Source organism: Pristiophorus japonicus, chromosome 8 (assembly GCF_044704955.1).
Source record: "Pristiophorus japonicus isolate sPriJap1 chromosome 8, sPriJap1.hap1, whole genome shotgun sequence".
Taxonomy (NCBI): Eukaryota; Metazoa; Chordata; class Chondrichthyes; family Pristiophoridae; genus Pristiophorus; species Pristiophorus japonicus.
The window spans coordinates 227,079,735-227,368,092 of NC_091984.1; the positions used below are offsets into that span (position 1 = coordinate 227,079,735).

Below are 288,358 nucleotides of genomic sequence, written 5' to 3' on the forward strand. Positions count from 1 at the left end.
ACAGGGATTGGTGCTGGGACCACAACTGTTTACAATATACATCGATGACCTGGAAGAGGGGACAGAGTGTAGTGTAACAAAATTTGCAGATGACACAAAGATTAGTGGGAAAGCGGGTTGTGTAGAGGACACAGAGAGGCTGCAAAGAGATTTGGATAGGTTAAGCGAATGGGCTAAGGTGTGGCAGATGGAATACGATGTCGGAAAGTGTGAGGTCATCCACCTTGGGAAAAAAAACAGTAAAAGGGAATATTATTTGAATGGGGAGAAATTACAACATGCTGAGGTGCAGAGGGACCTGGGGGTCCTTGTGCATGAATCCCAAAAAGTTAGTTTGCAGGTGCAGTAAGTAATCAGGAAGGCGAATGAAATGTTGGCCTTCATTGCGAGAGGGATGGAGTACAAAAGCAGGGAGGTCCTACTGTAACTGTATAGGGTATTGGTGAGGCCGCACCTGGAGTACTGCGTGCAGTTTTGGTCACCTTACTTAAGGAAGGATATACTGGCTTTGGAGGGGGTCGAGAGACGATTCACTCGGCTGATTCCGGAGATGAGGGGGTTACCTTATGATGATAGATTGAGTAGACTGGGTCTTTACTCATTGGAGTTCAGAAGGATGAGGGGTGATCTTATAGAAACATTTAAAATAATGAAAGAGATAGACAAGATAGAGGCGGAGAGGTTGTTTCCACTGGTCGGGGAGACTAGAACTAGGAGACACAGCCTCAAAATACGGGGGAGCCAATTTAAAACCGAGTTGAGAAGGAATTTCTTCTCCCAGAGGGTTGTGAATCTGTGGAATTATCTGCCTAAGGAAGCAGTTGAGGCTAGCTCATTGAATGTATTCACGTCACAGATAGATAGATTTTTAACCAATAAGGGAATTAAGGGTTATGGGGAGCGGGCGGGTAAGTGGAGCTGAGTCCACGGCCAGATCAGCCATGATCTTATTGAATGGCGGAGCAGGCTCGAGGGGCTAGATGGCCTACTCCTGTTCCTAATTCTTATGTTCTTATGTTCTGTTTATATTCTCTTCTTGATGCCGGTTAGCTCTTGCTCTTTCTTTCCCATAACGTATCGAAAAAACTATTACCTCATATTTGAAATTGTCCCACCAAACTCTTTTTTTCTTTAAAGAATAAAGGTAACTTCCGAGCATTCTTTATTATATTTAAAATCCCTTCTTTAAAATCAATTTCTTTCAGGTACTGATTGTTTAAAATCCACACACCTGGACCGATCTAAACTCTGCTGTTCCTAATTTTAAGAACCAAAGCCGAGTGGTCACTAAAAAATACTTTTTTATAATAAATCTCCATCACCTCAGAACTTAACCCTTCCTGCATTAACATAAAATCTATTCGGCTCTGTTTTAAAACATCACTCACACAACCTCTTCTGGAGAACTCCCTTTTTATGGGATTCCGATCCCTCCATAAGTCTCTCAAATTTAAATTTGCCATCAGTTTTACAATCATCTCTCTGGAGTTATCATCCTTAAGGGTCATCTGGGCTGAAATGTCCATCCGAGATAAAAATACATTAAAATCCCCCACTATACAAGGGTTTTCTGCCTCTGCCTCTTCTGTGAATAACCACCGAAAAAACTCACGACGTTTGCAATGGTCATTCGGTGCATAGATATTGAAGAGATCACAATTCAATTCATCCATTTGTACCTTTATCTGTAAAAGTCTCCCCTCAGTGTCTTTGTCCACCAATGCAACGTTCTCTTTTATGGACGAACTCGTTAAAACAGCCACCCCTCTATGGTTATTATTTGCGCAACTTGCAAATATTTCTCCCTTCCAAACTTTCTGAACTCTTTCTGGGCTATCCCTCATCTCAAAAGGTTTCTTGCAGACACAACAAGTCAGTGCCTTTAACACACTGCAACAACTGCTGCAATTTCTTCTCCCCCCCTCAGTCCATTCACATTAACTGAGACCAAAGTAATCATTGCTCCTAATAAAGAAAGTGCGCCTGATAATCCCCCCATCATCATTGAATCTCTAGCCCTTCCCTCCTTCCATGCTCCTTCCCAACCTTTTGGGCAGCTGTTACTGTCTCCTGCAGCCTCCGGCTCTTTTCCACCTCCTGTTTGAACTTCCCCTGCAGTTTCAGCCTCTTCCTTACATTAAAGTTAGGCCACGGAACTGCCCCTTCTCCCTCTTTTTGCCCCTCGCTAACCTTTCCCTTTCCACATGATGCTCCCTCAATATCTATGTCTCCATCCCCCTGACTCCTCACTCGAGCTCTTCTGTAATCTCCCGTCCCTGTTCCCCATCAGATACAGAATCTCCCTTAGAGAGTCCTCCTGCTAACCTGGTTTGTCCAACAGTGCCACTCCCTTCGGCCTCACCTCCACCGCTGACCCTCGCTCCCCGTTTCTTCTCTCTCTGGGACAATGGTGCGTCTCCACCCATCTTGCTCCCTTTTAACGTCTTTGTCTCCCCGCTCCCGTCCTGCTGTCCCTTTAAGGCTCCTGCCTCTTGCACCCTCTCCTGGTCTTGCCCCCTCCTGCTCCCCAAGATGTCTGACTCCCCGTCTCCCTTTGGACTACTTACACTTACCCCACACCCGCTTCTGCTCCCCCCACGGATACCTGAAGGCAAGCCATATTATGGCTCGACTCTGTCCCTGACCCGTGATGTCCTCCACTGACTTTGTCCTTTTCCACCGTACTTGGTGTGTTTTCCACCATCTCCATCCTGTTTCCTGCTCCGCAATTTTCTGCCTCTTCTTGCGCTCTTTCCTCATTTCGTTCGGCGGCTGTGTCCTCCGCCTGCTCCGCTCCTCCGGCCACTCCACTCGCACCTCCTGCTCCTTCTCCCATCTCCTCGTCACTCAAGGACCTTCCTTCTGCCTCACACTCACAGCGGGTGGGGCCTTTATGACAAACCGCACAGCTCTCTGTATTGCACTCCTTCTGTTATCTCGAATTTCATGCTGTAGGGCAATGACGTCACCCCCTCTGGGAACCGTACTTTTACATAATGGGTTCCATCGGCTACCCGCGTTTCTGGATAGTATCTTCTCTTTATTACTGAGCAAAATTTAATGTCCCACAACTCCAACTTTTTTATCAGCACATCGTCCTCAACATAAACCAGCAGATTTAAGAATGAAACTACCACCTCTTCAGAATACAGCAGAGATACATCCAAGTACTTCTCACCAACCTTCAGGCTCAGTAAAAGTCTTTCCACCTCCTCTCGGCCACTGACCGTCACCTCGAACCCAACATTCGGCTTTGGTCGGCAGGCAAAGCAACTTCCCTCACCGCAGTCCTCATGTACCCGCCTGGATAATATCCCAAGCTTGCATCTCCTTATCCTGGCAGTGAACCACCACCGTGTTTTTTTTTTCCAAACCACCCGGGGTCCCGGCCCAAATCTTTGGGCCTTTTCTTCTCCCTTCTCAAGACATTCTCTCCCCTGATTAAATTCACACTGGGAGCATTGTCCTCTGAGGGGCCCAGCACCCCAGGCCCCTCAGCAGCCATCTGGGTGATGTTTATGGGCCAAAAAGGTCCTAAAATGTGAAAAAAAAACAACCCACAAGCCCACCACTAACTTTTTACAAACTCACTCCAACTCTTGCCGTAATCAGCAGCACCTGCTCACTCCTAGCCCCTCCCACCGAGAGAGCGCTGCCCACTGAGCCACGGCTGACACAGGCATATACGGCAACTGACCACACTTGGGGAAGTGATGGAGGGCTGCTGTTCCCAATGAACAGTATCCCATCAAGAACTCGCCTCTTCAGGAGGGGAGAAGGGTGGAGGGGGCCGGGGAGTGGGGGGGGGGGTGGGCGGCATTCAATTGAGCCAGAGAAGATCCAATTGTACTTTAAGGTAACTGAGTCAAACTGTCAGACAAATACTCTCAAATAACATTTTTTTTTAAAGCAAAAAAATACTGCAGAAAAGCAGAAAATTCTGGAAAACAGGTCAGGCAGCATCTGTAGAGAGAGAAACAAGAGTTAGCGATTCAGGTCATAAGAACATAAGAACATAAGAAATAGGAACAGGAGTAGGCCATTTGGCCCCTCGAGCCTGCTCCGCCATTCAATAAGATCATGGCTGATCTGATCCTGGCCTCAACTCCACTTCCCTGCCCGCTCCCCATAACCCTTGACTCCCTTATCGCTCAAAGATCTGTCTATCTCCACCTTAAATATATTCAATGACCCAGCCTCCACAGCTCTCTGAGGAAGAGAATTCCAAAGATTCCCGACCCTCTGAGAGAAGAAATTCCTCCTCGTCGCTGTTTAAAATGGGCGGCCCCTTATTCTGAAACGATGCCCCCTAGTTCTAGATTTCCTCACGAGGGGAAACATCCTCTCTGCATCCACCTTGTCAATCCCCCTCAGAATCTTACATGTTTCAATAAGATCACCTCCCATTCTTCTGAACTCATAATGAGTACAGGCCCAACCTGCTCATAAGACAACCCCTTCATCTCAGGAATGAACCTAGTGAACCTTCTCTGAACTGCCTCCAATGCAAGGTTGATGCCATTTCTTCAGAACCCCGTTCTGATCTGTTCAAAAGACTGATGGGAGAGTGTGCATTTGGAGCCCTGTAACTGTGCTTTATGAAAAGTACTGCTGTTGCTAGTAGGAACATCGTCTGCCAATGGCACTTCTGCTCAGTGACAGATGCCTCGTTACAGTGGTGCTACTTTCTATTTGAATCCGACCTGCTCCTGCTGACGGTTGCTATGCCTACGTGCCTCTCTGTCACAGCTCCAGGTTGGTGATTCACACTCGCTGTGAATCTGGATGTGAGCGGCGCTGTTTCCTCTGTTCCAAGGTCGTCTCATTTCAGCTTGTCTCAGATATAAACGAGCGAGAAAGGCGTAGGAGAGGACTACAGACTGCAACACATCACCTGCAGGCATTTGGAATTATCACCGTGGACTGGAATTAAATACATGCCTACATAAAAGCGGAAACAATTCCGCCTACTTCTTCAAGGTGATCGATGCCTTTGGATGGCTCCAATTCTGTGATTGAGGAAATTGAAATCTCCATAGTCACCAGGCAGAGAAATACAATCACGGATCAAAAAAAAATAAATCACTACTGTCACGCAAATCCTGTTATATTTTAAGATAGAGCATTCAAAACAGAGTTTCCAGCATTTTTATAGTTAAGTCGACAAATCAAAATCATAGAATCATAGAATGGTTACAGCACCGAAGGAGGCCATTCGGCCCAGCGAGCCCGTGCCGGCTCTCTGCAAGAACACTTCAGCTAGTTCCACTCCCCCCGCCCTTTCCCCATAGCCCTGCAAATTATTTTACTTCAGGTACTTATCCAACTCCCTTTTGAAAGCCATGATTGAGTCTGCCTCCACCAATGAGGGGAAACATTTGGTTACAGACTAATGGAAATCATTGATCTTCAATACTGCAGTTTTCAAATCTTTTTGTGTGTCTTGTGCCTCTACAAACATTGACACATTCCCAGGTATATCTATAAACATTGATACACTCCCGTGTATATCTACAAGCATTGGCACACTCCTGGGTATATCTACAAACATTGGTACATTCCCGGGTATATCTACAAACATTGGTACATTCCCGGGTATATCTACAAACATTGACACACTCCCGGGTATATCTGCAAACCTTGGCACACTCCCGGATATATCTACAAATATTGGCACAATCCCGGGTATATCTATAAACATTGGCACACTGCCGGGTATATCTACAAACATTGTCACATTCCCGGGTATATCTACAAACATTGGCACACTCCCGGGTATATCTACAAACATTGACTCACTCCCGGGTATATCTACAAACATTGGCACACTCCCGGGTATATCAACAAACATTGGCACACTGCTGGGTATATCTATAAATATTGACACACTCCTGGGTATATCTACAAACATTGACACTCTCAGGACCTCCAGTCTGAAAACGGGTACTTTAAGTAAATAGATAGTAGTCATGTGTAGGATACCACAGAGGGAATGCTGACGTGTGAGGAATCAGAGGGTTGTGACGCATTAGAGGCTGTTCCTACCCATAGTGACTCTACAATTCTCTGCGTCGGAGATGTATTTGTGGAAGGCTAGAGCAGGTTGTCTACCTGTCCACTTGGCTGAAGTTGATCCATTGTCCATGGAGACCACGGGAGAGGGGAGAAGACAACTTGTAAACAGAGATGTTTGTATTCTAACAAAATGTTGGTTCAGAAGACATTATAAACCATGAAAAGTTTGCGAATGACATATACACCTTACTGAGTGCGTTGAAACTTAAACACTCCCAAACACTTTGTATACGTTGTAAAATAGTCATTCTTCCATTTTATGTGCGTTGTTCATTCAATTTTTGCAGTTGGATTTTCTAACCTTCGTTGTTGCTGCTAATTTTTCTCTCACTGCCAAATTGATTTTTGAGTGACAGTGTCAAGAGCAGTGGTGAATTGCAACCGATAACAGGCTCCTTGCAACCCATATCATTAAAACTGTAGTGCTATTTTACCGTGTGATTTGAACTAGAGTGATATCAGCTTTAATCTCACAGTGTGGGTAGGATATAGAGAATTCCTTGTACATCAATGGCATTTGTAATATGGCTGGGGCAGTAACCTTCCCTTCACCAAGCATAGGTCTCGGCCTCCATTCATGGCCTTCCTGGAAGTTGCATGAAGTGGAATTCAGCACAATAACTCTCTCATGCCGCCAGCAAAGGAAGGCAAGGGAGAGTTATTAAAGAAAGACTTGCATTTATATAGTGCCTTTCATGACCACCGGTAGTCTCAAAGCACTTTACAGCCAATGAAGTACTTTTGGAGTGTAGTAAACTTGCGCACAGCAAGCTCCCACAAACAGCAATGTGATAATGACCAGATAATATGTTTTTGTTATGTTAGTTGAGGGATAAATATTGGCCTAGGACACCGGGGATAACTCCCTGCTCTTCTTTGAAATAGTGCCGTGGGATCTTTTACGTCCAACTGAGAGGGCACATGCGCCTCAGTTTAACGTCTCATCTGAAAGACGGCATCTCCCACATTGCAGCACTCCCTCAGCACTGCGCTGGAGCGTCAGCCTAGATTTTTATGCTCAAGTCCGCTGGGGTGGAACGTGAACCCACAAATGTTGTATATGCTGACTATGGATGTACTCTATGTGTAGTCACTGTGAGATTGTGTAAAATGGAGACTTGTATACCTGATGCACTACCAATAAGCTTCACACCGTGTACACACATGCTGGCACCACTAGAGGGTGCAACTGGTGGAGACCGGGGGTGGGGGGGTTCCCTGCCCTGGTGGCAGGACCCTGTACAAAAAGGCTGCACACCATGTTTTCACAGCACTCTGGAATGAAGGACCAAGGTCACTACAACACATTGCCTTGTGGAGTCATTCACAAGTACACCACAGACATAACAACAACCTTCTGACTCGGAGGCAAGTGTATTGCCCACTGAGCCTAGGCTGACGCCCATCAGTAGGATACTTCCATGCAGCGATTGAATGGACTGCATTAAAACAAAATTCATTGGGTGAGATATTCGGTGATTTTGCGACTGGGTTTTTCGGCGATATTTCACCTTTTTTGGTGAAAACCCGGTCGGCGGGAAATTCGGAGCAGTCTTGTGGTGGCGCTTTTCAGACGCCGCTGGAGAGAGGAGTGCCGCCGTGCAAGACTCGAAATATCGCTTTCGCCAAAAACTTGGCTCTGAGCGCACCCGTATTTAGGGAGATAAAACCCCAGGGACAAAGCTGCGTTGTAGCCCTTGGATCAGCGGTAAGTATGGAGACCTGCAAATAAGGTAAGTTAAAGTTTTTATTTTTTAATTCTTTTGCAGCAATTCGCTAGTTAAGTGTCTTTTAATTTCAGGTGTTTTTCTGCCCCCACCTCCCTCGGCCCAACTTGCAGCGGTATCGGCCTTGGACTAAAGTAGGCAAGGATCGCGCTTTGTGCCACGAACCTTCGTGCAACGCCGATTTTTACCGCTGCGCAAATTAAAGCTTGAATTTACAGCCCCATAGCGATAGGGTTGCCATAACGATTATTTTGCCGAAAAAATAGCTATTGCCGAGAACCGAGAGTACTGCGTACAGTTTTGGTCTCCATATTTAAGGAAGGATATACTTGGATTGGAGGCTGTTCAGAGAAGGTTCACGAGGTTGATTCCGGAGATGAGGGGGTTGACTTATGAAGATAGGTTGAGTAGGTTGGGCCTCTACTCATTGGAGTTCAGAAGAATGAGAGGTGATCTTATCGAAACATAAAAGATAATGAGGGGGCTTGACAAGGTGGATGCAGAGAGGATATTTTCACTCATGGGGGAAACTAAAACTAGGGGACATAGTCTCAGAATAAGGGGCCGCCCATTTAAAACTGAGCTGAGGAGGAATTTCTTCTCTCAGAGGGTTGTAAATCTGTGGAATTCTCTGCCCCAGAGAACTGTGGGGGCTGGGTCATTGAATATATTTAAGGCGGAGATAGACAGATTTTTGAGTGATAAAGAAATAAAGGGGAATGGGGAACGGGCAGGGAAGTGGAGCTGAGTCCATGATCAGATCAGCCATGATCTTATTGAATGGCAGAGTAGGCTCGAGGGGCCAGGTGGCCTACTCCTGCTCCTATTTCTTATGTTCTTATTAACAAAATTTCTAGCCCATGGTCCTATAGTGCTAACGTATCTTTCCTTTCCTCTGGCGAAGACCCTCGCCTGATCCTGCCGGCTGCTCGGTGGCATGGTTGATCCCAGGAACACGGTGTGAAAGTAAGCACGGGCATAGGCCTCATTTGATCACTCCATGATACAGAGTATGGCAGCATTCGAGATAGTTGCCTCAAGCAAGACATTGGTTGGGCTATGAAACAAAAACAGAAACTGCTGGAAATACTCAGCGGGTCAGGCAGCATCTGCGGGGAGAGAAACAGAGTTAACGTTTTGGGTCAACGACCCTTTGTCAGAACAGTGTGAATGTTCGAAATGAACAGATTCTTAAGGAGCACTGAAAGGGTGAGGGGAGGAACGTGTTATGTCTTTAATACTCTTATGAATGACTCCACGAGGTCTAGTATTGTACTTGAGCTGTTGTGACCTTAGTCCCATTTATTGTAACTCCAGAGTGAGGCACAAGCATGGTGGGCAGCCTTTTATACTGGGCCCTGCACACCTATGCAGGTGATCCTCAGGCCTCCCACCGCAGTGCCCTCTGGTGGCACACCTTATGTGACTATACAGTTAGTATACATGGTCTACATACTTGACAGAAAGAACAAAAGGGAAGATCTGTGATAGGGTGGAAGACAGGAGAGATTAAGAGACAAAAGGGATGATGGGTCGACTTGAGATGGTAATGACAGAAGTTAGAAAAAGATTAGTCTGGATAGGGTATGAATGGCGGAATAATTACCAGTTGCCAGAGAAAAAAAATGACATAAGATCGGAGGAGAAGGGTTAAAAAAAGGAGGAAAGTGAGCAAAATATGGGAAGAGACTGTGGTCTGAAATTGTCGAACTCGAAGTTGAGTCCAAGTAAACGTTGCAGGTCTGAGACCCTTTGTCTCTAACTTTTCCAATTCTGACGAAGGATCTCAGACCTGAAACGTTAAACGTTTCTCTCACCACGGATGTCGCCTGGCCTGTTGAGTGTTTCCAGCATTTTCTGTTTTTGTTTCGGATTCCAGCATCCACGGTATTTCGATATTAGTTGGGCTACGGCCTTGTTGAACCATTAGAGAGTAACGCTGCTCTATATCCTACATTAGTAACACGATGCCATTAATATTTTATTTTTTATTAAAAAACAAAAAAAATCTTGAAAGCAATCAAGACAGTTTAATTTGGCTTATCTCCCAGTGTACTGATTCCCAGTTCTGCTTGTGCAGGTTCCAATAGAGGTGTGATAAGAGACTGCACGCGAGCCCTGCGTTGAACTAGCAATTACAGGCGGTGAATCCATCGGCATTAGCTACATTACTCAGCACTTTCTTTTTAAATAAACAATCGATTTTCTGAAACATGGACAGAAAGATCTGGGAAATGGGGATAATCAGTCAACATACAAGAGGACATTTTACAACTCAACTCTCTCAATATTCTGTGCAACTATTTCTCAGCAAAGATCAGTGAAGTTAAAGCTAAAAAGACATTGATGGGCACTCAGTTGTAGGAGGCCCATCTCTGTGGGTAGCCGTATTCTTGGAAGAGATCATTGGCCACCTGGTGATGCAGCAGCGGATTAAGACAATGATGGTATTTCTCCAGCGACTTGACGTGTCTACAGTACACGATCCTCGATCAGGCCAACATCCCCAGCATTGAAGCACTGATCAGCGCCGCTGGGCGGGGCCACATTGTCCGCATGCCCGACACGAGACTCCCAAAGCAAGCGCTCTACTCGGAACTCCTTCACGGCAAGCGAGCCCCGGGTGAGCAGAGGAAACGTTTCAAGGACACCCTCAAAGCCTCCCTGATAAAGCGCGACATCCCCACCGACGTCTGGGAGACCCTGGCCAAAGACCGCCCTAAGTGGAGGAAGAGCATCCGGGAGGGCGCTGAGCACCTCGAGTCTCGTCGCCGAGAACACGCAGAAATCAAGCGCAGGCAGCGGAAGGGGCGTGCGGCAAACCAGACTCCCCACCCACCCTTTCCTTCAACCACTGTCTGTCCCACCTGTGACAGAGACTGTAATTCCCGTATTGGACTGTTCAGCCACCCAAGGACTCATTTTTAGCGTGGAAGCGAGTCTCCCTCGATTCTGAGGGACTGCCTATGATGATGATGAAGACAATGAGGCTGAAATTGCCCTGCGCTGGGTTTGGGAGCGCATTATTCAGATTGGATGGTTTTTTTGCGCCGGTGTGGAATTGGCCTCTTTGAGGGGAAAAAAAAACGTCTCTTGCGCTAACGGAGCGTTTGCGGGCGCTGGCACGGCACGGCACTCGCGGGGCATGACACTCAGCGCACCAGCACAACGCAGGCATGCCGCGTCACGCTGACGCATCACAACGACTCTCCCCTTTTAGAGGGAAGGGCTGCTGCCAATTCTGCAGCCTCTTTAGTGACGCCCACCAGGGAGGGTGTCGGCTGGGCCAGTGGCCTGGCACCCGAGGGGGGGGGGGCGGGGGGGGGGGGGAAGGTGCCGGGCTGCACGTTGGCCACACCAGCGGCCGCCATTGTCGGGCCGATTGAACAAAGATGGCGGCTGCCGCGCTCCCACCTCCCGCTTATGGGCGGCCAGGGCGCCACAGCTTTTTGCACTGAGTAGCTGCCGGTGGCCTCGCCCCACGCTGGGGGGGGGGCGCAAAGGGCTCAGGGCGCACGGTGATGACGTAATCGCCGTGCATGCGCCGCGCCGGTGCGCCAATCGCCTTTTGCCGTCGGAGCCGCGGGGGGAAATTCCACACGAGTCGATGCGCCCGCGCGCTGACTCATTAGCGCCGGCTGGCAGCGCTAACTTGCCCTGCGCAAAAGGGCAGTTTTGGCCCTGATGGATCTGGTTTACAACGGTGTTGTGGCCCCTGATTCGGCATTGAGGTGATAGGAAGAGCAAATAGTCTGGGTGATAGGAACACAACAGTGAATACACTTCAACAAGGCTGTAAAGTGCTTTGAGATGTCCGGTGGTTATGAAAGGTGCTATATAAATGCAAGTCTTTCTTTTTTCTCTGTGGGTGTCAATGGCTGATTTGAAACGTGGTGCTCTTCCCTCAGGCCAGACAGCAACATTTGACATTCCGGGTAAATTGTTTGAACAGATATGTTATGATTATTCTAGTGAAAGTCAGTGCCAGTCGATGCTTCGGTGTCAAAGATAGGGAGGTTGTGGGTTTGTATTTGAGCTTCCCTGCACGGTAAGTTGTTGTGCTCTGTCGTCTTGTCAGAGGAAAACTCGGAACAGAAGGCAGGTGCTCCCCCACCGTGAGTGCAGCACAAAGTAGCACACATCAACCTACGACATTCCGCTGTTGGCTCGAGCTCAGCATTGGCCAAGGTCAGGTATCGGGCCAGCTACCTACTCGCTTGGCTGGGCAATGGCACACGTCACAGGTGCAGCTCAACAGGAAGAGGAAGGGAAGCCCAGGAGAGGGCTCGGTGTGCCTGCCAAAGCAAATGTTCACAAATTCGCGTCCCTTGTGCGAGCTGCCACTCGGATTTGCTGCTGCAGTTGAATTTTCAACCGTGACTTGGCCATGGGGTAAAGCGTCCAGGGGGAGTGGATACACCATCCTGAGAACAGCTGCCAAGCAGTGTTTCAATTAAGTACCACAAATATTGTTTCCAAACTGGGACTGTTTTTTTTAACCGAGAAACTTGCCCATAAGGAGCTCAGCGGCAGAACACTCTTCAATGTCAGCTCCCCTGTGGCGAGAGATGGTAACATAATAAATTGGATCTCGCCACATGGTTCACAAGACAGGGTCGAGCTGCTTGCTTGGGGATAAGCTACTTAAGTGTATCTGTGTTTTCCCCTTACAAGTACAGCTGAGTTGCCCGTGAATAACTCTTCCCCCCCCCCTATCAAGCTTCAATGTCACAGGGAGCTCCTAATGTGGAGCATCGCCCACAGCAGAACTTTACTCACGCAGAATTCCGTGACAGAACCATGCTACGGTTTACCAGGAGTAGTGCCGGCCCAAGGAAGGGCTGGCTGAGATAATAAGATCAGGGATTTATGGAGTACTGAGGCAGAACAAGTTTAAAAAAAAAAAGGTGGTTCAGGCTTAAGTTGAGAGCCTTTAGCAGTCATTATCAGGCATACAATTGACTTTCTTTTGCACCATTAAAGCAAACACAGAGATGTACAATGTACATCTCATGGTAAACTCCGCTCTGCCGTACATTCAGTCCATAAGCAAGGCTTGACACAGGACTTGCATTTATAATACGCCTTTATTAACCTCAGGATCTCCAATCCTTATTGAATGGCGGTGCAGGCTCGAAGGGCCGAATGGTCTACTCCTGCACCTATTTTCTATGTTCTAAAAGTGCTTTACAGCCAATCAAGTACTTTTTGAAGTGTAGTTACTATTGTGATGTAGGAAACACGGCAGACAATTTGGGCACAGCAAGCTCCCACAAAGAGCGGTGATTTTTCTTTTTCTTTATTCCTTCCGGGATGTGGGCGTCGCTGGCAAGGCCGGCATTTATTGCCCGTCCCTAATTGCCCTTGAGAAGGTGGTGGTGAGCCGCCTTCTTGAGCCGCTGCAGTCCGTGCGATGAAGGTGCTCCCACAGTGCTGTTCGGGAGGGAGTTCCAGGATTTTGACCCAGCGACGATGAAGGAACGGCCGATATATTTCCAAGTCGGGATGGTGTGTGACTTGGAGGGAAACTTGCAGGTGATGATGCTCCCATGCGCTTGCTGCCCTGGTCCTTCTAGTTAGAGGCCAAATAATCTGTTTTAGGCAATGATGGTTGAGGCATAAATATTAGCCAGGCCACCAGGTAGCAGTCCCATGCTCTTCATTGATAAAATGCCACGGGATCTTTTACATCCACCTGAGAGACGCAGGTTTGAGACTCTCGAGCAAGCTCTGTGGACAAAGGGTTCACTGTTTTGTCAAGTTTGCAAAACAACAACAACAACTTATATTTATATCGCACCTTTACGGACCGAAATAGCCCCTTCCCTTAAGGCCTGTTACCGCCGGAGGCGGCCACGCAGCAGAGTAGAACGGCCCCGATTTTTAGTGAAATGGCTGCAATTTTGAAAATTGCCCTGCTGTGGTATCCCAGTGGTGACCCGCGCCCCCCCCCCCCCACTACTGCCCCGCTGCTGCCAATCCGTCCTAAGTGCGTCACCAGAGCCCTCCCGAATGCAAAATTCCGCGCTGAAAATCTTGCTGCTGCCGCTCGGTGTCACCGATAGCTTTTTCAGTCGGTGCACTATGCTTGCAGTGCTTGTAAAATGGTGGCCCGGCCACCATTAAAGGGGGAGGGCGCACTGCCGCGGCCGCCATCTTACTTTTTGTTGTTGGCCGACTGCCAGGTCGGTCCGACAATTATGCCCCCCCCCCCCCCCCCGGGTTCGGCCGGGCTGCCTGGCACCCCGTAATGACGTCATCAGCGCTACACTGATGAGTGACAGCGGTGGAGACTATACCTGCCCCCCCCCCCCCACTTACGCCCCTCTACTTAACTAACTTCCGCTCACCGCCGCTCTTCAGTCCCCATTATGACCGACTTCCGGGCTGCTCAAAAAAAAAAGCCAAAGAGCGGAATTTCGCGTAAGAGGCCACCGCGGCAGTGACAACAGTCGAAACACGTTAGGCGAGCCGTGTTTTCGATCGGGGGGGGGGGCGGTCAATTTCGGCCCCTTAAAGTAGTAAAACGTCCCAAGGCACTTCACAGGAGCGTTATAAGACAAAAAAAATAACTTTGATACTGAGCCACATAAGAAGAATTTAGAGCCGATGACCAAAAGCTTGGTCAGAGAGGTTGGTTTTAAGGAGCGCCTTGAAGGAGGAAGGAGAGGCGGAGAGGTTTAGGCAGCGAGTTCCAGAGCCTGGGGCCCAGGCAGCCGAAAGCACGGATTTAAATTTAAGGAAAGACTGAAAATGTCATGGTCATGTGACTTTTGTATGCCTGTTACGATTAAACGATGTGTGTGTTTACTTCCTTTCACTGCTGTAGTTATTTATCGAGCTATCTATAATGTATTAAAAGTCTTGCATATGACACTCACTTGCTATCCACATGATTCTTACTTTCTGTAAGACTTGTACTGATACAGTGCCTTTCGTGACCTCAGGCCGTCCCAAAGCGGTTTACAGCCAATTAAGTACTTTTGGCGTGTGGTCACTGCTGTAATGCAGTAAACACGGCAGGCAATTTGTGCACAGAAAACTCCCACAAATAGGAATGTGATGACCAGATAATCCGTTTTCGTGATGTTGGTTGATTGCACACCAGGGATTAACCAATGTTATGGGCAGAGGAAACATTTCAAGGACACCCTCAAAGCCTCCTCGAAAAAATGCAACATCCCTACCGACACCTGGGAGTCCCTGGCCAAAGACCGCCCTAAGTGGGGGAAGAGCATCCGGGAGGGCGCTGAGCACCTCGAGTCTCGTCGCCGAGAGCATGCAGAAAGCAAGCGCAGGCAGCGGAAGGAGCGTGCGGCAAACCAGACTCACCCACCCACCCTTTCCTTCAACCACTGTCTGTCCCACCTGTGACAGAGACTGTAATTCCCGTATTGGACTGTTCCGTCACCTGAGAACTCACTTTTCGAGTGGAAACAAGTCTTGCTCAATTTCGAGCGACTGCCTGTGATGGTGATGATGATGACGGATTAACAATTTGGAATCACGTTGCTGGAGCTTAGAACCTCTGACTGTGAGGGAAGGTAGAAGATTTCCAGTGATCTCAGATGCCGTCAAAATTTCTTCTGCCACTCCAGCAATCTCTCTTGTACATTCTTTTTTAGGCCAAAGGCTTTGAAGTAAGGCATTTCCACCATATCAAGTAGGGAAGTCCTGCTCCAACTGTATAGGGCATTGGTGAGTCCACACTTGGAGTACTGCGTACTGTTTTGGTCTCCTTATTTAAGGAAGGATATACTTATACTGGAGGCAGTTCAGAGAAGGTTCACCAGGTTGATTCCTGAGATGAAGGGGATATATTCTATAGGTATGTGAAGAGAAAGAGATTAGTGAAAACAAACATAGGTTCCTGGCAGTCTGAATCAGGTGAATTTATAATGGGGAACAGAGAAATGACAGACCTATTGAACAAATACTTTGGTTCTGCCTTCATGAAGGAAGACACAAATAACCTTCCGGAAATACCAGGGGTCAGAGGATCTAGTGAGGAGGAACTGAAGGAAATCCTTATTAGGTCAGGAAATTGTGTTAGGGAAATTGATGGGATTGAAGGCCGATAAATCCTCAGGGCCTGATAGTCTGCATCCCAGAGTATTTAAGGAAGTGGCCCTAGAAATAGTGGATGCATTGGTGATCATTTTCCAACAGTCTATTGACTCTGGATCAATTCCTATGGACTGGAGAGTAGCTAATGTAACACCACTTTTTAAAAAAGGAGGAAGAAAGAAAACGGGTAATTATAGACCGACATCGGTAGTGGTGAAAATGTTGGAATCAATTATTAAAGATGAAATAGCAGCGCATTTGGAAAGCAGTGACAGGATCGGTCCAAGTCAGCATGGATTTATGAAAGGGAAATCATGCTTGACAAATTTTCTAGAATGTTTTGAGGATGTAACTAATAGAGTGTCAAGGGAGAACCAGTGGATGTGGTATAATTGGACTTTCAAAAAGCTTTCGACAAGGTCCCACACAAGAGATTGTTGTGCAAAATAAAAGCACATGGTATTGGGATAATGTATTGACGTGGATAGAGAACTGGTTGGCAGACAGGAAGCAGAGAGTCAGAATGGCAGGCAGTGACTAGTGGGGTCTCAGTGCTGGAATCCCAGCTATTTACAATATACATCAATGATTTAGATGAAGGAATTGAGTGTGATATCTCGATGTTTGCAGATGACACAAAGCTGGATGGGAGTGTAAGCTGTGAGGAGGATGCTAAGAGGCTGCAGGGTGACTTGGACAAATTAGGTGAGTGGGCAAATGCATGGCAGATGCAGTATAATGTGGATAAATGTGATGTTATCCACTTTGGTGGCAAAAACGTGAAGGCAGAATATTATCTGAATGGCGGCAGATTAGGGAAAGGGAAGGTGCAACGAGACCTGAATATCATGGTACATCAGTCATTGAAAGTTGGCATGCAGGTGCAGCAGGCGGTGAAGAAGGCAAATGGCATGGTGGCCTTCATAGCGAGGGGATTTGAGTTTAGGAGCAGGGAGGTGTTACTGCAGTTGTACAGGGCCTTGGTGAGGCCTCACCTGGAATATTGTGTTCAGTTTTGGTCTCCTAATCTGAGGAAGGACATTCTTGCTATTGAGGGAGTGCAGCGAAGGTTCACCAGACTGATTCCCGGAATGGCAGGACTGACATATGAGGAGAGACTGGATCGGCTGGGTCTGTATTCACTGGAGTTTAGAAGAATGAGAGGGGATCTCATAGAAACATATAAAATTCTGATGGGACTGGACAGGTTAGATGCAGGAAGAATGTTCCCGCTGTTGGGGATGTCCAGAACCAGGGGTCACAGTCTAAGGATAAGGGGTAAGCCATTTAGGACCAAGATGAGGAGAAACTTTTTCACTCAGAGAGTTGTGAACCTGTGGAATTCTCTACCGCAGAGAGTTGTTGATGCCGGTTCGTTAGGTATATTCAAGAGGGAGTTGGATATGGCCCTTATGGCTAAAGGGATCAAGGGGTATGGAGAAAGCAGGAAAGGGGTACTGAGGTGAATGATCAGCCATGATCTTATTGAATGGCGGTGCAGGCTCGAAGGGCTGAATGGCCTACTCCGGCACCTATTTTCTATGTTTCTATGTCTTATGAAGAAAGGTTGAGCAGCTTGGGCCTATACTCAATGGAGTTTAGAAGAATGAGAGGTGATCTTATTGAAAAATATAAAATTCTGAGGGAGCTTAATAGGGTAGATGAAGAGAGAATGTTTCCCCTTGTGGGGGAATCTAGAACTAGGGGGCATAGTTTCAGAATAAGGGGTCGGTCATTTAAAATGGAAATGAGGAGGAATTTCTTCTCAGAGGGTCGTGAATCTTTGGAATTCTCTGCCCCAGAGAGCTGTGGGGGCTGGGCCATTGAATATATCTAAGGTGTTGATAGACAGATTTTTGAACAATAAGTGAGTAAAGGGTTATGGGGAGAGGGCGGGGAAGTGGAGTTGAGGCCAAGATCGGATCAGCCATGATCTTCTTGAATGGCGGTGCAGGCTCGAGGGGCCAAATGGCCTACTCCTGTTCCTATTTCTTATGTTCTTATATCAGCTAATACTGGCTATACACATGCCTTTTTCATTTCATTCCGAGTTACCCTTGGTGCAATGTGAGCTCCAACCCCATTGCTGTTTGTTTTACTATATGGTAAACGCCCCCAGCAGCAGTGGTGCAACGGTAGAAGGCCTCAGTCCGAGCTGGGAGCGACAGCATAGCAATTATGGGATGCAAACCCAGAGGAAATGGGTCTTGCCCCAGAATCCACCGACGATGTTGCTGGTGACCAGATTTTACGCCTGTAAATCACAAAAAACATAAACAGCAGCAGGAGTAGGCCATAAGACGCCTCAAGCCTGCTCCGCCATTCAATAAGATCATGGTTGAACCTGTACATCAACTCCACTTTCCCGCCCAATCCCCATATCCCTTGATTCCCGTAGAGTGCAAAAATCTAGTGATCTCAACCTTGAATATACTCAACGACACAGCCCTCTGGGGTAGAGAATTCCAAAGATTCACAACCTTCAGTGGAAAAAATTCTCCTCATCTCAGTCCTAAATGGCCGACCCTTTATTCTGAGACTGTGACCCCTGGTTCTAGACTCCTCAGCCAGGGGAAACATCCTCCCTGCATCTACCCTGTCAAGGCCCCTAAAAGTATTCTATCTTTCAATGAGATCACCTCTCAATCTTCTGAACTCCAGAGAGTAGAGTCCCAATCTACTCAATCTCTCCTCACAGGACAACCCTCTCATCCCAGTGAGTATATTTGGGGAAAAGTATACGCAACACCCCAATTTTACTCCTTAACATACTTTTTTACATGGGCCCAGAAATTTGATTAGGCCAGAAAATGGACGGTGCCACCATGGGCCAAGGTTAACGGCCTCCCGCAAAAAGAGCATTGGCAGCACCGGTATTTGGGGGTCACCTGCTGATTTAAATGAGCGCAGTGCAGAAGCTCCCATGCAAAGTGCACGCTTTGCGGCGGTAACATCAGCAGGTGGCCAAAGGTCACGTCTAAAGGTTCGGTGCTGTCTTCTTGGGCGGTCAGGATGATGTCAGGATTATGGTTGTGAAGGAATTGTGGGGACGAAAATCCCCAGTGCTTCGACTGGGGGGTGCTAACCGACTGGGGGTGCTAACTGACTCGGGGCGGGACTTCTTGCACCCGGCGCGTAAGTCCCGCCCCCGCCGCAAAATTGCGCTTAGCGCCACTCACAGGAAGTGGAGACCAATCTCGCTGCTCCATTTCCTGTTGGGGCGTTACTGGAGCACGATTGGCTGCTCCACGCATTTCAACGCAGATCCCCTTCCGTTAGAGGGGAAGGCCACTGCGCACTCTGCCGGGCCTCTGATGGTCTCCACTGGGCCACCAGGGAGGTGTGGTGCTGAGGCCGTAGCCCGGCACCCAAACAGGGCGCTGGGCTGCATGATGGCGGCCCGGGACCACGGCAAAGAAACAAGAAGAGGATCGACCGGAGAGTCGGCCGGAAAATAAAATGGCGCCGCTCGGCGCTCCCGCCCTCCCCTTTACCTTCCGCTCTGCAAACGGACGTCGGCCTGCTTCGCGATCTACGAGGCTGGAGCTGACACCACTCACAGCAGCCTTGTGTGGCACTGGCCAGTTTCTGCTGCGGGGTGGAATGGGGCCGGTGCGCGGTGCTCATGGGTCGCCGCGCACGGCGATGATGTCATGGCCGGTAGCGCAGTGGCCTGGGGTGCTACTGCGACAGCACCTTCGCTAATGCCTGTGCAATTTTGTGGGAACCGATAGCGCTCCCCCGCTCCCGCCAAGGCGAAAACAGTTCTGTGCCCGGTATATGGGAGGTGGGGGGGAGAAATTGCGTATCATAGAAAACATAGAAACATAGAAAATAGGTGCAGGAGTAGGCCATTTGGCCCTTCGAGCCTGCACCGCCATTCAATGAGTCCATGGCTGAACATGCAACTTCAGTACCCCATTCCTGCTTTCTCGCCATACCCCTTGATCCCCCTAGTAGTAAGGACTACATCTAACTCCTTTTTGAATATATTTAGTGAATTGGCCTCAACAACTTTCTGCGGTAGGGAATTCCACAGGTTCACCACTCTCTGGGTGAAGAAGTTTCTCCTCATCTCGGTCCTAAATGGCTTACCCCTTATCCTTAGACTGTGACCCCTGGTTCTGGGCTTCCCCAACATTGGGAACATTCTTCCTGCATCTAACCTGTCTAACCCCGTCAGAATTGTAAACTTGGGGCAGGCGTGAACTTTTTGCGAGAGCGCAATAATATCGGCGGGCACTATCCAGACGTAAACTACTGGTTTAGCGCTTCAGAAGGGAAGAGAAGCACTAAATAAAGCACTACCACTTCCCTTGGAGCGTTAAACCACACAAGAGGGGCGGTAGCAGTGCAGCGTCGTCCAATGTCCCATGCAGCGTTGCCTGGATCGGCGGCTCCTTCCCTCTCTTAAAGGGGAGGGCCATTGCTGCAAGCTCTGCATTAAATATACTTCCATGGTGGCCAATGGCCAATGGCACTCGAACAGGAGTGCAGGGCTGATCGATCGCGGCCGAAGAAGAGGGAAAAAAAAAATGCTCAGAGGGTTGTTACAAGAGTTTTCACTTACCTGAGCGGCGATCCTGTGAAATACCGCTCCCCAAGCAGCCAACCTACCTTACAACGCCTCCTGCGGCTGCCGGTGTTGTCGCCTGGCGATGCTGCAGGGGGCGGAACTGAAGTTCTGATCCGGGGCGCTACCGGGGTGATGCGCAGCGCGATGACCTCATGGTCTCCGGGGCGCAGGAGATTGTGGCGCTCGGGGTTACCGCTGCCGCAAACCTCCACGGCAATCTCGCGGGCGTCGGTACTGTTGCCGCATCCGGTTGCAGAGCCTGTCACGCCCAGTTATCGCCCTCTGGAGGCGCTAACAGGAGGCACAAAGGAGGCCAATTTCTAGCCCCCATATTTTCAATAAGAACAAAAAAAACCGCCTATAAATCTTAATATTTCTTTGATTAGCGGGTTCATCAACATTTTATTAATTTAAACTTGATCTTGCCAAAAAAATCTAAAAAATAAATTAAATTAAGCAGCAATGCTAAAATAAGCCAGCTTGTTCCAGATCATATTGAAGAATTTTTGCAATAAAGACAACTGGAGTCAGTTATTTGGCTGTAACTTATTTAAAAGCAGCTCGGTAAATGTGAATTGAAATAAAATTAAATAAAAATGGAAACATGACCCTCTTGGTCATGACTTTGCGGTTGTAAATCATGCAGAAGAGAGTTCAATTATATTTTTAACAACAGATCTTTGAAGAACTCGTGGTGAGAATATGGATGTTAAATTTTCCTTAATTCCTGGCCTTTTAAAAACAGACTTCAAAACTTTGCATATTATTTTAGCAATTTCTAAACTAGAAAACCCAATTTATAAAATTTAAGGAAATGCAGCTTTGATTTTTTTCCTGAGATTCTGACAAAAGTCGTACAATATAGTTTATTTTGAAGGTATTTACATAGAAACATAGAAAATAGGTGCAGGAGTGGGCCATTCGGCCCTTTGAGCCTGCACCGCCATTCAATATGATCATGGCTGATCATGCAACTTCAGTACCCCATTCCTGCTTTCTCTCCATACCCCTTGATCCCTTTAGCTGTAAGGACCACATCTAACTCTCTTTTGAATATATCTAACGAACTGGCCTCAACAACTGTCTGTGGTAGAGAATTCCACAGATTCACAATTCTCTGAGTGAAGAAGTTTCTCCTCATCTCGGTTCTAAATGGCTTACCCCTTATCCTTAGACTGTGACCCCTGGTTCTGTACTTCCCCAACATCGGGAACATTCTTCCTGCATTTAACATGTCCAATCCCGTTAGAATTTTATATGTTTCTATGAGATCCCCTCTCATTCTTCTAAATTCCAGTAAATATAAGCCTAGTTGATCCAGTCCTGATATGTCAGTCCTGCCATCCCGGGAATCAGTCTGGTGAACCTTTGCTGCACTCCCTCAATAGCAAGAATGTCCTTCCTCAGATTAGGAGACCAAAACTGTACACAATATTCAAGGTGTGGCCTCACCAAGGCCCTGTACAACTGCAGTAAAACCTCCCTGCTCCTATACTCAAATCCTCTCGCTATGAAGGCCAACATGCCATTTGCCTTCTTCACGGCCTGCTGTACCAGCATGCCAACTTTCAATAACTGATGTACCATGATACCCAGGTCTCGTTGCACTTCCCCTTTTCCTATTCTGTCACCATTCAGATAATATTCTGCCTTCCTGTTTTTGCCACCAAAGTGGATAACCTCACATTTATCCACATTATACTGCATCGTACCACCTGTAATGTGGTGGGGTGGGGGGGGGCGGGGGAGATTTGATGCATCTCATTGGAAATAGTTTTCATGCTAATTACATAGTCTGAGGTCTCCATAGTCCATAGTTACTGGTTATGTCAGCAGCTGTTTACTGTACGGATTATAGCTCACAGCCGCTTTATCCTAGCTCTCATCATAGGCTTGCGTCCACTCTAAAAGTGAGTTTTCAGGTGACTGAACAGTCCAATACAGGAATTACAGTCGTTGTCATAGGTGGGACAGACAGATCCAAGACCGTTCCATCCTCTGTCGAACTACAGTATGCAGACGACGCTTGCGTCTGCGTACATTCGGAGGTTGAACTCCAAGTCATAGTCAACATCTTCATCGAGGCGTATGAAAACATGGGCCTTACACTAAACATCTGTAAGACAAAGGTCCTCCACCAACCTGACCCCGCCACACAGCACTGCCCCCCCAGTCATCCAGATCTACGGCGTGGCCTTGGACAACATGGACCACTTTCCATACCTCGGGAGCCTATTATCAGCAAGGGCGGCCATTGACGACGAGGTTCAACTCCGCCTCCAGTGCGCCAGTGCAGCCTTCGGCCGCCTGAGGTAGAGAGTGTTCGAAGATCAGGTCCTCAAATCTGGCACCTGGCTCTACGCGCTGTCAATGGCTGCACGCATGGGCCTGCTTTGGAAAGGGCGTGAAGGAGCGCCGATGACCAAATTCGCTAAGCATGCGTCAATTCGGCATTTGCACTCTGATTGACGTCGCGTTTCTATTAATTGAAATACTTGCAGCGATCGCATGCAACGGCAGCGCTGCCGTCCTGACCAATATGGCGTCCACCGCCATATTGTTCTGCGCCGGACAAGGGGAAGCGAGGTGGACACCATTCTTTCTTCCAACCTGGCCTAAACAGCCAGCGCTAAAGTTTTGAATTTCTATGCCACGGTTTCTAAAGGCAGAGTTATAAAGTAGATATGCAGCAATAATACCAAAATAGGTACTATAACATTTGGTTACAGAAAGCAAATCAATCTCAAAAGATCAGTGTCATGTGTGAACGTTTGGGATCACTAGCCACTAGATGGCGTCACTGTTGGAGGCCATTGGACTGCACGCACTGTGTGCAGCCCAAGTATAAAAGGCCAGCCATTTTGTATCTTAGTCACGTTGGGCCTTAATAAAGCAGAGTCAAGGTCATACCTCTTGGAGTTAAACAGTACTCAGTCTAACAGTTATTGCATACACAACATTTGGCGATGAGGCAACAAGAACCTTTGCATGCAAAAATGAGCACAATTGGATTGTTGGAGCGATTTGTGGAAGGAGAAGATTGGGCAGACTTGTGAGCCATTTGAGCCAGTTCTTCGTGGTCATCAAAATGGAGGAGGTCGGCGATGCAGATCGGCGCCAGGTGGTGTTCCTCACGGTTTGTGGTCCAAAAATTTATGGTCTGATGATGAATCTACTCCTGCCTGTGAGTCCAACAGAGAAGGCGTATGAAGAATTGTGTACATGGGTACAGGACCACCTTAAGCCAGCCGAAGGCATCATCAGCCCGAGATACAGATTTTACACGCACGTTCGCTCAGAGGGCCAGAATGCGGCGGAATTCGTTGCCGACCTGAGAAGTCTAGTGGGGCCATGTAAGTTCGGGGCTGTGTTGGCAGACATGCTGCAGGACTGCTTTGTAATCGGCATCAACCACGAGGTGATCCTGTGTAAACTACTGGCGGTGGAGACGTTAGACTTGAACAGGGCCATCACAATCGTTCAGTCATACATGACGACGGATAGGAGTCTAAAGCAGATATCAGTGAAAAATCAAAACTCGGCAAGTACTGTAAATATGATTGATTCGGTGTTCGGCAGAGCAGCACATGTCAGTGTCTACCCGACTGCATACGCGAAACTTGCGGCTGCCCAAAATCCGCCAGCGGGAATGCATCCGATTTCTCCGTGTTGGACTTGTGGGGGAAATCACCGGCACCAGCAGTGCCGATTTAAGCAAAATAGTTGCAAAGGCTTTCTGAGAGTGGGGCATCTCCTGCGCAAGTGTCCACAGATGAGCAAGCGTGCTGCGACACACCATGTGGAGAATGATGCTCAGACTAGCGTGGATCTGGATATACAATCCGGAAAGAGGAGGAAGTGTATGGACTGTACTCGTTCCTAACTAAGAGCAAACCGATAATGATCAAAGTGAAATTTAATGGGGTGCCGGTATCGATGGAACTGGACACGGGGGGTGAGTCAATCGATAATTAATCAGAGGGCATTCGACAAGCTGTGGGATACTAAGGCTGTGAGATCCAGGCTGAGTCCAGTCAATGCCAAGTTGCGCACATACACCAAAGAACTCATAATGGTGATTGGCAGTGCCACAATTAAAGTGTCATATGACGGTGCGATTCACGAGTTACCGCTTTGAATTGTCCCAGGCAATGGCCCAACGTTGTTCGGCAGGAACTGGCTTGAAAAAAATCAGATGCGATTGGAACGACATCAAGGCGTTGTCGTCGGAGAAAGATACATGCGCCCAAGTACTGAGCAAGTTCCCCTCGCTGTTCGAACCAGGCATCGGCAACTTCACGGGAGCCAAGGTGCAGATCCATGTGGACTCGGATACAAGACCCGTCCATCATAAAGCTCGGGCAGTTCCGTATGTGATGAGGGAGAAGGTCGAAATCGAACTGGACAAACTCCAGCGTGAAGAGATCATACCACCGGTTGAATTTAATGAATGGGCCAAGCCCCATTGTTCCTGTGCTGAAAAGTGATGGCACAGTCAGAACCTGTGGAGACTACAAAGCTACGATCAACAGGGTTTCAAAACAGGATCAGTACCCATTACCGAAGGCTGATGACTTGTTTGCAACGCTAGCCGGGGGGAAGTTGTTCACCAAACTGGACTTGACTTCGGCCTACATGAAGAGACTTACGTGCATTAACACGCTTAAAGGACTGTTTATTTATCACGGGTGCCCTTTTGGAATTCGCTCAGCTGCAGCAATATTTCAGAGGAACATGGATAGTCTACTGAAGTCCGTTCACAGAACCATCGTGTTCCAAGATGACATCCTGATCACAGGTCGTGACTCCGAGGAACATCTGAACAACCTGGAAGAGGTTCTACATTGTCTGGACAAAGTGGGGCTCGGATTGAAACGCTTGAAGTGCATCTTCGTGGCACCAGAGGTCGAATTCCTGGGGAGGAAAATTGCTGCTTGACGGCATCAGGCCCACGGACACGAAAACCAAGGCCATCAAGAATGCACCCAAGCCGCAGAATGTGATGGAGTTGCGTTCATTCCTGGGTCTACTCAGCTACTTTGGTAACTTCCTACCTAAATTGAGCACCTTATTAGAACCACTGCACATGATGCTAAGAAAAGGCGACAACTGGGTGTGGGGTGCGTCTCAAGACAGAGCTTTTGAGAAAGCCACTAATCTGCTTTGCTCTAACAAGCTGCTGGTACATTATGACCCATGTAAACGTTTAGTATTGGCCTGTGATGCTTCGTCATATGGAATTGGTTGCGTATTCCAACAAGCTAATGAGCCGGGTAAACTTCAACCAGTCGCATATGCTTCAAAAAGTTTGTTTAAAGCGGAAAGAGCCTACAGCATGGTAGAGAAAGAAGCACTAGCCTGTGTGTATGGGGTTAAAAAGATGCATCAGTACTTGTTTGGTCTTCGGTTTGAACTGGAGACGGATCACAAGCTGCTCATTTCACTGTTCTCTGAAAACAAAGCTATCAATACCAATACTTCATCCCATATCCAGAGGTGAGTGCTGACATTATCCGCTTATGATTATGTCATTTGCCGTAGTCCTGGCACCGAGAATTGTGCCGATGCTTTGAGCTGTCTGCTGTTGCCCACACCAGAGGTAGAAACGCCACAACCGGCGGACCTATTGTTAGTTATGGATGCTTTTGAGAGTGAAGGGACCACTGTCACGGCTCAACAAGTTAAGACCTGGACCAGCCAGGACCCGATTTTATCAGTGGTGAAGAGTTGCATCCTCAAAGGTGATTAGTCTGCCATACCCAAGTAAATGTGCGAGGAGACCAAACGTTACATTCACCACAACTAAAAAGACGAACTGTCTATTCAGTCGGATTGTATACTGTGGGGCAATCGTGTTGTTATGCCTAAGAAAGGGAGAGAGAAATTTGTACGTGAGCTACATAGCACACATCCCGACATTGTAATGATAAAAGCCATCGCCAGGTCTCATAGATGGTGGCCGGGAATTGACTCTGATCTGGAATCATGTGTGCATCAGTGCAACACTTGCATGCAGCTCAGCAAAGCACCATAGAATCGCCGCTGAGTCCATAGTCGTGGCCGTCCAAACCATGGTCCAGGATCCACATCGACTTTGCAGGTCCCTTCGTTGTAATGGATGCATATTCGAAGTGGATAGAGTGTATAATCATGTCATCCAGCACATCCATAGCTACCATTGAGAATCTCAGTGTCATGTTCGTGACACATGGTCTGCCTGACATCGTTGTTAGCGACAACAGATCGTGCTTCACCAGTCAGGAGTTTCAGGAGTTCATGAAACTCAATGGTATCAAACATGTAAGGTCAGCACCGTTCAAACCTGCATCCAATGGGCAGGCAGAATGTGCTGTCCAAATCATAAAGCAGAGTATGAAGCGAGTAACCCAAGGATCACTGCAGACCCGCCTGTCATGCCTACTGCTTAGTTACAGGACAAGACCACACATGTTTACTGGGGTCTCACCTGATGAACTAATTATGAAGAGAGGTCGTAAGACCAAGCTATCTCTTGAACATGCTGACTTGAATAATCATGTTGAATACAGAAGACAAAGTCAGCAAGGGTATCACGATTGCGCAGCTGTGTCACGCGATATTTCTGTAAATGATCCTGATGTTCTGAATTATGGTCAGGATTCCAGTGGATCACTGGCCAAGAAGGGCAACAGAGTATTTATTATCAAGCTCAAAAATGGGCAAATATGCAGGAAACATATGGATCAAAGCTGCGGCACACAGGCGAACCAGAACAGTCGGAGGAAGAGACAATCGACAACTAACCAACCTACCCCCAGTCATCAGTGAATCGGGACTTTCAATCACTGACATGTTCAATGAAAATGAACTTTCAATCCCTGACATGGTCATTGCCACTCCCACCAGGTCAGCCACCCAGCCACTAGTCACAGCAGACTCTGAACACTCACCCAAGGGCTGGAGTTGAACTGAGACGGAAAACCCAGGAGTGTAAAACATCGGACCGTCTTGTAAAAGACTGTGTTAATATCTCAGAGGGGCGTATTGTAATGTATGTACTTTTGAGATCACTAGCCACTAGATGGCGTCACTGTTGGAGGCCATTGGGCTGCACGCACGTGTGTGCAGCCCAAGTATAAAAGGCCAGCCATTTTGTATATTAGTCACTTGGGTCTTAATAAAGCAGAGCCAAGGTCATACCTCTTGGAGTTAAACAGTACTCAGTCTAAAAGCTATTGCATACACAACAGTCAGAACTAAATCCAGAATACATGAAAGTAGTTTTTGAAGGAGTGAGGTGTTAGATGTGCATCACTAAAGGCTTGAAAAACACATCTGCAAAGTCGGATTCAGCTTTGAGCCAGGATTTTTTGCTGGTGACAGTAAAAGTTTACTCCAACATTGGATTAAGTCCCACACAAAAGACCAAAATTTACTCGCTGTCCAAATTTATGTTTCTGATCTATATTAAAATAATTGAAATTTAAGGGTTTTTTTATACTTCCCACAGTTAATATAGTCAATGTAGTCAATATTTGTATTTATGTTGTGAGTCATGTAAAGATAAATTTAGTGAGCATCCACTTGAGCAGAGCCTCGCTCGATAGGAATGTAGATCAGAGGATGGTGTGCAGAGGTTAGTGCATTTGATCTGATTTTCCAGTCACTGAAATTAATTGCCGAACATTGAGAGCGCCCTGTAGCGAGTGCGCTGACCTCGGTATACAATTCTCCAAACTGTGACCCCACTGAGCCTCGCCTTGCAAAATCTGCCTTAAAATGTACAGAGTGAAAGTTCTAAAAGTTAGAGAGAAAATGATAGTGGAAATGGTGGAGATCAAAGTGTAGAAGTAAATTAGTTTACATGACACGGTATACTTGAGCTCCATATGTAAAGGGCCTAATGCCTAGTTTAGTTGGTCGCCAGGGCTGCCTAAAAAATGGCCAATGTTGGGTCAAGAGAAACAGAGTTAACGTTTCAGGTCGATAACCCACGTCAGAACACTGCGCCAGTTCTGATGAAGGGTTATCGAACTGAAACGTTAACTCTATTTCTCTCCACAGATGCTGCCTGACCCGCTGAGAGTTCCAGCATTTTCTGTTTTTATTTCAGATTCCAGCATCCGCAGTATTTTGCTTTTGCAATATTGGGTCGGATAAGAACATAAGAAATAGGAGCAGGAGTAGGCCATTTGGCCGCCCATTTAAAACTGAGATGAGGAGGAATTTCTTCTCTCAGAAGGTGTAAATCTGCGGAATTCTCTGCCTCAGAGAGCTGTGGAGGCTGGGTCATTGAATATATTTAAGGCGGAGATGGACAAATCTTTGAGAGATAAGTGAATAAAGGATTATGGGGAGTGGGCAGGGAAGTGGAACTGAGTCCATGATCAGATCAGCCAGGCTCCACCATTCAATAAGATCATGGCTGATCTGATCATGGACTCAGCTCCACTTCACTGCCCGCTCCCCATAACCCTTGACTCCCTTATCGTTCAAAAATCTGTCTATCTCAACCTTAAATATATTCAATGACCCAGCCTCCACAGCTCTCTGGGTTAGAGAATTCCAAACATTCACGACCCACTGAAAGTAGAAATTCCTCATTTCCATTTTAAATGAGCGACCCCTTATTCTGAAACTATGCCCCCTAATTCTAGATTCCCCCATGAGGGGAAACATTCTCTCTGCATCTACCCTGTCAAGCCCTCAGAATCTTATACGTTTCAATAAGATCACCTCTCAGTCTTCTAAACTCCAATGTGTATAAGAACATAAGAAAAAGGAGCAGGAGTAGGCCATAAGGCCCCTCGAGCCTGCTCCACCATCTAATAAGATCATGGTTGATCTGATCATGGACTCAGTTCCACTTCCCTGCCCACTCCCCATAACCTTTTATTCACTTATCTCTCAAAGATTTGTTTATCTCCGCCTTAAATATATTCAATGACCCAGCCTCCACAGCTCTCTGGGGCAGAGAATTCCACAGATTTGCAACCCTCTGAGAGAAGAAATTCCTTCTCATCTCAGTTTTAAATGGGCGGTCCCTTATTCTAAGATCATGCCCTCTAGTTCTAGTCTCCCCTATCAGTGGAAACATCCTCTCTGCATCCACCTTGTCAAACCCCCTCATAATCTTATATGTTTCGATAAGATCACCTCTCATTCTTCTGAAATCCAATGAGTATAGGCCCAACCAACTCAACTTATCTTCATGTCAACCTCCTCATCTCCGAAATCGACCTAGTGAACCTTCTCTGAACAGCCTCCAATGCAAGTATATCCTTCCTTAAATACGGAGACCAAAACTGTATGCAGTACTCTAGGTGTGGCCTTACCAATACCCTGTAGCAGAACTTCTCTGCTTTTATACTCTATCCCCCTTGCAATAAAGGCCAATATTCCATTGGCCTTCCTGATTACTTGCTGTACCTGCATACTAACCTTTTGTGTTTCATGCACAAGGACCCCCAGGTTCCTCTGTACTGCAGCACTTTGCAATTTTTCTTCATTTAAATTATAATTTGCTTTTTTATTTTTCCTACCAAAGTGGATAACTTCACATTTTCCTATATTATACTCCATCTGACAAATTTTTGCCCACTCACTTAGCCTGTCTATATCCCTTTGTAGATTTTTTGCGTCCTCTTCACAATTTGCTTTCCCACCCATCTTTGTATCATCAGCAAATTTGCCTACATTACACTCGGTCCCTTCATCCAAGACATTAATATAGATTGTAAATAGTTGAGGCACCAGCATTGATCCCTGTGGAACTCCACTAGTTACCATTTGCCAACCTGAAAGTGACCCATTTATCATGACCCTTTGTTTTCTGTTGGTTAGCCAATCCTCTATCCACGCTAATATATTACCCCCAACCCCGTGAGCTCTTATCTTGTGCAGTAACCTTTTACGTGGCACCTTAGGAAGTGGATCCCTGAGAAACGGGCACAAATTTCTCCCCTCCATGACTCTTATGGTTATGAAGTCATTCTTGTTTCGCATTAAATTAAGGCAGGCTTACTTGCAATGAGATTAGTTGCTTAGTAGCAATTTGTTTAATTCACCGAAATAAAAAATAAAATTGTTAAACATTATTAGACAGACGAATCTCTTGGATAACTAATTTCCCAGGAGTGATAACATTGTGCCTCGTCTACAATTCAATAGATGCATCTCTACTGACGGTAATTAATCACCTGAAACAGGAATTTTATAGGCACAGTCTATCATGTCAGAAAAAAAATTCCCAGTCTCAACCATTCCAATTAGGGGAGGGTGAATTTTATTTCTTAACCCTGTCTTTTTTCCAAAGCCGCTCTTGGTAGGATCCAGTTCAGCGGGTGGCAGGCGCTATCTGTTGCCTCGTCCAAGTTTTCATGGGTGAGGCTAGACACCGAGCATCAGCAGGCTATTCCACCATGGGGAGAATCCAGTCAAGCCCGACCTTGTTCACAACTCTGCTACTGCCACACAAGTGTATTTTCCAGCAGGAGTCAATGGTTAACAGACAGGAGTAGCCCTGGGCTGTTGAGGTCAGTTATAGTGCCCCAAATATTGCTTCAGCTGAGAGCAACAAACTCAGCAGAGAACAACAACAACTTGTATTTATATAGGGCCTTTAACATAGTGAAACAGCCCAAGCCGCTTCACAGGAGTATTATGCGATAAGAAGTTGACACCGAGCCGCAGAAGTAGAAATTAGCGCAGGTGACCAAAAGCTTGGTCAAAGTGGGAGGCGTTAAGGAGCGTCTTGAAAGAGGAAAGAGAGGTAGAGAGGTTTAGGCAGGGAGTTTCAGAGCTTGGAGCCCAGGCAACAAAAATCACGGCCACCAATGGTTGAGCGATTATAATCAGGGATGCTTAAGAGCGCAGAATTAGAGGAGCGCAGACATTTTGGGGGGAGGTGGGGGGTTGTGAGACTGGAGGAGATTGGAGATAGGAAGGGGGCGGGGCCATGGAGGGATTTGAAAATAAGGATGAGAATTTTGAAATCGAGGAGTTGCTTAACCGGGAGCCAATGTAGGTCAGCGAGCACAGGGTTGATGGGTGAGTGGGACTTGGTGCGAGTTAGGACATGGGCAGCCGAGTTTTGGATCACCTCTAGTTTACATAAGGTAGAATGTGGGAGGCCAGACAGGAGTGCGGGAGGAAAGGAGCGGAAGAACTTGCACCTTCTGATCTGCAGTGTTTAGTATTATGTTAGGTGATGCTTTTAGATACAAGGTCGTTGGTGCAGCTTCTAGATACAACTTTTCCTTTGGTGGGGGGGGGGCAACCCAGTATATATTTCAGTAAATTTAAACAGTTACACTATTGAGGTACGTTTTTTTTTTTCTTTTTGACTTCTGTGTATGAAAGAAAAGTAAAAATCATTGTTACGGTGTCTGTCGATTCAGTGCGAGGACTGAGGAAGTGACTAATGCAGGGCTAATGCTACAATAAAACATCCATTTGCTTTGATATCCATGCAGGTGAATTCTTAAGATTCCAAGGCTCCTCTGGTTATGAAGTCATTCTTTTTGGCATCTAATTAAGAGAGGCTTTACTTGCAATGAGATTAGTTGTTTAGCAGGAATTCATTCAATACGCTGAAATAAAAAAATAAAATTGTTAACATTATTGAAGATATTAGACAACGAAGCTCTTGAATATATTGGGCCAAAAATTGCGGCCTCGCCGGGTGCGTGTGATCTGCGCGCGTACCTGAAGAGGCTTTGCAAATGACACTTCTCGGGGCGCAATGCGCATGCACCGAGAACCGGCTTTTGCGGTCTGTCAAATCACACGCATCCCCGCAGGAAGGACATCTGCGGGGCAGAGATTTGGGCTATTTGCCCAACTTTTGCCCAGCGAGTTCCCTTCACTCTTACGCCTGGTAAAAGCAGCTGCACAGCCTACTTTTAAAACGTAATAAGAGTTTTAAAATATAGAAAAGTTAAATTTTATCAATAATGTTTGTATTAAAAACCCTGTCCATTAAGGTAAGTTTATTTTTAACCCTATTAAAACACATTTAATTAAATTCAATTTCAATTAATTTTAAGTATGCGAAGTGTTTTGAAAATTTATTGGCCCTGAAATTCTGGCCTCCCCGGGTCCGCACTGGGAAGGCGTCGCAAAAGCCGGTTTTCGGCACGCGATGGCGCATGCGGCAAAAACCGGCTTTTCCGATCTGTCAAGTTTCTTGGGGAGATGGACATTCCCACGGCAGTGATGGGTCTATCTGCCCATCTCTTGCCCTGCAAATGTTCTTAAAACTCTGGCGCCTGGTAAAAGCAGGCGCATAGACTACTTTTACCTGCGTGAGTTTTAAAACATATCAAAAACATATAAAAATAAATGTTAAAAATACATTATTTATGTTAAAAACCCTGCCCACTTAGTTAAGTTTATTTTAAACCATAATTAAAACTTAAAAAAAAAATCTACAATTTTTTTTTTCAAAAACATTTCTGTCAATTTTAATTTCTATAATGTATTATGTGGGGTGTTTAAAAAAAATGTTTTACGTAGTGTTTGGGTGTGTTTCTCATTCATAGTAATAGGAGTTTCGGACTTACGAAACTCCTATTACTATGAATGAGAAAATACTTTACCGTGATTGGATATCCAGGCCCACGTGACTCCTACTGACGTCCCAACGTGAACACGCTCTGCTGCGCAAGAAGACGAGGCCTCGAGTCTGGAATCTCTGGTGAGCGTTCAACCAAAAGGTAAGTATGTATCTTTAGTCAAATGCCCGCGGGAAGAGACCGGAATTTCAGGCCCATTTGTGTTGTGTTTCTTGTTTTTGGGGGGTATTCTCATTGATAGTAACGGAAGCTCGTACAAACGGAGTTCTCATTATTATCAATGAGAATACTAGATGTTCATTGGTAGTCCAGGCCCACATGATCCCAGGATACGAATACATACTTGGAAGACATGCTCCCTTACGCTGGACTGAGAAACTAGGTCTCTGACCGCAATCCTACGTTCCTCCGGGACCACCAGGTATTTTCGTAAAAGAATTTCCGGTCGGAGGCATATGCCCGAAGGAAGCCTCCGACCACAATTTCCCCCCCAATATTTAGCAAGACTGATAGCAGTGTGCTTCAACTCCAATTCAGTTGTTGCATCACCAGCTCATGCAATTGCCCCTTTACATCTACACTGACGTTAATAAAAATATATTTTCCAAAAGTGTTTGAGGGGAAATAGAATATCAACATTGCATTAGCAATTTATTGATTTTTGTACACTGTTCATAGGGATAAGGGTAAAGAAAAAAACACACACACATCTTCCTTGCTATCTTGCTCCCTTCTATCGCCATGAAATCTGGCCATTAAAATAATATTGCTAAGTCAATAAATTGTCAATGAAAATGCAAATGTTGGCAGCACCAGTTTCAGAACCACTGATCTAGAACACATGGCTAGACAGCAGAACCTCCATTATTCAGCATAGTGGTCCGAGAACATAACAATTAGGAGCAGGAGTTGGCCATTCGGCCCATCGAGCCTGCTCCGCCATTTAATGAGATCATGGCTGATCTTCTCTCTCAACTCCACTTTCCTGCCTGATCCCCATATCCCTTGATTCCCTTAATATCCAGAAATCTATCGATCTCTATAATGAATATGCTCAAAGACTGAGCCATCACAGCCCACTGGGGTAGAGAATTAAAAAGATTCACCACCCTCTGAGTGAAGAAATTTCTCCTCATCTCAGTCCTAAATGGCCGACCCCTTATTTTGAGATTGTGACCCCTGGTTCTAGACTCCCCAACCAGAGGAAACATCCTCCCCTGCATCCATCATGTCAAGCCCTGTAAGAATTTTGTATGTTTCAATGACATCACCTCTCATTTTTCTAAACTCGAGAGAATATAGGCCTAGTCTACTCAATCTCTCCTCATAGGACAACCTTCCCCCCCCCTCCCAGGAATCAGTCTGGTGAACCTTTATTGCAGTCCCTCAACGGCAAGTATATCCTTCCTTAGGTAAGGTCCTTCATTATGGCAGATAATGGAGGTTCCACTGACTCATTTGTGCACATTTATATGTACTGTGGCTGCAAAAGGATGAAAACAGCTCTGATGATAGTTTTTTTATCAGCACTGAAATTATATTGATTACAGACTTTTGAGAGGTTATTGTGATGGCACCATGTGGGATAATATCAGAGTATAACAGGATTTAATTATCAGCCTGAAAGCAATATTACTGGGGAATGGATCCTTGGTATGGGATATAATAACTATCATTATTGGGCTCTACTGCCAATCAGCTGTCTGCTATTCACACAATGGTGACCAATACAGGATTTTGTTCCGTAAATAATTAGAATCTTTTACCTGAAATAAATCTCACCATTCTTTTCTTTGTCCACTACATCTATCAGCTTTTGCTGTTCGACCTCATTTAAAGGGACTTTAGCATTCTGAAAAAGACAGGAGTTGTCACTATATAACCAAGCAAACATTATCGTTGGTTGCACATAATTCTTTGCGGTAAAACAATCAGATTTCATTGAAAGGAAGAAAGAAAGACTTGCATTTATATAGCGCCTTTCATGACCACCGGACGTCTCAAAGCGCTTTACAGCCAATGAAGTAATTTTTGGAGTGTGGTCACTGTCGTAATGTAGAAAACGCAGCAGCCAATTTGCGCACAGCAAGCTCCCACAAACAGCAATGTGATAATGACCAGATAATCTGTTTTTTTGTTATCTTGTTTGAGGGATAAATATTGGCCAGGGATAACTCCCCTGCTCTTCTTCAAAATAGTGCCATGGGATCTTTTACGTCCACCTGAGACAGCAGTCGGGGCCTCATCTGAAAGGCAGCACCCCCGACAGTGCAGAACTCCCTCAGCACTGCACTGGAGTGTCAGCCTAGATTTTTTGAGTTCAAGTCGCTGGAATGGGACTCCACATTGGCTTTATATTTCATATAGATAACATAGAAACATAGAAAATAGGTGCAGGAGCAGGCCATTCGGTCCTTCGAGCCTGCACCACCATTCAATATGATCATGGCTGACCATGCAACTTCAGTACCCCATTCCTGCTTTCTCTCTATACCCCTTGATCCCTTTAGCCGTAAGGGCCACATCTAACTCCCTTTTGAATATATCTAACGAACTGGATTCAACAACTTTCTGTGGTAGAGAATTCCACAGGTTCACAATTCTCCTCATCTCGGTCCTAAATGGCTTACCCCTTATCCTTAGACTGTGACCCCTGGTTCTGGACTTCCCCAACATCGGGAACATATAGGCCTGTGTTTGTGGCACTCGCTCCCAATGCACTTGTCTTGCTCAGCCGGCTGCAAGGAAACTGTGTCAAAACAGATACACACCCAACACTTAAACGATTACTCACACTAACGGCGGGGAATTATGTCTATACTAGGTGGGAAATTGTTAGGTCGAACTTGTCACTACTTGAATGTTTAAAAAGTATTTTTTTTTTAAATTCACTTATACAAGGGCAATTTTATGAGAGGGAAATGGAGCCGGGAGCGGGGGGAAATGGACACTTTCCTTTTGCTGTCCCTCGGAAAAATAATCCCCTACACATCTTGCTCAAGGTACCAGCCTCAGCAGCAAGCAAATCGGAAATTTTGGGGAAAATTGCACCAAAAGTTCCCCTATCAGTGGAAACATCCTCTCTGGCTAAGATCAAGTGTAGTCTCGGTTGATCGGGCATTCATATGCAAATTGACTGATTGCAGAAACTCGTTTTTCCAGTTTTGCTGACTCTGGCCTTTTGGCTCGGGCCAAGCGGCAATTGGAGAGAAGAGGAAAATCTGCATGTCGACTGACCATTGGGTGGGCCCGGAGGCCCACCAAGGTGCCGGACTGGCACCACAACAGATTGAAGGCTTCGGCCAAAATACACATCGAAAGGACGAATCTGCGACCCGGATGGCGGCGAACCAGGGCGTTCGAAACACCATCCGAGTGACGGTAAAGAAAGTGGATGGACAGACAACGATCAACCGGGATCTTTTCGTGAAGAAAATCCTGCTGGGACATGTGGCATGATATAGGCTTCGAACACCCACCTTTGCGGACCCAGCGGGAATCACTGCCTGTCTGTGGCTTCTCGGCCTTTTGGCTAAGATCATGCGTAACTGACCTGACAGGGGAGTAACCACCATAACCCCAAGGTGGTTCTCCCTGGATCAGGAAGGTATATGCTTGCTTTTTTGGAAATAGGAGGTGGGTGGGGTGACTTGACCCATCCACCTCCACGGAGGTGTGTGGGGGGCCTGACCCATCCATCTCCATGGCACGAACCTGGTATTGCAGTACTTCCAGGAACGGTGCAGCGGCTCTCGGCCTTTTGGCTAAGAGCATTGGCGCAGAGTGATCCTTGATGTGTGCGAGGTGACCTCTGGCGTTTGTGATTTGACAAAGAATTGGAAAGATTGGCAACGAAAAAAAAAAAAAAAATGTGGCATGATAGTTGCAGGACCTCCCGAAGAGAGGTTACTTTGATGTGACCTTCAGAACCGTTGCCCTATGCCTGAAGTTCCTGAAGGGACTGAAGGAGGCGAGTGAACCGCTGCGCTCAGTGCTGACTTGGGAGCCACTGTTCACCCTCCCGTCGCAGAGAAGACGCACTATCACAGTGCAGATGTACAACCCCCACATCCCGGTCATTGATGTGCTGACTTTCCTCGCCAGGTATGTCGATGGGGCAGGAAACAGCAGCGACTTGAAAGACTTGCATGGGATATGGACCAGCAAGCGCCAGATCCAGGTCACCATGAAGGTGGACGCCAGCGGAACCATCTTGCACCCTCCCTCCAGCTTCGCCATCGGAGGAACTCGGGGCTACATGGTGTACGCCGGACAACCCAACGTGTACCGGACCTGCGGGAAGGCAGGCCATGTGGCGGCAAGCTGCAAAACTGTCATCTGCTGAAACTGCAAGAACGAAGGCCACCAGACAAAGGACTGTAAGGAGACCAAGTGCTGCAACCTCTGTGGTCTGGCTGGGCACCTTTACAAAAACTGCCCCAAACGCAACTTCAGCTATGCGCAGGCAGCAAAGAACATTGCACCAGAGGAGGAGGAAGCTGAGGAACACAACGCTCCAGAGGAGACCCACACCCTCCCCCCGACCAACGCCCTGGGCAAAGAAGCAACCGCCCTTGTGGACTCGGAACGAGTCGGCGAGGAAGAGAAGCCTGCCATGGCGAGCTGCGAGACACCAGCAGCCAGCAGAGAAGCTCTCCCCCATCGCACCGAGTCCAGGAACGAGGAGACAGCAGACGATGAAGCGGGATGGGAGACCGTCAAGAAAAAGGCCCGCAAGCGTAAGGAGAACAGGCGAGCAAGGGCCCCTGCGGAAAGGACAGGGAAGAGGCGGCTAACAACCACGACAGACAGCAGCGACGGCAGTTCGTCTGATGAGGAAAGGCGAGACAAAGCCCCTCACTACCGCCACCAAAACAAGAGTCAATACGCCAACCCACAGCCACAGGCGACCGGGAGCAGTGAAGCGACCAGCGCAGCCCCGCTCCAGGAACCCGGGAGCAGCGAAGCGCCCAGCGCACACGAGCTCCGGAACACCGGGAGCGAAGAAGCGACCAACGCAGACCAGCTCCGGGAGAACGGGAGCAGCGAAGTGCCCAGCACACCCCACCTCCGGAATACCGGGAGCAACGCAGCGATCGAAGCACACCAGCCCGAGACCGCCGCAACTGATGAAAAGAGGGAACCACCAACACCAGGCGAGGACAGTGCAGAGGACATATCGGACCTTATAATAGCATTGCAGCAGTCCCCTAGTCCAAACACTCCCACGGCAAAGGATGACGACCACGCCAGCCCAGGTGCAGTAGACTTGTATAGTTTAAACCTATGCATGATGGAACTGGCCACTGGGCAGACCTCGGACTTAAAGGACGATTTATTTGAAGTCTAATGTTTGTAACTTTAAAATGGATTTAAAAATAGCTACTATTAACGTGCGTAGCGTAAAACCCACTACGCGATGTGTTTCCACCTTGGGGTACCTCGCCAAGGTCAAAGCGGACCTGCTGTTCTTGCAGGAGTGCGGTCTGCCGCACTCCAGCAGTTACCGGCAGTGGTCACGATGGTGGGCCCATGGACCATCCGTCTGTCAGGAGGCAACGACAGCCGGTCTTCCGGCCTGGGCATTCTGCTGCGGGGAGGCCACTTCACCATCACCGAAGTTAAGGAGTTGGTGGGCGGCCGCCTCCTCGTAGCAGATGTAATGTACAAAAATTCCCCTCTAAGGCTAATTAACATGTATGCCTCGCCTCTCAGAAGCGAGCGGCTGGCCCTCTTCCAGCAGCTCCCACTGCTGCTGGCAATGTCCAGGCCGATCATTCTGGGCAGTGACTTCAACTGCATCATCGATGCGGCTGGACGATCCAGCAGAGCCGACAGCAAACTGGGCACCACGTCCAGACTCCTGATGGACGCGGTAAAAGATGCCAAGCTGTGCGACGTCTTCAGCAACCCTGCAGACGGAGCACCGCTCAGATACACCTGGTCGAGACCAGACAGGTCCGTCCGTTCCAGAATAGGCTTCCTGTTTGTGTCCCACACGCTCAAGGTCAGATACACCGACGTCACGCCGGTGTTCTTCTCTGACCACTGCCTTCTACTGGCCGACTGTCGCCCACAGGAAAACCAGAAAGTTGGCAGAGGGATATGGAAGCTGAACGTGAAACTATTGACTCCGGAAAACGTTGAGGAACTCAAGAGGGATTACAAAGGTTGGAGAACCGTAAAACCCCTCTGCGATTCCCCGATGCACTGGTGGGAAACAATCAAGACAAACATCAAGAGGTTCTTCATCCTCAATGGTGTTCAGGAGGCGAGAGGGAAACAGAGGGAATTGTCCCAACTCCAGACGAATATGTAAAACCTGCTCCTGCTGCAGTCGATGGGGGTCGATGTCGTGGAGGAACTCGAAGAGGTAAAGGGCCAGCAAGCCTCGCTCTTTGCCTCAGAGTCCTCCAAGATCATCTTCCGCTCCAGAGTCCGCTCCGTCGAGCAGGATGAGACGTGTTCGTGCTTCTTCTTCCAAAAGGTACACAGGGGGAGCTCTGTGATCACCAGCCTAAAGGAAGAAGACAGTTCTGTGACGTCTTCGCAGCCTGACATGCAGAGGATCAGCAAATTCTTCTATGCCGGGCTGTACGACATCAAGCCCACAGACCGCGCGGCCTCCCTGTCTTTCCTGTCGTCTATTTCGGAGGTGTTAGACAACAGCGAGCGGGAGAGTCTGGACCACCCGCTAACTCTGGACGAGCTGACAAAGGCCGTCTGGTCCTTCGAGATGAATAAAACTCCCAGAAGCAATGGCTTACCTGTTGAGTTGTATTGGGCTCTGTGGGACTGGATGGGCCCAGACCTGCTGGAAGTGTACGGAGGTATGCTTCTGGCCGGCAGCATGTCAGAATCGATGAGGAAAGGCATCATCACCCTCATCTACAAGCGGAAGAGGGCGAGGGAGGAAATCAAAAACTGGCGGCCCATTTCGCTGCTCAATGTGGACTACAAGATCCTGTCAAATGTCATCGTCAACAGGGTCAAGTCTGCTCTTGAGCTGGTGATTCACCCGGACCAGACATGCGCTGTCCCAGGCAGGAAGATCTCTGATAGCCTCGCGCTACTCAGGGATACGATCGCCTACGTGCGGGACAGGAGGGTGGACACCTGCTTAATCAGCTTAGACCAGGAGAAAGCCTTTGACAGGATATCGCACACGTACCTGACGGACGTGCTCTCCAAAATGGGGTTTGGGGAGGGTATCCGCAATTGGGTCCAACTGCTCTATACAGACATCAGTAGTGCAAATCAACTGAAAGCTTTCCAATTAGATCTGGAGTCAGGCAAGGCTGTCCTCTCTCCTCTGTCTTGTTTGTGTGTTGTATCGAGCCCTTTGCCGAGTCCATCAGGAAGGATGCGGGCATTAGGGGGGTGACGATCCCAGGCAACGGAGGCGCTCAGGTCAAGACCTCCCTGTACATGGACGATGTCGCCGTCTTTTGCTCGGATCCGCAGTCGGTCCGCAGATTGCTCGCAATCTGTGACCAGTTTGAACTGGCCTCGGGAGCAAAGGTCAATCGCAGCAAAAGCGAGGCCATGCTCTTTAGCAACTGGACCGACCGATCCTTTATTCCCTTCACCGTTAAACCAGATTACCTGAAGGTGTTGGAAATATGGTTCGGAGCGGACGGGGCGTGCGCCAAAAACTGGGAAGAGCGTATCGCCAAAGTGAAACAAAAACTTGGATGGTGGAAGCTGCACTTCCTCTCCATGGCAGGAAAGAACCTGGTCATCAGGAGTGAGGTGCTCTCGGGGTTGCTGCACGTGGCACAGGTCTGGCCCATCCCTCGCTCCTGTGCTGCGGCAGTCACCCGGGCCGTCTTCCACTTTGTCTGCAGGTCCAAAACGGAACGTGTCCGCAGAGACACAATGTACAAATCTCTGGACAGTGGAGGAAAGGATGTTCCGAATGTGGCCCTCATCCTGATGGCCACCTTTGTGTGCGGCTGCATCATGCTGTGCACAGACCCCCAGTATGCAAACACCAAGTGTCACTACGTGCTGAGGTTCTACCTGTCCCCGGCGTTGCGAAGGATGGGCCAAGCCACGCTGCCGCGAAATGCCCCCACCAGTTGGACCATGCCTGTCCACCTGTCCTTCGTGGAAAAGCTTTTCACAAAAAACCCCTTTGACCACAAGGCCATAAAACAGTGGTCAGCACGTAATGTCCTGGACGCCCTACGAAAGAAGGAGAGGGTGGACCCTGTCGGGTGGTTCCCTGAGCAGACTGTCAAACTCGTTTGGCAGAACGTCTCATCGCCAGAGCTTTCACACAAGCACCAAGACGTAGCTTGGTTGGCGGTGAGGAGGGCCCTACCCGTCAGAGCGTTCATGCACAGCCGGCGTCTCAGCAGCACGGCACGGTGCCCCCGAGTCGGCTGCGGGGCGGACGAGACTGTCACCCATCTCCTTCAGAATTGCGCCTTCGTAAGGCAGATTTGGAAAGAGATGCAGTGGTTGCTGTCGAGGTTCATCCCGAGCAGCTCCGTAACACAGGACTCTGTGCTCTACGGGCTGTTCCCAGGGACACACACCGAGACAGACATCACCTGCTGCTGGAGGGCCATCAACTCGGTCAAAGACGCTCTTTGGTCTTGCCGAATCTTGCTGGTCTTCCAGAGCAAGGAGATGTCCACGTCTGTGTGTTGCAGACTGGCGCAATCCAAGATCCAGGATTACGTGCTGAGGGATGCACTTAAAATTGGCGCAGTCACCGCAAAGGCACGGTGGGGAAGGGCCACAGTTTAAAGCCCTTCTGCCACGGAAAACCCAGGGGCAGGAATCAGTACAAAACTCCCCCCGGGCCGTACTTGTAACTTCTTTTTTGTGTACATGGAGCACCATGATCTGTAAACACCCATGTAGTGCCATGTACAATGCAAGCTCTGTTTCGTGATGCATGTTGGAAAGGAAAAGTGTAAATGTACCGCCACCCATTCCGTGTACTGTAATGTAATTTGTTGAATGTACTACCATGTATCTCGTATTGTACCGAATTGTACTTGGAACTGAAAAGCAAGGAAATGTATCGAACGGAACTGCCGTCAGCACCCAAATGTAGTGTATGGGATTGCTGACCGCAGCTAAACGTACTGAATTGCTTTTGAATGTACTGTACAAATTTTTATATGAATAAAGTATATTTTGAAATTTAAAAAAAAGTTCGTTTGTAGAATGAATGAATGTCAGAAAAGAATTCAGCGTAACAATTAAAAAATAATTGAGATATTTAAGGGAATGGAAAATCATGGAGATAAAGAGCATGTTTTTCCTCTTTTTCTCAACTTAGGGAATGATCCGCTCAAAAGTTGTGTGCACATTGCACCCTCTTGTGGTTCAAATTATGTACAACACGTGGGTTTGAAACTGCGTCAGCTTTTTTTTTACACCAGGCGCAAGATTTCCTTGTATTTTGTAGTTTCTATAACCACTTTACTTTTGAAAAATTTGGAGAGTTTCCAGTATTTTTTACTCTGAAACACAATTCTGTTCCATCTTAACTCATAAAGGAGGGATTAGAAAGGACAACATTCAGTTGATTTGTTTGTTGCCCTCGGTCAGATGAAAGGAACAGCAGTGGCCATTTACGCTAGCTGGCATTGCTGCTTTGCGTATGGAGGCATAGAATGAGAGCATCACACAAGATGACGCTTCCAGCCTCCAGCGACATGCACACGAGCTCATTTACACTGCAGTGCGGTCTGCAAAGGCAGGGCAATGACATAAATGAGATATCAGACAGTGAAACCTGTAAATTGTGGAAACCCAGCGACTAGCATTAGCTGTCCCTTTGTTTGCAGGTGTCCTTATTTTCAGAATGGTCACTGTATGTACAATTTTTCAGTAGAATGGAGAGTTTTTTACTCAGAGCCATGCGAGCATTCAATTCCAGCGATAGAGGGGTTTCTCTGCTGCTGTGGATGCTGGGTAACCAGCTCCCCATTCTGTTATATATGTAAACTTGTATTTGCTCTGTACAGCCACCAGAGGGATCATCCCCTGGAGTCCCAAGGGATCCCATAATCCATTGGGAGAGCAGGTATTTAAAAGGCCTCACAGGTTGGAGAGGCACTCTGGAGACCTGCAATAAAAGGCTAAAGTCACATATTACTTTGAGCTCATCGTGTTCAGTCGGACTCTTTCTCCAAACACAACACATTCCACAAAAGCCGTTTCTTTCACAAAACCTGCTGCTGCCTCACGCTGACCTGCGCATCCCGTCTTTTAAGCTATAAAAGGGCTCGGTGCATTGAAGGCTGTCGGTAGCTTGGAATTTGCAAGTGTCCGTGGTTTCAGAGTGCCTTCAGTGTATGTTGAAACATAAGGGGTTGGATTTTCCGATCCTTTGCGCTCCGGGTTTCGCCCCGGAGCGGCGTGAAGGGCGTCGTTCGGGTCTCCTGCGTCCTGTCGCGATTCTCCGGTCCGGTTTTGCGGTGGCGCTGAGCAGCACGGCCGGGAAGAGCTGCGCTGGGTGTGCAATGCCTCTGGTTACGACACTGGTAATAGTTTGGACTTTTGCCTGGTCTGGCCGCCCAGACATGTGCCTGCAATGACCGCCTGGGAAATCAGAGCAGTCCAGTCATGCCGGCGGCGGTGAGGAATTTAAAGTACTCCGAAGGTAAGTGCGAGTGTTCGTTCTTGTAATTGTTTTAGCGATTTGTGTTGTGGTGGCGTGGGCAATGTTTTGGGAATGTTTCTGTGGGTTTTTTTTAAGGTTGCCCCCCCCTCCCCCTCCCCATGGCCTCTCTTGGAGCGCACACGGCCCAGCACTTTCGTTCGCGAGTTTCCCATCCTTGCAACACGAAACGTGTACGCCTTCCTTATGCAGGGCCCGGATGCCGAAACTTCCTTACCAAAGCAAACTCTTCCCAGACATAACTTTCCCACCCCGCCTCCGTTTTCGCCCCGAAAACAGAAAAGCCTGAAATCCAGCCCAAGATTCTGAGGAGGATTGACAGGGTAGCTGCTGAGAGGCTGTTTCCACCCCGGGCTGGAGAGTCTAGAACCAGGGCTCTCACAGTCTCAGGATAAGGGATCGGCCATTTAAGACTGAGATGAGGAGGAATTCCTTCACTCGGAGGGTTGTGAATCTTTGGAATTCTCTATCCCAGAGGTCTGTGGATAATGAATCACTGAGTATATACAAGGCTGAGATCGATAGGTTTTTGGACACTGAGGGAATCAAGGGATATGGGGATCGGGCGGGAAAGTGGAATTGATGTAGAAGTTCAGCCATGATCTTATTGAATGGTGGAACAGGCTCGAGGGGCCGAATGGCCTACTCCTGCTCCGAATTCTTATGATCTTTATATTTTACAATGTAAGTTATCTCGATAAGAGTCCGTTTTTTGGGAGTGTCCGTTTGTACAGCTTTCACTGTACTTGCGTTATAAAGAATGCAATGACATACTGACCGTCAGTCCCTCCAGGAACTCTCTCACGCTGATACACCTGGTCTCAGCTGTATCGAACGACTCAAAGAAATGCTCCAACTGGAGGTGGTTCTCCTTCATGTATTCCTTCAGTTTAGTAAGAGGATCAGCCTGTGACAAATGAAAAAGAACGACATTAGTCAGCATCACTGGGAATGTGGCACATTTCCCTTGACCCTAATTGACCAATAAAACTCCATCTCAGATTTTCCATTTCGAGGCTGACACTCCAGTGCAGTGCTGAGAGCGCGCTGCACTGTCGGAGGTGCCGTCTTTCGGATGAGACGTTAAACCGAGGCCCCATCTGCCCTCTCAGCTGGACGTACAAGATCCCATGGCACTATTTCGAAGAAGAGCAGGGGAGTTATCCCCAGTGTCCTGGCCAATATTTATCCCTCAATCAACAGAACAAAAAAACAGATTATCTGGTCATTGCTGTTTGTGGGAGCTTGCTGTGCGCTAATTGTCTGCAATGTTTCCCACAATACAACAGTGATGACCTCCAAAAGTACTTCATTGGCTGTAAAGCGCTTTGAGACATCCAGTGGTCGTGAAAGGCGGTACATAAATCCACGTCTTTCTTTCTTTGTCTTTTTTGGTGGGCATTTATTTTTTATCCCTTGCCAATTTTCTCCCCTCCTTTTCTCTGCTGAAGATGCTGACTCCTTTCTGCAGTAAGGGTCACTGGTCACTCACCGTTATTCACGTGTGAGCTTGGACAATAGGTTTTGGCAGAATAACCGCTGGGACATTATAACTAAACCTGACCTCGTCCTTATCTGCCATCCACACACCTCGACTTCTAGTAACGGGGGTCACTGGAGGGCAACCAGGAGCATGATTTTCTCCTCCCTAACCAAGGCTCCCCCCACCCCCCCCTGCCCAAATGGCGTTAGCTCACTCAGCACAGATTAGAAATTAAAGGTGGGACCTTCCTTGTTTATAATACCAAGCTGTCATGAGATAAACTTAATGACACATGTGGGAGCACAAAAATGGACTTTCAAAACTGTAGCTGCAGGCATTGCTGCAAATTCTTAAAATATTTTCACTAAATGTCACCATCTTCACAAAGCATCCATTTAGGGTTTGTGTAGAGTGGCTTACGGTTACAGCCATTTTGGTAATGACAGATTTCTGGGACATTTAATAACCTAAAAACAAACATTTTATGTGAGTGAAATGAAAAGGAGCAAAATGCGGATGGAAGTTGCAAATCCTGTACAGAGCTACCGGGAGAAAGCAGAGCTGTGGGGATTTGTATTGGACCGTTCTCGTTCGAGCTCACATGGACAAAATGGGGAGAATGGCTGTAATGAATTTGGTTCACGGGTTCTTTGCTTAAGAATTCATAGCAACACATAGCTATTAAGAACTAGCTGGTTTACTAGCAAAGGTTTAACAATCACACTACATATTGCCAGTTCATCCACTCTTCAACATCATAGGCAGTCCCTCGGAATCGAGGAAGACTTGCTTCCACTCTTAAAATGAGTCCTTAGGTGGCTGAACAGTCCAATACGAGAACTGCAGTCCCTGTCACAGATAATCGTTGAGGGAAAGGGTGGGTGGGGAGTCTGGTTTGCTGCACGATCTTTCCACTGCCTTCGCTTGATTTCTGCATGCTCGCGGCGTTGAGACTCGAGGTTCTCAGCGCCCTCCTGGATGCACTTCCTCCATTTAGAGCGGTCTTTGGTCAGGGACTCCCAGGTGTCAGTGGGGATGTTGCACTTTATCAGGGAGGCTTTGAGGGTGTCCTTGCAATGTTTCCTCAGTCCACCTTTGGCTCGTTTGCCGTTTGGGAGTTCTGAGTAGAGCGCTTGCTTTAGCAGTCTCATGTCTGGCATGTGAACTATGTGGCCTACCCAGCGGAGCTGATCAAGTGTGGTCAGTGCTTCAATGCTGGGGATGTTGGCCTGATCGAGGACGCTAATGTTGGTGCGTCTGTCCTCCCAGGGGATTTGTAGGATCTTGCTGCGACATCGTTGGTGGTATTTCTCTAGCGACTTGAGGTGCCTACTGTGCATGATCCATGTATCTGAGCCATACAGGAGGGCGGGTATGACTACAGCCCTGTAGACCATGAGCTTGGTGGCAGTTTTGAGGGCTCAGTCTTCAAACACTCTTTTCCTCAAACGGCCGAAGGCTGCACTGATGCACTGGAGATGGTGTTGAATCTCGTCATCAATGCCTGTTCTTGTCCGAGGTATGGAAAATGGTCCACGTTGTCCAGGGCCGCGCTGTGCGGTGAGGACAGGCTGGTGGAGGACCTTTGTCTTACGATGTTTAGCATAAGGCCCATGCTTTTGTACACCTCAGTAAATACGTCGATTATGTCCTGGAGTTCAGCCTCTGTATGTGCGCAGACGCAGGCATCGTCCGCGTAATGTAGCTCGACGACAGAGGTTGGAGTGGTCTTGGACCTGGCCTGGAGACAGTAAAGGTTGAACAGCTTCCCACTGGTTCTGTAGTTTAGTTCCATTCTAGCGGGGAGCTTATTGACTGTGAGGTGGAGCATGGCAGCGAGGAAGATTGAGAAGAGGATTGGGGCGATGACGCAGTCCTGTTTGACCCCGGTCCGGATGTGGATTGGGTCTGTAATGAATCCGTTGCTAAGGATCACGGCCTGCATGTCATCGTGGAGTAGGCTCACAACTGCATACCTCATTGTGGATGACCGAGACCCAACTGACTGGGGTTTTATTGAGTCTTGTGAACATCACGTGACTGGCTCAGCCACTCACAATGCAATAGCTATACAACTATTTGAGTAGAAACTTTAAATCAAGTGCCTGGAACAGCTCCACAATTATTTTTGTGAACCTATAAATCAAGTGCCCCCTTTTTAAAGGGGCATTAAAACCGGCAAATCAAAACAAATTACACTTTAAACATTAAGTGATCAAATTAAAATTTGGTTGCCGGAGGTGATGATGCACTCCAGTCCCTCCGGTGCCCACCTCTTGCGGAAGGCCGCAAGCGTACCGGTGGACACCGCGTGCTCCATCTCCAGGGATGTAACCGCGGAAAAGAGGCAGCAATCAGGCTGAACGACCCCCTCGACCGCCCGCTGCCGGGACCGGCTGATGGCCCCCTTGGCCATGCCCAGGAGCAGTCCTGTGAGGAGGCCTTCTGACCTGCCCACTTCCCTCCGCACAGGGTGCCCAAAGATCAGGGGTGTGGGACTGAAGATCAACCAGAATTTGAGGAGCAGCTCCTTCAAATATTGGAAGAGGGGCTGCAACCTCGCACATTTCATAAAAATGTGGAACACGGACTCCTCTAGACCGCAGAACTTACAGGCGGCCTCGGAGCCCGTGAAGCAACTTAAAAACTTATTGCATAGGACTACTCTGTGCAACACCCTCCAGGCCAAGTCCACAATAAATAGAGAGAGGACTCCGGCGTAGAGTGCACTCCACTGGGGAACCCCGCCTCCTCCGGATGGCATGATGGTGCGCCATGGCGTGTCCGGACGGCAGACGAGGATGGCAACGTGGAGAGTATGCAAGAGCAGCCCATACAGGAATCCCCTTCGTGCGGAACTGAAAGGCACAGAGGGGATTTCCCCGAGGCGGCTCAAGTTGTGAGGCGCCGGCTCCCGAGGGAGGTTTCGGGGTTTGGCGCCGATGAGGAATTCCGTCCAGATGGAGCTCAGTTTGGACGGGATCTCCCCACGTGCTTGAGCCTCCTCGACACGCCTAACGGAGTCAGGGCCCAGCGCTGTTTTTAGCGACTCGATGGCATCGGCCGCGCGGCGCCGTGCCAGCACGTTTGCCGCCATCCAGCCCGCTCCTCCGCCATCGAGCAGGTCCCTGACCCTGGTCACCTCGCCAGCCACAGCCCTCTCATCTGCCTGGCACCTTAAACCTCGGTTGTGGAGGTACGGATTTCTGAGCAGCGGCTCCCGAAGGACAGCCGCCACTCCAGATGGGGGAGAATGCAACAGCTCTACAACTCTTTCTGGTTGGAAACAAAATAAACATTAAATCAAGTGCCCCCCCCCGATCTGGGGGACACTCCAAACACTTGTCATGGTCGTTTTTATATTTTTTTTGTATTTTTTTGTGTTTTTTTTGTGGGGTTTTTGTGGGGGGTTTTTTGGGCCCTAAAACTGTAAATTTACAAGTGCCCCCTATAAAAAGGGAGGGGGACAATAAAACCGGCAATTTAAAACATATAAAATCAAATTAAAATTTGGTTGCCGGGGGTAATAATGCACCCCAGTCCCTCCGGTGCCCACCTCTCACGGAAGGCCGCGAGCGTACCGGTGGACACCGCGTGCTCCATCTCCAGGGACACCTTGGCGCGGATGTACACATGGAAGAGAGGCAGGCAGTCAGGCTGAACGACCCCCTCGACCGCCCACTGTCTGGACCGGCTGATGGCACCCTTGGCCGTGCCCAGGAGCAGTCCTACGAGGAGACCCTCGGACCTACCTGCTCTCCTCCGCACAGGATGCCCGAAGATCAGGAGTGTGGGACTGAAGTGCAACCAGAAATTGAGGAGCAGCCCCTTTAAATAATGAAACAGGGGCTGCAACCTCGCACACTGCATAAAAACATGGAACATGGGCTCTTCCAGACGGCAGAAATTGCGGGCGGCCTGGGAGCCCATGAACCGGCGTAAAAATTTATTGCACGGGACTGCTCCGTGCACCACCCTCCAGGCCAAGTCCCCGACAAACAGTGGGAGGACTCCCGCGTAGAGTGCACTCCATCGGGGACCCCCGCCTCCTCCGGACGGCAAGGTGTTGCGCCATGGTGTGTCCGGACGGCAGACGAGGATGGCAAGGTTGAGAGTGTGCAGGAGCAGCCCGTACAGGAAACCCCTCCGCGCAGAACTGAAAGGCACGGAGGGGATTTCCCCGAGGCGGCTCAAGTTGTGAGGCACCGGCTCCCGAGGGAGGTTTCGGGGCTTGGCGCCGATGAGGAATTCTGTCAGGATGGGGGTCAGTTCGGACGGGATCTCCCTACATGCTTGAGCCTCCTCGACACACCTAACGGAGTCAGGTCCTAGCGCTGTTTTTAGCGACTCGATGGCATCGGCCGCGCGGCGGACGTCGGCCCAGTTTAGGCGCCGTGCCAGCCATCTGGCAACATCCAGCCCGCTCCTCCGCCATCGAGCAGGTCCCTGACCCTGGTCACCTTGCCAGCCACAGCCCTCTTGTCTGCCTGCCACCTAAAACCACGGTCGTGGAGATACGGATTCCTGAGCAGTGGCTCCCGAAAGACAGCCGCCACTCCAGACGGGGGGAGAACGCAACAGCTCTACAAACCTGTGCGCATACTCACAGATGCATACATTACAATGGCCTTCTTTAGTAGGTCTAAGAAGCTCTTGCACACAGCTGAGCCACAGCGGATGCTCACCAAACGGAGATGAGATGCTTCTCCACGTAAAAGGAGAATTAGTCTGAGTAGCTCTCCGGCACTTCCGAGTTATAGAACAGCATTGCCAGTGCTCAGAGAGCAGATCGCCTGCTTGCCCTCAAAAGGTCGGGCCTTTGTACTCACATTAGTAATTAGTTTGCCTCCCTATCCCCATCCCGCAACATTCTGTATATACAATTAAAACTGTAAATTACACATTAAATGAATCTTCTGCTGATTTTGCTTATTTCACTAGCTTCTCCATCCTGCAAATGTAGCCTTTAAAGGGGAAAAAGAACTTATTAAAAAAAACTCATTTTGGATTAAAATATATCAAGATTGTCCTCAGGGCAGAGCTACGTGTACCTCATCTCTGTTGTCAATTTTATTACCATATACAGGGAACTAAGAAACTGCTTTACCAGAACTAATGGCCTATCCTGAAGGATTGGTGCTCCATGGCGGGATAGGAGGGAAGGAGTCATTTTGTTTTGAATGATGTTGCACTTTGATGACACATTGAAGTGGAAGACTGATGCTTTCAGTGGACCTGAACTTCATCACGTTACTGGGAAGAGGGCAGAAGACTGACTGCACAATTGTAAGCTGCTTCTCAGCAACAATTATAAAGCATTCTATGCAGAGGTGAGATATGCCCGAGTAACGGAAGAACATAAGAAATAGGAGCAGGAGTAGACATTCGGCCCCTCGAGCCTGCTCCACCATTCAATGAAATCATGACTGATCTTCTATCCCAACTCCACCTTCATGCAGTGTCCCCATATCCCTTGATTTTTTTAGTATCCAAAAATCTATCCATCTATGTCTTGAATATACTCAACGACTGAGCATCCAAAGCCCTCTGAGGGTAGAGAATTCCAACATCAGTATGTGGATGAATAGATTTTATAACATGTCGGGTTATATGCAAATTTAGATCATTACAATTCTTCTTTAAGATTATTAATTCAGATGACCAGAGGAATTTATAATAATATATAATCAAACAATATGGTATTGCATATTAAGTGATCCACATCAAACAACTGAAAATATAAATTTTCTGTCAGGCAAAAAAGAGAATGTAATTTTTTACCTTGGATCTTGCTTTTTTGAACTGATCTGCATTCCTCTCATGCTTCACTTGAAGATTTGGTATCTGTTCCTTCACTTCACTGAACAAGTCTTCAAAATCCTCATTAACTATGATATCCTGAACAGAATTATAAAGATTCAAAGCTATAGTGCTACGGGGATCCACAAAGGCAGCTTAAGTGGCACACAGTGATTTCGATGGTAAAAGAGCTCATGACACTAAATAATGTAAAAGTCTGCCGTACATTTGCTGCATCTTGCCTTGTAAAGCACTAAATCATGGCATCGGGGTGGCACTCCTCAAGGTGTCATCATAGGGCAAAGGTTACTGGTTAGCTGGCCCATTCCAATCTGCCCAGAGTCCTCACCACCCAACCCGACCCACTTCTTCGGTTTCTGCTACCTCCAAGTATGGAATTGGTAGCTTTGAAAAATAGTTGCGCAAACTGACTGCTCGGTTTTCTAAACTTCCCTCATTTTGTACCAACTGAACAAATCAGAGACAATTTGTTTTAATCCACATTTAATTAAATGCATACCTGGGTTGGCTGAAAGAATCACTTATGCTTAGCAACAAATCAGAATTTTTTGCCTTATGGACATGTGACATTTTTGAGACGTGACACCACTCTGATCGCTCTCTCAAAATGACGCCTTTGAAAATTGATAAGGGGATGAATACAATCTTTTCATTGTATGTGCTAAATTATGTGCTCAAGTCCTACGATCTTCTTGGAGGTGGCAGAAACCGAAGAATTGGGTCGGGTTAGGCGTTGAGGACTCTGGGCAGATTGGAACGGGCCAGCTAACCAGTAACCTTTGCCCTATGATGACACCTTGAGAGTGCTACCACTGAACCAAGGCTGACATCCCTCTCTTGCCTCTGATTCAGAAGGTTGCTGGTTCAAGCCCTGGTCTCGAAACTAGGGGGGGCGAAATTGCCCTCAGCGGGAAATTGAGGAGAGCACTTCCATTTATCCGAAGATTTTATTGGGCGGGTTTGGGTCGGGAGCGGGGTGGTGTCTCAGCGCGGCGGTGATGACGTCAGAGTGACACGGATGTGTCACTTAAAGGGGAGGGACTCTGCGAAGCATACGTGGAGCCCACTGGGCCAACAGGGAGGGGATTGGCCGGGCCAGCAACCCGGCACCCAAGAGGGGATGTCGGGCTGCCTGTTGGCGGCCCGGCCGACCCAGCGGCCACCATTGTTGGGCCGACTCAGGAGTCGGCTGACAATTAAAACAAAATGGCGACCGCGGTGGTGCGCCCGAACTTTAAGGGCGGCCACACCGCCCAGCCACTGGCAGCTTCCCGTCGTGCGAAGCTGTCAGGGGCACCAACTGGCAGTGGCTGCGCTCCCGCAGGGCAATTCACTTTTCGGGGCGGAAAAGGGGTCGCCATCGGGCGGTAAGGGGTTGGCATGCCCAGCGGGGAGGAAACACGGGTCGTGGCAGAAACCCATTCCTGCCATCCCCGGCCCAGGGGCAATTGCGGATGGGTTGGCCCCGCCGCCTGCCCCCGGTTGGAGGCGCTATGGGTCTTAAAGAAGGAGGCAATTTCCCCCTCCTAGAGTACATAATCTAGGCTGATACTTCAGTACTGCACTGTCAGACATGCCGTCTTTCAGTTAAGGCCCCTGTCAGTCCACTCAGGCATACGTAAAAGATCTCTTGATCCCATTTATCCCTCAACCAACACTATTAAAATAGATTATCTGCTCATTTATCTCATTGCTGTTTGTGGGACCTTGCTGTGTGTATATTGGCTGCCATGTTTCCCTACATTATAACAGTGAATACACTTTAAAGTACTTAATTGGTTGTACAGCACTTTGGGACATCCTGAGAGTGTGAAAGGCAGCAAGAACACAAATCTAAGATAATCACAAAAATTTGAAGAGACAGTTAGAAAAAAAAATTCTTCACTCAGAGAGCCATTACAAAGTGGAATTCTCTGTCACAAACTGTTCCAGCAGAGTCCATCAATTATTTTATGAGAGTAGCAAAATACTGCGGATGCTGGAATCTGAAATAAAAACAGAAACTGATGGAAATACTCAGCACGTCTGAGGAAAGAGAAACGGAGTTCATGTTTCAGCTCTGTCACCCTTTGTCAGAACTGGAAAAAGTTAGAGAGATAACAGATTTTAACCAGGTGCAGAGGCAGGGACCGAGGACGGAGAGGATGAAAGAACAAAAGGGATGGTCTGTGATAAGGTGGAAGGCAAGATTGGTTAAATTCTGCAAATGGGAATAGCAGAAGCGCAGGGGATGCAACACCTGCCCTTTTACCTCCTCTTGTCCCACCGTCCAGGTGAAACTGCAATTTATTTGTACTTCTTGCAATTTAGTATTCGCTGCTCACGATGCGGTCTCCTCTACATTGGGGAGACCAAACGCTTTGCGGAACACCCCCATTCAGTGTGTAAGCGTGACCCCGAGCTTCCGGTCGCCTGTCACTTTAATTCTCCGCTCCACTCCCACTCCGACCTCTCCGTCCTCGGTCTCCTACTCTGTTCGAACGAAGCTCAACGTAAGCTCGAGGAACAGCACCTCATGTTCCGATCAGGCACTTTACAGCCTTCCGGACTCAACATCGAGTTCAACAATTTCAGACCATAACCTCTGCCCTTATCTTTGCCAACGGTAGCAGTTGCTGATTCTGCCATTCCCATTTGCGACATTTAATCTCTCCTGCCTTCCACCCTATCACAGACCGTCCCTTTTGTTCTTTCCTCCCCTCCCCCTTTCCCTGCCTCTGCACCTGCTTAAAATCTGTTACATCTCTAACTTTTTCCAGTTCTGACCAAGGGTCACAGACCTGGAACGCCAATTATGTTTCTCTCCCCAAAGATGCTGTCTGACCTGCTGAATGTTTCCAGCGTTTTCTGCTTTTATTTCTTTTAAGAGGGTTTAGTTAGTTGCTTGAAACAGAGGAATAAAAAGGGTTAGGGTTAGGGTTAGTACAAGTAGAAGAGTAGAATTACAGGAGTGTTCCTCCCAGCTCGACAGCAATCCTGACTGCCATAGTCGGCCGTGATTGGCAAACTCCCCCCAACCATCCGCTGTTGTTCCTCCTCCTTCCTGGGACTTACCACTGCTGGCAAGGTACGTGTAATAGATTTGCTTCATGGGCTCTTTGCTCAAGAATTCATAGCAACACATTAAGATCTAGTTGGTTTATTAACAAAGCTTTAACAATCACACGACACATTACCAGTTCATCCACTAGGCTCACAACTGCATACCTCATCGTGGATGACCTAAACCCAACTGACTGGGGTTTTATTGAGTCTTGTCAACATCACCTAACTGGCTAAGCCACTCACAGTACAACAGCTCGACAAACCTGTGAGCATACCCACAGGTGCATATATTACAGTAAGCGGCCCAATATTCAAGCTTCCTGAAGGGCGAACTGCCTGTGGCAGCATGGTACACAGGGGCAGCTGGCCTGGAAGATTTACATGAGGCCCAAGGCCCAATTTCAGGCCAGCCTCAGGCCTCTTGGTTCGAGGGTGTGCTGCTCTACACATTTTCTTTTTTAACATTTCTATGCATTCTTCAGTCTCTTCACCAGCTTTTCACCTAAGGAATCCACAAAGCATCATCATCACCATAGGCGGTCCCTCGAAACGAGGATGACTTGCTTCCAGGCCAAAAAAAGGGGGTTTCGAATGAAGAAACTGAACTACATCCTCAAGGGTGGAAGATGCCTATGTGTGGATTTTTTTAACGTGTGATGGCCGATGCACACCAGCCACCACATGGGCTTGGCAGAGCTAGGTCTTGGTCCAGTGGCAAGGATTACCCAAGACAACAGGAGAACTGCTCTGCTGCATGGACCTAGTGCACACACATATCGCAGTGTTGGCTGGCCCGTGCTGCCCCTGGGCCCCTGACCCCGAACTCACGTCTCCCCTAGGCCCCAGTCACATTCCACCACAGTCTCTTGCCGCTCCTTGACACTTAATTGACACTTACGCAATGGCGGTGTATAATATTTGGAAAATACATCGTCTTTGGGTCTGTCTGGATACAAGTACAACAAATGATTCAGATCGCTGATACGATCTGCCAGTGATTGAATTGAAAAATTTTTGGTTGTGTATGCATGAGATTCCAAACCATTCTTTCTCCTGCTTTGTTGGTGCTAGCTACCATTTTTCCCTCCAGAGGCTGCAAGCCAGGATACAGCGTTTGCACATTGCTGAAGAACAAGGACAAGCAGTTCCCTCTACCTCTGGTAAAACTGACGACTATTTGCCCACCCTGTCATTGCCAAGCAGCAGCTCACAGAGTAGAGATAGTGCAGATAATGCATTGACAGCTGGTGAGATAGTGCACAGGAAGGTGTGGAAGTGAGACATGACGTACTTGACCGGAGGTGACAGACATGCCCGCAACTCCCTGAAGGGCAAAAGGACAATGATCTCAGGAGTCCTGTTATGAAGATAGCTATGCGAACAGAGCATCAGACACATATGGCGGTTCTGAATTTCCTCTCTCAAGATGTGCAGCAAATAGCTGGGATCATGCTGGAATCCACTGCCCTGCTGTGTGCATCCTACGGGACATCAACCATTAGGGATAAGAACATAAGAAATAGGAGCAGGAGTAGGCCATTTGGCCCCTCGGGCCTGCTCCGCCATTCAATAAGATCATGGCTGATCTGATTTTCTTTCCTGATTGCCAAATTGTGCAGCGTATAACTACCACAATTCACAAGGCGGTACTGGGCGTGTACTGCAAGGCATCCCTGGACCTAGGCAGACAATGAGACCTGCCTCTGAGCATCCAAGGTTTGTTTAAATTGCATCCTCGTGTTCATGTAGCACTCCTCTGCAGCACTTTCCCAGAAGAGGTGTCATGAGCCATGGGAGTAGCAGGTATCTTTTGTCACCCAGCAGCCAGCCTGGCCCTTGTCTCTGTTGTTGAAACAGAGCTGAGACACTGGGACCAATGAGGCATCATGTAAGCTCCCAGCGTGTTGTGAGTGCGTGTGTAAGAAGCTGTGTCTGTCACTGCAAAGGAGCTACACATTTAGGGAACGGAAGCCCATGTAGTTTACAGGGGCACGCATTACCACATGTAGACAATCAATCAACAGCTCTGACAACTCTGGGGCATCCAAAAATATTACATGGTATTTACAGCACAGAAAAAGGCCATTCGGCCCAACCGGTCTATCCCGGGGTTTATGCTCCACACGAGCCTACTCACACTCTACTTAATCGAACCCCATCAGCATATCCCGCTATTCCTTTCTCTGTCATGTACTTATCAAGCTTCCCCTTACTTCTGCCTTGCTGAACGGGACCTGGAAAACTGCAGCTTTTAAACACTGGTGCAAATTATCAAGAGTTGATGGGAAGGCAGAAGTCCTAGGAGCCGAAATTCAGGGTCTCAGAAAGCCCCGTTACTGTCCGTTAGCGGCAGCCATGCGTCGAAATCCCATGGCCGCCGCTTTGGGGTTAACTGGCCGACCCGACCCAAATTCAGGTCGGGGATTTCCGGCCTGGACCCGATACCGCCCGATTCTGATGACTGCCGCAAGCACGTCACCAGAGTGCGCACCGCCGCTTTCCATCGCCGTAAAAATGTACCGACCGAAATTCCGGTCGAAAAATCGACCCTCCGCTGCGCGGTGCCCTCGGCAGCTTTCCGTGTCGGTGCACCTTCTCCCCAGTGAGTGCGGCCCGGCAGCGCGGCGGCCCTTCAAGACGGCCCACTGCCGCAGCCGCCATGTATTTAATTTTGCCGGACGACTTCCCGATCGACTGGCAAAATAGTGCCCCCAGGTTCGGCCGGACCGCCAACGGGCAGCCTGGCAACCCCTCTTGGGTACCAGGTTGCTGGCCCGGCCGAAACCCTCCCTGATCTAAGATGACAGATTCTCTCCCCCTTAACGGAGGGGAGAGAGCGTGGTGACACACACACGCTGGGACGTCACCACTACTCCACTGCTGATTGACAGCGGCCGAGTCCCGGTCCGACCCATATTCAGCTCCTCAGCCTGCCTTACAGTCTATGTCCCACCCCCACTGTGACAGATTTCCTGTGGGACTTTAAAAAAATGTCAAAGTCCTAAAAATTGGTCTTCCCGACCGCATCATGGACCCGTGCGGTTACAGAAAAACAATCATAGGTGCGCCAGCTTGCTTGTACTACTGAATTTCAGCCCCCTAGAATTTAGATGGATGAGGGCATCCATTCCAAGCTCTGCCATTTGCATGTGGATGCCACTAGGGGGAGGACGCTTCTTCAGCCTGCCCTGGCACTAAACTAAATTACTGCATTAGTCAGATGTGCAATAATATTATTTTGAGTGAGATATATGGAGGAAAATTGCAGTTGGAGGCTTCCTTCGTACGAATGTCTCCGGCCAGAAAAAAATCTATGAAAGTATCTGGTGGTCCCGGATGATCGTGGGTTCCAGGTTGGTGGCGTAGATTCGCTGCTCAGCGCAGGGGAACATGTCTTTCCAGTACGTACCTGCTGGAGTCACATGGGCCTGGACCACCAATCACTATGTAGTATTCTTATCGATAAAAATGGGAACTCCGTTTGTATTTGTTCTCATTACTATCAATGAGAAAAATCCCTAAAACACCGAAACACAGCATAATAAATAAATGAAACACCTCACGTGTTTAAAATTAATTGAAATTAAATGTAATTAAATGTTATAGAAAAAAAAATGTTGGGTAATTTTTATTAATGTGTTTTAAAAGTGTTAAAAATAAACTTACCATAATGGACAAGGTTTTTAATATAAAAATTAGTGTTTAAATTTAATTTATATATGTTTTAAAAATCTTATGCTGGTAAAAGTAAGCTATGTGCCTGCTTTTACCAGGCGTAAAAGTTTGAAGGACATTCGCTGGGCTTGAGTTGGGCAAATAGCCCAATCTCTCCCGCACGGATGTCCTTCTCCCGAGGATGCAGAGGATCTGTGTAGAGAAATCTTGACAGATCGGAAAAGCCGGTTTTCGGTGCATGCGCACTGCGCCCCGATAACCAGTTTTTGCGAGGCCTCGCTGGGTCCGTGCGCACTCCATATGGACCCGGCGAGGCCGGAATTTTCAGCCCATATAACTGAGTGGGACCAATTGGACAGCTCTTTCTAAGAGCTGGCACAGGCATGATGTGCTGAACCATTCTATAACTTCAGTAAATTTTCCATAATTGTACTATAGCAATGTGTAAACAGCTATTGACTTTAAGACTGCTGTGGTACAACAGTAAAAATCAAAAATGTTCTCTCATGTCCTGTGAGCAATGCTATGGGAGATTAGAATAAAAAGATAAAACTACAGATACTGGAAATCTGAAGTGAAAACAGAATATACCAAATTCAGCCAGAATTTGTGGAGGAAACAGACAAGTTAACAATTCAGGTACAGATCCTTCATCAGAACTGATCAAGAAGCTTGGGAAATGTGCTAGTTTTATTTTTAGAGTAGGACTATTTAATGAGAATAATAATACTTACAGAGAAATCCAATGATACTATGGCACTTTTGGGATTTTCTTTTATGGCTTTCAATATCCCATAACATCCAGCACTCCGCATAGGATTTCGGGCCATCTGTGAACACAGATCACAAAATCTTAAAACGTGTTAGCCGTGGCTAGGTGGGTGGCACCCTTGCCTCTGCGTCAGAAGGTTGGGGGTTCAAGTCCCCCAGGGACTTGAGCACAAAAATCTAGACTGACACTCCAGTGCAGTAGGGAGGGAGTGTTGCACTGTTCGAGGTGCGGTCTTTTGGATGGGCCTACTGAAATGGACGTAAAAGATCCCATGGCGCTGCTTGAAGAAGAGTAGGGGAGTTCTCCCAGTTTCCTGGCCAACATTCATCCCTCAACCAACACCACTGAAACATAATGGGCCAGAAGGTACTGACAAAATAACGGTGAAGCTAATGGCGCTCGCTGCTATTTATGAGGAAATCCCACAGAAACTTCAGACGAGGATTCACTATTCAAATGCATTGAATGACACGAGGTCCTTGTACTTGCACGGTAGATACAAACTAAACTCGCCACAGAAAGTTAGGGCGTGTCCATTTCAGCCTAAGTTCCCTTTTATGGTATGATAGGTCTTAATTACTGCTAAACAACCACCCTGGCACTAAAAATTAACTATTACAAGTATGGTGTCTCATTCCTTCAGCTTCTAAGTGTTAGAGATTTAAAAAAGAAATGAAATTACTTTTTAAAAAACTTTTCCTTTCTGTCTCTTTTCTCTCTCTCTTAATCCAATCTTTATTTCCTTTCTTTGGGCTCAATTTTCCCCAATGCCGTTTTTTGCCGTATTTCAAGAGTTCCGCCTGTTTTTTTTTGCGCCCGACTACGCCCGACAAAAAAATTTGAAAGTTTCCCCTTTCTAATTTTTAAATTGCACTAGAAAGGGTGCAGAAGAGATTTACGAGGATGTTGCCAGGACTTAAAAACTTTAGCTATGAGGAAATATTGAATAGGCTGGGGTTGTTTTTCTTGGAACAAAGGAGGCTGAGGGGAGATTTAATTGAGCTGTCTAAAATTATGAGGGGCCTAGATAGAATGGATAGGAAGGACCTATTTCCTTTAGCAGAGGGGTCAATAAGAAGGGGCATAGATTTAAAGTAGTTGATAGAAGGATTAGAGTGGAGTTGAGGAAACATTGCTTCACTCAGAGGGTGGTGGGAGTGTGGAAACCTCATCACATTTAAAAAGGACTTGGATGTGCATTTAAAGAACTGTAATCCACAGGGCTACGGACCTAGTGCTGGAAGGTGGGATTAGGCCGGGTAGCTGTTTTTTGACTGGCACAGACACGATGGCCTCCTTCTGTGTCGTAACTTTTCTATGATTCTATGAATGTTTTGTGAAGTGTGGTGCACTGATTGCAGAATAGTGCAGGGTTGTGGGGGAGTGAAGTGCTGTGAGTGGTGCAGCTGCAATGAGAAAGAATTTCAGCAGCATTCTTACCTTAACAACGCTAGTCAAATCATTAATTTCTTTCCTACATTGCAGCCATGTTCTTGGGGCAATGCTCCTGGTACTGATGACCTGAGCAAGGGCCTCCCACTGCCTCCTCATCACATGTCTGAAGGGCTTCCTTCCCCCAAGGGAGAAAGGATGTCCCATCTCCTGACCAATACCTGCACTAAGGCCTCCAGTACAGCATCAGAGAACCTTGATGCCCGCTCTCAGCCATTTCCTTCAGAAGTTGCTGCAGTACCAGTTTTGCAGCCAGAATGCACCTCCCCTTCAAGAGGTGCTGGCTGCCTTTAAGTAGCGTCCTGGTCTCCTGATATCGACAGCCCCGCCCTAGAGGCGTGCATGCAGGAATCATTACAATGTGTAGGCGGCATGGATTTTACGTGATGCCAGCATGGGTTCTAACTGGCTTTATTACAATGAGCTATTTGATAAGAGTGTATCTGTTCGGTAGTGTACTTACATTAAGAACAGTTAGTGTGCTATTGCTTCTCAGTCCGATGGATAACCACACAGCTCCTTCTGGAGAAATACGATTGTTACTACAAGACCAAAACAAAATAAAAATCTCAAAGCTTTATAATCTCAAATCCACACATTGATCAGGGGGTTGGATATCTAAAACAGTATGGCATATTTTTTTGGACCAACCTAGAAGTTAAGCGTTTAATAGTTCTAATTCTGCATGTTAATTATTGTTTCTTCACAATCACAAAAATTAATCACATCTTTGTTTTATCTTTTACAGATTATCTCAGTGGCTAGCACTGTTGCCTCTGCATCGCAAGGTTATGAATTCAAAGCCCACTCCAGGGTTTGAGCACATAATGCAGGTTGACACTTCAGTGCAGTATTGAGGGAGTGCTCCATTGCCAGAAATGCACTTCTTCGAGTGAGATGTCATCTGCCTGTTCCGGTGGATGTTAAAAATCCCATTAGCATTATTCAAATAGGAAAGAGTTCTCCTAATTTCTGAGGCAATATTCTCCCTCAACCAACATGATCAAAAACAGATTCATTTATTTCCTGTTTGTGGGATTATGCTATGGGCAAAATGGCTGCCCCACTTGCCCACATAGTAGTCACCGCTTTCCAAAGAAATTCATTGTATGTGTAGCATTTTAAAAGATACGATAAGATGCTATTTAAATGTAAATAAAGACATTTTCTCTTACAAAAACATTTTGTAAGAATTTGAAGGATATTTGCTGGGCAGCAGTTGCTCTCTGCCCGCGGAGGCCCTTTAGTTTCGGTGGCATGCGATCTCTCAAGAGTTTTCTTGTCTGATCGCAAGTTCCGGGTTTAGGCACCCGTGAGGAGCGCGAATTCAGGCCCATTGTCTTCAGTCCAGTCACAATTACTCAGATTTTAAAAATATTCCTCAGCATTTTCCAAGTATACCTTCTGCAACCAGTGAAATGGTTTATGGGATGCAGGTTTTTTCATTTGAATAATGAGGAATAAAGTGCTGCTTGTTTACTCCTTTGTTCTTTTGCAAATTAAATCTTAAAATTCAATATTTTAGTAAATCACTAGAGAGCCAAGTGGGTAAATCTACCACCTATTGTAGTATTGAGTCATACAGGCCAAGAAAGTCCCAAGTTCCACTCTGGTCTGTGCTGAGTTAAGGATTGAAGTGTGTGGTGGGGTGGGAAATCCACTCCCAATTGCTGTCCAGTAACATCTGCCTGAGAGTGCATGTGTATCAATGTTGAGCGAGATCAGTCTCAGCTATGATGTCTCAATGACTGAATGACCTACCGACACTCGTTGTCTGGATTCACGCATGAAGAATGATGTCTTGGGTGAGGTAGCAGAAGACTATTGGCACCCAGCATGAATTAGTGCCCTCAGAAAGATGGACAGAACATGGAGGGTGAACATAAGAAATAGGAGCAGGAATAGGCCATTTGGCCTCTCGAGCCTGCTCTGCCATTCAATGAGATCATGGCTGATCTTCAACCTCAACTCCACTTGCCTGCACTATCCCCATATCCCTTGATTCCCTTAATATCCAGGATGTAATGTATGCACCTGTGAACATGCTCACAGGTTTATTGAGTTGGGAGTAGGGAGGGCGGTCAGCCGTTGGTGTGCGTCAGCGCCCAGCTAGCGACTTTCCGTCTTCAGACCCTGCAGAGATATCTTTACGTCGAGCCCCCTCCTAGGTGGCGTGCGCTGGTGACGTATTTCTTCCGCCAGCAGCACGGCCTCAACTACGACACGCAGCTCCTGTTTGTGAGCTTGGGGGGCGTCAGGACCGCCGTCCAGGAGCTGCCTGTCTTTTACAAGGAACTCACCAGGGTCTGGAACAAAGTCTCCACCAAGCGCAGCTCTCCACCGGCTGGAGTGGCGGCTGTCCTGCAGGAGCCGCTGCTCGGGAATCCGTACCTCCACGACCGAGGTTTTAGGTGGCAGTCGGACGAGAGGGCTGTGGCTGGTGAGGTGACCAGGGTCAGGGACCTGCTCGATGGCGGAGGAGCGGGCTGGATGGCGCCAGACACGCTGGCGCGGCGCCTAAATTCAGCCGACGTCCGCCGTGCGGCCGATGCCATCAAGTCACTAAAAACAGCTCTGGGCTCTGACTCCGTTAGGTGCATCGAAGAGGCTCAAGCACGTGGGGAGATCCCGTCCGAACTGACCCCCGTCCAGACGGAATTCCTCATCGGCGCCAATACCTGGAACCTCCCTCGGGAGCCGGCGCCTCACAACTTGAGCCGCCTCGGGGAAATCCCCTCCGTATTTTCAGTTCTGCGCGGAAGGGTTTCCTGTATGGGCTGCTCCTGCACACTCTCAACTTTGCCATCCTCGCCTGCCGTCCGGACACGCCATGGCATACCATCTTGCTGTCCGGAGGAGGCGGGGGTCCCCGATGGAGGGCACTCTACGCGGGAGTCCTCCCATTATTTATTGGGGACTTGGCCTGGAGGGTGGTGCACGGAGCAGTGCCGTGCAATAAATTTTTAAGCCGGTTCACGGGCTCCCAGGCCGCCTGCAATTTCTGCGGTCTGGAAGAGTCCGTGTTCCATGTTTTTACAGAATGTACGAGGTTGCAGCCCCTGTTCCATTATTTAAAGGGGCTGCTCCTCAATTTCTGGTTGCACTTCAGTCCCACACTCCTGATCTTTGGGCACCCTGTGCGGAGGGGAGTGGATAGGTCCGAGAGCCTCTTCGTAGGACTGCTCCTGGGCACGGCCAAGGGTGCCATCATCCGGTCCAGGCAGCGGGCGGTCGTTCAGCCCGACTGCCTGCCTCTCTTCCGTGCGTACATCTGGGCCAGGGTGTCCTTGGAGATGGAGCATGCGGTGTCCACCGGTACGCTCGCGACCTTCCGTGAAAGGTGGGCGCCGGAGGGACTGGAATGCATCATCACCCCCGGCAACTAAATTTTAATTTGATTTTACATGTTTTAAAGTTTAATTTGTTTATTGCCGGATTTTTAGTGCCCCCCTCCCCTTTTATAGGGGGAACTTGTAATATTTATGATTTTATTGCCCCCAAAAAAATCAAAAAAAAAAATCAAAAAAAAAAGTTAAAAAAAACACAAAAAAAGGGCAGTTGAAAAATGTTTGGAGTGTCCCCCAGATTGGAGGGCACTTGACTTAACTGTTTTGTTTTCCAACCAAAAGAGTTGTTGAGTTGGGAGTGGCTTAGCCAGTCACGTGATGTTCACAAGATTCAATAAAACTCCAGCCAGTTGGATTCGGGAATCCACGATGAGGCAGATGATTGTGAGCCTGGTGGATGAACTGGTAATGTGTAGTGTGATTGTTAAACCTTTTACTAATAAACTAACTAGATCTTAATAGCAATATGTTGCTATGAATTCTTAAGCAAAGAACCCATGAAGCAAATACATTACACAAGAGCAACATTTTTTTTTTTAAAGTCGTTAAACTTCTAGTTGAGTTCGTTTTAATGTCATGTTAATGGAAGAAGCCTCTGCTCCACACTCACTGATACTATCACTGTGCAGAGGCATTCATCGCTGTCCAAATCTGGTTCTTCTGTCCAGAAAACGGACTTCCTTCTCAGACGTATCTTTTTCCTAGGCTCCGATGCCAGCTGAGTGTGGTGCTTGTTTTCTGGAGGCCCTATGGTAATAGACTGTGCCTCCCACCGGCACTATTTATGGCCAGCCGGTGTGCTTTTCAAACATTGTGAAAAGAAATTGAATTCAATCTGTGCAAACTGCAAATTTTTATTTGAATAATCTATTCCAATCAACAACATGAAAGATAATCTGCATTGAAACCACCTTATACAGTCAGAAAAATGGTACCCAGTCTGTAAGAAAAGAATGTAGATGTTGATGTACCTGACATTCAGTTGTTCAAGCACATTATTAACTTTAAGAGCTTCACCAAGGGCTTTTGCTCCCTCATTCCCAAATCCATTATAGGACAAATCCAGTACTTTCAGAGAAAAATTATCCTGTGGAAAAGAAAATAGACTACATTCAACTGCTTTTCTAATGGAAGGATGTGCAAATCATGGACACTTTAGAGTCCTGGACCAGACATCAGATTTAATGTATGTTCACCTCATAGCCTAAAGCTGAACACCGTGCATGGAGTGTTTACAATTCAAATGCAGGTTTTAAGAATCAATTCTATTTTTGCTTCTTCAAAACAGCTGTGTATGAATAACATTGAGAGCAGCAATAGGAAGCTGAGGCACCTTAAATGGCTGATGATGGAAATGTTTGCCTTGAAAATATAAACATCCCATGAAAAAACATTTTAAAATTGAAATAAAGATCAAAAAATGCAAGAAATACATAGCATTTGCAATCCCTTTTTTTCATTTTACCTTAAAACCATTACAAGTTACACATTCGACTTCTGCACATTGTGGAATAGCGCAGCTCTCCCGACGGATCTTTGGGTGCTGATGCACAACCAACCACCAGGACGCAGTCTGTAATTACGACTCATAGAGGGAGAAATTTATCTTACTTCGATTTTCTGCCCATAAAATGGGCGTTGGGCCTTCGAATTAAGAGTTGCAATTTATCATGCCTGATCTGGATCAGAAGTGTGACGGACACTATATTGGCGTCACTCTGGGCTGATGACTGGCTCTGTGCAAGCCAACCCATTTACCACCCTCCCTGACCTCTTAGCTGCAATGGAAGCCTGCTTTGCACCCCACAACTCACCGGTAGCATCTAAGTGAGCGTCAAAGCCGAATTCAGTTTGGGGCTCAGCCCAGCATGGACTGGCACAAAGAGCAGTCGCTCCGCCGACTTTACACCCATTTTGAGCATAGTGGGGATCATTTTAACCTTGTGCGGCAGTGTAAAATGGGTGATAGCGAGTTGGCAGCCTGTTTTACATCTCTTACTTTTTTAATTTCAATTTTTATTTCCATTTGAAGTCAGGGAAGGGTCGCTGATTCTATATATAATGACCCTTCCCTGACTGTGAGGATAGGCCAGAGACTTCAGGGCTTTGACTTTCCTCAGATTTTCTGCTGCTACACTGCTGTAACACAGGCGCAGGTGCAGTGGAAACCCTGTAGACACACGTAAATGCTGTTTCCGCCGCACCTCCAGCAAAGTTGCGGCGGTACAGCGGCGGAGATCCGAGGAGAACTACACTCAGGCCTTCGTTAATGCTGCTGTTTAATTAGTGGCCAGAGGAGTGATTGTGCCTCTGATTTTCCCTCTTTCTTTGTACGGAAGCTTTGCTTTGTCTCTTTCTGTTGCAGCACGTTTAAGGTCAAGAACTCATGGGAAATTACAGGTACAAACTCACATCTGACCTCTGTGTGACATAGCATGTTGGTGCTCCACGATGCTGCAATTTATTTTTTTCATTCGTTCACGGGATGTGGGCGTCACTGGCAAGGCCCGCATTTATTGCCCATCCCTAATTGCCCTTGAACAACTGAATGGATTGCTAGGCCATTTCAGAGGGCAGTTAAGAGTCAACCATATCGCTGTGGGGTCTGGAGTCACATATAGGCCAGACTAATATGCAAGATTAATTTGTTAAAGAGGGCCACTTGACAGTGTACACCTCATCTTTAGAATTGAGGCTCATAAAAAGGAATTGGGGCCTGCTTTGACTGCATTGATCAAAAGCAGTGCTATATAGTTGCTTATTCAAGGGCATAGCAATTCAGGGAATATCCAATTCAATTTAACAGAGCATTAAACATGGGATAATAGATATTCAAGACTGTTTTGCAAGGTAGTAACATATGGAAAGATTTACATGACAGTATAAATCACGAGAATGAAGCTTGATCAGTTTGCCAAATTCATCTGATATTTTGAAATATGCCCCATCATATTATTTAAGAACATAAGAACATAAGAAATAGAAGCAGGTGTAGTCCATTTGACCCCTCGAGCCCTGCTCCGCCATTTACTAAGATCATAGCTGATCTGATCATGGACTCAGCTCCACTTCCCTGCCCACTCCCCATAACCCTTTATTCCCTGATCTCTCAAAAATCTGTCTATCTCTATATTCAATAAACCAGCCTCCATAGAGCTCTGGGGCAGAGAATTCCACAGATTTACAACCCTCTGAGAGAAGGAACTCCTCCTCATCTCAGTTTTAAATGGACGACCCCTTATTATGAGACTATGCCCCCTAGTTTTAGTTTCCCCTATGAGTGGAAATATCATCTCTGCATCCACCTTGTCGAGCCCCCTCATTATCTTATATGTTTCGATAAGATCACCTCTCATTCTTCTGAATTCCAATGTGTATAGGCCCAACCTACTCAACCTTTCTTCATTCCAATGTATATGGGCCCAACCTACTCAACCTTTCTTCATAAGTCAACCCTCTCATCTCCGGAATCAACCTAGTGAACCTTCTCTGAACAGCCTCCAATGCAAGTATATCCTTCCTTAAATATGGAGACCAAAACTGTACGCAGTACTCCAGGTGTGACCTCACCAATACCCTGTACAGTTGTAGCAGGACTTCTCTGCTTTTATACTCCAACCCCCTTACAATAAAGGCCAGCATGCCATTTGCCTTCCTGATTACTTGCTGTACCTGCATACTAACGTTTTGTGTTTCATGCACAAGGACCCCCAGGTCACTCTGTACTGCAGCACTTTGCAATTTTTCTCCATTTAAATTATAATTTGCTTTTCTATTTTTTCTGCCAAAGTGGATAACCTCACAGTTTCCCACATTGTACTCCAGCTGCCAAATTTTTGCCCACTCACTTAGCCTGTCTATATCCCTTTGCAGATTTCTTGTGTCCTCCTCACGATTTGCTTTCCCACACATCTTTGTATCATCAGCAAACTTGGCTACATTACACTCGGTCCCTTCTCCCAAGTCATTAATATAGATTGTAAATAGTTGAGGCCCCAGCACCAATCCCTGTGGCACTCCACTAGTTACTGTTTGCCAACCAGAATATGACCCGACTCTCTGTTTTCTGTTAGTTAGCCAATCCTCTATCCATTCTAATATATTACCTCCATCCCAAATTTCTCCTTTAATTCATTCGAGTTCAAAATTCCAAAGCAAGAAATTTGTACGTATAAAAGGTGCTAAATGATGATAAAAGAGAGTTACAAGTATACTTGTGATCTAAGTTGATACAATATAAATACACAGTTTAAACTAAAGTGATGGTGGGGTAGATTTTCCTCTGCCCTGCTCTGAAATAGCACCCAAAAACAATGCAGAAAAAAAAAATCAAAGGTAATCCTTTGCTGCCATTTTGCGCCTGAATTGCACTGCACCTGAACTTTCTCAAAGGCCTTCCTGGGGTCTGCACCTCACTGTGCCTGAAGATGGGCAAATGGGTGTCAAATGGCCTGCACACCAATTTCCATTAATAGCACTCAATACAGATTGGGGTCAGACTGCCCACATAAAAGACTAGATTTATATAGCGCCTTTCACGACCACCGGACATCAAAGCGCTTTACAGCCAACGAAATACATAAAAACCTGGTACTACCATTTCCTGAGCTGCTATTAAGTGCTGTCTATCTTAAAGAGATAGGCTGGGTATTATCAGGAAATGTCTTTACTTTTGCTTTTCTGACATTCAAAGCGGTGTCGCAACTTCAGAATTTTGCTGTAAGTCTTTTCCAGTTAGATATGGAGGCCATGTTCAGTAATGCACCCCCACCCACCTCCCCCCTCCCCACCCACCTTTGTGATATGGCTTATTTGGAGGCAGACGAGGAGAAAAAAACTGTAAGCTCCTTGGCAACTGTTGTAGAAATTGGCCTGAGCCATTAACACCAGTTTCCCTGCCACAAATTAAGAATTCACCCCCTCCCACTGACCATACAATTATTCTATCGGGCCTTAAAATAAAAAGAGAAACTTCACAGTCAAACCTGTATCCTTCTCTGATTCCGGCAACATCATTCTTCATACCCTCATGAGCTTCCCTGCTCCTTCACTCAGAGCTAGATGAAGAATTCTTGGGGCCAAGAACATTTGGAGGCCTCTCTGCATCCTCTGCACAATCTCCCCTCCCCTGATCCATTAAAACACGAATGTGAATGGCAGGTGTCAGTATTTATATTGTAACAAATCTGCCGAGTGTGGGTCACCCGCCTCTGCTGGTATTTTCACTGCTAAAATCGTTTGATCCAGTAGTTGTATGCAGTTTCTCTACGCTTTACCAGGAGTCCCGTTTATGCATGGCTGGGGATCCTTGGCTCAGGCCCCATAGGCCCATGCATTAATCCATCCCTGCCTTCACCTACTGCTCATCCGTGCCTTTGTTACCTCGAGACTTGACTACTCCAACGCACTCCTGGCTGGCCTCCCACATTCTACCCTACGTAAACTTGAGGTCATCCAAAACTCGGCAGCCCGATGTCCTAACTCGCACCAAGTCATGTTCACCCATCACCCCTGTGCTCGCTGACCTACATTGGCTCCCGGTTAAGCAACGCCTCGATTTCACAATTCTCATCCTTGTTTACAAATCCCTACATGGCCTCAGCCCCTCACTCCCCCATCTCTGTAATCTCCTTCAGCCTCACAACCGCACCCCCTCCCTCCCCCGCGTTCCCCCCCCCCCCATCCCACGGCCCTGAGACGTCAGCGCTCCTCAAATTTTGCCCTCTTGAGCACTCCTGATAATAATCGCTCACCCATTGGTGGCTGTGCCTTCAGCTGCTTGGGCCCCAAGCGCTAGAACTCCCTCCCTAAACCTCTCCGCCTCTCTTTCCTCCTTTAAGACACTTCTTAAAACCTACCTCTTTGACCGAGCTTTTGGTCATCTGCCGTAATATCTTCTTATGTCACTCGCCGTCAAATTTTTTTTTGTTTTTCTAAAGCATTCCTGTGAAGCGCCTTGGGACATTTTACTATGTTAAAGGCGCTATATAAATACAAGTTGTTGCTTGGCACTACTCCGCGGACATTTTAGCAGCTCCCACCAGGGCAGACTGCAGAGGCGCCTGCTTGGGATACTGCAGCCACCCCAGCCCAGAACCGAAGCAAGGTACATTGACAGCGGTAGGCATATTAAATTAAACAAGAGCAGCATTGACGTGCAAATGATAGCTTTTGACTGGCGAAAATGGAGTCCGATACTTTTAAATATTAAGGAATTGCTGATGTGTTGACATCCCTGCTGCCCCGAAACACTGGACTGCACCTAAATCAGCATCTGATGGGGCTTCTACTGTCCAGTGTGCACGCTGTATGTTTTCAATCCTTTGACAAAAGCTTTTTCTATGAAACTGCTGTAATTATTCCAAATTAAATTGAGAAGTTGCTAGAACTAACAACACACTATTACGTTGCCTTGAAGGTCCCAGGAATACCTGGATATCCTCTTCCCTTTGGCCTGTGCCCAGGAGTGTATCACCACTCGCACTTTTCTGCGGACCAGCAATATTTCAATTAGGCCTGAGTTTGGGCTCTGGGGTTATACTCCTGGCCCAGCACTCTGCAAACAACTTGCTCGCAGAACAGCTCCAGGAGAGGAAAATTGGCCCTGTTAAGTTTCACTTGATACCATGTCCTGCATGTATTATCGTGATGCACAACTATAATTTGTTTTTTTATTCCACTGCAAACAGTCACAGGAATCCCCATAGCTTTGCAGTACTCACCTTGAGGCCGTCTGCTACTGCTATACATGCCTTGCCACGCAGATAGTTCCAGCTTAGGTTCAGTTCATGCAGCCCACTGTTTTCCGCTAGAGCATTTCCAAGCTCTTCGCCTTTAGAAAGTAACAAATAAGTTCGTGAAGCCTGAACATTTTAGTAAAATGTAATAAACTGTGTGAAACTTGCTAAGTACCTGAGGGCAGTCAGCATCCAGGGAAGTGAGAAAATTGGAGAAGATGGGAAAATGAGGCAAACAGAAAGTCAGACATTTATCAATGGGATATTTGTGTGGTCAACCTATATGAATATATGAACAATGATGGACAGGAAAAGATCCTTATGTCCATCCACCGTCCCACACAATTGTGTATTACACTATCATAGAATCATAGAATAGAACAGCATAGAGGGCCCTGGTGAGACCACACATGGAGTATTGTGTACCGTTTTGGTCTCTTTACCTAAGGAAGGATATACTTGCCATTGAAGGAGTGCAAATAAGGTTCCTGAGGTGGGAGGATTGACCTGTAAGGTGAGATTGAGTAGACTGGGCCTATATTCGCTAGAGTTTAGAAGAATGAGAGGTGATCTCATTGAAACATACAAAATTCTTACAGGGCTTGACAGGGTAGATGCAGAGAGAATGTTTCCTCTGGCTGGGGAGTCTAGAACCAGGGGTCACAATCTCAGAATAAAGGGTCGTCCATTTAAGACTGAGATGAAGAGACATTTCTTCACTCAGAGGGTGGTGAATCTTTGGAATTCTCTACTCCGAAGGGCTGTGGAGGCTCAGTCTTTGAGTATATTTAAGACAGAGATCGATACATTTTTGGATATTAAGGGAGTCAAGAGATATGGAGATTGGGCGGGAAAGTGGAGTTGAGGTTGAAGATCAGCCATGATCTTATTGAATGGCGGAGCAGGCTCGGGGGGCCGAATGGCCGACTCCTGCTCCTAATTCTTATGTTCTTATGTAAAAGGAGGCCATTCGACTCATCAAGTGTGCACCGGCTCTTTCGAACAGCAATCCAGTTAGTCACACTTTTCCCATATCCCTGCAATTCTTTCTCCTTCAAATATTTATCCAAATCCCTTTTGAAAGCTGCTATTGAATCTGTTTCCTCCACCCTATCAGGCAGTGCATTCCAAATCTGAACCACTCGTTCCATTAATAAGTTTTTCATGTTGCTTCTGGTTCCTATGCCAATCATGTTAAATCTGTGACCTCTAATTATCGGTCTACTCGGAACTCGTCCACGGCAAATGAGCCAAAGGCGGGCAGAGGAAACGTTACAAGGACACCCACAAAGCCTCCCTGATAAAGTACGACATCCTCACTGACACCTGGGAGTCCTTGGCCATAGACTGCCCTAAGTGGAGGAAGTGCATTCGGGAGGGCGCTGAGCTCCTTGAGTATCGTCGCCGAGAGAATGCAGAAATCAAGTGCAAGCAGCGGAAGGAGCATGTGGCAAACCAGGCTCCCTGCCCACCCTTTCCCTCAATGACTATCTGTCCCACCTGTTACAGAGACTGTGGTTCTCGTATTGGACTGTACAGCCACCTAAGAACTCATGCTAAGAGTGGAAGCAAATCTTCCTCGATTCCGAGGGACTGCCTATGATGATGATGCTGATGAATTATCGACCCTTCAGCCTTTGGAAACAGTTTCTCTCTATCTACTCTATCTAATTCATGATTTTAAAGACCTCTATCAAATCACTTCTTAGCATTCTCTGCTCTAAAGAGAACAATCTCAGCTTCTCCAGTCTATCCATGTAACTGTTACCTTTCATCCCTGGAACCTTTCTCGTAAATCTCTTCTATACATTCATCAAAACTTCGCACCTTCCTAAAGTGTGGTGCCCGGAATTGGGTACAATACTCCAGCTGGGGCCAAACTAGTATTTTAACATAGAAACATAGAAATTCGGCCCTTCGAGCCAGCACCACCATTCAATAAGATCATGGCTGATCATTCACCTCAGTACCTCTTTCCTGCTTTCTCTCCATACCCCTTGATCCCCTTAGCCGTAAGAACCATATCTAACTCCCTCTTGAATATATCCAACGCACTGGTATCAAAAACTCTCTGCGGTAAAGAATTCCACAGGTTAACAACTCTTTGAGTGAAGAAGTTTCTCCTCATCTCGGTCCTAAATGGCTTACCCCTTATCCTTAGACTGTGTCCCCTGGTTCTGGACTTCCCCAACATCGGGAACATTCTTCCTGCATCTAACCTGTCCAGTCCCGTCAGATTTCTATGAGATCCCCTCTCATCCTTCTAAACTCCAGTGAATACAGGCCCAATTGATGCAGTCACTCCTCATATGTCAGTCCTACCATCCCGGGAATTATATCGGTTAAGTATAACCCCCTGGCTTTTGTACTCTATGCCTCTATTTATAAAGCCCAGTATTCCATATGCTTTATTAACTGCTTTGTTAACTTGTCCTGCTATCTTTGAAGATTCAAAGACCCCCAGGTCTCTCTGTTCTTGCACCCCTTTAAAATTGTACTATTTAGCTTGTACTTTCTCTCCTTATTCTTCCTACCAAACTCCAATCACCACACACTTTCCTGCATTGAATTTCATCTGTCATGTTTCTGCCATTCCACCAGCCTGTCTGTGTCCTCTTGAAGTCTATTACTATCTTCCAAGTTTCGTGTCATCTGCAAATTTTGAAATTGTGACCTGTACCTCCAAATCCAAGGCAATGGGCCAGAAATCACGACTCCTCTGAGGAGGATGCTAAGAGGCTGCAGGGTGATTTGGACAGGTTAGGCGAGTGGGCAAATACATGGCAGATGCAGTATAATGTGGATAAATGTGAGGTTATCCACTTTGGTGGCAAAAACACGAAGGCAGAATATTATCTGAATGGCGGAAGATTGGAGAAAGGGGAGGTGCATCGAGACCTGGGTGTCATGGTACATCAGTCATTGAAAGCAGGTACAGCAGGCGGTGAAGAAGGCAAATGGTATGTTGGCCTTCATAGCTGGGGGATTTGAGTATAGGAGCAGGGAGGTCTTACTGCAGTTAAACAGGGCTTTGGTGAGGCCTCACCTGGAATATTGTATTCAGTATTGGTCTCCTAATCTGAGGAAGGACGTTCTTGCTATTGAGGGAGTGCAGCGAAGGTTCACCAGACTGATTCCAGGGATGGCAGGACTGACATACGAAGAGAGACTGGGTCGTCTGGGCCTGTATTCACTGGAGTTTAGAAGGATGAGAGGTGATCTCATAGAAACATATAAAATTCTGATGGGACTGGACAGGTTAGATGCGGGAAGAATGTTCCCGATGTTGGGGAAGTCCAGAACCAGGGGACACAGTCTAAGGATAAGGGGTAAGCCATTTAGGACCGAGATGAGGAGAAACTTCTTCACTCAGAAAGTTGTTAACCTGTGGAATTCTCTACCGCAGGGAGTTGTTGATGCCAGCTCATTGGATATGTTCAAGAGGGAGTTAGATATGGCCCTTACGGCTAAAGGGATCAAGAGGTATGGAGAGAAAGCAGGAAAGGGGTACTGAGGTTGCATGTTCAGCCATGATCTCATTGAATGGTGGTGCAGGCTCAAAGGGCCGAATGGCCTACTCCTGCACCTATTTTCTATGTTTCTATGTAAAAGATCTTTTGAAAGATTGCACGCATGCGAAGGAAAAGGGTCTCTGCGGGCGGCGGGTTGGGATATTTGCCCAACTCCTGCCCAGCGAATGTCCTTCAAATTCTTATGCTGATAATAGCAGGCACAAGGCCTGCTTTTACCAGCGTAAGATTTTTTTTAAATAGAAAAATAAAATATTATCACTCATTTATATATTAAAAAGCTTGTCCATTAAGGTAAATTTACTTTTAGCCCTGTCAAAACAGATTTATAAAATTTCAAACAAATACATTTTTGTATAAAATATTGAATTAAATTGCATTTTAATTAATTTTAAATATATAACGTGTTTTTAAAATGTATTATCAGTGCTTGTGTGTTTTTGGGGGTATTCCCAGTCATACTAATGTGAGCTCTGTACATACGGAACTCACATTCGTATGAATGGGAATCTCCCTACTCTGATAGGTTCGGCCGTGACCCTCAGAGATCCGTACGAAACCCATATGATCCTGGGATATGTGGGCCCCTACGCTGGCCCTTTGTGCAGAGCCCCAGGACTGCAAGTGGCCCAACCTCCAGGTATTTTCATAGAAATAATTGCGGTTGGAGGTGTCCGCCCGTAGGAAGCCTCTGACCGCAATTTCTGGGCCATTAAAGTATATCAAAAACAGCAGTGGTTCTAGTACTGAATCCTGGGGAACACCACTGCATACCTCCCTCCGGTCCGTAAAACACAACTCTTTATTTTCTATCCCTTAGCCATTTTGTAACCATGCTGTTACTGCCCCTTTTATCCCATGGGCCTCAATTTTGCAAAACAAGCCTATCATGTGGTGCTTTATCAAATGCCTTTTGAAAGTCCACATACACAACATCAACTGCACTGCCCTCATCCACCCTGTCTGTTACCTCATCAAAAACTCATCAAGTTAGTCAAACACTGTGGGTGAGAAATTCCGTGGGATAGCGCCCCTCGTGAGGGTCGGAACAGCGGCGCAAAGGGTTTTCAGTCGCGAGCGGCGGCATTGCTTGTCAAACTCAGTATGTCAGTACCAGTGGCGCAAAGGAGTATCGCCTGGGAGTGCAGTGCCAGTGCACAACCTGCCCGGTAAAGACACGGATGAAAAGTTTGGTTTGCGCTGCACTCGTAGCGCCCCGCAGTGACCCCGCCAGAGAAAGTGGGCAATCAGAGCTGACCCGGGTACTAAGGGAAAGAATGACTGCATGAAGTAAGTGTGATTGATTATTTTTCTTTGCGATTTAACCTTATTTAGCGGAGGGAGGGGGTTGTGTTTTTTGTTTTGCATGGAGGCCTCTCTCAGGGCGCTACAAAGCCGGCTCCTTAGCACGTGATACTCAGTTGCTCACCCGGCCTAGCGCCCTAAGAGAAGTGTGGGCCGCCTCCCTTAGCGCGCCACTCCACTGTCAGGGCGCAACCACTGAATTTTTTGGCTGCCATTGCAAACCATTTTCCGGCGTTAAATTTAGCGACCGCCCGATATTAGCGCCTTAAAACCCTTCCAGCTCAGTATGTCCCTAACAAATCTGTGCTGGCTCTCCTTTATTAGTCCATGCTTGTCCAAGTGCCTGTTCATTTTCTCTCGGATTATTGGGCCCAAGTTTCCGCCCCCTGTTAAACGGTACACCTCCATGAGTTTTGCCGACTTTCTAGAATAAAAAGGGTGCCGAAAAATTACCTTCTAATTCTCCGAGCTCCTCAGGACATCTTCGGCCTCGGCGTAGCGCAGCACAAGGGGTGGGGGGGGGGGCGGAGCCAGGTACCGGCGCTGAAAACAGTGCCGGGACCTCTGCACATGCGCGCTAGAGTGTGCGTGCATGTGCAGTAGCTCCTCGCAGCCCGACGCTCTGCAGGCTGTGTGGGAGGGGCCCGAAGCACGCCGGCCCTCGCCCTGGCCGAATGGGCTCAGTCATCAACAGCCCGCTGCCGCGTTCAGATTCTCCCAGAGAAGCCACATCAAGTGACAGTATAAAGGACCAGTCACGATCCACACAAAGTCTTAAACTACAGCATGATTTACAAAAACTCTGTCGAGTACCAAAAGTGAGTTACTCCGACACACTTGGGTATCTTTTACTTTATTACACAATATGCACATTACCCATTTCCTTCATTTGCCGTGCCAAGCTGGCAGCAACATGGTTTGCACAGGTACTTCCAGAAATGATAAAATAGTACTCGGACCAATATAGCAGAAGAATGACAGATTAGAGCAGACAAACCACGTTAAACAATTGCATGTTGTGGACACTGTGCTCTTTCCGCTGCAACATTGTATGAATTAACAAAACACGAATCCCATTTGAAATGAATGAAATCCGTCTATTTGCAGCAATACAAATGAGGAAGGAGAATTACTGGATAATGAACGCTTCCTTTACCTGCATTATATATTAGAATGTAAAATATAAAGCCAGCTTGTAGAGTGGATTAGTCCCTCAGAAGCATAGCAACTTTTAAGCTGCTGTGTACCATTAGCAGTGCCCAGTGCTATTTCAATGAGTTTGAACCAGTGCTATCACAAACAACCCAACACATAGCACAGCTGTTCACCTCCAGCTTTTAATCCCAATTCGTCCCACAGAAAATCAGGCTCGGAGATGCATGCATTTCCCTGGAGCTGAATTTCAATGCAAAAAAAAAAAATTCCGATTTAAAAAAATAATTATAGTGGCCCGGAATCTGCGGTCAGTGGCAAAGCAAAGGCCTTTGCCGCTGGCCCCAGAGAAAGCTGCCCACAAAAATCTCAATCGCTGTGGCAAGACGTCTGCCTTTCCAGATGTTCAGTTGAGATCAGTGTAGTTAATGGACAACCCCCGACACGAACTCCGTTCACCCCCCCTCCCCTCCGCGTTCAGCCTGCGTTCACCCCCACTCCTCCCCCCCCTCCGCCTTCAGCCTCCGTTCACACCCCCCTCCCCACCCCCCGCGTTCAGCCTCTGCTCGGCCTCCCCCCTCCCTCCCGATCAGCCCCTCCCTCTCCCCTCCTCCTCCCGCTTCCTCCTCCCTCCCTCCCTCCACTTCCTCCTCTTCCCCCCCTCCCCCCCCACCCCTCATCTCAGAAACACAGAGAGACACTGACAGAGACAGAGAGAGACACTTACAGAAACACCTTCCCTTCACATAAAGGTAGGATTTCTATTTTTTATTTGTTATTGATTGGTTGCTTATTACTTTGGTCTTGGTACTTTAGGTGCAGGGTTCCTTCTAATTTTTATTTGTTAATTAATTGCTTATTACTTTTTCTGCTTCATTTAGTGCTTGGTGGTTTAAATGTACTTATGCTTCTTTAATGTTGTTGTGAAGGTGTTTAGTGCTTTGGAAAATCCTCTAACTTCCCTTCTTCCCGACCCCCGCTGATGTTGATGTGCAGCCGGGAGCCTACATTTGCTTATTTATAAAAAGAGAAACAATTGTCCTCACTCAGCAGATATAAGGCAAAATATCATCGCAAGAGGTTTTAGGCCATTTTAAGTGATATGTTTAATGCTTTAGTCCTTTGTGTTTAATGCTTCCCACCCCGCTGTCTCCGGCTGTGCCTGCACTGAACTTAACTCGAGGTAAGGTTTTTCAGAACTTACAAAAGTGGACACTTACTTCGTTCTAAGTTAGTTTAGAGTAAATTTTCACTGCCTAAACTTGCAAAACAGGCCTAAGTGGCTGGACATACCCGCTTTTGAAGAAAAAAAAGGAACTAAAACGAAACTAAACTAACTCACTAGAACTGGAGCAAACTAAATGCTGAGAATTGCGATTTCTAAGATACTCCAAGCTAAACTAGTAAACTCCATCCGAAACTTGGGCCCATGTTTCTAAAAGCTTTCTCACCACTGACGTTAAACTGACTGGCCTGTAATTGCCAGGTTTGTCCTTCTCCCTTTTTTGAACAAGGATGTAACATTTGCAATCTTCCAGTCCTTTGACACTACCCCTGTATCTGAGGAGGACTGGAAGTTTCTCGTCTTGCTTCCCTCAGCATCCTAGGATGCATTCCCATCTGGTCCTGGTGACTTACCCACTTTAAATACTGCCAGCCTTTCTAGTACCTCTTCTTTATCTATTTTTATCTCATGTAGTACCCCGACAACCTCCTCGTTTACTGCAGCTTTGGCAAAATCTTCTTCCTTGCTAAACTCCGATGCAAAATACTCATTTAATACCTCAGCTGTGCTTACTGTCTCCACTTCATTTTGGTTCCTAATCAGCTCCACTGCTCCTTTAACAACCCTTTAACCAGGTAAAAAACCCCAGCCAATTTGGGGGAAATAATCTGGAAAAGTCCTCGCCTAATCCTCTAGGCAATCGAAAACAGTCCAGGAAATCCCTCTGGCCCTGATAATTCCCTGCAGTACCTACCTTCTGTAAGAGGTGATCTCCGCCCCAGCCAGAAACAGGTCCAGCTCTCGCTTGAAGGAATTCAGCGAATCAGCGTCCACCACACGAGCTGACAGCCTGTTTCAGGGGCCCACTGTTCTCTGGGAACAGAACCTCCCCCTGACATCTAACCTCGATCTGGCCCTAAGACAACTTAAAATTGTGACCTCTGGTCCTCTCTTAACTATCAAATTGGAACAAATTGTCAACTCGAACACAATCTATTCCGTTCATCTTCTTATAAACTTCGATCAGCTCTTCCCAAAGTCTACACTTCTCTAAAATGTAGTGTCCCAGTGTTTTTTGCCGATCTTGATAACTTTGTTTACAATCTATTGCTTTGTAAATGCAGGATGATGTATTTGTATGCAAATAAAAATTGTGAAGCATGCACTGTCCAACCATACCTAAAGTATTGCCGATCTTGTTGTGGCTCAGGTTTAAGATCTGCAACTTGAGTATGCTGCCTATAGCCTTGGCCAGGTACTCAGCAGCGTGATCATCAAAATAATTTCCAGAAAGGACAATCTTTAGCAGCGTTACATTTTCTACGAGCATGGCAGTGATTGCTCTGGCCCCCTCAACTCCCAGTTGATTGTCTGACAAGTCAATTTCTACAAGTAAATAAAAGACATTATTAGGAAAGAGTCTCACAACCGGACCCCTTTTTCTCAAAGAAAAAGGCACAGAAATTCTCATTAACAATTGTCGGGCTGGATTTTAGGTTTTGCTGATTTTGGCGGTAATGGCGGCAGGGCGGTAAAGTTTGGGCCCGGGAACAGTTTGCGCTTCAGTCAGCAAAATTGGGCAGATGGGCCCTGAGTGTGGGGCGAAGTGCTAAGGGAGGCGTTGCACACCTCTCTTAGGGTGCTAGGCCGGCTGAGCATGGGAATATCCCGAGCTAAAGTACCGGCCCGGGAGTGTTCTGAGAGAGGCCTGGGGAGAAAGAAAAATACCAAAAACATTCCCAATCCATAGCCCACGCCACCACAACATAAATCGCAACCCAAAAACAATAAAAACAATCACACTTACCTGAGGTGGACATTACTTACCTCACCGCAGCCGGTAAAGGTTGAACCGCCCGTTTTTTCAGGTGGTCCCATCAGGGGGCGCTGCGGGGCGTACGGGTCAGGCGGGAGTCCAATAGCGAGCCGGTGTAGCAACCAGGGGCGTTGTACATCGGCTCAACTCTTCCGGGCGGTAATGCTCAGTGCCCCTGCAAAACCGTCCCGGAAAACCCCCGCGGGCGCTGGAAGCTGACCATCCGCCAGAAGAGCTCACCGCCGCCATTGCCGCCTCTCCGGGGTAAAAACAGAGGCGGTCATCACCGGAAAATCCAGCCTAGTAGTTTTCCATCTATGTTAAAAATAAAAACAGTAAGACTTCAAAGTAATTAATTTTTTTTTTTTACTTTCTAATTCCTAATTTGAGGCTCAGGACTGAACCTGTCTTCATCAGACATCTTTAGCAGATGTCCATGCAAGTGCAGCTTTCAGCAAACAGGAGCCAAAACCCTAGTTAACATCTACATTTCCCAGGCGAGGATGCAGAAGCCAATTGTAGCACACCTAATTGCCGCCTCATCTGAAATCACAGACAAAGTTGGGATCTTCTGGTCTGCAAAGCTTAGTGTGACAATAGTAAGCCATGAGAGAGGGGAACTACTAAAGTCAGGATGAAGATTATTTCATAGTTAGGATGAGTACTGGAAAGTAATGAAAAGTCTAGGCAGAACTCGTAATCAGGTGGATCATAAACCCAGCTGCAAAGATTATATGGTTTATAATAGTTATCTGCACCCAGGATTAAACATAAGAACATAAGAAATAGGAGCCATACGGCCCCTCGAGCCTGCTCCGCCATTTAATACAATCATGGCTGATCTGATCAAGGATTCAGGTCCACTTCCCTGCCCGCTCTCCATAACCCCTTATTCCCTTATCGTTTAAGAAACTGTCTATTTCTGTCTTAAATTTATTCAATGTCCCAGCTTCCACAGCTCTCTGAGGCAGCGAATTCTGCAGATGTACAACCCTCTGAGAGAAGAAATTTCTCCTCATCTCAATTTTAAATGGGCGGTCCCCTTATTCTAAGATTGTGCCCTCTAGTTCTAGTCTCCCCTTTCAGTGGAAACGTCCTCTCTGCATCCACCCTGTCAAGCTCCCTCATAATCTTATACGTTTCGATAAGATCACCTCTCATTTTTCTAATTTCAATGAGTGGAGGCCCAACCTACTCAACCTTTCCTCATAAGTCAACCCCCTCATCTCCGGAATCAACCTTGTGAACCTTCGCTGAACTGCCTCCAAATCAAGTATATCCTTTCTTAAATATGGACACAGTATTCCAGGTGTGGCCTCATCAATACCCTGTATAACTGTAGCAAGACTTCCCTGCTTTTATACTCCATCCCTATTGCAATAAAGGCCAAGATTCCATTGGCCTCCTAATCACTTGCTGTATCTGCATACTAACCTTTTGTGTTTTATGTACAAGTACCCCCAGGTCCCGCTGTACTGCAGCACTTTGCAATCTTTCTCCATTTAAATAATAACTTGCTCTTTGATTTTTTTCTGCCAAAGTGCATGACCTCATACTTTCCAACATTATAATCCATCTGCCAAATTTTTGTCCACGCACTTAGCCTGTCTATGTCCTTTTGCAGATTTTTTGTGTCCTCACACATTGCTTTTCCTCCCATCTTTGTATCGTCAGTAAACTTGGCTACGTTACACTCGCTCCCTTCCTTCAAGTCGTTAATATATTGTAAATAGTTGGGGTCCCAGCACTGATCCCTGCGGCACCCCACTGGTTACTGGTTGCCAACCCGAGAATGAACCATTTATCCCAACTCTCTGTTTTCTGTTAGTTAGCCAATCCTCTATCCATGCTAATATATTACCCCCAACCCCGTGAACTTTTATCTTGTGCAGTTCCCTTTTATGTGGCACCTTGTCAAATGCCTTCTGGAAGTCCAAATACACCACATCCACTGGTTCCCCTTTATCCGCCCTGTTCGTTACATCCTCAAAGAATTCCAGCAAATTTGTCAAACATGACTTCCCCTTCATAAATCCATGCTGACTCTGCCTGACCGAATTTTGCTTTTCCAAATGTCCTGCTACAGCTTCTTTAATAATGGACTCCAACATCTTCCCAACCACAGATGTTAGGCTAACTGATCTATAGTTTCCTGCTTTTTGTCAGCTTGTTAGATTGCTGTATTATTCCCTGATGTCTTTAAATATCTTTATTATTAAAAATGTTCCGCTCAACTTCTCTCTGGCCATCTGATTGTCTTGTTTAGTCTGTGTCCCACTCAGTCGTGTCACCTTCTAATGATCTGATTGTTTTTTTAGGAATCACACAAGCTACATTTCCATTATGCGAGCAATTTGACTGGTCTATGGTAGCCACTTGACTGTTAGTACCATTGGCCATATGATTACCATTGACCAAATGTCACTTTCCCACGGTGTAAGCAGTGTACGAGGGCAGCGGCATAAACTAGTATAAAATTGGTCCATGCCAGCAGCACGAAACAAGCTCACAGCTAATTGGCAGCCATATCACACCAAGCCCGATTTTGTTTTCTATTAAAGTCAATGAAGTGAGATTACCAATTTAGCTTTTTTGAAATTTTCCAATATTCCCTTTTTTTTCTCTTCTTCCCTCCTGAAAAATACAACTCTTACTGGGAAACCATGGCTGCGATTTCCCCTATGGCACATCATGTGGGAGCCAGGGTGTACAGCATCAAGTGAAGTAAATGTGACTATGGTGAAGCCATCCCTGGCCTCCCGGACAGCAATATAGTTGGGTGCCGATGCCCTGTGTCCTGTGCAGCATCAGATAATTGCGGAGGTTGGTTTTATTGTTGGTGATGCTGGTGTGCCCAGTGATGTTGGTGTTGGGGCTGATCGTGATGGGATTCTGAGAACCAGGTGAGATTTTTTTCGAGAGCATCAATGCTGCTAGAAAGATGGCAGCTGAAGTTGAGATGACAGAAGCGATCTGTCAATGGTGAGAGAGGTTGCTCCAAGGAGGTGACACTGGATATAGAGTTTAATCCAAACACTTCCAATCTTCCTAAAGCTGAAAAGTGTATTCTAAATCCTGAAGGCTCCAGCTTCTAACATTGGAAAGTGAACATCTGTGAAATGGTAGCTATTATACCACTTTTGCAGCTGTCACCTATTCAAAGCAATGCATAGTTCTTGAAAACTAAGTTGGCAGATGGACTATAAGTTGGAAAGTGTGAGGTTATACACTTTGGCAGAAAATGATCATAGAGCAAGTTATTATTTAAATTGAGAAAAATTGCATAGTGCTGCAGTACAGCGGGACCTGGGGGGTCCTGGTGCATGAAACACAAAAGGTTAGCATGCAGGTACAGCAAGCGATCAGGGCCTTTATTGCAAAGGGGCTGGAATATAATAGCAGGGAAGTCTTGAAACAGTTATACAGGGTATTGGTGAGGCCACACCTGGAATACTGAGTACAGTTTTGGTTTCCGTATTAAACATAGAAAATAGGTGCAGGAGTAGGCCATTCGGTCCTTCTAGCCTGCACCACCGTATTGAAGAAAGGATATACTTGCTTTGGACGCAGTTCAGAGAATGTTCACTAGATTGATTCCAGAGATGAGGGGGTGACTTATGAGAAAAGGTTGAGTAGGTTGGACCCTACTATTGGAATTCAGAAGAATGAGAGGTGATCTTATCGAAACATATAAGATTATGAGGGGACTTGACAAGGTCGATGCAGAGAGGATGTTCCCACTGATAGGGGAGACTAGAACTAGGGGGCATAATCTTATAATAATGGGCTGCCCATTTAAAACTGAGATGAGGAGAAATTTTTTCTCTCAGAGGGTTGTAAATCTGTGGAATTCGCTACCTCAGAGAGCTGTGGAAGCTGGGTCATTGAATAAATTTAATTCACAGATAGACAGTTTCTTAACCGATGAGAGAATAAGGAGTTATGGGGAACGGGCAGAGAAGTGGACCTGAGTCCATGATCGGATCAGCCATGATCTTATTAAATAGTGGAACAGCCTCGAGGGGCCATATGGCCTACTCCAGCTTCTATTTCTTATGTTCTTATGTTTCTTATGTTCTTAAAACCTGACCAATTTACTTTATGTGATCCCTGAACGACGCGAATCTCGTGAAAAAGTGGGAAAAATGGTTTATTAGGTGGTAAAATGCTGTTCAACTACCTTTAAACGCCCTCTTAACTATTTCAATTTGTTCACCGCTACGTGGTGCTGCATCTTTAAAGTGCAGGCAGACCCGGCACTTGGGAAACTTACACAGAGGCGGGTTCAGAGCGAGATCCAACCCCACTGTCAATCTTTTGGATTTTGACAGCGGACCTGCCTCCGAACCCGCCCTCCGAGCGCTGGTAAAATCCAGCCCCGTGTCACGGGTGATCAAAAGTGGACCTGTGTGATGAAAAGCAGCATCAGACTGTTCTGCGGACTAAAGTCAATATATAAAGATGGTACACAGATGTTTGAACCTGTAATGTAACAGTTCTCCTTCAGCATCTCCGCAATCGCTTGGGCACCTTCTGCCTCCAGCCAGTTATCCTTCAGATTTAATTTTGTGATCGATGTGTTGGTTACCAGGGACACAGAAATTGCCTTGGTACCCTGAAAATAAATGTAAAAATATTATTAGAATTTCCCTGCTTTAGAGATTTAAAAAAAATGCAGAGTCTGAAATTGTCAGGAAGAGACCATTGGAAACTGCACACTACTTGCTTCAATGAATAGAGGTGAGCAATGTTGCATAGCCACGCAGTCATGGTCCCGTGCAGGTCGCTCACTGGCTTTTATAGAAACATAGAAAATAGGTGCAGTAGTAGGCCATTCGGCCCTTCGAGCCTGCACTGCCATTCAATAAGATCATGGCTGATCATTCCCTCAGTACCTCGTACCTGCTTTCTCTCCATACCCCTTGATCCCTTTAACCGTAAGGGCCATATCTAACTCCCTCTTGAATATATCTAATGAACTAGCATCAACAACTCTCTGCGGCAGGGAATTCCATAGGTTAACAACTCTCTGAGTGAAGAAGTTTCTCCTCATCTCAGTCCTAAATGGCCTACCCCTTATCCTAAGACTATGTCCCCTGGTTCTGGACTTCCCCAACATCGGGAACATTCTTCCCGCATCTAACCTGTCCCGTCCAGTCAGAATCTTATACGTTTCTATAACATCCCCTCTCATCCTTCTAAACTCCAGTGAATAAAGGCCCAGTTGATCCAGTCTCTCCTCATGACAGTCCTGCCATCCCTGGAATCAGTCTGGTGAACCTTCGCTGCACTTCCTCAATAGGAAGAACGTCCTTCTTCAGATTAGGAGACCAAAACTGAACACAATATTCCAGGTGAGGCCTCACTAAGGCCCTGTACAAATGCAGTAATACCTCCCTGCTCCTATACTCAAATCCCCTAGCTATGAAGGCCAACATACCATTTGCCTTCTTCACCGCCTGCTGTACCTGCATGCACACTTTCAGTGACTGATGAACCATGACACCCAGGTCTCGTTGCACCTCCCCTTTTCTTAATCTGCCGCCTTTCAGATAATATTCTGCCTTCGTGTTTTTGTCCCCAAAATGGATAACCTCACATTTATCCACATTATACTGGATCTGCCATGCATTTGCCCACTCACCTAACCTGTCCAAGTCACCCTGCAGCCTCTTAGCATCCTCCTCACAGCTCACACCACCACCCAGTTTAGTGTCATCTGCAAACTTGGAGATATTACACTCAATTCCTTCATCTAAATTGTTAATGTATATTGTAAAGAGCTGGGGTCCCAGCACTGAGCCCTACGGCACTCCACTAGTCACTGCCTACCATTCTGAAAAGGACTCGTTTATCCAGACTCTCTGCTTCCTGTCTGCCAACCAGTTATCTATCCACGTCAGTACATTACCCCCAATACCATGCGCTTTGATTTTGCACACCAATCTCTTGTGCGGGACCTTGTCAAAGGCCTTTTGAAAGTCCAAATACACCACATCTACTGGTTCTCCCTTGTCCACTCTGCTAGTTACATCCTCAAAAAATTCCAGAAAATTCGTCAAGCATGATTTCCCTTTCATAAATCCATGCTGACTTGGTCCGATCCTGTCACTGCTTTCCAAATGCGCTGCTATTTCATTCTTAATGATTGATTCCAACATTTTCCTCACTACTGATGTCTGCCAAACCAGTCTATAATTACCCATTTTCTTTCTCCCTCCTTTTTTAGAAAGTGGTGTTACATTAGCTACCCTCCAGTCCATAGAAACTGATCCAGAGTCGATAGACTGTTGGAAAATGATCACCAATGCATCCACTATTTCTAGGGCTACTTCCTTAAGTAGTCTGTGAGGCCCCGGGGATTTATCAGCCCTCAATCTCATCAATTTCCCTAACACAATTTCCAGCCTAATAAGGATATCCTTCAGTTCCTCCTTCTCACTAGACCCACTGTCCCCTAGTACATTCGGAAGGTTATTTGTGTCTTCCTTCGTGAAGACAGAACCGAAGTATTTGTTCAATTGGTCTGCCATTTCTTTGTTCCCCATTATAAATTCACCTGAATACGACTGCAAGGGATCTACGTCTTCACTAATCTTTTTCTCTTCACATATTTATAGAAGCTTTTGCAGTCAGTTTTTATTTTCTCTGCAAGCTTCCTCTCGTAATCTATTTTCCCCCTCTTAATTAAACCCTTAGTCTTCCTCTGTTGAATTCTAAATTTCTTCCAGTCCTCAGGTTTGTAGCTTTTTCTAGCCAAATTATATGCCTCTTCCTTGGCTTTAACATTATCCTTAATTTCTCTTGTTAGCCATGGTTGAGCCACCTTCCCAGTTTTATTTTTACTCCAGACAGGGATGTACAATTGCTGAAGTTCATCCATGTGATCTTTAAATGTTTGCCATTGCTTATCCACCGTCAACCCTTTAAGTATCATTTGCCAGTCTATTCTAGCCAATTCACACCTCATACCGTCGAAGTTACCTTTCCTTAAGTTCAGGATCCTAGTTTCCGAATTAACTGTGTCACTCTCCATCTTAATAAAGAATTCTATCATGTTATGGTCACTCTTCCCCAAGGGGCCTCGCACAACAAGATTACTTACTAGTCCCTTCTCATTACACATCACCCAGTCTATGATGGCCAGCTCTCTAGTTGGTTCCTCGACATATTGGTCTAGAAAACCATCCCTAATACACTCCTTGTAGATGCGGCGTATGCGCAAAAACTTGAATGGGCCGCGCATTGGGGGAGGCAGGCTGCGCAGCAGGCAGCGCGACTTACAGGGAGACGTTGGAGGTGAGGTTATTTTTATCCAGTGAGGCACAGAATTTTAGTTTGTTCTCTTTGTCTTTTGGATGAGATGTTAAATCGACTTCCTTCTCAGGTGGACGTAAAAGTTCCCATGGCGCTATTTCTAAGAGGAGCAGGGGAGTTATCCCCGGGGTCCTGGTTAATATTTATCCCTCAACCAACATCACTAAAAGCAGATAATCTGGACATTATCACAATGCTGTTTGTGTGAGCTTGTTGTGCGCAAATTGGCTCCCGCCTTTCCTACATTACAACAGTGACTATACTTCAGAAAGTACTTCATTGGCTGTAAAGTGATCTGGGGGAGGTGCTACAGTCGTGAAAGATGCTATGTAAATCCAAGTCAGTCTTTCTTTCTTCGACTGGTAGTGCAATATAACCTTAGCCTGAGCGACCCAGGTAGAAAAATGCAATTTGTTAAAGAACATTTCTTCATTACTTTTCTTCTGTATGTAATAGCCCAGTAGTAAATGGAGTAATTAAAAAAAATATTGGTTGCACATATATTTCCCAGTATTTGCTGCTCCCAGGTGATTAAGCGTACCTAGGCACAGATCTCACATTTATATCCAATTTATATTACAGTATTGTCTATAAACACAAAACTGAAAGATAAATGAGGTTCAGACACGGGAGGAAGAGAGAATTGCAATCACGGGGAAGAGGGAGAAGAGAAAGAGAGAAAGGGAGAGCTGTGTCCATTTTTGCACACCATTTATGACAAAAATAAAAACTCAGCAGGTCAGGCAGCATCTGTGGGGAAAGAAACACAGTTAACGTTTCAGGTCGATGACCTTTTCGAACAGAAAATGCTGCAAACACTCCGCAGGTTAGCCGTTTATTACAAAATGCTTTCAGTTATGAAGGGTGCCACTTTTCTCCCACAAGCAAATCGCAATGTAATTGATATTTATTGCTTGTAATGATTTTCCAGGGCAGTAAGCAACAGAAAGTGACTCCTTAGTGACACCAGGAAACCAGTGCGGAGAAACTTGTTCTAAAATGTTACGCAATGATAAGAATGTGAGTGGGTTTGTGATAACAGTCCCTGGGTACAATCTCCTCGGAGAAAACGAATTAAATATGAAAACCAATTAGAATTTTTTTTTTTTTTTAAAGAGTGTAAATGAATTGTAAACACGCTGATTTTTCATTGGAGATGGGAAGTGTTCTGCAGTTAGGCCATCTGCCTGAACCCAACGACAGGAACTCAGTACAATTCAAAATGCTGGAAAATGCACAAAAAATGTCAAAAGTCAAAATTTCCAGAAATGGGAAGGTCTGGCCGTTGACCTCGCCTTGTCTCCCCCTGAATAAATTTAACACTAGAACTTATTTCCCTCTTCAAAAAATTCTAAATCTAGCACTACAGAAATTACAATTTTGCGTACTTCAGTACTTTATTTTACCCTGTATAATGCAACTAATTTGGTGTAGCTAATTATTTCTACATCATCATCATAGACAGTCCCTCGGAATCGAGGAAGACTTGCTTCCACTCCCAAAGTAAGTCCTTTGGTGGCTGAACAGTCCAATGCGAGAGCCACAGACCCTGTCACAGGTGGGACAGACATTCGTCGGGGGAAGGGGAGGTGAGACTGATTTGTCGCACGCTCCTACCGCTGCCTGCGCCTGACCTCTTCACGTTCGCGGCGTTGAAATTTGAAGAGCTCAATGCCCTCCTGGATGCACTTTCTCCACCTAGGGCGGTCTTCGGCAAGGGTCTCCCAGGTGTCAGTGGTGATGTCGCACTTTACCAGAGAGGCTTTGTGGGTGTCCTTGTAACGTTTCCGCTGCCCACCTTTGGCTCGTTTGCCGTGAAGGAGCTCTGCATAGAGCAATTGCTTAGGGAGCCTCGTGTCTGGCAATCAAACTTCGTGGCCTGCTTAGCGAAGCTGATCGAGTGTGGTCAGTACTTCAAGACTGAGGATGTTAGCCTGGGCGAGGACGTTGGTGCGCCTATCCTCCCAGGGGATTTGCAGGATTTTGCGGAGACATCGTTGGTGATATATCTCCAGAGACTTGAGGTGTCTTCTGTACATCGTCCATGCCTCTGATCCATACATGATGGCGGGTATTACTACAGCCCTGTATACCATGAGTTTGGTAGTAGATTTGAGGGCCTGGTTTTCGAACACTCTTTTCCTCAGGCGACCAAAGGCTGCACTGGCCCACTGGAGGCGATGTTGAATCTCCGCATCAATGTCTGCCTTGGTTGATAAAAGGCTCCCGAGGAATGGGAAGTGGTCCACGTTGTCGAGGGCTGCACCATGAATCTTGATGACTGGGGGGCAGTGCTGTGCAGTGAGGACAGGCTGGTGGAGGACCTTTGTCTTACGGATGTTAAGCGTAAGGCCCATGCTTTCGTATGCCTCAGTGAATACATCGACTATATCCTGGAGTTCAGCCTCAGAGTGTGCGCAGACGCAGGCGTCGTCCGCGTACTGCAGCTCAACGACAGAGGTTGGGGAGATCTTAGACCTGGTCTGGAGGCAGCGTAGGTTAAACAGCTTTCCACTGGTTCTGTAGTTTAGTTCCACTCCAGCGGGAAGCTGTTGACTGTGAGGTGGAGCATAGCAGCGAGGAAGATTGAGAAGAGGGTTGGAGCAATGGCGCAACCCTGTTTGACCCCGGTCCGGACGTGGATTGGGTCTGTAATGGAACCGCTGGTAAGGATCACGGCCTGCATGTCATCGTGGAGCAGACGAAGGATGTTGACAAACGTTTGGGGGCATCCAAAACAGAGGAGGACACTCCATAAGCCCTCACGGTTGACAGTGTCACAGGCCTTTGTAAGATCGAAAAAGGCCATGTATAAGGGCTGGTGCTGCGTCCTGCATTTTTCTTGCAGCTGTCGCGCTGCAAAGATCATGTCCGTTGTGCTCCATAGGGGATACAATCCACACTGTGATTCCGGGAGGAGCTCCTCGGCCACAGGGAGAAAACGGTTGAGGAGAACTCTAGCGACAATCTTCACAGTGGCTGATAGCAGGGAGATTTCACCGTAGTTGCCACAGTCGGACTTGTCCCCCTTTTTAAAGATGGTCACGATCACTGCATCTCTGAGATCTCCCGGCATGCTCTCCTGCCTCCAAATGAGAGAGATGAGGTCATGTAACCGCGCCAACAGCGCCTCTCCGGCATACTTTAGGGCCTCAGCAGGAATTCCATCTGCACCCGTAGCCTTGTTATTCTTGAGCTGTTTCATAGCTTTGCCTAGCTCGTGCAGCGTTGGGGTTTCACTGAGGTGGTGGCGGGTCACATGCTGCGGGATGGAGTCGAGAACACTCGAGTCAAAGGCAGAGTCTCGATTGAGGAGATCTTCAAAATGCTCCTTCCAGCGGGCCCTGACAGCCTCGGTGTCCTTGATGAGTGTTTCCCTGTTCTTGGCCAGGAGTGGGGTGGGGCCTTGGAAGTTTGGACCGTAGGTGGCATTGACTGTAATGAAGAATCCTCGCATATTGTGGCTGTCGGCTAGTTGTTGTATCTCCTGTGCTTTCTCCATCCACCACCTGTTCTTTAGGTCCCGGGTTTTTTGTTGGACTTCAGCCTTGAGCCGTCTGTAACATTGCTTTGCAGCTCCCGAGTTGGGTTGTTGCTTGAGGCTCAGAAATGCTCTGTGCTTACGATCTATTAGTTCTTGGATCTCCTGATCATTTTCATCAAACCAGTCCTGGTGTTTTCTGGTTGAGTAACCAAGTGTCTCTTCACAGGCACTGGTTATGGAGACCTGGAGGGCAGACCAAGCGCTGTGGGCATTCAGCATCTCAGGGTCATCAAGGCACGCCAGATTAGCTGTGAGGCGCTGACTGTATAGGGCTCTCTTAGCTGGGTCTCTAAGTGCCCCGGCATTAACTTTTTTGCGGCACTGCTTCTGCTGTCCCCTCTGCTTTGGCGCTATGTTTATATTGATGATGGATCGGATTAGGCGATGGTCCGTCCAGCAGTCGTCAGCTCCTGTCATGGCGCGGGTGATGCGCACATCCTTGCGATCCCTGGCTTGTACGATGACATAGTCGAGCAGGTGCCAGTGTTTGGAGCGCGGGTGTTGCCACGGTGCCTTGTATTTGTCCCTCTGGCGTAACAGAGTGTTGGTGATGAGGAGTTCGTGTTCTAGACATTTTGTCAGGAGTAGGGTACCGCTGGAGTTGGCTTTCCCTACCCCCTCTCTGCCAATCACGCCTCCCTAGAGGGCTGTGTTTTTGCCGACCCTGGCATTAAAGTCACCTAGGAGGATCAATTTGTCGCCCGTGGGGACGTAGGACAGGGATGGCTTGAGGTTGGAATAAAAACTCTCTTTAGCCTCATCCGTTGCATCGAGTGTTGGGACGTACGCACTGATGACTGTGGCGCATTGGTTCCGGGATATGGTAAGGCGAAGAGTTATGAGGCGTTCGTTAACCCCGCAGGGGGAGTTTTTGAGGCGGTCGACCAGTTCATTTTTGGTGGCAAAGCTGACTCCATGAAGGCGGCGTTCTTTCTCTAGTTTTCCTTTCCAGGAAAAGGTGTAACCTCCACCATGTTCCTTGAGCTGGCCTTCCCCTGCCCACGAGATCTCACTTAGGGCGACGATGTCAATGTCAAAACATCTAAGTTCCCGGGCAACTATGGAGGTGTGGCGTTCCAGCCTGTTGCTTTTGGAATTGTCCATGAGGGTCCTGACGTTCCAGGTCCAGAACTTCATATTAGCGAAGTGGAAGATGCCTGTGGGTGAGTTCTTTTAACTTGGGGTCGCCGCTACACACCGGCAACCACACGGGCTTAGCTGAGCAAGGTCTTGGTCCAGTGGCAAGGGGGTCCAAGATGACTGGAGACCAGGCACTGCTGTATAAGCCTAATTGCCTACGGCGAGATGTTGGCCTCAAACTCGGCACCGAGTAGCGCCACTAATGGTAGATGGCCCGAGGCTTGATTGGGGTCAGGCATTGGGAAGGTCAGCTGTATGCTGGGGTAGATTTTTTTAAAGTTTAAGGGTTAGACTTTCCACTAGGTGGCTAAGGCCCCAAAAAATGGGCCTTGTTCCAGCGATGTGGGACGTCTCGCCCGTGCTGATCGCCGGCATAAGGCCCATTTTCTTTGCAATTTTCCACTCGGCCTTACCCCGACGATGTCAAATGTGCGATCTGATTTTTCGGCGATCTCATGATCGCCAAAAAAAACAGAAGTCAAACAGAAGTAAAAAAAAAGCTTTCCTAACAATGCTATTGTGCGCATGTGTGGGATGTTTTCTTTGGGTTGATTTTTTTTGCCGTGTTTGGTGAGTTCATGGGTCATCGCACATGCTCAGAAACACAGGGAGGGTCAGAGAGAGTGGGAGAGAGAGAAGGAGAGAGAAGGAGAGAAGGAGAGAAGCAGTGAGGAAGAAATCTTTGAAACTTTGACAAATCTATTAAATATCTTTATTAAATTTGATTGAAGTGATAGCTAGTAATAGCTAGTAGAGTAGCTGTTATCTATTTTATATTAGCTATCTGTTATCTTTTATTTATCAGCAATGCAAGCGCAAAAGCAAAGGGAGATGGAGAGGCAAAGGCCAAAAGCTTTTAGTGAGGAGGCCAATGTAAATGTGGTCTCAACGAGGTGGGAGGACTTGACGCAAGGTGGCCATGGGAAACCTCCACCCCGTGCATATAGGAGAATTTGGCTGGAGATTGCCGATGTCGTGACATCAGCATCGAATGAGGTGCGGACTGCTGACATGTGCTGCAAGAGATGGAACAGCCTGCTGGCAGTTGCCAGAGTAAGTTGGAAAATATATTCTATATTTAAAACATATTTAAAAGTCATATTTAAAATCACGCATATATATTATTTACTTGATGTTTATAAATTATTATTATTATTATTTACTTGATATTTATAAATTGCAAATAAAATCCTCAATGTAATTTATTTATAATGTAAAGTAATTACATTAATTTAAAAATTACATTAAATTAAAAATTACATTTATTCACCCTATTAGTAAGTTGAATGTTATAGTTATACTATTAAAAATTATTCATATGTAGCTACCAGAGTAAGTTGCATTTTAATATTTAAAACATATTGAAAAGTCATATTTTAAATCATACGTATGTATTATTTACTTGCTGTTTATAAATTGTAATTAGGATAATATTAAAAATTATTCATATGCACTACAAAGTTATGTAATAATTGAACATTTAAATCTGTCAGTCTTCAATGTTTATTGTCAAGTACATTAGCTTATGCCATGCAATGTTAAATTATCATTTACAGAAAAAGATAAGTATCAACCGCGCGGAGCAAAGGAGCACGGGTGGCGGCTCCGTGACAGTGCACATTCTTAATCCATACGAGGTGCTTGCGGTGGCCTTGGTGGGCCTGAAAGCCGTTCGGTCATGGCCCGTGGCGTGGACGAGCCCACCCTTCAGTCTCGTGAGTAATGGGAAATGTGCAATGTGTCAAACATTACTAAATACATAGGAAAAATATCGCAGTTACACATGTAATGTTATGCAATTATAATTCAATAATTTCGATGTAGAAACATAGAAACATAGAAAATAGGTGCAAGTGTCGGCCATTTGGCCCTTCGAGCCTGCACCGCCATTCAATGAGTTCATGGCTGAACATGCAACTTCAGTACCCTATTCCTGCTTTCTCGCCATACCCCTTGATCCCCCTAGTTGTAAGGACTACATCTAACTCCTTTTTGAATATATTTAGTGAATTGGCCTCAACAACTTTCTGTGGTAGCGAATTCCACAGGTCTACCACTCTCTGGGTGAAGAAGTTTCTCCTCATCTCGGTCCTAAATGACTTACCCCTTATCCTTAGACTGTGACCCCTGGTTCTGGACTTCCCCATCATTGGGAACATTCTTCCTGCATCTAACCTGTCTAAACCCGTCAGAATTTTAAACGTTTCTATGAGATCCCCTCTCATTCTTCTGAACTCCAGTGAATACAAGCCCAGTTGATCCAGTCTTTCTTGATATGTCAGTCCCGCCATCCCGGGAATCAGTCTGGTGAATCTTCGCTGCACTCCCTCAATAGCAAGAATGTCCTTCCTCAAGTTAGGAGACCAAAACTGTACACAATACTCCAGGTGTGGCCTCACCAAGGCCCTGTACAACTGTAGTAACACCTCCCTGCCCCTGTACTCAAATCCCCTCGCTATGAAGGCCAACATGCCATTTGCTTTCTTAACCGCCTGCTCTACCTGCATGCCAACTTGCAATGACTGATGTACCATGACACCCAGGTCTCGATGCACCTCCCCTTTTCCTAATCTGTCACCATTCAGATAATAGTCTGTCTCTCTGTTTTTACCACCAAAGTGGATAACCTCACATTTATCCACATTATACTTCATCTGCCACGCATTTGCCCACTCACCTAACCGATCCAAGTCACTCTGTAGCCTCATAGCATCCTCCTCGCAGCTCACACCGCCACCCAACTTAGTGTCATCCGCAAATTTGGAGATACTACATTTAATCCCCTCGTCTAAATTGTTAATGTACAGTGTAAACAGCTGGGGCCACAGCACAGAACCTTGCAGTACCCCACTAGTCACTGCCTGCCATTCTGAAAAGTACCCATTTACTCCTACTCTTTGCTTCCTGTCTGCCAACCAGCTCTCAATCCACGTCAGCACACTACCCCCAATCCCATGTGCTTTAACTTTGCATATTAATCTCTTGTGTGGGACCTTGTCGAAAGCCTTCCGAAAGTCCAAATACACCACATCAACTGGCTTTCCCTTGTCCACTCTACTGGAAACATCCTCAAAAAATTCCAGAAGATTTGTCAAGCATGATTTTCCTTTCACAAATCCATGCTGACTTGGACCTATCATGTCACCTCTTTCCAATAATTGATTCCATCATTTTACCCAGTACGGATGTCAGGCTGACTGGTCTATAATTCCCTGCTTTCTCTCTCCCTCATTTTTTAAAAAGTGGGGTTACATTGGCTACCCTCCACTCTATAGAAACTGATCCAGAGTCTATGGAATGTTGTAAAATGACTGTCAATGCATCCGCTATTTCCAAGGTCACCTCCTTAAGTACTCTGGGATGCAGACCATCAGGCCCTGGGGATTTATCGGCCTTCAATCCCATCAATTTCCCCAACACAATTTCCCGACTAATAAGGATTTCCCTCAGTTCCTCCTGCTTACTAGACCCTCTGACCCCTTTTATATCCGGAAGGTTGTTTGTGTCCTCCTTAGTGAATACCGAACCAAAGTACTTGTTCAATTGGTCTGCCATTTCTTTGTTCCCGTTATGACTTCCCCTGATTCTGACTGCAAGGGACCTATGTTTATCTTTACTAACCTTTTTCTCTTTACATATCTATAGAAGCTTTTGCAGTCCGTTTTAATGTTCCCTGCAAGCTTCCTATCGAACTCTATTTTCTCTGCCCTAATCAAACCCTTTGTCCTCCTCTGCTGAGTTCTAAATTTTTCCCAGTCCCCGGGGTCATTGCTATTTCTGGCCAATTTGTATGCCACTTCCTTGGCCTTAATATTATCCCTTATTTCCCTTGATAGCCAAGGTTGAGCCACCTTCCCTTTTTTATTTTTACGCCAGACAGAGATGTACAATTGTTGAAGTTCATCCATGCGGTCTCTAAATGTCTGCCATTGCCCATCCACTGTCAACCCCTTAAGTATCATTCGCCAATCTATCCTAGCCAATTCACGCCTCATACCTTCAAAGTTACCCTTCTTTAAGTTCTGGACCATGGTCTCTGAATTAACTGTTTCATTCTCCATCCTAATGTAGAATTCCACCATATTATGGTCACTCTTCCCACCAAGGGGCCTTGCACAACGAGATTGCTAATTAATCCTCTCTCATTACACAAAACCCAGTCTAAGATGGCCTCCCCCCTAGTTGGTTTCTCGACATATTGGTCTAGAAAACCATCCTTATGCACTCCAGGAAATCCTCCTCCACCGTATTGCTTCCAGTTTGGTTAGCCCAATCTATATGCATTTTAAAGTCACCCATGATAACTGCTGCACCTTTATTGCATGCACCCCTAATTTCCTGTTTGATGCCTTCCCCAACATCACTCCTACTGTTTGGAGGTCTGTACACAACTCCCACTAACGTTTTTTGCCCTTTGGTGTTCTGCAGCTCTTCCCATACAGATTCCACATCATCCAAGCTAATGTCCTTCCTAACTATTGCATTAATCTCCTCTTTAACCAGCAATGCTACTCCACCTCCTTTTCCTTTTATTCTATCCTGCCTGAATGTTGAGTTCTCAGCCCTGATCATCCTGGAGCCACGTCTCTGTAATCCCAATCACATCATATCTGTTAACATCTATTTGCATAGTTAATTCATCCACCTTATTACGGATACTCCTTGCATTAAGACACAGAGCCTTCAGGCTTGTCTTTTTAACACACCTTGTCCTTTTAGAATTTTGCTGTAATGTGGCCCTTTTTGTTTTTTGCCTTGGGATTCTCTGCCCTCCACTTTTACTATTCTCCTTTCTATCTTTTGCCTCTGTCTCCCTTTTATTTCCCTCTGCCTCCCTGCATAGGTTCTCATCCCCCTGCCATATTAGTTTAACTCCTCCCCAACAGCACTAGCAAACACTCCTCCTCGGACATTGGTTCCGGTCCTGGCCAGGTGTAGACCGTCCGGATTGTACTGGTCCCACCTCCTCCAGAACCGGTTCCAATGCCCCAGGAATTTGAATCGCTCCCTTCTGCACCACTCCTCAAGCCACGTATTCATCTGAGCTATCCTGCGATTCCTACTCTGACTAGCACGTGGCACTGGTAGCAATCCTGAGATTACTATTTTTGAGGTCCTACTTTTTAATTTAGCTCCTAGCTCCCTAAATTCGTCTCAGGATCTCATCCTGAGTTTTACCTATATCGTTGTTACCTATGTGTACAACGACAATTGGCTGTTCACCCTCCCTTTTCAGAATGTCCTGCACCCGCTTCGAGACATCCTTGGTCCTTGCACCAGGAAGCATACCATCCTGGAGTCTCGGTTGCGGCCGCAGAAACGCCTATCTATTCCCCTTACAATCGAATCCCCTATCACTATAGCTCTCCCACTCTTTTTCCTGCCCTCCTGTGCAGCAGAGCCACCCACAGTGCCATGAACTTGGCTGCTGCTGCCCTCCCCTGATGAGTATTCCCCCTCAACAGTACCCAAAGCGGTGTATCTGTTTTGCAGGGGGATGACCGCAGGGGACCCCTGGCCTACCTTCCTTACACTGCTCTTCCTGTTGGTCACCCATTTACTATCTGGCTGAGTACCCTTTACTTGCGGTGCGGCCAACTCGCTAAACATGCTATTCACATCATTCTCAGCATCGTCGATGCTCCAGAGTGAATCCACCCGCAGCTCCAGTGCCACAATGCGGTCCATCAGGAGCTGCAGGCGGATGCACTTCCCGCACACGTAGTCGTCAGGGACACTAGAAGCGTCCCTGACTTCCCACATAGTATAAGACGTGTCCGAGCTCTCCTTCCATGACTTAACTCTTAGATACACTTAAGTTGGCAACAACAATGCTAAATGTTACTTACTGATAAAGAAAGAAAAAGAAAAGTTACTCACCAATCACCAGCCAATCACTTACCCCCTTGGCTGTGACGTCACCTTTCGATTTCTTTCTACTTCTTTTTTGCCTTCTCCCTGTAGCTGCACAAGCACGCCTCAGCGACACACCTCCCGACTCTCTTCACGCCCCTGGAACTCTCGAGCCTCTAGGACGCGTTGGGCCTTTTTATAGGCCTCAGCGACACACCTCCCGACTCTCTCCACGCACCTGGAACTCCCGAGCCTCTAGGACGCGTTGGGCCTTTTTATAGGCCTCAGCGACACACCTCCCGACTCTCTTCACGCCCCTGGAACTCTCGAGCCTCTAGGACGCGTTGGGCCTTTTTATAGGCCTCAGCGACACACCTCCCGACTCTCTCCACGCACCTGGAACTCCCGAGCCTCTAGGACGCGTTGGGCCTTTTTATAGGCCTCAGCGACACACCTCCCGACTCTCTGCATGCACCTGGAACTCCCGAGCCTCTTGGATGCGTTGGGCCTTTTTATAGGCCTCAGCGACGCACCTCCCGACTCTCTCCACGCACCTGGAACTCCCGAGCCTCTTGGATGCGTTGGGCCTTTTTATAGGCCTCAGCGACACACCTCCCGACTCTACCTCCATGCACCTGGAACTCCCGTAGTCTTGATCTACGAATGAGGCCATGTTAACCCTGATGAACCCTTGTGCATATGGGGGTTTTGAAAAGTTTTGTAATGTTTTGGGTTATTCAAATATTGATATTGATATTGAAATATTAATATATTGATATGTATTGTTGAGTTGTTTAGAAATTTCATTCATCTTTCTAAGGTCAAGTGTCCGTTGAGCAATATGAGGTAGCGGAGACATCCACATATATAGACCCCTCAAACAGCTCGCAGGAGGAAGAGATGGAGAGATGTGACAACGCAGTCCGTCAGTTTACTTGAGGCGGAGCAAGAGGAGGAGCAGGATGAGATTTTTTTTGTGGAGGGGGTAAACAACTTGCGGCCATCTTGATTGAGATGGAAGAGGCACCAGGACGAAGCAGTGTGCAGGTGTCGACGCCAAGGCGCGTCATTTTGCAAACGCCGACCCCACGGAGGTCCGGTCACCGTGATGAGCAATCGCCCACCATGGAGGGCCAGACAGAGAGTTTAATATCTCTGTGCAGGGAGACGGTCGCGATTGGTCGCGACCTTATTCAGGATTTCGCGGGATTCTCTGCGAACTGGAGCTAGTTCTCCGCAAACTGGAGCCAGTTTCCAGCATCCTGGAGTGAGATCTGCACGAACTTCTCCGACTGGTCTTCTGAGCAAGCACAGACTGCAAGGGAGACGTTGGAGGCCATTCGGCAACAGACAGCCGCAACCAATGCCCTATGGCATGCGTTGCTGGCTGGACACGGCGCTGCACCCCAAGGTGTCGTGTCTGCTCGCAGCGAGACCCCGAGCAAGCAAGCCAGTACGGAGGACACGGTTCCTCCTGACTCGGAAGTGGAGCTTCAGGCTTCCGCTTCCCCTCCACCACGGCAGGAAGTCTTGCCGTCCCACTCTTGGTGTCGGTTTGTGTAGACCAAAACGGGCGGGTGGGGTACGAACACGGGGTGGGACTGGACCTGGACGGAAACGTGGCCGCAGGTAGGGAGGGGGGAGTGTTTTTCACAAATTTTTGATAACTTTTAACTTGTTCACATGTTTAATTGTTCTTGTTTTGTTAGTTGTTATTTGTTAATGGTTCATTGTTAATTGTTTGAGGGAAAGGTGGGTTGGTGTGGGGGGAGGGGGTGGAGGGATAGTTTATCAAATTTTTTTCTTATATTTGTGAAAATTAAAAAAATTATCTTTGATTCAATAAATTGTGTGTGTCTTCTCTCTATTAGTTACATTAGTTATCAACTATGCAGTTGTTAATCCATATTTGTTTATTTTTTTTTTTATACAAGTACTTTAGTAACAACTTCACTATGTAAAAGCTATTTAATGAATTCAATATTTACCAAAAATAATGTAATAATACCTATTTATATACCCTGTCCCAATATTCTGAGTACAATCAACTCTCTAAATAACTCACAACTAATGCTCCACCCTTCCTCTGAAGTCAAAATGGTGTCGGTAGTGCCATTTCCCTTCTCTTAGGCCCAGAAAAAGCAACTATTTCTCAGCACTCTTTTGGGCCTTACATCGGCCCAGCGAAGTGCATGCTAGGTGCTGAAACTTGGGATGGGCCTTGTGTGGGCTATAATTTCGGCAATCTTCTCGGCGATCAAAGTGGAAACTTAGCCACCTGTTTTTCGGGCGATACTTTGGGCCTAGTTTCCACTTTTTGCTCAAAATGGGCGATAAAGGTCCGTTTTGGGCCATAGATGGGCCTTGTGAAGTGGAAAATCTAGCCCTAAGAGTTTAGAAGTATTTAACCTTCCAAATTATTTTTTTTAAAGTTACGCAGGTTGATTGAATGTTTAATAAATAGATTAAGAGTTGATTAAAAGTCACACACAAGATCTCCGAGTTTCATTTTCCACAGAAAAATAAACTAAATTACAGAATGTGAACCCAAAACAGGAATAAAAATCCTGAACTACAATGTAATAAATAGTAACTAAAAGCATTCAGTCACCTTGAAGTAATGGCCTTGCTTATGAGCCGATATTCAATGTTTTTCTTCAGCTGTACATTGTTATTCAAGTGGGCAGCTTTTTGTGGGCTGCGTCAGCTTTTTCAAAACTGTTCATTAGCTTTTCTGAGTTTTGTACGTTACCATGTATGTACCTACTGAAATTATACGTTGGGTGTCATGTATCCAAACATGTTTACTGCTTGTACTATTACATATGATGTGCCACCAGAGGGCACTACTATGGGAAACTTGTACACCAGCTATATGGTCACTAAGGTGTGTCACCAGAGGACACTGCAGTGGGAGACTTGTAGGTTACCTGTACAGGTGTGCCAGAACAGGTATAAAAGGCAGGCCACCATGTGTGATCATCACTTTGGAGTTATATTAAATGGACTAAGGTCACTACAGTTCAAGTGCAATACTTTGCCTCGTGGAGTCATTATCAGAGCATCTAAAGGCATAACAATTGGCGACGAGATTACGGACTTTCATGCAAAAATGGCTAACCTTGGTATGTTGCAGCAGTTTGCTGATGGTGATGACTGGGACACCTTTGCGGAGAGGATCGACCATTTCTTCACAGCAAATGACCTGGCAGGCAATGATCCGGCCACACTGACTGATAAGCGCAGAACTGTCCTGCTAACCAGTTGTGGGCCCACTGTCTATGGCCTCGTTAGGGACTTGCTGGCACCAGCGAAGACAACGACCAAGACGTACGAGGAGCTTGTAACGCTGATCCAAGAACATCTCAAGCCCAAAGAGAGCATCCTCACAGCCAGACACCGGTTTTACATCCACCGACGGCCCGAAGGCCAGGAAATCGCAAAATATGCTGCAGACCTCAGGAGGCTGGCGGCACTGTGCGATTTCGGCAAACACGTCACTGAAACGCTCTGGGATATCTTTGTCATCGGAATCAGCCACGAGGGCCTTCTTCACAGGCTACTATCTGCCAATACAACAGTCACACTACAGTAGGCCATCACCATGAGCCAGGCATTCATGACCTCGACCTGCGGCTCTAGGCGGATGACTCATCCTCAGGACTCAAAACCGGCAAGTACTGTACATAGACTGGCGTCTTTTAGAGGCTGGACTGTAGAACGTGAATCTCCTCAGGGGAGAGAGAACAGGTCCCGAGTCCCTTAACTCTGAATCCGCTAGGGGGGGCTAATCAGTTAGCACCATGCTGGCGTTGCGGAGGAAATCACCGGGCTCACCAGTGCCGTTTTAAGGATTATGTGTGCAAAGGGTGCAGCACAAATGGCCGCCTCCAGCGAATGTGTAAAAGAAATAGGACTCACCGTGTTGATGAAGAATCTGCAGAGGGCCATCAATCCAGCGCGGATTATGAAGAGGCAGCTGAGCCCCACGATGAGGTGTACAGAATGTTTACCTGCACCACAGAATGTTCCCCATTGAGAATGGAAGTCGACATATACGGCGCTCCAGTCTTCATGGAGGTAGACACGGGGGCAAGCCAGTCAGTAATGAATCAAGAAGCTTTTGAGAGGCTATGGGACAATCAAGCTGAACAACCCAAGTTGGTCCCGGTTCAGGCAAAGCTTATCCCAGTCGTTGGTAGTGCGGATGTAAAGGTACTCCATGATGGCACGGTGCACAAGTTACCACTGTGGATTGCTGCAGGTGATGGACCTTCGGAAGAAGGTGGATGGAGAAGATCCATTGGAGCTGGGAAGATTTCATCCCTACAACGATCGACGTCAGAGGCAAAGCAAGCCCCCACCTGAGGTTGGATCCAGCACCAGAAAGCAGAACAGCACAGCACCCGAGGCACAGACCGCTCAGCACAACTGCGTGGAAATGATCCAGCTGAGGCAACCCGAACGCACCTTCCGGAGGAAGAAAATCGGATCCAAATGCGACTTCCCAACTTCGGTGGCAGAACCCGGGGAGAAGAGGATCACAGCAGTCGACATCGTGGATGGGAGAAAGGTGGCGCCCAAACCACGAGGTGAAGCGCTGAAGAAAAAGATGGTGGTGGCCAGACCACGAGGTGCAGCGCTGATGGAGCAACACGTGGTACCAAGTGAAGAACATGGTTGGGGTAAAGAAATCAAGGCTCTTAAAGGAGGCCAGCAATCCACCACACTTAAAGGGACAGTTCCACATTCTCAATCAATGTAATAGCAACTGTGAGTTAAATGTAAAGCTTGTAATTGATGATCAGAGTTTTATACATGTAATAAGCAAAGAAAAGTCGTGCAATTGCGATCGGAGCTACATTTATCTACAATGAGTAATGAAATGTTGTGCGATGCAGGATTTCAACTGTATTCAGATAATGTAGCGGGCAAACACCCATCGGGAGCACACAGGTCCAGCGGGCTATCGAATGCTGTAGCCTGCATCCCTGGGACCAGAGTGATGCACCACCGAGTGTGGCCACAAGCAGCTAATATAGACAAGCTGCAGAGCAAGCGATCTCAGGAGGGCAATGGCACCGATATCAATACCCTACCCCTGATTGGCTCCACCTCTCAGGCACCCGATGGCACCAACCGCCATGAGCCTGAAAGAGCAAACTGTGCTTAGGTGCAGCCCCCAGACCCTATCGCCACCAAGGCTACACTCGGGAACGAAGGGTCACCCGCAACGGTTCTCCCAAATGGGACTGGGATCAGCCAGGATCCCAAACCAAATAACGCCCAGGCAAGCGAGTCAGCAGTTCCCTGCGCACTGCTAGACGACTGCTCCTGAGGGAGCAGCAGCGATCCGGGGCATAAGAAAAGGACAGGGAGGTCACAGGCAACTGTGAACCTGCCCGACGCTAGGAACAACGGCAAAGGCCCCGAGAGCAGGCAACTTGAGCCAACGAGGTTCCCACTGTCAGCACTGGACATCCACTGCCAGACTACCTGGACACCATCCAGCAGTTCTGGAACTAGCTTGTCCTCACGTACCGGTGCTGATACCAGTTCTGATTCCAAGTCTGTGTCAATATTGTATCTCACCAGTCAAAAACTGTACCAGAAATGTAATGATGTAAATGCAAATTTTTTTTCTGGACTTGAATGTATATGAATGTAATGAGTCACCGGCATAATCTATATGTGGGGTAGAGAGAATGGAATGGTCATGGACTCACAAACAGAAACCACCAGCACCTCTACTGCCAACGATACACCACCTACTCACCCAAGATGGAAACGACCCTCCAAGGGTCAACCAGATAGAGCTAAGCCCAGAGCAGTCAATGTATGCAGGCGATTTGCACTAAGGGCTTGGGGGAGAGTGATGTCATGTATCCAGACATGTTTACTGCTTGTACTATTACATATGATGTGCCACCAGAGGGCACTACTATGGGAAACTTGTACACCAGCTGCATGGTCACTAAGGTGTGCCACCAGAGGGCACTGCAGTGGAAGACTTGTAGGTTACCTGTACAGGTGTGCCAGGCCTGGTATAAAAGACAGGCCACCATGTGTGATCATCACTCTGGGGTTATATTAAATGGACTAAGGTCACTACAGTTCAAGTGCAATACTTTGCCTCGTGGCATCATTATCAGAGCATCTAAAGACATAACATTGGGGATGTTGGGTGAGGACAAGGTTGGCTTGACTATTTCGTCTTCTTCCTGTAGTTGAATAGCTTGCTAACTGGAGGGCATTGTACCTTATCACAGCAAGGAGTCAATGCATTCAGGAGAGAAGGGGGGGCGATGAAAAAATTGATGAGGGTAAAAAAAAATACTTAAAAATCTGTAATAAAAACAGGAAATGCTGGAAATACATAAACGGTCATCAGCGTATGTAAAGAAAAAAAAAGACAGGTCAACGTTTTGGGCTGAGACACCCTCTTTGTTTCACATAGCATGTCAGCTGTGTCTCCGTTGGTAGTTCCCTTGCCTCTGAGTCAGAATGGTTGTGGGTTCAAGTCCCCTTCCAAAGACTTGTGCACAAAAATCTGTCTGACACTGAAGGAGTGCTGCACTGTTGGAGGTGCCGACTTTCGGTCCCTTTTGCTCTCTCAGGTGGAAGTACAAGATCCCATGGCACTATTTCGAAGAAGAGCGGGGGAGTTATCTCCGGTATTCTGGCCAATATTTATCCCACAATCAACATAACAAAAACAGATTATCTGGTCATTATCACATTGCTGTTTGTGGGAGCTTGCTGTGCACAAATTGGCTGCCGCGTTTCCCACATTACAACAGTGACTACACTTCAAAAAGTACTTCATTGGATGTAAAATGCTTTTGGACATCCGTTGGCCATGAAAGGCGCTATAGAAATGCAAATCTTTATTTTTTACTAATGAATCTGCTGTGTATTTCCAGCATTTTTTGTTTTCATGGTTATTTCAGAAATCCAGCTGGCACATTAAGATCCATAATGCAGGACAATGCCAAGTTGAAGAGATTAAGAGACAAGATGAGGTCAATCTAGAAGTAGCGGTTAGGCGGTGCCATATTTAAAACCCTGAAGACTGTACAAAGAGAAGAATACTCAGGAAGGTAGGGTTTTCCATAGTGTTGAATTCCCTGGGAAAGAATGATTTAGAGTAGAACAAGGTGGATGAATCTCGATTGCAGCATAGTGAGGATACTGGGAGGAGGGCCAGCATGCAAGAATGTTTATTTCTACTTTAGGAGGAACAAGATGGGGCTATAAAAGAGCAGGTGCGGCAGGCCCTGGAACATCGTGGCCCCCCGACCTGCGAGAGAACACCTCCGCAGTTCGGGCCATAAAAGAGCTGGAGCAGTATACCACTATAACTTCCAGCGCGAGCTGCTCCAAGTTTGTGACGATTTTGAGGTGGGCGACTGGGTGACATCATCAAGACCCAGGTCGCTGTTAGGAGCGTGGGCAGGAACACCGGCGGGGCCCAGGTACAGTGGAGGAGCGGGAAAGTCGGGGCGGATGAGCAGCGAGAGATTATGGTGGAGGTGAGGCGAGTGATTGAGGCGGAGAAGCGGTGAGGGATCGTGGCTAAGATTCGGCAAGTGATTGGTGGTGTAGGTGCAGCGAATGTTTGATGCGGAGGTGCGGTGAGAGATCGTGGCTGAGATTCGGCGAGTGATCGTGGCGGAGGTGCGGCGAATGTTTGGTGCAGGGGTGCGGTGAAAGATTGTGGCGGAGGAGCGGCGAATGTTTGGCGGAGGAGCGGCAAGAGATCGTGGCGGAGGAGCGGTGAGACATCGTGGTGGAGGTGCGGTGAATGTTTGTGGCGGAGAAGCGGCGAGAGATCGTGGCGGAGGTGCAACAAATGAGGGTACGGGGCCCAGAAGAGCCGAGGGCCCATAGAGCAACACGGGCCAGCCCACACTGCGATATGTGTGTGTACTAGATCCGTGCAGCAGAGTAGGTCTCCAGTCGTCCTGGTTAACTCTTGCCACTGGATAAAGGCCGAGCTCTGTTAAGCCCGTGTGGTGGCTTGTGTGCAACGGTCACCACACATTGAAAAAATCCATGCACAGGCATCTTCCACCCTTCAATTGGAGTTCAGGACTGGAACATCGGTCCTTTATTGAAACATCTGTGAACTCATGTGGAAGCAAGTCATCCTCGTTCGAGGGACCGCCTATGATGATGACGATGACTACCAATAAGAATAGTGTAAAAGTTCTTCCAAATAAATGTACTCAATAAAATCAATTGCCTTACCTGGGATCCAAGCCCATAATGCATCATGGACAGTTCTGTACTATTCATGTTACGCAGGAAGCAGGAGATTGGTACCACACCATACATTTCACAAGCCTCTTTATATTTGGACTTCCCTGTGACATCATAGACCTTTAATCCTTCTGAAATAAAACCGTACCAGATGAGCAAGTTTTATATTACAATATTGATGTGTGTTCTGGCCTTACTTCAGCTAATGTTTAAGCCTGGTATAATCTCTCACAACGTACAGTGTGTTCTTGTTGTGAAAACTCTTCACCCTTCAAATAGAGCTTAAACTTACCTTGCTGCTGTATGGTACTGATTGCCTTCTGGCATATCGCCCAAGTGAGCCTTCTCTATGTACCTGACTCGCTATTTGACTGAGGGAGGCATCACAGCCGAGGCCAAATGAGTTTTCATTTGACCCCGGCAAATGCACACTTTACCGTAGGGGTCCCTGGACAGTGATAAGTTATTGGAACCCTGCCTGACCTTCCCCACCCTTTCCAGGGGCTTCAAGGCCAATTGTAGCACTTCAACTGCTACCCTGTCTCAGATCAATTAATTCAGACCATGAATCAAATCGAACTGAAGAATTTATGGTCTGTACAGTTCAGTTACAGGTGCTTTTACTCATTGGATCAATCAGAGAATTAGAGACTGCTATTTTAAAGGCATTTTTCTCCTCTTTCCTTGGTTTCCTGTTGCTGCTGACTACCAATCCTCCTACAATAGTGATGTGTACATACAATTGCTGAAGTAAGGTACAAAAAAAACCCATAATGATTAAAGAGTACCTGAACAGGTGAAAGTTTATGTAACCATGGCAGCAACTGCATGGGCTATTCGTCTAGTTAATTGCTCTAATCAGGAAGGATACCTGGGGTAGATATTCAGCGCCCCCCGAAACTGGCCGCACCTAACGATTCTACAGGTACATAAAAAGGAAAAGAGTGGCTAAAGTAAATGTTGGTCCTCTGGAGGATGAGACTGGGGAATTAATAATGGAGAACAGAGAAGTGGCAGGGACATTGAACAAATATTTTGTATCGGTCTTCATGGTAGAAGACACTAAAAACATCCCAAATAGTGGATAATCAAGGGGCTATAGGGAGGGAGGAACTTAATACAATCACGATCACTAATGAAGTAGTACTCAGTAAAATAATGGGAATAAAGGCAGACAACTCCCCTGGACCTGATGGCTTATTAAGGAAGCAGTCGTGGGATATTTGGAAAAGCATGATTCAATCAATCAGAGTCAGCATGGTTTTATGAAAGGGAAATCATGTTAGACAAATTTGCTGGAGTTCTTTCAGGGTGGATAAGGGGGAACCAGTGGATGTGGTGTATTTGGATTTGCAGAAGGCCTTCGATAAGTGCCACATAAGAGGTTATTGCACAAGATAAAAGTTCACTGGGTTGGGGATAATATATTAGCATGGATAGAGGATTGGCTAACTAACAAAAAACAGAGAGTCGGAATAAATGGGTCATTTTCCGGTTGGCAAACAGTAACTAGTGGGGTACCGCAGAGATCGGTGCTGGATCCTCAACTATTTACAATATATATTAATGACTTGGATGAAGGGACCGAGTGTAATGTAGCCAAGTTTGTTGATGATACAAAGATGGGTGGGAAAGCAAATTGTGAGGAGGACAAAAAAAATCTGCAAAGGGATATAGACAGGCTAAGTGATTGGGCAAAAATATGGCAAATGGAGTATAATGTGGGAAAATGTGAGGTTATCCACTTTGGCAGAAATAATAGAAAAACAAATGATTATTTAAATGGAGAAAAATGACAAAGTACTGCAGTATAGAGGAACCTGGGAACCTTGTGCATGAAACACAAAAAGTTGGTATGTAGGTACAGCAAATAATCAGGAATAAAATGGAATGTTGGCCTTTATTGCAAGGGGGATAGAGTATAAAAGCAGAGAAGTCCTGCTGCAACTGTACAGGGTATTGGTAAAGCCACACCTGGAATACTGCGTACAGTTTTCGTCTCCGTATTTAAGGAAGAATATACTTGCATTGGAGGCAGTTCAGAGAAGGTTCACTAGGTTGATTTCGGAGATGAGGGGGTTGACTTATAAGGATAGGTTGAGTAGGTTGGGCCTATACACATTGGATTTAAGAAGCATGAGAGGTGATCTTATTGAAACATATAAAATAATGAGGGGGTTCGACAAGCTGGATGCAGAGAGGATATTTCCACTCATAGGGGAAACTAAAACTAGGGGACATAGTCACAGAATAAGGGGCTGCCCATTTAAAACTGAGATGATGAGGAATTTCTTCTCGCAGAGGGTTGTAAATCTCTGGAATTCCCTGCCCCAGAGAGCTGTGGAGGTTGGGTCATTGAATATATTTAAGGCGGGGATAGACAGATTTTTGAGCAATAAGGGAGTCAAGGGTTATGGGGAGCGGGCAGGGAAGTGGAGCTGAGTCCATGATATCAGCCATGATATTATTGAATGGCGGAGCAGACTTGAGGGGCCAAATGACTTACTCCTGCTCCTATTTCTTATGTTCTTATGTACCCACTAAGGCATAGGGCTAGAATTTCCCCAAAGCCTGCCAGCACCCGATTGATTGCCGCCCAAAAAAACGCTAAGGCTGGGAAGATAATCGCCGGCGAAAACTTCCCGAAATTTTTTTTAAATCCGCCCAGCGAAAAATAGAAGCCTTGTACCCCCAATCTGGGCACAAAAGTGCAATTTCGCCTAGATTGGACGGTGCCTAAAGAAAATGGGGGAAAAAATTAAAAAATCTATAAAAATTTACACCGAGGCTGCGGGTTGGTCCTAACACCAAAAAAGGAATAAAGATAATTTTTCAAAAAAACCTAACTAAAAAATCCCCAAAATATTCCCAAGACATTTTTAAATTAAATCGCCCCAACAGATTTTTTAAATAGTAAAAAAACAATTACTTACCTTTTTCTTGCAGTGCTACTTACCTACCGCCCAGCTCCGCTGATCCTCGTTTAAAAATGTTTTTTTTGATACTTACCTACAGGTCCTCGTACAGCCAAAGATCGCGCCAGGGTGATCTGTGGACGTTGCACGCCGGCGGTCCTCTCCCTAGCGGTACTTCGAAACAGCCGGCGTGCCTCGGGTAGGGAATTATTTGCTGACCCGGTTCTCGCCCAAAATGGCCAATATCGGCTCCCGGTTTCTCACCGATATTGGCTGTTTTGAGCGAGAACCGGGTCAGAGAAAAATTCTCTACCTGAGGCAAATTCTAACCCATAGAAACTAGCACTTGAGTACTACTAAGCTTTCAGATTGTATTGAGCTTGGATGTCTTCTGGATGAAGTTTCAATCTCTTCCTTTGTACATCCAATTGTAAAAAAAAAAGGGAGCACATCTTGGGCTTCACATACATCAAGAGGTATTGTTAGTTTCTCTTACCATCCTGCTGTGTATCCAGTTCTCCCTCTGTTAGCATGTCATCATCAGAGAGCTCCTCCAATGATTCCTCAGATGTTTCAATGATAGGTATTGTAATTTGGCATATTTCTGCTTTATACTCCTTTACATCACTGCCATGTAGTCGAACAATTGTCTGGAAAGTTTAAATTAGGAATGAGATCAGATCAATAACCCCACACTAGCCCGTTATTGGAAAAAATACCAGCAAATCACAAGTCCTTTCTCATCTTAATTTTTGAAAGGGACAACGATTCTGAATAATGATACAGCAGTTTCACTTTATGGAAAATTAACATAAAACAACTATGTAGCATGTTCCTGGTTTTAGCTTGACCATCGGGAGGAGGCACTGAGAGGAAACATGGCAGTTGTCCTCTATTCTCTCCTGAAAACCTTGATTCCTTGATAGGATACAGGATCGTTGGCACCAATGTGGGCATTATTTATGTGTGAACCTTGACAGGTATTGGCAGGTTATTTAATTACAGGAAGAATACAGGCGCTGGACTACAAACGGGTGGAAGTTATGTTACAGTTGTATAAAGCTCTGGTTAGACTGCATATGGAGTGCTGCGTTCAGTTCTGGGCATTGCACCTAAGGAAGCATATAATGGCCTTGAAGGGAGTGCAGAATGATACCAGGGCGAAAAGGGTTAAATAAGAACATCGTAAATAGGAGCAGAAGTAGGCTATTCAGCCGTTTGAACCTGCTCCGACGTTCAATAAGATCATGGCTGATCTTGTACCTCAATTCCACCTTCCAGCCCTATCCCCATATTGGGCCCAAATTTACGATATCCGCTAAAACGGCACACCTCCGAGAGGCCCGTCTATTTTGTGGAATGAAAAGCGTGCCAAAAACTTACCTCGCGATTCTCCGAGTGCAGCAGGCCTGTTCAGCAGTCAGCGCAACGCAGCACAACAGCCGGGGGGAGGGAGGGGGGGGTGGAGTTACAGCCCTGGGCCAAAAAGAGTGCCGGCAGCTGCGCACATGCGCAGCGGAGTCTGCACGTGTGCGCAGTAGCTCCTGGCCCCAGATTCTGTGTGCGTGTGCTGCTGGCTGTGTGGGAGGGGCCCGAGGCATGCAGCCCCTAGCCCTGGTCGAATGGGCTCCTGGAGCGGGCAGAGTGTTGATTTCCAACCTGCAGCACGCAGCCCCTAGTACTGGCCGGACTCCCGGTGCTCCCGAACGGGTAGATGAGGTAGGAACTTTTAATTTTTTATTTATTGATTTATTGAATGAATTTTTTAATTTTTTTATTTATTGATTTATTTATCATTTATTATTGATGATGGTTCTTTATTTTTAAAAGTGAAGTGTTGAATGCTTTGGAAAATCCCCGAACTTCCCTTCCCCCCTCCCCCGCCCCTATCTCTGGCTTATCTGCGCCTAATTCTAAAGTGTACGCAAGATTTTTCTGAGCGTACAAAAGTCGACACTTACTCTTTCTAAATTAGTTTGGAGTAACTTTTCGGTGCCTAAACTTGCAAAACAGGCATAAGTGGCTGGTAACGCCCCCTTTTGAAAAAAAAACTGAACTAAAACGAAACTAAGCTAACTCACTAGAACTAGAGCAAACTAAATGCCGAGATTTGCGATTTCTAAGATACTCCATACTAAACTAGATGCTCCAAAAAAATAAAAGCAACTCAAGCCAAAACTTGGGCCCATTGTTTGGTTCCCTTTGTATCCAAAAATCTATCGATCTCAGCCTTGCATATAGTCAATGACAGAACATTCACAGATAGAGATTTCCAAAGATTCACAGCCCTTTGAGTGAAGAAACTTCACCTCAAAGGAGCAGGAATAGGCCATACAGCCCCTCGACCCTCCGTCATTCAATGAGATCATGGTAGATCATCATCCTCAACTCCAATTTCACGCCTGATCTCCATATGCCTTGATTCTCCAAAAGTCCAAAAATTGATCTATCTCAGCCTTGAATGTACTCAATGACTCCACAGCCCTCTGGGGCAGAGAATTCCAAAGATTCACAATCCTCTGAGAGAAGAAATTCCTCCTTATCTCAGTCTTAAATGACCTACCCCTTATCCTGAGACTATGCCCCCTAGTTCTAGACACTCCAGCCAGGGGAAACAACCTCCCAGCATCTACCCTGTCAATCCCCTTCAGAATCTTTTATGTTTCACTGAGATCACCTCTCATTTTTCTAAGCTCCAGACAGCATTAGCTCATTCTACGCCATCTCTCATCATAGAACAGCCCTCTCATCCCAGAGATCAATCTAGTGAACCTTTGTTGCACCGCCTCCAAGACAAGTATGTCCTTTCTCAGACAAGACCAAAACTGTACACAGTACTTCAGGTGTGGTCTCACCAAAGCCCTGTATAATTGTAGTATGACTTCCTTACTCTTGTACTCCAACCCCTTTGCAATAAAGGCCAACATGCCATTTGCCTTCCTAATTGCTTGCTGTACTTGCATGCTAACTTTCTGTGTTTCCTGTATTATTTTAGTATTCTTCACACAATATGGTACCATCAAATCTTACTGATACAGGGGTGAACCTCTCTTGTCCGGCACCCTCGGGATCTGACCGGAACAGAGAATTTTCTGAACCACGGGAGGTCAGTGCTGGTGATCGCTGAGTGAGGAAGGAGGGGCGGGGAATGTTGGCGATTGGTCATTTCTCTGTCTGTCTCAGGTCTGACGCCCCTTCATTGCACCGTCAAGTCCCACAATGACGAAGCAGAGTGAGATGCTAAGTGTCACGGGAGCGCTTAACAGTGAGCTCCAAGGCCAGGCCCAGGAAAGCGGCAGTTCCACCATGGATGCCGAACCACGGATGTTTCTGGACCAGAGAGTCCCAGACCAGAGAGGTTTAACCTGTAACTTTAAGTCTTGCGGTGCTCCAGCAAATGGATACACATACCTTACACAGGAAACAAACTCAATAGAATCTCAAACTTTGCAGCAGCCTATGGAAGACTAAGTATGTTAGCCCAGTTGGTATGTGAGGCTGTGGTTATCGCAGTTCCACCCTTGAATCAATGTATTAAAAATAAAATTAAAATGTAAAGAGCTCACAGCATTTCGTTTTATTTCCTGTTGATCAAATATAAATTTTAAAAACAACTATTGGTGGTCTAAGCAGAACAATATGAATTGAAAAATGTGTTCATATAAAGACAAAATTCATCTTTAAATCATAGTCCACAACAGTGACTAATTGCAGCTTATTCAGTGTCAGCCGTGGCTCAGAGTCGCGAGTCATCATCATAGGCAGTCCCTCGAAGCGAGGATGACTAGCTTCCATGCCTAAAAGGAATGAGTTCAATGAAGGACCCAATATTCCAGGTCCTGAACTACATTTTGGAGGGTGGAAGATGCCTGTGCGTGGATTTTTTTAACGTGTGGTTGCCGTTGCATACCAGCTACCACACAGAGCTCGGTCTCGACAGAGCTAGGTCTTGGTCCAGTGGCAAGGATTACCCAAGACGACTGGAGACCAGCTCTGCTGCACGGACCGAGCACGCACACATATAACAGTGTGGGCTGGCCCGTGCTGCCCCTGGGCCCTCACCTCTTCTGGGCCCCAGACTCACGCTTCCCCTTGGCCCCGGTCACTTCCTTCTACAAACTCTCGCCGCTCCTTCGCCCCTCCTGCTGTGCCTGCCCGCACTGCAATCTGACCTGACTTCGCAGCCGTCGCCCTCCTGCAGTGGTATGCCGCCGCACACTGCTCCCTCTGATGGCCCCGGCCTGCTGATGGTCTTGCAGGCCGGGACCGCGCTGATTTCCGGGCCGGACCGCTGAACGCTACTCCCTCTAATGCAGCCTTTCAATCACAGTAAATCCTGTTCAATTCACTAACATAGCCTTTTGACTCACCAACCAATCACTGTCCTGCAACCCTGTGATGTAATTACCCCCTCAGCAGATTCTGCCTCAAGATGGTGGCCGTTGCCCCGGGGCCTGTCACCGGGAGAAAGCCCCACAGCTGCCGGGGGTCCTGCTCGGGGCAAATGCCGGATCCGCAGGTTCTTGTTCGGGGCTTGAGGCCTACCCCGGCTGTTTAGAAAGCTTCCCCGCCGGTTCCATGGCACCTCCTCCCCGCTCCGGAATCTTCTCTCCGTCTCCGGCCGTCACGAGTAATACCCACTGAGCCACGGCTGACACTGAATAAGCTGCAATTAGTCACTGTTGTGGACTATGATTTAAAGATGAATTTTGTCTTTCTATGAACACATTTTTCAATTCATATTGATCTCACAAACCTTCTGGCTCAGAGTCGCGAGTAATACCCACTGAGTCAGAAGGTTTGTGAGTTCAAGTCCTGCTCCGCCGACTTGAGCCCATAATCTAGGCTGACACCCCAGTGCAGTACTGAGGGAGTGTTGCACTGTTGGAGGTGCTGCCTTTCAGATGAGATATTAAATCAAGGCCCTATCTGCCCTCCCAAGTGGATATAAAGGATCCCATGGTATATTTGAAGAAGGGGAGTTCCCCCTGGTGTCCTGGCCATTCTTTATCCCTTAGCTAACGTCATTAAAAAAAGATTATCCGGTCGTGTATTTATTTGCGGGACCTTGTTGTGCGCCACATTTCATAGAATGAAACAGCACGGAAGGAGACCATTCGACCCATCGTGCCTGTGCCAGCTCTTTGAAAGAGCTATCCAATTAATCCCACTCCCCTGCTCTTTCCCCATAGCCCTGCAAAATTTTCCCAGTCAAGTATATATCCAATTCCCTTTTGAAAGGTACCATTAGAATCTGCTTCCACCACCCTTTCAGGCATAGTGTTCAATATCACAGTCTCAGAATAAGGGGTCGGCCATTTAGGACTGAGTTGAGGAGAAATTTCTTCACTCAAAGAGTTGTGAATCTTTGGAATTCTTTACACCAGAGGGCTGTGGATGCACACTTATTGAGTATATTCAAGGCTGAGAGCGATAGATTTTTGGATACTAAGGGTCATGGGGATAGTGCGGGAAGGGGCCGTATGGCCGACTCCTGCTCCTATGTCTTATGTTCACTGAGGCTTCATCTGCCCAGGTGGATGTTAAACTGCTACATTAGAAGTGTCAGCCTAGATTTTGGTGCTCAAGTCTCTGGAGTGGTGACTTGAACCCACAAACTTCTGACTCAGAGGCGAGGGTGCTACCCACTGAGCCACCAGCTAACAAATGACATGTGCATGATAGTTTTCTATTGTACTTACTTTGGGGTTGACGCTGCCCCTGCTATAGGAGTTGCGGGGCCTGTTGGGGGGCCTGCTGCTGACGCCCCCGAGGTACTGGGTGCTGGTGGGGGTGCTGATCCTGTTCAATGGGTTGACGGCAGAGGCAGAGATGGAGGCAGAGGTGGCGGTGGAGGCAGAGGCGGCGGTGGAGGTAGTGTCCGCATTTTCGGAACTCACCTTTTCCTCCTCCTCTTTGTCGACCAGAGGGATCAATAACTTATTTGGTGTGAGCACCTTCTTACGGTGTACCATGTCTTCGACTGAAAGCAGAAAACAATCCCGTCACACTTATTTTTTCATAGGATTACATAGGATTGTACAGGACAAAAACAGGCCATTCGGCCCAACCAGTCCATGCTGCTGTTTATGCTCCACTCGAGCCTCCTCCCGTCTTCCCCCATCTAAATCTATCAGCATAACCCTCTATTCCCTTCTCCCTCATATGCTTATCTAGTCCCCCATTAAATTCATCTGTGTTATTCACCTCAACCACTCCCTGTGGTAGCGAGTTCCACATTCTCACCACTCTCTGGGTAAAGAAGTTTCTTCTGAATTTCCAATTGGATTTCTTGGTGACTATCGTATATTGATGGCCTCTAGTTATGCTCTTCCCCACTATTGGAAACATTCTCTGTGTGTCCACTCTATCAAAACCTTTCATAATTTTAAAGTCCTCCACCCCTCAGCCTTTCCTTTTCAAGAGAAAAGAGACGCATCCTGTTCATCCTTTCCTGATAGGTAATTGCTCGCATTTCTGGTAGCATCCTTATAAATATTCCCTGCATCTCCTCCAGTGCCTCTAAATACTTTTTATAATGTCAGCTGTGCTTCAGTGGGCAGCACTCTCGCCTCTGAGTCAGAAGGTTGTGGGTTCAAGCCCCACTCGAGAATCTAGACTGACACTCCAGTGCAGTGCTGAGGGAGTGCAGCTCTGTTGCCGATATTGAACCGAGGTCCCATCTGCTCTCTGAGGTGGATGTGAAAGATCCCATAGCACTATTTCAAAGAGTAGAAGAGTTATCTCTGGTGTCTTGGTCAATAGCTATCCCTCAATTAACATCACTAAAACAGATAATCTGGTCATTATCACTTTGCTGCTTGTGGGAGCTTGCTGTATGCAAATTAGCTGCTGCGATTCCTACATTTCAAAAAGTACTCCATTGGCTGTGAGCTTTGGGAAGTCGTGAAAGGCGCTATATAAATGTAAGTCTTTCTTTTCTCCACAGTTGGAAACGTTCTCTCTGTATCCACTCTATCAAAACCTTTCATAATTTTAAAGACCTCAATTAGGTCACCCCTCTGCCTTCTCTTTTCAAGAGAAATGAGACCCAGCCTGTTCATCCTTTCCTGGTGCTTAACCTCACATTTCTGGTATCATCGTCGCAGAGGGGTCAACAACCAGGAGGCATCAATTTAAAATAACTGGTAGAAGGTTTAGAGGGGATTTGAGGGGAAATTTCTTCATGCAGAGGGTTGTGGGGGTCTGGAACTCACTGAAAGGGTGGTGGAGGCAGAAACCCTCACCACATTTAAAAAGTACTTGGATGTACACTTGAAGTGCCGTAACCTGCAGGGTTATGGGTCTAGAGCTGGAAAGTGGGATTAAGCTGGATAGCCTCTTGTTGGTCGGCACAGATACGATGGGCCAAAATGGCCTCATTCTGTGCTGTAAACTTCTATGATTCTAAATCTTTTATTTTAGAAACATAGAAAATAGGTGCAGGAGTAGGCCATTCGGCCCTTCTAGCCTGAACCGCCATTCAATGAGTTCATGGCTGAACATGCAACTTCAGTACCCCATTCCTGCTTTCTCACCATACCCCTTGATCCCCATAGTAGTAAGGACTACATCTAACTCTTCTTTGAATATATTTAGTGAATTGGCCTCAACAACTTTCTGTGGTAGAGAATTCCACAGGGTCACCACTCTCTGGGTGAAGAAGTTCCTCCTCATCTCGGTCCTAAATGGCTTACCCCTTAACCTTAGACTGTGAACCCTGGTTCTGGACTTCCCCAACATTAAGAACATTCTTCCTGCATCTAACCTGTCTAAACCCATCAGAATTTTAAACGTTTCTATGAGGTCCCCTCTCATTCTTCTGAACTCCAGTGAATACAAGCCCAGTTGATCCAGTCTTTCTTGATAGGTCAGTCCCGCCATCCTGGGAATCAGTCTGGTGAACATTCGCTGCACTCCCTCAATAGCAAGAATGTCCTTTCTCAGGTTAGGAGACCAAAACTGTACACAATACTCCAGGTGTGGCCTCACCAATGCCCTTTACAACTGTAGCAACACCTCCCTGCCCCTGTACTCAAATCCCCTCGCTATGAAGGCCAAATGCCATTTGCTTTCTTAACCGCCTGCTGTACCTGCATGCCAACCTTCAATGATTGATGTACCATGACACCCAGGTCTCGTTGCACCTCCCCTTTTCCTAATCTGTCACCATTCAGATAATAGTCTGTCTCTCTGTTTTTACCACCAAAGTGAATAACCTCACATTTATCCACATTATACTTCATCTGCCATGCATTTGCCCACTCACCTAACCTATCCAAGTCGCTCTGCAGCCTCATAGCATCCTCCTCGCAAATCACACTGCCACCTAACTTAGTGTCATCCGCAAATTTGGAGATACTACATTTAATCCCCTCGTCTAAATCATTAATGTACAGTGTAAGCAGCTGGGGCCCCAGCACAGAACCTTGTGGTACCCCACTAGTCACCGCCTGCCATTCTGAAAAGTCTCCATTTACTCCTATTCTTTGCTTCCTGTCTGACAACCAGTTCTCAATCCATGTCAGCACACTACCCCCAATCCCATGTGCTTTAACTTTGCACATTAATCTCTTGTGTGGGACCTTGTCGAAAACCTTCTGAAAGTCCAAATATACCACATCAACTGGTTCTCCCTTGTCCACTCTACTGGAAACATCCTCAAAAAATTCTAGAAGATTTGTCAAGCATGATTTCCCTTTCACAAATCCATGCTGACTTGGACCTATCATGTCACCTCTTTCCAAATGCGCTGCTATGACATCCTTAATAATTGATTCCATCATCTTACCCACTACCGATGTCAGGCTGACCGGTCTATAATTCCGTTTTCTCTCTCCCTCCTTTTTTAAAAAGTGGGGTTACATTGGCTACCCTCCACTCGATAGGAACTGATCCAGAGTCAATGGAATGTTGGAAAATGACTGTCAATGCATCCGCTATTTCCAAGGCCACCTCCTTAAGTACTCTGGGATGCAGTCCATCAGGCCCTGGGATTTATCGGCCTTCAATCCCATTAAATTCCCCAACACAATTTCCAGACGAATAAGGATTTCCCTCAGTTCCTCCTCCTTACTAGACCCTCTGACTCCTCTTATATCCGGAAGGTTGTTAGTGTCCTCCTTAGTGTCCACCGAACCAAAGTACTTGTTCAATTGGTCCGCCATTTCTTTGTTCCCCGTTATGACTTCCCCTGATTCTGACTGCAGGGGACCTACGTTTGTCTTTACTAACCTTTTTCTCTTTACATATCTATAGAAACTTTTGCAATCCGTCTTAATGTTCCCTGCAAGCTTCTTCTCATACTCCATTTTCCATGCCCTAATCAAACCCTTTGTCCTCCTCTGCTGAGTTCTAAATTTCTCCCAGTCTCCGGGTTCACTGCTATTTCTGGCCAATTTGTATGCCACTTCCTTGGCTTTAATACTATCCCTGATTTCCCTTGATAGCCACGGTTGATCCACCTTCCCCTTTTTATTTTTACGACAGACAGGGATGTACAATTGTTGTAGTTCATCCATGCGGTCTCTAAATGTCTGCCATTGCCCATCCACAGTCAACCCCTTAAGTATCATTCGCCAATCAATCCTAGCTAATTCACGCCTCATACCTTCAAAGTTACCCTTCTTTAAGTTCTGGACCATGGTCTCTGAATTAACTGTTTCATTCTCCATCCTAATGCAGAATTCCACCATATTATGGTCACTCTTCCCCAAGGGGCCTCGCACAACGAGATTGCTAATTAATCCTCTCTCAGTACACAACACCCAGTCTAAGATGGCCTTCCCCCTAGTTAGTTCCTCGACATATTGGTCTAGAAAACCATCCCTTATGCACTCCAGGAAATCCTCCTCCACCGTATTGCTTCCAGTTTGGTTAGCCCAATCTATGTGCATATTAAAGTCACCCATTATAACTGCTGCACCCTTATTGCATGCACCCCTAATTTCCTGTTTGATGCCCTCCCCAACATTACTACTACTGTTTGTAGGTCTGTACACAACTCCCACTAATGTTTTTTGCCCTTTGGTGTTCTGCAGTTCTACCCATATAGGTTCCACATCATCCAAGCTAATGTCCATTCTAACTATTGCATTAATCTCTTCTTTAACCAGCAATGCTACCCCACCTCCTTTTCCTTTTATTCTATCCTTCCTAAATGTTGAATACCCCTGGATGTTGAGTTCTCAGCCCTGATCATCCTGGAGCCACGTCTCCGTAATCCCAATCACATCATATTTGTTAACATCTATTTGCACAGTTAATTCATCCATCTTATTACGGATACTCCTTGCATTAAGACACGAAGCCTTCCCCAGTGCCTCGATATTCTTTTTTGGATTTATATAGCACCTTTCACGACCACCGGACACCTCAAAGCACTTTACAGCCAATTAACTTCTGACGCGTAGTCACTGTTGTAATGTGGGAAACGCGGCAGCCAATTTGCGCACAAGCAAGCTTCCACAAACTGCAATGTGATAATGACCAGTTAATCTGTTTTAGTGATGTTGATTGAGGGATAAATATTGGCCAGGACACCGGGGACAACTCCCCTGCTCTTCTTCAAAATAGTGCCAAGGGATCTTTTACATCCACCTGAGAGAGCAGCTTCGGTTTAACGTGTCATCCGAAAGACGGCACCTCCGACAGTGCGGCAGTCCCTCAGCACTGCACTGGGAGCGTCAGACTAGATTTATGTGCACAAGTCCCTGGAGTGGGACTTAAACCCACAACCTTCTGGCTCAGATGCAAGAGAGAGTGCTACCCACTGGGCCACAGCTGATACTCCAAGTGTGGTCTAACCAAGGTTCGACAGAGGTTTAGCACAACTGTATCCCCCTCCTCCCTACACAAAAAAATTAGATTATTTTGGGGGGGGGGGGGGGTAAAAATCTTACTGCAATTTCCTTTCACCAGCACCTCAACCTACCTGGATTGTCCTTCAGCCAGCAGGAGCCTAATGATTGACATCGGAAGCAACCAATAGCGGCTCCAGGACGAGCGGTCGGGGAGGCTGCTGGCCAATGAGAATAGCGGTGGGCGGGTTCCGCCACACCACCAGGTTGGGTCGACTTGTTCTGTTGCTATGGCGACCGAAAACATTTCACATTTTGGTGCACATACGACCAAAATGCTTTTCCCCCCCCTCCAGCAACAACTTCCAACGCCACATGAACCCGGTACTAAATTCTCTAGCGGGATGTTTACCCGAATCAATTTTTTTAAAAAAAAGAAAAAACGGTCAAAAAAAACCCCGCGAAATTCCCTTCTTCTTCCCCAGAATCCCTCGCGGCAGAAGACAATTACATATTTTTTTTTTAAATTGACGAATTAAACTTTGCTGAAGAGTAAAGGCGGCTTTCACCCTTTTTCGAATTCAGAGCTTCTTTGCGCGCGATGCTGTAAATTATTTGGTTGGTTGAACGGGCAGCTGTGGGAGGTGAAAGGTGAAAGGTGAAAAGTTGGCGCGGTTGCCGCGACCTCCAGAGAGTCGAAAGGAGCAGCGAAGTCAGGAAGGGAACGGTTGACGCAGCTTTAGTGATAGGAATTCGTTGTATATGTAGATAAAATGAGATTACTACACACGTAAAAAGATTAGATAGTGTGAAAAGAGATTAGGAGGCTGAAGGTGTATGGTGTTTTAGGAGAGTGTGTGGTGGGGGAGGGGACATCTTTCTCGCTCCATTGCCCTTCAAGGGTTGTTGTGCTGGCAGACACAATTGGGGGATTTGTGCTGCTTTCCCCCTCCTATTTAGAGCTTTTTTTTAACAATAAGAATTGTAGGTATACAGTTCCTGCATATTTGCCACTTGCAAGTGATTCCAAGCTAATCCATGCTTGTCTTTTACAGATGGGGGGAAAAAGTCAGCCACTCAAGTTGCAATGGGTTGATTTTTAAGCATCAGGTGATTGGATTTTAGCACCAATCATTTGCTTGGAGGGGTGGGGAGGGTGACAATAAATCATGACCAGTCTCCCCGCCAATCTATAGTTTACAGAAGTCTGTGCCAAACTTTTAATTTATATTTGAAGTGGGGGGTTTACACTTTTCCCACCCCCCTTTTTTTTTAAAATAAAAATATTTACCACGTTAGTGGAGGATTTTTTTTGTTTGTTTTTGTTTTAATTCCCACTTTTTCCTCAAAGTTCTCTCTCAATAATCGGATGTAAAGCAACGATGTCGAAAGAGAGTGTTGCCGGCACATCCCAGTCTCAGTCTCAGTCCGCCTCGTCCTCTAGCGCCACGGGATCGAGCAGCCTCTCCTCCGCAGGTAGCAGCACTGTCATCCTGGAATCCGTCCATTCCCAGGATCTTGCTGCTATCCCCGAAGTCGAGGAGCCGCCCAAGCCCTGGGGTCGCCTCTGGGCGCTGGAAAACGGATTTTGGAACTTGGGTAAACCCTCTTTTTTTTTTCCATATAAAGTCTTTTACATATTGTAGAACTGTACATCACTCAGTGTGGCTGTCGGAAGTCTGGGACATGCATGTAATGCTGCAGGTGCTGATTTGAGAGCCTGCAACACTTAAACTTGATTTTATACTGCATATTTTGAGCGCTCAAAACTGTTGAGTTGACCTGGAGGTCTTTCGGGCTTGAGTGAACTGGGTGAGCTTCTGAGTTACTACTGATGGCTAGACTTGTTGCTCGCCCAACCTTTTTTGCATTGACACAAAAGTGGCGCAAAGTCAGCAAATCAACGCTCCTGTTAGGGAAACATATGCTCTGCATCCTTGCAAAATGCATCTACAAAGTACTGGAAGTTTTTATTAACTAAATAAATTAGAAGTTTAAATTAACTTTTTCCCAATGGTTGCAGTTATACTGTAACCACTCTGAAGTTGATTCTTGTACTTTTGTCATTTTGACAAAAGAAAAAGTACATTTTTCAAGCATTTAAAGAAACAATTGCAGAATACAGTATTAACTGCTTGTGCCAAATTATAAATGTGCTAAATAAATGCAACATTGCTGATAGTTTTACTTTTGATACAAATACAGCATAAAATCAGGCTAAATGGCACTGTCCTAGTCTAAATTGTAAATGTACTGCAAGAGTACTTTTGCTTCTTCTGGCTTTACACTCGGGTAAGTTTTTATTTAAAGATCGTCTTGCTGATCGAGGTAAACAGGTTGCCCCGCATGTTCGGCCGCATGTTGACCTGGTTGACCTGAGTGTAGCCAGCGTGGTCTCTGGGCCAACCATTCTTGCAGTGGGGACCTCACAGCCGTTAAGCTTTTCGAATGTGAAAATAAGGGGCTTAAAGTCTGTTCCAGGTATGGAGACTGCACAATATTTTTGGCCTTTACCAATATGTTGGGTGGTGCACTTTTGGCTCGTAATGCACGTCCTTCATATCATATTGGCTTTGGTTGTGCAGCATCCAAACCTCCAGGCCAGACACACTCTAATTTGAGGCTTCATGTTACAATATGTGGCTCAGTGCAACAAACTGAAATTGGTTGTTGGGCAAAAGGCATAAAGATTGAGGGAAAGTAGGTTGTGGCAGTGGATGGGAGAATGGAATGAAATATGAACAATGTTGATTCAGAATTGACTTGCTGTGTTGGGGAAAGCTCTGTATTTTGCTGTTGTACAAAACACATTAGGTTATTTGGATCTTGAAATCCTGTTTAGGAGTTTGGCTGTGGATTGAATTCTGGGCATGACTGGAATAACTTTTGAGCTGTGTGTGTTACTGTTGGCATGGCACGAATGGTCGATTAGAGTGACAACTAGTGTGTTTATTTTCCTGAGAGAGAAATAATGCTGCAGGTCTGAAGTTATAAATATCAAATGCTGTAAATGTGCAGCATGTCAGTCAATATCTGAAAGCGAAAGTAAGGTTAATGTTTTGAGAATAATCCTTTATCAGGCCCCATGAACATGAGAACATAAGAAATAGGAGCAAGAGCAGGCTCGATAGTCATTCAATAAGATCATGGCTAATCTACCTTCACTCCACCTCCCTGCACTATCTCCATATCCCTTGATTCCCTTAATATCCAAAAATCTGCCCATCTCAGTCTTGAATATAAACTACTGAGCATCCACAGTCTTCATGAGTAGAGAATTCTAAAGATTAACAGCCCTTTGAATGAAGAAATTTCTCCATCTCAGTCCTAAGTGGCCGACCCCTTATACTAAGATACCTTATCCTGAGATTATGAAGACTGTCCAGCCAGGGGAAAACATCCTCCCAGCATCTACTCTGTCGAGCCCTGTAAGAATTTTATGTTTCAATGAGATCACCTCTCATTCTTCTAAATTCTAGGTAATATAGGTCTGGTTTCCACAAGCTATCCTCATAGGACTATCCCTGCCCCATTCCAGGAATCAGTCTGGTGAACCTCAGTTGTGCTCCCTCTAAGGCAAGTGTATCTTTTCTCTGGTAAGATCATCAGCATTCCAGGTGTGGTCTCACCAAGGCCCTATATAATTGCAGTACCATTTGCTTTCCTGATTGCTTGCTGTACCTGCATGTTAACTTTCAGTGATTTTGTCTACAAGGACATCCGGGTCCCTCTGAATACCAACATTTCCCAATCACTTACCATTTAAAAAAAAAAAAATAAATCTGCTTTTCTGTTCTTCCAACCAAAATGGATAACTTCACATTTCTTCACACTATATTCCGTCTACTTTGTATTTGCAGCCTTTTTGCATTCTCCTCACAACTTATCTTCCCACCTAGTTTTGTATCAGCAGCACATTTGGATAAGTTCCATTTAGCCCCTCATCTATGCTTTCTTCTGAACTCCCCGAAGGTAAATAACAAAAGAAAGTGGTGTGGTGACCAATGTTCCCTTTTAGGTTGTGCAGCTCCTGCGTAGCCGGCTCACTGACTTTTAAATAGGATAAACTGCGCATGCGCAGTATTTTGAATAGGCCGCGCAGTGCCTTTTTTAAAGGGGCCGCACACCCCAAAAAAATTTAAGTGGACATAGGTAGTGACTCGCTGTCACTGTGTCCTGAGCCATGCAACTACAAGCTCTAATGTCTGCAATAATGTAAATATTTTAGTAACATTTTTATGGTAATGCTTAAACAGAGTTGTACCTTTTTTGAAGGTTGTTGGATAAACCTCCAAGTGCAAGTTAAGAAGCATGAAATGGAACTGTTGCTTTTTGTAATTTGCGATTTAAAAAATTTTTTGAATGGGGGCTGGTAAAGAACCACTCGTATATCATATTGGAAGCAGGAGGGGATGCATACTGGTATGTTTTAAATTTTTAGATTAAGAAGCTCAGGAAGTAATGAGCAGTTTTGGAAATTTTCTTGACATTGTGTAACCGTTTCTGGTAATAAATGACCATGGTTTATGTAGGTTGGTTTCAGAGCCACAAACCATTGACACTTTCAACCTTTATTGTGTGTAGAGCTCTTGTTTTCTTGGAGGAGTTCTACAGGCAAATAAATTCTTTGCAAAGTTTTTAATTGCCTGATCCTGTTTAATGAGACTTGTCAGATTGTCAGACAGATGGAATCATATGTTTGTTAGAAATATGAAATAGCAGCTTGTCTCTGAATAAACAATGAGCGGAACCTAAAATCAACTTTCTGTTTAAGAGCAGAAACTGGTCCCAAAAAAAAGTTGTTTAGTGAATTCATTATCTAGAAATCCATCTAATTTTTAAAAAAGCCACGCTTTATTGAGGAGACTGGAAGTCTAATTCTTTTGAGCCGGACATCGTAGTGCTCTGTTTCCTGTTTGTGTTTTTATGTTTGATGTTTGAAGGCCATCTGATGTTCATTGGCAGCTTGAAGACAAAATGCCTGTTTTTAACTCCTTATGGGAGCGGGGACAGACCAGGACAATGCTCTAGCTATTTGGCCCAATGCTGAGTTTGCACAGAAATATTATCCCATAAATCTACCAGTTTAATCCACTCAGTGATAGTTCATGTGTGAGAAATTATTCCAAACCTGGGTGATTTGTTGGGTCTGTGCTAACATGTGGTTCCATGTGCACCATTCACCCTGCAGCACCTCGCTCAAGTGGTCTGTATTGGTGTGTGAGCCTTAAAATTATAGAATGGTTCCAGCACGGAAGAAGGCCATTCAGCCCGTCAAGCCCGTGCTGATTCTCAGCTAATCCCACTCTCCTGCCCTTTCCCTGTAGCCTTGCAAATATTTTTCCTTCAGATACTTATCCCTTTTTGAAAGATAAAATGGAGTCTGCCTCCACCACCCTTTCAGGCAGTGCATTCCAGATCTTAACCACTTGCCGTGTTTTTAAAAAAAAAAGTTTTGCGTCGCCTTTGGTTCTTTTGCCAATCACCTTAAATCTGAGTCCTCTGGTTCTCGACCCTTCTGCCAATGGGAACAGTTTCTCTCTCTTTACCCTGGCCAGACCCCCTCAGGATTTTGAACACCTCTATCAAATCCCTGCTCCAAGGAGAACAACCCCAGCTTCTCCAGTCTATCCACATAACTGAAGTCCCTCATTCCTGGAATCATTCTCGTAAATCTTTTCTGCACCTTCTCTAAGGTCGTCTTATCCCTTTTAAAGTGTGGTGCTCAGAATTGGACAGAATACTCCAGTTGGGGCCGAACCAGTGTTTTCTACAGGTTGTTCTTAATTTCCACACTTTTTTGTACTCCACTACTATGAAGCCCAGGATCCCGTAAGCCCTTTAACTGCTTTCTCATTCTGCCCTGCCACCTTTAACGATTTATGCACATCTTCCCCCAAGTCTCCCTGTTCCCTTCAGGATTGTCCTCTCCTTGTTCTTTCTACTAAAATGCATCATTTCACACTTTTCTGCGTTAAATTTCATCTGCCATGATGACTAACATTGGCAAGCTACAAGAGAGTCTGATCTGTCCTCTACCAGTGCCCACGCATGCGCGCTTCCAGCGGGAATAGTGGAATATTGATCAGGAGTACAACCCCTGGCTGACTTTGCCCTCCCCTTTCCTGTGGTGCTCATGCCTCTATCACCACCCCAGATCAACAAGTTCAGCACAGACCGTGCGCAGATTGAAGCTGGGACCTTCTTTGGATTGAAGCTGGGATGCTTCCTGTATGCTTCAGCCATTCACTGGTTAAGCTAGCTGAGACACTGGAAACTTCTTATTCCATTTTAGGTCTATTTTTGCTCATGAGTGGCAGTCCTGTTGAATACTGACATTTGGTATCATCATTGATGTGTGAAGACATCATTTTGGAAAGATTGCAATATGATCATTCCATGTCTATGAAGTGAAGAGCAACAGTGAGGTGTTGAAGTGTGTCAGTTTATATTAGACGGAATTTGAACATCTTATTTTGCGGACACTCCTCTTTATGTCCAGGCCTTGGTATTTTTTCTTTACTGCTCACCTTGTATGTGTAATACGTTTTGCTTTATAAGGAAAAAATGGAAGTCGCTGCGACTTTGGCCAGTGCATGGAGCTGTGATTGGTTAAATTTAGGTAGGGAACTGGCCAGTAGGAGCATGGCTTTGAAAAGTTTACAGCAGTGGATAGGAGGCTTCCTATTCCAATGCACTCCTCGCTGGCCTCTCATTCTACCCTACGGAAACTAGAGCTGATCCAAAACTCGCCTGTCTGTGTCCTGCTCGCTCATCACCCCTGTGCTACATTGGCTTCCGGTTAAGTAACGTCTCAATTTCAAAATTCTCATCCTTATTATCAAATCCCTCCATGTCCTCTCCCCTTCCTATCTCCTGTAATCTCCTCCAGTCTCAGAACCGCCCCCACCCCTGCCCCCAGGCCAGGATGTCTGCACTTCTCTAATTCTGCCCTCTTGAGCATCCCTGATTATAATCGTTCAACCATCGGTGGCCGTGCCTTCTGTTGCCTAGGCCCCAAGCTCTGGAACTCCCTGCATAAACCCCTCTGCCTCGCTACCTCTCTTTCATCCAAGACGCTCCTTAAAACCTACCTCTTTGACCAAGCCTGAGCTAATTTCGATATGCGGCTCGGTGTCAAATTCTTTTATCTCGTAATACTCCTGTGAAAGCGCCTTTGGGAAGTTTCACTACATTAAAGGCACTATATAAATACAAGTTGTTGTTGCTTAGTGGCACATAGGGATACATTTACACTTTGCTCAGGCACTGTTCCTCTCTTTCAAAACTGTTGTCCTCCCCTTTTTTAAAAAAAAAAATGTCCACCCATGATCCGTCCATCCTCCAACATCCACTTCCTCTCCAAGGTCCTTGAATGTGTCACCTTCTCTGAACTCTGCCGCTCTCCCCCTCTCCCTCAACTCTATCTTCATATCTTCCACCTTGTTCACCCAAGATTACTCTGATAAAATTCAGACATCATATCCTCTGACTGTGGATATGGTGCATTATCCCTCCTGCTATCCTCGGCTTCTCCCGTGTTCGACACTGACAATAGCATTCTTCTCTGGTGCCTCTCCAGTGCCCAGCTTCAGGTGACTACTATGATCCCTCTCCTTGCGCCCACTCTTGCCTGTCCAATGTAGCCAGCACATGTCCAGCAACGGATTCTCTTTCTGCTCCTGCACAGTCTCTTCAGAGTTCCCTAAGGATCTATCCTTAGTCCTTTCCTGTTCCTCAACTACATGCTATCTTTTGTTACATGGCCTGCAGCCTTGGGGTCAACTTCCTTGTGTATACTAATGACATCAAGCCGTATTTTCCTTGCCCCAACGACCATCTCTGTGCTGTCAGACTGCCTGTCTGACGCCATCATGAATGAGCTATAATTGCCTCCAATTCAGAAGCATTGTTTTGCTCCAGCCATAAAACTCTCTTGTCACTGACTTCATCCTGCTCCTTGGCCCCTGTTTTAGGCTGAATGAAGCAGTACAAAATCTTGGTGTTCTGTTTGACCTATCAGCGAGCTTCAAAATCCATGTCCTACCAATTGCAAAAACTGCTTGTTTTCACCCGTGCAGTGATGCCCGCTGCTGACCTCACTTGACTCCAACTGCTACTGAATCCCTTATTTACACTTTTATCACCTCCAGACTTGCTTTCTCCAACACCTTCCTTGCTGGCCTGTCATCCTCCACCCTCTATAAACTCTGCTACCTGTTCCAATATCCTGTCCATTCGTGCATCATCCCCATTCACTTCGCCAACAATGTTTTACTGTATATTGAATTTAAAATCCTTGTCTTCTTCCGATCTCTTCACACTACTTTTGCAACCACAGCCAGCGTGGTGTTCACGCCTGTGTTCTTCAGTTCTGACTCTGGCTTTCTGGGAGTCCTCCCCTCCCCATCATTGGGAGCAGGGTCTTCTGCTGCCTTCTGACATCTTGGCTTAGTTAGTAGCACTCCCAACCTCTCATCAGCACGTTGTGGGTTCAAGTTCCACTCCAAAGACTTGAGTGCATAATATCCAGGCTGACACTAGTGCAGTGCTGAGGGGAACGCTGCACTGTTGAAGGTGCTGTCTTTCGGATGAGATGTTAAATCGAGGCCCTTTTATGTCCCCTCAAGTGATGGTAAATGATCCCATGGCTCTATTCGAAGAAGAGGCGAGTTCTCCTGGTTTTCTGGCCAATATTTATCCCAAAACCAACATCACAAACAGATTATCTGGCCCATGACAGCACTGCTGTTTGTGGGAGTTTGCTGTATGCAAATTTGCAGCTGTTTCCTACATTACAACAGTGACTACACTTCAAAAGTACTTCATTGGCTGTATAGTGCTTTGGGACGTCCTGAGATCGTGAAAGGTACTTTATAATTGCAAGTCCTTTTCCTTTCCTTGCCTTGCATACTTTCTGACACTCCTTTTCTGCTTCTTTCTCCGCCTGTTAAATACTTTCTTAAAACTCATCCCTTCCCCATCTCCCACAAGGCTCAGCATCTATTCCTTTTTGTTTTTCCTCTAAAATGCCGTGGGTGTTTTTTCTACATTTAAAGCACTATATAAATGAAATTGCTGTTGCATTTTTTTTGTTGAAATCCTTTCTGAAATACTGCATTCCAACTGCACCACAGTGATGGTCTGTATCTCCACTGTCTCACGTGGATGGCATATTTGTCTTTTGAACAAATATGCCATCCTAGGCAATTGTCAGGAACTTTATCAGAAAGGGGGAGAAATTCTAAATGATCAATAACTCCATGAAAATGAGGCTTTAATAGACCCCTTCACTTATTCTGTGTTTGCTGGGATACCCCCTGCTTCCTAATTCCTTTGCCTTTGCTCACTGGAAAGCAAAGCCAAATGAACATTATGGAATGCCAGCATCCTACTTCCACGAATGGAGGCCAAGAGATGCATGGAGTAGCAGGTGTACTGAGCACCAGAGATGAAGGAAAGGTAGGCTGTCAGTGGTCACATTGACCATCGTGCGAAAGCCAGTAATGTGAAACCCAATCTTCAAGTGAAGAGAATTACTGGTTGTATTGCGCTTATATTTAAAACAGCACCTTGTGTCCCATTTAAGTAAGACCTACCAAAATATACTTGGATTTATTTTCAAAGGGATTTTGAGAGCATTCGCGAGATGGATTCACCCAACCGCATGTCTTTTCTGTCACAGATTGCTTAAATAATGAATACTGGTTCGGGAGGGATAAGTCGTGCCATTATAGTTTCGATCACCCAGTATTGAAGAGGAAGGAACACTTCAAATCATACAGCAAGAAGCACTGCAGAATAATCCGAGTAAGTAATGGCAACACTTCAGCTAGGGCCATAATGGAACATTCAATGCTTTTTGTGTTTTTGGTTGGGCAGGGTCTGGGTATCAATTCAAATGACACTTCACCCTGTTTGTTATTCCACATCTTGCAATGAACGTGGAAACTGGGAAATATATTTAATACCTGATTTATTAGAACAAAACTGATTTGACTGCTTTTTAAATGTATGTGCACACCAGGTTAAAACATTTTTAAAATTCGTTCACGGGATGAGCATTGCCGGCAAGGCCAGCATTTATTGTCCATCCCTAATTGCCCTTGAGAAGGAGGTGGTGAGCTGCCATTTCCGACGGAAGTTAAGAGTCAACCACATTGCTGTGGGTCTGGAGTCACATGTAGGCCAGACCGGGTAAGGACGGCAGATTTCCTTCCCTAATTCCAGATTTATTTATTAACTGAGTTTAAATTCCCCAGCAACCGTGGTGGGATTTGACCTTGTGTCTCCGGATCATTAGTCCAGTGACATAACCACTGTGCTACTGTACCCATATCAAATGCCTGATTGTGCTCAGCTGTGATGCCCTACACAGTTGAATAACCTTTCAAGACTTGCTATCGAGGCACATGAATGAAGATTTAAAACAGGAGGAGATTTTCTTCTCTCGGTTGTAAATCTGTAGAATTCACTGCCTCAGAGCTGTGGAAGCTGGGACATTCAATAAATTTAAGGCAGAAATAGATAAGGGGTTATGGGGAGCAGGCGGGGAAGTGGAGCTGAGTCCATGATCAGATCAGCCATGATCAGATCGGCCATGATCTTATTGAATGGCGGAGCAGACTCGAGGGGCCGTATGTCCTACTCCTGTTCCTATTTCTTATGTTCTCATGTAAGATTGGCCAACTGGTACCAGAGGCTGTTAGGGCTGGTGAAACTACCCCTGCAAGAGCTAACTACTTCTTGCCAATCTTCTCCCCTCACCCCCAAGATGCTTTTTAAAAAATAACACTTGGGATATTGAAAACAATAGTCAATTAGATACACAGGTATTGGAGAGCCTTTTATTGTAATCCGAGTACATTTCTAAGACCAATTCTGTCAACTGATTTTTAAATAATTCTCTTTAAACATAAGAACATAAGAAATAGGAGCAGGCCATTTGGTCCCTTGAGCCTGCTGCGCCATTCAGTATCATGGCTGATCTGATCTTGGCCTCAAATCCACTTCCCTGCCCGCTCCCCATAACCCTCGACTCCCTTATCGTTCAAAAATCTCTGTCTTTACACCTTAAATATATACAATGACCCAGCCTCCAACATTGTGGAACCAGCCAGGGAGCAGGCTATTTTAGATCTGGTAACATGTACTGAGATGGGATTAATTTAAAATAAAGGATGCTCCAGGGATCCTTTCCTCCCAGTTTCCTGACATTTTGGGAAACTCCTTGTCTTAAAGTGGGAGGTAACAGCCCAAGACGCCTTGAAGTATGGCTTCCCTCATTGTTCAGAAAATAGTTTACTTGGTGTAGTGGAGTATTTCTTGCAAGGGAGAGACAAGTCTGCAGTCAACCTGTTGCTGAGCCGTTCTCTCTCTTGCTCTCTCTGAACAAAGAAAACACAGGGTTTTTATACAGTTCCTCGGCCTATAATGGCCAGACATTCAATACATGAGACATACATTGATTTGAATGGTCAAAACCCTTGTCACTCAAAGGTACAATCCTGACCACGCCCATCTCCAGTACTTTTCTATAAACCTCACTATCCCAAAAATTCATTAGCACATTGGAATGTTATCTTATCTCTCTTGCCTTGACCAGATGGAGCTCCTCCATTGTGTCACCTTTGAACCCCTTCCCTGTTAATCTGCCCCTCTGGGCTTCCTGTGGTTCAACAGTTGGGACAGCTTGTAACAGTTGATCATTCTGACATGCCATTTCCCTCAACGCCTTCATAAAGTGACCACCACAAAAGCCCATGTCAAATTCCGAGATCCATTTTTAACCCTTTAAGTATAACAGCGCTCGATAGCTCCACTTCACTTGGTGCAACCTTATAGGTCAAGTTTAACATCTTAGTAAATTATGTAATTTCAAGGTGATGGGTGCCCTGTGGATGAAGGCCTCTTTTGCACCTTAAATGAAAGGTTGAGCTTCCTACTGAAGCCATTAATGTAATTTGTAATTTTTGATAACAATGCCCTCTTTAAGGTATGGTTATAGTTTTTGTAATAGAAAGTTTGCTATGGTAATGCACCACTGTTGGCATTTCCAATTGCACTATCAGTTTGCTTTTAAATTCCAAACTAAATTTCAAGATTAATTAGTACAACACCTTTTTCCCTATTTAATGGTTCAATTGTTGCCTTGCTTCCTATGCTTCCATCTACCCCAGTCTGGAATAACCAATATAAACATTGCTGACATTAAGTGGACAGAAACATGCAGCTGCAGTCAGTTTAGCCCACCCACGTACAAAATGGCAAGCGAGGAATTGGGACTGCTCATCAATTTCCACAAACCTTTATTTGAGATTGGGGAAAATGTGAGGTAATTCCACCACCTGTTATGTCAAATTAAGGCAGTTACAGCTCCTTTTTTCATGTTTTATGTGGTCTTCATTAGGAAAAGGGTCCTGGAAGCACATTTGTAGTATATATTGAAGACCACAGTTCGAATGGTACCTTCCTAAACGGGCAGATAATTGGAAAAGATCGGCGATTACCATTGTACAACAATGCGGAAATAGCAATTAATCATGAATTGCACAAAGGTAAGAATGTGCTCTTAAAACCCTTGGCAGCTGATCCAATTCATTCAGTTTTATAGACCAGATCAGCACCATCTTGCCATCTGGAGGAGGCGGGGGTCCCCAGTGGAGTGCTCTCTACACGGAGGGAGTCCTCTTATTTATTAGGGACTTGGCCTGGAGGGTGTTGCACGGAGCAGTCCTGTGCAATAAGTTTTTTAATTGGTTCACAGGCTCCCAGGCCGCCTGCAATTTCTGCAGTCTGGAAGAGTCTGTGTTCCATGTCTTTGTTGAATCAGTGAGGTTGCAGCCCCTCTTCCAGTATTTGAAGGGGCTGCTCCTCATTCTGGTTGCACTTCAGTTCCACACTCCTGATCTTTGGGCACCCTGTGTGGAGGGGAGCGGGTAGGTCCGAGGGCCTCCTCGTAGGACTGCTCCTGGGCACGGCCAAGGGGGCCAGCGGGCAGTCGAGGGCATCGTTCAGCCCGATTGCCTGCCTCTCTTCCACGGTTACATGCGAGCCAGTGTGTCCCTGGAGATGGAGCACGCGGTGTCCACCGGTACGCTCGCGGCCTTCCGCGAGAGATGGGCGCCGGAGGGACTGGAGTGCCTCATCACCCCCGGCAACCAAATTTTGATTTGAATTGAATTGATGTCCAAAATTGAATTTGTTTAATGTCGGTTTTAGTGCCCCCTACCCCTTTTTAGCCAGGGGGCACTTGTATAATTTGTGTGTTGGTGCCCTCAAAAAAAAAAAAACACAAAAAAAAACAAGCGGGCACTTGTTTGAAAGTTTCTGTTTTAGTGCCCCCCCCCCCCCCCCCTTTTAATCAGGGGGCACTTGAGTTAACGATTTATGTTTTACAGGTTACAACAAAATAGTTGTAGACCAAATCGAACATCAATCTTGGAAATATTGTTCCAAGTAAATCTCCAGTATTAGTTTGTGGTTTGGACTGGTGCCTAATTTCACTTTCCCTATTAATGTGGCTCTTATCTTGTTAAAGGGGTATTATGGGGTGGGCATTTTTTGCCCATTGCATAATGGAGCTGTAATTTTGGTTTGCTCTTCTGGACCTGATTGGCCAAGTACTAGAATGTGGTTCGCTAATCTTTGGTACAATGCTAGTTGGGTCCTAATATGAGCCTGTATCCTGTGAATAAGCAGTCCAGAGTCTACACACACCACATTTTTTGAATTTTCATTTTTATTGGGAATCATGTCACGCATGCACCTGACTGGCTCAAACAACAGCAAGAAACCACCATTGAGCACGAAGGATGGCCAAGTGGTCTAAAGCACCAGACACGAGGACTGTAATCCTTACCTTATCAAAGGTTGGTGTATTCTGGTCCCTTTCTCAGGCCGTAGGTTCGAATCCTACTTCTGACATTACAGAAGATCTACTTATAGGAAAATAGGTGCATAAACTAATAATCAAGTATTGGAAGTTAGCAAACTGCTTTCAATGGAACGACCAGAAAGGAGATGAACCAATTGATTCGCTCAAAATATTTCTTGAAAATTAGTCTGGAGGTCTTGTACTAGCTCTTTCTGAACCCCCTTCTGTCCTCTCTGACATAAAAGATCCCATGGAACTACTTGAAAGAAGAGCAGGGTAGGTTTCCTGGTGTCTTGGCCAGCGTTTATCCCTCAACCAAGATCACTCAAACAGATTATCTGGTTATTCATCTAATTGGCTGTATGCAAATTACCTGGTGCATTTGTCTACATTACAACAGTGACTGCACTTCAAAAGTACTTCATTGCTGGTGAAGCACTTTGCGATGTCCTGAGGTCACGACAGACAATATATAAATCCAAGTTCATTCTTCCTTTTCTGCGTTTGAAATCTAATTCTGCACCACTTCACTTCAGAGACTTGTGCCTCTTTTAGGCATCTGAGATTTAAGTTCATGGAGCTTTTAATGAAGAGGTTCCACCGAGTAGCAGACTAGAACTTCAGAATATATGCAGTGTTACTGTAGAAACAATCTGGGCAAAACTCCCACAGTATAGCTTAAAGCTGTCTCCTTCGGAGTCCAGTGAATTCCACATTTTGGCACGGGTAGGTGTACAATATATCAGAATTTTGTGACATCGAGCAATGTTTCCCCTGCTTGGGTGCGGGGTCTCTTTAATGAGCTGTGCGGCCTATTCAAAGTTTTGCGCATGTGCCGAATTTTACATTGGAAAAGCCGTTCCCAGGCTGTGCAGGACCAGTAAACAGCTGCGCATCAGAGGGGGACCATTGAGCAAGAGCTTGCTGCAGCTTGCTCTACTTGACACAGCAATAAAAAGGCCAAACAGTATATAAAAAAAAATGATAAAATCATAAACGTTTGAACAATATCTGGGGGAATTGCAACTGTTGTGTACAATGGCTTGTATCATATATAATAATGCAAGCCTCCTAATATGTTATACAGAGCAGGGCCATGCCACACTCTCTCAGGTTCAAGCCTGGGAATGTTTCTGCCATTTCAGCCTCGATAAACTTGCTGCTTGCTGTCGCTAGATCATTGGAAACCAACCCTGCTCCGTTTGTGCTTCAACTTGGCTTTGGTGTTGCCTGGCCCCCATGTTGCACTCCCTGCCTGATTGCTCCAGTCCCTGGCCTATGTTCCAAACTGATTAAGGCTGTGGGAGCCACTGTAATGGCACTGAGTGGTTCCTAGCATTTGAACTATAATTTTTTAAAAGATTTCTTTAAAATGTTTCCCCGTGTTTTAAATATCTGTGTTAAAATTGTGTGCTTTGTGGTTTGACGTATCTGGATATTTATTGAGATGAAACTTGGCTCTAGAGAAGAATGATATCAACGGAATATTTAGATGCATGGCACACCAAGTTTAAAAAAAAATCGCCTTTAAAGACCACTGGACAGTACTGGAATCCACAGACAATGCAGTAACACTTTCTGCATGTAATTAAAAAAAAAAAAAAATTGTATTGTGGTCTCATCAACCCAACTGTAGGCTTTCCGATTGATACACTGGGAAGAAGTACTATTGCTTTTTAGATAATGCAGATGATTTAATGTCCTCCTATGTTGCTATTTTCTAGTTTTTGTCTTTTCTGATCTCACGACGGATGATCAGTTGAATCTCCCAAAAGGGTTCCGGGATAAATACATCATCTCAAAAACTCTTGGCTCGTAAGTACAAGTTGTCTTTTTTTTTTCTTTTAAGCTTATTCAAAGTCCTTAGTTTATATTGTAATGTTCTGAGTAACAACTGTGCAGTTGTTTAGGAAAACATTATACAGTAACTAACCAGCTGGAAGAGAAAAGTATCCCTTTTCAGGACCTGCTATAAATTCTTGCATTTTCTGCGTTCATTTGAGATTTCCGCCATCTGCAGGTTTTGCTGTGCTATGGTCTCCTAGGTGCTGGGACCCCTCTCCTACTTTACCCAAATTGTCGGCCATCTTGTGGGAGCCAAATCGGCGCGGGTGAGCTATTAGATTTTTGGGGAAGAGGCCTTTCAACTGAGCCCAATCCCAGCCCCAGTTGATCACACTTCCATTACTATCCACTTCCTGGATAGTAATCAGGGACAAAATTAAGGTGGTTTCTTCTTATTCCTTTCTTTCTCTTTCCCCCCCCCCCCACCTTCCTATTCCTTTCTTTCTCTTTCTCTTTTCCCCCCCGACCCCAGAAGAAAAATCTAGCCTGGGGACAATTAGAAAATTGTACTGGCTGAAATCACTTGACTTTGCATAAACCAGAATGCTGTTGTATAAGTTACAAGCCGCATAATGCAATCTATGTTTCTGTCTTTAAACTGCTCAATTCAAATGACGATTGAGCAGTTTATTATTCTTTAATCTGTTTGGTAACCCAACTGATCAGTAACAATTCATGAATGCTGTAACTCCTTGGTTCAGTTTAATGCTTCATATATCAAAGACCCTGGATGAGAGGCTTGTCCTATGAGGAGAGATTGGGCCTATACGCCCTGGAATTTAGAAGAATGAGAAGTGATCTCATTGAAACATACAAGATTCTGAGGGGTATTGACAGGGTAGATGTGGAGAGGTTTCCCCTGGCTGGAGAGTCTAGAATTAGGGGGCATAGTCTCAGCATAAGGGGTGGGCCATTTAGGACAGGGAGGAATTTCTTGAGGGTGGTGAATCTTTGGAATTCTGTACCCCAGAGGGCTGTGGATGCTGAACCGTTGAATATATTCAAGGCTGAGATCGATAGATTTCTGGACTCCAGGGAAATCGAGAAATATGGGGATGGGGCGGGAAAGTGGAGTTGAGCTAGATCAGCCATGATCTTATTGAATGGCAGAGCAGGCTTGAGGGGCCATATCCTGCTCATAACATAATGAGGTTCTCCCATTTACACAAGTCTCCACTCTAAACATGCAGTCAAGGAGCACCAGTACTGTACTAGTAAATGACCATCATAATACCAACCGGAATTATCTTCACAGCACATATAAACAAAGTCTCTCGTGTAGTTTGAATTAATTCCTGATTTAAAAAAAACAATATGTTGCAGGGGTGTCTGTGGAGAAGTGAAACTGGCATTTGAGAAGGCAAACTGCAAGAAGGTAGCTGTGAAGATTGTACATAAACCAAAATTTGCACAACTTGTAACTGAGCGAGGGGTAAGTATGACCAACTCAATTGCACAGTATCTGTAGTAAAGCTGTTTGTTTTTTAAAAAAAAACTGAATGAGCTTAATATCTGCAAGGCTAGAAAGGAGATGATCTTCAAGTTATTCAAGATATTAAACTGTATAGAAATCTGGAGCAGTAATTCAGAGTATGCCTTGAAACTAGTAATGGGGTCACAGGTTCCAAATGGGCGATGGGCAAATTTAGGACTGAAATCAGAAAGTTGTTTTCTAACAGGAATTGCTTGTATGGATTTCCTGGTAAGGTAATAAGACAGAACCTTGCAGTTATTTAAGAGCTAGTTGGATTCTGTGATTGGGATGATTTTCTGGATAGCTGAGCTTGGATGGGCCAAATATCTGTAAATATCAGTATTTATCTTGACATTTAAGGTAACTACCATTTCCTTAACTAGAACCTCTGAACTGAGAGCCAAATCTGCAAAATCTCATTTTAGTAACCTTTGTATTCAAGGGGAGCCCGATGGTCTGGCACTTTAGGGTGCTGAAGTGCTGTTCTACGGAATGGTAGGGCTCATGTTCATTGCTGTTACTCCATGTGGCAAGTGCCAAATCTCTGCCTGAAGGAGATACAGATAAGGAGATGGACATAAGAACATAAGAAATAGGAGCAGGAGTAGGCCATTTGGCCCCTTGAGCCTGCTCTGCCATTTAATAAGATCATGGTTGATCTGATCATGGACTTGACTCCACTTCCCTGCTCGCTCCCCATAACCCTTTATTCCCTTATCGCTCAAATCTGTCTATCACCGCCTTAAATATATTCAATGACCAGTCTCTACAGCACTCTGGGGCAGAGAATTCCACAGATTTACAACCCTTTGAGAGAAGAAATTCCTTCTCATCTCAGTTTTAAATGGGTGGACCCTTATTCTGAGACTATGCCTCCTAGCTTTAGTTTCTCCTGAGTGGAAATATCCTCTCTGCATCCACCTTGTCGAGCCCCTTCATTATCTTGTATGTCTCGATAAGATCACCTCTTATTCTTCTGAACTCCAATAAGATAACTTTTATTTAAATAGTGCCTTTAACATAGTGAAACTTACCAAGGCGCTTCACAACAATTTTGCAACGCATTAGATATTGACTGTTGAGGCCCCGTGGCCTCTCTTTAACAGGCTGCACGACCCATTCAAAAATGTGAAGTGTAAAAAGAGGAGAAAGGCTTGGGTCCGATTTACTCAACCTATCTTCATAAGTCAACCCCCTCATCTCTGGAATCAACCTAGTGAACCTTCTCTGAACAACCTCCAATGCAAGTACTGTATATCCTTCCTTAAATACGGAGACCTAAACTGTACGCAGTACTCCAGGTGTGGCCTCACCAATAAGCTGTACAGTTGTAGCAGGACTTCTCTGCTTTAAAACTCTAACCCCTTGCAATAAAAGCCAACATTCCATTTGCCTCCCTGATTACTTTTTGTACCTTCCCACCAACTTTTTAAGTTTCATGCACAGGGACCCCCAGGTCCCTCTGTACTGCAGCACTTTGCAATTTTTCTCCATTTAAATTATAATTTGCTTTTCTATATTTTTTACTGCCAAAGTGGATAATCTCACATTTTTCCCACATACTCCTTCTGCCAAATTTTTGCCCACTCACTTAGCTTGTCTATATTCCCTTTGCAGATTTCTCATGTCCTCCTCGCAATTTGCTCTCCCACATCTTTGTATCATCAGCAAACTTGGCTACATTACACTCGATCCCTTCATCCAAGTCATTAATATAGATTGTAAATAGTTGAGGCCCCAGGGTACCTGGCTTCAATTTTTTTTGGCCCCGTGGCCTCTTTAACAGGCTGCATGACCCATTCAAAATTGCGCACTTGCACGGTTTTTTCATTTGTAAGCCGGCTGAGCGGGACCTCGAGCGCTGCGCGTCTGCGCAGCTTAAAGGGAACATTGCCTGCCTTCCATGATTTTCAGTTGAAGAAAACTGCACATGTCCACCAACTTTCAGATTCACACTAGAGAAAAATGATGCATTTAAAATCATCATTTTAAAAAAAAAAGCAGGGAAATGCTTTGTGATGGCGATAGAAAAATCCCTTGATTGGTTATTTTGCAATCTACAGGGAATGAAATCCGTGCCTGAGTAAATATTCCCGTTCAAACAAATTCTCAATTTTTAACAGGTGTGTGCATATCTGTGTCAACAAATAAAGCTGCTTGTTGAATTAAATATCAGCAATGTATGTGACTGGCTTAAAAATACCATGAGGGACCTGTCAAGGAAATGATCAAAAGAGCCTTTGATTAGGTCTGCAACCTGCTTTGGGTCTTGAGCTGCCACACAGTATGTTTAACACAACATATGTGTAAATTAACAATAAGCCAAACATTCTGATTCATACATCCTGAGGCATTGAAAAATCTGTCCTCTTAAAACATGCCAGCCATTCTTTTTCTAAAGCGAACGAAAGACAGACTTGCATTTATGTCGTGTCTTTCGTGACCTCAGGATGTCCCAAAGTGTTTTGCAGCCAATGAAATACTTTTGAAGTGTAGTCACTGTTGTAATGTAGGACATGCATCCCACAAAGAGCAACGTGATGATGACCAGATAATCTGTATTAGGTGATGTTGATTTGAGGGATAAAGATGGCTGCTCTTAGTGCCATGGGATCTTTTACATCTTCCTGAGAGCAGACGGGGCTTCGGTTTTAACTTCTCATCTGAAAAACGGCACTTCCGACAGTGCAGCACTCCCTCAGCAATGCACTGGAGTATCAGCCTAGATTTTGGTGCTCAAGTCTCTGGAGTGGGACTTGAACCCACAACCTTCTATCTCCGAGACGAGTGTGCTGCCCACTGAGTCAATGTTGACACTGGCTTCCTCCTGAAATGGAACACTGCCATTTACATGTGTACGCATTGAATCTTTTGAGTGTTGAGAGGAACAAGTAATTCTATTCCTCCAGTGCCCACTTTACTGCGAGTGTGTACTAGCTCTAAGCTAGTTGGACTTGCTAGGGCACTGCCAGTTATACTGAAGGCTGCTAAACACCACTGCCATGCCAGACTCTTTGCATGAGGTGAAGCGGCTGATATTTTAGCTGTTTTGTGCTAGAAATCTTGCCTCAAGTTCACACCATTGCTCCCACAACAACATTTTGATGAGTGAGATTAAAATCTATTTTCGTACAGCTTTGATTTCTGGCTAAATCTTGCATGCAAACCAAATTTGTGAGCGTTGAACTGTCGTTATTACAAGTTCCTAACCTCGCCCTGTTTTCTGCAGGATGCTGATTCAAAATGTTGCGCTTCGAATGTTGCAACAGAAATTGAGATTCTAAAGAAATTGGACCATGTAAGTCACAGAAACTGCCTACTTTTTTCTGTTGAAATATTAATGTCAGCCAATAAATTAATTTTCTTTTTTCTTTTACAAAGCCTTGCATAATCAAGATTGAGGAAGTGTTTGATTTTGAAGATTCCTTCTACATTGTTCTAGATTTGTAAGTGTTTCACCTCTTTGGCCTTTTTAATTCCTTGGAAAACACATTGTTCATAGTCAGCAGCTGGATAAATCCAGCGTGTTCTGTTTCTTTGTGGATTTGAACTGGTTGAGGTAAAATAATTTATTGGGATCAGCATTCCATTAGTCCAAAGTGGAATGATTTGAAATGAGCTCCGATCGATCATTAAATGGACATATGGGAATATTTATTCGAGCACTGATTCGTTCCCTGTAGATTTGTAAACTCGTTGATCTTTATCATTTGGTGGGGAGGGGAATTTGAAATTTAAATGAGGTTTAAAATTAAGATGTAATCTAGCATGGGAAATTGATTTTTTTTTAAATAAGTGGGAGAAAGGGGAGAAAACTAGTTGATGGACTCACTGAGCATTTCACTCCCTTTTTCAATCTGTGAAAGTGTTTGTCCTGTTCCCCCCCCCCCCCCCTCTCCCCGAGGCTGTTGATAAAAGCTGTTTCTCAGAAGTCTGTTTTCTTCCAAAGTTGGATTTCTCTCTACAGGGGCAACTAGCTCAAAAATTAGGGAGGAGATTTGGCTATTAATGAAAGAGGCTTTCCAATAATGACCCGAAATGGATGCATCCGACCAAAAATCTTTTTAACAAATACCTGGTGTTCCCGGAGGAATGTAGAATTGAGCTGAGGCCTAGTTGTGCAGTCCAGCGTATGGGAACATGTCTTTCAGGATTGTATTTATTATGTCTCTGTACTTATGAATGACTCCATGAGGTAATGTGTTGTACTCAAACTGTAATGACCGTAGTCCTTTATTCGTAACTCCAGAGTGAGGCAGCCACATGGTGGTTCCCCTTTTATACAGCCCCTGCCATCAGGGCAGGAAACCCTGGTCTCCACCAGTTGCACCCTCTAGTGGTGCCAGCATGTATATAAACAGTGTAAACCTTATTGACAGTACATCATAAGAACATAAGAATTAGGAACAGGAGTAGGCCATCTAGCCCCTCGAGCCTGCTCCGCCATTCAAAAAGATCATGGCTGATCTGGCCGTGGACTCGGCTCTACTTACCCGCCCGCTCCCCATAACCCTTAATTCCCTTATTGGTTAAAAATCTATTTATCTGTGATTTGAATACATTCAATGAGCTAGCTTCAACTGCTTCCTTGGGCAGAGAATTCCACAGATTCACAACCCTCTGGGAGAAGAAATTCCTTCTCAACTCGGTTTTAAATTGGCTCCCCTGTATTTTGAGGCTGTGCCCCCTAGTTCTAGTCTCCCCAACCAGTGGAAACAACCTCTCTGCCTCTATCTTGGTAAACAAGTTTCATCTTATGCAATTATACAGTGACTACACAGAGAGTATATCTATAGTCTGCATATATCCGTATGCGTATCCTGGGATCACGTGAGCCTGGACCACCTATCACAATGTAGTATTTTCATTCATAATAATGGGAGCTTGGAGCACCCAATACTACTATCAATGAGAATACCCCTAAAATCAAATAAAACACTAACATAAATTATAAATTTAATGCAATTTATATTAATTTTTAAATTTTTTTATAGAAATTGCATTAAATTAAATGTTTGAGAAATTTATATATTTGAATTAAAAATGTTTTAAGTGTTTAAAAATAAACTTGCCTTCATAAACAGGTTTAATAGAAAAATTGAATGTTAAGAGTTTTAAAACATAAAAATAATAACACTGGTAAAAGCAAGCATAAGAGTTCGAAAAACATTTGCTGGGCAAGAGTTGGGCAAATGGCCCAGATCTTGGCCCGCGCATGTCCTTCTCCCTGGGATGCATGCGATCTGTCAAAAGAAATTGTGACAGATCGCAAAAGCCGGTTCTTGGCGCATCGCGTGCCGAGAACCGGCATTTGCGAGGTCCCTTCGGGTGCGTGTGTGTGTAAAGGGCAGGCCGCCAGCCTGCTGACGGTACTGTATCACAAATTAGGGAATGGAAAATACTGCATTGGCTCAAAACATTATTTGGGAATGTGGTCTGTGTATTTGTATGGTTTCTGCCTTAAAAGTTCTTTTGCTCAACTTCATTTTACATTTCAAGGGGATCTGGAATATACAATGCTTGCTGCAAAATTTGTGTGTTCCCATTACAGCCCGGTTGAATTTACCAAAGGATCCCAATCGCTCATAAAACAATGCAGTATAATGTGGATAAATGTGAGGTTATCCACTTCAGGGGCAAAAATCGGAAGGCAGATTATTATCTGAATGGTGACAGATTAGTAAAAGGGGCGGTGCAACGAGACCTGGGTGTCATGGTACATCAGTCATTGAAGGTCGGCATGCAGGTACAGCAGGCGGTGAAGAAAGCAAATGGCATGCTGGCCTTCATAGCGAGGGGATTTGAGTATAGGAGCAGGGAGGGCTTACTGCAGTTGTACAGGGCCTTGGTGAGACCACAACTTGAGTATTGTGAGCAGTTTTGGTCTCCTAATCTGAGGAAGGACGTGCTTGCTATTGAGGGAGTGCAGCGAAGGTTCGCAGACTGATTCCCGGGATGGCAGGACTGACATATGAGGAAAGACTGGATCGGCTAGGCTTATACTCATTGTAATTTAGAAGAATGAGAGGGGATCTCATATAAAAAGATAAAATTCTGACGGGACTGGACAGGTTCGATGCAGGAAGAATGTTCCCGATGTTGGGGAAGTCCAGAACCAGGGGTCACAATTTAAGGATAAGGGGTAAGCGAGGTGAGGAGAAACTTTTTTCACCCAGAGTTGTGAACCTGTGGAATTCTCTGCCACAGAAAGTTGTTGAGGCCAGTTCGTTGGACAAATTCAAGAGGGAGTTAGATGTGGCCCTTACGGCTAAAGGGATCAGGGGGAATGGAGAGAAAGCAGGAATGGGGTACTGGGTGGAATGATCAGTCATGATCATATTGAATGGCGGTGCAGTCTCGAAGGGCCGAATGGCCTGCTCCTGCACCTATTTTCTATGTTTCTTTGTAGCTAAGTTTTGTGTCCTGATTTTAAACTGTGCTCGCATACTATTGAATTGTTTCTCTCTATCTGTTTCGATTGTTGCTGCACTTTTGCAGTCCCATGCTGTATGCTGCAATTATTTCTGATTGCAACACAAGTTGAAGGTTATCTTGTCCTGCTAAGGTACAAAAACTCAATTTGAGTAAGATGTTCTTTTTTTTAAGGATGGAAGGTGGAGAACTTTTTGATCGAGTGGTGCGCTCAAAAAGACTGAAAGAACAAACGACCAAGCTGCTGTTTTATCAGATGCTTCTTGCAGTCCAAGTATGTAGCTGTGATTTGTATTACATTTTAAGCAACAAGAGCAACTTGTATTTTTATATTTTGATGAGCAACTGCGCTTAATTGCAGATCCTTCTGATTCGAAGTTGCCCATAATCCAACCAGTATTCCTTTTCCCCTCTGTTTCCCTCATCTTCAGGAGGTGTTAATTCATGCTGGGATGTAGTTTCACAGATTCCAGCCATCCAAGTGCCTGTTGTTCATCTGTCACAATCAGCAAGTGATGGCATGCTGTCTGACATTAGGCGTTTGGAACTGAATGATTCTTTCCTCGTTTTAAGCAACACATTACCATTTCTCAGCAGGAGTTGCTGGGTAATGACCAGAAGTGGGAACTCTTGCCATTTCTCTTCTTTCCTCCCACCCCCCCCACCCCCCAAATGTATAAGACAGATACGTTCTAGTCTTGTTGGGAAGTCACATTTAAAAAGTACTTGGATATGCACTTGGAAGTGTTGTAACCTGCAAGGCTACGGACCAAGAGCTGGAAAGTGGGATTAGGCTGGATAGCTCTGTCGGCCGGAATGAACACCGTGGGTTGAATGGCCTCCTTCCGTGCTGTAAATTTCTATGATTCTATGCATACAATGGAGCCTTGGGGGGCATGTGTCTAAATGGACACCCTCATTTGCTTTTATCCTAAGCTGCTGATACGAACAGATCCAGCTGTTCAGCAGTAGCTAATAAAGTGCTTAAAATTTTCACTATTTAATGCCATTGGAATCTTTTGATGTATTATTGTCTTGCAACACATCTGATGTATTTAGTAACTTTTAGTTACAACTGGTTCAACTTTCTCCCCAAATTTAGTATTGAACCTTTCTAACTAGTATTCCAAGTTCTTTTGCCTCAAGTAGAAATTTACCCAGACATGCTGATTTGTGCCAGTGAGAGAAACTGCAGAAACAAAATGTTTGCTGGAGTACTGAATTTTAAATCACTTTCACAAGCTAATGGGCCAGACTTTGCTGAAAAAATGAAGGAATGTGAACGACGCACAGTGTTATTAATTGGCCAGTAGCTTGTGACAAGGAAAAGATCACATGTGAATTGCCACAAGTTGCTGTCCGATTTGCGTCGCTCCACTATTGGCTTCGTGGAAACGGCATCTCGCACTTGACCTCCCTGTGATTTTCATGAAGTTGTTGCATTTGCCACATTAATGGCCCATTAAACTCTCCAAAAAGTTAAGTCTAAATTAAGTGTAAGTACCCTTTTAACAATGATAATTGTTAATGACTGCCAATCAATCTCTTGCTCAGAAAGTGAACAATTAAGTGTGGAGACTTGCCTTCAGGTTGTGAATTGTTGTTGGAGATTTTTTAAAAAGTCAAATTTTAGAATTAAAAAGAAAAACTCTTCCTTTTCCTTTGTCTCCTCTCGCAATCCAGTCTTTCTTTCTCTTTCTTTATTTCTCTCTCTCAATCTGATTTGACATTGAATTTACTCACTGCAATCTGCCCTCGTTCTCGGTCCTTCCTCTGTGTTTATTTCTCAGTCCTTTGATCTCATGGTTAAGGGTGTACACTCTTTGTCCTGTTGTTCACCAAGGTTCCAGATGCCCAGTTGCACTTGTCGCTTGCAATTGGCTTCTCTTGGCATAGCCCGCATTTGGCGAATTCAACATTTACTCTTTTTCTGCAGTGTTGAGAATAGAATTTTCCAAACCTTTGGTTCTGGGAGATAGCGATAGAGGTGGAGAAAGAAATATAAGCACAAGTAGAAACTAAATCATATAGGCTGCAGATTGACTATTGCAAGAATAGGGCTACTGTAACTGGTTCCCTTGATGAGCTCTGATATCTCTGCACTGACTGGAATTTGAACCATGCTTATACGGTTCAGTGCTGGACACTGTCACTGAACAGTGCATTTACCAACTAAGTCACTGGGAAGCTTTTCCATTACCTTTCCTCCCATAACCAAAAATATAGTTTGTTTCTCTCCCATCAACTAAGATTTGACATTGAGGTTTCACTGGCACCTATATTAAACCTGAAAGTGGACTTAATTACATCTGACTTATAATGTGTTTGTGTTGTGGTTGTTGAGGCTTAACGTATTCACATCCCATCAGCCTCCTAACGAATGGTCACACTGGTGAACTTCATGTGGGAGCACGACTTTGCATTGTCAAAACGCTACCAAAAGTTCCGAGGGGCCTAGGAAAAAAAGCTCAGGAGTCTCAAAAGGTGATAAAACTTGACTTAAATATCTGGTACTGTAGAACTGTGAATTTTGTTTGTGTACCGATTTTTAAAAACTGTCTTTGTTGCTATTATCTGATACTGTGTTTGACAGTTTCGTGTCATTTATGTTTGTGTGGAGGATGAGAAAAGGCCATCAGACCCATATGTCTCGTCACCATCTTTGATTTTAATCCCCATATAACCAACCCCCTCCATCTTCCCCCCCACCCCCCAGAATCCAAGGGGAGGGGATATAACTGATCTGTAGCTATTTCTAGAGCCCCCTGTCAAGCCCCTGGAAGTCTCAAACCTATTAATTATTATCTACAATAATTTAATAATTTTCTCTTGCTTTCTATGTGCTTTGAGCATCTCTGTTTTCAGAAGTCCATTTATTGCTATCTTGAGGGACAATCAATCTTTGCTACCTCCTATAAAATTCTTTCTCACATCAATTGCCCTGTGGGGAAAGTTTTAAAAAAAAGCCAGATATCCAACCTCATGCCTGCCTTCCTCAGTTTATATGGGTGGTCCCAGTTCTACCTGTCTCTATTATCTCAAATACATTACTTATCTATCTCTCTCTGTTTTTAATGTTGTCCTTATCTTTAATAAATACTAGCCAGATCCCTTCTAAGTCTCTGTCTCTCCAGAAAATACAATCCCAAAGTATGAAGTCTATCTGGATAGCTAAATGCTGTCTGGCTGAAGATCATCCTTGTTGTACGTTGCACCTTCTCCAGAGTTGCAATGTCCTTCCTGAGGTGGGGAGAGGGAAACAAAGCTAGACGGCATACTCCCAATAAGGTCTTTGTATAACTCTCTCTCATCGTCGTCCTATTTTTGTAATGAATGGTCTACACAATACAGCCCAGGACACTAATTTGCTATGGCCTTGTCTTCCTGAAGCAATGTTGGAACTTTTGCGGTAACAGTCAATAATTATTCCCTAGTCTTTCTTCCTCTCTGATCTTTAACTGGTATCCAACCTTTTATTATTCCATGCATGTCTTAAGTGCATAGCTGCACACTTGTGTGCATTTTGAAGGCCACAAACAGTGGGAGGTATTTGGTATATTACAAAACTGGTATGCACCTATAAAAGGCAAAAGCTCCACTTGTGCAGTTAAACAATCGTGGTCAATAAATGAAATGAGGGACAGTATCAAGTTAATAGTAGAAATCCAGTTGACTAGGAGACCTTAAAGCAACAAAAGGATACAAAAATAAATTAATGAGGGGCAAAAAGGGAATATGGGAGGAAAAAAAACTTACAATCGACATCAAAGCTAACAGTAAAAGTTTTCATAAATATATTGAGCATGCGTGTGGTAAAGGGAACGGTGGGCCCATTAAAGGTAAATCCAGCTAAACAGGAACATTGCTTGCCAGTGCTGTCCACCTTGCTGAGGAAAAGTTTGGAGGACACAGGTTGCACTTCAGAGAGGGTTTGCTAGCCTATACAGGCAAGGCACAAAAAATTAGTTATGAAAACAATGCATGGAGTTCGAGAGCTCGGAATGAGTGGATATTAAATAGAAGTTTGACTTTTTAAAAACACAAGAATCTGAAGATATTAAATTTTTTCTCGTCATGCAGTATCTTCATGATAATAACATTACACACAGAGATCTCAAACCAGAGAACATGCTGCTCGAGAACAATGAGGAGAACTGCCTTATTAAGGTAAGGATTGTGATGCCGTTTGATGCCATCTGCTAGTAAAACCAAGGTTGTGAATATTAAGAGAGCATCTTATTTTTACAAATTACAATGAAGTTTTATGAAGGTAAAACTATGCATGGAGCATCTCCTTTATTGCACGTGAAATATTTTGCACGGCGGGTATATAATAATGAATAACACTTTTTGAAAACTTGCGTGTGTATTGGTTCTATCCATAATTTCCCACCTTCATGTTGGCTGGTACATTGTCTTTGTATTCTCTCATTGTGATCTGGTTGAAATCAACTGTTAGCCTAAATTGCAACTTCACCCCCCACCCCCAAGTTTGTCTTTGACTCTTGCTGCTGATTTTTAAATTGTCTCCTGTACATACTCTGCTGGGCTATCTGATTTTAAATATCGCAGCACTCTAGTAGAATAACCTCTAATGGGAATGCTATGATCCTAACTCGCACCAAGTCCCATCGCCCCTGTGCTCGCTCACCTACATTGTCTCAAATTAAAAATTCTCATCCTTGTGTTCAAATCCCTCCATGGCCTCGCCCTTTTCCTATCTCTGTAACCTCCTTCAGCCCTACAACCCTCTGAGATAAGAACATAAGAATTAGGAGCAGGAGTAAGCCATTTTGCCCTTCGAGCCTGCTCTGCCATTCAATAAGATCATGGCTGATCATCTACCTCAACTCCACTTTCCTGCACTATCCCCATATCCTTTAATATCAAAAAATCTATCGATCTCTCTGTCTTGAATATACTCAACGACTGAGCCTCCACTGCCCTCTGGGGTAGAGAATTCCAGAGAATTCCCTCTGAGTGAAGAAGTTTCTCCTCATCTCAGTGCAAAATGGCTGACCCCTGAGACCTGTATGTGCCTCCCATTCTGACCTCTTGTGCATTCCCAATTTCCATTGGCCACTGTGCATTCAGCTGTCTAGATCTTAAGTTCTGGAATTCCCTCTCCTAACCCTTTCCATCTCTCCATACCTCTCCTTTAAGACACTCCTTAAAACCTACTTCTTTGATCAAGCTTTTGGTCACCTGCCCTAATATCTTATGTGGCTCAGTGTCAAACTTTGTGTGATAGTATTCCTGTGAAGTGCCTTGGGGTATTTTTAATACATTAATGCTATTTAAAAGCATGCTGTTGCTAATCCTGGGGCCCAGAGCCCAGAAAAGTTGCTCTACCAATAAATAAACCTGAGCTCAAATCTGATAAATTTCTAGTTTTATATACGAGTATATGGTGCTCCCAAGTCCTAAATATTTAATTGGCTAAATCATTAAAAGCTTGGACAAATGGAATTTTAAGATATCCACGCATAAAACAGATACTGTAATTGTTCACTTGTGTTATTTGCGGTTTGTATTTGAGCAGTTTTAGGAAAATAAATGCTTCCATTGACCATTCCAAAACCTGTCGTACAAGCCTTTCATATAATGGCTGTAGAAACCAGGTTAATGCTGTGTATTTGTGCGAGTTACTATTAAATCTTGATATATATATTTATTAAATGCTCTCTTCTGCAGTCAATCACCAGAGAACATGACACTGCTCAATTGGAATCCTTTGTTGCATCCCAAAGATTTGAGAGACATTCAGTTCATTACGGTATTGACTTTAATTTTCAGAATAGCATTTGTTTTTCCTTTTTTTTTTTAAGATTACAGATTTTGGTTTATCCAAGATCGTAGGAGAAACATCACTGATGAAAACATTATGTGGAACACCCACGTATCTAGCTCCAGAGGTGCTATTGGGCGCTGGAGCAGGCTCGTATTCCAAAGCAGTCGATTGCTGGAGCCTAGGGGTTATACTTTTCATCTGGTAAGTCAATTAACCTTGCATAAACGATCAGGAAGTCGAGGGCTATGGGGAGCGGGCAGGGATGTGGAGTTGAAGCCATGATACTGAATGGCGGAGCAGGCTCAAGGGGCCAAATGGCCCTATTTTATTATGTTCTTACAAAGTTTTTTTTTCTTGCAGGATAATGGCTTTCAGGAGGAAATTTCTCTTTGAACAATGATCTTGTAAACTGAAATGCAATTGCTTGGCGTTTCCACTTTAAAGAAACAAAGGGCTCAATTTTCCCCAGTGATTCGCGCACGCCTTGCATTTAGTAGGCGTAACCTGATGTCTGCGCCAGTTTTTCACAATTAGGCAAATTTGGCCGATTTACATTTCTCCTAGGACAGTGTATGTGACCACTCCTGAAAAACCTTCTGGGTAGTTGAGGAAAACCAGCGCACATTAAAAAATCGGTGCAGAAAGATACCATTGTTTTTAGGCAAAGTTTTGGAGGGAGTCAAGAACATCTAAATATGCATCATCAAGCTTACATTTTTAAAACTTAAAAAGCAGGAAATGGAATTGTTTAAGTTTAGTTTTATTTAAAAACTGACACGCCACCACGAACGTTTCCAAACAGGGCTTGGAGACGGAACGTCGGCTGGCAAAATCGGTCCCTCGGTTTGAAAAGAAGCCCGGGGACGGGGGGGGGGGGGCAGTGCTGTGGAATGCGAACGGAAGGCACAAGAAGCCTTGCACTACAAACCAAATGAAGCCCTGTGGGGGGGTGGGAGGGGGGGGGGCGTTCCGGATCATTGCGCCTGCTCAGACCTGAGTGTGGTCCATAAAAGCGCTTTACAGTCAATGATGTACTTTTAGGAGTGTAGTCACTGTTGTAATGTAGGAGACGCGGCAGCCAATTTTCGCACAGCAAGCTCCCACAGACAGCAATGTGATAATGATCAGATAATCTGTAATTAGCTCTAACACTGGACTGAGCTGTTGGCTTATAAATCCTTGTGCCTGCTTTTGAAAATTATGCATTCCATTCATTCCATTTGGGTATTTGCGATGACTTGACATGCAGGGCTTTTCTTGGCTCCTGCTGTTGAAAAGAGGGTGCCCATGATTGCAAGCCAGCACAGTTAGTCCCACTATGGATCAAATTATTACATTTCTTTGTAGTCTTGCGCAAAGCTTTGTCTTGGAAACACTTCTGACAAACAATTGGGAAAGTAGATAATAAGGTTCCATAACTGTTTAACTGATCCATTCTGTTTTTCAGCTTGGCTGGATATCCACCATTTAGTGATCAAATCAAGGACATGACACTGAGAGATCAAATCATAAAAGGTCATTATAAGTTCATCTCGGACTACTGGGCAAATGTCTCTGAAAAAGGTAAACATGAGATTTGAATAGTGTTTGGTCATGCAATAAAGGTTGAGGGTTAAGACAAGTGGAGAATGATGAGTGTTGAATGCATTAAAACTGTTGGCCATTTTGTCTGTGTTCCATTAGCCTCTTGTTTAAGACTACTTGAGGTCCAAATAATTTTCAAATTTCTTTCACTGCTATAAGCACTGCATTATTTTCCTTCCCCCTGCTATTTGCAAAAGTCAGAATTTAGTTGTCTGGTCGTGATGAGTGTTCAACTTGGTACAAACCTGGGAATAAACTGGCATTCAGCCAATTTTTTTTTACAAGGAGGGCTCACCAATTTATCTGAAAGCAGGGAAGAGTTCATTATTAACAAGAGAAAAGTTGACTATTTTGCAAGAGGCAGAATTAAATGAAAGGCAGCAGTTGTTTACTTGCTCATTTCCCACCTAAAATAAAGCTAACGAGGACCTGTGTTCCTCTGATGGGATCTGCCATTATCGATGACCAGATTGTATGTTGGAATCTGAACCGTTTTTAAAAGAAAACTTTTTTAAGACAGACTTGCATTTATATAGCGCCTTTCACAACCACTGGATGTCTCAAGTACTTTACAGCCAATTAAGTACTTTTGGAGTGTAGTCACTGATGTAATGTAGGAAACACGGCAGCCAATTTGCAAACAGCAAGCTCCCACAAACAGCAGTGTGATAATCAGAAAATCTGTATTTTTTGTTATGTTGATTGTGGGATAAATATTGGCCCAGGACAATGTTAAGCCCTCTGATGTTACCAGGCCTCCTTTTTAAAGGTAGGTTTATTTCTACCTCTTCCCCCTTGTCCATACATAACTTTTAACCCCCCCTTTTTCTATTCAGCAATTGACTTGGTGAAGCAGCTGCTTAATGTGGACCCAGAGAAAAGACTCTCGACCCAGGATGCCCTTAATCACCCGTGGATGCAGGTGGAGATTGCTTTTTAAACCTTTATTTAAGTGATGGGCACCAGCTGGTGTCTCGGCCTGTCGCTCAAGCCAGTAGCAGCAGTGCGAAAGTTATCAATGTCCAGTTTTCTTGGAAGTACTAGATTCTGGAGGAGAGTAGGTCTCTCTCTTTTCCCCCTTGGAATTGTTCCTCTGGATTAATCTGTTCTTGAAAGCTTTACATCCAGCACGAGTAGAATTGAGAAGTGAATCTCCGGCTTTCATAAACGTACGGAGGGGCATGTTGAAGTAAACTCTGTTGCAAAGCCATTCTGGGGTGTTTAACTGGGCAGCCAGAAGCACATTATGAAAATGAGGACTGGAGTATTTGGGGCTGGGTGCGACGGTTTTCATTTCCCTGTAATTTCTGGAAAAACTGGAGTGTCTGCATTTATTTTTAGAATCTTTGGAATTTTACAACACAAATGAAGGCTGTTTGGTTCAAGATGCATGAGCCAGCTTGCCAAGGTCTGTCCATGAATATCCTTTGCCTACCCTTTCCCATGCTCCTCATCATTTTTTATTTTTATCCATTTGCCTTTTAAAAGCTATTATGGATTTCGTTGCCACGACTGTTTCTGGTGGGGCATGTACTAACAACCCTCTGCGTAACTTTAAAAGAAAAGGTTTCTATCCTCCCGCCCTACTCGTATAATTATGCCGACCAGTTACAGACTCCTCAACCAGCGGAAATAGTTCTTTATTTTACCCAGATTCATTATCCTTTTTATAACTTTCAGGTCGTCTCTTAACCTTCTGTTCTAGTGAAAAGAGCCCAAGTTCTTCCTGTATTTCATCGTAGCTAAAACCTGCCTTTTGAAGTAAGGCACCCAAAACTGGACACTGTATTCTAACGCAGTCTAACCAATAATTCATAGCAGTTGAGCATTGTCTCTGCTTTCTATTCTGTGCTCTTATTGACTAGAACCTCGGGTCACATAAGAATTAGGAGCTGGAGTAGGCCATTCGGCCCCTCGAGCCTGCTCTGCCATTCAGTGAGATCCTGGCTGATCTCGACTCCACCTTCCTGCACTATCCCCATATCCCTTGATTCCCTTAATAACCAAAGATCTTTCGATCTCTGTCTTGAATATACTCAACGACTGAGCATCCACAGCCCTCTGGGGGAGAGAATTCCAAAGGTTCACCACTTGTTTTTTAATATAATGGTTTTATCAATTTGTTCTTTTCACTTTTAAAGATTTGTGCATTGGAACCCAAGTGCCTCGACGAAATATATTTTCTCTCGCTCCTCCTTCCAAAATATATCCTACCACATTAAATTGCCTTTGATAGAAATCTTAATCTATTAATCTGTCTTGAGTTCTCGGGTGACTGAACAGTCCAATACGGGAATTAGTCTCTGTCGCAGGTGGGACAGACAGTCATTGGAGGAAAGGGTGGGCGGGGAGTCTGGTTTGCCGCACGCTCCTTCTGCCTACGCTTGTTTTCTGCATGCTCTCAGAATATACATCACATCACTGCATTTCATTTATCAAGACAGGTTTTTTTTTCCTCTGACATGTCTTGCCTTTTACAGGTTCATTCGGACTCTATTTTTAATGAAACATAGCGCTTAGTAATTTTGTCCAGTATTCTGCCCTCAAAATGATTACCCACTGCAAATGAAAGGCTGACTAGTCTGTACTTGCCTGATTTATTTCTTTATTAGCACTGTTAATTCTCCAGACTTTTGATGCAGCTTCCATATTCAAAGATGTTTGAAAAGACTGGTAAGAGCCTTAGCTATTTCTCCTCCAGACTGTGACTTCCCTCAGCGTTCAGGGATGCATGCCACCATCTCGCAGAACTATAGGCAAAGAGCAGGGGAGTGAGACTAATTTATTAGCTCTTTCAAAAGAGCTGGCACAGACATGATGGGCTGAATTGCTTCCTTCTGTGCTGTATGCTTCTACAATCTTATTCCACCATCATCATCATAGGCAGTCCCTCGAAGCGAGGATGACCTGCTTCCACGCCAAAAAGGGATGAGTTCACAGGTTGTTTCAATGAAGGACCTGATGTTCCAGATCCTGAACTACATCGTGAAGGGTGGAAGATGCCTGTTCTTGGATTTTTTTTCAACGTGGGGTGGCCGTTGCACACCAGCCATCACACGGGCTCGACCGAGCTAGGTCTTGGTCCAGTGGCAAGGATTACCCAAGACTAACTGGAGACCAGCTCTGCTGCACGGACTGAGTGTGCACACATATCGCAGTGTAGGCTGGCTCATGTTGCCCCTGGGCCCTCGCCTCTCCTGGGCCCTGGTCACTTCCCTCCTACGGACTCGTGCCACTCCTTCGCCCCTCCTGCTGTGCCTGCCCGCTCTGCAATCAGCGACCTGGCTTCGTAGCCGTTGCCCTCCTGCAGCAGCACTCGCTCCCTGCAGTGGTTTGTCTCCGCATGCTGCTCCCTCCGATGTATTCCACCAACTGCATTCTTACCTATAATTGTTCCATCAAATTATGCAACCACCTCTTTTATTATTATTTTCACACTCCACTGAAAATTGAGGCAAATTATTCAGTTTTTTTTTAGGGAAGAAAGTCGACTGCCCTTACCCAGTCTGGCCTATATGTGACTCCAGACCCACAGCAATGTGGCTGACTCTTAACTGCCCTCTGAAATGGCCTAGTGAGCCACTCGGTTCTAAACAAACCACTACAAGGGCTGCAGCAGTTCAAGGTGGTGGCTCTCACCTTCTCGAGGGCAGTTGGGGGTTGGCAATAAAGGCTAGCCTATCCAGTGCTGCCCACATCCTGGGAACTAATTTAAAAAAAAATTTAGTATTTCATTCTCTGATTTCTTTTCCATCTCCAGTTGATTGTTCCCTTTTTTAACTATTCTTTACTTTTTGTTATATAAAAAAAATCAGTTACAATTTCCTTTTGTTACCTGTCCATCGTTCTTTCTTCTCCTCCTTAGCTTTTCCAATCTTATAGGCCATTGATTTCCTTTTGTATTATTAGCTCTAGATTGATCGTGTACCTTTAAGTCTCATTTTAATTTCTCTAAGATAACTCTACTTTCTTGAGTAATGCCTGTTACATAATAGAATGGTACCTAATTTCTCCCGAATGACGTTCGTTTTTAGATTTGTTTTAATTGTTGTCTTGGCAAATTTATGTAGTGAGCTTTCAAATCGTGTTTCCAACCAGGATGAAGACATGAAGCAAAAGGCAAAGCAGCTGATGTATGCACGGCCTGAATTAATGTTGCCACCAAGCACAAGTGATCAGGTAAGGATTGGCTTCACTTGGACCAGCAGTTCCCTTCCCAACAGCACTTGCCTTGTGTACAATTTGTTCATTCTTGGTATAGTGGGTGTTTGAAATAAAAGAGGCTGCGCTGGACTTTAGTCTTCAGGAATAAAGATGATCTTCCATAAAACGAAGGCCCCACTTGAAGAGCTGTGTTCAGTTTTGGATTGTGTGCACATTGCAGAAGAACAACAACAATCTAAGTTGTAAACCGGCTGAGCTATTGAGAAGGCCTGTAGTTCTTGGTTTTCACAAAACAACGTGGACATAAACTTGGAATACAACTCTTTTTTCCCCCCACCCCCAACAGAAAAAAAATCTCATGTAAAAGAGAGAGCGAGCTGCACACCAACTGGGAGGGCTACACATCAACTGACCGAGAGAGAGGTGCACACTAACCGAGTTGCCTCTTTACCCAGTAAGCCGTCAGGGAATCTGGGCAGACAAGGGATTGCAGAGAAAGACGCTTTAAAAATAGGACAACTTTTCTTGGGTTTGTAGGTCTTTGTTGAGTGTTTTGTGAGGTCTAGTGAAGTTTTTGCACCTGTGGGCTGATGGTTGGTTTATTGGCTATTATAACATTTTACTGTAGCCTTCAAGTACAGTGTGTACTGTAACAATGTTTTGATCGATTTCAATACAATGCACCTGGCGTATGGGGAAGACCTGTCTCTTCTAACCTCTGCCATGACCCTGTATCACAAATTCCTTGTGTGCATTTGTGTTGCACACTTTGACTGCTGCTCTGGATCCAAACCCATTACTTCTATCACCCTTATTTTCCCTTGGAGACCTATCAGCATGGACATGATGGGCCGAATGGCCCCTTGTGTCATACTTTTTCTGAGATTCTCCCCTGTTTCCTCCTCTTCCTGTCATCCAGTCATGCCAACTTTCTCTTCATCCTCCTTGAGTACTTTGGTTGGGTAGGGATTGAAGGAGGCAATCATTACTTTTCTGCCTTCCTACGCTAATACTGCTGTTTCATGGAATCTTACAGCACAGAAGGAGGCTATTCTGTCCATTGTGCCTGTACAGGCTCTTTTGAAAGAGCTACCCAATCAATCACAACTCCCCCTGCTCTTTCCCCTTAGCCCTGCACATTTTTGCTTCATTATGTGACTGGATATTTTGGGATGTTTCTATACCATTAAATTCATACTACCCCCAAAATTGAAAGGTGACGATACATACCCCTAAATCATCTGAACTATTCCTTCTGTCATTAATCCAAATGGCTTTTATGAGTGGCAGAAAGAATTTAGATTGTATTATATTTTGCCACTGCTTTGGGGGCGATCAGATTTTAAGGTTGCCAAATACATGGTTGCTAGTATGGAAAGGGGGAACAAAACTGACATGCATATTGCTTTGTCTGCCTGTTTGTAAATGTTGCTACAAAGGCTTCACGAGTGACTACAACCAAAAGGGTGAGAATTTTAACACTTGTTTGGTTGGGCTAATTTTGTTTTAAACATTGAAGCAGTTTTTCCTGCCCACCCCTCGCTCCTTTTTATTTCCTTGAAAGACTTGCATTAATATAGTGACTTTCACAACCATGGGCCCTAAAATGCTTTACAGCCAATTAAATATTTGAGGGGGGAGGGTAGAAAGGGATTGATTAACCAAAGTAAGTGTTTTCTTTAACAAAAGCAAAATACTGCAGATGCCAAAGATTGACCGGCTGCGCTCTAAAATTGTTGAACTCAATGTTAATGTTGAGTCCAGAAGGCTATAAAGTGCCTAAATGAAAGATGAGGTGTTGTTCCTTGAGCTTCGTTGGAATAGTGTAGGAGACCGAGGACGGAGAGGTCAGAGTGGGAGTGGAGGGGAGAATTAAAGTGACAGGCGACCGGAGGTTCAGGGACTGAACGGAGGTGCTCCGCAAAGCGGTCGCCCAATCTACGCTTGGTCTCCCCAATGTAGAGGAGACTGCATCGTGAGCAGCGAATGCAGGACAATAAATTGAAACGAGTACAAGTAAATCGCTGTTTCGCCTGGAAGGAGTATTTGGGGCCCTGGATAGTGGGAAGGGAGGACATAAAAGGGCAGGTGTTGCATCTCCTGTATTTGCACGGAAAGATGCCGTGGGAAGGGGCTGGGGGTGACTGCGGAATGGACCAGGGTGTCGCGGAGGGAGCAGTCCCTTCGGAATGCTGAGGGGGGAAGGGAAGATGTGATTGGTGGTGGGGTTACGCTGGAGATGGCGGAGGATGATCCGTTGAACGCGGAGGACAAGGGGAACCCTGACGTGGTTCTGAGGAAGGGGCAGGGGTGAGAGTAGAAGTGCGGGAAATAGAACACAGTGTCGGGGGGGGGGGGGGCCCATGTTAACCATGGCGGAGGGGAATCCTCTGTGGAGGAAAAAGGAAGACATGTCTGAGGCACTAATGTGAAAGGTGGTGTTGTCCGAGCAAATGCGACGGAGACAGAGAAACTGGGAGAATGGAATGGAGTCCTTACAGGATGTGTTTTCTTCTTTACAGCCATCAACTAGTAGAAAAAGGCCACATGAAGAGGACAGTCTTTCGTCATCTAAACGGCCCACGCTCTCTTCTCTAAACAAAACAGTTGCTCAAGAGTAGGGAAAGGAGAGACGATTCGACACAACACTTGCCTCCTGTGTGCGGAGTACCCCACGATCCTGCTTTGCTTCCACTTTATTTACTCTGGGCGCCTAGTGTCCATTTTACATGAAGATTGTCTTTTGTGCTTTGCTTTTTTTATATACAAGTATAGTTCATTCTATCAATGTAACCAGAATTCTTCCTATAACAGTCATGTTTCAGATTAAAATGTTTCTAATTGGTTTTTGTTCTATGCTGTCAAGATCATGATGGGAGATGGTCATTTACAATCCTATTGCAGAGAGATGTTTTTTTTTAAACCCTACACCTTTTACGTGCTCTATACAAAACGTTACCGTATGGTTTAAATACAATTCACAGGGGAAAAATTCTGGTATAAATTCTAGGACAGTTTAAAGAGCCTTTGCACAGATTAAGCTTTAGCTGCTGAGAAATTTTGGGAGATTTGATTTAAAAACAAATGAAGTGGGACCCAAGCATGCTACTGAATGTTGCACTATCTCAAATTTCCCCAAATCGATGCAATGGGGAAAAATAATTTGATTTTGTGACGTAGAGAAAACTGGGATAAATGACTACTTTAATTACTGCTGCTGGTAATAGTTGCATTTGACTTTAAAGCTGTCAGCTGACCATGTGGGCTGGATCCCTCGGTTTAAGTTCTGACAGCAGCCTTTGGCCCTAGTTGGCGAAGGCAATGACACTTTAATATATCGTGGGAACTGAGATTTTTTTACATTCCCAAGTTTTTTTTTCGTCCTTTAGGAAGTCTGAAACTAAAGATGCATAACTAACATTTTAAATGTATACCTTTTTTGTATGAACTGCATTTAAATGAGAAGTTTTCCTTTTTGTACATCCTCGAGTTTCCGTAGAATTGGAAGTGTAGGTACACTAAGTAGTTTAGTGGGTATATTCACCGTCCGTTGTACTGAGTCATACAGATCGAGGATCCCAAGTTCGATTCCTTGGTCTGTGCCGAATTAAGCGATCGCAGCCAGGCAGCAGTAGGAGCACTACAGTTGGCATTGCTGCCTCTGTGCTGGGAAGACAGAGGACCAAAAATCAGCCAGGGTTCCTGCCCCATGATGGTTGACTGCTGCTGGAAAGTGTGCGCCTGGAGCTGGGGTCACTTTAGATCAGGCTAAACTGTGATGCTGTCGAATAGCCTGGCATTTGCTGTGCCTGTGCCATATGGAACCCCACATGCCAGCAAGAGGTGGCGCCTTCAGGGAGACAACAAATATTTGTAGATAGGAGTGGGTATTTAAGGCAATGTGTACTCACTGCTACTGATTCCATGTATTCTCGTTTCTACTGCCAAAATGGCTTGCATGTGTTGTAAGCATTTGTTTTTCTTGCTCCATTATGTTCGAGGCATGTCCCTGGATGCTCATTTTAACTGATCATGCAAACTTATCAGTGTTGTCTTTGGTGCCATTTCGCAAAGCTGCAGCACTGTTCTATGGTGGAATTAGCATGTAGCCATTTGCTGCCCTCTGATCTTTTATGATCCTCTTTCTATTCCTAAATATTTTAACCTGTCTTAATGACAACTGCACCTTGTGTTGCAACACACAATCTTTGTACACCTGACAAAACTTGACTTGTATACTCATTTAGCCGACCGTGTGACTGACTATTTCTACAGTCCCTATATGAACTTCCATAAACCCAATGGCGCTTATTGTAACAGCTTTCCTCGTGCTGTTTTTGATTCTCATCATTCCTTTTTTTGCATCCTTTCCGTGCATTTCTGGCTTCATTTGTGTGGATTCATTCCTGTATTTCTCCTCCTGTTACAAGAACTAAGTGTGGTGATGATCCTACCATGCTAAATGCAAAAGCCTTCTAGAGTAGCTTCTCAAATTAAATGGCACTGACTCGGTGTTGAACGTAACATCCTTTCCCTTCAGAGATGAACTTCTGCTTGGCTGATGTTTGAGGGAGAGGAGCAGCTCTGATGTCTGATTCCGCCTGTGTAAATGTATATTGAAAAGGTGGCAAAGTGCCAGGAGCAGGGAGCATATATGCATTGTACATGTGAAAGTAATATACGGTATGAATGACACTGTTTTAAGAATGTTTATTGAAAGTGTCCCAAGACGACGACATGTGGCATTGAGATTCCCTCTGCTGTGATTTATAAATATTTCAATTTTGTTTGTGTGGTACCAACTACCCTTCCGTGTCAAAACATCCAACATCTCCTGAACATTTAGCTGCCATTGGAGGCTTTATTGAGGGAGTATGTTTTTTTTTCTTGAAATTTGGGTTGGCTTCAGGTAAACGAATAGGTTAGAATTGGACTTAAAATCAGAACTTTTTTTTAAAAAAAAGAACAATAAAACCTGCACCTGTCCAGCCCAAAACATTAAATGCTTTCTTGAGCCTGTAAATTTGTTTTTCATTTGTGTATTGTAGATAAATGCAGCCATTAGCCACAAAGCTTAACTTATAATACAGCTGCTCTATCTCAAGCAGACTCTATTGTAAGATGGAAGCGTTTAAAGATTGTCTTGCTATCTTTCCATGGTGGCGAACTGAACTTTGATTTGGGAGAGACTGGAAGTGAGGGTAGAGGACAATTTATAAATTTGTCTAAGGAATGCCTTAACTTCTGAGTGAGGTTTAAGTTGTCCTGTACTGTTTTTAGTACACTAGTTATCATGTGTGATTTCCTCTGCATGCCAGTTTAATGAATGTAACATTTAAAATAATGGCTGTGTTAAACTGGTCGGGACTTTTAATTGAGGTAAACAGTGTGCTGACACAGCACAAGGGAAGTTAAATCCCCATCTGCTCTTTGCCCTCTGCTTTGGAAATATTTATGTAGAAGTCCCGCCTCTCGTGTGTGTCCATCAAGCCTCGTTACAGCTGCAAAATAGTTTTTCAAGAGATACATAGTTGGCCATTGTCCTTCCAATTACAACTCCCTCTGATCTGAGGAGCCAAGAAGCAACTTTAATCATCCTCACTGGGAGCATTGTGGCCTTGGGAAAGAAACTGAGGCAGGTTAGCAGCTCGGCATCACAAAGCTGCTCCCAGGCTTACCTGCAAGCAGATCTTCCCTGGCACTAATGTATTTTGAATTATGGCATAGAATTGAGAGGTGGTGACACAACATAGGTTCAGTGCAATGACATGGGGAGTGGTAGGTGACGGGTTACATCCCCGTGCCCTTTCACAAGCTGACCTGGCTCTAGCTGTGCTGTGGTGCAGAGGGCTAGAGTACAAGTCAAGGCTTTGTAAATCTTATGCAGATACATAGCTCTTGATAGCTGGCATTTGAGTTGGTTGTTGGATCCAAGAGTTGCTCAAAATGGGATACCTACTCCCAGCCTAAGGCTTTTGGTTTACATTCTATGCTATAATTAGAGATGCATTACATATTTAAGATTAAAATATTTTTGTTTCTGTAACTTCTGACATCGAGAAATTAATGAACTTTCAAAATATTTTGGTTGCTGTTTTATCTGCATGTGGTTTTTTTTTAAAAAAGACTGTTTCACTTGGTGTATGGTTAGGGAAGGTGGTTTACTTAAACTTGTTTTATAAGCCAAGGCTGACTATTTTGTACAGAAATCAATAAATGATTTGAATTGTATAGTTTTATTCATTCTTTGAGCAAAATGCATTGTTTCCTGATATTTAAGATATTGTGGTGCTCACTAATTAATAAAGCACTTTGGTCAGATTATTTAAGGAACATAAGAAATAGGTACAGGAGTAGGCCATACGGCCCCCGGAGCCTGCTCTGCCTTTTAATGGCTGATCTGATCATGGACTTGGCTCCACTTCCCTGCCTGCTCCCTATAACCCCTTATCCCTTTATCGTTTAAGAAACTGTCTACCTCTGTCTTAAATTTATTCAATGTCCCAGCTTCCCACAGCTCTGAGGCAGTGAATTCCACAGATTTACAACCCTCGTAGAAGAAATTTCTCATCTGTTTTAAATGGGTGGCCCTTTATTCTAAGATCATTCCCTCTAGTTCTAGTCTCCCCATCAGTGGAAACATCCTCTCTGCATCCACCTTGTCAAGCCCCCTCATAATCTTATATGTTTTGATAAGATCACTTCTCATTCTTCTGAATTCCAATGAGTAGAGGCCCAACCTTTCCTCATAAGTCAACCCCCTCATCCCCGGGATCAGCCTAGTGAACCTTCTCTGAACTGCCTCCAAAGAAGTATATCCTTTTCATAAATATGGAAACCAAAACTGCACTCAGTATTCCAGATGTGGCCTCACCAATACCTTTTATATAGCAGTAGCAAGACTTCCTTGCTTTTATACTCCATTCCCTTTGCAATAAAGGCCAAGATACCATTGGCCTTCCTGATCACTTGCTGTACCTGCATACTATCCTTATGCATGAAACACAAAAGTACCCCCAGGTCCCGTTGTACTGCAGCACTTTGCAATCTTTCTCCATTTTAAATAATAACTTGCTCTTTGATATTTTTCTGCCCAAGTGCATAACCTCACACTTTCCAACATTATACTCCATCTACCAAATTTTTTGCCCACTCACAGCCTGTCTGTCCTTTTGCAGATTTTTTTTGTGTCCTCACACCTTTATCAGCAAACTTGGCTACGTTACACTCAATCCCTTCTTCCAAGTCATTAATATAGATTGTAAATAGTTGGGGTCCCAGCACTGATCCCTGTGGCACCCCACTAGTTACTGGTTGCCAACCAGAGAATTAACCATTTATCCCAACTGTTTGTTTGTGTTAGCCAATCCTCTATCCATGCTAATATATTACCCCCAACTCTCTGAACTTTTATCTTGTGCAGTAACCTTTTATGTAGCACCTTGTCAAACTATGCCACTTGAGCCATTCCAAATCTTACTGCAGCGAATTGACTCCATGCAGGGGCCACTTTCAAGGTTTTATTATATGGTAAGTATGGACCAGGATAAGGGTGCTCCTGAAGGTGAAATGTAGGTCACTCTTGGGCACTGCTGTTGCTCATCACTCTGCAGTCAATCAATCTCTCTTTATTTGCTAAAGCCTTGGTTTGAGTATTTGGTCAGCTGCGAAGTGATGGGCTTGGGCATCTGTAGCATTGAGGTAGCTGGCATATTACAAGCTGTTCTGCGTAAGGTCCTTCCACCGCACTGAAAGATGATATTCATTATCTAGGTGACTAGGAAACTCGCATCCTTTGATCGATAGCTACTGGAAAGTTGCCTTTAAGAACATGTCACATTCAGCAATGTTTGTGTCAATTATATTGCAGAGGCAGAATACCTGTGTAGCTGTGCACCTTCAACAGGTGGAACCCCTATTGAATGAAGTATGGTGTGTTTCTGTGGCTGTCATGAGTTGTGTTCACCATAAACATAAGAGGGCCTGGTATCCACTGAATCACTCCCATTTGCTAGTTGTCTATTGTTCACCTTGTGACTATCCTGGTAGCGGGAGGTGGTGTGGGATTTGGGGTTGAGTTGCTCCTAAGACTTGGTGCTGGAAAATAAGTCAACCCACCATGATGGACTAGGTGATCAGATACCAGTCAGTCACAAAAACAAAATGCTGGAAATCTCAGGAGGTCCAGCAGTGAACATTTCAGGTCTGTGACCCTCTGTCAGAACTGAAAGTTTGAGATGTAACCGATTCACTTGTTCATGAATTGGTTACATCTCAAACATTTCCAGTTCGAAGGGTTACAAACCTGAAACATTAACTCTGCTTCTCTCCACAGATGCTGCTGAAATTTCCAGCATTTCCTTTTTTTAAAAATCTGATGCCAGGCAGGTTTTAGTCACTGCTGATTGACCCGCCAGCCTGGTACATTAATGGAATCTGAAGTAGGAAAAAGTCACTTAGGACTAGAATTTTTCCCATTTCGTCTCGATAGTGCTTTGGCTTGCAGGGTTAACACAAGAGTTGTCCCTGCTCGACATAGAAACTGGCAACCTTGCCAGTTTTTCATGTAAGCTGTACAGATTAAAGCTCATTAAATTCCCAAGTGCCCCCTGTGCCTAGTTGGAGCTCCTTAAAACTTGGCTCTCCCAATCTATGGCTAAGCGGGGTGTGACCACAGCAGTGATATTGTACACTTTGCATCAATACATTAAATTGGAGTTTAATTTGGAGATTTTGAGCATGGTGATGGGTTTATGTTTGGGTCAAACCCCTGCCTGTACTTTAAAAAAAAAAAAAAAAAAAAAAATTCTCTAGGTAAAATATTTAGAAACTAACTGTCTTTTATACACCATGTACTGAGCAAGCAGCAATTTGTCATATTATTTGAAAACACATTTAGCTGAGATGGGGAATTAAAGGGCCTGTCAGATTAATTACAAGACACAAATGAATAATCTACAATAAGATGCCAGTCTAGCACTGGTTGGTTGCTGGAATGGAAAAAGTCTGGCTACCATTTTAAACAATCTTATTTATTGAGGCCCCATGGAACAATGATTACATCTGAGAGGTTCTGGTTGTCTCCAGCACCATACCAAAGTTCCTTTTTTTTGTTGATTTGCTTGTATAGTTTTACTTTGGTAACATTTGACCCCTGTCCTGGATGGTTTGCTGAAATTAAGTGCTTGTATGGCTATTAACATTGTTATTGAACTATTAAGTAGTGCATGTTTCAATCATCAACTGGTAACCCTTAAAGGCATGTGGTTTTAAAGGATTAAATTCAGTCTTCTAAGTTGACTGAGTTCTACAATGACTCCCACTGAAATTTGAGCTGGTTTGGCTTTCAAAGTCTGGCTTTATTTCTCAGTTGATAAAGGAAAGCATGTGCGTCATCAAATGTTTTCCCTAATGCTGATTGAACTCTGTTCCGCCAGGCGATTAATTTTGGGCGATCTTTCAGGATATCACGATCTGCTCCCAGGGGCTGCATTTAAAACAAAAGACGTACATTATTCCAAATGTCACATTTGTTGTCATTAGCATTTTTAATCTTTTCAATACAATTTGGGAGCAGAGCAACTAGACAGGCTTTCTGATCTCAGCTCCATTGCTGTGACAAGGGATCAAGGAAAAGCGGGAGAAGCCATTGAGCCATGCGGTCCTGTTCCACCATTCAATGAGATCGTGGCTAATTTGCAACCTAACTCTATATTCTTCCCATAATCCCTTAGGATAACAAAAAACTATCTGATTTGTAATGAATATTTGATCTAGCACTAATTGCTGGTTGCAGAAGAGAGTTCCAAACTTCTACCATCCTTAGTGTGTCAGTGTTTCCTAATTCATGCATGATGGGTCAGGATCTAATTTTTAGACTATGTTCCCTCGTCCTCTAATCTCCAACCAGTGGAACTAGCTTCTCTTTACCCTTTAATATCCTGAAAACTTTGATCACCCCATAGCCTTCCAAATATTAGCGAATACAACCCTAATTTGTGTAATCCCTCCTCGTAACTTAATCCTTGAAGGCCAGGTGTCATTCCAGTAATGCTGCACTCCCTCCAAAGCCAATATATCCTTCCTAAGTGTGGTGCCCAAAACTGGTCACAGTACTCCAGGTGTGGTCTGACCAGGGTTTTGTATAGCTGCAACAGGACAACTTTTACCCTTTGTATTCTACTACAACAACAGCTAGTATTTATATAGTGTCTTGTAACGTAGTGAAACGTCCCAAGGTGCTTCACAAGAATATGCGATAAAAATGAGACCAAGCAGCACAAGGAGAAATTAGCGCAGGTATCCAAAAACTTGGTCAAAGAGGTAGGCTTTAAGGAACTTCTTGGAGAAGAGAGATAGCGAGGCGGAGAGATTTAGGCAGGGAATTTCAGAGCTTGGGGCCTAGGTAACAAAAGGCACGGCCACCAATGGATGGGCGATTATTATCAGGGATGCTCAGGAGGGCAGAATTAGAGGAGCACAAACATCTAGTGGGGGGGGGGGTTTGTGGGGCTGGAGGAGATTAGCAATAGGGAGGGGCTAGGCCATGGAGGGATTTGAAAAATGATGAGAATTTTGAAATCGAGGCGTTGCTTAACCGGAAGCCAGTGTAGGTCAGCGAGCACAAGGGTGATGGGTGAGTGGGACTTGGTAGCTGAGTTTTGGGTCGACAAGCTTCCCACTGGAGTGGAACTAAACTACAGAACCAGTGGGAACCTGTTCAACTATTGCCATCTCCAGGCCAGATTCAAGAACACCCCAACTTCTGCCGTCGAGCTACAGTAAGCAGACGATGTCGACGTCTGCACGCACACAGAGACTGAACTCCAGAACATAGTCGACTTATTTACTGAGGCATACGAAAGCATAGGCCTTACGCTAAACATCAGTAAGACAAAAGCCCTCTACCAGCCGAGACGACGACGAGATCTAACACCGCCCTCCTGTACGGCCTTTGGCCGCCTGAAGAAAAGTGTTTGAAGACCAGGCCTTCAAAACTGTCACCAAGCTCATGGTCTATAGGGCTGTAGTAATACCCGCCCACCTGTATGGCTCAAACATGGACCATGTACTGTAGACACCAAGTTGCTGGAGAAATAACCACCAACAATGTCTCTGCACGATCCTACAAATCCCCACCGTTAGCGTCCTCGACCAGGCCAACATCCTCAGCATTGAAGCACTGACCACACTTGATCAGCTCCGCTGGGCAGGCCACATTAGTTCGCATGCCAGACACGACACTCTCAAAGCAAGCGCTCTACTCGGAACTCCTTCACAGCAAACGAGCCGAAGGTGGGCAGCGGAAACGTTACAAGGACACCCTTAAAGCCCCTCTGATAAAGTGCAACATCCCCACTGATACCTGGGAATCCCTGGCCAAAGACCGTCCTAAGTGGAGGAAGTGCATCCGGGAGGGCGCTGAGCTCAGAGTCTCGTCGCCAAGAGCATGCAGAAATCAAGCGCAGGCAGCGGAAAGAGCGTGCGGAAAACCAGTCCCACCCACCCCTTCCCTCAACGACTATCTGTCCCACCTGTGATTCTCGTATTGGACTGTTCAGCCACCTAAGAACTCCTGTTAAGAGTGGAAGCAAGTCTTCCTCGATTCCAAGGGACTGCCTATGATGATGATGGGTGAGTGGGACTTGGTGCGAGTTAGGACACAGGCAACTGAGTTTTGGATCACTGCTAGTTTACGTAGGGTAGAATGTGGTCTGGTCATAGTCATACAGCTATAAAGGCCAGCTTTCCATTATCCTTTTAACTTATTTTCTGTACCAAACGTCGTCGTCTCCTCCTCCTCCGTCCCTTTGAACCTCCACCGTTTATTTTCTAAATGGTGAAAAGTTCTCAGTTCTATCCTTTTTAGGTCCATTGATTTTTATATTTACAACTTAAGAACTAATCGTACTTAGGCCAAATTAATATCTGCTACAGCAAAGGGGGGGGGGGGTCTGCGAGAGGTTTTCAGGGGGTCCGCCATAAATAATCTCTGATTTAAAAAAAATACACCATCGTGTAAAGGTGGGATCGAGCTGAGCAAACTGGCGGCTCCGGTCACCCGCCCCCGGAACATCTGTGCGACGACAGCTGCCACCAGGCCCAGGCCCCCGCTCACTGTGAAGGGAGAGAAACGGCAGGGATGAGGGAAAAGTGTGTTGGGCTGACAATCGAGCAGAAACCCGGGACCAGCTCTGGCCCGGGAACAGTCGGGGAGTTGCGGGGAAAGAGGGAAACTGGGGGTCAGGTGATTGTGGCTCGTGGAGGATAAGGAGAGTGGGATGGGTGTCAGGGACCAGTATTTTCTGCATTGCTGGGAGAGCAGCAGGAGGATGGTGAGTAGGAGCGCCAAGAGAATTTATAGACAGCAAATATACTTGTGTTACAGGGGGGTCCACTGAATTTTTATAACGCGGAAGATTGGGAACCCCTGTTATATAGTATCTCAACACTTTCCAGTAGGCAAACCTCAATTTTCAAAAGTTGGTGTGATTAAAAATACTTTTAAGAATTACTCCGTGGCAGGCAGCACAATGAAATCAAGTGGTGTGATAGAGTATTCAAACAGGCTCATTTAGACAGACTGTAAAAATTCACAGACCCCCAAGTCAAGGATGCTACATGCAGTTTGGGATGCTACATGCAGTTTGGCATGTTGCATTAACTCATCAATCAACTTGACATTTTCGGACCTTGGGTAGCGAGCCAATTAAAACGTTAAAAGACTTTCAAGTGAGCCAATAAAGTCAAAGAAGGCGAGTTCTTTTCTGTAAATTGATCCAGACATAAATACAGCCATTTTGACCATGTGGGCACGTACAGCCTATGGAGTTGGGGGCCATAAAATGGAAATTAAAAAGGACAACACCGGTACTTATAGGGCTGGGTCCACATGAACTAACCACGCCGGTCTGGATAGGCCCAGTAGATCAACCCCTTTTGGGAATGGACGTTCTAATCCAAATAGATTCATCGTTGCATTTCGAGGATGGTCGGGTGACATAGTCAATTAGAACTTTGAAGAAAGAAGAATTGAAGGAACACCCGATATGGGCTAAAGATAAGAACGATTGTGGCCTACTCCAGATGGAGCCTGCGTCATTTACAGGGACCAAGCCTCCATGCACTAAATAGTATCCCATCAGTCCAACTGCCATCGCGGGAATCTTACCGGTTACTCAGCAATTGGAGAAACAAGGGGTGCTTATTAAAACGCATAGCTCCTCCAATAGCCCCGTGTGGCTGGTACAGAAATCTAATGAGACTTGGCGTTTGACTGTCGATTATAGGAAAGCTAACCAGTGTATTGATCAAAAAGCTCCTTTGATCGCAGATCCCTCCACCATTTTTAATGCCCTCAAACCGGAACATAAATATTTCTCGGTTATCGATATGGCCAACGGATTTTGGTCGGTGCCTCTGGCACCGGAGGTTCGACAGTGGTTTGCTTTCACTGTCCAAGGACAACAGTATACTTGGACCCGGTTACCGCAGGGTTTCCACAAAAGCCCAACGGTATTCCACATGGCTTTACAAAGCCATTTGCGAGAATTACCTCCCCTGTCATCCACAGTCATACAATATGTAGACGATATCCTGCTAGCTTCAAACACGGAGGAACAGCATGAACAAGATTTACGAGCTTTGCTGGATCACCTTCGGCTGAAAGGACATAAAGCCAGCATCGACAAAGCACAAATCACCAAGAAGGAACACCATGGCCCCAGGCACTACTATGTAGTAGTGCTATGTAGCATTAGGGCAACCCTGAACAGAACTACAGGTCTAAGCCCATTTGAAATTATAACAGGAAGACCCATGTCGCTGCCAGGAACTATCGATTTACGGAAAGCTGATGTTCACGTAATGAGTGACACTTTGTTATCATACTGTCAGAACCTAACCAATGCTATTAGTTCTGTTTCCCGACAGGTATCGGCAGCTTGGGGTAATCCACCCGAAGGAGGACACGACATCATCCCGGGAGTCTGGGTGAATGTGAAAAAGTTGCATAAAGAACCTTTGGGTGCCAAGTGGGAGGGACCTTATCAAGTGTTATTGACCACCCAGGTAGCTGTTAAAGTCCAAGGAAAGAAAGCCTGGATCCACGCTTCACACGTTAAACGAGCACCCGTAACTGAAGCTGAAATCTAATAAGGACAATTACTTTTCGCGAAAATATATAAATTTACTGTAGTATTGATTGTAGGTATTCTAGGCATAGGCCTACTTCTTACTAGCCGACCCTCTGCACCAAAGGGAAATAGTAGGGTAGCAAGGGAATTACATGTAAATACCTTTTTATATATGTCATACATTTATGCCAAACAAGGTAACATTTCTAGTTGTTGGGTGTGTACGCATATTCCTATTCACTCAAAGTGAGGGATTCCCTTGAGGCCAGTTCCCTTGAATATCTCGGAAATGGCTGAGTGGATAATTAATCAAAATAAAACAGGCAATGCGTTTCAGGATACGGAAAACTGGGCATGTAAATGGAAGTCATCAGGTTACAATCTGACTACCTTTGAAGGGGGATACCAACCATGCTACAATAATTCCAAACGGCCCACATTTTTTGTTGTCACTAATACAACGGGAATAGGAAGACCGGGGGAATTGATCTGTATGATTAGAAACATCAAAGGAGGCCAAAATATGGGGTATAGTAACTGCTCCCCGAATTATAACATAATCAAGCCACGGAACCGTCCAAACTGAGCTGATGCGGGAATTCTTAACGTAACGGGGATTCTGAATAAAACAGATGGAAAAGCCTGGACAGGCCCAGAGTGTTGCTGACAAAGAAACAGCTAACCTTCATTGCCTATAATGGCACCTATTGAGTGTGTGGCCACAAGGCCTACCTTTGGCTGCCCCAGAATTGGATGGGATCCTGCTATTTAGCCTACATTGTGCCTTGTATGTATCATATAAAGTCACTGTCGGAACATTTACACCGTCCTAAGAGAGCTATCACAGAAACAGAGAGGTTCTTTGCCATTCTGATTCCTGGGTATGGGACCGCCAAACTGGCAAGGGAATCCATTAACATGGCATCCGTTGTGGAACAGGTAGCCAATGATACCTCAGAGGCCCTAGTTAAAATCAATGCAGAAATGGTAGCAATCCACACAGTAGCCCTGCAGATTAGACTGGCCCTTGATTACATCCTGGCTGAAAAGGGAGGTACTTGCGCCCTACTCGGAACTGAGTGTTGCACGTATATCCCAGATAGCTCCAAAGAAATTACCCACTTAGCGGAGCATATCCAAAAGGAGGTAGAAAAACTTAAGCAACCCCCATCATTCACTTTGTGGAGCGGAGCCACTGAATGGCTAGGTTCAATAGGAGCTTCATTAGTGGAAGGTTTAATTCTATTTGTTGTAATTGTTTTACTTTTATATTGTTTGTTTATGTTGATTAAATGTTGTTGCGACCAGGCGGCTGTAGCTGCTGTCCCGCAGGTGAGAGACCTTGCAGGTCCCAGCAGACCGTCTGTACGTGGAACAGGGGTGTGTTATGCTTAAGGAGAGGTTGTTTACTGGTTGAATTAAGATATTGATTTGGATTAAATTGGAATAAGGTTAATTAACCTACTAAAACCAGACTTCCATTGTGGCCACGATGGAACTCGGGTTGGTGTAAATTTGTGTGGAAGCTACTAGTCTGGACATGTGGCGAAACACATCAACAAATTTTAGAAGGAAACTCTATTAACATGTATGAAATTATTTTGTGACTGTTTAACCAGTGATACCTGATGTTTTATGATTCAGTTTGTGAAAGAATCAAAGGGGGGATTGATAGAGTATTCAAACAGGCTCATTTAGACAGACTGTAAAAATTCACAGACCCCCAAGTCAAGGATGCTACATGCAGTTCGGCATGTTGCATTAACTCATCAATCAACTTGACATTTTCGGACCTTGGGTAGCGAGCCAATTAAAACGTTGAAAGACTTTCAAGTGAGCCAATAAGGTCAAAGAAGGCGAGTTCTTTTCTGTAAATTGATCCAGGCATAAATACAGCCATTTTGACCATGTGGTTTCAGTAAGAACAAAGACCTGGCTTGAAGCCAAGTAGTTTGTTGCTCTCTGCCAAGATTAAAAAGTTAAAACTACCATCGGAGTTCGTATTTCATTGGAAATTAAGAGATCTAACAGGTGGAATTGTTAATTTCAACCCTTTATTCTACAGTCACTTCAGCAGAGCACCCAGATAAGCTATGAGCAGGTCATGCCCAAACTTGGAATTAATGCCATCAAAGAAAGAGAAACAGATCTCTCATTTATTTTGTGATGCATCCTTGCACATGTACCTAGAACATTTTCAATGTAGAGGGCAGTCGTTCTCAAACTTTCTCATGCCGATAGCTCATCATCATCATAGGCAGTTCCTTGAAATCGAGGAAGACTTGCTTCCACTCCTGAAGTGAGTTCTTGGGTGGCTGAACAGTCCAATAAGAGAGCCACAGACTCGGTCACAGGTGGGACAGATATTCATTGTGGGAAGGGGTGGGTGGGACTGGTTTGCTGCATGCTCTTTCCGCTGTCTGCGCTTGATTTCTGCATGGTTTCGGCTTTGCGACTCGAGATGCTCAGCGCCCTCCCGGATGCACTTCCTCCACTTAGGGTGGTCCTTGGCCAGGGACTCCCAGGTGTCAGTGGGGATGATTGGGTATCAGGGAGGCATTGGGTACAATGGATGGAGAACTGTCTTGCCAAATGCTAAAAGGAGGCTAACTTAATAAGGTTTTGCATATACACAGAGCCTTTGAGATTTGTTTTTCTTCTCGCTCTAATCAACTGTAATTCTCTGAACTGCCCCAACTTTTGTTTCACCATCCCATACTCTGACCTGTCTCTGTCAGACCACCAACTCAGATGCAGCAACCTAGACCATTTCTTTCAGCTCTTGGTGTGCAAGGAAGCACTGCCTTGCTTTCTATTCCATCACACTCCTCCATGGCATTGGGCTTCCTTCACTAGGATAGCCACAACCTAAGAACTGTTGCCAAAACTGACCCACCTCGGCCCAAGACCCATAAGGTGCTTAAGGAAGATGTTTGAGGAATTAAACAAACTTTGTATGAGAATTCCACTCCGAGTGCAAATGTCAGCAGTAGTTCTCTCCCCAACTGATTACAAGTGGCACTTGGTATGGTAGCTATTACTGTCTCCTCTTACCATACCCAATTTAGACAGGTCTTGAACTGCAGTCTGGAGATCACTGGCAGAGTGGGGAAAAGAAAAGCTTGCATTTATATAGTGCCTTTCACGACCACTGGACGTCACAAAGTGCTTTATAGCCAATTAAGTGCTTTTGTAGTGCAGTCACTGTTGTAATGTAGGAAACGCGGCAGCCAATTTGCACACAGTAAGCTCCCACAACCGGCAATGTGATAATGACCAAATAATCTGTTTTTAGTGATATTGATTTGAGGGATAAACATTGGCTGAGGCACCAGGGATAACTCCCCTGCTCTTCTTTGAAATATTGTCACAGGATCTTTTACATCCACCTGAGAGACGGTATCCCCGACAGTGCAGCACTCCTGCAGCGCTGCACTGGAGTGCCAGCCTAGATTTTTGTGATAGGAAAACAGCCTAGGAAAGTTTGAAGAGTTTACAGTATGATCAATTCCACTGCCTCATGAGCTAATTAAAAGCAGTTGAAATGAAGATGAACTGTGTCCAGCAGAGCCATATCCAAATGCCTAAAGAGGAACTGCCATTCTGCTCCGATGCCATATAAAAGGTGACCTATCAATATTAGATTGGTACTGTATGGGAGCATAAGCACATTTAAAAGATGGTCTCTTGTACTAAAGCCACTTCACAGCACAACATTGTCACCAATTTATAATCCACTGCAAGACTTGACATGGAGTTCTGATACAAGAAATCCATCCAGTCGCTAACAGTAGTTATGGACTACAAACTCACATGTCTAAAATAGTCCTTATACACTTAGAACAGGTTCCTAGCTAAATTAATGGGAGATACTGACTTTAATGCTAGTACCGAAGATGGTTCTCTTCAGTTACTGGGATAACAGCATAACTTGGAAGTTAGATTATATGGAAGTTTCACTCTCAACTTGGGCTGTGAATGGTGCACACCAATGCTATGTGGCAAAGGTAGACATTTGCCCTTCACCTTTTAAGAGTTTGATCACGTTAACCCCTTCCCTTCCAAAATGCACATTTCATTGGCTTCCATCAATGTCAACCAAGTTACCTGACTTAATCAGCTTTGAGCAAGGCATTTGAACACCATACCTGCATTAGTTCACAGATGGCCAACAGATCAGCCAATGTAATCTCGTCACCACACAGAAAGGGTTGGTTCTGCAGAAACATAGATTCCAACTTGTCCAAGGTTACAGTTAATTCAGACAGAGCTTTGGTCAGCTTGATCTCATCGACTGGCTGGCCTGTCATCTTAGGAATCAAAACCTGTACAAATATATTGCAGAAAGAAATTAGTGATGTTCCAAAACACTACCAGGCAGTGATGGGAAGCCACCATTTAGTTCCCCATATATGTTTTTGTTTATTATTCGTTCCGGGATGTGGGCATTGCTGGCAAGGCCAGCATTTATCGCCCATCCCTAATTGCCCCCAAGAAGGTGGTGGTGAACCGCTGCAGACCGTGTGGTGAAGGTGCTCCCAGTGTTGTTAAGGAGGGTGTTCCATAATTTTGACCCAGCCACGATGAAGAAATGGTGATATATTTTCAAGTCAGGCTGTTGTGTGACTTGGGAGGGGAACTTGGAGGTGATGCGCCTGTCCTTCCAGCTGGTAGAGGTCGCGGGTTATGGGAGGTGCTGCCAAAGCAGCACGTTGCTGCAGTGCATCTTGTATATAATGAGTTGTCAATGATACACATACCATTACAGGTGATGCCAAGTGGTGGGGAGGGAAATTAAGACTGTGCATCACCCTAGGCCACTCTCACTTTTGACTTGGGAGTGGCACTGGTGAAGGTATGGGTGCAGATTGGGAGTGGCACTGGTGACGGTGTGGGTGCAGATTGCCTTAGCAAGGGGAGCAATACGAGATGTGGAAGACCTAAAAACGGGAAAAGAAGAAAATAGGAGTAAAGTTAAATGACGGTGCCTCTCGGTGAGCTATATGACAACATATGCTTAACTGGTTCATTTTGTTCCAAGCATTGTGTTACTTCGTTACCCCATTGAATTTATCTGGTCTTACACTTCAGGTAAATGATCTGTTAGTGCTCAGACTGGTATTTGCTGCTTCTGGGGCTGTTAACGTGAAATGGCAGGATCCAGGCAGAAAATCACACTACACACGGTGCACAGAGAAATTCACGGCATTTATTGCCCACTATTACCCTGTAATAATAACTTTCCCTACTTGGCTCAGGCGATTATTACTGAAGTCAAATTGCTTTTCCCTAGCGTATTTTAATTTCTTGATCTTCCATTAAATTGTCTTAGCCTCTCATCTAGTTTTAGCTCTCGAGTATTTGTTCCATTGGACTTGTAGGATATCTGGGGGGGGGTTAAGAAACAGGACCTCGTGGATTGAATTTTGTCCAGCTTTATTTCTGATTTGGGGCACAGGAAAAACAAACCACCAGCCAGTCACTGTTCCCACGATGTGGCAGCGCAGCGGTCTGGAGGTCCCGAGCAGGCTGCTCACCACCTTGTACACTGACGAATGCTCAGGCCCAAAAATCTGAATACGCCACGCAATGAAAAAAAAATTAGAGGGAACAGTGTACACGCCCCTTACCAATGGCATAACATCTCTGTCTCACCAGTTACTTTCAGGGTGGGCAGAGGAAACGTTTTAAGGACACCCTCAAAGCCTCCTTGATAAAATGCAACATCCCCACTGACACCTGGGAGTCCCTGGCCAAAGACGGCTCCAGGTGGAGGAGGTGCATAGGGGAGGGCGCCGAGCACCTCGAGTTTCGTCGCCGAGAGCATGCAGAAAACAAGCAAACGCAAGCAGCGGAAGGAGCGTGCGGCAAACCGGACTCCCCACACACCCTTTCCTTCAACCACTGTCTGTTGCACCTGTGACAGAGACTGTAATTTCCATATTGGACTGTTCAGTCACCTGAGAACTCACTTTTAGAGTGGAAGCAAGTCTTCCTCGATTTTGAGGGACTGCCTATGACTTTCAGGTACATTTTACTCTACTTTCAAGGTGTGGATTTTTCCTTCTCCTATGTAATTTGAGCATTAGAAACTTCTTCAGGAGCCACTGTGTGAACTCTCCGTTTCCCTCTGTACTTCACTCCACTCCCCATCTCTAGCCCAATTGTAGAGCACTTACTGCCACCTTAGATGGGTGTTTTTATTTTCCTCTCCCAGGAGATGCTATGGCTGTTGATGGGTGGGGAGCACTGGGGAGGGAGGGGTCTTGTTGCCCAGCCGCAACATGACTGTACTTTGTGTACGTTTCCCCCACTCGTCCTCCTCACTGTGACACGTCACACCGCATCGCGATGGAACCCATCTTCTCGCCGACTGCTTCCTGCTGCAGGAGGCGGCGGCGGCCACTCCACATCCACAGAGAATCTTCAGGGAGCCCTTCTCCTACCTCAACTTCACCGAGAAGCAATGTATGAGCCGTCATTTCAGCTCACAAACGATTTCCAATGGTTGTTGCAGCCACAACAAAACCTCCTCTTTAGGAGGTGCAGGCTGCCTTTAAGCAGTGCCATGGACTCCCGATATTGGGTCCCCATCTCATGCCTGCAGCCACTGAACAGCATGGGTAGCGCTGGCTGCATGGAGCAATCATTGTAATGAGTAGGCAGTATGTATATTGCTATCAACGGGTGTGGGTTATTTGCCGTGATCCCTGCGTTAACCAATTTCACCCCAGTGACTTTTTTGTTTTAGGTTCCCTTGTACCGCTGGTATTTGGTCCTCTTTTCCCCACTCTGAAAATGGATACATTCCTGTGCGCGCTTCACCGTCAGAATATAAACATTTATGTAGAAACAATACAATAACGAGAGGGCACAGATTTAAGGTGACTGACAAAAGAACCAGAGGCAACATGAGGATAAGCTTTCTTATGTAACGAGTAGTTAGGGTTTGGAATGCACTGCCTGATAGGGTGGTGGACACAGATCCAATAGTAGCCTTCAAAAATGAAATGGACAAATACTTGAATGAGAAAAAATTGCAGGGATATTGTGTCGCGTATTGTACCTCTAGCGTACTGTATGGAGGCATTTTTAAATGAAATTCAGAATGAAAATACATGGGCTTTGCAGTACTCCTTTAATACAAAGGCGAGAGGCAAATCGCGGTTCAGGAAAGTACGCTGTGCGGAAAGTTCTTTGATACCCACCTCCAGGATGAAGACTTTCGCTGCGTGAGGCCTCACGTTGGTGTGCTGCCACGCCATGTACTCATCCACCTTTGCCCGTTGCAATAGGTCTTGAGGGTACCAGAACCGAGGGACATCGTACTTTGTGGCCAGGTACTTCAGAATGGCAACACTGCAAATAAAGTGCTTAAGTAGAGTGAAAACATTTTATGACTATTTTCTACAGTTGAATGGGGTACGGTAGCACAGTGGTTATGTTATCGGACCAGTAATCCAGAGGGCCTGGACTATTGATGCTGAGGCACGAGTTCAAATCCCACCACGGCAGCTGGGGAATTTAAATTCAGTTAATTAAACAAATCTGGAATAAAAAGCCAGTATCAGCAATGGTGACCATGAAACTAACTGATTAGTAAACCAGATGAGTTTTTACAATAATGTCCTTTAGGGAAGGAAATCTGCCGTCCTTACCCAGTCTGGCCTAGATGTGACTCCAGACCCACAGCACTGTGGTTGACTCTTAACTGCCCTCTGTGGTTCAAGGCGGCTCACCACCATCTTCTCAAGGGCAATTAGGGATGGACAATAAATGCCGGCCTTGCCAGCGACGCCCACATTTTATGAACAAATAAAAAATAAATTACTTTGATAAGTGTTACTATGACAACCCGCACGCTCGTGCAATATATGGTGCAGTTGTGTTTTTTCTGCTTCACCATTAAGTGACCCAAACATCGGTGCCCTCCGCCTCAAATTTTGCTTAAATATTGAAAAACCAAGTGTTACCATCAGTACCCTGTCAAGGGTAATGCCTGCTGTTCATTACCAGCATTCATGATTTGTCATTTCATCTCTACTAAGAGTGAAACTACTGTGTATTATCATTGAGACATCTTTGAACTCCAACTTATATCGCTCTATGTAACATGTACAAGAGCATAATAGGAGCAGAATTAGGCCATTCAGCCCTTCGAGCCTGCGCTGCCATTCAAGAAGATCATGGCTGATATTCTACCTCAACTCCACCTTCCCGCCCTTTTCCCATATCCCTCGATGCCCTTAAAAGTCCAAAAATCTATCTCTCTCATTTTGAATACACTCAACGACTGAGTATCCACAGCCCTCTGGGGCAGAGAATTCCAAAGAGTCACAACCCTTTGAGTGACAAAATTTCTCCTCATCTCAGTCCTAAATAGCCAATCCCTTATTGTGAGACTGTGACCCTTGGTTCTAGACTCCCCAGCCAGGGGAAACATTCTCCCAGCTTCAAGCCCCTTAAGAATTTTACACGTTTCAATGAGATCACCTCTCATTCTTCTAAACTCCAGGGAGTATAGGCCTAGTTTACTCAATCTAGGAAAGACTGGAGACTAAAGGCAAGAAAGGAAATCAACACACAAGATATATTTTGTATCCTATCGAAAACTGTGGGAGAGGAACTCGAAGGTCCTTCCCAAAGATATGCTGTTCTACAATCTTTTGTTTTTGTCTGATTCTTCAAGTTGAGATAAAGACTCACAGAGCTGCCTCTTACTCATTCTGAGAATTTCAAAACTGAAACTTTTTACTTCCCTCATTCTTTCTATCCACCTACACACATCAGACTTTAAAAAACATTACAAAAGCACTTCATTGGCTGTAAAGTGCTTTGAGACGTCTGGTGGTCGTGAAAGGCGCTATATAAATGCAAGTCTTTCTTTTTATTAGTATGATTACAGTTGGATCTGTTGCAGTTCCAGCACTGAGTGTAGGGTTCTGCCATAACACCTGGTTTCACTGGACAGTGAGGCAACCATAGTCGATGCCACTGTTCTGGCAACACCACCTTGCATTTATATAGCGCCTTTAACGTGGATCCCAAGGTGCTAATAAGAAAGGCAGACTTGCATTTCTAAAGCGCTTTTCACGACCACCGGACATCCCAAACCACTTTACAGCCAATGAAGCATTTTTTGAAACATTAAGACAGACTGCAAAAGCTTCTATAGATATGTAAAGAGAAAAAGGTTAGTAAAGACAAACATAGGTCCCCTGCAGTCAGAATCAGGGGAAGTCATAACAGGGAACAAAGAAATGGCAGACCAATTGAACAAGTACTTTGGTTCGGTATTCACTAAGGAGGACACAAACAATCTTCCAGATATAAAACGGGTCAGAGGGTCTAGTAAGAAGGAGGAACTGAGGGAAATCCTTATTAGTCGGGAAATTGTGTTGGGGAAATTGATGGGATTGAAGGCTGATAAATCCCCAGGGCCTGATGGTCTGCATCCCAGAGTACTTAAGGAGGTGGCCTTGGAAATAGCGGATGCATTGACAGTCATTTTCCAACATTCCATAGACTCTGGATCAGTTCCTATGGAGTGGAGGGTAGCCAATGTAACCCCATTTTTAAAAAAAGGAGGGAGAGAGAAAACACGGAATTATAGACCGGTTAACCTGACATCGGTAGTGGGTAAAATGATGGAATCAATTATTAAGGATGTCAAAGCAGCGCATTTGGAAAGAGGTGACATGATAGGTCCAAGTCAGCATGGATTTGTAAAAGGGAAATCATGCTTGACAAATCTTCTGGAATTTTTTGAGGATGTTTCCAGTAGAGTGGACAAGGGAGAACCAGTTGATGTGGTGTATTTGGACTTTCAGAAGGCTTTCGACAAGGTCCCACACAAGAGATTAATGTGCAAAGTTAAAGCACATAGGATTGGGGATAGTGTGCTGACATGGATTGAGAACTGGTTGGCAGACAGGAAGCAAAGAGTAGGAGTAAATGGGTACTTTTCAGAATGGCAGGCAGTGACTAGTGGGGTACCGCAAGGTTCTGTGCTGGGGCCCCAGCTGTTTACATTGTACACTCATGATTTAGACGAGGGAATTAAATGTAGTATCTCCAAATTTGCGGATGACACTAAGTTGGGTGGCAGTGTGAGCTGCGAGGAGGATGCTTTGAGGCTGCAGAGTGACTTGGATAAGTTAGGTGAGTGGGCAAATGCATGGCAGATGAAGTATAATGTGGATAAATGTGAGGTTATCCACTTTGGTGGTAAAAACAGACAGACTATTATCTGAATGATTAGGAAAAGGGGAGGTGCAACGAGACCTGGGTGTCATGGTACATCAGTCATTGGAGGTTGGCATGCAGGTACAGCAGGCGGTTAAGAAAGCAAATGGCATGCTGGCCTTCATAGCGAGGGGATTTAAGTACAGGGGCAGGGAGGTGTTACTACAGTTGTACAGGGCCTTGGTGAGGCCACACCTGGAGTATTGTGTACAGTTTTGGTCTCCTAACTTGAGGAAGGACATTCTTGCTATTGAGGAAGTGCAGCGAAGGTTCACCAGACTGATTCCCGGGTTGGCGGGACTGACATATCAAGAAAGACTGGATCAACTGGGCTTGTATTCACTGGAGTTCAGAAGAATGAGAGGGGATCTCATAGAAACGTTTAAAATTCTGACGGGTTTAGACAGGTTAGATGAAGGAAGAATGTTCCCAATGTTGGGGAAATCCAGAACCAGGGAACACAATCTAAGGATAAGGGGTAAGCCATTTAGGACCGAGATGAGGAGAAACTTCTTCACCCAGAGTGTGTTGAACCTATGGAATTCTCTACCACAGAAAGTTGTTGAGGCCAATTCACTAAATATATTCAAAAAGGAGTTAGATGTAGTCCTTACTACTAGGGGGATCAAGGGGTATGGCGAGAAAGCAGGAATGAGGTACTGAAGTTGCATGTTCAGCCATGAACTCGTTGAATGGCGGTGCAGGCTCAAAGGGCCGAATGGCCTACTCCTGCACCTATTTTCTATGTTTCTATGAAGTGTAGTCACTGTTGTAATATTAAGAAACACGGCAGCCAATTTGCTCACAGCAAGCTCCCACAAACAGCATTGGTGATAATGACCGTATAATCTGTTTTTCGTGATGTTGATTGAGGGATAAATATTGGCCAGGACACTGGGGAGAATCCCTTGCTCTTCTTCGAAGTAGTGCCAGGGGATCTTTTATGCCCACCTAGAGTCAGAGTCATTATGGCACAGAAGGAGGCCATTCGGCCCATCGAGTCCATGCCGGCTCTCTGTAGAGCAATCCCAGTCAGTCCCATTCCCCCTGCTCTATCCCCGTAGCCCTGCAAATTTACTTCCCTCAAGTGCCTATCCAATTTCCTTTCGAAATCATTGATAGTCTCCGCTTCCACCACCCTCGTCGGCAGCGAGTTCCAGGTCATTACCACTCGCTGCGTCAAAAAGTTCTTGCTTACATTACCCCTGTATCTCTTGCCCAAAATCTTAAATCTGTCCCCCCCCCAGTCCTTGTACCATCAACTAATGGGAAATCTGAGAGATAAGTGTTCACCTTATGGCCTAATGGGTAATCTAGCACTAGCTGTACATTAGGAAAGTGTGTGTGTGTGGACATTATGCGAGAGCTGGTCTGGGCAAGGCTATGAAGCACCCCATGGTTAAATAATCTACCAACTATCTAGACTCACACAAGAGGAATGTCCTCTTGGGCAAGGTAATGGCGGATATGGATGTTTAGCCCCAACAAGTGTAAAACTCAAGAAAGGAAAGAGAAAAAGTATCCCCAAATTAAGTTCAACACCCACCTCTCTGTCAGAACAAATCCACTGTCCACAATCACTGGCACTTTCTGCATTGGGTTCAGTTTAGTAAACTCTGCGCCATTCTGTTCACCTGTTCAAATAAAAGAGATAAAGATTAACTAAGGATCAATGTAGTTATATATAGAAACACAGCTGGATCAAAGCCAAAGGAAGCAGTGCCTCTTCACCGTGACTTGCTATTGGCTCTGCAGTGAACGTTTCCCCCTCACCTCTCCTCTCCAGCCCCATATCCACAGCTCTTCATTCCTCAACTCTCGTTACATTTTCTGAGTTTCAGGCCAGCTTAGGGACATTTTATATACCTAGGAGGTCATGTTGGCACTCCAGGTGTTTGCCACATTTTTTAAATGTCTTTGGCTTACCCACAGGTTAGCGAGAAAGGCAGTTAACGAGATCGCAACAAGAATGTGCAAAATAGTAAATAGTGTAGATAAGGTTGACCCAGAAAATTATTCCAAAATAAGTAGGTAGGACCTGAGGGTGTGGAATGCTCTGCCTGAAAGGACGGTGGAAGCCGATTGAATAGTAACTTTCAAAAGAATTGGATAAATACTTGAATAGGAAAAATTTGCAGGGCTATGGGAAAAGAGCAGGTAGCGAGATTAATTGAACAGCTCTTTCAAAGAGCCGGCACAGGCATGATGGGCCACATGGCCTCCTGCTGTGCTGTAAGATTCTGTGATATAAATTTAAATTAATGGAAAAGTAAATGTAGATCAGAGAGAACTTCTTTACTCAAATTCTGGTTGCACTTCAGTCCCACGCTCCTGATCTTTGGGCATCCTGTGCGGAAGGGAGCAGGCAGGTCGGAAGGCCTCTTCGTCGGACTGCTCCTGGCCAAGGTGGCCATTAACCGGTACAGGCAGCGGGTGATCGAGGGGTCGTGCAGCCCGACTGCCTGCCTCTCTTCCACGGTTACGTCTACCGGTACGCTCGCGGCCTTCCGCGAGAGGTGGGCACCGGAGACTGGCGTACATCATACCCCCCATCCCTAATTGCCCTCGAGAAGGTGGTGGCTCACTAGGCCATTTCAGAGGACAGCTAAGAGTCAATCCAATTGCTGTGGGTCTGGAGTCACATACAGGCCGGACCGGCAGATTTCTTTCCCTAAAGGAACCAGATGCGTTATTACGTCAATCCGGTAGTTTCATAGTCACAGTTACTGATACTAGCTTTTAATTCCAGATTTATTTAATTAACTAAATTTAATTCCCCAGCTGCCGTGGTGGGATTTGAACTCGCATCTCCAGATCATTAGTCCAGGTCTCTGGATTACTACTCCAGTAGGATAACCACTATGCTACTGTTCCCTCCAACCGACTGACCGACTGACTGACTGACTGACCGACCTCAGGGCCGATTGAGACTACCACCTCAGTAGCGGCCTTAAAGGGACAGGCCAGTTGACTGCCAAGTACTGGAAAAAAAATCCGAATCGTGTTCCGAACACCTGTGTTCAGCTACAGTTGCAACAGTTCTTCGAGCTTCAAATTACAACACAACCAATATGTAAAACTTGAAAATAAAGTATGGAGCAGTATATATCTGTAAATCTACAGAGCATGTGCTTGATCTACTTACACTGGCTGTTCCAAAAAAGTTACATAAATATACACAAGGCCAGCAAGCTATAATCTATTATTATTTGTGTCAGCTGTGGCTCAGTGGGTAGCACTTTTGCCTCCCAGTCAGAAGGTTGTGTGTTCAAGTCCCACTCGAGAGACACGAGTGCAAAATCTAGGCTGACACTCCAGTGCAGTGCTGAGGGAGTACTGCACTGTCGGAAGTGCCGTCTTTTGGATGAGACTTTAAACCGAGGCTCCGTCTGCTCTCTCAGGTGGACGTAAAAGATCCCATGGCACTATTTCGAAGAAGAGCAGAGGAGTTCTCCCCCATGTCCGGGACAATATTTATCCCTCAATCAACATCACTAAAACAGATTATCTGGTCAATCATCACATTGCTGTTTGTGGGAGCTTGCTGTGCACAAATTGGCTACCGCATTTCCTACATTGACTACACTTCAAAAGTACTTTAATGGTTGTAAAGCGCTTTAGGATATTTTGAGGTTATTAAAGGTGCTATATGCAAGTCTAACAGGAGCAGGCCATTCAGCCTGTCTCTCCCCCCCCCCAACCACCCATTTAATGAGATCATGGCTGATCTATATCTTAACTGTCTTTGGTTATATATCTGTTACACCTTTACTGCGACACACAAGAGACCAAACCAGGAAGTATAACGCAAGAAATATAAATTGATTTAAACCTAACAAAACATTATCAATCTCAATTTTCGAAATTTTCAATTGACTCCCTAGTCTCAACCTATTTTTTGAGGAGGGGCGAGAGTGTAGGATTACTCGTGACAGAGGTTCGGGAAATGTTTGGTGCAGAGGTGCGGCAAGAAATCGTGGCAGAGGTGCAGCGAGTGTATTTGTGGCGGAGGAGCGGAGAGAGATTGTGGCGGAGGTGCAACGAATGAGGGTACGGGGCCCAGAAGAGCCCAGGGGCAGCACGGATCTGTCCACACTGCGATACATGTGCGCACTAGGTCCGTGCAACGGAGCAGTTCTCCAGTCGTCCTGGTTAACCCTTGCCACTGGATAAAGGCCTAGCTCTTGTCAAGCCCGTGTGGTGGCTGATGTGCAACGGTCACCACACGTTAAAAAAATCCACGCACAGGCATCTTCCACCCCCTTCAACTGGAACATCGGGTCCTTCATTGAAACATCCGTGAACTCGTGGAAGCAAGTTATCCTCGTTCGAGGGACCACCTATGACTCTACCCTTTGTGTGAAACAGCTCATTCTTTACCCTTGACTTGCACTACCTGCACCTGTTTGCAAACCACTCGGACTCTGAACTTGCTGTGCAAACACGCACAACAGCTGCAGTTGTGCATGTTTGAATGGCTTTGAAATGTGCCCCTCCTCCCTCCCCCCCTTGGTGGTCCTCAATTGTACCGAATGGCCTACTCCTGCTTCTATGTCTTATGTTCTAAAGTTCTGCCCGGCGTTAAGAGCTCAGCAGGGAGGACCCCTTGCATATTGAAGAGTCAGTTCGGCAGGAGTGCAGGAAAGCTTTCATGCCTCACCCTTCCGAAGAGCCACGGGTCTTTCAACGTGCGGGATTCCGGTGCATTTGAGAAAGATCACCACGGCCCTGGAGGGCTGCGACAGCAGGTCGAAGTAAACTTGCAAGGGGAGCCGCGAAACCATGGTGGCAGAGTCGGGGAGAGAGCGTGCAACAAACGTGTCCCTTTACGCGGAGCCCAGCCGCTCCGCTGCCCCTGAAACTGCAACACACGCACTTGGCTACAATTTGTTACAATGTCGCGGCCCGCGGCGCTTCAAAGGCTGGCGGAGGCGCTGCTAGCGACAACTGCGGGGCCGACACAGCCTCGGCACTGGAGTGCAGACACCATGAAACTGGCGAGCAACACGCCTGCCAGTGGGCGTCAACTTGTGCTCTCCACCAATCCCAGCAGCACTCTCCTCCCACTGTTCTGTGGGCCCTTCAGCACTCGTTTCATAATTTCTAAAGGCATTTTTAAACATTTTTTCACAGTTTCTAAAGACTTTTGAATTTTTCAGTTTCTAAAGACTTTTTTTTAAGCATTTTCATAGTTTCTAGACATTTTTAGCACTTTCATAGTTTCTAAGGACATTTTTTAGCACTTTCATAGTTTCTAAGGACATTTTTAGCACTTTCATAGTTTCTAAAGACATTTTTAGCATTTTCATAGTTTCTAAAGACATTTTTAGCATTGTTTCAAAGTTTCTAGACATTTTTAGCATTGTTTCAAAGTTTCTAGACATTTTTAGCACTTTCATAGTTTCTAAAGACATTTTTAAGAACTGTTTCATAGTTTCTAGACATTTTTAGCACTTTCATAGTTTCTAAAGACATTTTTAAGAACTGTTTCATAGTTTCTAGACATTTTTAGCACTTTCATAGTTTCTAAATAAATTTTTAAGAACTGTTTCATAGTTTCTAGACATTTTTAGCACTTTCATAGTTTCTAAAGACATTTTTAAGAACTGTTTCATAGTTTCTAGACATTTTTAGCACTTTCATAGTTTCTAAAGACATTTTTAAGAACTGTTTCATAGTTTCTAAGGACACTTTTAGCACTTTCATAGTTTCTAAAGACATTTTTAAGAACTGTTTCATAGTTTCTAAAGACTTTTAAGCTTTTTTTTCAGTGAGTGCGAGACCAGGGGCGGGATGAAAGCAAAACAACAAAAGCAACAACTGAAAAACAGCTAAATTGACATCACAACCAGGAAAGGAGCTAATTGCGAGAGCAGTGTGGGATTCAGGAGCAGTGAAGGCCCAAGAGCGGGAGAGAGAAAAAAAAACAATCAAGGAGGGATATCACAGGACAGCAGGTAGGTGATAGATTGGTGAGTATCACTGTTGTCTTTTCTTCTCTCCAAGTTAGGGCAAAGGGTTTTATTAAAAACTTTAGTTAATAATCTAATAAATAGAGGTATAGCAGGTCAGCTCAATCCCGTGGGAAGTCCTGGATGACCACAACTCTTTTAATAGGAGACAAAATTAACCAATTAAGTCAAATGCCCCCCAATCTGGGGGCCACTCCAAACATTTTTCAACTGCCCTTTTTTTTGGACTTTTTTTTTGTGATTTTTTTTGGGCAATAAAATCATAAATTTTTACAAGTGCCCCCTATAAAAGGGGAGGGGGACACTAAAAACCCAGAAATTAAAACAAATTAAACTTTAAAACATATAAAATCAAATTAAAATTTGGTTGCCGGGGTTGACCATGCACTCCAGTCCCTCCGGCGCCCACCTCTCGCGGAAGGCCGCGAGCGTACCGGTGGACACCGCGTGCTCCATCTCTAAGGACACCCTGGCCCGGATGTAGGGGCGGAAGAGAGGCACTGGATGACCACATGCGCGGGAAGTGTCGCCAGCTGGAGAAACTCGAGCTCCGGGTTTTGGAGCTTGAGTGGCGGCTGGTGTCACTGGTTCATCCACGAGGCTGAGAACTTCGTGGATAGCACGTTTCAGGAGGTGCTCACCCCACAGCTTAAGAGTGTGCAGGCAGAGAGGGAATGGGTGACCGCCAGACAGACAAGGAGGAGCGGGCAGGAGTCCCCTGGGTGCATCTCGCTCACAAACCGGTTTTCAGCTCTGGATACTGGTGAGGGAGATGGTTCCTCTGGGGAGTGCAGTCAGAGCCAAGTCCACGCACCATGGGTAGGTCAGCTCCACAGGGGAGAGGAAGAAGAGCAATAGTGGTGGGGGATTCAATAGTTAGGGGAACAGACAGACGTTTCTGCGGCTGCAGACGTGACCCCAGGATGGTATGTTGCCTCCCTGGTTATTGCTTGAACTGTATAAAACACTAGTTAGGCCACAGCTCGAGTACTACGTGCAGTTCTGGTCACCACATTACAGGCAGGATGTGATTGCACTAGAGAGGGTACAGAGGAGATGTACGAGGATGTTTGCCTGGACTGGAAGATTTTAGCTATGTGGAAAGATTGGATAGCCTGGGGATGTTTTCTTTGGAAGAGAGGAAGCTGAGGGGAAACATAATTGAGGTGTATAAAATTATGAGGGGCCTGGATATAGTGGATAGGAAGGACCTATTTCTCTTAGCAGAGGGGCCAATAACCAGGAGGCATAGATTAAAGTAATTGGTAGAAGGATTAGAGGGGATTTGAGGAGAATTTGTTTCCCCCAGAGGGTGGTGGGGGTCTGGAACTCACTGCCTAAAAGGGTGGTAGAAGCAGAAACCCTCTTGGCATTTAAAAAGTACTTGAAGTGCCGTAACCTACAGGGCTACGGACCAGGAGCTGGAAAGTGGGATTAGGCTGGATAGCTTTTTGTCAGCCGATGTGGACTCAATGGGCCTCCTGTGCTGTAAATTTCTATGATTCTATGATTTCTAAGGACTTTTAAGCATTTCTTATGGTTTCTAAGGACTTTTAAATAATCAGACCCAACTGCAGACAAAGAGATGTCATCCACTCCTTGGGACAGTCCTTAAAGGAACCTCCCGGCACCGCAGAGTTGACACGGATAATATGATTTTATTTTATTTTTTGTTCGGTTGGGACTTTATGTCATTGCGTTAGTTGATGTAGAATCGCTATCCGCCTGTTTCAACCTACTGGCGATGACCAAATTCACCCCCTGTCTCTTCACCAGTGCACTACCTCCCCATGATGCAGAGAGCTTGCACTGAATACATGCATGCTATTTCCCCTGCAATTGGATAGAGGGCTGTCTCTCATGCATTGAATCTTGGGTATTTTATCCTCCATTACCATTAATTCCCTTGGAAAATTCATTTGGTCCCTGCTCCCAGTGGCTAATTTTTATCTGTAAGCATAGATTAATAGAATGCTGATCTTAAAATAATGACTGTCCACATGAAATGGGCGGCTGGTGTGTATGAATCTTTGTGACTAGGACTTTTATTGCTACATTCGTGCAATTGTGGTCTTTCTTTGTTGATATTCAGGTCCAGAATTTATTTATTTAGCCCTTGGCAGAGTGTGAAATAGAGCCTTCTGAATTTCACCATAATCATTTTCAAGTTAGCTTTCAGGTTAATGCTGTTCTCACAACCTCACTGAAATTAATCCAAGTCCCTCTGATTATTTTCTCCCTCAATTTTCTCTCCTTCCTCCTTTTCTGAAGGTGCTACACAGCATATATAGGAACAGGAGTAGGCCATTCAATTAGATCATGGCTGATCTGTGACCTAACTCCATATACCCGCCTTTGCCCCATATTCCTTAACACCTTTGGGTAACAGAAAGCTATAATCTCCGATTTAAAATTAACAATTGATCTAGCATCAATTGCTGTTTGCAGAAGGGAGTTCCAAACTTCTACCACCCTTTGGGCTCAAGTTTCGGAGCCCCGCGCTAGAACGCCACACATCGGAGAGGCCCGCCTAATTTGTAGAACAGAAATTGCGCCGAATACTTACCTCGCGATTCTCTGATAGCTGTCGACCCGTTTCCAGCTCGGCGCAGCGCAGCAGGAGCTGCTGGGGGCAGAGCTGCAGCCCTGCGCCAAAAACAGTGCCGGCAGCTGCGCGTGTGCGCCGTAGCTCCTGGCCCTCCCAGTGCGTCCTGTCTCCGGGCGACGACCCTATCCCTGGCCGAAGGGACGTTGCCCCTATCCCGGGTCGAGTGTCCTGACACCTCTTACCTCGGCGGCGGCGGGGCTCATCCGCCCGGCATCTGCTGCGTGCGGGCCCCACCCGAAGTCCTCGGCAGGGCCCAATCAGCTTCTCCCCCGCACCCCCCCCCACCATCCCATTAAGCTTCTCCCCCGCGCCCTCCATCCCATTCAGCTTCTCCCTCCCCATCTGTTAAGCTTCACCCCCCATCCCGTTCTGCTCCCCCCCCTTCCCGTTCAGCTTTCCCCTTCTTCCCCCCTCTCTTCTTACCCCCCCTCTTCCTCCCTCCCGCTCTTCCTCCCCCCCCTCTTCCTCCCCCCCTCTCTTCCTCCCCCTTTTCTCTTCCTGCCTCCCTTCTCTTCCTGCCCCCTCCCCTCCCTTCCTCCCTCCCTTCTTCCCTCCCTTCTCTTCCTGCCTCCCTTCTCTTCCTCCTCCCCCCTTCTCTTCCTGCCTCCCTTCTCTTCCTCCCCCCTCCCTTCCTCCCCCCTCCCTTCCTCCCCCCTCCCTTCCTCCCCCCCTCTCTTCCTCCCCCCTCTTCCTCTCCCCCCTCTCTTCCTCTCCCCCCTCTCTTCCTCTCCCCCCTCTCTTCCTCTCCCCCCTCTCTTCCTCTCCCCCCTCTCTTCCTCTCCCCCCTCTCTTCCTCTCCCCCCTCTCTTCCTCTCCCCCCTCTCTTCCTCTCCCCCCTCTCTTCCTCTCCCCCCTCTCTTCCTCTCCCCCCTCTCTTCCTCTCCCCCCTCTCTTCCTCTCCCCCCTCTCTTCCTCTCCCCCCTCTCTTCCTCTCCCCCCTCTCTTCCTCTCCCCCCTCTCTTCCTCTCCCCCCCTCTCTTAGAAACATAGATAGAAACATAGAAAATAGGCGCAGGAGTAGGCCATTCGGCCCTTCTAGCCTGCACCGCCATTCAATGAGTTCATGGCTGAACATTCAACTTCAGTACCCCATTCCTGCTTTCTCGCCATACCCCTTGATCCCCCTAGTAGTAAGGACCTCATCTAACTCCTTTTTGAATATATTTAGTGAATTGGCCTCAACAACTTTCTGTGGTAGAGAATTCCACAGGTTCACCACTCTCTGGGTGAAGAAGTTCCTCCGCATCTCGGTCCTAAATGGCTTACCCCTTATCCTTAGACTGTGACCTCTGGTTCTGGACTTCCCCAACATTGGGAACATTCTTCCTGCATCTAACCTGTCTAACCCCGTCAGAATTTTATATGTTTCTATGAGGTCCCCTCTCATTCTTCTGAACTCCAGTGAATACAAGCCCAGTTGATCCAGTCTTTCTTGATAGGTCAGTCCCGCCATCCCGGGAATCAGTCTGGTGAACCTTCGCTGCACTCCCTCAATAGCAAGAATGTCCTTCCTCAGGTTAGGAGACCAAAACTGTACACAATACTCCAGGTGTGGCCTCACCAATGCCCTGTACAACTGTAGCAACACCTCCCTGCCCCTGTACTCAAATCCCCTTGCTATGAAGGCCAACATGCCATTTGCTTTCTTAACCGCCTGCTGCACCTGCATGCCAACCTTCAATGACTGATGTACCATGACACCCAGGTCTCTTTGCACCTCCCCTTTTCCTAATCTGTCATCATTCAGATAATAGTCTGTCTCTCTGTTTTTACCACCAAAGTGGATAACCTCACATTTATCCACATTATACTTCATCTGCCATGCATTTGCCCACTCACCTAACCTATCCAAGTCGCTCTGCAGCCTCACAGCATCCTCCTCACAGCTCACACTGCCACCCAACTTAGTGTCATCCGCCAATTTGGAGATACTACATTTAATCCCCTCATCTAAATCATTAATGTACAGTGTAAACAGCTGGGGCCCCAGCACAGAACCTTGCGGTACCCCACTAGTCACTGCCTGCCATTCTGAAAAGTACCCATTTACTCCTACTCTTTGCTTCCTGTCTGACAACCAGTTCTCAATCCATGTCAGTACACTACCCCCAATCCCATGTGCTCTAACTTTGCACATCAATCTCTTGTGTGGGACCTTGTCGAACGCCTTCTGAAAGTCCAAATATACCACATCAACTGGTTCTCCCTTATCCACTCTACTGGAAACATCCTCAAAAAATTCCAGAAGATTTGTCAAGCATGATTTCCCTTTCACAAATCCATGCTGACTTGGACCTATCATGTCACCTCTTTCCAAATGCACTGCTGTGACATCCTTAATAATTGATTCCATCATTTTACCCACTACCGATGTCAGGCTGACCGGTCTATAATTCCCTGTTTTCTCTCTCCCTCCTTTTTTAAAAAGTGGGGTTACATTGGCTACCCTCCACTCCATAGGAACTTCCTCTCCCCCCCTCTCTTCCTCTCCCCCCCTCTCTTCCTCCCCCCCCCTCTTCCTCTCCCCGCTCTCTTCCTCTCCCCGCTCTCTTCCTCTCCCCCCTCTCTTCCTCCCCCTCTCTCTTCCTCCCTTCCCCCCCCCCCCCCCTCGACATCGGTAGTAGGGAAAATGTTGAAATCAATTATTAAAGATGTAATAGCAGCGCATTTGGAAAGCAGTGACAGGATCGGTCCAAGTCGGCATGGATTTGTGAAAGGGAAATCATGCTTGACAAATCTTCTGGAATTTCTTGAGGATGTTTCCAGTAGAGTGGACAAGGGAAAACCAGTGGATGTGGTGTATTTGGACTTTCAAAAGGCTTTTGACAGGGTCCCATACAAGAGATTAGTCTTCAAAATTAAAGCACATGGTATTGGGGCTAATTATTGACGTGGCTAGAGAACTGGTTGTCGGACAGGAAGCAAAGAGTAGGAATAAACGGGTCCTTTTCAGAATGACAGGCAGTGACTAGTGGTTCAGTACTGGGACCCCTGCTATTTACAATATATATTAATGATTTGGACGAAGGAATTGAATGTAATATCTCCAAGTTTGCAGATGACACTAAGCTGGGTGGCAGTGTGAGCTGTGAGGAGAATGCTAAGAGGTTGCAGGGTGACTTGGACAGGTTAGGTGAGTGCGCAAATGCATGACAGATGCAGTATAATGTGGATAAATGTGAGGTTATTCACTTTGGTGGCAAAAACAGGAAGGCAGAATATTATCTGAATGGTGACAGATTAGGAAAAGGGGAGGTGCAACGAGACCTGGGTGCCATGGTACATAAGTCATTGAAAGTTGCCATGCAGGTACAGCAGGTGGTGAAGAAGGCAAATGGCATGTTGGCCTTCATAGTGAGAGGATTTGAGTATAGGAGCAGTGAGATCTTATTGCAGTTGTACAGGGCCTTGGTGAGGCCACACCTTAAATATTGTGTACAGTTCTGGTCTCCTAATCTGAGGAAGGACATTCTTGCTATTGAGGGAGTGCAGCAAAGGTTCACAAGACTGATTCCCGGGATGGCTGGACTGACATGAAGAAAAACTGGATCGACTAGGCTTATATTCACTAGAATTTAGAAGAATGAGAGGGGATCTCATAGAAACATATAAAATGCTGACAGGATTGGACAGGTTAGATGCAGGAAGAATGTTGCCGACGTTGGGGAAGTCCAGAACCAGAGATCATAGTCTAAGGATAAGGGGTAAGCCATTTAGGACCGAGATGAGGAGAAACTTCTTCACCCAGAGAGTGGTGAACCTGTGGAATTCTCTACCACAGAAAGTTGTTGAGGCCAGTTCATTAGATAGATTCAAAAGGGAGTTAGATGTGGCCCTTATAGCTAAAGGGATCAAGGGGTATGGAAAGAAAGCAGGAATGGGGTACTGAAGTTGCATGATCAGCCATAATCATATTGAATGGTGGTGCAGGCTTGAAGGACCTATTTTCTATGTTTCTATGTCCTCGACTCCCCAACCAGCGGAAATACTTTCTATATGCCCTATCTGTTCCCCCCCAAAATCTTGAAAACTTCGATCAGATCACCCCTGAATCTTCTAAGTTCTAGCGAATACAACCCTAATTTGTGTAATCTCTCCTCGTAACTTAACCCTTGAAGTCCGGGTACCATTCTGTTTGCTCCAGCTGGGGAAGGCATCCAGTTCTCGGGTATACGCTGACCAACGATTTGGTTTTGAATTGGACAATCCAATTTTTTTTGTTGTTGAAACGGCTGCTTGACAACTATTTTAAACCATCCGTAAAAATGCAAGCAGGGAGGGTGGTGCAGAGAAGAGCATTTGCAGAGCGAAAGTCTGTCAGGCATGTGCACAGAAATACTAAAGGAATCAAGTCAGCCCTGGCCAGGAACATAGCATCAATATATTCCCTGAACTGTTGTAGCCTCTGAGAGTTTCGCTATTTTATTTGCCATGAGTGGGCTGATTTATACGTGCATGATTGGAACTTTTTTGAACTATGCAGTGCTGACTTCGAAACCAAAAATGCTGGAAATACTCAGCGGGTCAGGCAGCATCTGTGGAGAGAGAAACAGAGTTAACATTTCAGCTCGTTGACCTTCCGTCAGAATCTATTTCAGATTTTCCAGCATCCATAGTATTTTGCTTCTGTATTAGTGCCGACTTAGACTTGGGCAAGTGTTGGTCACCCTACTGTAGAACCTCACTCAAGTGGCCATGTTTTGTGCGTGTGTGTGCGTGCTGCCCGTGTCCTAACTCGCACCAAGTCCCTCTCACCCATCACGCTGACCTACATTGGCTTCCAGTTAAGCAACGCCTCAATTTCAAAATTCTCATCCTTATTTTCAAATCCCTCTATGGCCTCGCCCCTCCCTATCTCTGTAATTTCCTCCAGCCCCACAAAAAACACCCCGAGATATCTGCGCTCCTCTAATTCTGCCCTCCTGAGCATCCCTGATTATAATCACTCAACCATCGGTGGCCGTGCCTTCTGTTGCCTCGGCCCCAAGCTCTGGAACTCCCTCCCTAAACTTCTCCGCCTCTCTACCTCTCTTTCCTCCTTCAAGATGCTCCTTAAAACCTACCTCACCGGAGCTCATTTCTACTTATGTGACTCGGTGTCAAATTTTTATTGCACAATATACTCGTGAAGCGCCTTGGGAGGTTTCACTATGTTAAATGGGCTATATAAATACAAGTTGTGTGTGCATGCGTGCGCATATGCGTGTGTCCAAACAGTAAATGTTGACAGGCGAATTGGACAGTGTGCGATCATCTGATCCTTATCATAGTCATATTTCTGTGCTTTCTATTGGTAGTCACTCAATAGCAATCTGGAGTGGGAAACCTGGCTGATTTCTCTTCCGTTTTGGCCATGTAACTGGGCCACTGACTGGTCAGGCCTTTGACCTCACCACAAATCCTGGGATGGGGGATCACATTAATAATCAGGATAGACGGCCTGTTTCTGTGGATGCTGACCTCAACCAGGATAGCACTCTGGTGTGGCAATTGGTCTCCCCAACCCCCAACATGTGCGAGGAGCTCATGGACTACTTTGTCACTAATATTGAGACCATCTGTTCAGCCGCCTCTGCTGCTTCAGTCCCTTCCCCTAGCCCACCAGGCCAAACTTCCCCTGAGGTTACTCCATCCGTCCTTGTCCTGAACTCATATCTTTCTCTAGTTTCTCTCCAACTCCCCTCACGCCCTCACCGAGCTCATCTTGTCTAATAGACCCACCTCTGGCTCCCTCAATTCTATTCCCACCAAACTGCTAACCATCCAACTTCCCTTCTTGGCCCCCATGTTAGCTGATATTGTTAACGATTCTCTCTCCTAGGTACTGTTGCCCTCCGCTTCAAATCGGCCATCATCACCCCCATTCCTACCCTGTCGTTGCTAGAGAATCACCTGCAATGAATTCTCTTCACGCTCCCACATAGTTACCTCGAGCTTGGAGGCCTCCTTTTTTGGGGGGATATTCAGGGAATCGAGGGATATCGGAATAATGCAGGAAAGTACAGTTGAGGTAGAAGATCAGCCATGATCTTATTGAATGGTGAAGCAGGCTCGAGGGGCCGAATGGCCTACTCCTACTCCCTATTCCTATGTTCTAATCTATCCTAGGGCCCCTCCTATTTCTCTGCCTCTTAGTGACATCATCTGAAAGCACAATGCCAGATTCCACATGTACGCTGACGACACCCAGCTCTACCTCACCACCATCATCATAGGCAGTTCCTCGAAATCGAGGAAGACTTGCTTCCACTCTAAAAGTGAGTTCTCAGGTGACTGTACAGTCCAATACAGGAATTACAGTCTCTGTCACAGGTGGGACAGACAGTGGTTAAAGGAAGGGGTGGGTGGGGAGTCTGGTTTGCCGCACGCTCCTTCCGCTGCCTGCGCTTGTTTTCTGCATGGTCTCGGTGATGAGACTAACTCACAATCACCTCTCTCGACCCCTCCACTACCTCTGATTTGTCATGCTGCTTGTCTGACATCCAGAAGGCCAAAGCCATTGTTTTCAATCCCCACCACAAATTCCGTTGCCTAGTCACCAACTCCATCCCTCTCCCTTGCCACTGTCTGAGGCCGAATCGGATGGTTCGCAACCTTGGTGTCCTATTTGCCCCTGAGATGCGCTTCTTAACCCATTACTGTTCCATCTCCGTAACATTTCCCATCTCTGCCTTTGTTACCTCTTGACTTGATTATTCGACAAGGCATGTCAGGAGTGTGATAGAATATTCTCCACTTGCCTGGATGAGTGCAGCTCAAGAAGCGTGACACCATCCAGGACAAAGCAGCCCACTTGATTGGCACCCCATCCACCACGCACTGTGGCTGCAGTGTGTACCATCTACAAGATGCACTGCAGCAACCCACCAAGGCTTCTTCGGCAGCACCTCCCAAACCTGCAATCCTAACCACCTAGAAGGGCAAGGACAGCAAGCGCATGGGAACACCACCACCTCCACGTTCCCCTCCAAGTCACACAGCATCCTGACTTGGAAATATATTGCCGTTCCTTCATTGCTGCTGGATCAAAATCTTGGAACTCCCTCCCTAACAGCATTGTGGGAGCACCTTCACCACAAGAAGGCAGCTCACCACCACCTTCTCAAGGGCAATTAGGGACAGACCTACATCCCAGGAACAAATATAATTTTTTTTAAAATCCAATGCTCTCCTGGCCGGCCTCCAATCTTCCATAAACTTGAGCTCATCCAACACTCCTTTGCCCATATCCTAACTTGCACCAAGTTCCATTCACCAATCACCCCTGTCCTTGCTGACCTATATTGGCTCCTGCTCCTGCAATGCCTCAATTTAAAATTGGCATCCTTGTTCTCAAATCCTTCCACGGCCTTGCCCCTCCCTATTGCCGTAACGTCTTCGAGTCCTAAAACCCTCCGCGATCTCTGCGCTCTTCCAATTCTGGCCTCTTGTGCATCCCCGATTTTTTAATCGCCCCATCATTGGTGGCCGTACCTTTAGCTGCCTGGGCCCGAAGTTCTGGATTTTCCTTCCTAAACCTCTCCACCTCTCTACCTCTCTCTCCTCCCTTAGGATGCTCCTTAAAACCTACCTCGTTCTGGCGTAATATCTCCTTATGTGGCTCGGTGTCACAATTTGTTTCCTGTGAAGCACCTTGAGATGGTTTACTGCATTAAAGGTGCTATAGAAATGCAAGTTGTTGTTAATGTGTTAGGGAAGGGAGAACAGGCTAGGCTTCCTGCTTCTATCAGATTACTGTCTAGCGACCACTGCCAGTCCCCTACATATGTGTGTACATTGGGTAAGGACAATGTCAAGTTCAGCCATGAAACCCTCCCCGGACCACCTCCTATCATTTGCCTCGGGCTCAGCCCGTGAGCATTCATTGTGAAGCTTCACACACAGTCACAAACACTTGGGGTAGACATTGGAGAGTGTCTCTGGACATCTACCTTAGCGAGGAGTCAGTGCCTTCAAGAAAGAAAGAAAGACTTGGATTTCTATAGCGCCTTTCACGGCCACCGGATGTCTCAAAGCGCTTTACAGTCAATTAAATATTTTTGAAGTGTAGTCACTGTTGTAATGTGGGAAACGCGGTAGCCAACCTGTGCACAAGCAAGCTCCCACAAACAGCAACGTGATAATGACCAAAACATTAGGTTTTTTTTGTTATAGAAACATAGAAACATAGAAAATAGGTGCAGGAGTAGACCATTCGGCTCTTTGAGCCTGCACCGCCATTCAATGAGTTCATGGCTGAACATGCAACTTCAGTACCTCATTCCTGCTTTCTCGCCATACCCCTTGATCCCTCTAGTAGTAAGGACTACATCTAACTCATTTTTGAATATATTTAGTGAATTGGCGTCAACAACTTTCTGTGGTAGAGAATTCCACAGGTTCACCACTCTCTGGGTGAAGAAGTTTCTCCTCATCTCGGTCCTAAATGGCTTGCCACTTATCCTTAGACTGTGACCCCTGGTTCTGGACTTCCCCATCATTGGGAACATTCTTCCTGCATCTAACCTGTCTAAACCCGTCAGAATTTTAAACGTTTCTATGAGATCCCCTCTCATTCTTCTGAACTCCAGTGAATACAAGCCCAGTTGATCCAATCTTTCTTGATATGTCAGTCCCGCCATCCCGGGAATCAGTCTGGTGAACCTTCGCTGCATTCCCTCAATAGCAAGAATGTCCTTCCTCAAGTTAGGAGACCAAAACTGCACACAATATTCCAGGTGTGGCCTCACCAAGGCCCTGTACAACTGTAGCAACACCTCCCTGCCCCTGTACTCAAATCCCCTCGCTATGAAGGCCAACATGCCATTTGCTTTCTTAACCGCCTGCTGTACCTGCATGCCAACCTTCAATGACTGATGTACCATGACACCCAGGTCTTGTTGCACCTTTTCCTAATCTGTCAAATTCAGATAAAAGTCTGTCTCTCTGTTTTTACCACCAAAGTGGATAACCTCACATTTATCCACATTATACTTCATCTGCCATGCATTTGCCCACTCACCTAACCTATCCAAGTCGCTCTGCAGCCTCATAGCATCCACCTCACAGCTCACACTGCCACCCAACTTAGTGTCATCCGCAAATTTGGAGATACTACATTTAATCCCCTCGTCCAAATCATTAATGTACAATGTAAGTAGCTGGGGCCCCAGCAAAGAATCTTGCGGTAGCCCACTAGTCACTACCTGCCATTCTGAAAAGTACCCATTTACTCCTACTCATTGCTTCCTGTCTGACAACCAGTTCTCAATCCATGTCAGCACACTACCCCCAATCCCATGTGCTTTAACTTTGCACATTAATCTCTTGTGTGGGACCTTGTCGAAAGCCTTCTGAAAGTCAAAATATACCTTGTCCACTCTACTGAAAACATCCTCAAAAAATTCCATGCTGACTTGGACCTATCATGTCACCATTTTCCAAATGCACTGCTATGACATCCTTAATAATTGATTCCATCATTTTACCCACTACCGATGTCAGGCTGACCGGTCTATAATTCCCTGTTTTCTCTCTCCCTCCTTTTTTAAAAAGTGGGGTTACATTGGCTACCCTCCACTCGATAGGAACTGATCCAGAGTCGATGGAATGTTGGAAAATGACTGTCAATGCATCCATTATTTCCAAGGCCACCTCCTTAAGTACTCTGGGATGCAGACCATCAGGCCCTGGGGATTTATCGGCCTTCAATCCCATCAATTTCCCCAACACAATATCCCGACTAATAAGGATTTCCCTCAGTTCCTCCTCCTTACTAGAACCTCTGACCCCTTTTATATCCGGAAGGTTGTGTGTGTCCTCCTTACTGAACCAAAGTACTTGTTTAATTGGTCTGCCATTTCTTTGTTCCCAGTTATGACTTCCCCTGATTCTGACTGCAGGGGACCTACGTTTGTTTTTACTAACCTTTTTCTCTTTACATATCTATAGAAGCTTTTGCAGTCCGTTTTAATGTTCCCAGCAAGCTTCCTCTCGTACTCTATTTTCCCTGCCCTAATCAACCCCTTTGTTATGTTGATTGAGGGATAAATATTGGCCCAGGACACTGGTGATAATTCCCCTGCTCTTTGTCGGAAATAGGGTCTTTTACGTCCATTTGAGAGAGCAGACGAGGCCTCGGTTTAACATCTCATCCGAAAGACGGCACCTCCGACAGTGCAGCGCGCCCTCAGCACTGAGTATTTTGTGCTCAAGTCCCTGGAGTGAGACTTGAACCCACAACCTTCTGACTCCGAGGCAAGTGTGCCACCCACTGAGCCACAGCTGGCACTGCAGGTGGGAAGGTCGGGCAGGTGGCTGGTGGGGTTTTGTAATTTTGAAAAGTAACGTCTGGAGCAAAGAATAAAATCACATTACAGCTGTACCTGAAAGATACTGTTATGTGCACTGTTCAGCACAAATCGATAGCAAGCTTGTGGAACCAACATTATTCTAATCAACCATAGAGGTTAACTCTGAGAAATCAGGGGTCAGTTGAACAAAACAGGCTGATTGGATTCCCAATGAATTCAGCAGTGGGTCGACCAACTCGGCATGTCTTTACTAAACACTGAGAGTTTGTTGAATAATCTACATATTGTACAGTGAGCTGTGAAAATATGAATAATTGCATGGAATAATTAAGTGCTTTGAACACAGCTGTGAGGATCTGCTTGACTCTCTTCATTTCAAAAATGAAATTAGTTCAACTGCAAAATATTAATTTTACTTTTCAATGCTTCTGTGGTTCTGCGGTATTTGTTTAAGAGATATTTCTTTATAAATGGAACGGCGTGAAATAGAATTCATGAAATTCAATGCTCACTCTCTCCTTCTTGGACAGGATACAAGAAATAGCTCGACGTCTCATGAACGACCTCTCTATCTCCCTCTCGCTGCTAGCCTCCAACGTCTATCTCTGTCACAAGCTTTTATCTTTGCTCTCTGTTTTATCAATGTTACTATGATCATTGGGCCACCGAATCTTTCATCCATATTCCTCCTAAGCTCCTAACATGTTGTCCTATAAGCTATTCCTCGCTCCATTCTCACTGTGGGCACTGTCTGCATCAGGCGTACTCTATCTCTGAATCGTACTTACTGGGTCCTTAAGCAGTGCCTGCCTTGGTCCGAGGAGCTCCTGTAAATACTGTCACACTCGCGGAGACCTCCTGTAAATATTGACACACTCCTAGGGTCCTCCTGTAAATACTGACACACTCCCAGGGACCTCCTGTAAATACTAACATACTCCCAGGGCCCTCCTGTAAATACTGTCACACTCCCAGGGACCTGTAAATACTGTCACACTCCCAGGGACCTCCTGTAAATACTGACACACTTCCGGAGACCTCCTGTAAATAATGACACACTCCCAGGGACCTCCTGTAAATGCTGTCACACTCCCAGGGACCTCCAGTACACACTGCCTCTTCCAGGGGCCTCCTGTAAATACGGACACACTCCCGAAGACCTGTAAATACTGTCACACTTCCAGGGACCTGTTGTAAATAATGATACACTCACAGGGGCCTCCTGTAAATACTATCACGCTCCCAGGGACCTCCAGTACACACTGCCACTTCCAGGGGCCTCCTGTAAATATGGACACACTCCCGAAGACCTGTAAATACTGTCACACTCCCAGGGACCTGCTGTAAATAATGATACACTCCCAGGGGCCTCCTGTAAATTCTATCGCACTCCCAGGGACCTCCAGTACACACTGCCACTTCCAGGGTCTCCTGTAAATACTGTCACACTCCCAGGGACCTCCAGTACACACTGCCACTTCCAGGGTCTCCTGTAAATACTGTCACACTCCCAGGGACCTCCAGTACACAATGCCATTCCCAGGGGCCTCCTATAAATGCGGACACTCCCAGGGAACTGCCTCAGCCCTCCCTTTTTACAACCCACAGCCTTTCAAAACCGAACGTTAGCATCAGAGAATCACTACTGCTTGATTAACGTAATCCTCTCTCCTCTGATCAACCTTGGTGATTCCTGCACTCATCCAGATGCTGTGCAGATGCATGTGACTTGACTTCTGATGTATACGCTCAGACATAGCTTGTTCACAAGCCAGGAAGGTTCGAATTCAGAAGATAGGGACTCAAGTGGCTGTGACAGCTGATTCAAAGTGTGGCACCACTCCATGTGCACCATCTGCCCTTGGGTAGTTTACCAAGTGATTACTTTTCACAGATGGCCCTTGGCAGTGAGTGTTCGTAGGCTATCCGATAATACTGGATATCCATACGCACACACTTTCTAGCAAGGATCACTACATAGCCTTCTATTTTGCTCTTTCCTCCCTTCTAGGCTTCTAGTCACTGGAATTTAGAAGAATGAGAGGAGATCTCATAGAAACATATAAAATTCTGACGGGATTGGACAGGTTAGATGCAGGAATGTTCCCAATGTTGGGGAAGTCCAGAACCAGGGGTCACAGTCTAAGGATAAGGGGTAAGCCATTTAGGACCGAGATGAGGAGAAACTTTTTCACCCAGAGAATTGTGAACCTGTGGAATTCTCCACCACAGAAAGTTGTTGAGGCCAGTTCGTTAGATATATTCAAAAGGGAGTTAGATGTGGCCCTTACGGCTAAAGGGATCAAGGGGTATGGAGAGAAAGCAGGAATGGGGTACTGAGGTTGAATATTCAGCCATGATCATATTGAATGGTGGTGCAGGCTCGAAGGGCCGAATGACCTACTCCTGCACCTATTTTCTATGTTTCTCCTCCTCCCCCCTTTCCCCCTGGCTCTGTACTTGCTTATAAACTGTTAAATCTTCAACTTCTTCCAGCTCTGATGAAAGGTCATCAACCTGAAGCATTAACTCTGTTTCTCTCTCCAGCGCATGGGAGCACCACCATCTCCACGTTCCCCTCCAAGTCACACACCACCCTGACTTGGAAGTATATCGACCGTTTCTTCATTGTCGCTGGGTCAAAATCCTGGAACTCCCCCACAACAGCACTTTCACCACATGGACTGCAGCGGTTCAAGAAGGTGGCTCACCATCACCTCCTCCAAGGACAACTAGGGATGGGCAATAAATGTTGGCCTTGCAAGCGATGCCCACCTCCCATGAACAAATAAAAAATAAAAAATTCTGTTTCTATTTCAGATGTCCAGCATCCACAGCAATTTGCTTTTTGTCGTTAGATAACAGTTAGCAGCAGGAATCCCGGCTGATTTTGCTCCATCTTAGCCCAGAAACTGAAGCCAATTGTAATACCCCTACTTCTGCCACAGCTCAGCTGTGGAGGTAGACTCTATGGCTCAGCTGTGGAGATGGTCTCTATGACTGAGCTGTGGAGGTGGTCTCTATGGCCCAGCTGTGGAGGTGGTCTCTATGGCCCTGCTGTGGAGGTGGTCTCTATGGCCCAGCTGTGGAGGTGGTCTCTATGGCCCAGCTGTGGAGGTGGTCTCTATGGCCCAGCTGTGGAGGTGGTCTCTATGGCCCAGCTGTGGAGGTGGTCTCTATGACTGAGCTATGGAGATGGTCTCTATGGCCCAGCTGTGGAGGTGGTCTCTATGACTGAGCTGTGGAGGTGGTCTCTATGGCCCAGCTGTGGAGGTGGTCTCTATGGCCCAGCTGTGGAGGTGGTCTCTATGGCCCAGCTGTGGAGGTGGTCTCTATGGCCCAGCTGTGGAGGTGGTCTCTATGGCCCAGCTGTGGAGGTGGTCTCTATGGCCCAGCTGTGGAGGTGGTCTCTATGGCCCAGCTGTGGAGGTGGTCTCTATAACTGAGCTATGGAGATGGTCTCTATGGCCCAGCTGTGGAGGTGGTCTCTATGACTGAGCTGTGGAGATGGCTATGGCCCAGCTGTGGAGGTGGTCTCTATGGCCCAGCTGTGGAGGTGGTCTCTATGGCCCAGCTGTGGAGGTGGTCTCTATGGCCCAGCTGTGGAGGTGGTCTCTATGGCCCAGCTGTGGAGGTGGTCTCTATGACTGAGCTGTGGAGGTGGTCGCTCTGTCTCACCTCTGTTCGGCGCAGTATATTAACCAGCCAAAACAGTAGGGGAGCCAGAGTAACACAGATTTAATGTTGGCTGTCCGGTAATATGATTGTGATTTGCTATCACACCATCTACTTCCTCGGAATAGTAATTTTAATTATAATTGCTTTCTCTGCCCATATACGCTGATCGATGCTGGTGTGAATAAAAGACGTGCCTTTATATAACGCCTTTCACCTCCTCAAGGCCATCACAAAGCGCTTTTCAGCTAATGACACACTGCTGGAAGTGTAGTCACTCTTGTACTGTGATGATGATGAGTCATTTTTTGCACAGCAAGCTTCCACAAACAACAATGTGATAATGACCAGATAATCTGTTTTAGCGATGCTGATTGAGGGATAGACATTGGCCAGGACACCGGGGATAACTCCCCTACTCTTTTTCAAAATAGTGCCACAAAATCTTTAATGTCCACCTGAGAGAGCAGATGGGGCCTTGGTTTCATGGCACCTCCGACGGTGCAGCATTCCCTCAGTACTGCACTGATGCGTCAGCTTGGAATTATGTGCTCGAGTCTCTGGAGTGGGATTTGAACCCACAACCTTCTGACTCAGAGGCAAGAGAGTGCTACCTACTGAGCCAAGGCTGATAGTTAATCGGTGCTCCGTAAGGTGGAGGGAAGCTGTAGCCAGTAAGTAACAGCTTCTGATGGTGTAGCAGCAGAAATAGAGCCTCTTTGTGTCTCTCACTATGTAGAATTACCCTAGCGCTAGTCCTTCAGGAGAATTTTCAGACTGTCACTGCCATACCTAGCGACTCATTCTGACTTTCACTCACAGGACGCGGCCCAACCACATCCAGTCTGGCCAACATACTCAGAGTAAAGTATTGGTGTTTATAGTACAACATGAATACCAGGCAAACTGATCACAATCAATACAGCCAAGTTCCTAATGGACTGTGCAAAACTAGGAACATATAAGATTCTGAGGAGGCTTGACAGGGTAGATGCAGAGAGGGTATTTCCCCTCGTGTGGGAATCTTGAATTAGGAGGCACAGTTTCAGAATAAGGGGTCGCCCATTTAAAATAGAGATGAGGACAAATTTCTTCTCAGAGGTTCGTGATTCTTTGGAATTCTCTGCCCCAGAGAGCTGTGGAGGCTGGGTCATTGAATATATTTAAGGTGGAGATAGACAGATTTTTGAACTACGGGAGTCGAGGGTTATGGGGAGCGGGCAGGGAAGTGGAGTTGAGGCCAAGATCAGATAAGCCATGAGCTTATTGAATAGCGGAGCAGGCTCGAGGGGCCAAATGGCTAACTCCTGCTCCTATTTCTTATGCTCTTAAAACTGTTACTAGTTTGGCACTAAATTGCTAACGTCATTCAGACAGGATGGCTGGCACAAGAAATGGAAACATGCTGTGTTGGTGCTCTTCTGAGGCTGGGGGCTGAGGGCCATTGTTGGGAAGAGCAAAGGGAGATTTAAGACATATCAAGAAAGACTGGATCAACGGGGCTTGTATTCACTGGAGTTCAGAAGAATGAGAGGGGACCTCATAGAAACATTTAAAATTCTGACGGGTTTAGACAGGTTAGATGCAGGAAGAATGTTCCCAATGTTGGGGAAGTCCAGAACCAGGGGTCACAGTCTAAGGACAAGGGGTAAGCCATTTAGGACCGAGATGAGGAGAAACTTCTTCACCCAGAGAGTTGTGAACCTGTGGAATTCTCTACCACAGAAAGTTGTTGAGGCCAATTCACTGAATATATTCAAAAAGGAGTTAGATGTAGTCCTTACTACTAGGGGGATCAAGGGGTATGGCGAGAAAGCAGGAATAGGGTACTGAAGTTGCATGTTCAGCCATGAACTCATTGAATGGCGGTGCAGGCTCGAATGGCCTACTCCTGCACCTATTTTCTATGTTTCTATGTTTCTATTTAGCATCTAACGATGCAATACCTGCGAGTGCTTGATGCTGACACCGTGCATTCTATTATCAGGCAATAACATCCCTGACCTTGATGAGCACATAATTTACAAACCAAGAGCAAGATAACCAATGGGAGGAATTTATCTTCCACTTTAGTTTTTTTTTAAGAGCATAAGAAATAGGAGCAGGAGTAAGCCATACGGCCCCTCGAGCCTGCTCCGCCATACAATGCGATCATGGCTGATCCGATCATGGACTCAGGTCCACTTCCCTGCCCGCTTTCCATAACCCCTTATTCCCTTATCGTTTAAGAAACTGTCTATCTCTATTAAATTTATTCAATGTCCCGGCTTCCACAGCTCTCTGAGGCAGCGAATTCCACAGATTTACAACCCTCTGAGAAGAAATTCCTCCTCATCTCAGTTTTAAATGGGCGGCCCCTTATTCTAAGATTATGCCCCCTAGTTCTAGTCTCCCCTATCAGTGGAAACATCCTCTCTGTATCCACCTTGTCAAGCCCCCTCATAATCTTATACGTTTTGATAAGATTGCCTCTCATTCTTCTGAATTCCAATGGCCCAACCTACTCAACCTTTCCTCATAAGTCAACCCCCTCATCTCCGGAATCAACCTAGTGACCCTTCCCTGAACTGTCTCCAACACAAATATATCCTTTCTTAAATATGAAAACCAAAATTGTATGCAGTACAAAATTGTACACAAATTGGCCTCACCAATAACCTGTACAACTGTAGCGAGACGTCCCTGCTTTTATACTCCATCACTTTTACAATAAAGGCCAAGATTATTCATTCATGGGATGTGGGTGTCCCTGGCAAGGCCAGCATTTATTGCCTGTCTCTAATTGCCCTTGAGAAGGTGGTGATGAGCCGCCTTCATGAATTATATATTGTATATTAGATATAATAGTTTATTGTATATTAGATACAATAGCCCAGACTACAAGCAAAAGCGACAAGGGCTTGAAGATTTTCAATCATAGCCTAGCTGTACTGGTCAAGAATGTTAGTTCCTGATCAATATAATTTTTTTACGCAGCATGTTATGTGAAGAAAATTAGTTTGGGGACAGTCTGAACATTGTGTAGTGTTTGCTTTAAAAAAAAAATGTAATGATTACATGCTGCCTTGATCGGTTTGTGACCAGGAGTGCCTTCGAAGAAAGGGTGGACAATATTTTGGGGTCTTTAGTTACAATGGTCAATTCATTTCACTTTGCGTTCACCAATGGGCCGATGGTGATGTGATGGTGAGGCACTCTTCCAAGCCAGCTATCTCTTCACATTATTTTCCAGTGGAACTTTCATTCTATCAGTGAGGTTAAAAGGTGGCCCTTTGTGCAGCAGTTTTGGGTTGAAATGACTTGTACTGTATTCTGAAACCATTGAAAAAAATCACAAAACTATCTGTTTTACGCGTCTCTTCCTGCTTTGAGAATTCTGTTTCAACCCCTAGCTTTTAAGTTCCTCCATTTTCTGCCCAAGGTGGTGGATAGGCAATGGAATCACACACTATCCTGACTTGGAAATATATCATTGTGCCTTCATCATCGCTGGGTCAAAACCTTGGAACTCCCTCCCTAACAGCACTGTGGGAGTACCTTCACCACACGGATTGCAGCGGTTTAAGAAGGCCACCTTCTCAAGGGCAATTAGGGATGGGAAATAAATGCTAACCTTGCCAGCGATGCCCACATCCCAGGAATGAATAAAAGAAGACATAACAGCAGTCTTTGTATCTCAACGTATGTTTTGACGCATTTCAATGAAATGATAGGCTGCTAAAGCAATGCAAGTCTTTCTTCTTTCACTGTCCGATAATGCCCTGGATGTAGCTGTTGGGAGATGGAAAATCGCAGCCTGGCATGGAACGCTGTGCCCTGGCGCATGGCATTGCACGTTATGGCGCGCCTTGCCATTTGTTTCCCCACCCTTCATGTCCCGTTAACCGCAGTGTTTGCTCAGTGCTGTCAGCACAATGAGATCACAGACTTGCTGTTGAGTTACAAAGGATAAAATTGTCATCCTTGGATCAGAAAAATGTCCCTGTGTTGTTCGTGTAATCTTGTCATGAAGTAAATCATGTCAATGTCCTCCAGGCTCTTCCCCCAATAAATTTAAACCACTAGTTTTCAGTTTTCATGGACCAACAAGTAGACTTGTGTGGAATATGGTCCCCAGAGTAATAGTAAAGGTCCTGGAATCCCAATGTATTGCCTCTCACAGGAGATTACATGGCTGTGGAGGTGAGGAGGTGGGTGGTGGGGGTGGAGGTGTTGAGGGAAGAGAGTGTTTACTCATGATGGTCTGGCGATCATTGGTGGACCAACTGGTCTTTTCCTGTCCGTTAACTTTGTCTGTTCCTATGTTCCAATTATACAAACTAGAATTTAACTTCAGCCGGTTACTGTGAACCAGTGGTCTTGATTAGCTAACCCTATTTGTGGATTATAGGCGAAACCATTGATCCTTAAAACACTGTTAAATATTCCAGATTCTATGCAATGAGTCAAATTCCATTTTAAACCAGTGACGATGGTTAAATCATGTAATTCAGGTGTTTGTGTCAGATTTTCCTCTCCACCAGATGGCATCCAACTCCAATCAATCTTCACCTAACCAGTCTGCAGTTGCCACCCTTTGGAAAGATCGCACGCTGGCTTCTGGGTATTTCTTACACCTCTGCTACCTACTGTGTATTCGCCTTGTTCTTGTTTTTAACGCTGGTAGTGGTCACTAATGTATTTGCTTCATGGGTTCTTTGCTTAAGAATTCATAGCAACACATTGTTATTAAGAACTAGTTGGTTTATTAGCAAAGGTTTAACAAACACACTGCACATTACCAGTTCATCCACTAAGCTCACAACCACCTGCCTCATCGTGGATCCCCCGAACCCAACTGGCTGGGGTTTTATTGAGTCTTGTGAACATCAAGTGACTGGCTAAGCCACTCGCAACTCAACAGCTCTACAACTATTTTAATTAAACTATAAATCAAATGCCCCCTTAAAAAGGGTATTAGAACTGACAAATTAACACATTAAACTTTGGGCATTAAACAATCAAATTAAAATTTGGTTGCCATGGGGTGATGATGCACTCCAGTCCCTCCGGCGCCCACCTCTCACGGAAGACTGCGAGCGTACTGGTGGACACCGCGTGCTCCATCTTCAGGGACACCCTGGCTCGAATGTAATCATGGAAGAGAGGCAGGCAGTCGGGCTGAACGACCCCCTCGACCTCTCGCTGCTGGACTGGTTGATGGCCACCTTGGCCATACCCAGGAGCAGTCCTATGAGGAGGCCTTCCGACCTGCCCGCTCCGCTCCGCACCGGGTGCCCAAAGATCAGGAGTGTGGGACTGAAGTGCAACCAGAATTTGAGGAGCAGCCCCTTCAAATAGTTGAAGAGGGGCTGCAACCTCACACATACACACAAAAGTAGGAAATTATAGAACAGTTAGCCTAACATCTGTGGTTGAGAAAATGTTGGAGTCCATTATTAAAGAAGCAGTAGCAGGACATTTAGAAAAGCAAAATTCGGTCAGGCAGAGTCAGCATGGATTTATGAAGGGGAAGTCATGTTTGACAAATTTGCTGGAGTTCTTTGAGGATGTAACGAACAGGGTGGATAAAGGGGAACAAGTGGATGTGGTGTATTTGGACTTCCTGAAGGCATTTGACAAGGTGCCACTTAAAAGGTTACTGCACAAGATAAAAGTTCACAAGGATCGGGGGTAATATATTTACATGGATAGAGGATTGGTTAACTAACAGAGAACAGAGAGTCAGGGTAAATAGTTCATTCTCTGGTTGGCAACCAGTAACTAGTGGGGTGCCACAGGGGTCATTGCTGGGACTCCCAACTATTTACAATCTATATTAACGAATTGGAAGAAGGGACTGAGTGTAACGTAGCCAAGTTTGCTGACGATACAAAGATGGGAGGAAAAGCAATGTGTGAGGAGGACACAAAATAATCTGCAAAAGGACATAGACAATCTAACTGAGTGGGCAAAAATTTGGCAGATGGAGTATAATATTGGAAAGTTTGAGGTCATGCACTTTGGCAGAAAAAAAAATCAAAGAGCAAGTTATTATTTAAATGGAGAAAGATTGCAAAGTGCCGCAGTACAGCGGGACCTGGGGGTACTTGTGCATGAAACACAAAAGGATAGTATGCAGGTACAGCAAGTGATCAGGAAGGCCAATGGAATCCTGGCCTTTATTGCAAAGAGGATGGAGTATAAAAGCAGAGAAATCTTGCTACAGCTATATAAGGTATTGGTGAGGCCACATCTGGAATACTGCGTGCAGTTTTGGTTTCCATATTTATGAAAGGATATACTTGCTTTGGAGGCAGTTCAGAGAAGGTTCACTAGGTTGATTCCGGAGATGAGGTTGCTGATTTATGAGGAAAGGTTGAGTAGGTTGGGCCTCTACTCATTGGAATTCAGAAGAATGAGAGGTGATCTTATCGAAACGTATAAGATTATGAGGAGCTTGACAAGGCGGATGCAGAGAGGATGTTTCCACTGATGGGGGAGACTAGAACTAGAGGGTATGATCTTAGAATAAGGGGCCGCCCATTTAAAACAGAGATGAGGAGAAATTTCATCTCTCAAAGGGTTGTAAATCTGTGGAATTTTTTGCCTCAGAGAGCTGTGGAAGCTGGGACATTGAATAAATTTAAGACAGAAATAGACAGTTTCTTAAACGATAAGGGGTTATGGGGAGCAGGCGAGGAAGTGGAACTGAGTCTATGATCAGATCAGCCTTGATCTTATTGAATAGTGGAGCAGGCGCGAGGGGCCGTATGACCTACTCCTGCTCCTATTTCTTACGTTCTTATGTTCTATACAACATAGACATGGAACACGGATTCCTCTCGACCAGAGAAATTACAGGCGGCCTGGGAGTCTGTAAACCGACTTAAAAACCGATTGCATGGGATTGGTCCGTGCAACACCCTCAAGGCCAAGTCCCCAATAAATAGTGGGAGGAATCCCGTGTAGAGAGCACTCCATTGGGGACACCCGCCTCCTCCGGACGCAAGATGGCCAACATCTCTACAAACCTGTGAACTTACTCTAAGGTGCATACATTACAGTCATGTGTGAACATGCAAAAATGTCGGACAGGAAAAGGCCATTGGTCCATCGAGCCTGGTCCATCGAGCCTGCCCCACACCGTCATGGAGCAATTGAACTCCATGCACCCCAAAGGCCCCACCCGCTAGCATCCTGAGAGGGTCAAAAAAAAATCCAAGGCCAATTCATGGGGAGTGATATTATCCCTTCACTGAGGCCTACGCTTCCTAGCCATGTACACATCAGCAATTATCTAATTGAATGGTTGAGCAGGTTTGAGGGCCTGAGTGGCCTCCTCCTGTTCATAAGTAATGCTTTACTAAAACAGTATTGGCGGGGGGGAAATCGAGACAAGGCAGTTTAAAAAATTCCAGAATGAGTTGGACAAAATATGTAAGTGGGCACAACGGTGGCAGGTGATGTATTGCAGACAAGTGGATAACATTAGAAAGACAAACACACACATCCCGTGTTGCACCAGCTAGGAACGGTGTTTCCAACTCTCCCGGATTGTCCGCGATTCTCCCAGAGAGGGAGGTGAATCTCTCGGGCGCTGCTGCTCCTGTGCTATCATTTCTATCATTCTATAAAAACTATCCATTATTGACTCCAAGCCCAGGGAATAGTTTGGAACGGTTCGGATTTGGAATGCGCTACCTGATAGGGCGGTAGATACAGATTCAATAGTAACCTTCAAAAGGGAATTGAATAAATACTTGAAGGAAACAAAAATTGCAGGGATGTGGGGAAAGAGCAGGGGCAGTGGGATTAACTGGATTGCTCTTCGAAAAATGGGCCAAATGGCCTCTTTCTGTGCTGCACTGTTCTACCACTCTATGAGCTCCTGGTGCTGAGCTGAGATTAGGACAATGTGCCCCGTGAGCAGTGCCCCAAACACCGAGCCCCCTGTCCTTTGTGCGCTGTTTGGTTCAGGTCAGTCTGTGCTGGTTGGTTTTGGCGTCTTGAAATTCGAATACAGATTGTCTCCCATTTCAGAGTCGTCACCTCCAAACAGAATCCGAGTCCAAGGAGATCGGGTCTGTTAAACGTGACCTCGACTGAGGAGCTGGACTACACCTTGTGCAGAGCAGGGCGATCCTGGCTGTAGCTATAGGGAGAATATCAGTGGGTCACAGGATTACTACTAGTTACACGCAGTATGTCAGGGCATTATACCTGTTACTATCGGTTACGTATAGATGATAGCAACAACAACAACTTGTATTTATACAGTGCCTTTAACGTAGTGAAACGTCACAAGATGCTTCACAGGAGCATTATCAAACAAAATTTGACACCGAGCCACATAAGAAGATATTAAGAGATGCCCAAAAGCTTTGTCAAAGTGGTAGGTTTTAAGGAGCGCCTTAAGGGAAGAAAGAGAGATAGAGACGCGGAGAGATTTAGGCAGGGAGTTCCAGAGCTTGGGGCCTCGGCAGTTGAAGGCATGGCCACCAATGGTGGAGCGATTATAATCAGGGATGCGCAAGAGGGCAGAATTGGAGGAGCGTAGAGATCTCGCAGAGTTGTAGGGCTGGAGGAGAGTTATTGTATCAGTGAGTTATTATATTACTGTGGGTTATGAGGAGAATCTCATGCTTTACTATTAATTACCAGTGCAATCTCAGTAAGTTACTACTGCAGTTACTGGTGGAATCAAAGTCAAGCCCACTGGGACTTCCCCTCTTCCTCGCTCGCCATTTCCTTGCCACGCCTGCTCGCAAGCAGCCTTCTCCTTCTCGACGCTTCTCGTACAATGGCTGCTGGTGCGAAGCCCCGAGCAAAGATAAATCACAGGTGAGCCAACTGTTATCGGGTAAATGCAACAACATTTGCAGGCGTCACATGGTTAGATGTCCCTTGGTCAGATGTTGCGTGATCAAACCTCCAGGAATATTACCCCCCACCCCCCCCCCAGAGTTGGCAACTCCTGCCAAGGGTAAAGTTGAGATGTCGGAGTCTTCATAAACGCAACATACCGCTCGGCCAACCACCGTGGAGCAGCAATCAACACAGCAAATATAATGTCTATGCGGGAGTCCTCCCTTCATCTTTTGGGGACTTGGCCTGGAGGGTGTTGCATGGGGCAAAGTGTTAAGTCGGTTCACAGACTCCCAGGCCGCCTGCATTTTCTGCAGCCTGAAGAAGTCCGTGTTCCATACATACACGGGATGTGAGAGGTTGCAGCCCCTCTTCCATCAGGGGACTCCTGATCTTTGGGTACCTGGTGCGGAGGGGAGCGGGCAGGTCGGAAGGCCTCCTCATAGGACTGCTCCTGGGCCATTAACTATGATCGAACTGGACAGTGCTCTAGACAGGCCACACCTTGATGTCCATTCCTTGTCACCGAGGTGGAAGAGAGATGCTGCAGTGGCCATTAACCGGTCCAGGCAGCGGGCGGTCGAGGGGGTCATTCAGCCGACTGCCTGCCTCTCTTCCGCGGTTACATCCGAGCCAGGGTGTCCCTGGAGATGGAGCACGCGGTGCCCACCAGTACGCTCGCAGCCTTCCACAAGAGGTGGTTATCAAATAAGATATTAATTTAATTTGTAATGGTTCATTTAAACGTTTTTGTTATTTTACAAGTTTTATTGGTTGTGCCCCTTTAACAAGGGGGCACATGGTTGACTTTTAAGCATGACAGAGTCAGTAAATATAATGCGATAGTCGAAACAGCAGAGTACATGACGGAGGCTATCATGATCGAACTGGACAGTGCTCTAGACAGGCCACACCTTGATGTCCATTCCTTGTCACCGAGGTGGAGAGAGATGCTGCAGTGAGTGCGGAGCGGAACCATGAGGCTGATTCCTCGTTTTGTGAGGTCTGGGCAGTGAGAAAACGCTGAAGAAACTGGGAGCTTTTCAATCTTGAAAGGGGGCACCTGAGAGGTGACCCTTGTAGAAGTCTGTGAGATAGTTAATAGTATGAAAAAGGCAAATCCAAAATAATACTTTAAACTAAATTGTGAGAGGCAAATGATATCAGGATGTTGTTCTTCACAATAAAGAGTGACGGAATGGACTTCTAGATAGGGTAGTGTAGCTGAAAACCCTGGAATTATGTAAGAATATAAGAAATAAGAGCAGGAGCAGGCTATTCGGCCTCTGGAGCCTGCTCCGCCATTCAATAAGATCATGGCTGATCTTCTACCCCAACTCCACCTTCCTGCACTATCCCCATATCCCTTGATTCCCTTAATATCCAAAATAAATGATTGGATGTCCCTACGGTGAGGGGGCAGTAGCTTCTTGCTAAGCTGGGTCTTCCTTAGAATCATAGAACGGTTACAGCGCAGAAGGAGGCCATTCGGCCCATCGAGCCCGTGCCGGCCAAGCCTGTGATTATTTTTGTTATCTTGTGACATTGAGTTTTATGGTGTTTAGCACCAACGAGAAGCAATGGTGGAACTCGCCTTATTCGCCATTAGATGGTGCTGTGTTATTGTGAAGCCAAACACGTTGCAAAGAGCGAAATAAAAACAGAAAGTGCTGGAAACGCACAGCAGTTCTGCCAGCATCAGAGGACACAAGAGATACATTAACAGTCTGGGTATGGCTCTTCATCAGAACTTTCCTTCTCTTTACAGTTACCGTTCAACCTGCTGCGTATTTCCAACATTTTCTGTTTCAGATTTCCAGCATTATTTTTCGTTTCACCTCTGCATTGATTGGGTCCCTTTGCACCCTCCCCTTTTTCTGCTTCAAATAACAACCCCATTTACAGCTACAAAATCTTAGCGACGCCATGGCTTTTTCGAAGTCAGTTTGCGTTATTCTAAAGTCTTTCAGCCAATCCCGAGTTTGCACGGTGTAGATGTTTGCTTCATAGGTTCTTTGCTTGAGAATTTATGGCTACACGTTTGCTGTAAAGAATTAGCTGGTTTATCAGCAAAGGTTTAACTATCAAACTGAACCCTACCAGTTCATCCAGCAGGCCCACAACTGCACGCCTCATCGTGGAGAACCGGGGTTTTATTGCGTCTTCTGAACATCACGTGACTGGCTAAGCCACTCACAGTGCAACAGCTCCACAACTTCTTTTTAGCTGAAACTTAAATCAAATGCCCCCTTTTTGCAAGGGCACTAGAAGCCACAAATCAACAATTTAAAACTTTAATGAAAACCTTGAATCAAATTAAAATTTGGTTGCCGGGGGTAATGATGCACTCCAATCTCTCCGGCGCCCACCTCTCGCGGAAGGACACCGCGTGCTCCATCTCCAGGGACACCCGGGTTCGAACGTAACCACGGAAGAGAGGCAGGCAGTCGGGCTGAACGACCCCCTCGACCGCCCGCTGCCTGGACCGGCTGATGGCACCCTTGGCCGTGCCCAGGAGCAGTCCAACAAGGAGGCCTTCGGACCGACCCGCTCCCCTCCGCACAAGGTGCCCAAAGATCAGGGGCGTGGGACTGAAGTGCAGCCAGAATTCGCCGAGCAGCCCCTTCAAATATTGGAACAGGGGCTGCAACCTCGCACACTCCACATAAACATGGAATACGAACTCTTCCAGACTGCAGAATTTCCAGGCAACAACAGCTCCACAACTCTTTTAAGAAGCAAAATTAAACATTTAAATCAAGTGCCCCCCGATCTGGGGGACACTCCAAACACTTTTCACGTGCCCTTTTGTTTTGTGTTTTTTTTGATGATTTTTGTGTTTTTTGGTTTTTTTTTGGGGCAGTAAAACCATAATTTACAAGTGCCCCCTATAAAAGGGAAGGGGGACACTAAAACCGGCAATTAAAACAAATTAAACTTTAAAACATATAAAATCAAATAAAAATTTGGTTGCCGGGGGTAACGATGCACTCCAGTCCCTCCGGCGCCGACTCTCGCGGAAGGCCACCGCGTGCTCCATCTCTAAGGACACCCTGGCCCGGATGTAGGCACGGAAGAGAGGCAGGCAGTCAGGCTGAACGACCCCCTCGACCGCCCGCTGCCTGGACCGGCTGATGGCACTCTTGGCCGTGCCCAGGAGCAGTCCAACAAGGAGGCCTTTGGACCTGCCCGCTCCCCTCCGCACAGAGTGCCCAAAGATCAGAAGCATGGGACTGAAGTGCAGCCAGAATTCGCCGAGCAGCCACTTCAAATATTGGAACAGGGGCTGTAACCTCACACACTCCACATAAACATGGAACACGAACTCTTCCAGACCGCAGAATTTCCAGGCAACAACAGCTCCACAAGCCTGTGAGCATACTCACAGGTGCACATTACACATGGCACAAGCGCTTAGTCTTTCTTTGGTATTGAACAGTCCTTGGTTTCTCAGCCGGAGAGGCTGGCTGACTGGCCATCGCAGAGCCTGGGGCTACTGGTACAAAAAATGGGAAAAGAACAAGTGGCTTAATGTAAATCTGACAACATTAAACGTGTATTGTCCCAAAATCTTTCTCCCATTAAAGCAGTGGTTCTCAAAACTTTTTTGGCTGAAGGTTTCAAATTCAAATACAAAATTCTCATCCTTGTTTTCAAATCGCTACATGGCCTCGCCCCTCCTTATCTCTGTAATCTCCTCCAGACCCACAACCCCCAGAGATGTTTGTGCTCCTCTAATTCTGCCCTCTTGAGCATCCCTGATTATAATCGCTCAACCATTGGTGGCCGTGCCTTCTGTTGCCTAGTCCCCAAGCTCTGGAACTCCCTGCCTAAACCTCGCCGCCTCTCTACCTTTTGCTCCTTCTTCAAGACGCTCCTTAAAACCTACCTCTTTGACTAAGCTTTTGGTCCACCTGTCCTAATTTCTCCTTATGTGGCTTAATGTCAAATTTTTGGTCTTATAATACTTGTGTGAAGTGCCTTGGGACACGTTTTCACTATGTTAAAGGTGCTATATAAATACAAGTTGCTGTTGTTGCAGGACCTCTTTTCAAATGGATTCAAAACTCTGTCGCCCATAGTCTAACCCACACCAAGTCCTGCGTACCCATCACCCCTGTCCTTGCTAACCTACCTTGGCTCCCAGGCTACCGAGACCTCAAAATTAAAATTCCCATCCTCGTGTTTAAATCCCATCACGGCCTTGCCCTACAATCGTTTGGTCAACCCTCCTAATATTTTATTGGTGTTTTTCCACCAAATTTAACCCCCCGCATCCCCATCCCTTACGCCCACAGAAATTCAAGACCATGGTCCCCATAGGCATGTCAGTATATGCACTGGGTCTCCAGATGGATGTCAGTATGGGAAGGAGATCCCTGAAGTGTGCAAATAACGGTGTCAGAATATCCAGGTGGTCACCAAGACAGAAAAGTTCAAAAACCACCACATTAGTGCACAGACCAGATAATCTCCCCAATGGGAAGGGCTCTGACTTTGCTGGAAACCGAGCATACCTTAATGGCTGAATACCTCCCTGTAGCATTGTAACACCCAATGTAGGGGTAAAAAGGAGACTTCTCTCCTTCAAGGTGGAATAACTGATATAGTTAATTGACACCTCGCCCAGCTTCCCACTGTATCACGACCATGGAAGTAAACAATCGAAACCTCAGGTTAAACACGTTTTATCACGAGCAATGCACGGGAAGGTTCAGTCGTGGAACCTGAGAAATACAAAAGGTTTCAGTACAATTTATACAGGTTTTGGAGAGGAGCACCCTCCTACAAAATCTTCGATAGGTCTAATTCTATCAGCGAAGTTACATAGAAACATAGAAAATAGGTGCAGGAGTAGGCCATTCGGTCCTTCGAGCCTGCACCGCCATTCAATGAGTTCATGGCTGAACATGCAGTACCCCATTCCTGCTTTCTCACCATACACCTTGATCCCTCTAGTAGTAAGGACTACATCTAACTCCTTTTTGAATATATTTAGTGAATTGGCCTCAACAACATTCTGTGGTAGAGAATTCCACAGGTTCACCACTCTCTGGGTGAAGAAGTTTCTCCTCATCTCGGTCCTAAATGGCTTACCCCTTATCCTTAGACTGTGACCCCTGGTTCTGGACTTCCCCAACATTGGGAACATTCTTCCTGCATCTAACCTGTCTAAACCCATCAGAATTTTAAACGTTTCTATGAGATCCCCTCTCATTCTTCTGAACTCCAGTGAATACAAGCCCAGTTGATCCAGTCTTTCTTGATATGTCAGTCCCGCCATCCCGGGAATCAGTCTGATGAACCTTCGCTGCACTCCCTCAATAGCAAGAATGTCCTTCCTCAAGTTAGGAGACCAAAACTGTACACAATACTCCAGGTGTGGCCTCACCAAGGCCCTGTACAACTGTAGCAACACCTCCCTGCCCCTGTACTCAAATCCCCTCGCTATGAAGGCCAACATGCCATTTGCTTTCTTAACCGTCTGCTGTACCTGCATGCCAACCTTCAATGACTGATGTACCATGACACCCAGGTCTCGTTGCAGCTCCCCTTTTCCTAATCTGTCACCATTCAGATAATAGTCTGTCTCTCTGTTTTTACCACCAAAGTGGATAACCTCACATTTATCCACATTATACTTCATCTGCCATGCATTTGCCCACTCACCTAACCTATCCAAGTCACTCTGCAGCCTCATAGCATCCTCCTCGCAGCTCAACTGCCACCCAACTTAGTGTCATCCGCAAATTTGGAGATACTACATTTAATCCCCTTGTCTAAATCATTAATGTACAATGTAAACAGCTGGGGCCCCAGCACAGAACCTTGTGGTACCCCACTAGTCACTGCCTGCCATTCTGAAAAGTACCCATTTACTTCTACTCTTTGCTTCCTGTCTGACAACCAGTTCTCAATCCATGTCAGCACACTTCCCCCAATCCCATGTGCTTTAACTTTGCACATTAATCTTTTGTGTGGGACCTTGTCGAAAGCCTTCTGAAAGTCCAAATACACCACATCAACTGGTTTTCCCTTGTCCACTCTACTGGAAACATCCTCAAAAAATTCCAGAAGATTTGTCAGGCATTATTTCCTTTCACAACTCCATGCTGACTTGGACCTATCATGTCACCTCTTTCCAAATGCGCTGCTATGACATCCTTAATAATTAATTCCATCATTTTACCCACTACTGATGTCAGGCTGACCGGTCTATAATTCCCTGTTTTCTCTCTCCCTCCTTTTTTAAAAAGTGGGGTTACATTGGCTACCCTCCACTGATCCAGGAACTGATCAAGAGTCTATGGAATGTATGAAAATGACTGTCAGTGCATCTGCTATTTCCAAGGCCACCTCCTTAAGTACTCTGGGATGCAGTCCATCAGGCCCTGGGGATTTATAGGCCTTCAATCCCATCAATTTCCCCAACACAATTTCCCGACTAATAAGGATTTCCCTCAGTTCCTCCTTCTTACTAGACCCTCTGACCCCTTTTATATCCGGAAGGTTGTTTGTGTCCTCCTTAGTGAATACCGAATCAAAGTACTTGTTCTATTGGTCTGCCATTTCTTTGTTCCCCGTTATGACTTCCCCTGATTCTGACTGCAGGGGACCTATGTTTGTCTTTACAAACCTTTTTCTCTTTACATATCTATAGAAACTTTTGCAGTCTGTCTTAATGTAACCTGCAAGCTTCCTCTCGTACTCTATTTTCCCTGCCCTAATCAAACCCTTTGTCCTCCTCTGCTGTGTTCTAAATTTCTCCCAGTCCCCAGGTTCACTGCTATTTCTGGCTAATTTGTGTGCCACTTCCTTGGCTTTAATACTATCCCTGATTTCCCTTGATAGCCACGGTTGAGCCACCTTCCCTTTTTTATTTTTACGCCAGACAGGAATGTACAATTGTTGTAGTTCATCCATGCGGTCTCCAAATGTCTGCCATTGCCCATCCACTGTCAACCCCTTAAGTATCATTTGCCAATCAATCCTAGCCAATTCACGCTTCATACCTTCAAAGTTACCCTTCTTTAAGTTCTGAATTAACTGTTTCATTCTCCATCCTAATGACATTAATTTGTCAACTCTTATCAAACTGTCTCTGAGTGGTATATGCAATTGCCCATCTTTTATGGTGTTGTTCCATTACTTGCACTTTGCCGCAGTATAATAGTCGTCGAAACTAGCTTCCTCAGAGACTTCTGATCAACAACTGCTGATTTTGCTGTTTAACTATTACAGAGGTTACGGATTCAGTTTAATGCGTTATACATTTGTGCTATACCTACATAAGCAAGTGTTACATACATAGGCAATTATACAGACCCTCCTAATACTGATAAGTTCACTACCTTCAGCATAATTCTGACTACCCATTTGCAACTCTTACAATTTATCCCTTACACCCAGTTAATGAAAACTATTAAAGACATTGGGCTAAATAGTTGGTTGGATAGCGTTCCCGCGAGGGACTCTACAGGGCGCTAAAGGGTTGGCTGTTCAGAGAAGCTTCACTAGGTTGATTCCGGAGATGAGGCAGTTGACTTATGAGGATAGGTTGAGTAGATTGGCCCTATACACATTGGAGTTCAGAAGAATGAGAGGTGATCTTATTGAAATTTATAAGATAATGAGGGGGCTCGACAAGGTGGATGCAGAGAGGATATTTCCACTCATAGGGGAAACTAAAACTAGGGGGCATAGTCTCAGAATAAGGGGCCGCCCATTTAAAACTGAGATGAGGCGAAATTTCTTTTGTCAGAGGGTTGTAAATCTATGGCATTCTCTGCCCCAGAGAGCTGTGGAGGTTGGGTCATTGAATATATTTAAGACGGAGATAGACAGGTTTTTGAGCGATCGGGAGTAAAGGGTTATGGGGAGCTGGCAGGAAAGTGGAGCTGAGCCCATGATCAGATCAGCCATGATTGTATTGAATGGTGGAGCAGGCTCGAGGGGCCGTATGGCCTACTCCTGTTACTATTTCTTATGTTCTTATTGTTGTATATCTGTAAAGCATGCACTCCCATGTTCCGCCACCAGGGAGCTCATCCCCTGAAGTCCCAAGGGATCCCAGAATCCCTTTGATCACTGTATATAAGCTGGCCCCTAAGGCCTGTTCCTCACTCTGGAGTGTCTTATTAAAGACTGAGGTCACTGTTACTTTAACCTCCCTGTGTGCAGCCTCATCTGTGTTAGGAACACAATAACTGGTGACGAGAATATGAATCCAACGCAAAGATGCAGCAAACTGTGGGCATCCTGGAGAAGTTCTCGAAGGATGAGGACTGGGAAGCCTATGTCAAATGATTAGACCAGTACTTTGTAGCCAACAAGCTGGACAGAGAAGGAAGCGCTGCAAAAAGGAGAGCGGTTCTCCTCACAGTCTGCGGGGCACCGACCTACAGGCTCATGAAGAATCTTCTGGCTCCAGTGAAACCCACAGGTAAGTCATATGAGTGTACACTGGGTCGGGAGCATCTTAACCCGAGGGAGAGCTATCAGTTCTACACGTGCCAACAATCTGAAGGTCAGGAAGTGGTGAGCTACATCGCCGAGCTAAGGCGACTTGCAGGACAATTTGAGTTTGATAGCTACCTGGAGCAAATGCTCAGAGACTTTTTTGTACTGGGCATTGGCCACGAGACCATCCGACAAAAACTTTTGACTGTAGAGACACCGACCCTCAGTAAGGTCATTGCGATAGCACAGGTGTTTATGTCCACCAGTGATAACACCAAACAAATCTCTTAGCACACAAGTACTAGCAATGTTCATAAATTAACTGGAACTGTGTTTGCGAGCAGAAATGTACAGGGCAGAACCCACGAGTCTGCAACTGCCAGCAGGCCTAGGGTGACCCAGATGACTCAGAGTCCCCAACAAAGGATGAATGCAAAGCAATTCACACCTTGTTGGCATTGTGGAGGCTTCCATTCAGCCTATTCATGTCGCTTCAAAGGGTATGTTTGCAAGAGCTATGGAACAATGGGGCACCTCCAATGAGCTTGCAAACAAGCTGCAAGCTCTGCAAAACCTGCTAACCACCATGTGGCAGAAGATCGGTCCATGTGGATCAAAGCAATGCAGGGAGACAGAGTGAAACAAAAAGGAGACAAAAGCAAAAGACAGAAAGGAGATGAGGAAAAGTGGAGGGCAGAGAAACCCAAGGCAAAGAACAAAAAGGGCCACTGTACAGCAAAATTCTAAAAGGACAAAGGGTGTTAAAAAAAACAAGCTGAAGGCTTTGTGTCTTAATGCAAGGAGTATCCGTAATAAGGTGGATGAATTAACTGTGCAAATAGATGTTAACAAATATGATGTGATTGGGATTACGGAGACGTGGCTCCAGGATGATCAGGGCTGGGAACTCAACATCCGGGGGTACTCAACATTCAGGAAGGATAGAATAAAAGGAAAAGGAGGTGGGGTAGCATTGCTGGTTAAAGAGGAGATTAATGCAATAGTTAGAAAGGACATTAGCTTGGATGATATGGAATCTATATGGGTAGAGCTGCAGAACACCAAAGGGCAAAAAACGTTAGTGGGAGTTGTGTACAGACCTACAAACAGTAGGAGTGATGTTGGGGAGGGCATCAAACAGGAAATTAGGGGTGCATGCAATAAAGGTGCAGCAGTTATAATGGGTGACTTTAATATGCACATAGATTGGGCTAACCAAACTGGAAGCAATACGGTGGAGGAGGATTTCCTGGCATGCATAAGGGATGGTTTTCTAGACCAATATGTCGAGGAACCAACTAGGGGGGAGGCCATCTTAGACTGGATGTTGTGTAATGAGAGAGGATTAATTAGCAATCTCGTTGTGCGAGGCTCTTGGGGAAGAGTGACCATAATATGGTGGAATTCTGCATTAGGATGGAGAATGAAACAGTTAATTCAGAGACCATGGTCCAGAACTTAAAGAAGGGTAACTTTGAAGGTATGAGGCGTGAATTGGCTAGGATAGATTGGCGAATGATACTTAAGGGGTTGACTGTGGATGGGCAATGGCAGACATTTAGAGACCGCATGGATGAACTACAACAATTGTACATTCCTGTCTGGCGTAAAAATAAAAAAGGGAAGGTGGCTCAATCGTGGCTATCAAGGGAAATCAGGGATAGTATTAAAGCCAAGGAAGTGGCATACAAATTGGCCAGAAATAGCAGCGAACCCGGAGACTGGGAGAAATTTAGAACTCAGCAGAGGAGGACAAAGGGTTTGATTAGGGTAGGGAAAATGGAGTACGAGAAGAAGCTTGCAGGGACCATTAAGACGGACTGCAAAAGTTTCTATAGATATGTAAAGAGAAAAAGGTTAGTAAAGACAAACATAGGTCCCCTGCAGTCAGAATCAGGGGAAGTCATAACGGGGAACAAAGAAATGGCGGACCAATTGAACAAGTACTTTGGTTCAGTATTCACTAAGGAGGACACTAACAACCTTCCGGATATAAAAGGGGTCAGAGGGTCTAGTAAGAAGGAGGAACTGAGGGAAATTCTTATTAGTCGGGAAATTGTGTTGGGGAAATTGATGGGATTGAAGGCCGATAAATCCCCAGGGCCTGATGGACTGCATCTCGAAGTACTTAAGGAGGTGGCCTTGGAAATAGCGGATGCATTGACAGTCATTTTCCAACATTCCATTGACTCTGGATCAGTTCCTATCGAGTGGAGGGTAGCCAATGTAACCCCACTTTTTAAAAAAGGAGGGAGAGAGAAAACAGGGAATTATAGACCGGTCAGCCTGACATCGGTAGTGGGTAAAATGATGGAATCAATTATTAAGGATGTCATAGCAGTGCATTTGGAAAATGGTGACATGATAGGTCCAAGTCAGCATGGATTTGTGAAAGGGAAATCATGCTTGACAAATCTTCTGGAATTTTTTGAGGATGTTTTCAGTAGAGTGGACAAGGTATATTTTGACTTTCAGAAGGCTTTCAACAAGGTCCCACACAAGAGATTAATGTGCAAAGTTAAAGCACATGGGATTGGGGGTAGTGTGCTGACATGGATTGAGAACTGGTTGTCAGACAGGAAGCAATGAGTAGGAGTAAATGGGTACTTTTCAGAATGGCAGGTAGTGACTAGTGGGCTACCGCAAGATTCTTTGCTGAGGCCCCAGCTACTTACATTGTACATTAATGATTTGGACGAGGGGATTAAATGTAGTATCTCCAAATTTGCGGATGACACTAAGTTGGGTGGCAGTGTGAGCTGTGAGGTGGATGCTATGAGGCTGCAGAGCGACTTGGATAGGTTAGGTGAGTGAGCAAATGCATGGCAGATGAAGTATAATGTGGATAAATGTGAGGTTATCCACTTTGGTGGTAAAAACAGAGAGACAGACTATTATCTGAATGGTGACAAATTAGGAAAAGGGGAGGTGCAACAAGACCTGGGCGTCATGGTACATCAGTCATTGAAGGTTGGCATGCAGGTACAGCAGGCGGTTAAGAAAGCAAATGGCATGTTGGCCTTCATAGCGAGGGAATTTGAGTACAGGGGCAGGGAGGTGTTGCTACAGTTGTACAGGGCCTTGGTGAGGCCACACCTGGAGTATTGTGTACAGTTTTGGTCTCCTAACCTGAGGAAGGACATTCTTGCTATTGAGGGAGTGCAGCGAAGGTTCACCAGACTGATTCCCGGGATGGCGGGACTGACATATCAAGAAAAACTGGATCAACTGGGCTTGTATCCACTGGAGTTCAGAAGAATGAGAGGGGACCTCATAGAAACGTTTAAAATTCTGATGGGTTTAGACAGGTTAGATGCAGGAAGAATGTTCCCAATGTTGGGGAAGTCCAGAACCAGGGGTCACAGTCTAAGGATAAGGGGTATGCCATTTAGGACTGAGATGAGGAGAAACTTCTTCACCCAAAGAGTGGTGAACCTGTGGAATTCTCTACCACAGAAAGTTGTTGAGGCCAATTCACTAAATATATTCAAAAAGGAGTTAGATGTAGTCCTTACTACTAGGGGGATCAAGGGGTATGGCGAGAAAGCAGGAATGGGGTACTGAAGTTGCATGTTCAGCCATGAACTCATTGAATGGCGGTGCAGGCTCGAAGGGCCGAATGGCCTACTCCTGAACCTATTTTCTATGTTTCTATGTTTCTATGTTTCGAGCCTCAGAGAGAGGAGGCAAATGCAGAAGTACACGGTGTGCACACATTTTCGAAGAAATGTGCACCTATAAAGCTAAATGTAAAATTGAATGGCTTACCCGTAGCTATGGAACTGGACACTGTTGCTAGCCAATCCATCATGAGTAAAATGATGTTTGAGAGACTGTGGTGCAACAAGGCATTCAGACCACCCCTGAGCCCCATCCACACGAAACTGAGAACATACACCAAAGAGCTTATCACTGCCCTGGGCAGCGCCATGGTCAAGGTCACCTACGAGGGCGGTGCACGAACTGCCACTCTGGATTGTCCCGGGCGATGGCCCCACACTGCTTGGAAGGAGCTGGCTGGAAAAATCCGCTGGAACTGGGATGACATCCGAGCGCTATCACAAGTCGATGAGGCCTCATGTACCCAGGTTCTTAACAAATTTCCTTCCCTTTTTGAGCCAGGCATTGGAAACTTTTCCGAGGCGAAGGTGCAGATCCACTTGGTCCCAGAGGCACAAGGCACGAACGGTACCTCACATGATGAGGGAGAGAGTGGAAATCGAGCTGGACAGGCTGCAACGCGAGGGCATCATCTCCCCAGTGGAATTCAGCGAGTGGGCCAACCCGATTGTTCCAGTACTCAAAAGTGATGGCACGGTCAGGATTTGCGGTGATTATAAAGTAACTATTAATCGTCTCTCGCGGACCAATACCCGCTACCTAAGGCAGAGATCTATTTGCGACGCTGGCAGGAGGCAAGACGTTCACCAAGCTCGACCTGACTTCAGCCTACATGGTGCAGGAGCTGGAGGCGTCTTCGAAGGGCCTCACCTGCATCAACACGCACAAGGGACTGTTCATCTACAACAGATGCCCATTTGGAATTCGATCGGTTGCAGCGATCTTCCAGAGAAACATGGAGAGCCTACTCAAGTCGGTGCCACACACGATGGTCTTTCAGGATGACATATTGGTCATGGGTCAGGACACCGCTGAGCACCTAGAAAACCTGGAGGAGGTCCTCCCGCGACTGGAGCGCGTAGGGCTGCGACTGAAGAGGTCGAAATGCATCTTCATGGAAACAGAAGTGGAGTTTTTGGGGAGAAAGATCGCGGCGGACGGCATTCGTCCCACAGACGCCAAGACAGAGGCTATCAGGAACGCGCCCAGGCCACTGAACGTCACGGAGCTGCGGTCGTTCCTGGGACTCCTCAAGTATTTTGGTAACTTCCTACCGGGGTTAAGCACCCTTACATGTGTTATTGCGCAAAGGTGAGAACTGGGTATAGGGAAAAAAAACAAGTAATTGCTTTTGAGAAAGCCAGAAACATTTTATTCTCCAACAAGCTGCTTGTATTGTATAACCCCTGTAAAAGACTTGTGCTAGCATGTGACGTGTCGTCGTACGGAGTCGGGTGTGTATTACAACAAGCTAACGTTGCGGAGAAGTTGCAACCTGTCGCCTATGCTTCCAGGAGCTTGTCTGAGGCCGAGAGGGCCTACAGCATAATTGAGAAAGAGGCATTAGCGTGTGTGTTCGGGGTAAAGAAAATGCATCAGTACCTGTTTGGCCCTGAAATTTGAACTGGAAACCGATCACAAGTCCCTCACCTCCCTGTTCGCTGAAAACAAGAGGATAAATACTAATGCCTCAGCCCGCATACAAAGGTGGGCACTCGTGCTATCAGCGTATAACTATACCATCCGCCACAGGCCAGGCACCGAGAACTGTGCGGATGCTCTCAGTCGGCTACCATTGCCCACCACGGGGGTGGAAATGACGCAACCTGCAAACTTGTTGATGGTGGCACAGCCCGCAGACTTGTTGATGGTCATGGAACTGTTTGAAAATGAGAAATCACCTGTCACGGCCCGCCAGATTAGGACTTGGACCAGCCAAGATCCTCTGCTGTCCCTAGTAAAAAACTGTGTATTGCACAGGAGCTGGGCCAGCATCCCCGTTCAAATGCAAGAGCCAACCAAGCCATTCCATCGGCGAAAGGATGAGCTGTCCATTCAGGCAGACTGCCTGTTGTGGGGTAACCGCGTCGTGCTACCAAAAAAGGGCAGGGTGATGTTCATCTCGGATCTCCACAGCACACACCCGGGTATAGTAATGATGAAAGCGATAGCCAGATCCCACGTGTGGTGGCCCGGTATCGACTCTGACTTAGAGTCCTGTGTACGGCAATGCAGCGTATATGCTCAGTTGAATAACGCGTCCAGAGAGGCACCACTAAGTTTGTGGTCCTGGCCCTCCAGACCATGGTCGAGGATCCATGTCGACTATGCGGGCCCGTTTCTTGGTAAAATGTTCCTGGTGGTGGTGGATGCTTTTTCAAAATGGATTGAATGTGAAATAATGTCGGGAAGCACCGCCACCGCCACCATTGAAAGCCTGAGGGCCATGTTTGCCACCCACGGCCTGCCTGACATACTGGTCAGTGACAACGGGCCATGTTTCACCAGTGCCGAATTTAAAGAATTCATGACCCGCAATGGGATCAAACATGTCACCTCGGCCCCGTTTAAACCAGCCTCCAATGGGCAGGCAGAGCGGGCAGTACAAACCATCAAACAGAGCCTTAAATGAGTCACAGAAGGCTCACTCCAAACCCTCCTGTCCCGAGTACTGCTCAGCTACCGCATGAGACCCCACTCACTCACAGGGGTGCCCCCGGCTGAGCTACTCATGAAAAGGACACTTAAAACCAGACTCTCGCTGGTTCACCCCAACCTGCATGATCAGGTAGAGAGCAGGCGGCAGCAACAAAATGTAAACGATGGTCGCGCCATTGTGTTATGGGAAATTGATCTGAATGACCCTGTGTATGTGCTAAACTATGGACTTGGTCCCAAGTGGATCGCGGGCACGGTGATAGCTAAAGAAGGGAATCGGGTGTTTGTAGTCAAACTAGACAATGGACAAATTTGCAGAAAGCACCTGGACCAAACGAGGCTACGGTTCACAGACTGCCCTGAACAACCCACAGCAGACACCACCTTTTTCAAGCCCACAACAAACACCCAAAGGATCAACGACACCACGCCGGACCAGGAAATTGAACCCATCATGCCCAACAGCCCAGCAAGGCCAGGCTCACCCAGCAGCCCTGCAGGGTCAACAACACGCCAGCCCAGCGAGGGCACAGCCAACACACCAGAACAGACATTTGTACCGAGGCGGTCCACCAGGGAAAGAAAGGCTCCCGACCGCCTCACCTTGTAAATAGTTTTCACTTTGACTTTGGGGGGGGCGCAGTGATGTTGTGTATCTGTAAAGCATGCACTCCCATGTTCCGCCACCAGGGAGCTCATCCCCTGAAGTCCCAAGGGATCCCAGCATCCCTTGGGAGCACTGTATATAAGCCGGCCCCTAAGGCCTGTTCCTCACTCTGGAGTGTCTTAATAAAGACTGAGGTCACTGTTACTTTAACCTCCCTGTGTGCAGCCTCATCTGAGTTAGGAACACAATACTTTTGCACTTAGTAGCACTGGTGGTAACTTCGGTGTGCAGTTACCGGCGGTGCTGAAGAGTATTGCCCGGGAATGTAGCGCCGGCGTGCCACGCCCCCGGAAGCGACACGGAAGCAAACTTTGGTTTGCTCGCCTCCCGGATCGTCCCGCGGTGACCTGGCCGCAGAAAGCCTGGCGCGCAGAGCTGTCCCAGGCGCTAAGGGAAGGCAGGACTGCATCAGGTCAGTGTGATTGATTTTTGGAATGTTGTTTGTGCGATTTGACTTTATTTGGAGTGAGTAATGTATAGGGAATGCTTTTGGTGAATTTTGTGCTGATGTGTTTTTTTTGCAGGGAGACCTCTCTCAGGGCGCCCCAAAGCTGGCTCTTCAGCATGGGTGTTTGTTGGAATCAGCTGTTGACAAGCCACCGACTCAGTTGTGGTTCTAGGCTAAAAAGGGCTTTTAACATGCGAGACTTTTTCAGTCATGCCATGTCTCTTTCTGCTCCTCTGCTCCTTGCCTGCGAGCACCATCGGAGCAGGTCGGGGAGCGGAAGGAGCAGTGTGGCAGCGTACCGCTCCAGGGAGCAGCACATGCTGGAGCAGGAGAGCAATGGCAGTGAAGAGTGACGTCATCAAGGTCCAGATCGGTGATTGGAGCTTGGGCAGGTACAGCAGGAGCAGCGAGGTCGGGGCGAAGGAGCGGCGAGTGATCGTGGAGGCGACGTGATCGGGGCCCAGGAGAGGCGTGAGTTTGGGGCCCAGAAGACGTGAGGACCCAGGGGCAGCACGGGCCGGCCCACACCACGATATGTGTGAGCACTAGGTCAGTCCGTGCAGCAGAGCTGGTCTCCAGTCGCCTTGGTTAACCCTTGCCACTGGACCAAGGCCTAGCTCTGTCTAGCCCGTGTGGTGGCTGGTGTGCAACGGTCACCACACGTTAAAAAAATCCACGCACAGGCATCTTCAAGATTTAGTTCGGGACCTGGAATATTTGGTCCTTCATTGAAACACCTGTGGACTTTTTGACGTGGAAACATGTCATCCTCGCTTCGAGGGACTGCCTATGATTTAGCATGGGATATTCAGTTGGTCACCTGGCCTGGCGCCGCAAGAGAAGTGTGGAATGCCTCCCTTAGCGCTCCACTCCACTCTCAGGACGTAGAAGCTTAATTTTGCTGGGTCCGGCGCGAAAATTCTTCCGGTGCTAAATTTAGCACTCGGACCATATTAGCACCTTAGGAGCCTTCCAACTGAATTTCTAGCCCTACAGTTAATTGCAAAAGGATGTTAACACTAATCAGAATCATTTCAACTGTTTATAAGATTTTGTTACTTTTTTCCCCTCGTCCTTCTTGGAAGTGCCAACTTCTGCTGGGAGTCTGATACACAATGGCAGTAGCCTTCTGGTACTTCACCCAAATGACCATTCTTCATCTGTGTTATAGACAGTGGGGGTGAAATTCAGGGTCCGTATATGGCCCGTTACCGCCGTTTTGCGGCGGCCATGCGGCGGAATCGAGTGGTCGCCACGTTGCAGTCCATTGGCCACCGGGACCCAAATTCAGCTCGGGGATTTTTCAGCCTGCCCTCACTTCTGCCCCGCTGCTGCCGACCACCGCAAGCGCGTTATCAAAGCGCACACTGCCGCTATCCCGCACCTAGATTGCAATCCGCCCCAAATATAGTTAACAAAATCCACGAGCCGCCGTGCGATGCTCCCGATAACTTTTTCTGTCAATGCAACTTCTCCTGTCTGTGTGGGGCATGGCAGCGTGGCGGCCCTTCAAGTGGACGGCCCACAGCCACGGCCGCTGTGTTGTTATTTTTGCCGGCTGATTCTCCGATCGGCCGGCCAATTATTGCCCCGGGTTCAGCTGGGCCGCCAACAGGCAGCCTGGCACCCTCCTCCTCAAATCTAGAGGTAACAAAGGCATGGATACTACTATTACTACTACTAATACAACAACAACTACATCTACTATACAGAGCCTTCAACATGCAAAGCATTTCAAGGAAGGCGCTCCAAAGCTGGGCTCTTTAGCACGGGATATTCAGTTGCTCACCTGGCCGAGCGCCCCAAGAGAAGTGTGGAACGCCTCCCTTAGCGCTTCGCTCCACTCTCAGGGCGCAGAAGCTGAATTTTGCTCGGCCCGGCACTAAAAATCTTCCGGTGCTAAATTTAGCACCCGACCCACATTAACTCCAACTGAATCACAGAGGCACAATCAACAAAATGGACACTGAGCCAAAGAAGGACATATTCAGAGTTGTGAACAAAACCTTGCTTAAAGAGGTTCGTGTTAAGGGGGATTTTAAAGGAAAGAAGGGAGGTGTAATGTCTGTAAGCTTGTAATGTTTGTAGCTCCACACTGTGGATGTGGACGCATTGTGCACTGCAACTGCAGAGTTAATAATAAACAGAACCAGGCAGATTCTGGAGGCTTCTGAGAGCTGCCTGCCATGTTAGGAGCTGTGTGTGTCTGTGAATATATCACATTTGGCGATGAGATGGGATTTTTCGGAGGATTTAAAGCTTAAATTTTGCTGGTGAAGGATTCAGCCAGCCGACAGAGAGACTTTGGAAGTTTCTGTCTTAGGAAAAAAGCTACAAAATCCGAGGTAAAATGCAGCACACAGTGTGAACAGCTAGAGATTAAAATGGCAGGTGTAATGGGACATTTGGGGGAATATAGATACGACTGGGAACATTTTAAAGCGTATGTGGATCGACTAGAAATGTATTCAACTGCAAATAACATAATCGAAGTTCCAGACAATGCAGTCCAGAACCGGGCTGTGTTGGAACTTAAGAAAGCGATCTTCTTATCGGAGGCGGGTCCGGCATTGTACGAAAATCTGCTTGTGCCTGACGAGCCAAAGGATACAACGCTTAAAGAGATTTTAACGAAACTGGAGCAGCACTATAACCCCAAACCATTAAAAATTGGTGAAAGCTATTGTTTCGGGATTCAGAATCAAAAGGCTGATGAAAGTATCAGTGATTACATCATAGCATTAAAAAAGCTATCGATGCAATGTAATTTTGGAAACTTTCAAAACCGAGCATTACAGGATCGTTTTGTTTGTGGGGTGAAAAATGATGCGATCAGAAGGAAGTTATTGACGATGGATGACTTGACTTTTGAGATTGCTTGTCAGACAGCGAGGTCGATGGGCATTGCCGAACAATATTCCAGAGAATTAAATAATAATTACAGTTGCCAGTCAACTGAGGTAAATCACCTGCAGGTTCAAAGTAAAAGACGGTGGGGGCCAAAAGTCTCAGAAACTGGAAATTCTAACAGAGCGTTGAACTCATGCTATAGGTGCCTGGGACACCATTAAAAATTGGTGAAAGCTATTGTTTCGGGATTCAGAATCAAAAGGCTGATGAAAGTATCAGTGATTACATCGTAGCATTAAAAAAGCTATCGATGCAATGTAATTTTGGAAACTTTCAAAACTGCTCAAAGTTGTCCAAACGTGAAGGCAGAGTGTTTCTTCTGCAGAAAGACTGGGCATCTTGTGAAGGCATGACGACTGAAGGGTAAACCAGTTTTTAAAGCTATGAGTCCAGCGTTCAAAGCTATGCGTAGAAATCCCAAGAGACTACATAGCATGGAAGAACAACAACAGGACGAGGAGATGTTAGAGTTACACGTCATCAGGACCACGAGGTTAATGGACAGCAATTCGGAAAGCATCAAAATCCACATAGATGTTGCGGGATTCAAGATACCAATGGAAATTGACATGGGTGCATCCGTGAGTGTAGTGCCGGAGTCACTATACCGCGACAAATTGCGTGATTTTCAACTGGAGAAATCCAAGATAGAGCCGCGAGGCTACTCGGGAGAGAAAATTCCTGTGGTCGGTCATATCAACGTACCAGTGAAATATAAAGATCAATTTCAGAACTTGCCTCTAATAGTAGTGAAAGGAGACGAGTCTGCCTTACTAAGAAAAAATTGCTTGAACTCACTGAAGCTGGATTGGAGTAAGTTTTTCTGTGTGGAAGCGAGATTTTCATCAATGGATGAGGTTATCAAGAAGTATCCGAAGGTGTTCTGCGAATCGGGAAATCCGATCCATGGTTTCAAGCCGAGTGTCAGGGTACAGAAGGACGCTAGATCAGTTTACTACAAGCCACGTTCCGTACCATATGCACTCAAGGAGAAAGTTGAGCAAGAACTCAAGAGACTAGAGACTGAGAACATTATTTCTAAGATAGATCGATGTAATTGGGCTACACCCATTGTTGTTGTACCTAAGTCCCATGGTGTGGTGATTATAAAGTAACCGTAAACCAGGTTCTAGAGGATAATGTCCCCAATACATTGCCGAATATAGAAGGTTTGTTCACAACATTGACAGGTGGTCAGATCTTCTCAAAACTGGATCTTACAAATGCCTACTTACAGCTTTAACTAGATGAGGAGTCCAAGTCATGTTTGACTATAAATACTCTTCTAGGCCTATATCAATTTAATAGGCTACCGTTTGGAGTGTCTTCTGCCCCTGCCATATTCAAAGGGGTGATGAACCAGATTTTGCAAGGTATTGAAGGGGTAGTATGTTATTTGGATAACATACTAATTTCAGCACAAAATAGGCAAATTCATAATAACATATTGAATGAAGTCCTCAAACGGCTAGAGAAGCACAGAGTACGAGTGTCTGCTCGTAAGTGTGAGTTATTTAAAAACTCAGTGGAGTACTTAGGGTACAGAGTAGACAAAGATGGTATACATCCAACCATGGAAAATTGGATGCAATTAGAAATGCACCCACTCCCAGGAATGTCACTGAACTTCGTTGATTCTTGGGTCTTTTGAACTATTATGGGAAGTTCCTACCAAATTTGGCTACAATATTACATCCACTGAATGAACTATTGAAAAAACAGGTCCATTGGAAGTGGTCAAAAGAATGCGATACAGCATTCAAGGAGTGTAAAAGAAAATTGGTAGAGAGCACCATGTTAGTTCACTATGTCATATCTAAGGAGATTAAGCTAGCATGTGATGCCTCTCCATATAGAGTGAGGCAGTGATCTCTCATGTATCACGTAGAGGGGAGGAGAGACCAATTGCTTTTGCTTCACGCACTCAGTGTCAGTGAGAGTAATTATGCGCAAATTGAAAAAGAAGCTTTGGCATTAATTTTTGGGGTCAAGAAGTTTCACAAATACTTGTATGGTTGTAAGTTTACCATCGTTACATTCCATAAGCTCCTAACAGAAATCCTCCATCCAAAGTCCCCAGTTCCAACATTAGCTGCAGCCCGAATGCAGAGATGGGCTTTGATTTTGTCAGCATATACATATGATATTGAATACAGACGATCAGCTGATCACAGTAATGCTGATGCAATGTCTAGATTGCCTTCCCCATCACAAGTTACACCCGATAGTGAAGAAGTGTTTTACTTTTCATACATTGATGAACTGCCAGTCACAGCTGAAGAGATTGGTAGAGCAACCAAACGTGACCCAGTGATGTCAAAGGTGTATGAGTATATTGCAAACGGATGGCCAAACCAGGTAACAGATAAAGATACACATCCATTCTTCATTCGTAGGAATGAATTATCAGTCAATAAAGATTGTATCATGTGGGGTGCAAGAGTGGTTATACCAAATAAATTCAGGTCCAAATTATTAGGAAACCTCCATGACCGGCACCTGGGAATGTGCTTGACCAAGAGTTTTTCACGCAGTTATTTATGGTGGCCAGGTCTTGATAAAGATACAGAGTACATCGTGAGTCAGTGTACGACATGTCAATCGGTAAGCAAGCAATCACCACCAGTACCATTACAGCCATGGAAATGGCCTCCCAGGCTGTGGCAAAGGCTACATATTGATTTTGCTGAGTTAGAAGGACAACAATTGTTCATTGTGATTGATAGACATTCGAAGTGGGTTGAGGTGTTTCCAATGTGGAAAATAACAACAAGTAAAACATTGGATATTTTGCGAAAATCATTTTCTTCATTTGGCCTCCCTGAAAAAATTGTTTCGGATAATGGACCACAATTTCGTTCAGGAAAATTTGCACAATTCACGAGCAAAAATGGTGTGAAACATACCAAGGTTCCACTGTACCATCCTGCTTCGAATGGTGCAGCAGAGCGCACTGTACAAATTGTAAAACGTGCCCTCATAAAACAAATGTTAGATCCAAATCCAAGGAAATGACAGTTGTCATTGGATCACAAATTGGCTAATTGTTTTAATTACATATCGAAATACTCCTCATACAACTACTGGTAGAACACCAGCAGAGTTGTTTCTCAAACGACAGCCTCGAACCAGATTCTCGTTGTTAAAGCCAAATTTGGCACAGTCCGTAGAAGAGACACAATTAAGACAGAAAGAGAATCATGATAGAGGTAGAGCAAAAGAGAGAAGTGTGAAATTAAACCAGAAGGTGAGAGTGAAGAACCATCACCATAAATGGTTAATTAAAGTGGTTACCAGGAAGAGTGGTGAAGATATGTGGTCCTCGCACATATTTGGTAAAGATGTTTGATAATGGACAGGTTAGGTTTGTTCATATTGATCATATTTTGCCTGCAGACATTGAAGGAGTTGAAGGTGGGAATGATTCAATTATTTCTGACTCATCAGATAGTTTTGATCCACGAGTAGCAAATCCTAAATCCAATGTACTGGAAACAAATCCAGGAGAGAATCAGAATGAAAGTCCGAGTCCGAGTCAGGAAAACAAAGAGCCTGAAGTTAGAGTGAGTTCAAATGAAAATCAAGGAAATTCCATGGAGGAAAATGTTCCTCAGGATGAGCCACGAATGAGTTTAGATTCGACACCATGTTTGGAAGGTTCTGTTCGAGAGCGAAGGTATCCTCTTCGAAACAGAAAACAAGTGGTAAAGCTAAATTTGTAAATATGAAAAAAAAAGTTTATATCCTGTGTTATATATAAACATGAAAGTTATGTATGATGTTTGTTATAATAACTTCTTCATTAAGGAGGGAGAAGTGTAATGTCTGTAAGCTTGTAATGTTTGTAGCTCCACACTGTGGATGTGGATGTATTGTGTACTACAACCGCAGAGTTAATAATAAACAAAACCAGGCAGATTCCGGAGGCTTCCGAGAGAACTGTGTTAGGAGCTGTGTGTGCTGTGCTCTGTGAATATATCACAGGAGGGAGGGGTTTAGGGAGTAAATTCCAGAGCATGGGGCCTAGCTGGCTGAAGTCTGACTGCCAGTGGTGGGCTAAAATGGGTGGGGAAGTGGAGGCTGCACAAAATGCTAGATTCAGGGAATCGGAGAACTTGGGGAGGGGGTTGTAGGGCTGGAGGAGGTTACAGATAGACGCAATGGAATACTTCACCAGGCAGTGAACAGCGATTTACTTGTACTTCTTTCAATTTAATATACTGTATTTGCAGCTCACGATGTGGTCTCCTCTACATTGGGGAGACCAAGCGTAGATTGGGTGACCGCTTTGCGGAGCACCTCCATTCAGTCCGCAAGTGTGACTCTGAGCTTCCAGTCGCCTGTCACTTTAATTCTCCACTCCACTCACACTCTGGCTCTGTCCGTCTCCTGCACTGTTCCAACGAAGCTCAACGCAAGCTCGAGGAGTAGCACCTCATCTATCGTTAAGGCACTTTACAACCTTCTGAATGCAACATTGCGTTCAAAAATTTCTAAGCGTAACCGCTGCCAATCTTTTGGTCCTTCGCCACCCCCACCCCCCTCAGAACCTCTTTCTTTTTTTTTCTCTCTTTGTCTCTAATGGTAGTTGGTCATTATCCCATCATTCACACCCTAACTTGACTAATGTTTTTCTAACTCCTGGCATTACCATTTGAATTTGGGCCACCATCCCATTTGTCTCTCTAATCTCTCCTGTCTTCCACCCTATCACAGACCTTCCCTTTTGTTCTTTCTTCCCCTCCCCCTTTCAGTGCTTGTTAAAAATCTGTTATTTTCGAACTCTCTCCAGTTCCGATGGCCAGCGACCCGAAACGTTAACTCTGCTTCCTCTCCACAGGTGCTGCCTGACCTGCTGAGATTTCCAGCATTTTCTGTTTTTATTCCAGATTCCAGCAGCCGCAGTATTTTGCTTTTGTATTAGTGAATGTGCCTATCCTGCTGGTAGTGCGCTTTATGAAAAAATGGCACCAGGCTTGGTTATGATGTAGAGAATAGAATGCTGATGCTCCACTGTCTGGGTTTACATGTGAGGAATGGCTACAGAGGCAAAGTACCAGAGGGTGACCTGCGCCCACGGAGCTGTGGTTCAGCAAGGAGTTAGTAAATGGGGAGGGATAGGGAGGGGCACCTGTAAATGGGGATAGGGGAGGGGCACCAGTAAATGGGGGGGGAGGATAGGGGAGGGGCACCTGTAAATAGGGGATAGGGGAGGGGCACCAATAAATGGGGGATAGGGGAGGGGCACCAGTAAATGGGGGGATAGGGAGGGGCACCAATAAATGGGGGATAGGGGAGGGGCACCAATAAATGGGGGGATAGGGGAGGGGCACCAGTAAATGGGGGATAGGGGAGGGGCACCAGTAAATTTTTCTAAATTTCTTTTTTTCTAAATAGGTGCAGGAGCAGGCCATTCAGCCCTTCTAGACTGCACCGCCATTCAATGAGTTCATGGCTGAACATGAAACTTCAGTACCCCATTCCTGCTTTCTCGCCATACCCCTTGATCCCCCGAATCGTAAGGACTTCATCTAACTCCCTTTTGAATATATTTAGTGAATTGGCCTCAACAACTTTCTGTGGTAGAGAATTCCACAGGTTCACCACTCTCTGGGTGAAGAAGTTTCTCCTCATCTCGGTCCTAAATGGCTTACCCCTTATCCTTAGACTGTGACCCCTGGTTCTGGACTTCCCCAACATTGGGAACATTCTTCCTGCATCTAACCTGTCTAAACCCATCAGAATTTTAAACGTTTCTATGAGGTCCCCTCTGATTCTTCTGAACTCCAGTGGATACAAGCCCAGTTGATCCAGTCTTTCTTGATAGGTCAGTCCCACCATCCCGGGAATCAGTCTGGTGAATCTTCGCTGCACTCCCTCAATAGCAAGAATGTCCTTCCTCAAGTTAGGAGACCAAAACTGTACACAATACTCCAGGTGTGGCCTCACCAAGGCCCTGTACAACTGTAGCAATACCTCCCTGCCCCTGTACTCAAATCCCCTCGCTATGAAGGCCAACATGCCATTTGCTTTCTTAACCGCCTGCTGTACCTGCATGCCAACCTTCAATGACTGATGTACCATGACACCCAGGTCTCGTTGCACCTTCCCTTTTCCTAATCTGTCACCAATCTGATAATAGTCTGTCTCTCTGTTTTTACCACCAAAGTGGATAACCTCACATTTATCCACATTATACTTCATCTGCCATTCATTTGCCCACTCACCTAACCTATCCAAGTCACTCTGCAGCCTCAAAGCATCCTCCTCGCAGCTCACACTGCCACCCAACTTAGTGTCATCCGCAAATTTGGACATACTACATTTAATCCCCTCGTCTAAATCATTAATGTACAATGTAAACAGCTGGGGCCCCAGCACAGAACCTTGCGGTACCCCACTAGTCACTGCCTGCCATGCTGAAAAGTACCCATTTACTCCTACTCTTTGCTTCCTGTCTGACAACCAGTTCTCAATCCATGTCAGCACACTACCCCCAATCCCATGTGCTTTAACTTTGCACATTAATCTCTTGTGTGGGACCTTGTCGAAAGCCTTCTGAAAGTCCAAATATACCACATCAACTGATTCTCCTTTGTCCACTTTACTGGAAACATCCTCAAAAAATTCCAGAAGATTTGTCAAGCATGATTTCCCTTTCACAAATCCATGCTGACTTGGACCTATCATGTCACCATTTTCCAAATGCGCTGCTGTGACATCCTTAATAATTGATTCCATCATTTTACCCACTACTGAGGTCAGGCTGACCGGTCTATAATTCCCTGTTTTCTCTCTCCCTCCTTTTTTAAAAAGTGGGGTTACATTGGTTACCCTCCACTCGATAGGAACTAATCCAGAGTCAATGGAATGTTGGAAAATGACTGTCAATGCATCCGCTGTTTCTAAGGCCACCTCCTTAAGTACTCTGGGATGCAGTCCATCAGGCCCTGGGGATTTATCGGCCTTCAATCCCATCAATTTCCCCAACACAATTTCCCGACTAATAAGGATTTCCCTCAGTTCCTCCTCCTTACTAGACCCTCTGACCCCTTTTATATCCGGAAGGTTGTTTGTGTCCTCCTTAGTGAATACCGAACCAAAGTACTTGTTCAATTGGTCTGCCATTTCTTTGTTCCCCGTTATGACTTCCCTGATTCTGACTGCAGGGGACCTACGTTTGTCTTTACAGGGATAGGGGAGGGGCACCAGTAAATGGGGGGATAGGGGAGGGGCACCAGTAAATGGGGGATAGGGGAGGGGATCCAATAAATGGAGGGGCACCAATAAATGGGGGGGATAGGGAGGGGCACTAGTAAATGGGGAATTGGGGAAGGGATCCAGTAAATGGGGGGGGTGGAAAGGGGAGGGGCACCAGTAAATGGGGGGGGGGAAGGGGAGGGGCACCAGTAAATGGGGACAGGGAGGGGCACCAGTAAATGGGGAATAGGGGAACCAGCCCAAACTATGATATGTGTGTGCACTATGTCCGTGCAGCAGAGCTGGTCTCCTGTCAAGCCCGTGTGGGTGGCTGATGTGCAACGGTCACCACACGCTAAAAAAAATCTACGCACAGGCATCTTCCACCCCCTCAATTGGAGTTCAGGACTGGAACATCGGGTCCTTCATTGAAACATCTGTGAACTCTTGTGGAAGCAAGTCATCCTTGTTCGAGGGACCGCCTATGATGATGACCTGGCCACTGCTGGGCCCCCAACTATTGTTCATTTTTTTTTCTAATACGAGTACTGATATTGAAATGTCCTCTTTAAAGTCCTTCAAAACACTTTACATTTTGTCCTGAACTCCGCAGAAGACATGTCCTGCCCTCCAGAAACCTTCCTCCGCCAGCAGTCAAGATCTGCCGCTGTGTTAAAACAGACGATGGTTTAAGAACAAAGAGATGCAGGCGAACAGGAGAACTTTTACGTCCTTCCGTAGTGCTCCAGTTCAGTTCTCAATTACATTCCATCTCTTAAGGTAAAACACTGTGATCATGGCAACGAAGCCACTTGTGGCCATTTAGTTCCACTTCACAGTGTAGCTTCCCACTATCTGCCACAAGCCTTGGCATCTATCTCTGACAGGAACTGTGCTGAGCAATGTATGCGGCTCCGCAAGAACACCATAATTGGGACTTTACTCTAGTAAAAAAAAAACCATCCTTATCCTCTTTTCTTCCACTGAATTGGCATCAGCTTATTTTAATGACTGTAAAAGTATAAGCTCAGTGACAGGACCGAGGAGAATAATTGCACTCTGTGCGCTAAAGCAGTGGATTCAAGCATTCACAGCAATATCTCCCTTGATAGTGACCACTCTGTGACAACCCACCTGTGTCAGTGTCCCTTTCTCCGCCATAAATAAGCCTCCACTGGCAAGAAAGGAAATTCAATTTAGGAGAGGTCGTAGTTTGTTTTCACCTTCCAAATTAAAAAAAAAAATCCCGTCACTCCAGTCACCCTGCCGAATGTTATCTGAAGGAGTTACTGGGGTCGAGCGATGTCACAAACCCAGACAAGTGAAACATTTCGCATTGGACCCAACTCGTTGCTGGCTGAGCTGAGAGATCTGGGGCCGGATTTTCGGCTTTTCTCATTGCGGGGCGAAAACGGAGGCGGGAAAGTTACCGGCCGGGAATAGTTTGCGCTGCGGTAGGGAAGTTTCGGCCCTGCGTCAGGGGGCGCAGCGTCAAGGGAGGCGTTGTACACTTTCCGTGGCGCAAGGATGGGAAACTCACAAAGTAAAGGGCTGAGCCGTGTGCGATCCGAGAGAGCGGGGGGGGGGGGGCGGGGGGGAGAAACCTTTAAAAAAAAACATTCCCTAAATGTTGCCCACGCCACCACAACACAAATTGCTAAAAAAAAAAATGCAAATAACAAACACCCGCATTCACCTTCGGAGTACTTTACCTGCCTCACCGCCGGCAGCTACACAGGACCGCACTGATTTCCCAGGGCGGCCATTGCGAGGCGCGCTTCCGGGCGGAAAAGTCCAAACTCGCACCTGGGTCGCAACCAGGGGCGTTGCACGCCCGGCGCAGCTCTTCCCAGCCCCGCTGCTCAGCGCCGCCGGAAAAAAACCCGACCCGGAGGATCACGACAGGGCGCCGGAGACCTCGCCGCCTTTCGCACCGCTCCGGAGCGAATCCCCGGAGCGCAACGGACCGGAAAATCCAGCCCAAGATATTTAGGGTTAGATCGTCCAGGAATGGCGCACAACGGGCTTTGCGTCTGCACGAGCGGAACACTGACACCTGGAAACAGCTGGTCATTATCACGTTGCTGTGTGTGGGAGCTTGCTGTGCGCAAACTGGTTTCCTACATTACAACAGTGACTGCAATTCATTGGCTGTAAAGTGTTTTGGGACGTCTTGAGGTCGTGAAAGGCGCTATAGAAATGCAAGTTATTTTTTTTCTTTTGGGCAGTGCCTTCCATTTTTTTTCCGTAGCGGGGCAAAGAGCCCCTGCAACGTTACACCCCCGCGGACACCTGTCCGAAAATAACAACAACAACAACTGGTATTTATATAGCGCCTTTAACATAGTGAAACGTTTTACAGGAGTATTCTGAAATAAAAAATTTTACACCGATCCGCATAAGCAAAAATTAGCGCAGGAGACCAAAAGCTGTGTCAAGGAGGTAGGTTTTAAGGAGCATCTCGAAGGAGGAAAGAGAGTTAGAGAGGCGGAGAGGTTTGGGTAGGGAGTTCCAGAGCTTGGGGCCCAAGCAACAGAAGGCAGGGCCACCGATGGTTCAGCGATTATAATCAGGGATGCTCAGGAGGCCAGAATTAGAGGACATCACTAGTAGCATCCATTTCTTGCAGGAATAAAAAGTAGGTTAACAGTATTCTGCCCAAGTGCTTGCAGCACTAATAAAGCATGATAATGAAAGACTTGAAAACCTTCGAAAGGAGGTCATGCAACATGATTGGTGACCTGTGACCTGACACCCTCAAGCAATGTGATTTTTATTTCCATAGCAGTGTTCATAACCATTGACATTGATAAATTCAGTGCGTCCATTTTGTGTTTTTTATGATGTCTTGTAAATCAGTCAGGATTATCCCAATGATGATGAAGAAAGCTGCCGCTGAACTCGTGCTGCTTCACACCAGGAGTGGTGTTGGACCTTATGGACTCCACTCGCATAGCTAGGTCACAACAGATGATGTCCCGTGTCGATTGTGCTGGGAAGGAAGGCTGCGGTCAGTATAGATTGGCGCTGTAAGTATAAATACAGCAGGTCTCTGCTTTCTGACTTCCAGCAGAGGTCCACTGGTGTCATCCATTTCTTTCAGGAAGAAAAAGTAGGTTAACAGTATTGTACCCAAGTGCTTGCAGCTCCAATAAAGCATGATAATGGAAGACTTGAAAATGAAACAGTAACACAAGGTGATGAAAGACTACTAAAATCAGCAACTGTGCATCTGTATTTAAGCCAGCAAATGTAAGCGATAATTAGAGAATTACGTTGGCCTTGGCATCGCCTAGAAAAATGTACTAATTAAACTCAATGGCCTGTTAATAAGTGCAAGCTCATTAAGCTTAGGTCCTCCTTTTCATACTTCATGTACACTTGCTTTAACGGACAGCATCGTATGTCAGTCATTAGCCGTGGAGCCTTTGAAGGTTAGAACATCATGACCTGGTCCAGTGGTGTTTGTAACAGTCTGAGAAGGGGAGGGGTATTTGCTACATCCCCCTCCTCACCAGCATTCCTTGCCAGATTTGCGTGCCTCAAGGGATGTTGGCCAAACTGCAAATTCCTGCTGTAAAGGTAGACCCCTCAAGCTTGCATGTTGACTATACTCCTGAGTGGAAGGTAAGAATGGTCACTTTGGGGCCAAGTTGCCTTCCAACATGAAGTGACAGTGGGAGATTGGGATCAAGTCACCCCTCTCTGGCAGATTTTTGAATTCGGATCCCTGAGCCAGACATGTCCGTCGTACTGCAGGGCTGTTGTTGATTGCCCAGTTAGCCTGGCTAATTAATAGTTAATAGTGTCCGTGCTTGTATTAGAATTCTTGCCTGGTGAAAGAAAGAAAGGCTTGCATTTATATAGTGCCTTTCATGACCAGCGGATGTCTCAAAGCGCTTTACAGCCAATGCAGTACTTTTGAAGTGTAGTCACTGCTGTAATGTGGGAAATGCGGCAGCCAACTTGCGCACAGTAAGCTCCCACAAACCACAATGTGATAATGACCAGATAACCTGTTTTAGTTATGCCAATTGAGGGATAAATATTGGCTACTCCGCTGCTCTTCTTCGAAATAGTGGCCATGGGATCTTTTACATCCACCTGAGAGGGCAGACGGAGCCTCGGTTTAATGTCTTATCCAAAAGACGGTACCTCCGACAGTGCACAACTTTCTGACTCAGAAGCGCAGGTGCTGCCCACTGAGCCACAGCTGCCGCATTATATTTGCCTCTCTTACAAAATGTATTTGACTATTTCTGTCTTTTTTTAAATTAAGGATATTCTAATCTGCTATTTATCAGCTCAAGGCTCAATTTTTTCCAGTGCTCTCCTTGACTTCTGCCGTGCTCGCAAGATGATTTGTGTCTGGGTTAGGGGCAGGCAGAAGAATTGTGTTTTCATCAGACCAAATCTCATATTCCTCACCTAATTTAGATGAATAAAGACAGTCCCACTGCTGCCTGCAGTTTTGATCAATACACTGAACTGATTAATCAGCAGAGTGATTGACATCACAATCATTCCCTCGCACACGCTTCATTTGCACAAACTGAATACAGTTATCAAAAGCATCACAGTTAAAAAGAAAGCATACATCTTCACAAATATTTATGTAGTTAAAAGTATTGAGGGGCTTAAAAAGCACGTTTGATCAGGCTTTTCTTTCTTCCTTCGAATAATTTGAAAATTGCATCATTTACTCGGAGAAATTTATAGCCTGTATTCTTTGGTATGAAGCAGTAGAGGTTTAGATGATAAGCATTTTTTATTTACATTTAAAGGCTCAGTTGTGGTCTTCACTGTGGAAGTAGAATTTGATTAAAAAAAACAACAATTATACGACTACTTCAAAATAATTAATCATCCAGATTGAAGTAACAAGCTATTGATTGGAATTGTGTATCTCTATAAAGAATCATAGAATCATACAGCACAGAAGGTGGACAATTGGCCCATCTAGTCTGCGCCAGTTCTTTGAAAGAGCAATCCAGTTAGTACCACTCCCCTGTTCTTTTTCCATAGCCCTGTAAAAAAAAAAAAATTCTTTCTCATACCTGTATTTATCGAATTCCCTTTTGAAAATGATTATTGAATCTACTCCCACTGCCCTTTCGGGCAGCACGTTCCAAACCGTAACAACTCGCTGCTTTAAAAAAAGTTTCCTTGTATCGCCTCTGGTTCTTTTGCCAATCACCTTAAATTGGTGTCCTCTGGCATTGGAAACAATTTCTCTTTATTTACTCTCTCAAAACCGTTCATGATTTTGAACACCTCTATTGAATCACCTCTTAACCTACCTGGGTGTCATAGTACATCAGTCATTGAAGGTCGGCATGCAGGTACAGCAGGCAGTAAAGAAAGCAAATGGCATGCTGGCCTTCATAGCGAGGGGATTTGAGTATAGGAGCAGGGGGGGGGTCTTGCTGCAGTTGTACAGGGCCTTGGTGAGACCACACCTGGAGTATTGTGTACAGTTTTGGTCTCCTAATCTGAGGAAGGACATTCTTGCTGTTGAGGGAGTACAGCGAAGGTTCACCAGACTGATTCCCGGGATGGCAGGACTGACATATGAGGAAAGGCTGGATCAGCTAGGATTATACTCACTGGAATTTAGAAGAATGAGAGGAGATCTTATAGAAACATTTAAAATTCTGACGGGACTGGACAGGTTAGATGCAGAAAGAATGATTCTGATGTTGGGGAAGTCCAGAACCAGGGGACACAGTCTAAGGATAAGGGGTAAGCCATATAGGACCGAGATGAGGAGAAACTTTTTCACCCAAAGAGTTGTGAACCTGTGAAATTCTCTGCCGCAGAAAGTTGTTGAGTCCAGTTCGTTGGACATATTCAAAAGGGCCTTATGGCTAAAGAGATCAGGGCGTATGGAGCGAAATCAGGAAAGGAGTACTGAGGTTGAATGTTCAGCCATGATCATATTGAATGGTGGTGCAGGCTCGCGGGGCTGAATGGCCTGCTCCTGCACCTATTTTCTATGTTTCTATGCTCTATTTGTCTGCATGCATAAAAAAATTTATTCAATTCAACTGGTAGTCATGTAAAATGAGTAATGTGAGACAAATATGATAGTAGTGACAATGGAGTGGCCACAACCTGAGGGAGAGAGAGAGAGAGAGAATGTTAGAACAAACATAGTCAAAGTCAAGACCATAATTTTCAAAGCTTTTACTGTTTGAACAATTGAAAATGATGATGTTTGATACTGTAAAGTTTGTTCTGTATCATTGAATACTACTATAAAGTCCATTGCTACATGGGGAATGTGTGCTTGTGAATGTTGAATAAGAGCCAACAAGTCCCATCTCTCTGCTTTGCTGCCTGTCTATTTATCCCCTGCTCTCTCAATTAGTCAATTTAGTCTGTCCAAGTGTTTATCTTTGTGTCTATTGCACCTATGTTTCCATTGGCCAGTTTTAAAGGCCACAATTGCAACCAATAAAAAGCCTCGGCAGGAATGATTGACTTACTGCAATCAGGTCAATCCTTGATGCAAAAGCTAGGAGGTTCATACTGATAATAACCAAATTTTAATTTGATTTTACGTTTTAAAGTTTAATTTGTTTTAATTGCCGGTGCTTTTAGTGTCCCCTTCCCTTTTATAGGGGGCACTGGGGAAAAAAGGTGATTTTAGTGCCCAAAAAAACCCCCCCAAAAAAAAGAAAAACACAAAAAAAAAACAAAAAAGAAAAAAAAAGAGCCTTGTAAATGTCTGGTGTGTCATCCAGGTCGGGTGGCACGGTTTAATGTTTTATGTTTTATAGGTAGACTCTAAAAGAGTTTCATACCGATAATGTATGTACATAATGTCTGCCCACCACCAGAGGGCACTACCTCGGAGGTCCGAGGGTCATAGGTACACTCGTGCTGGGCCCAGTATATAAGCTGAACTTTACTTTCGTATCTTCACTTCTGGAAGCCATTAAAGACTGACCTGGTTACACCTGGTCACTGGCTCACAGTACGGAGTTCATTGTATCATTTCATACACTATAGCACTCATTGGCAACCTGCAAACTTTGGCAACTTGCTGATGAGCAAACCTACCTGTGGCTATTCATACACTTAGGATCTTTTCAGTTCTCACATAGCATCTTTTCTCGTTCTTGGTAAAGATGAAGTGGACCTTGCCCAGCATGTCGGGAGTCATTTTCCACCTCGTCACTGCTGTTGCCACTCCAGCCCACCAACCGCGCAGATTGGGAAACGAGATTCCTTTAATTAATGGATTTAAAATCAAGTGCAGCGAGCCTGCGATTTTCAGCGATGTACATCTGGAGGATGAGGCTCCCTGCTGGCAGAGCCAACTCGGAAAATCAGCCCTGTTATCGAACCCTAACGCTGGAGTCTTACCAGCCCTGCGAGTGCGGGTTTGGAGGCGGGCCTGCTGTCGAAATGGCTGTGATTGACAGCGGGGCGGAGTCCGCTCTGGAACCCGCCTCCTTGTGAGTTTCCAATGGGCCGGGTCCTGCTGCGGATTGCAGACTCGGCACTAAGCGGCAGGTCAGGCAATCGTGATAGTTAGCAAACTGCTTCGACTGGTTTTACCAGCTCCAAAGGATTTTACCGAGTTTTTAATGAGCTTGACATCGCTCGGGCTTCACGTCGGGTAAGTGTGTCGGGTTTTGAATCGCTTGGACTAGTTGGCAGCTGCAGAAGTGGCAGAAAAGCTCCCATTTCACAGCTGTTCACTTTCCAATCCCAGAAGCTGAAGCCCTCAGGATTTGGAAGACACTTTCAAGCTGTGCGCAGTTTGGAAGTGTTTGCAGTGAACTCTCTATCCACTTGGCAAAAAAACCAAAGGCGATGTAAGAAAAATCTTTTTTATGCTGTGAGTGTTTAAGATTTGGAATGCACTGCCTGCAAGGGTGGTGGAGGCAGGCTCAATTTTATCTTTCAAAAGGGAGTTGGATAACTATCTGAAGGAAAATAAATTGCAGGGCTACAGGGAAAGGGCGGGGGAGTTGGACTAGCTGAGAGTCGTCAAGGGCTCGACGGGCTGAATAGCCTTCTCCCCCGCTGTAAACATTCTATGATTCACTGTTGCCTCCTTGGAGCAACCACTCTCACCATTGACAGATTGCTTCTGTCATCTTAACTTCAGCTGCCATTTATTCCAGCAGCATCAGTGGCTTTGAGAAAATTCTCACCTTGGTCCTCAGAATCCCACCAAGATCAGCCCCAAAACCAAAATCACTAAACACACCAGCATCACCACCAACAACACCAACCTTCTCTAAAATCTCCTGATGCTGCACAGGACACAGAGCATCAGCACCCAAGCACATTGCTGCCTGGGATGGCCTCACCATGGCCAGAGTTATTTCATCTGACGCTGTCCACACTGGCTGCTGCATGACGCGCCAAGTTGGCACCATCCCACACCAACACCATAAAATCCCGACAATGCCCAATCCATTCCTTTCACACTCATCACCATTGCGGGGGGTACCCTTATGTCTGGCCGTTCACTACAACTCACTAAGCCACTTCCAAAGGTGCACACAAATCTGTCCCTGAGCGCAAAGTATTCAAAATAAAGATTTCAATGTTTGACAACACATTAGCAGAAACTCTACATGAACATTGGCTAAAAGACCCAAGTGCCTACCCTTGTGTGTTGTTATTTGGTATGATTGGACAAGGATGAGCGTGAGGGATGGCTAGTGAGATGGGGATGTGATAATGTAGATAGAGAGAGAGGGATGGATCGAGGTGCAAGGTAAGTTGGTGTGAGTAAGGATGTGCAGGAGTAGGACAGGGAAGGCAGGGTGATGGGGATGTGATGAGTGGCACAGCAGGATGAGGTTGAGTGTGACTTTGCAGTAACGTTTCGTGTTCCACTGAGATCATTGAAAGGTTTGTGCCACTGCAGCCAGGTCCTCCTGATGACATCCCTACTTGTGCCCTTCTGTGCAACGTGCAACCAGGCTGCGTTGGTGTCCTGGGGAGGTATCTTCTGTCCATGGGAAGGGAAGAGAACCTCCCTGTATGTTGTGACTCCCTCCATAAGCATCTGGAGGGAGTCATGGGAGAGCCTGGGTGCAGCTGTGCAGCTTTGTGCAGTGCTCGTCAGTGTTTCTAGCACCTCAATGTTGCAGAACGCTGAAAGAACAACTGTCAAAATCAATTTGCGCACGGTCCCTGTAAGGAAACCGGCTGATGACTCGTTATCAAATAACGTTATCAGACCCACTTCCTTCAATTGGCTGGGAACCTCGCAGGGCGGGCTTAACAGTCGATTTAGGACTGAGATGAGGAGAAACTTCTTCACCCAGAGAGTTGTTAACATGTGGAATTCTCTACCGCAGAGAGTTGTTGATGCTAATTCATTGGATATATTCAAGAGGGAGTTAGATATGGCCCTTACGGCTAAAGGGATCAAGGGGTATGGAGAGAAAGCAGGAAAGGTGAATGATCAGCCATGATTTTTTTGAATGGTGGTTCAGGCTCGAAGGGCCGAATGGCCTACTCCTGCACCTATTTTCTATGTTTCTATGTAACAAGCCCAATCTAGGGAAGATTCTTCACACAGTGCAGGTTGGAGCCAGGGGCGGGTTTGCCATTCACCACCGACCCTGGCCGCCCAGATCCACCACGGTTGGTGAGATGGCGGCCTCTATGCTACAAAGGAAGACATGTATACACAGACAGATGCCACTCAGTCCCCCTCCCCTCTTGTTCTTGTGCTGGTTGGAGTTAGCAGACATTTGAATAGCAGATGTCAGCTGTGGCTCAGTGGGTAGTCCGCTCACCTCCAAGTCAGAAAGTTATGAGTTCAAGTCCTACTCCAGGGACTTGAGCACAAAAATCTAGTACTGAGGGAGTGCTGCACTGTTGGAGGTGCCATCTTTCCGATAAGACGTTAAACCGAGGCCCCGTCTGCTCTCTCTGGTGGATGTAAAAAAAAAATACTATGGCATTATCTGAAGAAGAGCTGGGGAATTCTCCCTGGTGTTCTGGCCAATATTCATCCCTAAAAAACAGATTATCTGGTCATTATCACATTGCTGTTTGTGGGAGCTTGCTGTGTGCAGACTGGCTGCTGTGTTTCCCACATTACAACAGTGACTACACTCCAAAAGTATTTCATTGGCTGTGCTTTGGAACGTCCGGTGGTCATGAACAGTGCTATGAAAATGCAAAGCTTTCTTTTTTTTCTTTTAGATTCACCTTTACAGTTAAATCAGTAATTGGGACTGTTGCGCGTGCTCCTCTATTCCTGATGTATGTGAAAAGGGACATCCAATGGACATTGTTGCTATGGTATATTGTTCAGAGTTCCTCTGGCTGGTATATTATTCATAAGGCCATGTTCATGGAGACTATTGACTGAGATATATTTGTGAAGAAAGGAATCAAATAGAGTGAGAGCTTTTCCGTGCCCTGTCCAAGGTCCTGAAAGATACCTCTCAGTTTTGCTTTACATCCAGCTCTTTGAACGAATGCTTTAGTTTTGCTTTATTTTACTCTTGGTCATAGTCATTTTCAACTCACAGTGCTGTGCAAAAACAGGGTGAGTTTTTATGTTCATCAAGAGAGTGCTTTTATTACCCAGTTTCAAAATCAAATATTCCCAAGTCATTTATAGCATAGCCAGTTGCAGAGCAAAGATTTCTTTACTCTGTTCCAACAATGCTTATTCCAGTTTTGAAGGGCATCCCTCCCTTTTTTAACAATTCAATCATGGGATGTGGGCGTCACTGGCAAAGCCAGCATTTATTGCCCATCCCTAATTGCCCCTTGAGAAGGTGGTGATGAGCCACCTTCTTGAACCGCTGCAGTCCGTGTGGTGAAGGTGCTCCCACAGTGCTGTTAGGGAGGGAATTCCAAGATTTTGACCCAGCGACGATGAAGGAACGGCCGATATATTTTCAAGTCAGGATGGTGCGTGACTTGGAGGGGAAAGTGGAGGTGGTGGTGCTCCCATGCACCTGCTGCCCTTGCCCTTCTAGGTGGTAGAGGTCACGGGTTTGGGAGGTGCAGCCAAAGCAGCCTTGGCGAGTTGCTGCAGAGCATCTTGTAGCTGGTACACACTGCAGCCACGGTGCGCCGGTGATGGGCGGTGTGAATGTTGAAGGTGGTGGATGGGATGCTAATCAAGCGGGCTACTTTGTCCTGGATGGTGTCGTGCTTGAGTTGTTGGAGCTGCACTTATCCAGGCAAGTGGAGGCTATTCTATCACACTCCTGACTTGAGCCTTGTAGATGGTGGAAAGGCTTTGGGGCGTCAGGAGGTGAGACACTTGCCGCAGAATACCCAGCCTCTGCCTGCTCTTGTTGCCACAGTATTTATGTGGTTGGTCCAGTTAAATTTCTGGTGAATGATGACCCACTGGATGTTAATGTTTGGGGATTCGGCGATCATAATGTCATTGAATGTTAAGGGGTGATGGTTAGACTCTTGCTTGTTGGAGAAAGTCATTGCCTGGCACTTGTGTGGAGTGAATGTTACTTGTCATTTATCAGCAGAAGCATGAATGTTATCCAGACCAATTACTGTTAGATTTGGGGTAGCCCACAAGAAACTGGGCCAAAACATTCAAATTCAATTCCCATAGAACTGTTACAAAGCACCAGATAGAATAAGCTTCTATCCCATCAGCCTGTGTATTGAATAAACCCAAATCCCAGAAATGAAAGACTAGTGTTTGGTATCAGTGCCCAATCACCTGGCAAGGGATTTCTTTAATGCGTTGGGTGTTCGGTTACAGTGGTTTTTCATTTCACTGCCTTGTTGTTTCCACTGAACCGAGTAAGAGCACAAGCAAAGTTCCTCCCTGTCGATCCCGAAAAACCATAGACTCCAGAATTCTTAGCTAACCTTCTATCCTACCTTATGCATTCTTTGGCAATTTTTCCTTGTTGGTATGACATTTCCATGGTCCAGCAGCTCATTATAGTCCGTAAAATATTCAATCATCCCTCGCTCTAACCCTCAATCTTGTTCCAAATAAAAACGATCCAACCCTCTTAAAGTTATTGGGCTGGATTTTAGGCTTTTTGGTTTTCGGGGTGAAAACGGAGGCGGGGCGGGAAAGTTAGCGGCCGGGAATAGTTTGCGCCTCAGTAGGTAAGTTTGGGCATCTGGGCCCTGAGTCAGGGAGCATAGCGCGAAGCGAGGCCTTGTACACCTCTCGAGAATGGGAAACCCCTGAGCTAAAGAGCTGGGCCATGTGCGCTCCAAGAGAGGCCTCGGGGCGGGGAGGGGGTAACCTTAAAAAACCCCCCATAAAAACATTCCCAAAACATTGCCCACTCCGCCACAACATAAATCGCTAAAACACTTAAAATAACAAACTCTCACGCTTACCTCCGGGAGATCTTTACTTTCCTCACGGCCGCCGGCTACGCTTGTCCGCTCTGATTTCCCAGGCGGTCATTGTGGGCACACTTACGGGCAGACAGATCGGGCAAAAGTCAAAACTCGCACCGGTGTCGCAACCAGCGGTGCTGCTCAGCCGCCGCCACCAAACCCGACCGGAGGATCGCGACAGGGCGCTAGAGACCCGAACACCGCCTTTCACGCTGCTCCAGGGTGACATCAGGGTGAAATCCAGCCCAAATGGACACCTGCCCTTTAAGTGCGAGGCGTTTTACTATCGCTGCACGCATTGAAACCTTGAATCCACGATGATGAATTATTTCCATTTTGAAAAAGATTTTCGCCTGAAAACTGCATTGAAAGGATCATTAAGTATGTTTTGATCATTGGTGTTCGGGTTTGGAATTCAGTGCTGTAGTCTAGAGAGAACCGAGAAAATAAACACACATAATTTTTCAAAAAATCAATATTGGAAAAATGTGCTTGTCGGGTAAGTCAGACAGCTTGAAGAAGTAAGGTGAGGTGCAGAGTAATGAGAAGGTCCTTGGTTACAGGGTTATGGAGTTGCTACAGTATATTTTTGTTATCGTGAGTGATGGGCCAAAGCATCAGGTATCAGTAGAGTTGAAAAGAGTAGAAGAGATGAGAGAAATCAAGAAGGTGTCATGAGGTGATGGTAAACTTGAATTTCAAAATCCGGAATGTTATAAACCATGAGAGTTGAAGAATTGCACAGTTGTCAGTGGTTGGAAGGGAATGAGCTGGAGTGGGAAGACAGCTTAGGATCTATCCTGGCCCTCTCTTCTTCCTCCTCTACAGGCGGTCTTTTGACGATATTATCAGCTTCCTCGTGTGCACTGATGGCAACCACCTCCCTCGCCTCCTTCGCTGCCTCTGTGCTGTCAGACTTTTAAAAACACAGCGGCGAAGGAGGCCGCGTCGGAAATCAGATTTCAGAATGTCGGAGAGGAAAACTCAGCGGAACATCGGCAATGGATTGAGTGAGGGAGAGAATACAATTGAGCGAGAGCTAATGTTGGAATAATGCAAACAGAACCTTTGCAATGCAAAGATTGAAAGAAAATGCTTCATTCACACTATTAGTGTCAGTTTGTGCTTGCAAATCGCCTCATTAATTGAAACCTGTTTTTTTTAATAAGAGCTTTCTATATATGAATCCAGCGGATAATATGAAGCCGTATATGTTATGATTGTGTTCACAGAGCAGGTCTGTGCACACCAATCAATGTATTTAAGTCCCTTTTTCAAAAATGAAATTTGCATTTGGAAGGCAGCCTCTGACTTAGCTTCATACCAACAAAGGTGCTTGTTAAGTGCTTCCACTCTAAAAGTGAGTTCTCAGGGGACTGTACAGTCCAATACGGGAATTACAGTCTCTGTCACAGGTGGAGCAGACAGTGGTTGAAGGAAAGGGTGGGTGGGGAGACTGGTTTGCCGCACGCTCCTTCTGCTTTCTGCGCTTAGTTTCTGCTTGCTCTCGGCGACGAGACTCGAGGTGCTCAGCGCCCTCCCGGATGCTCTTCCTCCACTTTGGGTGGTCTTGGGCCAGGGATTCCCAGGTGCTGGTGGGGATGTTGCATTTTATCAAGGAGGCTTTGATGGTGTCCTTGAAACCTTTTCTCTGCCCACCTGGGGCTCGCTTGCCGGGTAGGAGTTCCGAGCAGAGCGCTTGCTTAGGGAGTCTTGTGTTGGGCATGCGGACGATGTGGCTCACCCAATGGAAATGGTCGAGTGTGGTCAGTGCTTCGATACTGGGGATGTTGGCCTGAGCGAGAACACTGATGTTGGTGCGTCTATCCTCCCAGTGGATTTGCAGGATCTTGCGGAGGCAGCATTGGTGGTACTTCTCCAGTGCTTTGAGATGTCTGCTGTATATGGTCCACGTCTCAGAGCCATATAGGAGGGTGGGTATCACTACTGCCCTGTAGACCATAAGCTTGGTGCCAGATTTGAGGTCCTGGTCTTCAAACACTCTCTTCCTCAGGCGAGTTGAAGGCTGCGCTGACGCACTCGAGTCGGTGTTGGACCTCGTCATCGATGTCTGCCCTTGCTGATAGTAGGCTCCCGAGGTATGGAAAATAGTCCAGTATTGTAGTCTATTTGCTTGTTAGTGTTTTGTCGTATAAAGGCTATTCATGACAGAGTGATATGGGAGCTTAGCGGCAGGGCAAAAGAAGACAAAAATGGACCTGGCCTATAATGGTTCAGACCCTTTCTTTATTCTCTCCTTTTTTCCCTTCTTCTTTTTCTTTTTGCTTTCTCCTATCCTACAAACACGAGTTTCTTATCTCCTTCCACAGTCTATTTATACTCCTGCCTTTTCAGTTTGGTGTATGGACTATTTTCTTCTTATTTCCCATGGCTGTTTTTTTCCTGTTCTTGGCTGGTGTTGGACCTGAGCCTTGGCTCGACTTTACACCAGTCAGGATTGTGATGGAATATTCTCCGCTTGCCTGGATGAGTGCAGTTCCAACAACACTCCAGAAGCTCGACACCATCCAGGACAAATCAGACCGCTTGATTGGCTCCCCATCCACCACCTTAAACATTCACTCCCTCCACCACTGGCACACTGTGGCTGCAGTGTGTACCATCTACAAGATGCACTGCAGCAACTCGCCAAGACTTCTTCGGCCTCACCCAAACCACCTAGAAGGACAAGGGCAGTAGGCGCATGGGAACACTGCCACCTCCAAGTTCCCCTCCAAGTCACACAACATCCTGACTTGGAAATATATCGTCATTCCTTCATAGTCGCTGGGTCAAAATCCTGGAACTCCCTCCCTGGAGCACCTTCACCACAAGAACTACAGCGGTTCAAGAAGGCGGCTCACCTCCACCTTCTCAAGGGCAATTAGGGATGGGCAATAAATGCTGGCCAGCAACGCCCACATCCCAGGAACTAATAAGAAAAAAAAACATACTTGCTTCTTATGCATCTGAGAACCTCCCTAGGCTCAGCTCAAATGTCCCCTACTGGACCAGGCAGCACCTGTACCACCAAATTGGATGAGCTTGTTCAAAGGTCTATATGGCTCAGTCTGTTTTGGTGACCTGTAGTTCTTCACGTTGCTTTCCTCGGCGAGAATGACTGCACTGTGGAAAATAATCGTACAGCAAGGGAAGATAAAGCTAATGATGGGAGTTGGTTAGGATGCAACCCAAATATAGTATTTCATGTTTGAAGTGGAACAAGATGAAAGATGGCATGCCTTGGGAGGTCTGTTGGACAGGTTGGAGAGTTAAGGGTTAATAATCAGACTGACCTGGACAACTATATCTCAGCAAGGAAATAAGTGACTGGGACGACATCGTCCATGAATATAACTTTAGTGACGAGTGTAAAAAACATAGGCAGAGGGTATGTTGTCAACAAAAAGGATTCAAGAACAGATTGTCAGGAATCCTAGAATGGTTACAGCACAGAAGGAGGCCATTCGGTCCGTCGAGCCCGTGTCGGCTCTCTGCAAGAGCACGAAGACATCAGGAAGACTTGGTTGTGGAAAATATTGTTGAATTAAACAACTAAGACGGTTTATGTAAATAGTTTGTTCTTGAAAAGATTCAAGAACAGATAAATTAAGAGGTCTTATCTGCAATGTTTCCGCTAAGCTGTGCAAATTATCTGCCGCATTTCCTACATTACAACAGTGTCTACACTTCAAAAGTACTTCAATGACTGTAAAGCGCTTTGGGACGTCCTGAGGTCATGAAAGGCCCTACTTTCCCCAGTCTCCGTCTCTCGGCCTGAGCCCCCATTCTCCAGTCTCCATCTCTTATTCACCCTGCACAGGGACAGGCTGCATTGAACATAGGAACATAGGAACAGGAGGAGGCCACTCAGCCCCTCGAGCCTGCTCCGCTATTCAATGAGATCATGGCTGATCTGTGACCTAACTCCATATACCTGCTTTTGCCCCATATCCCTTAATACCTTTGGTTAATTAAAAGCTATCAATCTCCGATTTAAAATGAACAACTGCCCTACCATCAATTGCCGTTTGCAGAAGAGAGTTCCAAATTTCTACCACCCTTTGTGTGTAGAAGTGTTTCCTAACTTCACTCCTGAAAGGTCTGGCTCTAATTTTTAGACTGTGCCCCCTCGTCCCAGCGGGAATAGTTTCTCTCTGTCTACCCTATCTGTTCCCCTTAATATCCTGAAAACTTTGATCAGATCGCCCCTTAACCTTATACATTCTAGGGAATACAACCCTAATTTGTGTACTGTCTCCTCATAACTTAACCTTTGAAGACCGAGTATCATTCCATTACAACAGTGATTGCACTCCGAAAAAGTACTTCGTTGCCTGTAAAGCGCTTTGAGACATCTGGTGGTCGTGAAAGGTGCTATACAAATGCAAGTCTTCTTTCTTTGTCTGTCTGTCTGTCCGAGATGAGGAGACAGACAGACAGACAAAGAAAGAAGACTTACATTTGTATAGCACCTGTCTGTCTGTCTCTCTCTCTCTCTCCCTTCCTACCTTCTCCCTTCCTTCCTTTGGTCTCTCTCTCTCTCTCTCTCCCTCCCTTCCTTCCTTCCTTCTCTCCATCCCTTCTGCCCTTCCTTCCTTCCTTCATAAGAACATAAGAAATAGGAACAGGAGTAGGGCATACGGCCCCTCAAGCCTGCTCCGCCATTCAATAAAATCTGATCATGGACTCAGCTCCACTTCCCTGCCCGCTCTCCATAACCCCTGATTCCCTTATCATTTAAGAAACTGTCTATTTCTATCTTAAATTTATTCAATGTCCCAAATTGCACAGATTTACAACCCTCTGAGAGAATAAATATCTCCTCATCTCGGTTTTAAATGGGCGGCCCCCTTATTCTAAGATCGTGCCCTCTAGTTCTAGTCTCCCCCATCATTGGAAACATCCTCTCTGCATCCACCTTGGCAAGCCCCCTCATAATCTTATACGTTTCGATAAGATCACCTCTCATTCTTCTGAATTCCAATGAGTAGAGGCCCAACCTACTCAACCTTTCCTCAAAAGCCAACTCCCTCATCCTCGGAATCAACCTAGTGAACCTTCTCTGAACTGCCTCCAAAGCAAGTATATCCTTTCGTAAATATGGAAACTAAAACTGCACGCAGTATTCCAGGTGTGGCATCACCAATACCTTATATAGCTGTAGCAAGACTTCGCTGCTTTTATACTCCATTCCCTTTGCAATAAAGTCCAAGATACCATTGGCCTTCCTGATCACTAGCTGCATACTATCCTTTTGCGTTTCATGCACAAGTGCTCCCAGGTCCCGCTGTACTGCGGCACTTTGCAATCTTTCTCCATTTAAATAATAACTTGCTCTTTGATTTTTTCTGCCAAAAGTGCATGACCTCACACTTTCCAACATTATACTCCATATGCCAAATTTTTGCCCACTCACTTAGCCTGTCTATGTCCTTTTGCAGATTTTTTGTGTCTTCCTCACACATTGCTTTTCCTCCCATCTTTGTATCGTCAGCAAACTTGGCGACGTTACACTCAGCCCCTTCTTCCAAGTCGTTAATATAGATTGTAAATAGTTGGGGTCCCAGCACTGATCCCTGCAGCACCCCACTAGTTACTGGTTGCCAACCAATGAATGAACCACTTATCCTGACTCTCTGTTTTCTGTTAGTTAGCCAATCCTCTATCCATGCTAATATATTACCCCCAACCCCGTGAACTTTTATCTTGTGCAGTAACCTTTTATGTGGCACCTTGTCAAATGCCTTCTGGAAGTCCAAATACACCACATCCCCTGGTTCCCCTTCATCCACCCTATTCGTTACATCCTCGAAGAACTCCAGCAAATTTGTCAAACATGAATTTCCCTTCATAAATCCATGCATGACTCTGCCTGACCAAATTTTGTTTTTCCAAATGTCCTGCTACAGCTTCTTTAATAATGGACTCCAACAGTTTCCTAATCCCTTCTCTCCCTCTCTCTCTCCTCCCTCCCTCATGCCATGTTTCCTACATTACAACAGTGACTACACTCCAAAAGTACTTTATTGGCTGTAAAGCGCTTTGAGATGTCCGGTGGTCGTGAAAGGCGCTATATAAATGCAAGTCTTTCTTTCTTTCTTTTGATCCTGCGTTGCACTCCCTCCAAGACCGAGTGTCGACGTGCATGCTCGAACCGACGACATAACGAGCTATTCTGTCAGGTTGCCAGTAACAGCGGCACTTGGGGGAGGAGTGACCGGTTTCGGGAGACTCCAGACGAACTGGTGAGGGTTGGCACCCTACCCGTGGGTGGGGCACCCTGCTCCTCCGGGCCCGGGGGGTGACAGAAAATGAACAAATATCAGTCTGCTGGCTGCTAGCGATATTTCCCCTCAGAGCTTGCCTGGCGATAGAGTGTGTGCAATGATTGTGCGGTCGTGTACATGCTGTGGGGCAATGAATTTGAAGCGAGCACGTTAGCTCATTTGCTCATAATATCGCGCAGCATGATTTCGTTCTGGGCATCCAGTTTCCATTTTAGAGATTTCCAAAACAACCCACTCACCATAAAAAAACACCAGGCAGTCTGATCCACATTTGCAGGCTAACAGGGACAGACTACACAATAAGAAGAGTATAAAAGATTAATATTAATGGATGGTGGTGAAGTATTTAAGTGTCTTCAAACTGAATATTTAAAAATCCTGTCAAAGAATAATAGGGACAGAAATTAAATACCCTAACAGTAAGTAATAAACAGCACACCCCGTCAGGAAAACTGCCTGGTAGAACTGAGTTATTGTGACCCTCTGACAGTTTCTGTCTGCTCTTTTCTGAAAGGCTTTTTGGTAGCTCCATGCAGCACACTACAGATTCCTGGTGGGTTGCTTAACTTACAGGGCCCAAGTTTCCACACGACAAAAAACGGGCGCCCCTCCGAGCTGGGCGCCCGTTTTTCGCGCCTAAAACGGCGCCGGAAAAAAAACTCGCGATTCTGGGGGGGTTCTGCAGCTCCTTGTCTGTTTGGCGCGGCGCCCAGGGGGGCGGAGCCTACACTCGCGCCGATTTTGTAAGTGGGAGGGGACGGGTACTACTTAAATTAGTTCTTTTCCTGCCGGCAACGCTGCGCGTGCGCGTTGGAGCGTTCGCGCACGCGCAGTGTGAAGGAAACATTGGCACTCGGCCATTTTTGTAGTTCTTTGTAGTTGTTTAGTTTTTGAAGATTTCTTAATAAAAGCACATTGCCATCAGCACATCAGCACTGAGAAGGCTGCAGGAAGCCTCAGAAAGTTGAGGCAGCCGTTTCCCGACGACCTCCCCCTTTTGCCGTCGGGAAATGGCTCCTCAATTTCTGAGGCTTCCTGCAGCCTTCTGTCTCCTTCCCTCCCTCCCTCCCGCCGTCTGGAACGGCTTCCTCCCCTCCCCCCGTGTTCGGTCGGTTCCCTCCCTCCCTCCCTCCCTCCCGCCCGCCTGCCTTCGGGAACGGCTGCCTCGTTTTGTGAGGCTTGCTGCAGCATTCTCCGTGGCTGAAGCACTTTCACACAGGTAGGAAGATGGTTTATTGAATCTTTTCTTTGCTTATAAATGTTTATTCAGGTTGGATTTATTTGTATAATATTTGTAGAAGTATAAATAAGGATTTATTATAGAATTTAATGACTTCCCTTCCCCCCCCCCTCCTCGTTCTGGACGCCTAATTTGTAACTTGCGCCTGATTTTTTAATGTGTAGAACAGGTTTTTTCAGTTCTACAAAAATCTTCACTTGCTCCATTCTAAGTTAGTTTGGAGTACGTTTTCACTGTGGAAACTTTGAAATCAGGCGCCAGTGGCCGGACACGCCCCCTTTTGAAGAAAAAATTCTGTTCCAAAGTGGAACTGTTCTACCTGACTGGAACTGCAGAAAAAAAAATGTGGAGAATTGCGATTTCTAAGATAGTCCGTTCTCCACCAGTTGCTCCTAAAAATCAGGCGCAAATCATGTGGAAACTTGGGCCCATAGTGTCAGCTGTGGCTCAGTGGGTAGCATGTGCCTCCGAGTGTGAAGGCTGTGGGTTCAAGTTCCACTCCAGGGGATTGAGTACATAAATCTAGGCTGACGCTCCCAGTGCAGCGCTGAGGGAGTGCTGCACTGTCGGAGGTACCGTCTTTCAGATGAGATGTTAAACCGAGGCCCCGTCTGCCCTCTCAGGTGGACGTAAAAGATCCCATTGCACTATCCCCGGTGTCCTGGCCAATATTTATCCCTCGATCAACAGAACAAAAACTGATTGTCTGGTCATTATCACATTGCTGTTTGCGGGATCTTGCTGTGCGCAAATTGGCTGCCGCGTTTCCCACATTACAACAGTGACTACACTTCAAAAAATACTTCATTGGCTGTAAAGCGCTTTTGGGACGTCCGGTGGTTGTGAAAGGCGCTACAGAAATGCAAGTCTTTTCTTGCGACATACAACCCAGAATTAGCCCCTCACAGCGCTTCCTGCTGCAACAATTTCTCTCTTTCACGAGGCAATGAGGCTCCATTAAACTGTGGCCGAGGTGGCTGCCTGCCAAGCTTGGCAGAGGCAGGTGACCCCCAGGTCTAACGCCTCGGAAAATTGATTGAAATGTCCGCAGGACTCATTGCGAAAGGTTTCCCTTTGCTGATTATTCAATGGGCGATGTTAAGCTCCTTCAAAAATAAAAAACAATGCCCTTTTTGTAGCACGGTGCACCTCATCAGAGAGTCTTCCAGTCTGAAGATAAGAGCGTGTTGTCTTCATCATAATTAGATGCTTTTAACTTTTCTATGAAGAGTGATTTAAAGTAATTTGATGGCTGAGTGACTGCCTGATGGTGCACCTGCTGATTTACCGATTTGCAATGTCTTTGCAAACGCTGTTTCTAATAGAAGATCACTGCAGCAGCTCTCTGCATTACTATGAGTCACTGCAATTAATGAGGCCAGGGAGAATGGCTCACAGCTGACAAGAGAATGAAGGCGACCTAACCATTGCACCGGAACAGATAAATGGGCGAACTAACGAAATCCAGGCTGACCTGACTGGAATTGGACTGAACTTGCCACGTTTGCAGTTTGTGAGTGTGCGATGGACCCCTTCCAGGAGATTGCGTGATTTATTTTTTCGAACGCCAAACTTCTTTTTCCCCTCTTCTTGTCTGACTCCAGCAGAGCAATGGGCTGCACTACATGATATCACCAAGATACACCTAAACAGTGAGCTTTGTCAATCACAGAGGCCATTAAAGCCAAGCCCAGTTGTCTCCTCGCTGAACTTTCAGAAGAAAGAAAAAGACTTGCATTTATATAGCACCTTTCATGACCGCCGGACATCTCAAAGCGCTTTACAGCCAATGAAGTACTTTTTTTTGCAGTGTAGTCACTGTTGTAATGTGGGAAACGCGGCAGCCATCTGTGCACAGCAAGATCCCACGTGATAATGACCAGATAACCTGTTTTTTTGTTATGTTGATTGAGGGATAAATATTGGCACAGGCCACCATTATAGCCTCGGCCCAAACATGGACAAAAGAGCTGAATTCCAGAGCCGAGGTGAGAGTGACTGCCCTTGACATCAACGAAGCATTTGATTGAGTGTGGTATCAAGGAGCCCGAGTAAAATGAAGTCAAAGGGAATTGGGGTGGGTGGTCTCCACTGGCTGGAGTCATACCTAGCACGAAGGAAAATGGTTGTAGATGTTGGAGGTCAATCCCAGCCCCAGGACATCATTGCAGGATTTCCTCAGGGCAGTGTCCTAGGCCCAACCAATCTCCGCTGCTTCATCAATGACCTTCCCTCCATTATAAGGTCAGAACTGGGGATGTTCGCTGATGATTGCACAGCGTTCAGTTCCATTCGCAACTCCTCAGATCATGAAGCAGTCCATGCCTGTATGCAGCAAGACCTGGACAACATTTAGGCTTGGGCTGTTCAGTGACAAGTAACATTCATGCCACAAGAGTGCCAGGTAATGACTATCTCCAACAAGAGAAAGTCTAACCACCTCCCTGATATTCAACTGCATTACCATCGCTAAATCCCCCACCATCAATATCCATGGGGTCACCATTGACTAGAAGCTTAACTGGACCAGCCACATAAACACTGTGGCAACCAGAGCGAGTCAGAGGCTGGGTATTCTGTGGCAAGTGTCTCACTTCATGGCTCCTCAAAGCCTTTCCAACATCTACAAGGCACAAGTCAGGAGTGGGATGGAATACTCTCCACTTGCCTGGATGACAATACTCCAACAACACTCAGGAAGCGTGACACCATCCAGAACAAAGCAGCCTGCTTGATTGGCAACCCATCCACCACCTTCAACATTCACTCCCTCCACCATCGGCGCACCGTGACTGCAGTGTGTACCATCTACAAGATGCACTGCGGCAACTCACTAAGGCTTCTTCAACAGCACCTCCCAAACCCGCGACCTCTACTACCTAGAAAGATGAGGGCAGCAAGTGCATGGGAACACCATTACCTGCAAATTGACCTCCAAGTCACATATCATCCTGATTTGGAAATATATCGCTATTCCTTCATTGTCACTGGGCCAAAATCCTGGAACTCCCTCCCTAACAGCACTGTGGGAGTATCTTCATTACAAAGACTGCAGCGGTTCAAGAAGGCGGCTCACCACCACCTTCTCAAGGGCAATTGGGGATGGGCAATAAAGTCCAGCCTTGCCAGCGACGCCCACATCCGGTGAATGAATTGGAAAAAAATATAGGTCTGCTGTCCTACCTCAAGCTATAATCTGTCTGTCTGCCTACTTCTATCTTACTTTCTGCCTGCACAACTTGACTTCCTTTATGTCATGCTTCTGTCACACATTTTGTGTTCACTTTTTTTGCATTATAAATTCCTATGTCAACTTTTGTGATGAATTTTGCCTCTGTAGACTTCTTGTGATTTGAACGATCTGGCCACTTGATTCCCTCAAATTGCTTAAAATATTTTCTAGAAAGTTTTTTTCAACTGCCATTTTTTTATCTAAGTAAATTAACTTTCCATTCCCAAAATATGGTTTAAAATTTTTTTTTTTTTTTAAACAATTAAAAGTGACACAGTTCACAATAACAAGAATTCAGTTGGCCATTCAAATGTCTTTGCATTTTTTAATGTCTCAGTTTATGTTTCTTGCTTCAGGCACTTGGATTAGATATTTTTGCCCACATTTGTGTCTGAGTTGAATTTGGATTGTACAATCTAAGCATGTATTTAATCTAAGCACTTAATTCCCCAGAAAGTGTCAATACCATTCAGCCAGCTGAATGAATTTTAGCTTTTTCCCCTTTTTGTTCCATAGAGTTACTTCAAATAATCTTGAAAAACAAGAGACCAAATTTCAAAAGCTTTAGTGAGGTAAAGTTAATAGGGGTGCAAATTCATTCGCGCCTCTGTCGCGGTGTTAACCTGGGCAGAGCGGTAAACTTTGCGCCGGGAAATGGTTTGCGTCTCCAGCTGCAAAATTCACCAGCTGGGCCCCGAGTTTGGAGCGGAGCGCGAAGGGAGGCGTTTCACACCTCTCTCAGGGCGCTAGGCCGGCTGAGCCACTGAAAATCCCGAGGTAAACAGCCGGCCTCGGGGTGCCCTATGAGAGACTTCCGTGGAAAAATATCTGAAGAAACCCACCAAAAACATTCACAATGCTTTACTGTCGCCACATCAACATAAATCGCAAAAATAAAAAATAATCACACTTCCCTCAGGTCGACATTCCTTCCCTCACTGGGGCCGGCACAGCTCGGACCGCCAGCTTTCCCAGGCGGACCCACTAGGGGGCGCTGCGAGGTGCTACGGATCGGGCGCGAACCAAATACCGAACCGGTGTCGCAACCGGTAGGATTGCAAACCGACTCGCCTCTCCCGGGCGGTACTGCTCCGCGCCCCCGCAAACCCGGGCACTTACTGTCCCGGCGGGGCGCTGGAAGCTGGTCGTTCGCCCGGAAATGCTTCGCGCCGCCATTATCCCCCCTCTAGGGCGAAAACAGAGTTGACAACAAGCCAAAAGGCCAGCCTGATTATCATGTTTTTCTCAACTAAGAAACACTGTGTGCATGCCCGTGTTTGTGTGCATGTGTTTGTGTGAGTGAACGGCCGAGGGGAGTGACAGTGTCCTGATTAAAGTGAGTTGCCTGCTTCTTGTAGAACCAACAAACATCAAGGAGGTTCCACAACAGGCAAGTAGTCCTCTCTGCCAGGCCACTGTTCAAGTGGTGAAGGTAGAATTGAGCCCCCACATTTGTGGTAGTTTTTGTTTCCTTTGCTTTAAACTTTTGAAAGAATATTAAGCTGAGGCATAGACGTGGAGAGTGCGGGATGGGTCAAAGAAAGAGAACGGGGATCATCTTAGTTTTGTAGGGGAGGACGAAAACCCCTCATTTTACCCAGAAGAAAAGGAGCTGTGGGATCTGCCTGTGCTGCAATAAAACAGAAGGCCAGTGTCCTGGAAGGTACAGAGAACTCAGATCCAGGCGTGGGTTGCGACCGAGACGATGTGGCCTTGGCAGAGCAGTGATTGGATGGGGGAGGACACCGGAGGGCCAATGGTGGGACAGAGTTAGCCCAAAGCAAGGGGCTTCAAGCCAATGGGAGAGCACTTGCTCGAAAACTGTGGGACTGACTCATCACCATTATCGGGCTATTGTCTTCCCCATGTTTACACCATTATCGGGAAATTATGCAGACCTTCAGAAAACTAGGGAACCCTAAACAAACCAAGGGCCTACATAATGGCTACAGGAGGCCCAAACCCTGCCAACCCAATCAACACCTACTCAACCCTTGAGTAGGTTAACATCTGAATGGTCAGTGGAAAAAAACCGCAAAATCTAACCCCTTACAGTTTGCCTACTACACCATTTATGTTGAAAAACAGGGCTGTTAACAGATGGTAATTAAAAAAATCTATATATATCCTAATGCTCACTGGTTGCTCAAAGCCCAGCAACGTTCAAACGGGCCTCAAAATGGTGAGCCGGTACTCCTATCTGATACAGGTGGCAGTCTTATTTAAACCCTGCATAACAAAGGCTATGGTATAGGAGATCGTTAGATATATTCCCAGCAGTTTGCAGAAGCAGCTAGCAGTAAAAAATGTAGCCCAGCTCGAAACAATCTTGTAAATAATCCATCATAAGCAAAATGCTTCTTCTGTCACCACATTTAGCAATAACCATCGCATCGTAAAGTAATTAATTATATATGAACTGAACTAAAGAAACAAATAATTTGCATTTATATCTTGTTGCTCACAACTTCCGAATGTCCCAAAATGCATTACAACCACTTTTGAAATGTAATCATTGTTGTAATGTAGGAAACGCAGAAGGCAATTTGCGCACAGTAGGCTCCCACAAACAGCAACGTGATAATGACCACATGGTCTGTTTAGTGATCAGATCAGCCATGATCTTATTGAATGGCGGAACAGGCTCGAGGGGCCAAATGGCCTACTCCTGCTCCTATTTCTTATGTTCTTAAGTGATGTTGGTAGGGAGAAAAATATCAGCACCAGGAGAGCAGAGAGAACTCCCCTGCTCCTCTTCGAATAGTGCCATGGGATCTTTTTGCGTCCATGTGATGGGGCAGATGGGGCCTCGGTTTAACGTCTCATCCAAAATGTGGCACCTCCGACAGTGCAGCATTTCCTCAGCACTGCACTGGAGTGTCAGCCTGGATTATGCGCTCACTTATCTGGAGGGGGATTCAAATCCACAACCTTCTGACACCGAGGTAAGAGTGCTACCCACTGAGTCACAGCTGACTGGGGTGTTTTGGAGGCTGTGATAAGTTGCTGTATTTAAAACTGGTAGTTTTTTTCCCCCACTCTTGCTGCAGTCCATGGCAAATCGAAAGGAATGGTTCCATGTGTCAATCTTCAGGCACTCGGGCCTTCAGTAAAAAGACCCCAATGGAACATTAAATCATGAATAAATGGATATTGCCTAATAGATGCAATGTGAGACAGTCTGACTGTACCTCATTACAGACTCCCCGATGGGAAGTAGATTTAATTTGTTGGATACTGATGCTTGAAACTGATCCTCGCTTATCTGGTCTGGACTGCACTAATATACCATTAGTACAGCACGCCACTCGATTTCGAGATCAAGAATAAGACAAACAAATAAAGAGTCAAATCGCAAATAATTTATTTTAGCCTGATTAAATAACAGTTGGAGAACAGAGAATGACGGATGATGTGTATGTTATGGGACTGCTATATTCTTGAAACACTAATGCATTTGGGGAGGGCTAACAAGGGAAGGGAATACACATTAAATGGTAGGATACTGAAGTGTAGAGGAACAAAGGGACCTTGGAGTGCAGGTCCACAGATCCCTGAAGGTAGCAGGCCAGGTAGATAAGGTGGTTAAGAAGGCATGCGGAATGCTTGCTTTTATTAGCCGAGGCATAGAATACAAGAGCATGGGGGTTATGCTTGAACTGTATAAAACACTGGTTAGACCACAGCTGGAGTACTGCGTGCAGTTCTGGTCACCGCATTACAGGAAGGAGGTGATTGCACTGGAGAGGGTACAGAGGAGATTTACAAGGATGTTGCCGGGAGTGGAGAATCTAAGCTATGAGGACAGATTAGAAAGGCTGGATTTTTTTCATTGGAGCAGAGGAGGCTAAGGAGAGACCTCATTGAGGTGTATAAAATTATGAGAGGCCTAGATATAGTGGATAGGAAGGACCTGTTTCCCTTAGCAGAGGGATCAACAACCAGTGGGCATAAATTTAAACTAATTGATAGAAGGTTTAGAGGGGATTTGAGGGAAAATTTCTTCACGCCGAGGGTGCTGGGGGTCTGGAACTCACTGCCTGAAAGGGTGATAGAGGCAGAAACCCTCACCACATTTAAAAAGTACTTCGAAGTGTCGTAATCTGCAGGGTTACGGGCCTAGAGATGGAAAGTGGGATTAGGCTGGGTAGTCTCTTGTTGGCCGGCGTGGACACGATGGGCCGAAATGGCCTCCTTCCGTGCTGTAAACTTCTATGATTCTAACAAGAATAATCAGTATCATAGCTGGATATTGTGGTGTGGGGAGTCATTGTCACATCTTATTCAATGGCAGCTGTGGCTCAGTGAGGAGCACCCTCACCTGTGGGTGATTAAAGTTGTGGGTTCAAGCCCCACTTCAGCACACAAATTATGGGCTGACACTCCAGTGCAGTGCTGAGGGAGTGCTGCACTGTTACAAGTGCTGTCTTTTGGATGAGACGTTAAACAGAGGCCCCGTTTGCTCTCTTGGACGGGTGTAAAAGATCTGATGGCACTTTTTCGAAGAAGAGCAGGGGGGTTCTACCCAGTGTGCTCGCCAATATTTATCCCTCAATCAATATCACTTTAAAAAAAACAGATTATCTGGTCATTATCACATTGCTACTTGTGGGAGCTTGCTGTGTGCAAATTGGCTGCTGCTTTTCCTACAATACAAGAGTGATTACGCTTCAAAAGTACTTAATTGGCTGTAAAGCGCTTTGGGACATCCGGTGGTCATGAAAGAAAGAAAGAAAGACTTGCATTTATATAGCGCCTTTCACGACCACTAGACGTCTCAAAGCGCTTTACAGCCAATGAAGTACTTTTGGCGTGTAGTCACTGTTGTATTGTAGGAAGCACAGCAGCCAATTTGCACACATCAAGCTTCCATATACAGCAATGTGATAATGACCAGATAATCTGTTTTTTGGTTATGTTGATTTGAGGGATAAACATTGCCCAGGACACCAGGGATAACTCCCCTGCTCTTCTTTTAAAGAGTGCCATGGGATCTGTTACATCCACCTGAGAGGGCAGACAGGGCCTCGGTTTAATGTCTCATCCGAAAGACGGCACCTCTGACAGTGCAGCACTCCCTCAGCACTGTACTGGGAATGTCAGCCTAGATTTATGTGCACAGGTCTCTGGAGTGGGACTTGAACCCACAACCTTCTGACCCAGAGGCAAGTGTGCTGCCCACTGAGACACAGCTGACAGAGACAATAGGGTCGAAATTCGGTCGTGCCATTTTTGAGCGCCGGGCTTTAGGTGCAGGCTCCAACTGCCAAATTCAGTTTTAACGCCCAAAGGTGTGAGAGCAACACTAAAAAGTGGCGTTTCACACTCCTCCTCGGGTGAGCGCTCAGGAGACTGAATTCTGCATCGAGAGGCTGCCGCTGTGCTCACTGGGAAATGCCTGATGCAAAATGTTGTGTTTTTTTTTTATTAAGGACATTAAAACGTTACGTCCCGCCGGCTAATGCCATGGAAATCATGACTTCAGTAAGCGTGATCGCAATATTGAGTTTGTACGGCCCACTGTTCCACCTAATGAAAAAGTGAAGAAATAAATAAAGAAAAAAAACTTACCTTGCTCTATGGCTGATTCCGTCCGAGTCCCGCTGTTTAACCATCACTTTTTTCCGGCTGGAAGAATGCCTGCTGGTATTGCAGCCATACAAACTAAATATCGCGATCACGCATACCGACGTCATGATTTCCATGGCACTAGCCGGCGGGACGTAACGCTTTAACGTCCTTCAAAAAATACACTGCCTTTTGCGTCAGACGTTAACAGCACCCAGCGCCAATCCTAAACAACAAACTCCCAGTTAACACCCAACACCGGCGTTATCCGCAGGCAACCGAATTTCGACCCCCGATATAACTGCAGATCTTTCTTCTTTGACACGTTGCTTTCTCCACTCCTTAGACAGTGGAGGCATTACATTATCATTTCTATGTACCAAATAAAATGGATAGTATTACACAGGCTGAAATAACAACGGGTTTAGAACGGCGTTAGAAATTCATATCGTTGATCCTTTTAGCCAGAACAGTCAGCCAGGGGTACAGAATGGAATAAAACCATTATTGGCAGCAGGGATTGTGTGCTCTGCCAACAGATTCAAAGGGTTCTGAACAGCAGTGAACTCACATCACAATGGAGACCAAGGGCTGTGTGTACACTGGAGCTGCTCCAGTTTAAATTGGCCCAGGCGCAGGCTGCGGTGATATGAAGCCACTGCTCCATCACTCCAATAAACTCCAGTAAGACCAAATGTTTGTAAGCACGAGGAAACAACAATTTCAGCCAGCGGTATATGTGAAAACTGCTAGCAAAAGAGCACTGGTTCAAAAATGGTCATTTAAACATAGCTCTGTTTAAAATAATAGTTTCGCTGAAGTGGTACAGGAAGGGATTTCACACAGACATGTTAACATTGCATAGACATAGGCTTTTGCAGCATGTGGTTAGGATTGAGCTTTGAGTTCAGTATTGGGAGGAACAATTTTAAAACTTAAAAAAAAAACAGAATTTTGCTTAAAGAAATGAAAAGACCCAAATTTGGATTGTCATTTTTCGGAACAACATAAGAACTGTAAGAAATAGGAGCAGGAGTTGGCCATTCGGCCCCTCGTGCCTGCTCCGCCATTCAATAAGATCATGACTGATCTTCTACCTCAACTCCACTTTCCTGTACTGTCCCCATATCCCTTGATTCCCTTAGTTCCCCCAAATTTATTGACCTTTGTCCTGAATATACTCAACATCCACAGCTCTCTGGGGTAGAGCATTCCAAAGGTTCAGTGAAAAAATTTCTCCTCATCTCAGTCCTAAATGGCCGACCCCTTATTCTGAGACTGTGACCCCGTGTTTGACATTCTCCAGCCAGGGGAACATTTTCTCAGCATGAACCCTGTCAAGCCCCTTAAGAATTTTGTATGTTTCAATGAGATCACCTCTCATTCGTCTAAACTCTAGGGAATATAGGCCTAGTCTACTCAACTTCTCGTCATAGGGCAATCCCCACATCCCAGGAACCAGTCTGGTGAACCTTCGTTGCACTCCCTCTAAGGCAAGTATGTCTTATGGGAAGAAATTTTAATTTCCCCTGGTCTTAGTTCCTTACGCTATTCTAATGCAGATGTTAAGGCATTTCAAATAAATAGGTTAGAGTCTCCGTTAAAATAGAAGAGGGAGAGCAGTTTGGCCAGATCATCACAGCATTCAAACAGCATTGTAATATCGACCACAATTTAAAGTCTCATCCGAAAGATGTCACCTCTGACAGTGCAGCACTCCCCCAGTATGCACCGGAGTGTCAGCCTGAATTATGTGCTTAAGTCTCAGGAGCATGTCAGGACTTGGACCCATGACCTTCGGATACCAGAGCTACCCACTGAGCCATGGCTGACACCATTCATTGCTTTTGTGACTGTACTAATTACTTGGATGGCTTCACTGTCCTGTCAATTAACACTCCAAAATCTTTATTTCCAATTCCATTGGTTGTAAGACTCCTCGCCTCCATTTGAGTTCTTCCCGGTGCCTTGGCCAATATTTGGCACTCAATCAACCATTAAAAACAGATTTTCTCATCACGATCACATTGTTTTTCGTGGGAGCTTGCTGTGCGCAAAATTAGATTTTATCTGTTCTGGTGAAGGTGACCTAATCGAGGTCTTTAAAATTATGAAAGGTTTTGATAGAGTGGAGACAGAGAGAATGTTTCCACTTGGCGGGGGGGAGGGGGGAGGGTGGAGAGCAAACTAGAGGCCTTCAATATAAGATCATCACCAAGAAATCCAATAGGGAATTCAGAAGAAATCTCTTTACCCAGAGAGTGGTGAGAATGTGAAACTCGCTGCCACAGGGAGTAGTTGAAGTGAATAGTATCGATGCATTTAAGGGCAGGCTAGACAAGCATATGAGTGAGGAGAGAAAAGAGGGTTGTGCTGATAGATTTAGATGAGGAAAGATGGGAGGAGGCTCGAGTGGAGCATAAACGTCGGCATGGACTGGTTGGGCCGAATGGCCTGTTTCTGTGCTGTATATCCAATGCAATCCCATGAAACATTAACTCTGTTTCTCTCTCTGCAGATGTTCCCTGACCACCTGAGCATTTTCTAACCTTTTCTGCTTTTATTTGCAGCATTACAATGTTCCTCACATTACAACAGTGACTGACTACACTCCAAAAGTACTTCATTGGCTGTAATGCGCTTTGAGACGTCCGATGGTCGTGAAAGGTGCTATATAAATACAATTCTTTCTTTCATTAACTAAGTTGTGTTTGCAGTTGTGTGTGTGTGTGTGTGTTATGTGGGGGGGGTTGTAGAGGAGGGCTTTTTGTAATTCAGTGTGTCTGCCGACATAGATGGGATGCGCAGTCCACGAACCTCTTGCTGACTGATATCGGGCTCCCGCCTCGGCTCTGTTAGCTGCAGCCAGCTGGGTGCTGGAGGCTATCAGAGATCCCATATGGACAAAGCTGTAATGCTCGCGTGAACAGGTGGCTCTCCTTGTTCAGCCCCGGGGGTTACAGCAGAACACAAGTGCCCAAATTACCTCACAGACTGTTTTCCTTGAAAGTCGAGTTTTTGGTTGTTATGGAGACCGTGTCACAGTTGGCAGGTGGGTTTTTAGCTGCCCGCACTTCTCTAAATCGAGCTGATTGGTCGCGTTGTTGAGGTCAAGTGTATTTTTGCATTTGGTCATCCATAGGCACTCCACTCAATCCTATTATGGCTTCAATATGAGATAAATGCGTCACGGGTTCCCTGATGGTTTAGTGGGTATGTGCAACTATGCAGCTTGGGACTGGATCACTTCTTCTTCTGAGGCAGCCCCCCGGAGTCGAGGTTGACTTGCTTCGACACTAAAATGAGTTCTCAGGTGACCGATGAGACCAATGCGGGATCTACAGTCTCTGTCACAGGCGGGGCAGATGGTGGGTTGAGGGACGGGCGGGTGGGATGCTTGGTTTGTCGTGCGCTCCTCCCGCTGGTTGGACTTGGCTCCCGCGTGCTCCCGGCGAAGAGACTCGAGGTGTTCCGCGCCTTCCCGGATGCTCCTCCTCCACTTTGAGCGGTTTCAGGGCCAGGGATTTCCAAGAGTCGGTGGGGATGTGACATCTTTTTCAAGGAGCCTTTGAGGGTGTCCTTGAAGCGTTTTCTCTGCCCTCCTGGGACTCGCCTGCCGTGACGGAGCTCGGAGTGGAGCGTTTGCTTCTGGAGTCTAGTGTCGGGCTTGCGGACAATGTGGCCCGTCCATCGAAGCTTGGTCAATGCCTCAATGCTGAGGATGTTGGCCTGAGAGAGAACACTGATGTTGGTGCACCACATAAAGTGAATCACATAAAGGCAAGGCAGGTGCCGTACAAATCCACGGCTGTACAGAGTTAGCAAGGTTATCCACATCCCTGAAGTTAGCAGGGAAGGTAGATCAGGTTGTTAAGAAGGCATACAGAATACTTGCCTTTATTAGCCGAGGCATAGAATACAAGAACAAGGAGGTTATGCTTGAAGTGTATTAAACACTCGTTAGGCCACAGGTAGAGTACTGGTCACCACATTACAGGAAAGAGCAGCAGGCGCATGGGAACACCACCACCTCCATGTTCCCCCCTCCAAGTCACACACCATTCTGATTTGGAAGTATATCATCGTTCCTTCATCGTCACTGGGTCAAAATCCTGGAACTTCCTTCCTAACAGCACTGTGGGAGTATTTTCACCACATGGACTGCAGCGGTTCAAGGCAGCGGCTCACCACCACCTTCTCAAGGGAAGGGATTAGGGATGGGCAATAAATACTAGCCTTTCCAGCGATGCCCACATCCCATAAACGAATAAAAAATAGATGTCGCAGCCTACCATTATATCAAATTAGTGAAATGGAGCGAAAAATGAAAAGCTTTTCAATTAAATGGTTTAAAAATTAAAAATGTGATTAATTGATAATTAGTGACAATTAATTGACCACACCGTCACACTCCATTGAGTGTCTGAATGACGATTAATCAGGAAAGGTGGGAGTGGAGTGTGCTTTTTATGCCAAGATCTGATTCTTCAGAATTGAATGGTTGCCCTGTAAGAAATAGAATTAAATGATGAGTTCTTCATTCCAAGACCAGCCAAGTGTTGCCAATTAATTCTGTGAGCCCTGTTGCTTGAAGACAAATGCAATGTGTTTAGTTCTGCACTGGCTGACAGTCAATAGAGATCTTAAAATGGAAAATGGGAAAAAAAACAATTATCTAACGCTAACGAATATCACCAGTCTGATGGTCAGCAATGGACGACGTTTCACCAGAATAATCAGCTGAAGCTATACTCCGTGTGCCTGTCAAAATGAGTCCACTAGCTCTTCCAATGCTCCATCGGTAAGGGCTTGAACCAGTGCTTTGCAAACCAGGAAGATTGAAGGTTGGATCTAGGTTTGAGTTAGCTCATTACAGCTGGAAAGGTGTGCTCAAGGCTACAGTTTGGCTCAGTGACCCTGGGCGAGTGAAGAAAATGAAGATTAGCCACTCCTGGTCGCTGTCTACTGACTTGTGCTATGAAGTGTGCACCAAGTCCCATTGGCGCATCACCCCTGTGCTCGCTGACCTGCATTGGCCAACGGTTCCACAACGCCTCGATTTTAAAATTCTCATCCTTGTTTTCAAATCCCTCCAAGGCCTCACCTCTCTCTATCTCTGTAATCTCCTCAGGTCCCACAACTCTCCCAGACCTCTGCGCTCCTCCAATTCTGGCCTCTGGCGCATCCCCAATTTTCATTGCGGGCGGTCCTGTCTTCAGTTGCCTAGACCCTAAGCTCCGGAATTTCCTCCCTACACCTCTCTCTCCTCCTTAACATCTACCTCTTTGACCAAGCTTTTAGTCACCTGTCCTAATGTTGGCTTATGCGGCTCGGTGTCAAATTTTGTTTGATAACCCTCCTGCGAAATGCCGTGGGGCATTTTACTACCTTAAAGGTGCTATATATAGTTGTTGTTATCTCAATGCTAGGCGAGGACAGAGCCAGGGCCATCTGTGTTGTCTCCCTGATAGAGCAGTTTTCTGGTACTCAGTATTTTGAATTCGTTCTTGGGATGTGGGCAGTGCTGAAAGGCCATTAATACTGCCCATTCCTAATCGCCGTGAGAAAATAATGGTAGGCCTTCTGCTTGAACCACTGCAGTCCTGTGGTGAAGATGTTCCCACAATGAAGTTAATGGTGATATATGTCCAAGTCATAATGCTGTGTGACTTGGAAGTTAACCTAAAGGTGATGGTATCTATCTCTGTAATCTTCTCCAGCCCCACAACCCCTCGAGATATCTGCGCTCCTCTTCTGGCCTCTTGAGTGTCCCTGATTATAATCGCTCAACCATTGGAGGATGCGCCTTGAGCTTTTAAGGCCCTAAGCTCTGGAATTTTTTTCCTCCCTAAACCTCTCAGCCTCTCTATCTCTCTTTCCTCCTCCAAGACGCTCCCTTAAAACCTATCTCTTTGGCCAAACTTTTGGTCACCGGCCCTAATTTCCCTTTATGTGGCTCGGTGTCAAATTTTGTTTGCTAACACTCCTGTGAGGCACCTTGGGACGTTTTATGATGCTAACCGTGCTACATAAATTACAAGTTGTTGTTGTACTCCTGTAACATTGCTACTCTTAACCTTCTTGACGGAGTAGTCACAGGGTTCGAAGTGAGCTTGGTGATTTTGTTTCAGTGCTTTCTGCAGGTTGTCACTTAATGAATGGCCACTAGGGAGAGCTATCAGTGGGTGGTCAACACCTGTGGAACTGTGCCCCAGTGAGTGTTTGCCTCTTCAGGAGTAGAGCGGAGAAAATTTGCGTGGAAAGAGAGTTTTCAAATAACATGCATGTTTGCTAATAATGTGACAAAACTGTGTTTACTCGATGGGCTCAATGGGTGGAATGACCTCCTTCTGTGCCGCAATGACTTGTGCCTTCCAATAGTAGCACACATACTTGATTTTGAATGGCCGTGGTTAGCTTTTCTCATCATAACTAGCGACATGAGAAAATTATGCGGTCAGGGAACTATTTAGGCCCTATGATTATTTCTATTGCTTCTTGCAGTTCCTGAGGTTTATCTAAATTAATAATCTTCTGTGAAATTATAATTGGGCATATCTGAAAAGAGAAAAAAAATTATGCAACGTAAATTGTTTTACGATTAATGGAATTCTTTATATTAGGCCTTCGAGCGATTTAGTATTGATAGAAATAATTAATTGATTGTGGAGCAGGTCAGAAGCAGCGAGGCCCATAAAAGGGGCCCAAAAGGCGGGAGAAGCAGCGGAGGTCGCAGCGAAGCAGGTCGGGAGAAGCGAGGCCTTTAAAAGGGGCCCAGAAGGCGGGAGAAGCCAGCTGGTGCAGGGGCAGAAGGTAAACAAAGAAGCAAAAAGAAATCGAAGTGTGATGTCACAGCCAAGCGGATAAGTGATCGGCTGGTGGATTGGTGAGTATTTAATCTTTTTCTTTTTTGTATCAGGAAGAAACCTTTGGCATTGTTACCAATTAGGTTAATTTAAGGGGTAAGTCATGGAAGGAGAGCCCAGACCAATGTTATGCTCCTCCTGTGCTATGTGGGAAGTCAGAGACGCTTCCCGTGTCCCTGACAACTACATGTGCAGGAAGTGTGTCCAGCTGCAGCTCCTGACAGACTGCATTGCGGCACTAGAGCTGCGAATGGATTCACCGTGGAGCATCCAAGATGCTGATGATGTCATGAATAGCACGTTTAGTGAGTTGGTCACACCGCAGGTAAAGGTTATACAGCCAGATAGGGAATGGGTGACCATCAGGCAGAGCAGTGGAAGGAAAGTAGTGCGGGGGTCCCCTGCGGTCAGCTCCATCCAAAACAGATACAGGGTACTGTTAGGTGAGTTGACTCATCAGGGGAGGGCAGCAGCAGCCAAGTCCATGGCACCAGGGGTGGCTCTGCTGCACAGGAGGGCAGGAAAAAGAATGGGAGAGCTATAATGATATGGGGATTCTATTGTAAGGGAAATAGATAGGCGTTTCTGCGGCCGCAAACGAGACTTCAGGATGGTATGTTGGCTCCCTGGTGCAAGGATCAAGGATGTCTCGGAGCGGCTGCAGCGCATTCTGGAGGGGGAGGGTGAACAACCAGCTGTCGTGGTACATATAGGTACCAACGATATAGGTAAAAAATGGGATGAGGTCCTACAAGCTGAATTTAGGGAGCTAGGAGTTAAATTAAAAAATAGGACCTCAAAGGTAATATTTTCAGGATTGCTTCCAGTGCCACGTGCTAGTCAGAGTAGGAATTGCAGGATAGCTCAGATGAATTCGTGGCTTGAGGAGTGGTGCAACGGGGAGGGATTCAAATTCCTGGGACATTGGAACTGGTTCTGGGGGAGGTGGGACCAGTACAAACCGGACGGTCTGCACCTGGGCAGGACAGGAACCGATGTCCTAGGCAGAGGGTTTGCTAGTGCTGTTGGGAAAGGTTTAAACTAAAATGGCAGGGGGATGGGAATCTATGCAGGGAGGCAGAGGGAAGTAAAAAGAGGGAAGAAGCAAAAGATAGGAAGGAGAAAAGCAAGAGTGGAGGGCAGAGAAATCAAGGGCAAAAATCAAAAAGGGACACATTACAACATAATTCTAAAAGGACAAAGAGTGTGAAAAAAACAAGCCTGAAGACTCTGAGTCTCAATGCGAGGAGCATTCGTAATAAGGTGGATGAATTGACTGCGCAGATAACGGATATGATGTAATTGGGATCACGGAGACATGGCTCCAGGGTGACCAAGGCTGGGAACTCAACATCCAGGTGTATTCAATATTCAGGAAGGACTGACAGGAGGGAAAAGGAGGTGGGGCAGCGTTACTGGTTAAAGAGGAGATTAACACAATAGTAAGGAAGGACATGGCATGGCAGATGAAATATAATGTGGATAAATGTGAGGTTATCTATTTTGGTGGTAAAAACAGAGAGACAGACTATTATCTGAATGGTGACAGATTAGGAAAAGGGAAGGTGCAACGAGACCTGGGTGTCATGGTACATCAGTCATTGAAGGTTGGCATGCAGGTACAGCAGGCGGTTAAGAAAGCAAATGGCATGTTGGCCTTCATAGCGAGGAGATTTGAGTACAGGGACAGGGAGGTGTTGCTACAGTTGTACAGGGCCTTGGTGAGGCCACACCTGGAGTATTGTGTACAGTTTTGGTCTCCTAACTTGAGGAAGGACATTCTTGCTATTGAGGAAGTGCAGCGAAGATTCACCAGACCGATTCCCGGGATGGTGGGACTGACCTATCAAGAAAGACTGGATCAACTGGGCTTGTATTCACTGGAGTTCAGAAGAATGAGAGGGGACCTCATGGAAACGTTTAAAATTCTGACAGGTTTAGACAGGTTAGATGCAGGAAGAATGTTCCCAATGTTGGGGAAGTCCAGAACCAGGGGTCACAGTCTGAGGATAAGGGGTAAGCCATTTAGGACCGAGATGAGGAGAAACTTCTTCACCCAGAGAGTGGTGAATCTATGGAATTCTCTGCCACACAAAGTAGTTGAGGCCAATTCACTAAATATATTCAAAAGGGAGTTAGATGAAGTCCTTGCTACTCGGGGGATCAAGGGTTATGGCGAGAGAGCAGGAATGGGGTACTGAGGTTTCATGTTCAGCCATGAACTCATTGAATGGCGGTGCAGGCTAGAAGGGCTGAATGGCCTGCTCCTGCATCTATTTTCTATGTTTCTATGTTTCTATTAGCGTGGATGATGTGGGAGCTGCGAAACACCAAGAGGCAGAAAATTCTAGTGTACAGACCACCAAACAGTCATAGGGAGTTTGGGGATGGCATCAAACAGGAAATTAGGGAGGTGTGCAATAAGGGCAAAGCAGTTATCATGGATGACTTTAATCTACATATAGATTGGGCTAACCAAACTGGTAGCAATATTGTGGAGGAGGATTTCCTGGAGTGTATAAAGGATGGGTTTCTAGACCAATATGTCGAGGAACCAACCAGAGAGCAGGCCATCCTAGACTGGGTGTTGTGTAATGAGAGAGGATTAATTAGCAATCTGGTCGTGCGGGGTCCCTTGGGGAAGAGTGATGATAATATGGTAGAATTCTTCATTAAGATGGAGAGTGACACAGTTAATTCAGAGACTAGGGTCCTGAACTTAAAGAAAGGAAACTTCGATGGTATGAGACATGAATTAGCTAGGATAGACTGGCGAATGATACTTAAAGGGTTGATGGTGGATAGGCAATGCAGACATTTAAATAGATGAACTACAACAATTGTACATCCCTGTGTGGCGTAAGAATAAAAAAGGGAAGGTGGCTTAACCATGGCTAACAAGGAAAATTGGGGAAGGTGTTAAATCCAAGGAAGAGGCATGTAAATTGGCCAGAAAAAGCAGCAAACCTGAGGACTAGAAGAAATTTAGAATTCAGCAGAGGAGGACTAAGGGTTTAATTAGGAGGGGGAAAATAGAATATAAGAGTAAGCTTGCAGGAAACATAAAAACTGACTGCAAAAGCTTCAATAGATATGTGAAGAGAAAAAGATTAGTGAAGACTAATGTAGGTCCCTTGCAGTCAGAATCAGGTGAATTCATAATGGGGAACAAGGAAATTGCAGACCAATTGAACAAATACTTTGGTTCTGTCTTCACTAAGGAAGACACGAATAAGCTCCCGAAAATACTAGGGGACCGAGGGTCTAGCGAGAAGGGGGAACTGAGGGAAATCCTTATTAGACAGGAAATGGTGTTAGGGAAATTGAAGGGACTGAAGACCGATACATCCCCAGGGCCTGATAGCCTGCATCCCAGAGTATTAAGGAAGTGGCCCTAGAAATAGTAGATGCATTGGTGGTCATTTTCCAACATTCCATGGACTCTGGTTCAGTTCCTATGGATTGGAAGGTAGCTAATGTAACCCACTTTTTAAAAAAAGGAGGGAGAGAGAAAACAGGGAATTATAGACAGGTTAGCCTGACATCGGTGGTGGGGAAAATGCTGGAATCAATTATTAAAGATGTAATCGCAGCGCATTTGGAAAGCAGTGACAGGATCGGTCCAAGTCAGCATGGATTTATGAAAGGAAAATCATGCTTGACAAATCTTCTGGAATGTAACTCAAGGGAGAGCCAGTGGAAGTAATGTATTTGGAGTTTCAAAAGGCTTTTGACAAGATCCCACACAAGAGATTAGTGTGCAAAATTAAACACATGGCATTGGGGTTAATGTATTGATGTGGATAGAGAACTGGTTGACAGACAGGAAACAAAGAGTTGGAATAAATGGGTCCTTTTCAGAATGGCAGGCAGTGACTAGTGGGGTGCCGCAGGGTTCAGTGCTGGGACCCCAGGTATTTAAAATATACATTTAATGATTTAGATGAAGGAATTGAATGTAATATCTCCAAGTTTGCAGATGACACTAAGCTGGGTGGCAATGCGAGCTGCGAGGAGGATGCGAGGAGGCTGCAGGAAGACTTGGACAGGTTACATGAATGGGCAAATGCATGGCAGATGCAGTATAATGTGGATAAGTCTGAGGTTATCCACTTTGGTGGCAAAAACAGGAAGGCAGATTATTATCTGAAAAGGGGAGGTGCAACGAGACCTGGGTGTCATGGTACATCAATCATTGAAGGTAGGCATGCAGGTACAGCAGGCAGTAAAGAAAGCAAATGGCAAGCTGGCCTTCATAGCTAGGGGATTTGAGTATAGGAGCAGGGAGGGCTTACTGCAGTTGTATAGGGCCTTGGTGAGACCTCACCTTGAATATTGTGTGCAGTTTTGGTCTCCTAATCTGAGGATGAACATTCTTGCTATTGAGAGAGTGCAACGAAGGTTCACCAAACTGATTCCCGGGATGGCAGGACTGACATATGAAGAAAGATTAGATCGACTAGGCTTATATTCACTGGAATTTAGAAGAATGAGAGGGGATCTCATAGAAACATATAAAATTCTGATGGGATTGGACAGGCTAGATGCAGGAAGAATGTTCCAGATGTTGGGGAAGTCCAGAACCAGGGGTCACAGTCTAAGGATAAGGGGTCAGCCATTTAGGATTGAGATGAGAAACTTCTTCACTCAGAAAATTGTGAACATGTGGCGTTCTCTACTACAGAAAGTTGTTGAGGCCAGTTTGTTAGATATAGTCAAAATGGCGTTAGATGTGGCCCTTATGGCTAAAGGGATCAAGGGGTATGGAGAGAAAGCAGGAATGGGGTACTGAAGTTGCATGATCAGCCATGATCATATTGAATGGTGGTGCAGGCTCAAAGGGCTGAATGGCCTACTCCTGCACTTATTTTCTATGTTTCTATGTTTTATAACACTAGTAGAGGGTACTGCCATCCTTCTTGGGACTGTCCTTACGAAGCATGCGCCCCCAGGTGTCAGCTATGGTAGCAAGCCAATTTGCACACGGCAATGAAATAGCAACCAGATAATCTTTCTAGTGATGTTGGTTGAGAGATAAATATTGACCAGGACTCCGGGGAGATCTCCCCTGCTCTTCTTTGAAATAATGCCACGGGATCTTTTATATTCAGCTGGGAGGACAGACGAGGCCTCGGTTTAGCCTGTTATCCGAAAGGCGGCACCTCCGACAGTGCAGCACACCCTCAGTACTGCACTGGAGTGTCAGCCTAGATTTACGTGCTCAGGTCTCGTGGAGTGGGACCTGAACCCACAACCTGCTGACTCAGAGACATGATGCTACCCACTGAGGCACAGCAGACACATAGGCCCGCATTTTCCGGGGCCTATGACCGTGGTTGTAAGTGCCCCGCAAGTTCCGGTTTCCGCATGCGTTGCACGAAAACCTGGAACTTGTGATCTGTCAAGTTTCAGCTTGACAGATCCTATGAATCCGAAGGAAATGGATATTCACTGCAGCAGAGTTGGGCTATTTGCACAATGACTTCCCAGCAAATATCCATGAAACTCTTATGCTGGTAAAAGCAGGCCTTCTTTCACTAGCATAAAGGTTTAAATAAATATTAAAATAAAATTTAATATTAATAAAGACGGTTCAATTTATTTAAAAAAAAATTACATTTTTGTTTTAAATCTTTCATTAAATTGTATTTTTAAACGGGTGATGATTTATTTTATAATTATGTTGTGTGAAATTGTATTTTTTATGCGATTTCTATTATGCTTATGGGGATTCCGTACGTAAATGGAGTTCCCCTAAGCATAATGGGACTACCTCTTTCTGATTGGTTGGGAAGGCCCATGTGATCCCAGGAACGCCTGCTCCCCTGGGATTCGTGGGCCTTTACGCAAGCCTATGCCTGCAGGCCCAGTAACGCGAGTCTCCGTAGGTCCGGGGCCATTGGCTAAGTATGGCTTTTGCTTGCGGTTCGGAGGCATTTGCCCGCAAGCAAATTCAGGTCCATAGATTGAAACATATTTTCAAGGCAATGCATTGCTCTAACTTTATCCTTTTTCCTTGGCGGGTTTAGAGTCTTCAAGCCACATTGGCTGTCCAGATGATTCATTTTCCTGAGCTAATCTACTGATGACTGTCAATTTACAAATAACTGGCTCACCTCAGTCCTTTGAAGCCTAGATTGTTGTATACTCAACTGTGACTTTTCACCAAACGCATTTTCTTTGGCACCACAGCTGAATGAGCTGGAGTCTGTCAGCTCTCGTGTGGTCACAGTTGTTTACTGGTGTCGAACGGGAGAACATAGTCAGTAGATGGTGGGGAACGTTTGATTTAATGAGAGGGCAATCACTCAATGAGAAAAATGTTGACGGGCTGGTGAGGTTGGTGGGGGGGGGCGGGGTTTGGTGGTGGGTGGGGGGGGTTTGGTGGTGGGTGGGGGGCGGGGTTTGGTGGTGGGTGGGGGGGGTTTGGTGGTGGATGGGGGGGGTTTGGTGGTGCGTGAGGGGGGGTTTGGTGGTGGGTGGGGGGGGTTTGGTGGTGGGTGAGGGGGGTTTGGTGGTGGGTGGGGGGGGTTTGGTGGTGCGTGAGGGGGGGTTTGGTGGTGGGTGGGGGGGTTTGGTGGTGGGTGAGGGGGGTTTGGTGGTGGGTGAGGGGGGTTTGGTGGTGGGTGGGGGGGGTTTGGTGGTGGGTGAGGGGGGGTTTGGTGGTGGGTGGGGGGGTTTTGGTGGTGGGTGAGGGGGGTTTGGTGGTGGGTGAGGGGGGGTTTGGTGGTGGGTGGGGGGGTTTTGGTGGTGGGTGAGGGGGGTTTGGTGGTGGGTGAGGGGGGTTTGGTGGTGGGTGGGGGGGGTTTGGTGGTGCGTGAGGGGGGGTTTGGTGGTGGGTGGGGGGGTTTGGTGGTGGGTGAGGGGGGGTTTGGTGGTGGGTGGGGGGGTTTTGGTGGTGGGGGGGGTTTGGTGGTGGGGGGGTTTGGTGGTTGGTGGGGGGGATTGTGGTGGGGTGGGTTTGGTGGTGGGTGGGGGGGGTTTGGTGGTGGGGGAGTTTGGTGGTGGAGGGGGTTTGTGGTGGGGGGGGTTTGGTGGTAGGTGGGGGGGGGGTTTGTGGTGGGGGGGGTTTGGTGGTGGGTGGGAGTTTGGTGGTGGGGGTTTGGTGGTGGGGGGTTTGGTGGTGGGGGGTTTGGTGGTGGGGGGGGTTTAGTGGTGGAGGGGGTTTGTGGTGGGGGGGTTTGTGGTGGGGGGGTTTGGTGGTGGGTGGGGGGGGTTTGTGGTGGGGGGGTTTGGTGGTGGGTGGGGGGGGTTGGTGGTGGGGGGGGTTTGGTGGTGGGGGGGTTTGGTGGTGGGTGGGGGGGTTTGGTGGTGGGGAGGTTTGGTGTTGGGGGTGTTTGGTGGTGGGTGGGGGGGGTTGGTGGTGGGGGGGGTTTGGTGGTGGGTGGGGGGGTTTGGTGGTGGGGAGGTTTGGTGGTGGGTGGGGGGGTTTGGTGGTGGGGAGGTTTGGTGGTGGGTGGGGGGGGATTTGGTGGTGGGTGGGGGGGGTTGGTGGTTTTGGGGGTTTGGTGGTGGGTGGGGGGGGTTGGTGGTGGGTGGGGGGGGTTTGGTGGTGGGTGGGGAGGTGTTTGGTGGTGGGGGGGTTTGGTGGTGAGTGGGAGGGTTTGGTGGTGGGGAAGTTTGGTGTTGGGGGGGTTTGGTGGTGGGGGGGTTTGGTGGTGGGGGGGGGTTTGGTGGTGGGTGGGGGGGTTTGGTGTTGGGGGGGTTTGGTGGTGGGTGGGGGGGGTTTGGTGGTGGGTGGGGGGGTTGGTGGTGGGTGGGGGGGGTTTGGCGGTGGGGGGGTTTGGTGGTGGATTCACTTCTGAGTCAGAAGGTTGTGGATTCAAGTCCCACTCCTGAGACTTGAGCACATAAAGCTAGGCTGACACTCCCAGTGCAATACTGAGGGAGCGCTGCACTAATGGAGGTGCCGTCTTTTGGATAAACCGAGGCCTCTCAGGAGGACGTAAAAGATCCCATGGCACTATTTCGAAGAAGAGCAGAAGAGTTATCCCCAGTGTCCTGGCCAATATTTATCCCTCAATCAACATTTTTAAAAAACAGATTATCTGCTTATTATCACATTGCTTTTTGTGGGAGCTTGCTGTGCGCAAATTGGCTGCCGCGTTTCCCACATTACAACACTCCAAAAGTACTTCATTGGCTGTAAAGCGCTTTGGGATGTCCGGTGGTCGTGAAATGCGTTATATAAATGTAAGTATTTCTTTCGTTCTAAACAGACGCTCTACCATTGGGGGCAAATAGAGCAGTGAGGGTTGGATTTGCTTGATCAGTTAGACCTTGATCATGGTCCTTGTAATGTTCGGGGAATGTCTATTCCTCCTTTATTGAGATCTGAGCATGCCAAAAGCATTTGGAGATTGCACGGAGTGAGTTTTATTTGCCCTGGAACCATTAAATTCTCAGTTGTAATTTTTCTATGTTTAGCTTGTTTTAGAAGGACTTAAGTTGGTAGGGATGAAGAATGACTATTCCTGTCAACCAGTTCACCTGGGGGGAGGGAAGATTTCCTCTGCATGCAGTTTGTAATGAAGTCATCAGTACAGATTTATAAAAGTAAATAAATCATTTATAAAGAACATGTCTATGCTTCTGCTATGAAGAGTAAACAGAAGGAAATCTTACATTCCTTGTTGCTCAGATTCATGTTCAGGGCTTGTTGATTTCCTCTCGGATTTGCATCGGTCTCTCTATGACTTGATGAGTAAGTAATCTATCCATTTCTTTTTTTTTAATGCTTCAACTACGTTTCATAGAATGGTTACAGCAAGGAAGGAGGCCACTTGGTCCCTCAAGCCCATACTGGCTCTCTGCACAAGCACTTCAGCTATTCCCACTCCCCTGCCCTTTCCCTGTTATAATGTATTTGCTGCATGGGTTCTTTGCTTAAAGATTCATAGCAACACATTGCTATTAAGAACCAGTTGGTTTATTAGCAATGGTTCAACAATCACACTACACATTACCGGTTCATCCACTGGGCTCACAACCACCTGCCTCATTGTGAATCCCCTGACCCCAACAGGCTGGGGTTTTATTGAGTCTTGTGAACATCACATGACCTAGCTAACTCATCAGCTCTACAAACCTGTGAACATACATTACATTCGTAGCCCTGCAAATTCTTTTCTTTCACGTACTTATCGGAGCAGAAATTCCGGCCTCCCTGGGTCCGTACAGAGTGTGTACGGAGCCGGGAAGGCATCGCAAAAGCCGGTTTTCAGCGCACAATGCACATGCGCTGAAAACCGACTTTCCGATCTGTCAAGCTGGAGCTTGATAGATCTTCCGTATCTCGGGAGCGAGGCCATCTGCAAGGGCAAGATTGCGGTATTTACCCATATCGTGCCCAGCAAATGTCCTCAAAACTCTTGTGCCTGATAACAGCAGACGCATAGCCTACTGTTAGAGGTGTAAGAGTTTTAAAATACATAAAAACACATTTTATTGTCTAGAAACCCTCCCTACTAGAGTAAGTTTATTTTAAACCATAATTTTAAAACTTTTTAAAAAATCTAAAAAATATATATTTTTAAAATACATAAATAACTAATTTAAATGAATCAAAATGTGATGTATTTTTCTATTTTTTATGATTGGTTTTGTGTCTTTTGGGGGCTATTTCTCATTCATAATAATGGGAATGCCAACTGACAGAGAGACTGGATCAACTGGGCTTGTATTCACTGGAGTTCAGAAGAATGAGAGGGGACCTCATAGAAACATATAAAATTCTGACGGGGTTAGACAGGTTAGATGCAGGAAGAATGTTCCCAATGTTGGGGAAGTCCAGAACCAGGGGTCACAGTCTAAGGATAAGGGGTAAGCCATTTAGGACCGAGATGCGGAGGAACTTCTTCACCCAGAGAGTGGTGAACCTGTGGAATTCTCTACCACAGAAAGTTGTTGAGGCCAATTCACTAAATATATTCAAAAAGGAGTTAGATGAGGTCCTTACTGCTAGGGGGATCAAAGGGTATGGCGAGAAAGCAGGAATGGGGTACTGAAGTTGAATGTTCAGCCATGAACTCATTGAATGGCGGTGCAGGCTAGAAGGGCCGAATGGCCTACTCCTGCACCTATTTTCTATGTTTCTATGTTTCTATGTTTCTATGATAGAGACATACTTTGCCTTGATTGGTTGCCCAGAGCCATGTGACTCCAGCTCCAGCCCTGCGCATGTCCTGATGTGCACGCGCTACGACACGCAGTCAGTGGAGGCCTCAGGACCGGGAACTCACGTCGGTGCAGCAGGATAAAGTAAGTGCGCATTTTAAAAAGTTTTTTTACCCGATCGCCCGCGGGAAGCAGCCGACTGGGATCTCTGGGCCATTGTGTTCATTGCTCATGTTTATTGATCTAAAAATTCTCCAAGTGCGAATTAGTTGCTCTTTACAATACGTTCAGCTCAAGGCTTCTACATCCCAGTACAATCAACTTCTCCGCATTCACCCCATGGACCCATTTTATCCGACAATTCAGCAACATAGGTTGGCATCACACCTGTCTAATACAAATTTCAGTCATGCTTTCACCAGGTTGACTCAAATTTCATTTACATAAACATAGCAAATTATAACTAACTATGAGCACCGAGAAAAATATATCGATAATGTAATTAATCAAACCATAGAATTTTTATTCAACATCCTTTGGTTGCGACAAATCAGAACTCAGTATCTGTAAAGAGATAACATTGACCAATAAAAATAGCAGAAGTTGAACCATTCAAATTTTTCTGTTTCAAAAATGTTTTCCTAATTTTCTTCCTCACAAATTTAAATATCCAGGGTTTAAGATAAGGTTTCAAATATTAAAACAATGCATTAAAACATTTATGATTCATAATAAGATAATGAACATTAGCTAGAAAATGTCTTCTGTGTTTTTGAATACAACGGCTAAATAAAGGAGATGCAACACCTGCCCTTTTACCTCCTCCCTTCCCACTGTCCAGGGCTGTTGTGGAAAAATATTTCCGAGACTGTATAATATATATAAAAAGAGGTTTATTAAATCGGAGACAAAGCTTTGGGAGAAGTGTTAAAGACCCCTGTCTTTGAACCATCTTCTCAAATTGGTATCTGCAGTGAAGTCCTTTTATCTTACAAATTACGTCACTTTACAACACATGCTTTAGCACTACAAAGCTGTTACTATCGAAGGCTAAGCTTTTGATATATAACCCATCCTGCATTGTGACAGGGCAGTATAAACAAGTGCAGGCTTTTGACACCGGTATAAACAAACATACCTCGCACTTAACTCTCCAGTGTTCATTATCTCATTTTCCTATCTCCAGCATAATGCATCAGTATTGTCCCTTACAAAATTCATTTAAAGGGGAAAATAAAACAAATGTTTGGTCCCGTATACAATCAAATATATGTCCAAAAATCCGCTCCAACAAGGGCCCCAAACACTCTTTCCAGGTGAAACAGCGATTTACTTGTACTTCAAGCAATTTAGTATACTGTATTTGCTGCTCACGATGCGGTCTCCTCTACCAAGTGTAGATTGGCTTTCCAGAACACCTCCGTTCAGTCCGTAAGCATAACCCTGAGCTTCCGGTCGCCTGTCACTTAAGTTCTCATTCCACTCCCACTCTGACCTCGCTGTTCTCGGAATCTTACACTGTTCCAACAAAGCTCACTGTAAGCTCGAGGAACAGCACCTCATCTTTCGAATAGGCACTTCACACCCTTCTGGGCTCAACACTGAGTTCAACAATTTCAGTCCATAGCCTCTGCTCCTATTTTTTTTCACATGGGAGCTGTTGATGATTCTGCCATTCCCATTTACACCTCCTCTAGACTCACCTTTTCTTTCTTCACTTGTCCTATTACCATCTCCTTTTGCTTTGTACCATCAAATCTTTTGTCAATTAATCACTCCTGCCTTCTACCCTATCACAGATCATTCCCTTTTGTTCTTTTATCCCCTACCTGCTCTCCCTGCCCCTGCACTTGCTTAAAAACCTGTTACATCTCTAACTTTTCCCAGTTCTGACGAAAGGTCATCAACCTGAAACATTAACTCTGTTTCTCTCTCCACAGATGCTGGCTGACCTGCTGAGTAATTCCAGCATCTTCTGTTTTTAAGCCAAATAACAGAATTCTGAACAGATTAGGGAAAGTGAGAGCTTTCGTTTAAAGAAAGCTTTGGTTTAACGTCACATCCGAAAGACAGTACCTTCAGCAGTGCAGCACTCACTCAGCACTGCACCAGAGTGTCGGCCTGGATTTATACTCAAATCTCTGGAGTGTGATATGGAATATAAGAACATAAGAATTAGGAACAGGAGTAGACCATTTAGCCCCTCGAGCCTGCTCCGCCATGATCATCTGACTCAGAGGCAAGAGTAAAAATAATGGAATCCCTACTAAAGAAGAAAATGGAAGAACATCTAGAAACCAAAAATATAATAATAAATAGTCTACATGGATTTCAAAATGGAAAGACTTGCTTGATCATTAAATTTTTTGAAGTGGTAAACAGAGTAGATAATGGTAATGCAGTAGATGTAGTTTACCTAGATTTTCAAAATACCTACGATAAGGTATCTCATACTAGACTGATGAACAAGGTCAGAGAATGCAGAGTCAGGGACAAGTAGCAGAATGGATAGTTAGCTGACTTCAAGACAGAAAGCAGTGAGTAGGAATAAAGGGTAACTATCCACAGTGGCAGGGTAATGGTATTCCACAAGGATCAGTGCTGGGACCACTGTTGTTCACAATTTATATTAACGATTTATATTTTGGAATCGAAAACACAATTTCTAAATTTGCGGATGACACAAAATTAGGGGCGAAACAATATGGAGGAGTATTGCAACAAATTACAGGAGGACATTAATAAACTTGCAGAATGGACAGATTAATTGGCAAATGAAGTTCAACACAGATAAATGTGAGGTATTACATTTTGGTAGGAAGAATAGGGAGGTCAGTTATTACTTGGAGGGTGTGAGTCTAGGTGGGATAGAGCACAAAGGGATCTTGGAGTACAAATACACAAATCACTAAAAGTTGCGACACAGGATAGCAAGACCTTAGAAAAAGCAAACCAAGAACTAGGGTTTATTTCTAGAGGGATAGAATTGAAAAGTAGGGAAGTTATGCTAAACCTGTCTCGAACCTTGGTTAGACCACACTTGGAGTACGGCATACAGTTCTGGTCGCCATATTATAAAAAGGATATAGAGGCACTGGAGAGGGTGCAGAGAAGATTTACAAGAATGATACCAGAAATGCGAGGGTATACATATCAGGAAAGGATGAGCAGGCTGGGTCTCTTTTCTTTTGAAAAAAGAAGGTTGAGGGGGTGACCTAATAGAGGTCTTTAAAATTATGAGAGGTTTTGATCGATACAGAGAGAATATTGGATACAGAGAGAATGTTTCCACTTGTGGGGAAGATCATAACTAAAGGCTATCAATATAACATAGTCACCAAGAAATCCAATAGGGAATTCAGAAGAAACTTCTTTACCCAAAGAGTGGTGAGAATGTGGAACTCGCTACCGAATAGTATCGATGTATTTAAGGGGTTGGGGGGGGGGGGGGCAGGGGGAGAGACCAGACAAGCATATGAGGGAGAAGGGAATAGAGGGTTATGCTGATAGAGTTAGATGAGGAAAGACGGGAGGAGGCTCGAGTGGAGCATAAACGCCGGCATGGACTGGCTGGGCCTAATGGTCTGTTTCTGTGTCGTATATACTCTGTAATCCTATGTAATCCTACCCACTAAGCCACAGAGAACGCTACACTGTACATGCATGCTCAGAGGGTGGTGAATCTTTGGAATTCTCTACCCCAGAGGGCTGTGGATGCTCAGTCTTTGAGTATATTCAAGATGGAAAGCAATAGACTTTTGGATATTAAGGGCATCAAGGGATTTGGGGATAGTGCAGGAAAGTGGAGTTGAGCTAGAAGATTGAATGGCAGATCAGGCTCGAGGGGCTGAATGGCCTGCTCTTCCTATTTCTTATGTTTTTATGAGCCAATTCATTGTGTGCCTGAGAGCATGGAGATGCTTCCAGTGGAAGACGCTGCCTCTCATCCACACTGCACTGATTAGTATTTTCTTTGAATTCCTCAAGACATTATTTTGAGAAAATTTGAAAATATTAATAACTAGCCATAAGAACACCAAATTATTCTTTAATCTCAGAACTCAAACAGTCATTTTAAATTATTTTATAAATGAAATTATTGCATAAAGATACCGGTTTACTCATTGCATATTCAAGTCCATTATGCTAATTCTTTTTGTTGGATTGCTTCAGGTTATGAATATGTATGTGGTACAAAATGCCGCTCTCACATATTAGCGAGCATCCGTCAATCAATCACTGCAAGTTGCAGAGGTGATTGTGATGTTAGAAAAACACTTGTCACAGCAGAAAGCATACAAGTGTCATAACACATTAGTGCTAATGAATGCATTTGCTACTGGTTTAATTAGCTGTAAATTGATTCAATTCATTTTGCCCGAGAGTATGGAGATCTTTGCTCACCTCATGATGCCAAGGCGAACAGGAAACAAGCCTACCGCACGTATTAAATATACTAAGCCATCACCTTTTGAATGAAGCTAACCAGCTTTCTCACGAGGCTATTGAATACAGGTGAGAAACAGTTATGCCTGCGTGGACACATCTATAATATATCAAAATCCTCGAGTTGGCAATGCTGTCCCTGCCACATTGTCAACTGAAACCTTGGTAACGCCTGGTGCTCTTACTTTGTCCAGAGATGCGCAGTAACCTGTGAAAACGAATATTGCCAGACTCCCTGCTGTTCTCACTTGCTGCTGAGGTGGCGCTGTAACCTCCCATAGCCTGTTACAACAAACACAGTTCACAGACATACCGGGACTGAAGCTGGTCTGTGGCGGTCTAGCAAAAGGGGCAAAACATGGATGCCACTGGAATAAATCGGGCCGGCGGTGATGGGGGTGTAAAAGGTTTGGGTGTTTTGTTATCACCCATATTGAATATATTTCATCATCATCATCAGCAGTCCCTCAGAATACTTCCATTCTAAAAATGGGTTCTTAGGTGACTGAACAGTCCAATACGAGAAACACAGTCCCTGTCATAATGGGACAGACAGTCATCGAGGGAAAAGGTGGGTGGGAACTGGTTTGCCGTACGCGCCTTCTGCTGCCTGCGCTTGATTTCTGCATGCGCTCGGTGATGAGACTCGAGGTGCTCAGCGCCCTTTCGGATGCTCTTGCTCCACTTAGGGCGGTCTTTGGCCAGGGACCCCCAGGTGTCGGTGGGGATGTTGCACGTTATGAGGGAGGCTTTGAGGATTTAAAGCGGAGATAGACAGATGTTTGAGCGATAAGGCAGTAAAGGATTATGGGGAGCGGGCAGGGAAGTGGAGCGGAGTCCATGATCAGATCAGCCATGATCTTATTGAATGGCGGAGCATGGCTCAAGGGACCAAATGGCCGACTCCTGCTCCTATTTCTTATGTTCTTATATTTTGCCCTACTACCGTAGACCAATTTCACTCCCATCATTTCCTTCAAATAATCCTGAACAAGCCCAACTGAGATTCACTAGTAGCTCAAAAAAGGCACAATGCGCTTCTCTGAAGCACAGGTTCCAATGTGCCAATCTCCTTATATCCCATTATATGTAAGCTCGATATCAGCCTGATCAAAATTGCTTTCTTTTCTATTTCCGTAATCTGCTTATAAGGTGAATTACTCGTTGTCAGTGGAAGAGGCGTTGATGCTGGAGGATGGGATTTTTAAAATTGTATTTTTCCAATTTCCTTGTGTCGTCTCCTGAAGTTGATTGCTTCTGCTGGACTGGCGTTCCACAGCAGCCACCACACCTCCAGTACCTCACCCAAGGGGCCTCCTGCATCTCTGACCTTGGACAGTGAGTGTCAGCAGGGTATTTGACCATGGAGGGTGCTACAGTCACGACCGATTAGGGCTGCATCTGGCATCCACAAGAGGACAATTCTGGATAATGATTAGGAGTGGGAACCCCGGTTTTCCCCATCTCTAGCCCAGGCATACGGAGGCCCGTTGTAAGAGCCCTTCTACTGACTTGGCTAAGATCAGCCTACTCAACACAGGCTGGAGATCGAGTCCTTTCTGAGGGAGTGCAGCGCTGTCGGAGGTGCCGTCTTTCGGATGAGACGCGAAACCAAGGCCCCGTCTACTCTCTCAGGTGGACTTAAAAGATCGCATGGCACTATTTTGAAGAAGAGCAGGGGAGTTATCCCCAGTGTCCTGGCCAATGTATTTATCCCTCAACTAACATCACTAAAAAACAGATTATCTGGTCATTATCACATTGCTGTTTGTGGGAGCTTGCTGTGCTCAAATTGGCTGGCGCATTTCCTACATTACAACAGCAACGACACTTCAAAAAGTACTTCATTGGCCGTGAAGCACTTTGGGATATCCTGCAGTTGTGAAAGTCGCTATACAAATGCAAGTCTTTCTTTCTTTCTTGTAGATATGGCTCAGTACCACACCAGCCCCTGCCCTGGGTAAGATAATGGCCCTGAAATTCTGGTCGGATGCTTCCTTAGAACGAACGCCTCCGACGCAAGAATATTTTGTGAAAGTACCTGGTGGTTCCGGAGGCGCCTTAGATTCCGGTCGGAGGCCTTCTCTTCCCGCGCATCGGAGCACGTCCACGTCTTCCAGGTACGCACGGAGAAGCTGGAGTCACGTGGGCCTGGACAACCAATCACGGTGCAATATTCTCATTGATCGCAATGGGAACTCCATATCTCCGAGAAAATGAGAAAAAACACCCAAACACAACACAACAAACAAAAAACCCACCTCACAATTCCGAAACCAATTGAAATGAAAGTTAATCAAATGTTTTAAAAAAGAAATCCAAAAAATCTACATTTTTTATATGTCTTTTAATAGGGTCCAAAATAAACTGAGCTTAATGGACAGGGCCCCCACTGTAAATTTTGTTTGTACGTGTTTTAGAACTCTTATGCTGGTAAAAGTAGATTATATGCCTGCTTTTACCAGGCATAAAAGTTTTAAGGACATTCGCTGGACAAGAAATGGGTAAATAGCCCAATCTCGCCCGTGCG

At 45.8% G+C, this 288,358-nt stretch overlaps 3 protein-coding genes and 1 pseudogene across 9 annotated transcripts; 2 read left to right on the forward strand and 2 right to left on the reverse strand.

Moving 5' to 3' along the window:
• Positions 1–11,137: 11,137 nt before the first annotated feature.
• On the reverse strand, positions 11,138–140,261 carry LOC139269047 (leucine-rich repeat-containing protein 74B-like). 6 transcript variants are annotated; one of them, XR_011594151.1, is made up of 15 exons: positions 118,968–119,297; positions 113,737–114,017; positions 108,531–108,684; positions 105,108–105,247; positions 83,486–83,618; positions 78,367–78,573; positions 69,961–70,070; positions 64,210–64,325; positions 60,355–60,433; positions 58,402–58,497; positions 50,909–51,025; positions 44,423–44,551; positions 34,766–34,851; positions 15,226–15,624; positions 11,138–13,532 (listed from the first exon to the last, which is right to left on the reverse strand). XR_011594151.1 is itself a non-coding variant. In XM_070888037.1 (14 exons), the coding sequence occupies exons 2-14, from the start codon at positions 114,007–114,009 to the stop codon at positions 15,546–15,548; spliced, it is 1,722 nt and encodes a 573-aa protein (XP_070744138.1). In that variant the 5' UTR covers positions 114,010–114,017; positions 118,968–119,296; the 3' UTR covers positions 15,146–15,545. The 6 variants fall into 6 exon arrangements, 3 of the variants coding, with proteins under 3 accessions (XP_070744138.1, XP_070744141.1, XP_070744139.1); XR_011594150.1 differs by lacking the exon at positions 118,968–119,297 and adding an exon at positions 140,104–140,261 and having other exon boundaries at positions 11,139–13,532; positions 105,108–105,250; XR_011594149.1 differs by having other exon boundaries at positions 11,139–13,532; positions 105,108–105,250; positions 118,968–119,296.
• Positions 36,512–36,750, forward strand: LOC139270011 (U2 spliceosomal RNA; annotated as a pseudogene).
• On the forward strand, positions 119,498–156,845 carry chek2 (checkpoint kinase 2). Of its 2 annotated transcripts, XM_070888041.1 has the most exons (14): positions 119,498–120,432; positions 128,519–128,643; positions 131,243–131,390; positions 134,434–134,524; positions 135,878–135,986; positions 139,258–139,326; positions 139,410–139,474; positions 142,635–142,734; positions 146,541–146,627; positions 148,289–148,452; positions 149,699–149,814; positions 150,672–150,757; positions 153,934–154,014; positions 156,522–156,845. In XM_070888041.1, the coding sequence occupies exons 1-14, from the start codon at positions 120,216–120,218 to the stop codon at positions 156,618–156,620; spliced, it is 1,557 nt and encodes a 518-aa protein (XP_070744142.1). In that variant the 5' UTR covers positions 119,498–120,215; the 3' UTR covers positions 156,621–156,845. The 2 variants fall into 2 exon arrangements, with proteins under 2 accessions (XP_070744142.1, XP_070744143.1); XM_070888042.1 differs by lacking the exons at positions 150,672–150,757; positions 156,522–156,845.
• Positions 156,846–163,015: 6,170 nt separating this feature from the next.
• On the reverse strand, positions 163,016–183,249 carry gstt2 (glutathione S-transferase theta 2). Its single transcript, XM_070886397.1, has 5 exons — positions 183,040–183,249; positions 179,926–180,013; positions 175,343–175,493; positions 172,283–172,459; positions 163,016–163,486 (listed from the first exon to the last, which is right to left on the reverse strand). The coding sequence occupies exons 1-5, from the start codon at positions 183,161–183,163 to the stop codon at positions 163,346–163,348; spliced, it is 681 nt and encodes a 226-aa protein (XP_070742498.1). The 5' UTR covers positions 183,164–183,249; the 3' UTR covers positions 163,016–163,345.
• Between the last annotated feature and the right edge of the window lie 105,109 nt (positions 183,250–288,358).

Coding starts and splice junctions, on each gene's coding strand:
- gstt2 (XM_070886397.1), bottom strand. CDS start 183,163: ATGGTTTCGCGGCTCCCCTTGCAAGTTTACTTCGACCTGCTGTCGCAG. Junction 175,494..179,925: donor GGATTTGTTCTGACAGAGAG/GTGGGTGTTGAA, acceptor CTTTATTTGCAG/TGTTGCCATTCTGAAGTACC. Junction 172,460..175,342: donor CGAAAGTCTTCATCCTGGAG/GTGGGTATCAAA, acceptor ATATTTGTACAG/GTTTTGATTCCTAAGATGAC.
- LOC139269047 (XM_070888037.1), bottom strand. CDS start 114,009: ATGGTACACCGTAAGAAGGTGCTCACACCAAATAAGTTATTGATCCCT. Junction 83,619..105,107: donor ATTATGGGCTTGGATCCCAG/GTAAGGCAATTG, acceptor ATTTATTTTCAG/GGTACCAAGGCAATTTCTGT. Junction 51,026..58,401: donor TAGTATCATTGGATTTCTCT/GTAAGTATTATT, acceptor AATTCTGTTCAG/GATATCATAGTTAATGAGGA.
- chek2 (XM_070888041.1), top strand. CDS start 120,216: ATGTCGAAAGAGAGTGTTGCCGGCACATCCCAGTCTCAGTCTCAGTCC. Junction 146,628..148,288: donor AGGAGAACTGCCTTATTAAG/GTAAGGATTGTG, acceptor TTTTTTTTTAAG/ATTACAGATTTTGGTTTATC. Junction 149,815..150,671: donor GGCAAATGTCTCTGAAAAAG/GTAAACATGAGA, acceptor TTTTCTATTCAG/CAATTGACTTGGTGAAGCAG.